The 217,228-nt window shown below is 39.3% G+C and overlaps 2 protein-coding genes and 3 long non-coding RNA genes across 10 annotated transcripts; 1 reads left to right on the forward strand and 4 right to left on the reverse strand.

The window, feature by feature from the left end:
* Nucleotides 1-25,469: 25,469 nt before the first annotated feature.
* Nucleotides 25,470-42,995, reverse strand: LOC144246767 (uncharacterized). Of its 4 annotated transcripts, none has more exons than XR_013340477.1 (4): nt 37,502-38,397; nt 32,589-32,689; nt 29,496-29,573; nt 25,470-25,626 (listed from the first exon to the last, which is right to left on the reverse strand). XR_013340477.1 is itself a non-coding variant. In XM_077785481.1 (4 exons), the coding sequence occupies exons 1-4, from the start codon at nt 42,992-42,994 to the stop codon at nt 25,549-25,551; spliced, it is 543 nt and encodes a 180-aa protein (XP_077641607.1). In that variant the 5' UTR covers nt 42,995; the 3' UTR covers nt 25,470-25,548. The 4 variants fall into 4 exon arrangements, 2 of the variants coding, with proteins under 2 accessions (XP_077641607.1, XP_077641608.1); XM_077785481.1 differs by lacking the exons at nt 32,589-32,689; nt 37,502-38,397 and adding exons at nt 29,001-29,066; nt 42,674-42,995; XR_013340476.1 differs by lacking the exon at nt 37,502-38,397 and having other exon boundaries at nt 32,589-33,247.
* Nucleotides 42,213-194,193, forward strand: NTNG1 (netrin G1). 3 transcript variants are annotated; one of them, XM_031505521.2, is made up of 10 exons: nt 42,213-42,465; nt 48,492-49,192; nt 107,385-108,025; nt 135,523-135,695; nt 145,348-145,374; nt 155,194-155,259; nt 157,083-157,142; nt 162,097-162,264; nt 167,694-167,831; nt 191,468-194,193. In XM_031505521.2, the coding sequence occupies exons 2-10, from the start codon at nt 48,947-48,949 to the stop codon at nt 191,689-191,691; spliced, it is 1,743 nt and encodes a 580-aa protein (XP_031361381.1). In that variant the 5' UTR covers nt 42,213-42,465; nt 48,492-48,946; the 3' UTR covers nt 191,692-194,193. The 3 variants fall into 3 exon arrangements, with proteins under 3 accessions (XP_031361381.1, XP_031361380.1, XP_021403194.1); XM_031505520.2 differs by lacking the exons at nt 155,194-155,259; nt 157,083-157,142; XM_021547519.3 differs by lacking the exons at nt 42,213-42,465; nt 155,194-155,259; nt 157,083-157,142 and adding an exon at nt 42,990-43,174.
* On the reverse strand, nt 124,167-129,764 carry LOC116183897 (uncharacterized). The gene is made up of 3 exons (XR_004148601.2): nt 129,668-129,764; nt 126,334-126,494; nt 124,167-124,199 (listed from the first exon to the last, which is right to left on the reverse strand). It is a non-coding gene; the product is annotated as an uncharacterized LOC116183897 (long non-coding RNA).
* Nucleotides 136,365-159,736, reverse strand: LOC110479605 (uncharacterized). The gene is made up of 4 exons (XR_004148600.2): nt 159,439-159,736; nt 139,509-139,671; nt 137,344-137,480; nt 136,365-136,442 (listed from the first exon to the last, which is right to left on the reverse strand). It is a non-coding gene; the product is annotated as an uncharacterized LOC110479605 (long non-coding RNA).
* LOC110479613 (uncharacterized) lies at nt 189,205-194,465 on the reverse strand. The gene is made up of 4 exons (XR_002466958.2): nt 194,377-194,465; nt 190,520-190,615; nt 189,477-189,643; nt 189,205-189,293 (listed from the first exon to the last, which is right to left on the reverse strand). It is a non-coding gene; the product is annotated as an uncharacterized LOC110479613 (long non-coding RNA).
* Nucleotides 194,466-217,228: the final 22,763 nt, after the last annotated feature.

The following is a 217,228-nucleotide window of genomic DNA, read 5'->3' on the forward strand; positions in this document are numbered from 1 at the left end:
TTTTAACATGGAAAGTGCTGATCTCCATACAGATCCATTTTGCGATACAAAACATTCAATTAAGCTGCACCAACATTAATGATGATTACTAGAGATCAAATTGAAGGGCAACCAGAAGTGACTTATCTATGCTTGAGTCTGGTGACCCCTTCATTCCTTGCCAGGGAATGTGAAGAAACAGATTAATCAAACACAATAGCCATATGTTTACTTTTTTTTTAAGCAATCAGATTTCCACAGTCAGAAAAGCATTGACAGGTTGTTACATGATTTTCTCAGCACCCGTGGCTCACAAAATCTTGTGTTTGTAATCAAACCGCAGCAAACAGCAGTAGCTCTACCTGTCATCATGGCCCTAAGGGAGGACACAAGCAGTGTGCAACTCTTACTCCCAGGATGTATTCTCCAGATGCTGGAAAACCCTTTGACCAAAAGATACTGTTCTAGGATAAGAAAGACATATCTGCAAGCAAGACATGATAGAACTACTTCAATGTCTGTCTATATTTTCATAGAAAAAGACACTAAATGCAAGACATTCTTAAGAACTTGCCTGAAATTCCCCATTTATAATAAGATTTATAACTTGAAAATCATTTTTCCTCCCCTCACAGGCTTCATGGCGGGGGGATGGAAAAGAATAAACATACTGATGAGAATAATCTTATTTTAATGGATTGACAAAGACAACTTTGTGGCTGATGATATGACTGCACTTATTCATTTTTAATCACAATGTATTAACCTGTGGTGGAGAAAGCCAAAATCAGCAATGCATTTAAGGAAGTCTTTAAATCAAAGCAGACAAACAGCCACACTACTGCCTACTACCATTAGATCATTAAGATGCATAGAATTAAGCACCAGCTTAACATGTTGTTAAATTGTGTCCTTAATATTGGCACACCAGAAAAACAGGAAACAGAGTATTTAACTCATACCTTACAAATATATTCTATCATCACAGGTTTCTGAACTCTTATGAGAAAAAAAAAATAAAAGTTCCTACATTCCTCTGGAGTTAGGGTTGTGTATTTAAATTTAGAAATTTCATTTGTAGTGAGTGACATTTCCAGTAGGATGGTGAGACAGTGCAGCTTACAGGAAAACATCCCAGCCAAAAAGCTACCATTGTGTCCCAGCAGATTATGTAGAACAAGGATTTTGACCCAGTTTTGGCATGAATATTATTTACAGCTCAACCTACAAATGACTGGCTTTCCTGGATTTACTCTCTCTAACGCATATATCTGTTTTCTGGTTATTTTCTGTTTTCTTTAATAATTCTGTTCTAGACACACTGCAAGGCAGCCTTCCTGATGAAGAGGATGAATTTACCAACACCTGGTGCATTTGCAACCCTAGAACAGCCAGATGGTAAAGACACAGACTCTGCAAATGTGATTACAGCAAGGAAAGCAGTGCTGCTGCAGACAGAAACGGTCCCTGGGGAAGGAAAAGCAGGAGAGAGGGTAGGTTGATTTGGTCCAGTTTTCCTAAGGGCCAGTTACTTATCCTGCTGGAAATGCAGCCCAGAGGGCCACACAGACTGCGAGCAGCAGGTACACAAATAACTGAGCCTACTCACAATCCTACTTCTGAACTGTCAAAGGATTGCCTCAAAAGCCATATCATACAGTAGCCCAAACAACTGGTGGTTTTGTGGAGCTTCAGGATTACCCACCTAATCTTCTTAAGGAATGAAATAGAACAGCCATAGAGGGCTCTACAGAGGAAGATCACAAAGTTCATCAGCTGAGATGTGATTATAAGAGAGCTAATCAGTTTAACTACAAAGTAGATCATACTATTTGTTCTTTGGAAAGATCCTCAGCTTCTTCAGAGATTTTCTCTTCTCCTCTTTCCCTGTCCTTGCCCCTCTTCTGTTTACTCCCTTTTGTCCAGATACACAGAAAGCATTCTATGTTAAATATCTCATTTTAACCAAGGAAAAACAAATGTATATTAAAAATATTTCCTACATACCAGTGTAGTAAAGCAAGAGCCTTAAAAATCTAGGAAAGTATCACTCCAAAATCATCACTTCCATTTGTACTTCCCACTTCTATGTGCATCTATGATCCCAGTGTTGCCGTACTTAGTCTGCAGTAAAAACCAGCTCCAGGGTTTGCACAGCAGGCAGTGTCATGAAACCACCGAGATGCCATAAATCTGCATGGCTAGTCCATCCAGAAAGCAGTCTGCAGAAAACAGTATTTCTACTGTTAACAGGCTAACACTGCTAACACCTTCTCTCCTAGTCCAGGGTTTCCCAGAAGCTCGGCTCTCCTGTCAGGGAATAACTGCCCATGTTGCCACAAGTTCATTTCAGACCATGAAGTAGCATCCTCTCTCATGAGCATCATTTTACTATGAGCAATCTCCATCTATAAACAGAAGCAGCACCTAGTGGATAAATGAAAGTGGAAATCTTCTTGATTGTGTGATTCCTGACCCTTATTTTCTGCCTTTTAGCCTCGGTCCCAAACGACAGTTCCAGGGAACTTTCTCTTAAGATTACCAAAACAGAAGTAGCAATAGTTACAGAACTTATTATCTGAACATGCACTTGTGAGGTTTGGATTAAAACCACAAGTTCATTTCACTTACCAGTTAATAAACAATCAGTTTTCCATAATTCCTCCAGCTCTTCAGGCTTTATAGGTACATACAGAAGATAAAACACTTTATACTCCAAAGAAATACATAACCTTTTTTTTTGGTTGGTGGAGTTCAGCGGTTTCCAGGAGGGAGAGGGAAGAGATGGTAAATTCTTTTGCTTTATAAGGCCTAACCTGAAAATCCCTGACTCAGAAACAGCTGCCTCGAGGGTTCCCTGATATTACTTGAGGAATGGGCTGATTGGCCACCGAACAATCACCCCCATCTGCACACTGACTCACTCAGGTGCCAGATATTGGGTCTTATCATCTCCTGAATGAAAAGCCTTCCACACCTGGGGTTGTTTCCATATAGACTACTTACACGGATTAAGCCCCCACTTTAGGAGAAGTCCTAATAATTCATTTTTGTCATATGCTTATTTTTCTGTTCTTTTCACACTTGTTCTCAGTAAATCAATATAATGAAGATCTGTAAAAGAACTGTAAAAGTCATGGGATAGATTGATAAGTCTGTATAAATCCAAGAAAATATTACAGAGACTAATATAATACCTAAATTGTTTTAACTTGCATAACAAAATTTTAACTTCAATTTATTTTTATTTGATTTTGAGCTATCTCTGAGATTGGCTTAAGTAGAAAGTTGCAGGAGGCTTCTCTGTTTGCTACTTTAAAAAAGTTATTTCATAATAACTCTAAAATAGTTGATAATTTTTAGCCAGTGGGACCAATTTAAGATGATCTACAAAACTGTTCAGCTGCTTTCCCAGGTCCTACATCTTTCCCAGCAGCAAATCCTGTGGTTCTAGGATCACAAAGGAGCATCACAATGATGGCGGTGTGCTCTGTGTGTAATCGGAATTTGCTTGTGAGGAAATTACGTGACAGAGTTCTTCAGTAACACTTCTACACACAAGGGAAGACTTTTGTGGGAACCCCTTCTTCAATAAATGAAAGACATTTATTTAAGTTCAACATTTAAAGTACAGCCTGGTAGACTTCATTACACGCATCTAGCAACACTTGACTCTGGACTAATACACTTCAATAATTATGTCTGGCAGGTTTTTTGAAGTTATCTAATTTTTCCCATTTTGAAAGATTTCCAACAGTACTACATACTTTTTTTTTCTATCTTAGTTTAAGAAAGAACTTGCACACATTCTGCAGCCCAGCCCCCCATCAGAAAAGCATGTAAAAACAGGCATTATGTTTAAGTGCTCTCCCAAAGACATTTTCTTGAGTCAGGAACTTGAACTGAGGTCAACAGCAGATGGATGAGCAATCATATAGTTCTTATACATATATTTCTTTTTGAATGAGATGAAATAACTCAGCATTAGATCCCATGAACAGACCATTTACTTTGTCATCTCAAAGGAGAGATGCAGTATCAACCCATTCTCCTAAGGTCACTGAGAAATTCAAAGGAATACTGGTTAAGTTGATACTGCTTACATAGTTATGTAGAGTATTCTAGTTGCTGGACATTATTTCTGAGATTAAATTAAAACCATAAAAAACTTTGTCATGCATTCCTATACTTTTTTCAGGCAGGCTTTTATGATCAACTCTTATGGTATTATATTTTCATTTAAAAAATGCAAGTAAACTTGCCTAACCAGGCAGCCAGACTTATGCTACTACATAAATTTTTTTCAGTGAGCTGTTAAAAAAAAAAAAAGCCATGTAGTCTTTACTGAAAAACAAAACCAGTACGTGTCTAAAAATGTTCAGTGTTACAGGAATATATGAAAGGAACCAAAATCTGAGTTCAAAACTGCTTCTCTTTAATATACACCATACTCTAGATTGCCTGTCAAGTTGGGGAACACTGCAGATATGAATGCAGCCAGTGCATATGCCAGCTTTCTAAATAAAACCTGTCAACTTCATATTCAAGGGTCTGTTTTCCACGTCTGTCTTCTCAGGCTAACCTCCCTCAGCACTCTACTGTAAATTCAAAAAACAAACTTCCCAGGAGTGCTGCTGTTGATAAAGAATGGAGAAAATGCTACAGATTTTGGATGACTTCTGCTGCCTCAGGCATGGATTTAGGAAGGGCTGCGGGCATGCACCTCTGTCCCCTGCTCCCAGGGCTGGGTGGTGGTGTGCTCTGCACCATTCTCCTCCACAAACCACCTAGTCACATCAGAGCTACTTTAGCCTTTCCACCTGAGTTTTTTCAGCCCCTATTCCCAGGCTCATGTTTCTGGGATGGCTCCAACTATGTATCATTAATTATGGCTGAAATTATGAGCTCTTTGAAAACAATGACAAAAATCTCAATATTTTGGATTTTTTGCCTCTCAGCTACAAGGGGTCATTTTGCATTTGTGAGTCATGTTTCTTATCCGTTAATTGAAAAGTCTCTTTTCTCCCTCTTAGAGAGTTACAAAGGAAGTTCCTGAATAGGTAGTTACCTAATGCTAAAGTAGTTGGTTCACTTACTTCAAAGCCCATTTGAGTTTCCACTTTCTCACACTAATGCCCACATAAATAAATACAGACTCACTATTTCTCCGAGTTCCTCCATCTATCACCATTGCCTCCCATCTGATTTACTTTCAGAAAGTGCTTAGCACAAGGTTTGCCTTTCTGACTGGTGGGTACCTAATACGTGAAGTGCCCCCAGTGCCTGGAACATCAGGTTCAGCAATCATTCCACTTGGAACTGGAAGCTCTGAGTCTGAAAGTGAGCAGGTGCATGGGCCAATTCCAGCTCATGTGTGTGAGATCCACAAACTCAGTGGCAAGAAAGAACCATACAAATAATCCACTGCCAGTTCATGTAGTTTTGGTTTAGTACAGTAGAGTGACAATCTCACAACTGCAGGGTCCATGCAGAGGATTTTGGATCTAAGACAGAAATCCCGAACTGGACCGTATTCAACAGGAACCCAGCAGAGAGCATAGTGCAGGGTGACATGTTGATAGTAATCTGCATTACTAAGCCAGTAAGTGGATTGCAGCAGTTAGAGGGTTTTCACAGTATTTATCTTAAGACCTTGATGTAATGAATCGCAATACTGAAAGTTAATAAGCTTATGTACTTGGATCATGATTTCTATACCATTCTAAGAAAAGGGGGCTCAATCTTCAATCTGATCAGTGGCAAATAGAAAGATGTGTGCTTTAGATGCAAGAGTAAAACATCAAGACAAGATGGCTGGATCATTCCCTTGACAGAGACACTGCAGAAATAAGGCCTAAATTCATATCTCAAGAAGCTAAACAGTTAAATTACAGTATTAGCTTTTTAAATGAAATACTTTGTTAAAGGAATAAAACAGGATAGAATCAATTTTTATTGCTCTATCATGCCTCTAAACCAATTGCAGCTGTAATAAAATTAGGGATCCCATTTCATTTAAAGCAAGGAAAGTAATTTTATTTACTTTTTTCAGTCACGCCCCCACACAAGTGCGAGCACAGAGCAATCAGCCACTGCACTTGTTAGCTTGCTGATTAAATACTTTGTTACTTAATGCTGCACTAATTAAAGAGAATTGAAGCTGCTTGTGCATCAGCTAACACAGCATTAACTTAAACTGAAATCCCTACACTTCATTCATTTCTTCTGTGCAGAGCCGGAGGAGGAAGACCCATTCTGCTTTTTTTTCCACCAGTAATTCTAATATATCCATCCCCAGCTGCTGAGATTTCTTTGGCCAACAACTTTTGATGGCTGTACTAAGCCAATAAAATTTCCTTGTACCTGCAGTCTTGCCAGTTTTGTGACCCACAAGTGCCAAGTGTGAAAGCGCAGTGGTGAAAGCCAAAGAACTGCTGCGCTCTGCAGCTCCACATCCTGCCTGATACATGCCATGGGGTCAGAGGGCAGACCCTATTACCTACCTGCTGAAAGTGTTTGCTTGGCCAAATAATTGATAATTGTTAGAACTTGTTCAAAGTCCCACTCTGGATGTCTGCTAATTTGTGAAATTCATGCCTATGTTTTTAAGGGGCCTAGAGACTAATTAATAAGATTCCAAGTCTTTACATCTCAGAAGTCATGATTTCTAAGCCAACATCAGCATTCCCAAGAGCGTGACTCCCCAGTTTCAAATTTTGTTACCAAAACAGAATTATAGACAAGGAAAAACATATAGATCAGGAAAAGCTTCCCTATTGCAAAGTTAACCACATTAAACATATGAGTTTGTTCTCTCCTCTGCAAATGATATGCACTGAACTGACAAATGAAGTCGAGATTGATTAGCTGCGTAGGTGTGTGTCTGTGTTTGTAGTTCATGGAGCTGATCACTTAATCTAAACTGACACTTAGACTATACATGTTTCACCATCACGTTTTCTGGAATATAACCAAACAGATGGTGCATGAACATCACAATATAGTCACAAGTTCCCAGAAGGAGTTAACATTTTTTTTTAGAATGGCAGCTCATTATATACCATAACTAAGGTTGTATCACCCATTTCCCTATAAATTGTGATTTTCAAGGGTTTACGATGTAACCATGAAAATTCATTCAGGCTAGAAAAATAGCCTGAAACCAAGAACTCAGTTTTTGTTGAGAAATGTCAAGCAAGCTATCCCACCACCACACAGTTTTCATCTTTTAAAAATTCTCTCCATTAATTCTTAAACTGTGAGAGAAGGGAAGGGAATGCTCCTAGAAGTTCTTTAAAGAAGGTAAATAATTTGTATTTTCATGCCAAATTTTAAGTTTTTATTATATTCCCGCATGTTATAAACCAACAAAAAAACTTTAGACTCCAGAAATCAGTCTATTAAAATATCCATACAAACTGTGCACCCCAAGGTTGGTTTCGCCATAATATTTCAAATATTTTAGTCACTGCCCCTAAAATATTTTAAAGCAGCAGCAAAAAAACCAAAAGGATTTCATCAAAATCAGTCTTAACCAGTGCTGTCAGGCTGTAGAAGCATCATCTTGCTCCCGCTACAAGATGGTTTAAGTCCACTTTTTGTTTCACCTCCCTCTCACAGGGGAAAACAGAAGTAGAATAAGGTGTAGAGAAGGGAAATACAAGTCTTTCCTTTTAAATTTATGGTCACTTGCAAAAGTCGGTTTGGAGTCTTTTTCGAGGTAAGGTCTGTTTTCGGCAAATAGACATGTGCCCTTTCTATTGCATTTTGTTTTAAAAATATCAAGCATGCCCTGAAGAGCATCCCTCCATGCCCATGTCCAATCCATCATTCTGTGGCTTATACTGTCATCCTTAGAATTTTTGGTCCTACATAAAGTGGGCCATATCCAGCTCCAGACTTGCCCTCCTTACTTCCACAAGCTAAGCTGTATTTTATTTCCTTCTTGGAAGAGCTACAGATTAGACAGCAGATGAGATGACAGAGAAAACAAAACCATGCAGCATTTCAGAGCTGCCTCCCTATCATTGCATTCTCTGTCTCCATTTTTCATCTCCTTCATGTTCTTTGTCATTTCTCTTATGGCTGGGTGTGTTTTTTCTCTTTAACTCTGTAACATGGGTCTTCTCTGTAAAGCTCCTCAGACATTTCTGTAAGTAATTCCCCATACCCATTGCATAGCTGTGCTTTGGAAGAAGGGCCCAGGATGGCATGGCTTTGCCAGCACTGTGCCAGTCCCTGGCACGCCCAGCCCCAAGAGGCCCCTGCACAGCGCTGCTAGCGCCAGTCTCAGACTGCCCACACGGCAGGTGGGCACAGGGAGCTGGGGCAGCCAGGGAAATCACTGGGGACAGGCCAATTGTAGCAAATTCTCCTGACTACGGAACAGAATTACCTGCAGTAGCAGGCCTGGGACACGTCACCAGCTCTGCTGGGACACAGCTCAGTGCTGCCGTGCAGGCTGCAGCTGACTCACTTTGCTGTGCCTAGCTACAGCATGAGCTTTGAGACACCTCTGCAGGCACTGATCAGGAACATGAGTGGCATAAAAGCCATAGGAGTGTACAGGCAGAACAAACTGACCCAGAAATGGACAAAACCAAGGGAAAACCATCACCACAGACTTGTGCCCTTGGCCTCCTGCTGCCCTATAACCCATGGAGGCCACAGAGCCAAATTAGTGAGCAGAGGCAAGTGACCAGTTGTGACCCAGGTTGTGTATTACACATCCCACAGCAGCCCCAGGGCACAACTCTGGTCCCCAGAGCCACAGGCTGCACTGACTTTTGCACATCTGAACACCAGGGTGTTTCACTGCTGTTCCTTTGGGGCAAGTTCTGGTTGGCTGTACTAAAACAGAGGACAAAAATGAGATTCTGAGGACACAGTTAATACACAAAAGTTATAGGCACTCAGGTCTATAAAAAAAATATATATATCTGTTGCAGAAAAATATTCATTAGTTATTATTTTAAATTATGAATTCTGGCCCATTCCCATCTGAACAGCTGGCAAACATCCTGTTACAATCAGGTTGGATTTAGAGGGTTAGGAGTGTTAGGGTTTCTTGATCAAGATACTTTGTTATAATTACGGTCTATTAAGACTTGTTATTAGCTTATTAAGAATTTTGCTTGTTGTCTGCATGAACTATATTCAATAATACTTAATTGAATATAAAATAATGACACTAGAAGCAAAAAAGTCATCAAATACATTAATAAAGCCTTTTGAAAATGCAGGTGATCATTTAAGTGATGAAAGACATTTGTGCACAGCATCCTTGCTTATTCAGATGGTTGATTGCTACATGATCACGATTTCTTTTGTTTTGCTCACTCAACATATGCTCCATGCCTTGTAAACTGCATACCTGTAAGTAGCAACCCATCTTGTTTAGATTAGTGAGATTTGTACATCCTGTGCTCTTTTTCTGAACAGATTTGCCTGGAATGTTTTCAGGCTGACATTAACAAGATACAGCAACGCGCAATAGAGATGTGCTATAGTGCTTAGACTCATCTGTGAGCTAAAATGTGTGCACATCTGGATTGGGCTTTTTCATTTAATATTGGCCCACACACATCTATGATGTTAGTGATGGTCAGTGATTTTTTTCTAAAATTTATTTGAACAATGTTTTCCCTTGCTGTTTCCTGTACCAAAGAAAGTAAAATCTGTTTCCTTGGCATACAGAGGGAAAAACTTGATTCAGCAGTTCCTAAATTATCATGTTGCAAGTGTACTTCAGTCCTTGGTGGTTCCTGGCATGCATAGCTGCAGGATAGAATCAGTTAATTTAGGGTTAAATATTTCCTCAACCTGATAAAAAATGTTTCATTTTATATGCTCAGCAAAATCAAGAGAAACCATTTGCATCATTGGCAGTAAAATTTATTCTTATCTCTGACATTCTGGGAAAAAAATAAAATTAAAAATCTGAGTAAGATTGGCTTTAATCACAAACCCTTTAGAGCAAAGACTGCCTTTCCTCACAGTACCCAGGAACACACTGAACCCACATCACGGCTTCAGCTTTTAGGAACTGGCACAGAGAGGAATAAGACAGCAATATCTGTTACATGATGTCCTGTGGTGTCTTTGCTGACACCTTGAATGTGGATTGCTTACTGCTTGAACCCCCTTGAAGAGGTGAAACACCAAGATTCCTGTTTTCATTGGTCTATCATGCATGCCATTTAATATTTTTAAGACTTACTTTGCAGTTTTTCACCACATAAAATACAGGAAATGTCACTTATTTTAAAAGGTTATATTTAACACACAGGCAAACTGCATTCAAATGCAAGTAAGATTGTGACAAGCCATGAAATGTGTAAAATTACAAAGAATGCAAAATTAGTGCATCAAACCTTTGCCTCCTTCCCATGAAACACAGCAGTACAGAGCTGGTGGCAGGCTGAACAATTGGTAGTTTGCTATGCCAACAGTAAAGACGGGAAGGTTTCCTTTTACTCTCTCTTTCTATGGAAAATTATCTTCAATTTTTATTACAATACAGTGCAAGCATCAAGTTTAGTCTTAGCAGCATGTCTCCACTCATGTTGTGAATGTAATTGTAACAAAGGGAATCTGAAAAGTCTTACTAGTAAGAACAAAGCTTACTTTCACACAGATTGTTCTGCCCAGAGGGGTTCTGGTCACCTGCAAACCATGGCCAGGATCTTATTTTCAGCCCCTCAAGTGCTCAGCCCTGGTGGCTGACTGTCCCCGTCTGTCCAGAGCCCAGACAGAAGCATGCTGGCAGCTCAGCACAAATGAACAAATCATGATGTTGAAAGTCACATCCTGTCCGTGAATCTGAGATCTGAAATTGCTTGTACTTTGCAAAATCCTTACTTCTCATTATACCCATCTCCAAGTGGCTTCTGGAAAAAATAGTTCCACTACTTGGAATTTCTGCAGCAATCTTTGGTTGTCTTGCGGAACTGGAGTCAAGATGGATTCAGCTTTTGCAAGCTTCTTGTATGTGTGTGGCTGTTAAACCTGTGAAAGGACACTGAAGAAGACAGAAAGATACACCATTCAGAGAAGACAAGCTTTCTGAGGGCAGTTTGTACTCAAAGGTCATGGATCCTTTTCCTGATTCAAGAGTGAAACACTTCTGGATCCATTGCTTCTTCAAGAGAAGAGGGAAATTTGGGCACACTGGTATAAAAGTAGAACTCCCTCAAAAACATTCCTTTGAGCATTTTGTCTTCTCTTTTGTACAACTCTTGTACACTAAGAGCAAATGCTCCTTTCTGTGTCTGGCTGCAATAACTCTAAATCCTGATAAAATTAATTATGTGACAATTTTGCTTATTTTCATAAAGTATTCTACCACATTAAAATTCTTGTTGCTGTCACAAATAAAGAAGTGCAATGATCTGCTTAGAATCTCTGAGAGGGAAAAATCTAAATTAGTAAATAATTGTGTAATAATAATTTTCTGGATCTTCCACACAATGGTACCTTCAGCAGTGTGCAACTCTGATTTGTAGCACATGATTATTTTGATATTGAGTGGAAGTTTGATATCTTCTAAAAGTAGGAAGAAGACACTGCCCTACAGAGCAAGATGCACCCTCCAATCGAGGAAAGGAGTTGGACAACATATAGAAGGGCCAAGAAGTGAGATGTGAAGTTGCATGATGCAAAGTTGCACGATGTAAAGATGCAAGAGGACAGAATGGGCCATCACACCAAACACTGACAAAATGTTCCAAACTAGCCTGGAGAAGAGAAAGAGTTGAGAGAAAACAGACTTTTAACAAAACAAACAAACAAAACAGAAATATGTTAGAAGAGCAAAAGTGTAAACAAGTCCTAAGCTAATTAACATCTGTGAAGAAAAAGGCAAATGAATGTCTCTGTGTGTCTACACATGCACTTGGGTAGGCAGGTACCCAACCTCCTGTGCAACCAGCATCTTCTCGGGGGAAAGGAAAGCCTTTCTACTGACAAGAACAGATCTCTTCCTCCAGTGTGGCTTTTGTAATTTATTCCATTTTCTGGCTAGAAATAAATGGTTTGGCCTCAATAAACTGTCAAGAGAAGTAGCATCTGTTATGGAAAGCAAATTGGCGAGAACTACATTGAAGTAGGATCAGAATAATGGTTGTTTTCCTCAAAATTTAGACTATTTCCAATTTTTTTTATAACTACAGATGTAATTAAATAATTCATATAAATTCAAGGCACACACAGGTTTTATTATTGGGCTTGGACTTCAGTATTATCTGAGCCTACATTTTTATGAGAATTAGGCTAAAATAGCAGTCTCTAAAATTCTCCTCCAGACTGGTGAGGACTCAAAGTTAGAGCTTTATTTGCCTCAATTTAATATTTGTTTTTCACCTGAATAAATTCTGTGGAATTGTTTTGGATTTATCCTTGTATTCTTACAAAGAAAACCCTTGTAAAAAAGTTTAGTCCCAGATAGCAGCTTACTCTCTTGTTCTAAATTTACTTGTCACATTGCCCTAGTATTCATAGCCCTATTTCTATTCCTAATTTTCACCAGAAGTATATCAGCCAAAAATGTGAAAAATATACATGCATATACTGTATTTCTCTTGATTGTGCTGCAGAAAAGTACTTTATGCTGTAATAAAAACAAGTGTATATATAGTAGAAAGTATTAAAATGTAGGCTCACTCACTATATTTTGAAAAAATACATTCCATCCTGTGTAGGCCTACACCTCTTCTACTAATAACCAACACATCAGGAAAAAGGCTTCAGTTCTTTATATTCCTGATATTAACACCTTTAATGGAAGAGCATAGTGCAAACACCACAGGCAGCGACATATATTAACTTTGTTATGCATTCTTATTAACAGAATAAAATGCTAAGTATGCATTTAATCCAAACTCCTTTAAATGAGTTGAGAGAACACTAGGAGGAATATGTGTTCATCCCTGCACAAGGTTTGAATTCCTACTTGGAATTCTGCCTGCAAGAGAGATTGAAGCTGGGTGATTGCCTCAGTTCCAGGGGAACCCAGGACAGGTACTACCAGCAGAAGCATGGGAGCTCTTCACTGCCTGGAGCCAAGGTCATGTGGGTGAACACTGCTGAGGTTTGATTTTAACATGTGAGATTGCTTTGGACTGATGGGCCAGTAAGAACCTCCTGCATTGGCATTTCTGATCTAATACTTTTTGAAAGTTGTCTTCTGGACTAATTTGAAACAGAGGTACTACCAAATTTTAACTATTTTCCCCTGGAGGGCTGATTCAGTTTCAGACACAGGATAAGAACAGGGAGGGAAGAATAAATTGCTGCTATGAATGGGCAAATAAACCGCTTGTGATTTTCTGAGTTTTTGCCCCTTTCTGCCATATATATTCATCCCCTGAGCAGACCCCCTATTTTAAAGACAATTACGTCCACAGTTTATTCCAGTTCCAAAATAAATCATATTTTACACTCAGTGTTGAAAGGCACAGGTTTCCATTTTGTATCTAAGTATCTAAGTAGTTTAGGGAAATAAAGCAGAAGAGCCAACAATGCCCTACAATGCCTGGGAGGGGACACTTGCCCAGGCTGGCTACAAATCATGTCATATTCAGAGCACATCCAACCAAAAGTGTTGCAAGCATTGCCAGCAACACAAGAGCTGGCAAACCACACTGGAACCTCGCTGCAGTTCATTGACTCATAAGGCAGAGAGCAGACCACATAAACAGCTCCTGAAAACTGAGCCACCAGGAAAGGCAGCTTCTTCCAAGAACAGGATCTGCCACAGCAGTGCTGTTTCATCAGGAACATGTCTAGAGCCCAAGGAAGAGAGAAGGGGTGGGCAGCTGGCACGCTGCATCTCCCACTTCCTCCTCGCTGGGCTTCAGGAAGGCGCAGGAAGAAGGAAGGTACTGACCAACAGGGCCCGCCAAGGGCTGATTTGTAAGAGCAGCACAGCACTTGTAACAGCAAAGCTGCCAAAAGGGTGTTGCATATGCAAGAGCCTCAGAGGGCACCAAGGTCTGCAGGGTCTCTGCCCCTGCCCTGCTCCCAGGCAGGGACCTTGTCTGGCAAGAATGGTGACACCATGAACAAAAGCCATGCTAAGATATTTCAGCTCTGGCAGGGATGGGCCTGCTGCTCTTTCCCAGTAAAGTTTGTGAGAGGGAGCCTCAGAGACCCAGTACAATCTTTCAGGAGCAATCCCAGTGCCCATGTGGAGAGGCAGTCCAGCTTCTGTGGGATACATAAAGCCAAGGTACCCAGGACAGAGACTGCTAAAGAGCCCACAGTACTGTCTGTAAGTGCGGGAGTGTTAACTGTAACAGCATCCAGGAGAAACTGCAATTTGGATAAATTAATTATTCCTGCATTTACAGTCAAATTCAGAATTATCCTTTCTTTCTCTGCCAAATTTTTCTATTTCTGAGCTACTATGGCCCAGATGAGGAGGAGGTGAAAGGACTTCTGCCTTGTAAAGAAAGGTGTCTTTTCGTTTTCCCTGCCTTGTCTAGTTTTAATTTTTTTTTAACTTACAGACCAGCTGAAATTGAAATCTAGAAGTAGTGATATGATACCTATTAACTCTATTTTCTATATTATTAAAGAAATGTGTAAGACTAAAGTGCTTTTATGGTATCCTTAATTATTTCTAACAGTACTTGGTAGGGGGGTGACCATCAGCTCAGCTCAGGGATGAGTATATCTATTATAAATCTGTTATAGTTCAAAAGAACAGCAAAGGTGTTATTCTCCAGCTGGAAATTTGTATTTCTCTTGTTCAATGATTTTTGTCTTTGTTATTGCTTCCCTCTTGTAGATATGCCACTGTAACACCTGGCATTCAGTGGATCACATTCAGCAGGTATCTGAAAGGGTATGCCTCTATTTATTTTTAAAGACAGCAAGCTACTTCTTTACTATCTACATGAAATTGCTAGGTATTATATTATTAAATACATTTTTAAAGTGTGTGCCTAATTGCTTTATAAAAAAGCAAATCAGGTAAAAACATTGGAATTGGAAAATACTTTTTACCAAGCTTCTTTGCAGGTTTGTGACCTGCAAAACGCAGTTAGCTTAAGTTGTGCTTTTTCTTTTATGATATGTGGGAAACTATTAAATTGAAATGAGCCTCTTCAAATATAGTTTACACATTGGACCAAAGTCTAAAAAAAGGCAAAGAGTATTTTGCTAGATATGCCCATATAAATGGAATAATAACAATTAAAAATACTGGAACATCAAACTTTAAGCATTTGTAAAGGTTTCTGAATTTCTCCTACAAACATCTCTGTAGAAGAAAAATACAAAATATTTGATGCAGGAACACTAGATTACAAACCACTCTATTCTCTGATGGAAAGCAAGAGAAGGTGACAGCCCAAGTTTGCTTCTCACTGGCTGCTGTATCATTGAGTCCTTTTGGCACTTTCTATCTGGAGCACAATTAAGTTGTTCAATCTTCATCATCATGCTGATCTACTAGAAAGACTGAAAATGTCTGATGTTTGGGTTTTGGAGTAAGTGGCTGTTCTTGGTCATCCGTCAAGAGTATAAAGAACACATTGCTGCATGTGCTGTGTATAATTAATGAAAACTAAATGTGAGGCAAGACAAGAAGCGTAGATCATGATTTTTTGCTTTTAAAATCTGTGCTCATGTTTACACACGTTTATCATTATCATGACATCACCCATCTGATTCTTCTCTTAGTCCTCAGAGAGTTAAGACAGAAATTAGCATATGGGAGATGAAACAGTCTTAGCTCGTCTGCTTCAGAAAATCTTACAGATATCAAGGCCAGCAGGAGATTTTAGCCATGTTTCTCCTAAAAATTACTCAAAATTAGGTTACTTTCACTCCCAGCAGATGAAGTTATTGTGCAGCAATGGAGGTATGTGGACAGTAAAAAAGAGGCACTCCTCTTACAAAGAGCAGCCCAGCTGGTGATACAAAACACTGGCCAGCAATTACAGCATTTGCTGCTGTCCTGATCCTACTGCACGAGCTGTGGGATGAGGAGCAATTCAATTTAAAAAAAAACGGCAGTAGGTCTGAAAAATAATTGAGAAGGATTATGGAAAGCCATGACTAGGAAACTTCTAGAAAATCCCTAGAAAAGTATCATATAGTGTGAGTATGTCCCTGGCTAGAGGGGCCACTGGCAGGACTTTTTTTTTCCCACAGATAATTACAGCAGGTGCAATGTAAAGCAACTGAAATGTGCTTTTAAATGATCATGATTAGGTGAGGAACTCAAGCCCCAGTATCAGTAATAACAGATAGCAACCATGTGAGAATTACACTAATAGGCACTATTGTTGCAAGGCAGAGAAAGAACACCAGCACTTACCAGTGTTCCCCAACTAAAACTGCAGATCCAACTAAAGACATTATCCTTCTAAAAACCCTGCCCATTAAAATCTTAAAATATCAGCACTATAAAAATAGTACTATTAGTCATTTGCATATACAAATACACACATATCTCCATTATAAAGGCTTGTATTGATAAGCAAATTGTTTAGGATATTTCTTATGGCTTTTTGCACAGGTTATTAAGGAGGGGTATGACAGAAATGAGAATTTTTCTAGCTCATTTACCATGAATAATGCTCAATCCTTATGATCTTTATGACCCTGAGATGGGCCCAGTGGGCTAGACCATGGTGCTAATAACACCAAACATGTGGGTTCAATCCTCATGGGTCCCTTTCAACTCAGAATATTCTGAGAACTGTGATTGTGATTTATGACCAGTCAAGAAACATGTATAAGTTAAAGCTACCTCTCCTCCAGGACAGAGGTGACTATCAAATTCCTCCATTTACTCGCAGTTAAAACTATACAGACAACACCTAAAATGCCGGTACTTAGTGTTCTAAATCAACACAAGGAACAAAGACTGCTTAAGAAGTCCTCTGTAGATTGCGTTTAGGTCACACTTCCCAATTTCAGAATACTTCCATAATCCCAAGAGCCACAGACAAAATCCAGAACACCCCATTTGAATGATCACCTTTTATATCCTCCAAAATACAGATTGCACAATTTAATGTGAGGATGGAGGTGTGCTTGTACAACAATGAGCAAGCATACCATCTCTCAAGGAGCTGGCTTTCACAAGGCAAAACCACCTTTTCTTCTTTCCTTTCCCCTCTACACCATCCATTTCTTTTTGTAGTGAGAGGAGAACTGAAATTGTTTGCACTCACTCTATACAAGTTCAGTCTGCACTAAATCCCAACATTAGTGCTTGGCGAGACCTGCCCGCACCAAGAGCAGGAACCGAAATGGCAGCAAACAACTTTCCGAAGGTGTCCCAGCTTCCTACTGCATGCCAGATCTCCCTTGCCCAACCAAGAGGGCCCATGACTTTTGGAAGGACAAAGAACACGCTCAGCCCTGCAGCAATAGGGTGCTTCTGGCAGCTAGAGTGTAGGAACAGGGCTGGCAAGGAAGACAGAGCTGCTGCTGACTCAGCAGTCTCCAGGCCAGAGGTCACTCCTGTGCAGAAGGCAGCAGTGACCATGGGCAGCAGAATTAGGATCAGGCAGAGGAAGAATGAGGGTCATTAAAATGTTTGCAGGGAAAAAGAAAAAAAAAAACACAAAACAAAAACCAAAAAAACAAACAGCCTGGCAAGTTTGGAAACCACTGTAGTAAGTAGAAATTCATAAAATAAATCTTACTGCAAAATATATTTTTCTGAGGTTTTCTTTTTATAGCAAGCTTTATTTTTTCAAAATTGATATTCAGTTTTACGAGATATTTACAGCTGTTATGAGCACAGCAATTCCTGCTTTTCTTACTGTTTTGATGTTAGAATTTGATGAACACCTATGCTGATCTTTATTATCAACTGCAGCTACACTAAACGCCTTAAAGGAAAAGGATGTTGGTTCACCTGTTTGTAAGAGCCATCCATTACAATATGCAGATAACTTGGCTGCACGCAAACTCTAATCACAATAAGTAGGAGGCTGGAAATATTTGTCACTGCCAAATCAAGAAGAAAAAACAAAAATCACCAAATCAGGGGCTCTCATTTTTATTATTTTTGCTGTAAAACAGCTGAGGTGATTCTGTTCCGAAGACACTGAACTCCATGTCCATGAAGCCAATTAGCATAGTCACTGTTTGTTCATTACTCAAACCTATGTCCTCCAATTTACACTACCCATATGCTGGGCTAATTCTGTATGGCTTAAGATGCCAGAGGAAGGTGCCAGATCCCTAATACATAAAAAATACAGATACTGCAGTGGCTCAGCTGACAGGCAGGACTGCTTCCAGGATGGAGTTTCGGACCAGTCTGTCACAAAATTCACCCTCCCCATATGAATCCTTTAAATTTTTTTTTCCTAGGCTAAAATTAGATTTTAGCAATGCAAGGGGGCAGAAGGGGAAGGATTTTCCATAACTGATTTTGGTGGTGACTGTGCAGAATTGTATGGGAGAAAATTTTAAAAGATCACTCTAACAGTCTGACAGGGGAAGGGGGTGCAAACACAGAAATAACTCTTGTAGGACAATTTTCCACACCAATCCTCTACTCTGTGTCAAAAACATACAGTATATAATATAAGAGATTAAATATCTAATACATATGATTACAACAGGGCAATGCAGAGGTGCTGCTGAGGCACAGTCTGACAAGATAAGACCCAGACAGGTTTCCCAGACAGCTGAGAGGGAAAAGCATCTCCCTGTTTTAGGACCCTTAGACACTGATGCATGGGGAACCTTACCAGCATCAATAAGAACATGGACAATTTCCTGTCTGATACAGAATGCAGCAGTGAGAATTTCTGGTGTCTGAAGGAAAGAACAGGTCTTGCCTGTTTCATCTCCTGGTGGCTTACAGGCACTCTCTCCATGAGAAGAGGAAGTAGGCAAGAACATGCCAGCCACTCACAGACTAGCCCGGTCTAGATTAATGCCCAGCCTCAACCCCACCAGGACACAGCCTACTGCAAAGCAAAACAGGGCTTTAGGAGACTCTACTCTTGCCCTTCCTGGACAGATCTAAGGCTCTAGATGTTCTGCCTTTCCTGATGAGCTCCCATCCTCTCTTCTCCCACAACACCAGGCGCTTTCTACATACCCCTATATATGGACATGCCAGTACAGTCTAAGGAAAAGGTCACTTCTGTCTGTGACAGTAAAGAGATTCAGCAAACATTTAAACTTTCAAACTAAGTGGAATATCAAGAGAAACTTCCAAAAATAAAAGCAACAGTGGTTGCTACTCCTACTAAGGAAGACAAAGTAATGGTGCAGAGGCCATGTGAGCTGCTCACCATGCACTGGCAGTTCATTACAGAGCTCATCCAGCAGGGAACACCAATCAAACAGGCCATGGGAAAGCCAGAAACATGATTAGCACCCAAACAGCAGCAGGGGTGAGGGTCCTTTGTAAGGGCAGGAATTCAGATGTGCAGCCTCCTTTATCTTCATTATCCCGTAACACAAGCACATAGAGCTGTAAAAGGAAAGATCCTCCCGCCAAGACTTACTGCAGATGCAAACATAACTGTCTCCAGAAATTAGCAAGGCAAATAGATCAGCACAGTCTTATTGAGGCTTGTGACCGCTATTATACTTGGCTGCCACAGCTTTCCTGGTGGAAATCAAACATTAAGCAAAAGAGAAGAAAAAACCTTTTGCACCTTGCCTGTCAGTGAGCCATGTGCAATCCAGCCTGTAAATAGCTGAGCTAATTCACAGCTGTCATATTTTTAAATGCCACTGAAGTGCCAAAGGGAATGCAGACATCCAGAGCCATGCATCGTCCCTGACCAGCAAGAACAACGCTACCCACCCCTGCTCCTCTTCTGCCAAAGGCTGCTGGGCTAATACAGCTGATAAGTGTAATTCAGAAGGCCAACTGTCAAAGCAGATGAAGTGCATGTTTTCTTCCCAGCCTTGTAATGCAAATCAGTACATCCTGTCAAAGAATGACAATTTCAGATTTCCTTCTTGTACCTGAATGAAAAAGGCATGGGTTCTCAAGACTTGCAAAGTCATATCCTCTTTATGCACAGGCCAGGGGGGCAGCCAGTTACACTCTGAGCCTTGCCAATGTGTTCCTTGGCAGACCTAGAGCAACTGGATCAGACAGTTTTGATGTACAATCATGTCCAATAGGAAAAGTTATTTTTGTGTACAGTGCTTAATTCCAGAGAAAAATGAAATCCCCTTTTTATTATTAATTAGGAAAGTAATAAGACTGTGCCCAGAAGTACTTTTGCATCTTGTGACCTTGTCAAAAAGCTGATGTCACCTAGATTAGTGCACACACAAAAGCATTCCTCATGTCTTCCCCTGATATGACTATCTCATTGCTTCAGAAAATATATTTAACATTATAGGAGTTTAAGCCTTTGCTGAAGCCTTTTAAAAATGTCACATACAGCTCTTCAAACCTCCAATCCCAGAGCCTTCCTGAGAATAATGGAGAAATTAAATCAACTTTACTCTGGGATTACCTTGCCCCTCTAAGTCTTCCCTTGGTCAGAAGTAATTTATTGGAAGATTACCACCACTAAAAACAATTCTCTATCCTCCTTGGAAGTATTTCCTCCCAAAGACTAAAGAGCTTATGGTAGCTAGACTTGGAAAAGCTGGCTAATCAGAAGGACATCTCTGTTAATTTCTGTAATGCTCTTTGCAAAGTGCTGGCATCACAGACAGGCTGCTCAGGTGTGTGGACAAGCATCCTGTCCATTTTTCCTGCATTTATTAGAGACACAAATTCAGCCTCCACCAAAGCTGTGCACATCATCCTGCTTTTACTAGTGTCTCTGACATGTGAGTGGTAGGTGAGTTACCTCATTAACAGCAACTGCTTTCAGTCTGAGTATTAGTGATTTACAGTATAATGGCTGGAGCTCTCTTTGCGTAGCTGTATAGCACAGTAAAAAAGTGTTAATGAATTTGTAAAGTATGGGATCAGACAAGGTCAATGACATATTTATTATCTTAAAAATATAGATTAATCGAGTCTTGCTAGAACAGGATAAAAGGTGGTTCTGCCAGTAGATACATGTGAAATCCCTATCTGTTAGTCTATGATACAGCATAAGCAAAAAGAGTTTAAATACCATGTTTTTTGTTCAAAGGAAACTGTTTCCGAAAACGCATATTCCAGTCCTTTGAAAGGCTGGAGACACCTTTCAATCTGTTTAAATTATCTCTAATTCTCACTCAATAGCAATAAAATGTGAAAACAGCACTGGCCTTAGCTCAAGGGGAGCTATTGTTAGGCTTATCCACAGCTGTTCTCTGTTTCTAAGTACCCCATGCACCCCAGCACTGCTCTCCAGGTTGCCCCTGCACATGGGCAGAGAGGGGAAACTCTGTACCCAGTAGAAATAGGATCAGGCTCCCTGACCAAACCCCACACTTCTCCACAAGGCCTTTACTCCACCAAAAACCATTAGACAGTGACAAATAGGCTGAGAATATAAAATGTTAAGTATTTTGATGGTAAGCAGACTGGATTTTAGCTGCATTGCTTTAAAAAAAATGAACAAATATAAAAGGATCATAAGAGAGTCACTTCAGATTTCTCGGGAAGTAGAGCTGGGTTTCATCAATGATGCCTTGATATAAGCAGCATTAGAATAGAGGTTTTCCTCTTTTCTGACAAGCCTTCTCTTATTTGGTGGTATGAACTGTATCAGTACAAAATCTCTCTGGCATTTCAGATGCATGTTCTACCTGCCCTTTTTTCTCCCCACCCTCTCAATACTCTGTCATTTACAAAAGGAAGGACTTTGATTAATGAGTTCTTCCTGCCAAAAAAGATAGCCTCACAAGGAGCAGAACAAAAATAAGTTAGATTCTATGAAGCCCATAAATGCAATATTTCTGCACATAAATCTCCAATTAGTCGCCAGGCACACTTGCTTATGAGTCATTAATGAATACTTCTATATGCTGAACATTCATATCTTTCTGTTTGCGACACCGCCTCCAAGCCTGACCCCCTGTCATCACATCAAAAGGATCAAGATTTTAAATGAGGTATTAGCAATTTCTCAAATAGCTTTTTTTAGCAGCAGGGGAAAACTATTGAACCATGATTGTTCAGTCATAGGCAACTACTGAAATCTCAACCTCATCTCCTCCATCCTTCTGCACATAAAGGCAGGAGTGCCACGAGTTTCACCATATATAGCCTTCCTGTATAGGAGTGATGGAATTTTTGGATATTTAGAACCCAGCCACACAGTGAGGTCTCTATGGGCATCTTCCTGCACTCACATGGAAGTTTACAGAAAAGCCAAGTTCTGTAAGACAGCACCAGGAGGAACTCACCTGTAATTCACTTTGCTTTCTAAAATGCAATTTAATTCCACCAGGTATACACATTAGAGAGAAACTTAATTAGTATGTCTTTTATTCTGCTATTTGTTCTACTAGCCCTAAAACTGGCTTTTTAATTATCTACAACTTACTCTGTGTTTTAAAGTGAGGTAATTACCAAATTTAGGCAAATCACATTTGTTTCAACATACCACAGCTGATACGATTTGGTTCTTAGACCACATCACTACTAACAATACCAGTGAGCATCACAAGAGTAGTAAACGAGGGATTTGAGTGCCTGCGACAAACAGGGAAATGGTTTCCCTCTGCTCTCAGCTATCCCCTGCACAGCCAGGATAAACTTTCCCTTTCACTCACCCCCAAAGAAGAACCAGAACTACTCATCTCATTTGTCTTCCTCCCCAGAGCCCCCTCCACCCACAATAAGTTTGTTCCTGCTTGGTATGGGATTTGTTTAAAACCCCCAAATCTCCATGGTACAAAGATGCTCCCAGCTTTGGCATAGCAGGGCTGGCCATGGTATGATCCCCAGCTTTGTCCCAGTGCTGGACACAATTCCTACTCCCTCCACAAAGCTTTCCCATTTTAGTCCAGCACATCAACAGCTGTGCAGCAAGGTGGCCTCTCCTGGGGACACATGTCATTGTTCACCTTCCCCTCTGATAAATCAGAGGATTTTACCACAATTTGGTTCACCCACAAATGAAGCTGTAAGATTCAGATACGTTCAGCTGCCCTTGCTGCCTAATAAATGAGTGCTGTCAAAAGAAATCCAGTTCGTGATATTTTGAGGCTTGCATACAGTCACTGTATGATGGTTGTTCTTGGGGGTAGGGGGGGAAGGCAATTTTTGTGCTGGATTGCTCCTTTTAGATACAAAAAGCCATGTAAGGCCGAGGATATTAAAAAAATTGAAGTATGTGCAGAAGAGGCTCTCATACACTATTTTAGGCTGGAGGAAATACCTTACAGTAAGAAACCTGAACAGTTCAATCTGTTTATCTTATCGAAAAGAAGATTGAGTGGAGAGTTGATTACAACAGATAAGAACCTCATGGGGAGAAAATACCAGGAACTAAAGGGTTCTTTAATGTAGCAGAAAAAAGGCATAAGAAGCAGCAATGGCTGAAAGCAGATTAATTCAAACTAAAAATTAGGAATATATATTTTAATAATTAATTCATCAATCTATTGAGCATGATAGCAAACAGGGAGAAACTGAGTAGTGTAACACAAAGAGAAGGTTTGACTGGACAACCTCAAGATCCTTCTGCCGTGTACTCTGAATTTCAGAAGGGGGGTGAGGGAGAGGAAATGGGAAGTATCCTGGTGTAAGAAAGTGCAATTCATATTTCTTGTCAAAATCAAACCACTTGCCCATGCTTCATTCCTTTCTTCTCCTAGTCAGTGAAAGGAATATTATAAATTTTGTTAATTAAGAACATTTCAACAGCTAGATCATTCATGTATTTCTATGCACATTTATATTACAATGTGCATACAGAAGTCACATCCAGATAACATTTTAATAAATACCAGGAAGTAAAATTCTTAGTATACTTTGTTAGGGAATATTTTATAGATATATCTACATTAAATATATATATATATATACACACACATACACATAACATATATAAATTATATATATATAACTATTTCATAGTAACCAAAGACTAAGGCTGGAGAACTGGAACCAAACAAAAGTAGCTTCTAAAGAGTCCTTAGACATGACAGCTCAAAGAGGCAAGCTGAAAGTAAGCATGCACCTCTGAAAGAGTCTAAGATGCACCCCTTGACCCCTGCACATTCCACCTCACACTGCAGGCACAACACCTTGGCTGGCATGGGCAGTCTCTCACACTGCACTGGGTCACTCAAGGGAGCCTCACCTCAAACAGATCAATGGAGCTGAAGCTTGGGGATCTCTTACATGTCTCACTGGCCATTGGACAGGAGTGGTGGGGAAAGTATTTTTCTTATGTGAAAGCAATCTTTTTCTGCATTGTCAGTTTCAAATTGCTGAAAAACCAGCACTGAAAAATAAAGCTTGTATAGAAATTGACTGCTTTCCTGCAGCAGTCTCTGTTGTGCTATGGGGAACTACAAAGTTATTGATACTTGTCTTGGTGTTTATTCTTCTATTTACTGTGGATTTCAGTTAAAGCTATTGCTCTGGTAACCCTCATGCCAATTAGTATGATCTCAATATATAGCGAACATTTCTTTTAAATGCACATGCTACAAAGAATGCAAATAACACCATAGGAACTCCTACTTTTTAATTAGAAATTGCATTTAAATAAAATTTAATAAATCAAATTCTGAACAGTTTTAACAACATAATTCAATGTACATTAATACTATTACATTAACATAAATTATGTATGTAACTATGATTATAGGATTTCACCCAGTAAAGCATGAAAAAGTCTGAATATTTACTAAAGAAACGAGGTAAGGAGCCACACTGTGATCATCCATCACCTCACCATCATTAAAACAGGTTGTGTAGATACTAGCTGAAACTTTGCCCAGTTAGACAACCTGCTGGATAAAGAAGCTTGGCTCTTGGGAACAAAATACAGCAATCTCCCAACTCAGTATTAAGATCTCTAATCATTCTCAAGAAGCAAGTTACATACTGTACACAAAAAATACATATTGGGTCACTACTCCAGGTGACAGCCAGAAGGCTTCAAGAATCATCATAAAATATTTTGACCAACACTGGAAATTCCTCATGATGAGCACCCAGTTATAAGACCTACTGATTAGGTAGTCTTTACCCCAGTAAAGATTCCACATAAGAGTTTATGCATTGAGATCTCTTAAGCATTTGGGCTTTCAGTATCTATAGTAAATGCTCTTTACTAATCAGCTTAAACAATGATTTGGAATTAATATGGACAAGAAGTCCTTTGAGGTCACACAGGGATCCTGCATTGATGGCTACCTCAATTGAAAGACACTCACAGGAAAAGAAAAGAAGCTTCTATATCCAAATGGCACATCAAAAAATCCACACACCAAACAAGATTTAAAGCAAATGGAAAATCAGATATTTAGGCAATTAAGCAGGTATGAGATGAACACATGGAATAGGCTAAAGTAGAGCAACCCATCCCTATGGCCACTGAGTAATGGGAACAAAAAGCATAAACTGAAGACAGCTCACCTTGTCTGTGATACCATCTCATGTATTTCACACAAAAATATCAAGATAGCTGAGGCAAGTCCAGTGATGCAGCAGGTATGGGATCACAGGGAGAGAAACCAGCAGGTCTCCATACGCAGTTTGGCAGGGAAGTGAAAGATGCTCTGTTCTACAGGCTTGGTCTCCATTAATAAGCAAAAAAGGTATAACAAGAAAAGTTTGCATTAATAAATTATCCACAGAACAATTATTACCAGATTTCAGATATGGAAAACATAGGTAGAAGTCTGGCATAATGAATTTGAGTATTACTCAGTTTAATTCCATCTGTAGCTCTATCATGTGATTTCCATGAAATATAAAATATCAGAAAAAAGAGCTAAAAGAAAGGGAAAAAAAAAAAAAGAATTATTAGCCTTGCTGATGAAGAGCAACTACAGGAAATGAAAGGCAATAGCCTGGGAGGGGAAGATCCCAAGGGCCTGAGCACCATTCAGAAATGCTTTTCAGGGCAACAGTTGACATGAAAGGTGGGCATGAATCATGGACTCAGAAAGCAGCATGACAAAAGATGGTGAAGCTGTGGAAGGAGGAGGGTTTAGGGCAGGAGGTTTTTGCCAGTGGAAGCAGTCGTCTGCCATGGGCACTGCCAGCAGCCTGGAGGTCAGGCAGGCAGGATGTAGTGGGGCACCCAGGGATCTCTCAGGAGGGAGGGCACAGGATGGGGAGCAGGAGATGGGGACCTCTTGCAGCACTGCTGGCTGTGATTTATCACTTCTGCTGGGGCACAGTGGCTCCCAGGCTGTGGAGGGAAAGCAATGCACAACAGACTGGTGCTCAAGTATGGGAAATCGGTCTCTTAACTATCTATTAGTTATTACTAGTTATTAGGTGACTCCCTAATCACTATATAAGTAGCTTGTTCATATCAGAACACTATTCTGAAAGGAGTTTTCTCTATTTCCTTTAAATTTCAATGTAATCTGAAAAAAAAAAAATCCCACAATGCTGAAGGCTTGATAGTCATTGCAAAAACAGTTGCTCTTTGCCCATGTACACTTTTAATACATTACTGATGAGTAAGGTTCAATCAGATTTACAATTAAGATATTTGGTCATGAAGTTAATGATGAAAATATCTGACACGTGTCAGTAGAGCAGCACGATTCCTGTGAAGACTGATGGGACTTCTACTTTTTACTTCAGTGGCATCAGGGCCACCCTAATGGTGAGCAATTCAGAATTTTCTGCCTTAGAGCTTTTTTAATGCCATGAATAGCATGCTGTATCCTTGGTAGCATATCTTTGAGGCTATCTGTTGGCATGGCTTAATTATCCAGTATCAGCTTTCAACGATGAGCATATGAATTCTGACATGGCTGTTAGAAGTCTAACAGCTCTTTACCCAAAATGTACATACATTCTCTGGAGTCCTTGGGCACATTTTTTCTTTTCCATCACAGCAAAATGTGACCTCTTTACTGGCATTAGCAGTGATATTGTAATTCATAAGCCATCCTTAATTGGGGCTAAAAAGCATTGTAATGACGAGAAATACTTCCCTGAAAAAATAGATTCTGCTTGCTGAGGTACTGCCTGACAGCCTCAACACTCAAGAATCAGAATGCTAAAGATATTCTGAGTCAAAGAAAGCTTATGATAATAAAGAACAGCCTGGTATATAGAGGGAGAAGTCACTGTCTTAAGGGTGAAGCTAGAAGACTGAGTTTGACTGCATTTTCTTTTAGTCTTTCTATGCACCTTATTACATGTCTCCTGCAACTGTGACAGAAGAACTGCTTTAGAGCAAGCCTTCTCCCTGGCTGCAGTCCTGGACCTCACAGCAAATCCCAGTGTATTCCCAAAGACAGTCCTCTCCCCTGATTACAATGAGAAAAACTACTGGTAGGAGCAGGATATGGTGAAAACTGCTCTTCTAGAGAAAAGCTTCCTAATTCCATTATGATTTTCATTATGTTTCCACTTTAAAATGTCCAAACAATAAACTTATAAAAATACATAATGAAAATAGGCAGACCATTAACTAAAGTCAATTGCAATGGCACTATAATAAAACTCACAGGTGCTTCTATAATCAGCAAAGCAACACAATTTTGATTAAACCAGGAAGAAGGGATTCTTTGAAAAATTGTACTCCTGCTTCCAAATATGTAGAAAATGTGGTTTTAATGTTGCAACTTATGTTTCTTTATGTCATTATTTTCCTGAACTGGATGCTGTGATAGCAGTCTGCACTTTCATAAGGCATGGCTTCCAACTAGCAAAATCTATGCTCAACAGGAAATATGCCCCACTTAGTCCAAATGTTCTGAGGACATCAAACATATTTGTATAAACATGCTGTATCATAACTGAGAGAGTTGCTAGTACTTGGGATTTAGACAGCACTTTACAGCTTCAAGGTGCTGTACAAACATTTGACTTATTAATTTTCTAACTAGGGACATAACCTAGATTTAGTTAGAAGAAAGCTGTGGATGAGAGGATGTTGGGTAAACAAGTTTATCATACTTATATAAAAGACCATACAGAATACTCTTAGAGGTGCTTCCTCACCAAAACAAAAAGGTAAAACATCTCAAAAGCTTCTAATCCCTGTCAGGGAAACTAACAGGTGGGTCTATGAAAGCCAGCTCAGACCACCAGGCTGAGGGTTTCAGAAGTATTTTTCAGTGGTCTCCCCATGTTCTCACAGAGAAGAAGAGATTATTTCCTTTGGATTCAGCAGAATATCAATGAATATTTTTGAAAACTTCTTCCTGTCACTCAGCCATGTCTTTCCCTAGTCCATAAACTAGCGCACTGCAAACCAGCAGGTTCAGTACTCCTGCTCTGGCTTCTGGGGTTTATCACCACACTCAGGTATATTTTCAAAGGTTCAGGAGTTATGACCTAGATTTACAAAAATAAGTAGATTTGCTGTTTAACATTAAGCAACATAAATAGCCTCGGTGCCTATCTCCAGAAGGGGTTTTGGTAACAACCATTTACTTCACAGCTGATTTTTGCCCAAATTACAAAATTGTTTTCAGTCAAACAGGCTACAGCTAAAATCATCTGACCTCTATGGGTTTATGTTCTGACAACAGAGGAGAGTGAAACTCTCTCATCTGATATAGGAGTGTCTCTGCAACTTATTACTCTTTCATTGGCACATAGTAAATTGAGCTCTGGCAATAGCAATGCTACTGGGAAATAAAGATAATTAAGAAACATAAAGCATGCCACTCTTCTTGAACCCAGTTGGAATCTTGGTTTTCTGTGTCTCTCACTGTAGGATTATTAGCCTGGTTTTAAGTTTGTATTCTAATAATTTTACATAATTGACCATTTGCAATCTTTTATAATCTAAAATGTCTAATAACTATGCACAGAAAGTGAGCCCTTTCCAGAGTATTTATAAATATTTCATACGAACTGGAGTTAATACAATTTATTTATAATGCATGGGAGTCTGCAGTGGGTTTATAAAAATAATGTGTGTTAACATGCAGTCATGATTTAATAATCAGAGACTAATTTCTAAAATACATACGGAGAGTGGCTGGTTCCAGTAATTGGCAATAGGATTGAGAGGTGCAGATATTGACAGATGTCTGAGCTATGGTTAACGTACCATACAGGGGAGAACAAAGATGGCATTAACACAAGCTTCATTTTATTCATTCTTTAATAATTTCACTATCCACCACAACAAACCTAGAATAGCTTCTTCAGAAATCCCCAGGATTAATTCCATATCCCTGCTAACAACCATTGTGGTAGAGGATGACATCACATGTATTATGTAACCACAGTGCAATAAGACCATCCAAGGATTCCACCTGCTAAGGAAGCTACTAAGAAGCCATAAAGCTACCTGAGCCCCTAACCATCTATTAACTAAATGATTCAAAACTGTTAAAAGGGAAGGAAAGTACTCTGTCTGTTCCACAGTAAAAGCATCTCTCATCTGATACACTAAGGTTGCTGAAGCAATTTCCACACCACTTTGGAGATCTACCCAGCAGATAGGAGTGAAGAAACCTACCTGCAGAAGAAAATAGATGAAGTTATCGGATTGACTGGAGAACATGCACACAGCTAAAATGGACCTTCTCATTTTGATCTGTGGTGAATAAAATTACACAGAAATAAGCAAGCAGATGCAATTGATGGTGGTAAGACCACAGCTGCAATGAGACATCCACACACAAGTTATCATAGAGAGCCCCCAAGGCAAGATAATAGGCTTTCCATGCTAATGCCATTTTTGACACACAACTCAATTAATTTCCCAAACTCTTTTAGTGGCCTGCATATAAAAGGCAACAGAAAAACAATTGTTTGTGCTACTAGATGTTCATTTCTTCATTTGGGGGAGGGGAGAGTGTCACAGCACATGCCACAGTCCAGACAGCCACCACACACAGAGTAACACCATACAATAGCAGAAAGCTTCACCCCACACAGAGTAACACCTTCCCTCATCAGAAGGCTTCAGGTGTCTGCCCATACAGAGCAACACCCTATCACTTCAGAAGGCTGCAAGCTCTGCCCTTCTTGTTCTTTAGCCCAACCTTTTATCCCCTCATGTTCACACATTGCACCTGTGTGCCTCTGTTCCCTTTGGTGGCTGCTCAGTGCCCCTGGGCACTCCCTGGCTCATTGCTGTCAGTGCTGCTCACCTGCTGCTCACAGCTGAGCCCACTGGGGATGAGGCTCCCACAGCCCCACTCCCAATTGTCACAAACTGTGTGCCTACAGAAGAGGACCTTAGCACACACAATTAACCCATGAGACCTCTCCTACTGTCATGCACATTCTTCCTGCCTGCAGTTTCAGCTGCACATTGTTTATTATTTGTTATGGGATTAATCACACTTTCTACAATGTTACATTGACAAAATTATATATATTTTTTTTACTTTTTTTCACTACTCGGCATCAATAAATTGTGAAATGTGTTAGAAAACAGTATTTCTAGTGACTTTCTTTTAAAATATATTTCAGGTTGCTCATGTCACAAAGTGCTTATTTTTTGAACTCCCAGACTGTTGGGTTGAGCAAAACAGGGCTTTAAAAAAATTAAAAACCAAACAAACAAAAAATCCAACAAAAACTAGTTCTGATCCCTGTTTTACGTACAATTTTTAAAAAACAATCTGAATGGAGTAAGCGGCTCTTTTAGGGTAGCTGAGCCAAATTTCTCAGAAGTAAATGAGTGTTCAAGCAACAACTTATTATATGACATGACTTTAAATATTTCAATTTCCTATTGTAAAAGACTGTGTTATCTGTTTGGTAAGATAACCTACATATTTATTTACAAGAGAATGTAATTACAAAGACAAAAGAAACCATAAGAACTAATATGAAATTATTCCCCTAAGTAAAGTTACTTTCAAGCTTTAGCACCTGCAGTTATAAGTTGTATTGCCTTGGCTCTCCTATGAGTATTTATTTAGCACACCCTTCCCGCTGATTCCCTGCTCCATTTTGCCTGCTGGAGGTGCCCATTATGGAATGTTTCAGCAGGGCCACTGCAGACTCCAATCAGAGGAGCACATTTATATTTCCTGTAAAAATACAGCTTAGCTCCATGCCACTGAATAGATACAAAGAATAATATATTATCACATGCTATAAAAAATGTATTTTTTAAAGGTTTCAATATATACTAGCTGAGCAACAATGTTTCTCATTTTGGATATAATTTGTGATTTCAGACATCAGGTGAAGGATATGAAAAATGAGAATGCACATTTTAGTTTATGTTATTGCATAAGTCAGAAGGATATACATGGCCAATACTTAAAGTGACAACTGTAGCTGATATTGATTCTGATCTGTGTGAAATGCTTGGCAGTGGCAGATTCCCCATTGAGAGAGATGCTAATGTCAAAGCATGCTCTCCCAGCTCGCAGTCCCTGAGAACACAGCCCCAGATCTGCTGAAATCAAGGAGCCCAAGAGGGTAGATGGTCTAAAGGACATCTGGCAGGCAACTTTGAAAGAGACAGATCTGAACCCTGCACCCACTGAAAGCAGTTGTATCTTTACCATCAATTACAATGTGGATACTAGATGCACCCCCTTGGCATTTAATTTCTGATTTTGGAAACTTTTCTTTCTTTCAATTATTTTTATGTGTTTGTGAATCATTCCGAAAAAAATTAATTCTCTTAAAATAATTGCTTTCAGAGATCCTTGTACTTTCTTTTTTATCAGCAGACCACATCTATTGCCCAGCTTTCCTCTCTTAATCCAGTTTTGCATTTCTGAAATTACTTGTCTATTGTTCATAGTTCTTTATAAACTCCATTTTAAAAGTGAAACCTCCAGGTTCACATCTTTTTCTCTCTGTACATGCCTTTTTGGAGCATGATACAGTGAGTTCCCATCCTCTCAGGTCTTGAAATCAGTCCTTGGCTCCCTCAAAATGACCAAGCTCAGAGGAGGGCAGGGCATGTGTGACGTTTAATATAATGTCTTTTCAGAGCATCAAGGAAATGAGGAACAATCGACTAGGAAAAGGAAACCTTACCCTTGGGAATTTCACTTCTAAAAGGCCCTGGAGAAACAGACCTCTGAGAGCAAACACAAGAAGCCTACAGAGGTGTGCTGCACTGCGACCTGAGCTCACAAGCCTGACAGGAGTCTGGTCTCCTCCTGCTCTTCTTCATGCCAAGGGCCAAACTCTCTGCTCCACTGCTCCTGCAAGGAATGACATCCCTGTCCCGAGGGAGAAAGCAGGGCTGGGAGCCCCAGCCTGCTCTCCCTCCCTCTCCAGCCACAGACACCTGGGGCCCAGCACAGCCCCAGCAGCTGTCCCCAGCCTGCTGTCACACACTGCACACACTGCCCTGGAGACTGATGCATCCCTATGGTGTCATTTCAACTGGGACAAACATTTGCCCTCCTGCTCATTTTTTCTCCCTCCTCAGGTGGAAGGCCTACCAATGCATGGAAAGCAGACTTCCCCAAGGTGTCTGAGCATCTGCAGCAGCCTGGGTAATAAGTATACCTTACTCAGGTAAACTAGTAAACTTTTAGCCCAAGAGAATACAATGATAATGATGTATATGAGAATAAATTTGTAAATATTACTGATCAAACTTCAGATCAATAGATGTTTTACATACCAGAGGAAACATATAAACTCCACTGCCAGCTTGAGCTTTTAATCATTTTATTCATTTGTGGATTCATTCATCTTTCTATAACCTGATGTATTGGTCTGGTTCTGCAACATAAAAACCATTATTGCAAAAAATGTCGCCATTTTAATTTGTAACCAGTGTCCCAGAATTTTTCATTAATTAATTGGACAACCTTGCACATTAAATATAGTAATGAATATCTTGTAGTGTAGGTGAAATTTAAATTCAAAATATAAATAAATGGTGAATATGCTGATATTTATGTTTAGTAAGTTCACAAGTCTGCTAGAGAAAGAAAGCACTTAACATCATCTTGGCCCTGACACCCTCTCTACGGTACTGCAAGGCTGAAGGAATTGTACATCTGTGTGAAAAAGAAGACAAGGAAATAAAGCCAGGACTTCTCAGAAATGCAGTTTGGAAGAGCCATCCTGGGGCTGGAGAGGCAGCACCCAGGGACTCTTTCCCCTGCAGCCCACCCCTAAGCCATAAGGCTCCCACTGGGTTTGCATTTAACTCAGATCTTACAGGGATGATGAACCCTTGCCTATCTAATCCCCTTGCCTAGGGAGCCAAGGGTAGCTCCCTCAGCCAGCACCTACTTTTCTGTGTCTGCAGCACTACAGGTGAAATTCCAACTCTGGTACACATAAGTTAGACTCTTTTTTTTTTTTTTTTTTTTCTTTGCAGGAGAGCCAGAAAGACTCAGACATCTTAAAAAAAAAAACCTAAAGTACCCATATCATGCAAACTTTGCAAGGACACAGTGTCTCCATCTGAATTCATGTGATGAACTTCAAATCCAGAACAATGTATGGCTTTGCTTTTACATGTAAGAAGATAAATTGTTGATAGCATGGACTTGTAGTATAACACAACTTCCTCTGGAAAGTCAAGATATTATTTTTGGAGTAAAAACCAAAATGCTATTTTTCAAATGTGCACATGGGCATGGAATCTTTAAAAAGAGACTAAATAGTAGAGCACTTTGAAAGAGTTTGTATAAGTTATACAGCTTAATTTTCACACACAAAGAAAAAAATGAAACTGTTAATGGAAGTTCTTTCCAATATCCTGTTATACTGAGCATAAATACAAATATCAGACACATCAATCATTAATTCCTATTGAAAAATGCTGAAGAAAACTTCAGAAATAAAAGTATTAATCTCATCTATCAATTTGTGTAGAAAACCAGAGGTTTGAGCTACAAAAATGTCTGTATTATTGTTTACATATTTCTGATACTAATCATATTCCAATTTGCTGAAATCTGTTTTGATGTGTAGACCTTATGCTGCAACCTAAAAAAGCAATTGAACTTACCATACTCTTAGCAAGAGATTAAGCTTTTCAATAAAGGAAATGGCCTTCCCTAAATTTCATTACAACTAAGTTGTTAATTTGTAACTGCAGAAATCTGTTGACAATTACAAAAGGCTCTTGAAGTTACTGTTTTGCAGTAATACAGTAACACAACCATTTTCATAGCAAATCCAGTCAAACATTTAATGTTTACATCATTGTAAACTTGAAACATAATTAGTGATCTATCCAGTTACCTAGAACAGTTGGATAGTGCTGCCCTTCACTGGTTCATAATGGTATACCACAAATCAAAAACTAATGGCTACCTGACAAAACTGTGGCTCAGCTGCATGAAAACTGAGTTTTCCCTACTCCTCACTTCAGGACACCCAAAACTGCCTCTTCATAATTCAAGTTTTCAAGTAATAAATCTTTTTACATATTATTTATGCCTTTAACTAGGAGGGATAAGATAATTGCCAATACTATCTCTGCCCATTGTTCTTGTGTTTTATCCCATGTCAGAGCACCACTGTAATCCCCTCCTCAGTGTTAAATTAAGATTTTCCTCCATGAAAGAAATGCCTCAATAAGAGAATAATGAACATTTTTGCTGGAATGTTTCTATTCAATATTAAAATATTGGACAGATTAAAAGTGGTATTAAATAATGTCTGTATTTGCCTAGGAACAGGTGGTATCAGGTAAATAACCAGTAGTTCTCAACATGTGCATTTTGCCCTGCTAAGGGAACAGAATATAGTTGGTTGACCAAATGTAATAGTCACCTATGTCCAAACATTAAGTTTCATCTCGAACTGAATTTAGATTCATTGGTTGTTTCAGCTAGTTGTCATATACATACTGAGACCTATGCATCTTTTAAAAAGTGATTTTTCCAAAGGAAATACATTTAGAATAATATTAACAGCTAGAAAGTGTCTGATGACAGATGATGAATGACTGCTAATTACTGTATGTATTATATTCAGCAAGTCCAGCCTTAGATGCATACCTGAAATGAGAGCAGTGCTCAGTTCTGTACACAAATATAAGAAGTAGTCCCTGACTCCAAGTCCTGACAAGTCTGTCTGCTAAAAAAAGCCCAAGTACAAGAAATATTTTCAAAATGTAGAATCAAAAGATAGAATCTCCACTTCAAAACAAGCTCAATATTTTTTGACAAATAATCTATTCCTATTTATAATATATTGTGTTTACTACTATGTTTGAATAATGGTTGAATCTTGCATTGGTGCTGGCAATTTCTAGAGAACATTTCATTTTAAAAAGCCTTTTTGGAAGTGCAAAAAATTCTTGCTATGCACATTTTTAATCAATTGTATTGATAGCTGTACCCTATGATCACCCATGCGGGTAAGTAGGCTCCCCCAGAACTCTCTTCAGTTACAGCAGCAGAAGCCTCCGTGAAGCTTTGTGTGACTGTGTGTTTCCAAAAGAGTGTCCAGAATTTCCAGAAAAAGTGCCCAAACAGAAGGTGAACTGAGCAGAGAAATTCAGAAAATAAGGAATTTTGAAAACTTTCCTCCAAAGCTCCGTGGACAATACCAATTAGTGAGTTTGTCACTGTAAAGATGGCTGGATCATCCAAGCCCAGTTACTCTGCACTCACCCCTTCTAGGGCACCAAAAATTTAATTTGATTAATAAGTACTGGCTCATGAACAGCAACTAGATGTTTATGATCTTTGTCTTCTACACAATGCATGACAGCATGAAAATGCTTCAAATAAATCTCTCTCATCTCTTATCTCATGGTGGAATATTAAGATTTACTTTTTCTAGAAGGTTTGACAAATTTCTGAGGACCCTTACATCACCTTCCTCTACTAACCACAACCAATGAACTGTCAACAAAGACAAGAGTTAATGGCTGGAATAGTATAAAAGCAAAACAAGCATATAAATAAAATATTTTTACAAAACAGTCTAATAGAACATATCGTGTTTTGTTAAGCCTTTGATGTAAACGCATCACTACCTTTCCCAGAAAGTCAGCTCAGCCTGCTCTGGAAAGATGGGTATTTCCCCTGCAGTTTAGCAAACCACAGTTCCACGTGGCTTCCCTGAAAATGACACAAACTACATTGCACCTCCTACCAGAAATCAGTGCTAAAATACCATCTAATTTGTTAGCCAGGGTTCCTGAGCACAGCCACAGCTTGCAGCCAGCGGCTACTGCCGGCTGTGCTCACACTGTGAGGAAGAGTGGTCACACTGTGAGGAAGAGCAGTCACAGCGGAACCGAGAGCAGCCGCACCCCGGCTGCCAGGTGGGACAGCCATTAGCGGCAATACAGCCCCAAGGCTTTGGCAGGAGGGTTCTCAGCTACTGCTGGTTTCTAGGAAGTGATGAAACCTAAAATACTGGACTCTGGAGGGAGGAATCAATAAGTGAGAGATGGGTGTACCTCTATCTGCTACCTTGCACCACTCCAGTCTCTTGTTCTGCAAAGCATCAAGCCATTCCCTGTCCAACTGCAGCTTTGACCCCCAAGTTGGTCATTTTCTTCTTTTCACTGCAGAAAAGGACTGATACTCTCATATCTAATCTTCCCTCCATTGCCAGGATCTTCTGCATTTCTGTCTGTATTTTGCTTAAGATACAGCTGCAAAGACTATTTTATTAGCCACGTTCCTTTTTAAAATAATCATAAATTATTTTTCTTTTCTTTAAAGTGTGAAGTATTTGTTAATTGCAAAGGAAAACATTTAATTTAATGACATATCTGTTCACAAAACAACAGTGATTGAAAATAGAATGTATGCTGCCACTTTGTGAGAGTCATTTATAGCACATAAAGACCACTTTGGCAGATACATTTATGTCTATACAAGATTAGATTTCACATTTATTATGTGCATGTGGCATATTATTAATTATTAACACCAAAAATAAATATTTATGTTTGCAGAAAAACAAGCTGCTAAATTTTGAAGAAATATTGTTGAGGATTTACACATTGTGTCATGTATGTTATGTAAATGGGAACAGCAGAGATTCAGTATTTATTATGAGAACAAAACATTTTTCATTCTGCAAGTGGAAATCTAGACTGTAATTTACATGCATCTCTGAATCAACAAGTACAATACCTAAGAACAACACTTTGTATAAAAAAATAACTGACTTTGCCTTCTCACGGCGGGCACATCTCATGAAAATTCTTTGCCTGCATTCCCTGGGGAACTGCATGGGAATTACAAACACACTGCTCTCAGGAGACCTGAAATGGTCCATTTTCTACCCTACACCTGAAGAAAAAGTAATGGGTTCCCACAGCCTGCTAGCAGGAAACAGACCCAGCCAAATGAAGAACGCTGCTGATGAGGTACTCTTTCTCTCAGATTTCATACCTGCCCTATTTCAAGATTTCAGACCCCAATGTCCTGTTCAGAGAAGCTCTCAGCCCTGAAACATCATTGGGAAAGATCTCCTTACTCTCTAAGGAGAAAAAGTCATTATCAAGCTGTATGGAAATGGAGGCAGGAGTAGGATGACTCGCGTATCTCTTGATGTAGTGTTCATCAGTGTAACATCATACTCCCAGCTGGCTGCCCAGATTACCTTACTCAGGGGTGTGCCTCCACAGGCCTTTCCCATTAGGACTTTCCAGGCCTGCTAAGATGGGTCTGCTGGTGCAGCTTGCTGTGATGGAAGCTGTGGTCCAGACAAGGCACCTGTAGCTGCAGCATTTTTTGTTCTGTCACCCAGCCTGCTTAGAGAAAACCCCTCACAAATTGCACTGTGATGGAGGTTCAGAGCAAGGGGTGACATTTTTTTCAGTAGCCTCGCTGTCCCCTGCTCTTGAGCTATGCTGAAGCTCGAGCAGTGTTAAACACTACATAGGGATGTCTGTCTATTCACTGCTTCACTGAACAGAAGTCAGGATTTGTCCCCTGCCTGTACAAATCATAGAATCATTCAATATCCTGAGTCGGTTTCTAGTTCCAATTCTCCTGACATGGGCAGGAATACACCATCCACTAAAACAGGTTGTTCAAAGCCCCATCCAATTCCTCCTTGAACACTTGCAGAAAGGGGGCATCTGCCACTTCATTGGGCCACCTGTTCCAGAGCCTCACTACATTCAGAGTAAAAGATGTCTTCCTAATACCTAATTTAAATCTATCTGCTTTCAGTTTAAAGCCATTTCCCCTTTTCATATGACTATATACCCTTGCAAAAAACCTTTCTTCAGCTCTCTTGCTGTTGGTCTCCTTTAGGTTACTGGAAGGTGCTATAAGGTCTTTCCAGAGCATTCTCTTCTCCAGGTCGAACAGCTCTAATGCAGAAGCCTTTTGATTTTGTCATTTATCTAAATACAATTTTCCAATCATTCTGCTGTAAGCACTGGAGGCACTAAACATGGAAGCCCAGAACAACACTCAAATTATAGACAGCCAATTGATTTTACAGAAGGCTAAACTATTGTGGGCAAAGCAGCAATAAAATGGACAGACGAGCTCTGCCACTGGGAGAATTTGCTGTTTCTTGCCATTTCTACCCCTGTCTCAGCTCAGTAGTAGGAGTCAGGGGAAAATGAGCACTACTCTTGCTTTTATCTCCCACACCTTTTGCCTGCTCTGCAAAAACTCCTTCAGCTGGTGACAAAAGAGGTCAGAAATATGTGTGCAGTGTGATGGAGGAGCAGAGCAGCACATGGAGCAGGTAGTGGCTCCGCAGAGCAGAGATGCGCAGAAGCAGCGAGCCGCTCTCTGCACAGCGGGACCCTCCCTACCACCGCTCAGCCCAGCAGCTGCAGCCACTGCCTCCTCTGCTCTGCCTGCCATGCACTGGCAGGCCATGATCAGCCTCTGCTTTGAGGTCAGGCCCGGCCACTGCATCACATCACACCTGCATCTTTCACTGTGGCCCTCAGCCACCAGCATGCTGAAACACTGAGCTTCAGGCAGGGAAGCTCCTGCGTCTCTGGATACATTTCCAGGGACAGTACTTCAGGCAATGCCAGGTACTCTGCTACTGCCCATTGCAGCAGTACTCTGATGTAGGTAAAGGCACTAATAAAATAATTCTGCTGTATCATTAGAGGTCAACTTAGACTACAGCAAGTAATAAAAGATTCATAATGGCACATGAGGGGATGCACTAAATAGCCAAACCACAGCCTGAAAACATGCAAAGCTTGTTTAGATTTAGGACTTGGTTAAAAACTTGCAGTTCAGCTGGTGCTTCACCAGAAAAGTTTGCAATCAGCGATATCACTTCTGTACCAGCAATTTATGCTGCTTCTAATATAAATTATGCCTTGTAGCAAGGAGTGTCCTAATAGGCATAGGTGCTCCCATGCTCAGGACAGTAATCAAAAATTTATCCCCTTCCCTGATTTTGTTAGAGGCCAATGCCAGCTATTACTGAGAAGACATAAGAAATACTGCTGGAAGCACTTTCAAGATAACACTTTCCCAGTGTTGTGACTTTGCATCCTTTGGTATTTAACAACTGCTAAATCTTCATTTTTAGTCAATTTCCAATCCTGTAAGGCAGGCAGTGGGACCTGAGGTGTTTTTAAATATTCCTTTCAAACTTTGGTTAATCTTATCTTCTGTCTACACATCAAACCTGCTTTAGAAATCCTGCTGAAGTCCAGTCTCAAGGCACTGTGACAGTGAGTTGCTCAGCCAATTTACATGTGAAAAATCATTACTTACTACTAAAAGATTTGTCAGAAATGTAGTACAGGTATCAGCACAGTATTTTTAGTTTGGTTATGAAAGCACTGCCCCTTCTCCCTTTAACTCCAACATGTCACTCTAAAAAGAACAAAAACAACATAGATAAATCTCTAGCTGCTGAATTCCATCTGCTTTTCCATCTTTTCAACAGACTTTGACAAAGAATTTAAATCAGATCCCTTTTATCTCGTGAGCTTAAAATTTGGCTGTAAAGTTTGGCCACATCCTCAGACTAGACTTGATTTTTGGCCATCATTTTTAACAGTAAGGCACATCTAATCTCAGACTTGGTGACATTGCACTCAAACCAGCTGCTCTAGTTTTGATGCAGAAGAAGCCAGTAGCATTAGCATGAAGAATTTAATGATGTTTGACGCGTCAGATTTCTCGGTCCTGCCTTTAATCTTTGTGGCCAGCTAGTCCCACCAGGCAAATAATGGCCTCAGGAGAGAGACCAAAAACTCTGCACAGAGGAGAGAAAACTTCCCACACATCTCTGGAGGTGAGGTTTAGGGCTTGTGATCAGAGCAGCACAAGATGCACAGCACGTGTGTATGACATGTTCCAAGTACACCAGTACCAGTGGCATTGCTGTGACATGAAGAGCTTTGCCCTGCACACGTGGAAAGAAGGCATCCTCTCCCAGTTCAAGTCTAAAGCAAGACAACAGTCCTCCAGCACTCCAAACCACTCCCCTTGCAGCACCTGCAAACAGCTGATTCAGCCTGGCCCAGAGACAGACTAAGCCACCACACTCAGAGCTCCACAAGGCAGCAGGGCTGCTCCATCCACATGTGCCACTGCAGGGACTTGGCTCAGTGTGTACAGTCTCTTGAACTTCACTGTACAGCCCACCATCTGTCTAGTAATTAGGAAAACAACCCTTTTCTTCCAACTGCAATGGAACTCTGCCCCTCTTCTTTACAAAAGGCCCTATGGAGCCTCGATGCCTGACATGCTTCCAGTTCAAGTGGGAAGAAAAAAATTACTGATTTCCATCTTCTATCTTTTTGTACCTCAGGGACCAGGAGGCTGCACACAAAGCAAGAACTGCTTTTGGGGATTGAAAATCCCTGAAGCTGGTTTTTCCCACCCCTTTGATCATTCCTGGCTTTCTCACACAAAGAGATTTTCCATGCATGTGGTACCTGCACTAACACAGCCAGAGATTCCAGAGAATGAACGGAAATGCCAAAACAGCACCACTGCCCACACAGAGAGAAACAAAAGCTGGGAGGAACTAGAAGGCATTTTTTTTACTTTGCTGGGTTACCTGCCTTAGGGGAAAGAAAAAAACTGTCCTTCATAATGGCTCCTGCCATTATTTCCACAATCTACCAAATTCCATGGCTCAAATAGAGAACAAATTTCTTACTCTTCCATAAATCCCCTGTCTCATTTCGTCTGATTACCTACTGGCATTGCAAACTGCCAAATTTTGTCAACAAAATACGACGGCACTGTTGCCTACATAAATACATTTAACACCTCTTAACATGCAAAACACGCAAACAAACGATAAACGCAGCTTCTGAGCGTTCACAATGCAGCCAGTGTCCCACTGCCCAGCGCTGGCAGCTGCAGTCGGTCAAATTCAGTAACCAGGTAGTTGCCAGGAGTAAGCACAATTCCTGCACCGGACTCGCTAGTCATTAGTTTTTAGATACTGTTTTGTAGCTCGGAGAAATCTAAAAGGGAGAAGTGCGTGCGCCTCTCGTTTAAGCGACAGAAGCAGAGGGCGTGCAGGAGGGAACGAGAAAGCGTAGCAGAAGGAGGAGACGGGGTTTTCGCGTCTTTCGGGAGCCCCGAGGGGCTGGTACGGGGCGGGCGGTCACAGCAGCACCACAACAGCACAAGTCGCGCTCCCTCCCTGTGTCGGTGGCACTTCGGTGCTGTAGGCAGAGGACGAAGCGGCGCTTCCCCGGCGTGCCCAGCACTGCGGAGGGACCCTCCGGCGGGTCGGGCGGCACGCTGCCCTGTCCCCGCAGCCAAGCGCGGCAGCGACGGGGCGCTGGGGTCAGCCCGCCGGGCTCGGGGCTCGGACGGCGGCAGCACGGACAGCACCTCTGCCTGTGCGCTACCAGGCTGAAGCCGAAATAACACGGGAAAATTAAGGCTACTCCAGCGGGCAGGGAGCAGCCACAGCCCCGCCGGCGTCTGGGCGGCTCCCGCTCGGTGCGGGGCGGTAGGTCCCGTCCCGTTGCCCCCCCCGCGGGGCAGGCGGCGCCGGCGGTGCGCCCGCGGGGCGGCGGGGCGGGGAGCGCGGCGGCGGGGGGGCGGGCGCGGCGGCGGCGCTAGGGCCGCGCGGCGCGCGGGCCCGGAGGTAGGGTAGCTGCCGCCGCCCCGCTCGCCGGCAGTCGCGGCGAGGTCGCTCCGAAGTGAGGAGGCGCCGCCGCCGCCGCCCCCCGAAGTTTGGCCGCGCCGCCGGAGCCCCCGCGCCGCAGCCCCGGCCAGGGGCGCGCTCCTCTCGCCCCGCGCCCCATGCCGCGGACGCCGGCGCCCCGCGCGGGGCCGCCCCCGCCCTGAGCGGCGGTGGCGGGCGGGGAGCCCCGGCGGGCAGGACCCGCCCGCCGCCCGCCGAGCGCCGGAGGAGTGCGGCCGCCCGCCCGCCGCGCGCCGCCCGCGCCCCGCCAAACTTCGACGCCGACAAGTGCCTGGGCCCCGCCGAGCCCCCGCCCGCGACCCGACGGAAACTTTCTCGGGGAACGGCATCCCCCCTCCTCACGCCCTCCCCGCGGCCCTTCATGCCGCCACCGAGGGAGCCCCAGCGCGTCCCAGCGCCGCGGCGGCTCCGCGCCGCCCCGCGGTGAGGCTCGGGCGGCCCGAGCTCGCAGGGTGAGTACGGCCCGCACGCCGCTCCGGGGAGGACGGGGCGCGGGGGCGGCGCGGCGAGCAGCGGCCGGTGCGGGTGCCGGGGGCTGCGTGCGGGGGTCGCCCCGCCGGGCTCGGGGCACCGACCGCGGGCGGATCGGCGCGGGCCGCGCGCCCCCTGCCGCCCGCGCGGAGCGGAGCGCGGCGGGGCCGGGCCGGGCTGGGGCGGTACCTGCGCGGTGCCTCCTCCGCCGGAGCTCGGAACCGGGAGCTGGGACCGGGCCGCGCCGAGCTTTGAAGGGGCGCGGGCGGTGCGAGAGCGCTGAGGGAGCGCGAGCGAGCCTGAGGGAGGGGCGCGTGGCTCGCGCCGGCGCCCGCCCCGCAGCGCGGGTTCACCGCGGGCGCCGGGGAGAGCGGCGCTGCCGTCGGCAGAGGCGGGGGCGGCGGCGCGGGGATCGCCCCGCCGGCGAGGAGCAGCGGGCAGGGCACTGGTACCCAGCCTGGAAACAGTTCCTCCCTCGCGTCGGAAATTGCAGGCGGCTTTTCTAAACATTCACACGCACACAGAACCCCCAAAGAAAACCCCTGATGGCGGTGAGCGGCGCAGATCAGCTAAACGCGATAAAACAGATGATTTTCTACTCTCGAAGTTGGTGCATGTGCGGTTTTGGCCTCTGATTGATCTACTTTTATTGTTCTGCAATCAACTTTTCGATACTCCGGATCTGATGTGGTAGGAGCCAGCATTACTTCTACAGAAATGTTAGCAGAGACAGTGTGTGGACATGCGGTGGAGATGCTTTTAAAGAGGGAATAAGTCACTGTCTTGCCTAAGGACAATGCGGTTGAGGATGAGAAGCTGTGGCCTGTGAAGCCCGTCAAAGGGAAGAAAACCACAGCAGAACTTCCCCTGGCTTTTTTTTTGTTGTTGTGGTGGTGGTGGTAGTTTATTTTGGGTTTTTTGTTTTTGCTTTTGGGGTTTGGTTTTTTTTATGCTTTTCATGGGGAAAAAATAAAGGTTGATTTCTCATATATTGCTGGACCTTAAAAGGATGATTACTGGAGACTTTCCAACAGTTAGTGGTGATACTCTCATGGAGTTATGAACTTTGTCTCAAACCTCTGATATTGATAAGCAGCACCAACTTTCTAGCTATTTATATAAAATATAGCGGTAGCACAGAACAAATTCAACAACCAGTAGGCATTCATTTTTGAGCAGTTAGAAAGTCATCAGCTCACACCATAACTTGAAAGCTTTGTAGCCCTATACCCTGCATACACTGTGTGATGAGCATGCATCACTTTGAGTGTGAAGAATCATTGAAAAAACCCCAAAAACAAAGCCTGTAACTTCCCCAAATGCTAACTTAATTCCCAGAGGAAAAACTTGCAGAACAGATTGATGCTAGGTACAGGGATATTTAAAGCAAGACGCTACAATTATCAAGATGCAAGAGGAAAAAAACCAGCTATGTTCTAAGGCTCGAAAATTTAAATAGCTAAAATGCTTTTTACTCCGTATTCTGACAGCTGATGATACCTGGCAAGTAATGGCAGTGGTAGTATGATGTGTCAGTCAGCAAAGAATAATGTGTGAAAACCAGAAGTATTTCAAGTATAGTGCCAAGTTGCAGGGTTTCGGTAGCTGTATTTTATTTTCTTTAATTAGATATTGACATTTTAAATTTCTCCTGAGGTTAAGAAATCTTTTTCTGCTAAATAGTTAAATAAGCTGGATAAGACTAGAACCTAAACTTTGATTGGAACAGCATTTGAGGCCAAAGACACCAAAGCAGTTGCTTGAGTATACTGCATTTCATACAAGTATTGACAGAAATAATGTGTTTTTAAAAAATTAAATCATTAAATACCGGTTCCCTTTTTGAATAGATAGTTTTACATTATAAAAGGGGTTGGTTTGTATATGTACAAGGTTCTCAGGTCGCCTAGGTGTAACATTGTATACAACACGAGGTTAGTAAATATAAGTTGCATGAGGGTTAGTTCTGTTTTCTAATACATATTATTCCCTATGTTCTAAACTGGCTTTAAATAATTAACAACAGCAGTGGACGCACAGGCTCTTTTTACTTGGGCTTGATTGGATACATTCATCTGCTTAAGCTGTTCGGGATACAAACTTGAAACATGTTTCCTTTGGAAAAATCTGTTCTGCAGCTGCCGCTGTGGGGAGGTGACAGCCGGCACTCCCTGCCTTGCTTCCTTACTTTAGCCAGTTCTCCTCAGGCAATGTAGTAGCTGATGTTGGCTCTCGTTCCTGCCCGTGCGCGCTGCCCGGGTACGCTCGATGCAATGCGTGGTCAGTGTGGCAGGTGGTCACTATTTTATTACCTCCTTCACGTTCCTGCGGCTCGCCAAAGAGAGGCCCAAGAGCCCACCCCTATGGATCTCACCATGATTTCCTAGCAAGGAGCTCATGCTAGACATCCAGCCACTGTGGTTTGTGAGGAGGGGAAGCGGGTGGATTTTCACAGTGATGGAAGGAGGCAAAGGAGGAGTGTTTGCTAACAACCCCTAACGAGACCTGAAGTTCTTCCCTGGCACTGATGGCTGCCAAGATGCATCTTACCTATGCTGTAAAGGGGGTGTCTCCATCTGCAGAATTAACGTGCTGCGTGAGCTGCGACTTCCCCACCTGGAAAGGGATGCATGTGCTCAGAGCCTCCTCACAGCAGATTTCAGTCTGGGGGTCAGCTGCATGCCATTCTTCCCAGATGGCTGTGACATACTTGTGGCCAGAATGACCAGCACTTCACAGACGGAGTAGCACTCAGAGAGGAAGGCAGAGAGCAGATGTGGCCTTTGCACTTTTTACATTTTTTACCTGGTGCCTCCCAGCTGCCTCCTAGTGCTTTCCATAGTGCAGAGGCCGTGGCACATGGGAATGTTCAATGCCCCAGCATTGCTGCCCCACACAGAAGACACCAGGAGGGGTGGCTCTGGTGGCTTTGCATACATTTGCTGAAGTTTTCCCGGCAAATTGCCGTTCCCTCACCAGCAAGGACGCTGATCCATCTTTGCCACTTCCGTGGCCCCCAACACCCAGGGTGTGCAACTAGTAGGGCAGGGCAGAGGGAGTCAGGGCATCAAACAGTACTTATTCGTGGTTTGATTACCTTTTTCTAAGGTTAAATGCACAGGCATTACAGGGGTCAAAAAACCCCATTGCTGTGTGTTGCCCACAGCCAGAGGCTTATCACTAGACATCTGGTACAGCGGTAAACTTCCGAAATGTTACTCCAAATGTTTTTTCTACAAAATAATTCAAATAGTTATGTCCTTAGCATTGAGGTACTGAAATGTAGAATGCATATCTGAACTGATTCTGCAGGAACAAACAAAAGCAAGACAAATCATATGGCTCCATCAGAAAAAAAAAACCTGGCAGTACTCAGCACATGATCCTTAATGTGCTTTGGTCAATATCTTTCTCTATATCAATAGAAGCTCATTAAAAGAAGATATTGCAGACTAACTGAGCCATGCCATACTAGTTCTTGCCAAAGCTTGACATTTTTAATACATTAATAATATGTCTGTAATGTAATGGAGAACTATTAATCAGAACTGGTTATATGCCAGAAATTTAAGCTATAATTGGCTGCTTCTTGTCAGGAGTGTCTGTCGTACACGGCTACAGCTGCCTAATGCTCAGATGTCTTGCACTCCTCTGCACTTTTTTCTTGTCAGTGCACTAAATTCAATCGATGTTATAGTCTATAATTCTGTGTAACGACCATCATTATGACTGGCTTACTTTAATGAGAATTCGTTATATGGGAAGTATTTTAGCACAGTGTGTTAAGGTAGCGGCTTGCTTCACATTATTTAGTGCTACCCAATCCTGTTTATTAGTGGATCTGAGTCTCAGCAGTTATAAAAGGTTACAGGTAACTAAAGAGCTAGAAAGGAAGATATTAAAGAAAAACTTTTTTTTTTGCCCAAATATACAAGCTTGCAGTCTAAAGATAATTACACTCAGTTACTTCTTATTTTTACACAGAAAAATTATATTTATTTATTTACTTACTGTTTATTCCAGCTATGACCAAGCCATGTCCAATAAAGGGTATTTGATTTGCCATAAATTTAAAATAATTTGCAGCCTCTTCTAGCAAGGAGTTATTTTCACATTTTCATAGTGACATAGTTTTCCATAGCCCTAAGCTATGGGCTCTTGCAGGTACATTTTTTTCCCCTTTGAAACAGTAAATACATTGGAAAGGAAACACAGGGGAAGAAGTGTCTTTAGAATGACACGGAAAGTGTTCCCTGAATTACTGAATTCCAAAATAATATGCAAACCCTCCCACTGAAAACAGAAAAAAATGAATGTAAGGTTCCTACAAAGCCAACAGTACTACCCAGCATGCTTCTTAAAGAGATTTAAATTTAATTTGGTCTTAGATATTCCTGCTTTTGTGTCAAATTCAGATTTGAAGCTTAAATATGTTTGAACTAATTGAGAATTGTTACTGCAGGAAAATTCAGATATTCTCTGCGTATTCTGATAAAATACATGAGAGTTGTATGGTAACACTTGATAAAATGAATATAATGGAAAATTGCATTTACGTCCATACAGCAATTATTGTAAATTACTTTGCTATGGAAACACAATTCAACCATCTGTTGGCATTTCATGGTGTCTGTAGTTTAGCTCAGTTTAAGATGAAGCATTATTTAAATATAGGAAGGCTGTTTGCGAATAGCTTTGAAGATAAGTTTTGAAAATGAATATTCCCAATGTGACATGTTAAGGAGCTTACCGGGTCACACACCTCTTCCCGTGGCAGTGGGGTGTAGGAGGGCTCACAACACTGGGCATAATTTAAAGCTGGGAAGCAAAGCAGGCTGCAGAAAGTGGCGACTTACACTTGTTTCTCAACATCTGTCCGGCGGGTCTGGCTCGATTTTAGCATCCAGACAAAGGAAGTGTGGAAGCTGCAGCGTCTGGCTGAAATCTTCTGTTGACAGCCCAGCGCCCTGGCTCTCCAACCTTGGGTGGCACAGGCTGACACAAATGCACCGCAATTCCTAGCCCTGGTTTCCTTGTCCCTGTTTAGGATACTTCCTCTGTCTTTGCAGTTTTCCTCATACAGAATTTGGATTTTCTTTTTCCTGTGTTATTTAGGAAACATATATTTGAAGTTGCTGTGATATCATTCCAGCATTTTATACCTGTAATTATGTGATTTAAGTGCTACAAAGTGAGGGAATTTCTGGTTGTTTTCTGAAGAGGGAAAAGGGCACATATCTGCTATGAAATAAGTGCTGAGTACTCAAGTACAGCCACCCTCAAACCTAAGAAAATAAGGGGTGGGGAAGCATCCTTATAGTAAGCTATAAAATAAGCCATTATCTTTATCAGTAGTTTGTCATTAATATGATCAGTGAATCACAATTCAAAGGAAAAAAAGAAAGGGAGCAAAGCTCTTGCAATGCTAATGAGAAATGTCAAGGAAATTGAATTGTACTTGCCGTATCCTTGTTATTATTATTATTATTATTTTTTATTATTATTATTGTTATTATTATTAAATAAATATATAAGGCTTTTGGAGCTCCATGAGGTCCTCTTGCCAAGAAACTATCAGCACCTGCTAGCCCTGATGCCCATTTCTGTGTCACTTCAATAAAAGAACTTTGCTGCTGCTGCCCTACAGTGCTGGGCTGCCTGCTTCCCTGCCTGCCTGCACCATCTGGGCCATGGCTGAATTCAGGAGTTTGCTCTCCAGCTTTGCTAGGATGAAAATACTGTTTTGGAAGCAGGAACCTCTAACTCACCTGGAACATTATAAATCTGTCTTTGTTAGACTACAGTTAAATCCTTCATGTCAAAATACTTTTCACTGTGAATGATTTTGGTCGTTTCTTCATTCTAGCACAGAACCCACAGTAAAGGTTATCCATATTGTACCAATTTGCTTTATACTGCATCAAACCTTCAAAATGTCAACATATTGTATCTTTTGTAATGCGTTGATTCTTGGACAATAACTCTTAATTTTTATTGTTTCTAAAAGGGTGTTGGTGCCAGAAGAAAAGGATGATTGATGGGAAACAGACACCAGCCTATAGACACTCACCCTCTTCCTTGGGATACTGATTTATCAGTGTGTCCAGGCATTTCCTGCGAGCCCTGAACACGGAGGATCACTCAGGGTTATCGACAGTGTAGCTGAAGACTTGCAACTACACAAATTATTATCTGCTGTTGGACATCTTGTACAAGAAGCCCTGACAGATAAGTTATAAGACGAAGGACAAGTGCTGCATGGCTGTGAAAGGCTGTCATCAGGGCCTGGGTGGCTTCTACCAAAGTCTTTAAACATAGTGAAACAAACATCCTATCCTAACGCTTCACGTTTGAGTTGGAACCTATTTTATAAATATATACATTCTCTGTACATATAATCTCTAGACTGCATATACGCCAGCACTGAGCATTCTTACGAAGCTGACATAAAAGGATTTAGAAATGTATTTGTCAAGATTCCTGTCACTTCACACCCTCTGGGTTACTGTATCCTCCGTGATGCAGCACTACCCTTCTGTGTGGGGACACTATGACGTGTGTAAGACTCAGATTTACACGGAAGAAGGAAAAGTATGGGATTACATGGCCTGCCAGCCAGAAGCCAGAGACATGATCAAATATGTAAAAGTGACTCTGGATCCCCCAGACATAACATGTGGAGATCCTCCTGAGACTTTCTGTGCAATGGTAAGGCAAGCTTTTCATTTTGCATAATTAGTGGGGATATATTTGTGATAGATGGCTTCAAAATAGAAGCCCTAGAAGTGCACACAAAATTATCCAAGAAAACCTGCATCATATTCCAAATGTGAAAGGTCTTGTTGTACAAAACTGTGAGCAGAACATTAAGCTGAGCAATGAGATGTTCTGCTTATGAGGACTTTATCTGAATTCAGTGCCTCTCTACAGCAGCATTTAATGTCTCAGAAGAAACCAGCCTAAAACTATTGTGCTAACCCATAACTGGGATGGCCTTTGCCTGATCAAGAAAGATTTGAATGAACCAATTCCACTAAAATCAGTTTAAAGCATGGCATAACTAAGTATAATTTACAAACAGTTAGATCAGTTGAAATCAAATTGCTAAAGCTTAAAAAATGGTGTTGGGAGTTGTGCTGTTGAAGTTTTCCCAGCTACCCAAGGGAGCGAGCTGCAAGAGGTGTGTAAATCACCTTAGCTAAAATCACCTCCAAGTTCTAGCAACTACTTACAGCTTTCTTCCTAGCTGAAACTGTAGGCATTCAAGCAAACTAAGAGAGACCAAAGCTCCTCATTTTACATGGTCCTAAAATAGACTGGGTTTGGAAATACTTGGCTTGGTAAGTAAATGCACAGGTATAAGAAACCAGCAGATACTATATGTATACACACACACACACACATATATATGTATGTATATCAATATTTTACAGCTGTGCTGCTCCCAAGTGTTTGATAGATCACACTGTGAGAAGGTGTTTCAGTTAAAGGAGATCTTTAACTTGTAGATAACTTCTGTGTCCTCACACCCACAGAGGCTCTCTTTTCTTTGCCATTGGATATTTCTTTTAAATAGCGAGTGGAAGATATTGAGTTCCTTGAAAAGAAAATAAGAGTTTGGTGCTCCACATTACCTGCATTATTTAGATCTCAAAGACCAATGAGTTCTGGTAAGTGAGGTTATCATAACTGAGAAAAGTTTACAAGATATTTATTTGCCTGTGTACAAATCATTATTGCTGGGTGACAGCATCCCCACAGGAAGGAAATTTGCTTTTAAATGTCTTGTGGCACCATTTTCTACCACTGCTGTTCTGTAAGGAGCTCAGATCCAACCACACGTACATTTAAGGCATTATTTGCACGCATGCAGCTGCTTCCCACGTACATTATGGTAATAGCCACGTGATAAATTGTGGAGCTACATGAATAAATTACATTCACTATGAACCTTTGACTGCACCACTTGCTCTCTGCCCACTAATCCATCTCTGCTGACATGTCTTTGACAATCTAAATCTCCAAGCAGTTTCAAGCAGCCACTGTTTAAAACCAAATGGAAGTCATGTGCCCACATAATATTTCTTACTGGTTTTTTTCCTTAATCTTGAAGTACAATTTTTACCTATAAATAGTGATAGCTGTGATTTAGCACTCAATAATATTTAGTAACTTATCATGTAATGCAAAAAGTTGTTCTTCTAATGATTTAAAAAAACCAAACCAAACAAACCTGCCCAATAAATCTTGTTTCTTACTTTTAGTGCAGATAAACATTGCAGCAGTTCCTATCTTAAGTAATACTGTAAGTTTCTGAAGGCCTTTGTTATCAGTATGCACTCTAGTTAGACAACAGTTTTAAACAAAAAAACAACCAGGCAAACAAGACATTTTGATTAAATCTAAGTGTTAAAAATGGTGCCAGAACTCCCCTTGGAAACATTTAACTGCACCAGGTCATCGGTGCTGTGATGTGGGAGGAAAGTTTGCTTGGGAGTGACCTGAGATTACAGCTGTAGCTCACTTGCAGCTTAAGCCTGTGAGATACAGAAGGCCACCAGAACCCTCATGTGAGAAGTGGAGAAAGGGGAGTAACTGGGGACAAGCAAGAGAGAGCACGCAGGATGAGAGCGTGCATTCAGCTACACCAGTGTGGAGTGACTGACTCTTACATGATAAACTGGGATTTGTCTCCAGAATAGATGTAGATTGTACATACACTCTATTTTTAGATATGCACTGGTAATGGCTTGGCTTGTTTGAAACATAAGAAAAAGGACAGAAATATTTAATGTTCCTAAGGTACTGCCCATGGCTCACAGCAGAGCATTCTCATCCCTAAAAATGCTTTATTGTCTATCTGTACTATAGCTACCTGTAGGAATTAGATATTTCCTTCAAAATGAGATATTATATATTTTGTAGGGCTGAGCCCTTGGCATTTTTGAGATCTTTAATTTTTGAGTTCACTTTTAGTTTTAGAAAATGAGTTAAGAAGATAGCACTGACATACTTGGAGAAAGTGGGCAGTTGAAAGAAGTTCTTTCGTGTTAGGCATGTTCTTGTGCTAAAAAATCCCAAATCTGAAGTGACAAAGATGCAAAGGTTTCTTTTCAGCACAGTGAAGTGCCAAACTGGCATATACAAATGCTTGGTTTTCTTCTTGTAAGTTCTGGCTACGTGCCTACCAAACCTTTACCACTGTTTTGTTATTGAAATCAGGTTAACACTGATTTGGAGAAGAACAGGGCCTTTTCAGCTATTCTAATAATAAGCAACAGTACCAAGCAGCCAAGTCTGTTTCTGCAGGATGACAAGGAAGTTCAAGCAGCCTCCTGTTTTATTTGCATGTCAGTTCTCTGATCAGATTTACTTATTTTCTGTTCACCAAATGGACTGAGGTACTAGCTGTTGAGTCTCTGTCAGCCTTTGGTGTATTATAGATTAGATCCTTGAAACAAACCAGACTGAGAATTTCTTTCAAGTCCTGCTGGGAGATTATGGTAGAATCTAAGACAGTCTGTGAGGGTAGCTGATAATAATCTGCAATGTGTGCAAGCATACAATACAGAGGAGATGGGTGGTTAAATTGGCCCCCTACTTATTTCTGCAAATTCCCCATGGTATTAAATGTTCTTATGAGTCCATGATGAATTTGTACTTAGTGAGAATGTTTAGTTGACAGACTGAATAACAGGGCTTTGCATATGTAAATTTGTTGCAAAATATAACAGCCCTAGCTGGCAGCTAAAGCCAGCATTTGGCAGCTCACTACTTGAAGGTAGCTTTGTGGTGTCCCTCCAGAACAGCATTTGTAGGTATTATGGGAAGCATGCAACAGAAAAACTATCCCACAGTTGCTTTTAGGCGTCTATTCTGAGAATAACATTATGGTTTCTGGTGACATTCAATATTGACAGCTCATGAGATTATTCTGAAACCTCAAACCCCTGGAGTCCTACAATTATGATTATATGATATTCTCAGGTTTCACTTAAAACATCATCTTTATTTCCTTAGTCCTTCTGGTTGCAGGGAAAAGTTTGAAAATGAAACCAAAGAGCTCAAAAAGCAGAAGCCGAATAAATAATCTTCCAAATTGTTTGTTTAAAATCTCATCAGATTTAAAGTCATTCAGCATTTCTACATCTTGGAAAGGATTTTTGCTGAAGAGATGCATAAAAGAAACTTGTAAAAAAGTGGCCAAGAGTAGTTGAACACTTAAAATTTCTAGACGTGAAGTTGCATGTATCTGTAAGGAGGATATGACAGCATCCTTCCAGAATAAATCAGGCTCCTCCCTACAGGATAACCAGCACTGTGGGGAAGGGCTCACTGGTCACTTTTGGCTTCCCTGTCCATTTTAAAGCAGTCTCTAGTTTCTCAGAGTGAGCTACATATGCTGGCAGAAGGTGCATGACTGCTTTCTGTGGCGTTCCTTCAAGGAATTTTGGACATATTTTGTCAGTCACAGACTTGGACTGAACAGCCACCATGTTTGAGCCAGTGTGACCCCTTCCTGCAGATCTGTAATTTATGAACTTTGAGCATTTGGCATTGCTAAGCGCATGTCTGGCACCGTATGCTTGTGCATAGCAGAGGAGAGAGGAGAGGAAGAAGCTATTCACATTTTCAGGTTTGAGCAGCAGGTTTCACTGTGGAGAGACACTAAGCAAATTTTGAAGTGCCTGGTGGTACTAGTTCTCGTGGCCTGCAGCATTTCGGTGCGAAACAAATCTTCTTGAAATCCCTGGGAGTAACTAACAGTCAGTGAAATCTACTTCCCTCTTTGTAAGAGCAATTCCACAATACTCTGTCCAGTCATAAAGAGAAACAAATCTGACTTCCTATGATTGTCACCATCTTTTGCTCTACCAGAACAGTGTATAGGTGGCTTCTGGCTTTCCTTCTAAAACATGTGCCAGCTATGTCCCTGCTACAAGCCTCAGGAACCTGATGCTGCTTCTCACGGCTCAGAGATGCTGTCGCCCCAGTCCCACCTGCCCTGCACAGGGACTGGCCCCACTGCTGAAATCCATCCTTTAGCATGTGGTTTGCATTCAAACCTGAGCCGTGATTACTCTGCAAACTCATCACGAATTTGACCAGGACACTCCTACTGGCTGTTGCTGTAAGTTGCAAACTAGAGTCAGGTTTGTGTTACCGACTTGTGTTTGCAGCTCAAATGGCAACATGAAAATATAATTTTCTTTGTTTGTGTTAAGACCTAAATATCATAATACATCCCAACAGCTAAAAAATGATGAAATTATCATCAATTATGGTTGCCTGCAGCTAATTTCCTTCGTAGGTTAAATAGAAGCTTGAAAAGGAGCCTGCAGATGGGAGTCCTGTGCATTTGTACAATTTATAGAGCAGAAATGCTGATGACAGTAGAAATTTGAGCCCTTGAGTGCTACTCCGTATTTCATAGCCAATCAAAACTAAATTAAGAAACAAAGATTATTAAAAAGTATTCTGCACATGTAATTCTGGCATAATATTATGAGGTGGACATTAAATTTTTCCCTCTGAGACTTTCAGCATCATTAATATAGCATTCCTTTAATTACAAGTAGGCTCATATTCCTTAAAAAGTGGGAAATACTATGTAGCATAGATAGTGATACCAGTATTATGTTTACTGAAATAATTAAATGAACAGATTCTTTTCAAAGTAATGGGTAAATCACAAAGTGAGACAGAAATTATTTTTGAAGGCATTTTGGCACTCATACATACTTTCTCAAATGAGACATTTTAAAACAGTGTTGTGCAATACCATTAAAATATGCTATTAAGAAAAAAGCTTTTTTCTTTTATGCACTAAATTTGAATAAAAATGAAGGATTCTAAATTCTACCTGTATAGTCTTTCTAGATAGCATGGGGTAGACATTTACAACATCTGCATTCATCTAGTTTGAACTCTTTGGGCACATATAATTATTCCAGCTGTCACTGTGTCATTGTAGAGCACGTTACCCTTCAGGGTGTGGGGTTTTTATTTTGGTGTCTCCTCTTAAGTCAATAAACATTTCATTTCCTTGTATTTAATTTCTAATACTCTGCGACCTGAGAGCTTCAGCCCCTGCCCATTGGCATGTCCCCAGCAGGGCAGGACAGCCCAGCACCACTGCTGTGGCTGTTCCCATCCAGCCCCACTGAGCCCCCCAGGGATGCGAGGGGCACGGACTGTCCCTGTCTGTCCCCCAGGGATGCGAGGGGCACGGACTGTCCCTGTCTTGTCCCCCAGCTTCCTCTCACTGGGCAGCGCCACACGCCAGCCTACCTGTGCCTCTGGCAGCACCTGCTGTACACTCTGCAAAGGCTTCTTCGTCCTTATGGGAAAGGGCTCCTTGGTTTCCTACAAGATTTAAAAAGATGGATATACTTTATGACAGCAGGAATAAAAAAAAATTGGTAAAATTTCTTGTTTTGTCCAACTGGAAGCAATCTAATAATTAATAATTGCTCATAAATCAAAACTGAGGATTGGTAGTAAAACAGATTTGCATTTTATTCATTATCACATATCAAGATGCTCCAGTAAATCTTTAACAACACTCTGTCCAGTTGCTTTTTTTTTTTTTCTTCTCCTCAGTTACACTTTGGGTACTGGAATGTTTTCAAGCCTGAAACAAAACAAAAGCACACCCACAAAGTATAGTTGTTAAAAATAGTTGAGGGTAATACAGGGTTCCTAAACAAAATAAATGGTTCCAACATATTTTCAGTTGTAGTTTTAATGCACATGTCACTAGTATGTGTAGAAGAGCATCCTTTTAAGGAGATTTATATTTTGTAAATACACTTTGTAAGAGCAGCTGTTAAGCATTTTCTAGCATTGCCTTTATTCCATTTACTATTTCCTCTTCTAGTTTGGTTTGTTTTTCCTATGAAGTTAGCTGGGAATAGTAGACATTTTTAGACTGTTATTTTAATAACAACTGATCTTAAAAAGCAGGGAAGTGTGCTGGGGGAGATTGTGGCTCTCTGGATGAGGTTCTTTAAAATACCTGGGCTGGAGACTCCCCCCACTGCTCCCTCCTCCCTGGTCCCGCAAAGCACAGAGTCGGGTACATGGAGGGAGATGCCCAAGTACTCTGTGGGAACTTGGAGTTTTGGCCTTGTTTGAGTATAGAACCAGCAACACCAATTTTATAAAGAAATAAATATCTTCTGCTATAAAAAAATTCCCAGACATCCATGGTGAATGTGAATAGCTTGCTGTCAATGCAGTTGGACTAGAAACATCCCCTCAGCAGCACCTTTAGTGAGGTAAAATAATACTGCTTGATAAAATATTTTTACTAGACCTATCATCATTTGAACTGCTGCTGGTGAGGCAGAGGTGATCTCGAGCCCGTGGCTCACTGCAGGGAGACTCCTGACCAGATTTGCTGGGGTGCAGGGAGACAGTGCAGCCCAACAGCACATCCCAGCTGGTGCTCCTCGGCTGGGGCAGGACAGCACATCCCTCCTGGGCTGACGGGAGGGAGAGCTGGGTGACCCCATTTCTTCTCCTCTGCTAGAAAACCTGAACTTAGAATTTTTTGCAGGATGGTAAATCCTCTTTTCAGCAGAGTGACCTTTGCCTCCCAACCTGGCGGTGTCACGCAGGCAGCCGGGAGCAGCGGAGCTGCAGCATCACCCCCTCGGTTTGCTTTCGCACATTTTGGTCAGGGGCACGATGCCCTGCAGTCCCAACGGAGCTGAGCAGCGTCAGGCTTTCCAGGCTGAGCACATTGTACAAGGAGCATGATATTATATTTCTTCCCACTGTGGTAGACACGTCTCAGAATGTGAATTTTGGATTTACTTGGCAGAACTGAGCAGAGATAGTTTTATGATGCTCAGGTTTGTCCAAATTATCTGGATAAACTTATTTTTTCCATTTCATTTAGTCCCTGAATGTCTCTGAACCCCAGAGTTTAATGTCTTTTTCTTGCAGAGTTTGTACTTTGTAAAAGCTAAGAATCACTGGAAACCAAATGCAAGTTCCTGAGGCACTTCCATATATTAAAATTTCCATTTGTAAGCATCTTGTTGAAACAAAGCCAAGTGAACTCAGCTGAGAATTCTACAAACCTTGGTACATCAGTGCAACCATTCTGGTTAGTGGGCTCCCCAGTGTCCTTTGAGAAGGAAGAATGAGTAAGTTGACTCTCAAGTAATGATTTTAACATTTAGATTTTTATGTTATTTATAAAGCATCCAGTCCTAATACAACCTAAATCACCTTCATTCATTCAAGAAAAAATAAATGTACAAACTCAGACAATAATCTGCACTTCCATCCCTTCTGCTTTATGCTGGGAAGCAGAGGAGGAGAAATGCAGACAGGCATTAGCAATCCCTCTTGACAAAGTATGAAAATTACCCATCTCATTATGTGAGGATGAAAACCTGTCATTTATTTTTACCCAGAGAGTTTAGAAAGGGCTGAATCTGTGGGAGCTGGTCCACTGCCACTTTTCTTTTTTTAATACTGATACTGCTTTGCCAAAACTGCCATTTCCAATACATAACATACTGTTTAAGAGTAGCTAAAACCAGGTGAGAGATCTGTTAATCAAAATATTTCTTGACTTGTTTCGAGGCCTGTGAGTATTGGCTGAATATGAAAATAAAAAATAATCCCAGATGCTGTTAAGGCCATTGAGTGATGAGATGAAGATCCCTGCGTACACTGGAACACTAATCTCCCTAGTTAAAAAATAGGGGTAGCTCTATACCCAATTTACTTGTAGAAACAATGACTGTTGTAGACATTTTAGGTATGGAAATTCGTGTTTTCACAGGTCACTTGTGGTGATATCATCTTGATCTACAAGTACAAATATAGCTAAGGACAGAAAAATCCTTGGCATTGAGCTGACTTGGCAACGTACATAAGTGATTTCATGTAGCTTTGATGTTTGGTGTGTTGTATTTTCTGGAAAATGGTTTTATTTCTTATCTTCTAGTTCTTTTGGCAGATTGTTTATATGGAATTTAGGAATTAAAAAAGGGGAGGAAAGAAAAGGGTGCAAATAATTTTAATTATATTTACTACAAGCAAGAATTTGTACTATATCTGGGATGTTTTATGTCAGGCTTCAGCCCAAAGAGAAATTTTATAGCTAAGTATTTGTAAAACCTCTAAAAGAAGACACCATTATGATGAAAGGAGTATTTTCTTACTTGTATGTGCTGTGTCTTTCCAACATCTTGGTGCATTTTAGATTTTTATCATTATTCATTAGATAATCTGCTTCATTTTAACTCATCAGTTTGATTTTTACCAGTTACACCTGCTCATAAGATGCTTTCTTCCAGTGAAAACTAGAAACAGAGCTACTTGTGGGTGACATTTGCAAGTGACTGGGGGTGGGGAGATGGTAAAAAAAAATAAAAAGGAATAGCAAACAACTACACAAAAACCCTCATCCTCTAAAATCTGCAATGTGCATAGCTGTAGGAAAAAAAAAAAAAAAGGAGTACAGAATGCAATTTTCTAACTGCTAAAACAACTTTTTATACACGTGCTATTTTCCTCCTCTATTTTTAACACAGGCTTGCAGACTGACATGCCTCTTGGCTTCCTTGACCATATGGATCTGCCAAGTAGTATGAATACTGTAGGGATAGCCTGCAGAAATAGCCTAGCAAGGTGTCTCACTTCACAAGGCTTGATTCAGACTTCCAGACACATTAAGTAACGGGTTTAAGGGGGTTCAAGCATTGTAGCTTCTCTCACTAAATTTGTTGGGTAAATTTTTGCCAGTGGTTTGCAGCTGAAAACCCTATTTTCCTGAAAAAGAAGTGGGATAAGACTTTGAAAATAAAATGTTAAGATCATAGAAGCTTTGTCATCTGAAGCAATGGCTTTGATTTTTTTAAAAAAGATACACTTCAGTAACTAAAAGGAAATTCGAAGTGACTCATCATGTATATTTCATGCCTAAGAGCTGGTGTTTGACTTTACATCAACAGGGTTTAAAATATGGTCTTCCATTGAAATTAATGTGTCCTGTGTTAGGCAACAGAAGGACTCCTACTGACAGCAATGGATGGCTACAAGATACAGCTTCCTTAGTAGTGAGCATTATCCTCTGCACTGTACCAGTTTGAAACTCTCAACTAGGAACCATAAAACCATCTTAAGATACCCATAAGTTATGGGCATCTTAAGTAAAGTTAACTGCATGCCTTTATATTCTAATATTTTTCTTGTCAGAAGCAATTTCACTGAAGCTCACTTATTTTTTCTGTTTTAAAATCTTCTTTACTCATTTTACTGGTGCTGGGTTTTGGATTAGTTCAGCTGTTGTGAGCTTCAGTGCAAGGCTCTTTGTCCCTAGTGACAAAGCAAATTTTGGAGAATAGAACATTATCCATCTTTTCTTGGTTTTGGGACATGCAAGAATGCACTGAAAGCATCTAGCTGCAAAGTGCCAGCAAGGATACATATATAGAATATATAACAGGGATTGGATATTAAAATATTCTATTTTAGCTTTATGCATCTCATGGATTATTTGTAAATAATTGAAAAGGACAGAAGGCTGTTATTGACTGATCTTCCCATAGTTCTCCATAACTGCACCATCACTGCTTGTAGCCCTCAAACATTAGCCAGGCATCATCAATCATGAAATTCAAGTTTTACAAGTTTAAAAACAGGTATTGGAAAACACTACAACAGTTGTCCTTCCTTTGTTAATCAGAAAAGGTGGGGGTTTCAGAAGAACATTTGTCAAATTTTAAGCCTTAACAGAAAGTATGCCTTTTTTTTCAGTGTTAAGCAGTGGACTGATGTCTGAAATGCTACTTGGGGTTTGTTTGAGTTTTTTGAAGCCATACAGACAATTGTTTTCCCTCTTCTACAATCTACAAGTCTCCAGCTGGTGTAAAGTGTATGTACATTTAATGGGATGGTGTGGCAGGCAGCTCTCACACATCTGCCACTTGTATAGTCCATGCAGCTCTCTAGGGTGCCAGCTCTCTGCCTGACTGGAAAATGGTGGAGAAAAGAAAGACTGAAGAGACACATGGGGAGTTGTTCCAAAGAACAGAAGAGCCTGCCTGCCTTCCTTCTGGTTGCATCCCTGTCTTGTCAGACCTTTAATGCTCTGCACCTTGAGAAGCCATCAGGGCTGATGGGTTTGTTTTACATAGAATTCTGATATCCTATTTGGATAATATTCTTTTTGGAAACGGTACAGACCACACAGACCTAATTTGTGGAGTTCAGATGGGTACAGGCAAAGTGTTTTCTAGATGTTTTCTAAGTTTAAAGAGCTCAGCAGTAGGATGGGAGAAGATTGTACAGGAATGTTGACTGGTTGATGAGGACCAGCTCACCATGCTGCTTTGCCCAGGTGCTCAGTCTCTAGAACAGTAAATACATTGCAGTAGCTCAGAAAAAGCAGGCATAGCCCTTTTACAAAGCAGTGTTTGACTCTCCCAATCAATAACAATCTGGCTAAGAATTTGAAGTAAATCTTGTTCTGGTGATTGTATCATGTCAAGGGCTTCATGCTACTAAGTGATAGGTTTGGAATAATAAAATTGTGCATAAGATCAGAAATAAAAATCAGAAAGCAGCAGGGCACCACTGAGTTTTACCTTAGTATCAGGGGCTTTTTTCATTTCCCATCCTCAAGGTCATTACACCTCTACTAATGCAACCATCAGCATCCTCCTCCTGTCAGGCCAGTTCTCATAACTTCAAAAAAAGATTTACAGAAGCTGACCAAGAAAAAAATGTTCTTCACAAATTATTACAGGGATGAATGGCAGCTGTGCTGTGATGACCTGTTTAACACTTTGTTGATGACACCACTGTACATGAGTTTCTCTCAACTCCTGTCATGTAAGCCACAGTTGATTTTTTTTGTCTTTCAGCCTAGCCAGCCACCAAGGCCACAGAAATCAGATGTAAGGGCAATCCTTGCTGTCACTGCTTCTACTCTTAGTAATTGTTTTGTTGATAATTACAAGCTGTATTAAGCATCACAGGAAAAGCAGAACAAGTTTACTTTTACAGTGTTGAAATAAACCATAAATTGGAATCACTTTGTAATTGAAAATTACCCCTCCTAAGCAAGGATCAGGTGCACAGCATTTAGCTGCAACTCGTGTCAATGTTGGCAGTGCAGCAATAGCAAAGGGCAGGTGCTGAAGAGGGGAATGAACCTCCTCATCTGAGCGAGCAGGGAACCTAGGAGGGAATGCTGGTCTTGTATCCATCCAACTTGTACCTTGCATGCCTCCCCTGTATCCAACACACACCAGAGCATTCCAGGAGGTGCTGCAGCCCCCCAAGTGAGCCATGCACACGCAGAGAAGTGCACTGCAATGTTGCATGTTGGAAGATGGCAACGGAGACCATCCCATTTCTATGTGGAATGTGAAGGATTCTTGGATAATTTGTTTCCAGTAGAAATCAGCTTTCTGCCACGTAAGAAACGCCTGTTTCAATACTGGTTCTACCAGTATTGTCACTGAGATTTTGTTAGAAGATATTATCTGGCCCATAAACACTGGAGACAGAGGAACTTGCAACTGAGCCTGCAATACAACTGTACCTGATAACACAGAAACTTATTTCAAGCCTGCACATTGGAGATCTTCACCTGCCAAGTGATGGGGTTCAGTTATTTTTTGCTTTAATTAATTAGAGGTTTCTGACCTAGCTTTCTTAATGCTTTATACAGAAAAAGCAGTATGGATAGTAGGCACAACAAAATACAGGCACACTTTAGAGCTAATTTACAGAACTTTAAGCTAATGAGAAATGAGAGTCCATTCCTATAATATCTTTATCTCAGTGTCTTATTCTACAGACAGTGAAACTCGCAGGCATTGAGAAGCCATAGAAAAGAGTTATTTTCTGATTTGGTTTGGGGTTTTGGTGAAATGTTTTTAGCTTTTCCAAGTTTGATGAGCCAGGTTTCAGCTATTTTTCTATATAATTTTCTTTGCTAATTGTATGTGCAAGGGTCACAGAACTAAGGTAGTAAAAAAAAAAAAAAACTCATTTTAACCTGCAGTTGATTTATGAAATGATACTGAGTTCCTTGAGTTTGGGAAAATAACATATACCACTAATAATCTCTGGGAACTGATTTAACACCATATTCTATTGCAGTGCTAGGAAGAAGCCAAGGACTTGTAACAATCTGTCATTTGCAGTGACATTTTTATTACTCTTTCAGAAAGGCTGTGCTTTAATTGTCTTCTTGCTTCAAATCAACTGCTTAGTTTGCTTTAACAGTATTTTTTTCACTGTAGCTGCCATTGCCCTTGCTATAAGAAACCTAAACTCTCTGTATATTTCTGGCATGGTAACTGCCAACAGGAACACGAGAAGAGAACCTACCCATGTCCTTCTAATTTAAGGGAGTGAAAATGCTACTGATTGCAAGTCACATTTTCATGGAGTTCACTCCAAATTCCTTGTAGACCTGCATCCCAGGCAATTCTCCCTTGATTCACTAGGATTGATCTGAGAGAAAATCCATCAAAAATAATATACCTTTTTTCCCAGTATTGTGGCGTTTGCAACAAGCTGCCCAGTGGAAAAATAGCTTTGCTTTCAACTATTATAAAGAAACTGCAAGCTCTTAATTTAGTAGCAATGTCGCTAGTGCTTTAGCATCTTCTGCAGTGTGCCTCCAACTGATGAACTGAAGCACAACTATAAATAACGATGATGTCTTTGTCAGCTTGTGAGAAAAAAGGGTTGGATTTTGGTTTTGTTTTTTGGTTTGGTTTATTTTTCACATTTCCTGGAAGTGCATGTAGTAGAGATATCTCTAATCTCTTCTTTTGCTTAATACGTAGATTTATCTCTTTGACGAGATGATAAATACTGAATCAAACCATCAATTTGTTGCCTGCTGGTTCACGACAAAGCTCAGTGACCCACATTATATCATATACAATGGGCACCCCAAACTCTAGTGATTGCAAGTTCTCAGCTTTACTGTTCAGAACTTTGAGGTGCACTTCCCTTTCCAAGTGAGAGGCAATTTCTCTCCACCCCAAACTGGACTTCACAGAACCTGGCTAAACTGCATTCTCAGACCTCTGTTTTCTGTGCATTCCCTGTCCTTCACCACTCTGTATTTGATAACTAAGAAGTTGTCCAGGGAACAAGTGGCTTTGTTCATTTGGATGTACAAGCTCTGTATTTTAAAAGGAAAGCATAAAGTTCCACAAATCCTCAGACTGAGAACTCAGTGCAATGATGAAGTGGAGGGACTTGATGCCAGCTGTGGCAGCATAGCTGGTCTGCATGCTAAGAGGTTTTAATAGAACAGATGAAATCCATCCTGGATTCTGAATCACATATGCATTCAGGCAAAATATGATTGGGAAAAGAAAAAGAGTTAATTTTCAGGGCTTGCATGCCTTTGGATTTGTTTGCTTGAGTGTATTTTTGGAGGATAATGTTAGATGCCAAGGGAAAGTTACAGCAAGGCTTGTGACTAATGGATAAGATGCAGTATGCTCTGTGATGCTACGAGAAAAATGCTGATGCAGTTCACTGATACCAGACAGATAAAATACCACCAGCCTTAAAAAAAAAAAAAAAAGCCAAACTGAAAGATTTTGTCAAGTTTTTGAGATCACACCTTAGTATCATTTTAGAGGATGTTCTAATAGTAGCCACAGAAATAATTGCTGATTAAATTGTTGTACAACTCGATTAATGAGGTGAAGGAAAAATAGCAACATCTTCATTTTAATGAGATGTCTGCTCTCTCCTCCTCTCCACTATGCATTTTAATGTACCTTGCTGTCTGCACTGACTTGGGGCTCCAAGGCTTTGTCATTTCTTGGCAATTCTGTTCTCTAATTTCTTCTGACACATGGTGCTTAAATCCACACGAAATGTGAGGTGAGGCAGAGAGGATTCCTGCAGACTGCCTTGCCATAAGAGGAATACTCATTTGCATTATTCATTAGATAAATGCACTGATTTGCATCTCATTCTGGTCTCCATTTCCAGGCAGGGGATGGAGACAATTCACGGAAATGATGAATTTTTGAATGATATTAGTAGTGTTCATTTGGAATTAAGTCTCCATTGTCTGCTGCCCTGTATTTTGTCCCATGCTTACCTTAAATACCTGCAGAAACTAGATCCTTTTGTTCTTTTAATACTGAACTGTGCCTATTTACTGCATAGTAAAAGGGTGCTAATTTGTTTATCATTGCAATTTTGAAAGCATTTATCAAAGCCATAAATCCATGCTTGATCATAATTTGTGATTATTGCAATCTTTCTCCCTGTTTTTCTGAGGTTATAGTTCAAAAGCAAAAGCTTGTAAATCAACTGCAGTGATCTGACAGCATCTATAATTTTTTTGCCATTCAGTATTCTTGAGCAGTAAGATTTTAAGAACTACATGCCCTCTGTTAACTAGCACATTAATGCAGTGAAGTTGAGAAATAGTATAGCCCTAGATAACCATCAACATTGTCTCTCTCTCTTCTAAGCTTTATGAACCCATTTACATTATGCTTAGCATTAATATTTGATTCAGAAATCTATACTGTAAAAAGGAGAGGATATCACTGTTCTGTCCTCAGGGTGTTGGGGGAGGAAGGTTAATTTTTCAGGATGGGAGTTAGTGCTGTTGAGCTCTTCCATCCTGTTATTAAACACAGGATACTGTCTGGTGAAGTCGGAAATTTTAAAGGACTTAAACCAGTATCATTATTGCATCAACACTTTTTGAGAAAACCTACATGATAAACACCTTCAACTGCTGCTGCAATCCAGAGCCATTCCCTGAACCATCATTTACCTCCAAGGACAGCAAGTTGCAAACACAAATAGTGGTTTATTAACTCAGTGGGTTAGAACATGGTGCATACAGCACCAAGGTTGTGGGTTCAATCCCTGTATTGGCCATTGACCTAAGAGCTGGACTTGATGATCCTAGTGGGTCCCTTCCAACTCAGAATATTCTGTCATTTTCAAAGCCCTTCTTTACACCTGGTGCTGCACTGAACCGTATATTGCCTAAAACTAAGGAATGACATTGCCACCATTTTAAATAGCTTGGGCCGTAATTGAAACACAGATGTTAAAAGCAATTAATAAATGGGACTCTGAAGGTTGACTTAAGCATGTGTTAAGGCTAATGATTGTGCATTATTTTTGTTGAAATTGTGTCATGGCTCTTTGGCTGATGCTGTAGCTCTGATTTGCCATGTTAGACAAATTCAATTCCTGAATCAGAAGGTGGGAAAGGCAATGGCCCTGAGGAACAGCTAGTCAGGAACACTTCATCTGTAAGCAGGATTATGGCAGAAAATAAAACTGAAATGGTATATGAAAATGAAACCAGTTTATATTAAGACTGACTCTGCCTAATGCACAACTTAATTATAATTGAGTTTGCCACAAGTTAGTGACAGCTGAATCTAAACAAATCACCTAGCTAATGTGCTGATTGCACTAACCACAGTTGTTGTCAGGGGTAGAAGATGCCATATGGCTCCTCTCCTCTACCCAGGTCAAAATATCATTAGGAAGAAGCTTAACTACATCAACACAAATGAGGAATTAGCCAGTCTGGCTTTGCTCCAGCCTGCAGGGTATGTGCACGCCCCAGGGTCTGGCCATTCCCAGGCACAGTGAGGGGCCACCCAGATATTTCCAGAATGTGGAGGAGTATCATGGTACTTGAGGACAAACAAAGGCAGCTGGTGCTCAGTTGCATTGCTCAGACACAGCTTAGCTCTCCAAGACATGCCCAGGTTACATTTGGGCACTTGGTGAAAGGCAAATAGAGTGTAAGTGACCCCAAATGCAAACGGGGGCAGGGGAAGGAAAGGGCTGAGTGACGCACAGTCCTGCGCCAGGCGAGGCTGGGTTCAGCTGCAGGGAGGGCTTTCTGTCAAATCAGGACACGAGTCAAAATCCCAGGCACTGTAGTTGCTACAAGTCTCCTAAAGTTTGTACGGCCTTTTGATTCTGTGAGCAGACAAAACTGTAGTATTAATCTTGCCGTGCCATGACCAAGATGTTACCCCTCACATTCCCTTTTGATTTAAAAATCTTGTCCATCTACAAGTATCAAATTAGAATAATGCAGAAGCTACTACCCCTGCAAGAGCCACAGAGCCTGCTTGCACCACCACTTTGAAATGAACTTTTAGCATGCATGTTCTAAACTGTGTGAGGCTTTTCTAGGTTGCACCAGAAGTACAGTTTATGCTATATTAAATTGTTATTAACTATGAAATGTCATCCAAAGTATAATGTTCTGCCAGTTTGAATTATATATTTTTGTTACGCTTCTTGCTTTGAAAAATACACATTTGAAATTTTTAAGCATGCCAAGTAGGCCAGATGCTGCCCTTCAGAAATAAAAATTGCCTTAACTGATTCTATAACGATCTGGGCTGTACAAGAGCCGTAAAATTTCTGGCAGACTTAAAATATCTTTCCTTGAACACTGGTCCCACTGTGCTGATCTTGCTGTCAGCAAGGGTTTGCAGATCCTCAGTTATGAAACACCTTGTCACCACTCACCCAGCAGCCTGCTCCTGCTTTGCTGTGAAGTTTGTTAAAGCACTTTGTCCAGATTTTGAACTATAGAATGTATTTTCTAATGATTTTTTAGGAAAATGGTTGCAGACAGTCCTGTGCTAAAACTCCGGTAGCTATTCTGAAGGGTATTGCAGAAAAGGTGGATAATTCATTATGCAGAACCTTTTAGATTATTCTAAATAATATTTACCCTTAAAAATGTCCTTGTCTAGTACAAAGTGAGAGAGCAGCTGTTCAAAATTTATTTTTATCATCGCTCTTCAATGGATATTAGACCTCTTTCTCTTTTGGGGCTTGCCACAGTGTCCCTGACGAATTTACTGCACAGCTCTGCCTCATTTGTTACAAACCACCTATTTTATCTACCATGGGCTTCTCTGCACTGCCAGCAGCACATCTGAGTCTACAGCAAGCCTACTGAAGTCTGTGGAAGCATCTAGACCCTGGTTTACTTACTCCATACTGCCTTCACCATGTTAAGTAGACCAAAATAAAACCCCAACTTTTGGTTGGTTTTAGGATGGAGCAAAAGATTTTTACTGGCTTAGGATAAATTCCTCCAGTGGCAGAGGATTGGCAAAATCAGCCCAATGCCATCTGCTCTTTGATCCTCCCCCTACTTCAAAAGCTTATTCAGGAGATGGGCCATGCCAGCAGCTGGAGGACATGGAGCAGACCTTAGAAAAACCCTTCCAGACAGTCAGAATGCTGGGACTTGTGTAACCAGCACAAGCTAGAGTACCCTACAGGATGCTCTAAATTATGCCTAGAGTTCTTCCAGGTCTTAATCAGGATGAAATGCTCTTGAGGACTACTTTTCTCCCTCTTCATTTGTGATAAGCATAAACTGGAAACCAAAATACACTCATTTGCTCCACACTGTAGATAACAATTTCTACAGTAAGTTCATAAATTTAAAAAGTGAATCTGTTTCAAATAAGCTTCAAGAATGACTACTGAAATAAAGATTTCGACACCTTTCAGATAGACTAGAATCATAGAACCACTAAGATCAGAAAAGACCTCCAAGATAGTTGAGGCCAACCTATATTATGGAACACCACCTTATAAACTAAACCATGGTCCTAAGTGCCACATCCAGTTGTTTCCTCAATACCTCCAGGAATAGTGACTCCACCACCTGCCTGGGTAGCTCCTTCCAATGCTTAACTACCCTGTCAGAGAAAAAATTCTTCCTGATGTCCAGCCTGAACCTCCCCTGGCACAGGTTGAAGCCATTTTCCCTTGTCCTGTTGCTGGTTGTCTGGGAGAGAGGCCAGCCCCCACCTGGCTACAGCCTCTTTTCAGGTCATCTTAAAGGGCAAAATGTCTTTCCTGAGCCTCCTTTACTTCAGGCTAAACCCCCAGCTCCCTCAGCTGCTCTTCATAGGAATTAGTCTCTAGATTTTTCACCAACTTTGTTGCCTTTTCCTGGACATGTTCAGCTCCTCAAAGTCTTTCCTGAAGGGAGGGACAGAGACCTGAAGTGCTTCTTGGTACTACAAGAACATTAGTCATTTGCAGCACAGAAAACTTCACAGGCTGCAGCCCTTCTAATATGCCTCACTAATTACAGAATGCTGATCCTCATTTGTTCATCACTCACATGTGAAATTCTGAGAGCTGCATCAAATTAAGTTCCAAGTATATTTTCAGTTTATGTTGAGAGATGCCACTATTTCAGCAAAAAGAGAAAAGGAATATTGCTTTCCTTCAAATAGTTTTAACAGTGCAAGGATCTCACATCCGTTACAAGAGGAAAACACTGCATTTTTGCAAAGCAGCCAGTGGCTAATGGACAAGAAGTCTTTCTGAAAGTTTTGCAAATCTACATAATGTTCCTGAAGACTGGAGAGTGCATTCGAATCACAGATTTAACCGAGAGAAAAAAAGCGGGGGCATTTGTGCAGCCAGATAGCTCACTGTTGGCTGTGTATCTGAGAAGGATCAAAATCACAAGTCTTGCCAGCTAAGAATAGCATTATTTTAAGTTTAAAATACTCCCTTTATGATGTTTCCTTTCAGTTCATAGCACATAAATCAGTGCTGCTTCCTGCCCTTCACAGGAGACCTAAGCATTTGTAGGTGTTGTGCCGTGATAAATGTGGATATCTGTGAGTGCATGGAGTTGGTCCCTTCTCCTGAGCAATGACTCACTTGTAACCAGGGTGGCTGACAGAAATCCTATAGAGGCATGAACTAATCTAAATTTCAATGACCAGAAATAAATGTGTACAGTGGTAGCTGATTACACTACAGTCTCTTACCACAAGCTGAAGCACAGAGTTGTAAGACTGCTCCTGAGAAATGCAGTCTCTGATAGACTTCCATTGCACTTAATATTTGTGTTGTGGAGCAAATGCATCATGGGGTACTCTCTAAAACCCAGAGACCCCTGACTCAAATAGCATGCTTTATACCATGATCTTCCTGTTCATCAGCAGTACCTGTGACAATCCATATACTTGCAGTAGTGTGCTGTAAACAGGAACCAGCACAGGCACCTCAGCTCACACCAGTTCCATGGATGAGCAGTGCACTTCCCACAGCAGTGCACTAGTTTTAAATGCTTTAGTGTGCAAGCTCCTTCTGAATACTGTGATTAAGGGTTCTCCCAGAGTAAAATTAATATAATATATTAATAGAAAGCCATACTTTATATTTCTTAGTGTATCTCACTATTCACTTCAGGCACCTTCAAAAGAATTAAGTATATATTTTTTTAGTGCTTTAGAGGCTATACAGGAGATCACAGAGCATTAAAGTGTCTGCTTTCATATAGAATTGTTAAAAGTCAGTCACAGTGGTAGTTTTCAAGGAATAGAACTTATTTGCCATGCCAGCAAAATTTAGGAGATTACTGCTGTAAATCAGGGATTCCAGTTAGTTGTATTTATTTTTTTTTTAAGTTGATGGTGCTATTATAGCAACTTAATCTATTTGCCTCTATCATTTCTCAACGTCTCCTTCAGCCAAGCAGTCCAGATTTTCTTTGTTTAAAAATATTTCCATGCTTCTCATCCTTCCTTTGTCACGAGGTAATCAGAGCTCTCTGAACATCAAATAGCGTGAGAACAACAGCAGTAACAATGTCTAAAAAGTTGTGGGAGTCTGCAGGGGAAGTCAGGCAGAGTAATATCACACTCTGCGTCGGCACTTAATGATGCATCATTTCCATAAACTTAGTGAAGATGGGGGTTTAACTGGTTGATTCCCAAGTGAGCATTTTCTATGCTGTCACTGTAAAAATATTTATACAACTGTATTATTTAGGGTAACATGTATTTATGAGCCCTTCTTGTGCTAACTGCGTGCTGTCTGAACATCTGGATGATCCCCTACCCCAAATGCAAGCTCTCGTTTTATGGACAAGTTTTGAAGTACAGGGAAGTAAGGAATCCACGCTAGCCAGTGTGAAATATGCTAGTTGCAACAGAGCACACAATTAATATTTAATACTATATTTCCACTTGCTTTAAGGAGATTCATTATCTCATTTCACTGATTTTTATGGAGAAATCCTCCCAAGTGTGAAAAACTGCACAGAAGAAAGTACAAGGGCTCCTGTGTAATAAAAAAGCGTAAGTAAGTAAAAAACAAACAGGTAATGAGTAAAGGCTCTTACCACCAAGCAGTGATATGAGGGCAGCACTGACTGACTGATACCAAACTGGAGATGATGAGTGTGGCAGGAAAAGGCACTGAAGGGTTTTGAAAGTGAGGGCAAACATCATGCTGATGCAAACATCATGTTGAGGGCAAACATCAGCTGATGGCTGATGAGGTGGAGAAGGAGTAGCTGGTGCTGGAATGCAACAAGAGCATGCAATGAGCTAGAAAAATTATCTTAGCAGAAGCATTCTGGATTTCTGGATGGTTGTCAACAGGCCTAGATTGCATTTGTTGTTGCTGTCATCAAAACATGGTATGGGAAAAGCCTCAATGAGAGTTTAACTAGGAAGATGGATAGGAAGGACTGTATCACAGTGAGATTATAGTGATGTAGCATGGAAGCCATAAATCATCTGGCAGAGCCAGTCCACTGTTGGTAAGGCAAATTAGCCCATGATGAGCACTGCACTGCCAAAGCAAAGCATCTACTACCCAAGCTAACAGGTTTTTAGCTATCACAAGAACATCTAAACAACAGATTTATAGCTAGCTCAGTTCTCTGCTCTGTGCAACTAAATACAGTGGAAACACATTTAGCCTAAGTGTGACTTTCCAAATTAATCCACCTGACAGGTGGGAGGTACAGCAGATCCTGTTCGCTTTAAGTCATTCTTTGCAGAATGTTTCCTGCAATCACAGTTCCCCTTCTCTGCAGTCCTGCTTTTGACTCACAGTTCTCAACTCCAGTCACTTGCAGCCTCTCCTCTTGCTGATCAGTTTCCCTACAGCAACCCCATTTCCTCCCCCAGTACTCAAGTTTAAAACCGAGAGTCCAGTTGTGCTTTTTCTTCCATGTGAATGCCAACAGTGTTTGTCCAGACAGATACTCGGCAGTGATGTGTACTGGAGGAGTGACATACTCAAAGGAGCAGACATCTTCTGGATCTGTCTTTTTGCTGTATTCCTCCTAAGCAGCATATTGTCATTTCTCTTGCCTCAGCACATCAGGTTTGCCGTGGGGGCAAATTAAGGCATAAATTCAGGGCAATTAAGCACACGGAGATTTCAGATGCCTGCTTCCCAAAGGATATACTGGTCATTCCAAGACACACCCACCTTAGAGCCATTTGGCTGTTCTAGACTTCACATTCCATCATAGGCCCAAACCATTCAATGCATTTACAGTAAAGAATTTTTGAGAGCTTCCTAATGATGCTAAATGATAAACACAGGCATTCTGGATAGGGGAAGATGTGGAATCCAAAATGCTGCTAAAATTGGTGTCAAAAAAAAACTTGAAAATTCATGCTGTGCTACTTTGAATCTGATTACTATCACTGTATTGGATTTTTTTTTTTCCTGAATGACAAAGATACAACATTCTTTTTAAAAATATTTAATATACTTAGCATGACACTTTTGTAGTTATTAATGCAGTGCCTTCCAAATGTTAAGCCTTTGGAGCAAAAAATTAAAACAAGTGTAATGTGCTTGATGGCATAAAATAAGACCTAGCTAAACACTTGTATGAACATGCTATCAAACAGTATCAGGCAGTGAGTTTTTGAAAAACTAGAGCTACATTTACTATGAAGTACCTGTCCATAGAATAAGAAATGTAATGACTGAGACACATAAAATTTAGAGGCTAGCTTCAAGCATTCCTCAGCAGCTCAGAAGATTTGTGGTTTTGTGGCTGGGGCCCATGGAAAATGTTCTGGTCAGCATTAGCCAAGCCAGAGGCCATCATTGTATTCATCAGCAGTGCTGTGGAACACTGCAGATCCTGGCTGCTGCCCAAGCACTGGTCCTACACCAACCCAAACTCCCAGGCAATGAAGCTTGAGGTTTGATAGAAATGTCAATACTATATTGCTGTGATTGCACTATTCCTGCACATTTTGGATTCTGCTTCTCCCACTATTTACCCTGCATCCTTAATTTGTCTTGATTTCATCCACTAAAACCATTTCAACCTCTAAAGCACTTACTTTCTTTACAAATTCACAGCCTAATACAGGAAAGGAGTGAAAGACTTCAGCTGCAGAAGGGTTACCTGTTGTGACTGAGTAATTGTGAGCTTTAGAGAGCATTTGATTTCTATCTAGAATTTGTATTTAGGGTTTTATCTCAATTTTGTCTGCTTCAGACCAGAATAAGCATGACTTCCCTAGAGTGATATGAAAGAAGGAACACGCAAGGTATCTTTGCTTAAGCTTTGGCACAAACTCAGGCTGTGCATGACAAGTCAGTGGCTCACATCCCCAAAGAATGGAAGCAAACCTGTTCCTGCCTCAAAAAAAAAAAAGAGAGAGGGGGTGAGAAAGACCTCTGCTCCTTTCATTTTTCTGCAGAGCTGGCACTTCAGGATGCTGAACAATTAGTGGTATGTGTATAAAAGTCATTATAAAAAGTGTTGTTTTCAGCAGAACAAATTCAAGGGTCTCACTCATCAATTTTAAATGAGAGTAGCAGGACTGCAAGGTCAAAAGTATGAGCTTATGCTGTTGCTGCTTTGAAAATGCCAAGATGGATTTTCACCATAACTCTGCTTCACTCCAGAGAAAAGACTCCTCCATTATCTTTTTTAATTAAAATGGACACCAAAAAGCTAAGTTTTATGAATTAAGAGAAGGGACTTTGCACTGTGGCTTAATTTGGAATAATTATAATTGTTGGGAAGTATTTTTCCCAGTACACTTTCTGTCTCTAATTAAATCCATGGAAATGCCTCATTTTTTTGGTTATTGCCAAGGTGTGTTTCAAACTCACATAGAAATGTGCAATTGTAATTTCATTAGAATTCCATTTCTCCAGGCTATACAGGTGCAACGAAAGAAGAGGTAAAATTAATTAAAACTGTGGACATGTTTATACCCACCAGGTGTCATAAAAGGTAGTGGCTCAGACATTTTTCAAGTAATTAAGCAGACAGTTCTGCTTTTTCTGATGAGTTATTGCCCTCCCCTCTTTAATCTGTGTAAGAGATTTCATCACAGAGCTATTGTCAGGTGATGGGATTGCTCTTTACAGTCAGCATCCCCCTCACACTGCCTCTCGTTAATCGAAATCACATCAGCGCTGCAGAGAGGCAGTGACATGCCATTGGCACGTTTCCAAAGGCAGGCTTCGTGTGCCAAGCTCTGCCCACAATTTAGGCTAAAAAGGGGGTAACACAATTTTCAGTTTAACCATATTTGGATTAAATAGCTTTAGTGTTCATTCAGGGCATAGCACATCTTCTGAACATAAAGCACAGTTCTCCTCAGTGAGGGCAGCATTTAATCAGATTCATGTGTGTTGGTGGTGTTTGTGTTATCGGGTTTTTTCATTCCATTTCTATTTTGTCAGGAGTTTTTCTTCTGGCCATGTTGAGATAATCACTGGTTTTCCTGAGGATGTGCAAATTGCCATGGTCACATCCTCGGGCGATATTGTACGTTATACTGTAATGATGGCACTTTCTAAGTTTTTAATGTAAGTTAGGACCAGAATCTTGTACATTTTCTTTCCCTGCTCTGGCAGTGGATCTAAATATACTTCTTGTCTCCTCTTTTTGAGCTTCCAATAGATAAACACAACCTCCACATCCTGCCGTGTATCCTGTGTACACAGCTCTGCCTAGGGGAGGAGCAGATGCTCTCTGGGCACAGACACGACCCCACATCTCTGGTACCCAGAGCGGGGCCAGCCTGGTTCAGTCAGCCTGGGCAGAGAAGGTGACTCCTGGGACAAACCAGCGCTGCCATCGCCCCTCCTGCCGGGCGGGGCAAGAGCCCTGCTAACCCAGTGCTCCCCAGGGCTCTGCCCAGCCTTAGGAACAGCCACAGCTCTCTGCACCTCCAGTGCCATCACCAGCACGTGAAAGCTGTTTTCCATCCCACAGCCAAGGGGATGGGCCAGAGCCTGCATTCTATAGCAAGCTGTGCATTGTCTCTCCCAGTCGTGCAGCACTGATGCAAACAGACAACCAAGTCACTATGCTTTCTCAGGAAAAGTGGTCATTTCTTATTTTTGTTTCCATTTTCAGTTGGTTTGTATTCTGCAATTGCTATCAAGTATTTTCTAATAGGAAATTTTTAATTTTTCTTTAATATTGCAAGAAAAAGAGTCAGTTTATAGATTATCCTATATTCAACAAAGTGGAACATGCTAACTGCATTCACTTGCAAATATCTGTAACAATGGACATGCTTAGAGCAAAAATAATTCAGAATGACAATATTCACTGCCTATTTCCATTTAGAGTTGGTGCCTTCCCTGAGCTTGTTTTTTATTTAATGCTCTGTCTTTATTAATTTTATCATTTTAATTAAATTACCTTTCATAATATTATAATATTCTCCTGCTTTCAACATTATCCCTTACAAGGTCATCTCAGATACATGACTAATGCATTTGACTAAAATGCACAAATAAAATATGATAGTCACATTAAAGCCTATGGGACTGTGCTGAGAAGAACAACTCAGTCCAAGCTTTTAACAAAAATGTAAAAAAAAAAAATACAGTAAAACCTTGGAGATGAAGGATAAAGTCATACACTTCTAGCACCAAATTCAGCTTGTGTATACTTTGTACCTGCTGTTCTGGGGCTGACTTTGACCTTTTGAGGATTGAAGATGGGTTTTGAAGCAGTTGGTTTTCTTATTTTCAAGTTTTAAATAGCCATTTTATTCTATTTCAGTACTGCTACAATACTGCTTCTGCTACAACCATAAGTCCAGAATCTGCCTTGACCTAAATGGTGCTTTGTTGCATCTCTGCATCACCTTTGTTACCTTCTTTGCAATGCCCAGGCATTCAGTTAAACATCATAGGATTAAGCTCCATCAATAATTAATTTAAAATAATTTAATTAACACAGCCTATTCAACTGATTTATCTCATTTCAACAAGTAAAATAACAAATAGAGCCCTTCATTTACTACTTTTGTGCAAGTCACACTATTCTCCCTAAACATGCTCCCATTTTTCCTCCTGTAGCAGTCACTCCAGACATCTAATAATTTCTATCACATGATCTTGAGTCTTTTCTATTTCTGCAATGTCCTATGTCAGGTGAGGCAAGCAAAAATATATTTTAAGAAAGGGTACAATGATGATTTATGGAATGACATCTCAGTATTTCCAGTGTTTTTATCCTATTCCTTTTGCATCTTAATGTTATGAAAATTTTTTCCCATGGAAGTTTCTGCTTCATACACATTGTGCTGTCTTAGGTCCTTTTATAGACTTGAAAGAACTTTGGTTTACCACAGAAAATACTTTACAAAATGGTCAGTAGGCACCAAACTCCTCAAAGACTAAGGTAAGATACTTTGCAATCAGCCTTAAGCAAAATATAATATGGAGATTCTTAAATTTATCAAGGAAGAAACTTTTCTGGGGAAGTTTTGGCAATTGATATCTTCCATCATTTACTGGAGGAGTTGTACGATTTTAATATCTTGGAAAACAGTTTGTGTGGCAGCCAGGTGCTTTCAGAGCATCTGACACCAAGTGCAGTCTCTTACTGTTCTTTTGTGAAGTGGGGTAACCTTGGATTGATAGAAAGTCCTTTTTTACTTCAACTTATTTAAAGTTCCTAACTAACAAATCATTAAACACATATTGCTTGAAGGATTTTTTTTTTCCCCAAAGTACATATTAAATTTTAAATTAAAAAAAAAAAAAAAAAGAGTTGTTCTCGTGGTGGATACTCCAGTACCTTGGACACGCTACTGCAGCTGCCCCAGGCTTGCTTTTTGATTCTGACATGCTGCAGCCTTCCCTGGCGAGCCAAGGGGGCTCTGCACACAACCTCACAATAGCTTTGAGAACTTGAGAACCAGCATTACTGCACAACTGAGACACAGCACTGCCGCTGAGGAGCTCCAGCACACATCCATGGTGATAGCACCGGCTCCAGCAGTGACTCAACATCAGTCAATCCATTTCTTTCCTGCCAGCATCGTCCTCTGACCAGCAGCCCTTGCTGAGAGCCCCTCCAGCAGCAGCAGACACGGTAACACACAGCAGAGGTAAGCACACAACACTTTCAATAGGTAAACACAGCATAAAAAGTGATTGTACTGGCTGCCCATGAAACACTATCCATAAAAAAAAATAGCTGCTGAATTCTAGGAGAATAAAAACCATAAGTCTTACTCAAGTAATTTGAAACTCACCTTGCTCAGGACTGACTAGAAGCCATCACAGCCTTCTAAACAGCAGCAACATCTACAGACTGCCCTTGATATGCTTGCTTAAGCTCGTAGTTAACAATCACCATTACCAACCTTAATTGGATAAATTTGTGGAGGTTTTCAAACTAAAGAATCATCCATACCTAATTATCACTTTGCTTCTGAAAGCTGGGTCCGTGGTGAGGCAAAGTTTTCACCATAGCTCCTAAAAGAAGTCAACCTAAAAAATGAAAAAATGGAATTGAAAAAAATAAATTCATGTTACAATACTCACACTTTAACTGGGAATGGAGCAGTCCATCAGTGCTGTGTTTTTATATGATGAAAACATATTCATGAACTGCATTTTTAGAGTTATATTTCTAGAAGCAATAGTCTATTGTGGAGATTACATAGGATTAGAAGAATGCCTCTTTTTAGAAAGATAATACTCATTTTAAAATGTGAAACTGGAAGCAGAATGGTAGCACCTGAGAAATATGTAGGTGGATAAAACTTCAGTAAATAAATCAAGCAGAGCAAATCTGCTGTCATCCTTGGATATCTGGAGTGTGTTCTGATGCTTTCTCAATAGAGGATACTTTAATTTTGTAAAAAAAAAGTATTAATTTTATAGAAAAGTTGTATGATCAAAAATTCAAACCTATAAATAAGTAGGTATCTTGGATTAAGACACTGAAGCTTAACATTCAGTCGAGCAAACTAAATCATGCTGTCTGTACCTGTCCTCATCCCACTCTTTTCCTAGCCCACATACATGTGTTTTTCTAGGTATGGGATCACTGAATTTTTATACAGCATGTAGGCAGTTATGTATGTCATTACCAGTGTGGCAGAAATGAGTTCTGATTACTAAACTTTCCCAGTGCAATTTGCTAAGTGAGTAAAAAAGAAAACAGAAAATAATTGTAACCTGTCTATGGCTAAATGTGACAAAGCTGAGCTGTGCCAGCTGTGGAAAGTCTGAAAAGCTGCAGTATGCATGAGTATGCATGTCTTGTCTTTCTTCTCTTGGGACCTCAGTCCTCTCTCATTGCTGATAAAAGACTGACACCATCACTTCCAGGAATGGAGGCTGAAGCTATACTCACATTTCAATAAAGCAGATGCTAATCTAGTGAAGCATCTGGAAGAAAGGTGGTAATGTTTTTTGTCACTATTGTCCTCTCTACAGGCCACCACCTCTGGAGGTTTTCTAGTTTCACAGAATCTGATGTTTCAAGTGTCTTTTAATCATCATTCAAAAAGTGCACCACATGGCTGAAGACAGATTGTCCTTTGCTGCAGTGTCCTCCTCTGCCTGCTGGGGTTATTGCCCATTTCTCCTCAGCAGAGGCTACAGATAATTCCTCCACTGCTTCAGCCCTGAGGTCTCCTGGTTTAGCTCTAAACCACAGCCAGCAGGTCAGTCAGCAGAGCTGATGAATTCTCTGCTGACATGAGCAGCCAGTCTCATCTGCCAACTGCTGTGGGTCTGTGACCTCTAGGAAGAGGCCATGAAGTCATCTATCCAGCCAGAGTCACTGGGGAGCAGATGTCAGAGTCCTCCATGAGCTGGAAGTGTCATCATGTCTGAGTCCAGCAGCACTTCATGTCTCTTGGTTTTGGATGGGTGTATTTCTAGAAACAAAGCTCCTCTGTTTTGTTTTCTGTGTTCGTTTGCTTTTTGGTTTGGTATTTACAGAGAGAGGGTTCAAATTCCTTCAGTACCAGTTCTCCACTGTATCCAGATACTAGTTACAAGTGGTGTAACAAAGGAATAGTAAACTTGTGCTTTCTTATACCAAGTTCTCACCCTCACCTGTTTTATCTTGGCCTTGTGGGAACATCCCAGCCAGTCCTCTCTTAATATAGCCACCTAAGTTCTTTTTGTTTCCTTTTCCTGGTTGCTTCAGCAGCTGTGTTGATTTAAATCCATACACAGCCTTAAATTACTGCAAGCCGTTCCACCTGTGACAGAACATAGTGTCTCACTAGCTGCAGAAACAACTCCCCATCTTTCTTCTGGACATCTTGCAAACCACTGTCAAAACTGTTTTGTGCCCCAGTCTCCTGCCAAGTCTCTTTCACATTAAGGCAATGACTTAATGCTCGTTGTTCAAGAGGACCAAAGGCTGTCCATGAGTCCTTGTTTTCTGGAGCACTGTAAGCTTCCTAAGGCAGCTTGTGAAGTCATTGAAGATGCCTTGGCCATGTACCATAGGCACCCTTCATCACAGGTCCTGTCAGGTGGGGTCTGACACATGATGTCTGTCAGAACCATTCAAAGGAACACCTTTCTTATGACCCAGGAGTCCCAATATCCCGTTGTACAGCCATCACTGCAGCCAGAATAAATAAATTATAAACCTACATTTTCAAGGAATACAGTAAAAAGCCTTTTCACTTAGAGAGAAAATCATCACATTTCTTCTCTATCAGGTTGGTCTTTTCCCATTTTTCTCCTAAAATGAGCATTTCTAAGGAAGGTGGTAGAGCCTTGTGCTCAGGGAGGCCCAGGCTCTGTCACCTGGGGAGGCTGAACTGTGATTACACTGTACCAACCCCACTGTGCCATTACTTACTTGAGACAGGCAACACAAGGTAATGTTGCCTTCTTCATTTTCTACTCATTTTTTCACTACTTCTACCTAAACCAGATTTTTTTCCCTAAAAAATTCACACCTGGCTTTGTGGGTATAGAGTATACTCATACAGCTACTTTAGGGTTGCATCCTAGATATTCAGAAACTGTGCTTTAGTCTGGCAGCTTCCATTGAACTTAATCAGTGAGCAGGCTAGAAGTCTGACCTAAGGGGTTTCTGTATTCATTTGTATTAAAGCCATCAGTTTTTGGTCAACTCAGGATGACTGTGACTGGAAGTTCAAGAATACAATGATCTTTTGTGTCCAGTGCATGTTATGCAGGAGAATATTTAAATCAATAAGAATGCTATCAGAGCTGGAAATCAAATGCAAAATAATTCCCTGGGCTTCCCATGTATAATGACATTTCCTCATTTGATGAATTGCTAATGTATTCTTGGACAGGAGAGCTGGCATCCCAGCCAGCTTCACTATATAAATGGCAGGATGGAGAGAGCAGGATTGTATTTACTACTATTTACTGCTAACAAACTACACACCTTTCAATGTGTCTCTCTGCTATAAATTATTCCTGTTCTGAAAAGGGAACATCTAAACAAACTTTAGGTCTAGGCTTTCAAGAAATTACTATTTTCTTCAAGGAAATGTTAGTTCACTTTGTTTGTTTTGAAGTGACAGTACCAAATTGAAACATTATCTTTTTAAATAGGGAGAAATTATTTCAGCTGTGGTGCCTGCCTAATGCTCCCAGCAATTTCTGTCACTCTTACTGTAGAGCATTTTTTCCTGTATGTTCTTTTCTCTTGTGTTTGTTTCTGACGCCCTGTGCAAGAGAAGCAGCCTGACCTAACCTGTGGCAAACCAGCCCTGTCTGCAGTGATACGAGTTAAATCCACAGTTCTGCCCAATGGAGAGATGATGAAGGGATGAGAAAGCAGAGGGAAAAAATCCTCTATTATTTTTATTTTATGCTGATAGTAATTTGAGAGGTTTCATCTTTCACAATAATCGGCTAAAACTCAGATGATCAAGCAAAGATAAATCTGAGAGTTATTTTGCTTCTTTGTTTAATAATGTCACCATAAGGTTAAAAATGTAATGATTTTGAGTTTCATTACCCTTAATTATTAGTTTTGTGAGTATTTAAAAAGAACAGTAGTTTGGAGATTTTTTTTCTAGACATTACTGCTGTGCATGATTCCTTTCCACAGTGGATTCATAAAGATTTTCAAAGCATGAAGTATTTCTGATTCCCAAAGGACTCCAGCTGGAAGATGACAGCTGTAAGACTATACAGAAAACTTTATATTTGTATGGACTCTAGTAATTTTTAGCAGATGCATCTTTTTATCTTGAGATTGGTTGATGCTCTGTACCTGTAATATTTAGGTATTTTAAAAGTGTAACTTTTCAGGTGTTGGTGCAATTGTATGACTTGTATCTGCAGTCCAAGACAATCTGCATTAATCCTGCTCTGGTTACCTTTGCTGTTTCTGCTGACTGCCACCAAATTCCACAGACCATGCTTAAAAATCCTCAACTCTGATATACAGTTCCCAAAACATGGCACAAAAGGTGTGAGACTGTCAGGGAAGAACAAGTGAAAGTTTTTCAGAGTCTTCTACTTGACCAGCTGGCAGAAAAGCCGAGTGCAGTGCCCCAGCCATCCCCCATGACAGCCGTGGCACGCACGCCCAGATTATCTTCTTTTCATTTCTTTTGGACACCATAGCCATGGGAATTCATGGAAGTTAGGCGATTCCTTATTTTGCTTCTCTGCTTGCACCATTGCTCCAGAGTCCTCCATGCACAGGATCAGGCTCTTTGCTTATGTAAATCACTCAGCTCAAAATATCCCCAAGTTGTGTGTCCTCATTACAGACTGCAGCATGCACCATGCCGCTCTCCCAGCACAGAACAGTTTATAGCCAGTTTACTCCCTAACAGAGCAAGTGCAAATTTTATCAGGATGATGGATTATGTAAGAAAACACATTTCCCCCATTGATTCATTGTTTCAAAGGACCCATTATCTCTCCCATTTTCTGTAGCATTCCCCTAAAGGTCATATCACTGTTTCTGGAACTTTTTGAGGAAAAAATAAAACTGTGATTATTTCTTTTTTTTTTTTTTCAGATCTGAAAAAAGAGTAATTTCACAGCTGTTGGCAAAAGGTTAAGAGTGGGCCAACAGCTCCAATCATTAGCACAGGCTGCTTCTGTAGCCTTTTTTGCTCATACACTGTCCTGCATGTTTCTCCAGTTCTCATTGCAGGTCTGGAGAATTCAGAAAAACTCTCTGTGAGAAAAGCAGCTTGAGGTCAAAGCAGCTTTGCTGATAAGATTCAGTCTGGCTCACCCCTGGCACTGATAAAGCTTTAGATGGATAGTAAATAATGGATCTATTTGTGCTGTATGTGTTAGCTGCTGCTACCCTTATGAGGAACACGATCTTACTGGCTTTTGGCTTTTTGTAATGAAGTGTGTCTTAAAAAACCTTCTCTTGTATAAAAATTTCATTGGTCTCCACTTCAGGTGTTTAAACATTATGTGGGCTATTCTTTTAAAAGGATGTCTAAATACCAGAGGGTTTAGATTATCAACAGGTCTGTGATACACACAGGCATTCACACATTCAGAGCATTAAGCCCCCTTAGACATAACTTTATCTCTGAGGAGCTTAAGAAAGTGCAGATGGAGAGCAGCCCTGCTCACTGTGCTCCTGTGCTGGGTCTGGGGCAGGTTGTGAGGACAGGTTCCTGCCTGTGCAAGTGAGCACACAGCCCCCCAAGCCCCGTGGAATCCATGGTGACCATGCCACAGGAGGTTTAACCTATTTCTGAGCAGTCACTTGAAGTGCACAGACATTTCTCTCTGACTGTGCCTGACATGGGTGCCTTTGCTGACTGTCTCTTCACCAATCATCAGTGTCATTCTCCATGGCAGGTTTAAACATGAAACCAAACCCTGGTGTAAAGCAGGCACCCTCCTGAGAGGCAGATGAAGAAGCTGCCAACTGTTTGGTGCCAACTGCTGTGGGCATCAAGCCACTCACTGTATCTTCCCCAGAAAGGCAAGCATGCATTTAAAATGCCCAGCCACTCTCACTGGAGACTGTAGCAGTCAAACATTAGATATTCATCTTTCATTCCTGCCTATTACTACTAATTGATAGCTGATGTCTTTAACATGTATCATATCTCATTGCACATTGTAGCTGTAACTAAGTTAAAAAAACAAAGACCCCTTCCCTTAGGAGACTTTATAGATCTTAAGTTTATGCAATGTTGCCTTTTGTATAGTAATTCCTATTCTTCAGCTGGTTACGTCCATGCTGTGCCCTGATTTGCACAAGTTAAATCCAGAATAACATCAGAAGTTTTAGCAAAATTTATACAAGTTTGTTCTTATTTTCTCTATCAACATTAGTATTTTTCAACTCCTACCATAGCAAGGGTTATCAAAGCATTTAGACAAAATCTGAGCCTCAGGAAAGATGGAGAGGTGTGAGAGCAGGGGATGAGATGGAATGAGCATTGTGCTTCCTCTCCTTCCTCCTGCACCTTGCCCCTAGCCCAGGATTGGTACTGAAGTTCTCCTTTGATGCCATGTCTAGGGAAAGCAACCTATTCTTCAGAGCTGGAGATTACTAGATAGTGGGGTTTCTCACTAATTTCCATTAATTAATAAACCAGTTCTAGTTGAGAAATTTGCAGAAAGAAAAAAAAACTTGACTATTTTAATATCTCCTCCATTATGCAGAACTGCAGAGAGGACTGCATGGCCAAAGTAAGCTTGAAAGATTACTTCCAGTTTTATTACCTTCTTTCTTAACTTTCTCTTTAAAAACCCTGCAGAAAATTCACTTGAAATGCTGATCCATTTGAACTTTGACATCTGCATGAACTTGTTACCTGTGTTTTTGGGTTAGCATCTTGGCTGCAGAATATACTTTAACATTTTTAATCTTTTATTTTTCTAGCCTTTTTTGCACTTGCCAGATTTCAATATTTTTGCAATAGCAAGTAGAGACACCATTTTTTTCAGTTATCAATCAAGGGAATGCAGAGAAGAAAAGGAAATGAGAAGAAAAGGAAAAAAAAGAAAAAGAAACTTGAGCAAAAGAGCAAGCACCATTATTATTTGAACAGGCAGGTGCTTCTGACAATTCACCTAAGGTAGTTTTCTCTTTCTCTGTAGGACTTGAAGGCATTCCTCTCAAGACTGGTATTGATCCTCTTTCTTTTCAGAGTTCCTGACCTTCCTCCTTTGCTGTCCCAGCCCAGCCGGTGTGCTTTCATACAGCCTGGTTCGCTCCTCAGCATCTGCATTTTGCATTACAGCAGGGATACCCTTAAACATATTTCATCTACTCATGTATACCAGAGCAACTGAAGTGGTGAGAGATAGTCTGTAGATCTGGTTTATTTTGTTTTTGATAGCTGATGTTATCTGTTGAAATAAAAACTCAGGTTGATTTTGTCTCAACTGTGAAGGTCTCACAGATAAAGGTCATGGTCTGTCCAGAGCTGCCACTTCTAGCTTCTCTGTATCCCACTTCTTTCTCTTTTCTTTTATCCTCCAAAAATATGAAACAATTAAAAGTGGTTTTACTTTTACAACATTTTTTAAAAGTTGTGTTTGCTAGATACAGAAATCATTGCTGGTGGAAATTTTCTTCCAAGTGAAATTTTTAGTTTGATATTCGGCTCAAAGCCCAGACTGAAATCGCAAAGTCCTTCACGAGCCCTCCTCGAAGCACGACTGGAAGCAGCCTGACCCCCCTTTCCCAGGCTGTTCCCATTCCCTCTGTGGAAGGGATGCTTCCGCACACCCTGCGCCTCGCTGTCCCTGTCACCATCTGAGCGCCCATCTGGCTGCGCATCCCTCGCAGCGCAGAGGAGCAGATCCAGAGGCTGCGCCAGGACAGAGCCAGGCTGGGACAGAGCCGGGCCGGGACAGAGCTGGGCTGGGACAGAGCCGGGCTGGGACAGAGCCGGGCTGGGACAGAGCCGGGCCGGGACAGAGCTGGGCTGGGACAGAGCCGGGCTGGGACAGAGCTGGGCTGGGACAGAACCGGGCTGGGACTGAGCCGGGCTGGGACTGAGCCGGGCTGGGACCGAGTGGGGCTGGGACAGAGCCGGGCTGGGACAGAGCCGGGCTGGGACAGAGCCGGGCTGGGACAGAGCTGGGCTGGGACAGAGCCGGGCTGGGACTGAGCCGGGCCGGGACAGAGCCGGGCTGGGATACAGCCGGGGCTGGGACTGAGCCGGGCCGGGACTGAGCCGGGCTGGGACTGAGCCGGGCCGGGACAGAGCCGGGCCGGGACAGAGCTGGGCTGGGACAGAGCCGGGCTGGGACAGAGCCGGGCCGGGACTGAGCCGGGCTGGGACTGAGCCGGGCCGGGACTGAGCCGGGCCGGGACAGAACCGGGCTGGGACAGAGCCGGGCCGGGACCGAGCGGGGCTGGGACAGAGCTGGGCTGGGACTGAGCCGGGCTGGGACAGAGCCGGGCCGGGACCGAGCCGGGCTGGGACAGAGCCGGGCTGGGACAGAGCCGGGCCGGGACAGAGCCGGGCTGGGACAGAGCTGGGCTGGGACCGAGCGGGGCTGGGACTGAGCCGGGCTGGGACTGAGCCGGGCTGGGACCGAGCGGGACTGGGACAGAGCTGGGCCGGGACAGAGCCGGACTGGGACAGAGCCGGGGCTGGGACTGAGCCAGGCCGGGACAGAACCGGGCCAGGACAGAACCGGGCCCGCGGGAGGCAGGAGGCACCGGGAGCTCCTGCCGCTGCTCACTGGCCAGAGTGGCCACAGAGGAAGCCAGAGGAAATGGCCAAGCGTTGTGAGACGGGGAGGACAGAGGGAAGGAGGAGGCTTTCTTTCTTCACTTCACATCTTCTGTGGAATGGAAGGCAAAAAAAAAGATTTTGGAGTTGCTGATTCCATTTGTGGTGAAGGAATAGAAAGTGTAGGACATGGTGGAAATGGCAAGAGGCACTCTGTCAATGGCTGAGGAATTAGGAAAATAATTCTTTTACTTTCACACTATATGGAGAAGGAAAACATAAATGTATGTGGAAATCAAAACAAGAGCTGTATGTGGTGATGTCACAGAGAAGAACAGAAAATAATTATTGAAATATTCAATAAAATATATTTTACATTTGATTAGTTGTACTGAGATGTTTCTTGAACCATCATTAGTATGTTCCACTAATCTCTGACTTTTTCTCCCTTCTTTTCCATTGCTCCTCATGCTCTTTCTTTGTGAGTAAGCAAGGTTATTATTGAAAATTAATTTTGTTCTTAACATGTAACTGCTCAGTAGTTTCCTGTCAGACTTTTCCATCCTTTGTCCAGCCCTACCTTTCCATGGACCTGGTATATTATGCATAATGCACAGTCAAATTTAGATGATGGATCTAATGACTCACAAGACAATTTCAGTGTCATCTGAGAAAGATGAGCATTTCTCACCAGTCCCAAGGGAGCATCCACCCAATCTCAACTAGTGTCAGCTACCATCAAAAAAAGTACAAGGAATTCCTTTTTTTTTTTCCCACATCATTTTGAAATGACAACCAAAGTAAATAAATAAACAGTAAATATATAAGGTAATAAATTCAATCTTTACATATCTGATAGTGAAAGTCAGTAAGGATTATCTATATTTTTCCAAGGAGGAGTTTATTTTTGGTAGAATTTATTTAGGCATTTCTCAGGTTAATTTTGGTAGATGGATTTTAAAAAAGAAAATTTGTGTAAAAGAAAAGATTGTTAGAGGCATGTCTGTTAGAAGACGCATTATTTTAATTCTTAAGGAAATGCTTTTGCTCTTATTTAAAAACACTTCCCCAGTGCTGCCCTTGAAACATTACTGTGCACAACAGCCTCCAGCCTGCTGCTCACTGGGGACTGAAACTTGCCCACCTGCTTCTAATGCAGGTGCTGATGCCAAGTGAAGAATACATTAATTTTGTAAAATCTTGAAATGTTACTTACTAATTCAGATTTAAAAAATTATTGTCTCAAAAAATTGCATTACTATCTTCAACTGGACTAAGATGTCACTAGGCTGACTTACACTGGCTGAAGATCAGCCTGCAGTTTTCAAATGAGATGTCCTCCTAATTAACAAAGGAGAGGTTATACTGCCTAATTTGAACCTGTGCCAAACACTTTTCTTTCTCCACCACTTATTGTTCACAGCCCTTGATTGCTTGTTTGAGGCTTTGTGGTTAAGGGGCTGGGTTTGCTGTGTGGTTTGAGCTATAGGTTTGATGGCCTGGGATTTTTTGATTTCTGAGTGTATTATATCCTTCCTGTTTTGCTTTGACATTGACATTGTTTTGCCTTACTCTGAACATGTAAGAACAGACAACCTGATCTGCATGCACCCCTTGTGTCATGTTCCCCTTCTGAAATTATTATTCTTCAAAACAGCCCAATAGATTTGTATTGCATATAACAGACTATCTGTGAGAGCAAAAAACAATGAGTACAGTATGCCCACCATTTCAGGATGACTATATTCATTGCCATTCAGGTCATAGCTTAGATTTATTCTTGCATTTGTGTAGGATGTTCATTAGGAGATTTCCTGATTGTTGTTCTGAAGATTGATTACTTGTTACATTTACCTTGTGGTTTCTGTGGGGAAAACATCTTTAAGGCTTCAACATTTACAAACATACTGAGGCCAGGCAGGGCCCTTGCAGAGTGAGGATACCTACACCTGCCACACCAGAAGCCATGACATACATCTGCATTAATACCAGGTTAGAAAGCAGAAGATGTAAAACAAGCATTTGCTTTAAAGTGCCTCAGTCTAGAGACAGTAACATAAGCCCAAGGTACTGATGTACCTCTTATAAATAAAATAATGGAAAATAAATTTAAAAACTTACAGAAAAATACCAATTGGCAGATTTGTATAGATGAGACGAATGGTCTACAAAAGAGTCCACCTGAATCTTGGCTATAGCTGGCATGCAATTTGCAAAGATCCAAGTTTCTAGGCTTTGAATCTCATCATTTGGCAACAGAATGACCCAGGCTTTGCAGGCAAATGCAATGAATTGCATGATGTTTCTCCTAGAAATTGGCTGGTTTGAGGCAGAAGCAGGAATATGAAGCTTCCTGCGGAAAAACCACAATGTTCCAATTAGTATCGAAATGATTTTACAGGTATTTTTAGGAACACTAGCTTTAATGGGATTCAAAAATATGTTCAAGTCAAATTAGGAGACATCCTTGAGCCTGGCAGAGGATAAAGGCAGGAACCATTAGATTTTCGCTTATCTTCTGTACTTCTCCTGCAATATGTTTATTAACCAGATAGACTCACAGGTCATATTTCCTGCTGTTCATCGTTTTTGTCCAAACACATGATCATATACAGCTGTTTGCAGCAATAAAATTATGAGGTACTGAAAAGAAGACAAAAAGTAAAACAATTCAGCAATCATATATACTCTAAATAGGTTTTTTAAATTGCCTTGCAAAGCAGTGCTTAAAAAAATAGGAATAAGCTATAAGGCTGTGTATAACTTTGCAGCAGACATGAAGTTTTTCTTTTTTCATTCATATAATTCACTTTATTTTCAAGCTAATAAAGCAGAAAAAAATTCTTTAAACTTAAAAATAATCACTAGAGCCTGATAAAAGATCTTAGCAAGCATTTAAGATGGCAGTATTGCCAAGAGCAGCTTTGTCTCCTAATTGTTTTTCTGGTGGAGGCAGTAGCAGCCCCAGTCAGAAAGAGTTCAGAGGACTCTTTTCCTTTTAGTTGCTATAATGAGATAAACTGTCAAGTAGAGGATTCCAGACGTGGTGATGATGGATGTGACACAGTAACACCAAACAGATAGCTAATGAGTTTTTGACTTGCTGCTAAATCTCTGCATCCAGCAAACAAAATGCTGTGCTGCAATGCTATGCTCTCAATGCAGTAGTCAGTGCAAACTCTCACACTGGTCCACCCACTAAGTCAATTAATGTTAAACTGTGACCTCTTTCCCTCATCTGAAAAAAAATATATTAAATATATTAGAAGCACCTTAAGAAGTAGACTACTTATTTATGAAACACTTGCAGGTAGGAGACTTACCTGCAAGAGGTGCCTAATGGTGGAGGAATGTGGTGTCAGTGAACCAGACCAGCAGTTTATTTTTCAGTATAAATCTTCCTTCATGCATTTGCTGTGTCTCATAATTTTCCTTCTGTCATGCATTTAGTTTCAAAAATGGCATGTTAAGTAAAATTACTTAACATTGCAAGCCATAAAAATAAATTACAGTTTAGTTCCATTAGAAGCCCACTTCTGTTCACAAGCTTATACTCTTTACAGGAACATCTTTAGGCTATTGGGGAAAGGGAGAAAAATAGAACTTTACAAAGTTGCATTTCTGGCGTTTCTACATGAGAAGTTCTTGTCCTGGTCTTTACCATTTGTTCTGTCATTTAGCATAATGTCTACTAAGATAGAGGAGCACAAGGAAATCAGACAGTAGGGAAAATTACATAATAGTAACTCACTTTTTTGTAATATAACCCTCTTACATCCCATTTTCTTTACTCGTCTTAAGACAGCAACCTTTTATTTCATTTTACTTGTCTTCTTGTGTACAAAATTCCTCCACTACCTTCAGACTGGACACTCAATTCTTTGCCTCATACCCAGAAAAATGAAGGTGTGATTTTATATGTATGAGTGCAGTTTGGCAATTGTGACTTTGTTAGCACAGATTGGGGAAAAAAAAAAAAAAAAAAAAAGGCAGGAATGCCTGCCCATGGGAAGTAGTGAATTATTTCCTTGTTTTGCATAGTTTGTGTGCATGGCTTTCGCTTTCATCTCAACCCACAAATTTTCTGGCTTTTACCCTTCCAATTCTCCCCACAATCTTCTGCATGGGGACTGAATAAGGAGTTCCATAGGACCTGGTGGCCAGCTGGCTTAAACCATGACATATATTCAGGGGAATGACCTGAAATAATTGAGAAAACAGTAACAAAAGGTTGTCTTTTTAAACTTCATTTCTCTTTTGCATTTTTTTTCTGATGACCTCAATGCTTTACACCCCTCCTTTCCTGTTCTATACTGTTACCACCTCTCTGTTTCACTTTTACCTGGTGTTGCCGACAGTTGTCACTAACTTGTTTCAAAATTTAGTTGAACTCTTTTCTCCCCCTCTGCTCCCCCCAGTTTCTTTTCAAACTTCCTTCTTGACCAAGAGTACACCCAAACCCTTACCTGTAGAAATGCAGGAGGAAGGGCTGCAGTGCCCTGGAGTGGATCACTGCCCTGACACTGCTGATCCCTTCTGTGCAGTGGCACATGCAGCTCACACAGGCAGCTCTCAGATACAGCTGCAGTAACTTCACTGCTTCGTGGGGCAAAGGCTCTGAGCTGTAAATAAAGAATTCACATTTAATTCTCTGGCCAGAAGATTATCAACAGCCTGTGTCAGTAAGTGCTGCCTTTGAAAAGCACAGCCCAACCAGTGCTCCTCTGTCCCTGAAACTTCCCACTATCCTGGGGCACTTTGAAAAGTAAAAATCCTCATAATGATGCCAGCATTAGTTGCAATTGGTCAAGCATCCAAAATATAATTTAGTTCACATATTCATGTATCAAAATATTCAGCTTTGAAGTATTAATGTATTTTTTAGAGAAATTTGATTTTGATTAAAGGTACTGCAGAGAATGTTTAAAGATTTACATATTTAAAGGTTTAATTTCATACTTTTTTTTGTGGTCTGTTGCAGCTTTAAGAAGAAGAGTTACTCAGAAGAGTTATTCCCACTTTATTTACACCAATTTACACGGATTTCCCATAGCATTTCATTAAAGATAAGAATATAAGCACTATAGTCCAGATTATCTATATTTTCACAGCACTAAAGAGTAAATGTATATTTTTCCAGAGATTTTATTCAGTTACCCTTGATATCATCTGGAACGCTAGAGATAATCTCCCCTCAAACTCTGGAGCAGTTTAGGAATGCAACACAGAATCTCTTTTTCTGTATTGTCACGGAGGAGTGTTAAAAAACAAGTTTCTTCTTAAAAAAAAAAGACAACCATACTGCAAGAAGGGAAAGGTATTGTTCTTACAAGTACTTGCTTGTGTTGAATCATTGCAAAAATTAATAAGCCTTCCCCCACCCTTCTTACTCATCTGCTCTACTACAGATTCAAAATTCAAATAAATCCTTCCTGCAGCCTTCTCACCATTGAGTTGGCTTATACTGCAATAGCTCTTTAAAGAATTATTTTAAAAATACAAAGCATGTTATCACTTAGGACACTGCAGTCTGGGGTATTACCTTTATAGATAATTGTATATTTTCTTACAAGATCACTCTCACAAGTAGTTACTATTCTTGATATTTGACCAGAGCAGAAGAGTTTTGTTTCTGAAGCCTAGTGCACATGCATCAGGAGTGCCCGTTTGGCTAATGCCATGCAGGCAGCATGCTGCAGCTGCCCTCTGAGCAGCAGCTCTATTTGCAGAACAGTCTATTTGTAACTTAATTACACTCACTTGGTGAATTATTTTAAATGTCATCATTCATAATTGGTGTTTGGCACTTTTTTAATGCAGATATATTAAGGAATAATTAATTTTACATCAAGTTAAGTCCAGTAATAAAATAATGCCAAACAATGAAACACAGTAGGAGATCAGTCCTCATCTGAGGTGACTAGAAGGGCACATTGTTAGTTGCAATGTCATTTTTTTAACCTTTACAACTATTCATCATTAAGAGACTGATTTTATTCAGTGTCCCACATCAAATACAGTGTGTCCCTTCATTATTTTTTTCTCCCAGTGTGAGAAAATTTTGTCTCATAAGCTCTTGCTGCTGTTTCCATAATTGGAGCATCTAGGAGCAAGTCTGCTTCAATTTAAATCAGTGCAAAGATTCCCACAATGTTCAGTGGGAGTTAAGAGTGATACATGAAGGACTTGTCCATCACAAATGCCAGAGTAACAGCACCAAATACATATATGTATATATGTGTATATTTTCTTCTTACACTTATTTTGCTTCCTGAAGTTTTGCTACTTGGATTTACTCAGGAATGTAGGATGGGGCTGTTCCCCTTCTCCAAAGCAAAGCAACAAGCAAATACCTGAGCTTTGCTAAGACCAGCATATGCTTGACAGCTTGTCATTATAATAGTGACAAAAGAGCAGCTGGCCCTCAAGAAAATAGTAAAACTAACAATGAGAGATTTTTAAATGCTGTCAAGATGGGCAATGCCTCCAGGCAGAGGTTGTCTTCACCCCTGTTTGGACAATGGCCCTCAGCAAGCTGTGGGCTTGCACCACTCCATGCCATATCACTGGAATACCAACATGTAAACAAATAGTAATAATTAAGACATTCAACAGAATGACAGCCAGCAGAAAGCTTTTTTTCTCTACTTAGCTTCAACCATTGTATAAATCCTGTTCATGTAACTGAACTATAAACATTTTACACAGACCTGTGGCATTCAACACAGTTATGCCCCTTGGAACTCTGTGTAAGCTGAAAATTGGCTCCTCTACTGCAAATAAGAAGCAGGATGACAAACACTGAGTTTAGACTTTTTGACAACTATGATTTTTAAAGGAAAATGTGGACTGTCCATTACTTAATCCACATTTTAACATCATTACAATATAGCTTATCTTAAACTATCCTGCAGGGTGATAAGATTCGTTATTGTATAAAAGCTAGTCAGAACCTCCACAAATCTGCCTTTTCAGTCTAATCTCTTGTAGTCACATCATCCCATGCTTACCTCCACTCTGCTAGCCTAGACTCAACTAATATAGCCAGGAATTTCTAGGTGTAGGTATTAAAAACAAAATCCCATTTGTGATGGTGACTGACAAGCACAGAGCATCTTAAATGAAGGTGTCCTGAAGGACTTAGAGCCTGCAGTGTAATTTAATTAAGATATCAAAGTGATAGCATTATATCATCTGTGACAGCTATTTTATTATAAAGCATTTCTTTAATTAACAAAGGCAGCACCTGAGAAGGCAAGCACTGGTATGAAAAACACTTGTTTTAACTCAGAGAAATACAATCACTCTTCAGACTTACTTGAGTTACACTTGTTTTACTGCCTTTTTATTTGCCTTTAGGTGAGGCTGTGGGGCCCATTCCCTGTTTTCATGGTCTCCCCACAGCCCCAGGATGCTGCAGGGATCTTGTCCTAAGCCTTGCCACACCTACAAGCTCCAGGAGCAGAGCAGTGACTTTTAGTTTTTCCTCAGTCAAAAGCTGCCTCCTCATTTTCCTCCCCTGCCATTGGGGGAGCAGCTGATGGCAAAGCAGCCTCAGAGCTCTCCCAGTGCTTATGGAGTCCAAGATCACCTGCTCTCCCCAGTGGCAGTGGAGAAAAATGAGGAGTTAAAAGCTGCTGGGAGGTGGCAGGATTATCTGGGGCTTCATAAGCACTGGGATACCTCCCAGAGCTTTTTTTCAATTGCTATTCACATTTTACTCAGTAAGAACATCTGTTGGTTTCAGCAAATTCATGCCTAGGAATTAAATTAATTGAATCTTGGGATAGGGTTTGCCTCATTGAAAGAAAATTCAGAGAATTCAGAGAATTTAAATAAACTATAAAGTCCTAATAAAATATTTTTAATGGCAAAGGGTTGTTTTATAACTACTTAAATATGCCTTCATATATTCAACATAGAGTTTTAATGGCTTTCTTACTTGCTTGCATATTTTTAAAAAGTCAGAAGTTTCTATTTTTGAGCATCGTATCCAAACTTTTGGCACCAGCCAAGTTCAGCAAGTATGCAGGCAGTCTCCCCAGGTTTGAGGGGTTGCAGGACCCTACAAGAAAATGTTACATAAATATACATATGTATACACAGTTATGACTCTAAGTTTCTCTTATATCTGCAAAATAACAATTACAAAATGAAGTCTAGCAAAGCAGTCTGAGAAATATGAAGGAACTTGAGTAGGCATAGTATCACATGGAGGAATTGATTTTATGATTAAAAGCTAGTCAGTACTGTGTTGCAGATATATACAGATAAGAGATACAGAGTCACAAATGTTTGCAAGGAGATGAGAGGTAAACAGCAGATTTTTTTTCTTTAATAGCTCTTATGCAAAGACAAGTATCTGTCCAGCTTCTTGAATAAATTACATTAATACATAATTTCCATAACCTTACTATGTCACTGTGAGTTCTTAAAATCAAAGATATCTTAAGGGGCTTGCTTTTTTCTTATATATATTTTAATTATTGACCAGCTTTTTGAACTTGCATGTGCCCACAAAATATTATTAACTGGTGCATTCAAGTGCTGTATAACAGAATTCACAAAAATAATCTCAAATCCATTTAAAATTATTTACAGCCTCATGTTCACTTCCATTATAAGCTAAAACTAGGAGTTATTTTCCATTGATCTCACTGCAGCACTTTAAGTAAATGCCCAGTGAAAAATTAGGAGAAATGAAAATTGAAAAAAATCCAAGGGCATATCTTTTGAAGTTGCATTTTTCTTTTTTACTTTTGCATTAACATATCACAGATGGCCATGTGGAACAGGGTGATTTTGTATGCTGTCTAAAGACATTGTTACAAGCAGAGCTATGCCACTTCTTATCCGTAAAACACTTTATTGGGGCCTGAAAATACTCAGATGCTATATGCAAGGTTTTTTTATATAAAAGCATGTAAATGTTGCATACCTTTAAAGAAAGGGGCATATGGCTCTGGTTTGTAGCACAGTACAGCCTTAAATTCTCTGTAAGATGAGAGAATACCTCACCTGCTCTGAGGTCTTTTATTTTTGCACCCTTACAAGTACTGACTCATTTTATAAACAGATACTTCTCATTCTTGTAAGTGCATTTCATACAGCTCCTTTCATACTAACTGGAACCTAAAATTCCATTTAAAGATAAATGCTGAGCACCACTAGCTTGTTTAAATTACCGAGTCCCTGTAGGAACACATGGAGGCACATCTCTCATATTCATCCCTTTCTGGCTTCAGATGCTGTCTTGCCCAGCTGCCCTCTGCCAGCAGAGGCACGCCCAGTGCTGGGGGGGGCTGTCCCTGTTTTGGCCCTCCCAGTCAGCTCAGGTGGAGCTGGGCTGTCCCTGTACTCTCCTGTCCCTTAGCACCCCGACCTCTGGGCTGCACAGCCAGGACACTGCAGGCTGGTGAAAGGTTTGGACCTTTCTTGCACCTACTGCAAGAAACAGAGTCTGCTGCAAAGTAGTCATACAGTCAACCATCAAGTCATTAAACAGCATTTTTGCTCAAAATTACTTGAGCAACTAGACAGACTGGAATAAGAGAATGTAATTTTTCACATTTCAAATGGCAGCAGTTAATTGCATTACTCTAGCCGAGGTGTTTCTCTTTATCACATCTTCTGTAAGACGTGTGATTGGTAGGACTGATAGGGAACATAATATGCTGTAATTTATTACTTCCCAGGGTGGTACAGTGGAAAGAAGCATTCTTAGAGCTTCTCTTATCAACTTGCTCTGTAATAGATTGAAATGTAATAGAATAAAAGGAAACCCTGTCCTTAAACTTTACCTTCAGGCATCCCAGCAGGCGATTGTAGAAAGTCTATTTTTACCACTATAGAAAAATTACATTCAGTCTCTTCTTCTGAGAAACTCCTCCACCTAATGCTTACCAAAAGTCAAATACTTTTTAGGCTATATTCATTCGACAATGTTCATGAGTTACAGTTGTCTTGTCCTAGCATACACATGCAGATTTAATCTCTGTGGGGGGTTAATAGCACAAAAAAAGAATTGGCAGCACAACATCCCCATAGGCAAGCAGCATTGAAATGCCCAGCACTACATGGCCCAGGCCACCTTGGTCTTACTACCAAAGTTACCTGAGTTAGCCAGGAATTCATGACTGTTCCTGGCTACACTTGGAGGCATGCAGAGGTTCAGAGGGAGACCCCAGCTTGCAGAAATCTTGCCACAGCCTGTAGGGAAAGAAGCCACTTCATCTTCACATTTGAATTACTTTATAAAGAAACCTACATAATGTGGAATTGTCTTGCCTCAGTTCAGGGGAGTTGCTTGCATGCTACGCATCTGATGAGTTATTTGAAAGTGTTACATACCTTATCATAAGCCTTTCTTGCAGTTGGAGATGCTCTTGTTTTACTTTAGGTAATATATTCACATGCAGGCTTGGGAGGTACTCTGTGTCATTTGGGACAGTACCTGAGGCTATGAAATCTTGTTGGGGACTGGTTTTATCCCCATTGCTCTGAGGTGCCCACCCGAGGCAGCAGCAGGGATCACGCAGACATTACACCCTGCCCTCTGCATGGGACAGGAGCAGCTGCTTTCCTTCCCCTTTTAGCAGCACTACCACACAACCAGTTGGGCTTTTCCACATTCCAGTGTGCTATGATGAAATAAATTTTTTAAATGACAGTTGTTAGGAGGCAGTGCAAGCATATACCATACCTGAAATATAAATTTGCAGATAACAGTATTAATGATTTTAGGAAGTCATTGTATAGTTTTCAGAGTTGTGTGGTTATTTTTTATTATGGACATATGTAATAAAGGAAATTACATGACATTTTCCAGCACAGAACTGAACAGATTACTAGTTTATCACAAAGTTTGCAACCCTTCCTCAAAAGATAATATGTAGGGATTTTTTTGATTGAATTACTTATATTGGTGCAGCTTCCTAATGTGGATTTGATGAGCGACTTTATTCTTTTTCAAAGCACTATGTACTCTAATTTGAATGTGTAGAGACATCACACAATTCATTGTGAATACTAATAAGACATCCCTTCACTGTATAATTCAACATTCAAATTTGTCTCTATAACAATTCCACATTATGTAGGTATACACTGTGACTCATTAAAAATATTTATTTTATCATCCTGACAAACACAAATGAAGGGAAAACAATGTGGCCCACCTTTTAAGGGACATGAGGTGAAATTGGATTTCACTTACAACTGTCATTATTGTTTATGTTCTTCTTCATTCTTCCTTTAAGTGTTTCACATACATGCAAAGGCCCTCTAAGCCTGGGAGTCCTGCAACAAAAAACTTACCAAATTCAACAGAAATGAGTGCAGATTCTGTAGCAATAGTAAGACGGGGAAAGAGGGCTTATAGATATTAAGAACAGTGTTTCTGCAAAACATCAGCAATTCTAATTGTGGTGTTTGACATTCAGTGTCAACCCATCAGCTCTAAAACTTATTAAAAAACGGCAATAGATGTATTAGTAGGTCCAAAATTGTTCAAAAGTAATTCTGACATTAAGAATCAGAAATAAAATTACAGTTATTGTAGAAATATACATTTGCATGAAGTCCACAAGCACAGAACCAATAACACTCTGGAGTAGGATGAACAGTGTCTACAGATGCAGACAATCCCAAAAACACAGCTGAGACATCCCTACCAAGAAAAGAAAATAATTTCTCCTGTTTCCTTAGTCCTTTCTATTTGTTGTCTGGCTTTGCACTGTCTTTTGTCTATGGCATTAGCCATAGAATTAATTAAAAGATTTCTCTTTGAAAAGAATAATTAATAAAATAATTTCTTTTGGAAAAAAAAAAGCCCGTGAGGCAAAGGAAAAGGGTCTGGCTTAGCCACCACTTGTCTGAGCACTAATTACTTCACCTCTTTGTCTGATCTCCTGCACCTGTAACTTTGTGGGCAGCTGAACATGATTGGAAGTCGTTTGGGGATTTAGAGCTAAGAAGTAATATGCAAAACATTGCATAAGCATGGATTGAAAGTTTTTTTGCAGCTTTAAAGTGACCTGGTTTTGCTATCTGTTTTCATAGCTATTTCACTGCATCCTATTCAAACTGGTGATAGCACACAAAATAAAGGACGGTCAGAACTGGGGAAGACAGCCTGCCTCGGCTTGGAAAGGCTCTCTAATTTCAATGATAACAAAAAAAAGTCCAGCTCTGGGAAATTAACTGTTTATTGAATGGCACTCCGCATTTCTCTCATTGGGGTGATTAGTAAAACATCAGCTCACTGTTTTGGTAATGCTCTAGTGAATATAGGCATTACTTAGTGTAGGTTGTACAGGTATTTGATTAGACCATCTGTTCTAAGATTACTTCTTTATGAAGAAATAAAATTAAATTGAAGATAACTTTTTTCTAACTATGTTTTGCATTACATTTGATGAAAGTTATTTAACTATTGCTACTACTTAGGAATCCTCTTTAGTAATCTCAAAAGTCTCCCACAGAGGAAGCAAGAATCACCCCAGGAAAACTATTAAAGCTGACAGTGGTTTGTCACAGGCAACCATTAATGAATACCATGGAGGATTTGGTTTTCTTCTGCTCATTGTCTTGCCATAATTCATAGTCAATATCCCACAGATTTTGCAGAATGACTGTGTAGCTGCACATCTAGGCAAGCAAATAGCATCTTTTAAGTTGGTGAAAATCACAAGTGAGAAATAAATTATAAGATGTTGTTTGTGGGGGTGAACACTTTAACAAGGACTCTGTCTTCACAAAGCTAGGTAGGGTTTGGGATTTGTTTTTTTTAGTTTCCCTTTTAACTAGCTCCTAGTTCAGGAGTTGTGCATTTCTGTGCATGAAAACAGTTTTGTATAAACTTCTTGTCAATCAGAATAGCTTGCTACAGTGCCTTTGGCTATCTCCACTAACACAGTCTGCCAGTGTTCAGAGTAAAACATAGAACCCAGAATCACAGTGACATAACAAGGTATACCTTCCATCACACTGCTGTACTTCCCAGGTGTAGCATATTCTACAGCTCCACTTTCAGGAAATAATAAAATTATCAGGTGAAGCAAATTAAAAATATAAAGCATGCTCACACAGATATGTAAATACAGAGGAAATAAAATACTACCAGTAGAAAAAACAGAATTCTTCATATCTGAATTTAGATAGTTGAGTTTGCAACAGCAATACCTGCAGTGCAGAACAGGGTAAGCATTTGCAGGTGCTATTTTACATCTGTCAGAAAGGAAATAATCTGAATTTGTTGTCCTCAATCCTGCTGCTCTCCGTAAGAATAAAATTGTAATGATGCCTTGGGGGGACATATGCAATGAAATTCATTTTGTTGGGACAGAAATGGTTGTGTCTAAGTCCAACAGACATGTACACTCCTGAGTAGTCTTCTACAATATAAAATAACACTTGCACATGCAAGTAGCTATTTTTGTATGTAATTGACCTTTTAGTCTCTTAAGCATGAGTACAACAGCACAGGCATAAATTAGCTCTTTGTTCACTATTTAGGGTGCATTTTCATGTTGCCCTGAAGCCAGTCAATCTATCTGCACTGCTTCACTTCATTCCCAGCTGTTGCATCCCTTCTGATAGTACCAATACTCATCTGGCCAAGCAGTGCATCAGAACAGAGACCTGACTCAGTGAAAAAATTCAGACTGGGGAAAAAAGTACTTGTTTTTCAGACACATCCAACTCACCAATACAGCAGCATAGTTTCTAGGCACAGATGTGGGATCTCCCAGATCTGTAGGAAATTTTAATTTAGAGAGAAGCAGCCAGCTCAGAGACCATCAGCTCCCCAGGAGAATGGCAGGGGAATAGGGAGAGGGCTGAGCAAGCAGCACATTGCTACATGTGAGGCTAATTCTCTCTTGAGACAGGACTGAGACCATGGCAAAGGTGCAATCCTGAAGGAAAGAGACCCACTGGAAGTTGCTGGACCAGAAAAGTAACAAAACAGCATTTCTTAAATTGTCTTCCAGCTTTTTCAAGGCCCCCTCCTTCAAACCCAGAAGAATGATGTATGTGCTATTTTAAAGAGTAGCCTTATTTTAATTTAGTGCAAAATTACTTGTAGTGACTGGAAGGCCTTGGTCTGTTTTGCTGTGCTGAGGGAGGGAGCAGCAGGTGAATAGCTGGGAGCCCTTGGGGCCTGTCTGCATACACATGTACCCATCCTTAGCCCTGGGGCCTCAAAACCACCCCTTTCAAACTACACAACACTGCTTTTTAACCATAATTTGAGCTTTGCTGAATCTGAAAATTCCCCATTATTAAACACTAACTATAAAGCATATTACTTATTATGTTGATCATTCAGCCAAGCCTAACATGTAAATTGAGCTATTGTATGAAGTACACACAGAAGTGCTGAAGTTGTTTTTACATAATCCTAGAGGGACATTAGCATTTCAGACTTCTACCTAGTTTGAATTTGCACAGAAGCCAGTAGTAGAGGGGTTGGTTGAATGTTATTTAAAAAAAAAAAATTCTTCATAGTATTTGCTTTATAGTAACTGTCAGTAATAATACAGACTTTTCTTATTACTCTATACTTAAATACAGTAGAAACAGAAAAAATAAATTGCTTGTTTTAGAATAGTTTGTTGTTCTGCACTTTACATTTCTCTCTGTAGTTATATAAAACACTTTTCAAGTTTAAATCAAATTCAGCACTTCTTCCTTAAATATTTGGACACTGTAGAATAGCTGTGTGCTATAAAAAAGCTATGGCAATCTGCTTTGGTGGACAGTCAGATAGTTAATAAAGTGATGCTAATGAGCATTTTAGAAAGCTTCTGGATTGAAAAATATCACAGCCAAGAGAAAAAATGAATAAGGAGCTTTGTAGGTCTTGCACAATAAGTAAATAATGCATTCAGCATTATCATTAAGCTACTTAAGTGGCAATTCAACAATGGAGAGTTTTAGTCCAGATCTGTTATGGACAGAAGATTTTTAAACTGAGGTATAAATGTATCCTGTTACATCCAACATCTTACCATAATAAGATATAACTAACTAGCAACAGCTTGATGAAAACTTTTCACTGTAATTCCTTTTAAACTATACGTGCAAAAATCATGGTTCTTTTGTTTCTTGGAGAGATCCTGAGCCATGTAGTTTTAATTCAAGTCATTTCAACACTGTACATTTCCATTAACTTCAGGATTTTCGTGTTTCTGTACTGCTCACTTCTAACCTGACATGGCATTTTGTACATACATGACTTTTTTAGGGCTGTGATGAATGCTGTACATAAAGAGCTGTCCAAGTAAGATGCATTTACTGAAATTAGCACAGGATAGTATTACACTGAACATTGTTGCAGCTCCTTAGTTAAACTCCACATCAGCACTCCGTTCTACTCATTTCATTTGATTTACACAAAAATCAAGTAGAATTTTGCATCCTAGCCAGAACTTGTAGCATCAATACTTTGCACAAGCCTCCACAGTCATTACTCCAGAGCTGTTGACCAGGAGGACAAGGAAACACTTACCTCAGCAGTGGGGGCCATAGGGGCAGAAGATGGAGCCTTGATGGGAACCAGTTTGAAACCTAAATGCAAACATTGCAGAAGCAAAAACCATGTACAACCCTCCTGCCTCCAGCATTACTACAAGGCACATTTCTTCACTTTGCCTGTAGGTAGTAAAAACACAGAACTAGTTACATTTACATAGTTGTGTTATGTACACTGACCCTCTCGCAGAGCTCAGACACTGAGAGGAGCAGCAGCCCCTGTGCCTTGCCTGGGAGGCTCAGGAGCCCACACCAGGAGTCTTCCAGAAATTTTTGCTAGCACAGAATCCCCATGCTCCCCTGATTTGGTATCTCATGATCTGATTTCATACTCCGCTCTCCACACCACCCTAGGGCAAGCTGATGAACTTTGCATTTCTGCTGTGGCCATCCCTTCATTCCCTGCACATCCCTCAGCAAGTGCCAGGGAACAGCAGAAGATGTGCCACCAGAGAGCCACCTCAGCACCACCCCACCCAGCCAGAGCACAGCTGGGGGACCCTGACATCCCATCAGGCATCCCAGGTACAATGAGCGGGCAAATCAGGGTCATCAAGGGAGCTCCCTCTAGAAGAGAGAAGGATCCAGGGCTGCAGCACAAGCCTAAGCTGAAGAAAGGAGCAGGTAGTGAGTTCAGCCTGGGCTTAAATAGGGTCTGGCCTGGGGCCCAGGTGGGGCTGCTCAGGGACATCAACCCCTGCTCCCAGGCTGGGAGACATTAAGGCCTGCAGGAGTCTCCCATAGTATCAAAATCTGTTTCTCAGACTTTTTGGTATGCACAGGTTTCTTTTTTGAACCAAAACTCTAAACACAATCATTTATAACTACAAAGGAACAAAAAAAACCCCAACAAAATCATTTTTTCCAGCACCCTGATTTCTCCTGTCCCCACCAGAATGATTTAATTTCTCAGATTTTGATGCTCACATTCCCTCCATGATCACTGTGATCACTGATAGCATCTGTTCATGGTAATGGACCAACTTCCTTCTGTGCTGGCTTTTCCTTGCTCAGGAATGGCACCTTTCAGTGTTTTAGACTTCTCCTTCTTTTTACCTTTTCAATGGCTCCCATTCTAATCCATGGACAGTCCAAAATAATCAGAAATTGAGCAAGATGAGAGCTGTATCAGAACACAAAACCTAAGGCAGAGACCCCCCGAGCTGTTGTTACTGGCAGTATAAGCTATTCCCAGCTGAGAACACCCCCTGTATCTCCTGCATGACTTCCTTGCCAGAGCTCCTGCAGGGCAGCAGGATGGCTGGAAAACTGGCTCAGACAAAAATGCACTGATGTGAGCTGAGCAGGATGCTGGAGATGGATACCTTCTGCTGCCTTGTCCAAGGAGTGCTCTCATGGACAGGCTGCTTTAGCCAGAACACATGCCACTGTTCTGAGAGACATTATACCCCCTGGGATTTCAGTTTCTTAAATCCAGGTATGCATCTGGTATAAAAGAAACTCAGTCTTTTTTGGAACATTTGCTGTATTGTTCAGCCAGAGCTCAGCACGGTGTGGTCCCAGCATCAGGCGTGGCATGACACTGCAAAAGCTATAAATAGGAAAGTGATTATGTTGCCAGATACCTGCTGATGCAAGAGGAAAACACCAATATTGAGCTTCTGAAACAACAAAACCACACTGGGGTCAGTGCCAGTAAGATCTGCATAAGGTTATGCCAGAAGGATCAAGTGGCCAAAGTTACATCAGCAAGGTTGCCAAGACAGAGACAGTTTCAGCAGCAGAAAGCTACCAGAGAGGAAAAGAATTTTCATTCCCCAGAAGAGGGTAGAAATATTTCAGAGGAAACAAAACTCTATTTGACTTACAGAGTAAATCAGAAATCATTTTCAAAAAGTAACTAAAGTTACTAAAAATAGAGAATGTTCTGCTAGGAAGTAAATGCCTTTGGCAAATGCACCAATGTATTTGGTGATGCAAATATTAAATGTTTTCCTATGCAGCATTTTCAATCCATAGGATTGAAAAGAGGCAGTAATCTGAGAACTGCTTTGTATGCCAGGAACACCTTCACATGATCTACAAAAAGGCTTTGCAAGCAACAGTACAATATAATCAGGGATTACTGAGTTCATAATGTAAAAGCATTTTTTAATTCTGCATCTATATGTAAATTTGGTGTAGGATTCCATACCTCGTGGAGGTATTGTCATGAAGCATAATTAGCCAGGTTTGTGTGCCACACAGCAAAGGGCCAAATTTTTAGAGGCTTAAATATATTTTTAAAATCTGAGTTACAAGGGCCTTCTTACACCAAATTTGTTTCAGAATCGGGACCATAATCTACAACGTACTCTCAAGCTTAAAAGTGCATGAAGTTGTTAAGCATTATTGTCTATTTTTGGCCAGTCACATCCTCCCTGGTTTAATCTTTTTAAGTCTCCCCAGAAGGTATTGATTTAAACATCCCTTTATTTTCTTTTTTGCTCATTTTGAAGAATGTGCATTGTTCAGCCTGCAGCTCAGAGTTCAAAGTGCTAGTCTGGGCATCCAGATGCCCTCGCCTGGGAGTTCTTGAAAGAGCATCAAATCTTCCACTCAGATTTTAGCATTTTTTCTTTCTTAACTTAAATCACTTTAACTTAAAATGCTGTCACTGCAATGATGAAAGGCTGTTGATGGTAAAATGTTCTTGTCTACAGCCATTCCTGTCATCATCACAGCAATAATTCTGCAGACATTGACCAAGATGCTCTCAAACCAGCTAATGGATGTAGTGTCTTTGATAACATCAATTATCATGCACCAGATCCTGGGCCTTGCCAATGCTCCACCTCACTGACTCTTTGCCTTTAGCAGAACAACACCTTATTAGGTGTAGTAGTATCTCACAATTAATGGTTTCATAATCTGGATCTGTCATGGTAAACAAGTAATTCCTGGTTAGAAACCATATGCAAAATGTAAGCATTAGGGCAATTGCTGCTGCTATCTATTACTGTCTAATTAATCACCTACAATATACAGCATGCACCAAATGAATTAATTGTAATGATCTTTTGAAAAGGAAAACAGAAGTAGTCTATTATTTCTAAAAATGTGACTTGAATGTGGTAATTTACCACACAGCCACACTCCAGATGTAAGTGAGGCTGTATTTATTTCTTCTCTCATGCATCTGCTCTAATTACCTTGTGGCAGTGGTATAAACATCAGCTGAAGTGACTCACTTCTTGAAAATTTATTTTGGTTCTTCTTATAATTTTGGCCAGTTTGACCTCACCAGTTTGAAAATGCAAGTTATAATCCTCTGTAGGGATTTAGCCAGGTGTCCATTACAGCATGTAATCTGTGGTACAGCTTCCAGTATTCACGCTACAGAAGATTTAAGCCCCTCTGTATTTGTTCCTGAGTGAGAAAGTTCCCGAGGTCTTAACTGGGACAGGGAGTATTGCAAGAAGCAACATGTTCATTCAAACCTGAGCCTGTGTGGGTGCCACTGACCTGTACAGGTGAGACACCACAGGCTTCACCTGAGCAGCAGCACTCAAACTTCAACCAGTGCTGCTGAACAGCAGCTGCAGCACTGCTGCTGGTCCCCTGGTTACATTCAGAGGTCACACTGCTGCTGGACATCTGTTTTTGGCCTAAATCCTCACCCTAGGGTCACTGTGCTGTTCCTGGAGAGACTTTTAGTAGGACTGACAGACTCTCAGCCCTGGCAGCCCCAGCCAGGGACACTTGCAGAGCACCTCCAACAGCACTATAAAAGTTCGAGGTGGCTGCCACAAAGAGACATTACTGTGTGCTAAAACAAACTAAATCCAGCTAGTTGAGGGGAAACCTACTGGGACCAGTCAGCCCTACTCAGGAGCTTCTCAGGTAACTTTGCTTTTTCCAGCCAGGGCTGAATGTGATCAAGTAATGTGATATGCCCCATGTCCTCACTGTGCCTGCAAATCAGGTACCTCCTCCTGAAGCCAACACTTAGACTATATCAGTAGTTTCAGTAATATTTTCAATTCTATGACCAGCCAAAACCAAAATGAATAGCAGCTTAATTTGCCTGCCTGCAAGGAGCTATCTAATATCAATATTCCATTACTGTATAGGAAAATAGCAGGTTTCTTTGAGGTGGTCATGGTTGTGGTGTTGGGAAAGACTCAGCTACCTTTTATGCTAATTGGCACTAAAGTGTAGAAGTATTTATCAGTATTTAATTATTTAGAACTCTCCTAATGGCTTAAATATAATTTTGAAAAGTTATAAATATTTTCCACCTTGTCCTACTGAAGAGCTGCTTCTTGGAAGGCTTAAATGAAGATCTATTTATGGCTGCCTGCTAGGCACAAAATTACTTAGAGATGCTAATGCTCTGGTCCTTCAGATGGCCCCAACACAGACTGAGCTTAGTTTTCACAAACTGAACAAAGTTTGTCTTTGTTGCATTCATTTTACTGAGACAAAAGTCTTAAAGAGGATTATCAAGAGATCAAGGCATTAAAATATGTAACTAATCCCAGTTAAATTAATTGTTTTCATAATAACATGTACTGAGGGACATTTGTGTAGAATAAGACCCTTTTAGACTGTTTTGGTAATGTAAGTATGACTTACCATGCAAATTACATTTAAGATTAATTAGAAGCAGTTGAAAGCCAAGTTGCTAGCAGAGAAAATGGGAACCTGATTCCAAGCCTCTGAAGCAATAATTATATTAAATATTTCAAAATTACATCAGCAATTGCTATGTGAGTAGACAGAGGGGAATTTACATAAACTCATAATTTCTATCCTCCTGTTAGAATTCAGGACACTTATTTTATTGGCTTATAATCATCTTCGATTTTTTTTTCCCTAATTTTCTTTTTCAAGCACTTGAACTCCCCACAGGTTATTTTGGTGTCATCAAATCATTCACCTCTTAAAAGAGAATTCTGTGTCATAAAATTAAAATAATAATTAAGTTTATTGGTGAGGAGATATCTGAAGCTTTTATTAGGATTCTCATTTGCAGGACTCAGTGTTTCAATGGCAGGTTGTGGCACCGCTGTTACCACTGGTAAGAGTTTCAGGTGCAGGACAGGATAGCACTGTGATTCTGACCAATTTCTCACAATGCTCTGCCATTAATTGGAATAGTCTCATCTTTCCCTAAAAAGCTCTGTGCACAGAGTTGTAGACTGCATTTCAGTTGCAAGCTAAGGCTACCAGCTCTCAATGTCATACTGTATTCACATTAGCTTGTGGGGTGTTTTAGAGCCTCTCTCCCTCTCTGTGTTAGCACTTCAGCTTTTCCTATAATGTAAAAGATAAAAGGCAAAGGGAGTAAAATAAATCAACAAATATAGGGAAAGAAACACTACATCCCATACAGCCTGGGTTAGCTGCTGGAAGTCATAAAACATGGTTCCTCCAGCATCCAGGGACTAAGGGATCAGAGTGGCTTTAGTTTTTAGCACAAAGAGTCACAACAGACTCAGTGGTTGCTTCTGGAGCAGGAAAATAAAGCCATCCCTCAGTAGTGCTTAATGCACCTGTCTGGCTGCACAGGAGCATTTATTTGTTGGGTTTTGATACCTGTGACTGCCCAGTGTAGTTGCTTTTGCCAAAACAAATGCTGAAGCATAAAGCATATAGATTAGAGGTACACAGATCTAAGTGACCAGATTTTTCTAGGCAACCTCAGACAGGTGTGAGTTATGCAATCTGAGAATCTTCTGATAAACTGATATTTACATATAGCCAAAGGATTCGGAACCTTACAGATTTCACAATATGTATATTTTCCCTGAGGGAAATAGGCTTCTGTAAGTTAGCACATTCCAGCATTTGTATCTGATATATTAAATGGAGCTTAAATATTTTAAAATTCTGTGTTTTCTCTCTTCTGCTTGAAACTTAATTTTCACTGTTTTATTCAAAAGGAAGGCATAGAAATAGCAACCATGAGCTTGAAATCAGAGCTGTAACAGATTACAGACAAAATTTTTCAGAGTATTTCCTGTTACAGCTGGTTTTCAAATAACTCTTTCTGTTGTGCAGTTTTTTTCCTAACTTCCAGTCCCAGTGAATCATTGTCTGTTTTAGCACTCAGCTGTATTAACAAGAAAGACAGAGAAAGAAAATAGCATTTTCCAACCCAGGTAAGAGGAAGTTGCCAGTGGGGAGGTCAAAGGGAGTGCAGAAGTTCTTTTGCTTGTGTTTCATGGGAGTATATCAAGGAGCAGAGCAGTGGCCAAGGTGGAAACTCATGTTTGAAACCTGTTTTCCACACTGGATAGCACTGAGTCACTTTATTGCCCTCAGGCTTTGAGATGGAGAGAAGTATAACTGCAATTATAAGAAAAGAAAAGGTTGATCATCGTGCCAGGGCTTGTTCTCTTTTCAGGGCAGGTGCAGGGAACTCTGAATAATGACAATAACAGCTATATTAATGACCTCATCGAGCTCTGCTAGGTATATGTATGTGCATATTTTTCCCCAGCAGTGCTGACTATCAGTGAATAGAGACTTCCACAATCTGAGTGTCAGGGGGAGGGAAGGATACAGAGCAGCAGTTGCTTTCTGGAACAAACAGAATGAAAAAGTAGCAAAATACTAACGTACTGTTGAAAGCTGAAATTAGATATACGTGATTCAGTGCAGCCTACAGGGTCTGATATCTTGGCAACTGCTGCAAGATATCCCCAATCTGCAGACAATATAGCCTTTGTGAAGAAACAGAAGATTGTAGTGTGAAAGTTAATGCATCAAAAGGCCAGAAAGAGACTAATTCACTTTCACCTTGCTTCAGAGGACAAGCAGCAGTAAAAGCTGTGCACTATTGGCAAGCTTTCTTTGTTGCTGTTTTTAACTCAACCCTCAGTTCAGAGCTCCAGCCACCTCGGCACTGCTCCAGCTGGAGCCACTGACATCTCCCACCTAATCAAGTGCTGGATTATCTTGTCCTGATAAATTGAACCTGGTGCCTCATAAAAAGTCTTTTCTGAAGTACTTTGGTACCCCGTAATAAGATGGCAGATACCTGAATCAAGTCCCAGAGCTGACAGAGCACTGTTTTTCTAATGGCTTTTGGTTGCAAGTGTAAATGTTTGAAGGCAAGGCAGTGTTGAGCTGGGAGCACAAGTTAAGCATGATACATTTCTCACCTGGGTGAAAGGAAACTTGAAATTGTACTGAATACTGGCTCATACTGAGTACACACAGGTTGCACTGCTAACAAAATGCACTTGCCCTAAGAATTAGTGCTTTTTTGGACATAGCTCTGAGGAACATGCTTGTTTCAAAAATATATTCTCTTTGGCTTCTGCATCTTTCTAAGAAGAGTTGGAGTTATTGAGCTATTAAAGACTTGCATACTGTTCCTAATCTTCTGTGACTCAATCCCTGGTCCAAGTTGTTCACGTTAAATTAGCTTGTTTCTTTCTTCAACATATACTAAGAAAAATGTCTATGGTGTAGACACAAGGATGCCCTCTATGTTGTGTTTGTAGTTCAACTGGTAAAACAGCCAGGATGAATCTCATTAAGATAAAGTTTTACTTGCAAGCATTTGTTTTTTTCTTTCTTGGCTTCCCTCCTGGAGAAAAGCAGTCCTCAGTCAAGAAACATCTTGTGTATCACACTCACCTCTGTGGTGCCCCTTGTAACACTGCTTTGCTCTTTTCCAGGGGAATCCCTACATGTGCAATAATGAATGTGATGCAAGTACCCAAGAACTGGCTCATCCTCCAGAACTGATGTTCGATCTGGAAGGAAGACATCCCTCCACATTTTGGCAGTCCACAACTTGGAAGGACTATCCGAAGCCTCTTCATGTTAATATTACACTCTCCTGGAACAAAACCATTGAGCTTACAGATAACATAGTTATCACCTTTGAATCTGGCCGTCCAGACCAAATGATTCTGGAGAAATCACTCGACTATGGACGAACGTGGCAGCCCTACCAATACTATGCCACTGACTGCTTAGATGCTTTTCACATGGATCCAAAATCAGTGAGGGATTTATCACAGCACACAGTCCTGGAAATCATTTGCACAGAGGAATATTCTACCGGGTACATGACAAATAGTAAAATAATCCACTTCGAAATTAAAGATAGATTTGCTTTTTTTGCTGGACCTCGGCTTCATAACATGGCTTCTCTTTATGGCCAGCTTGACACCACCAAGAAGTTAAGAGATTTCTTTACCATCACAGATCTGAGGATAAGACTGCTTAGGCCAGCAACTGGTGAAATATATGTAGATGAGCAACACCTGGCACGCTACTTTTATGCAATTTCAGACATAAGGGTATACGGAAGGTAAGAAAATATATATCTTTCAAAACAGGTGTCCGTGATTGATTTGAGAAAGTATTCACAACTGATCATTTCCCCAAAGAAGATGATATTTTCTGCCAATGGTCATTGGAAATCTGTCTCAGCTGAAAGCCATTGCTGTCATATCAGAAGTTTCTGACTCAGTGGCACAAGGTCTGGGCGTTTGCTGGCACCTTGGATCTTGAGCCCTGGGTTTCACAGGTAGGATGGTTCATGTGTGGGCTCAGGAATTCACCCTTGCAGTGGGTCAGTTTCTTCTCTTAGGTAGCTGGAGTCTGATCCAGTGGCAGTTAACTAAAAACAGAGTTTCTGTTTTATCATTTGACCTTTCCAGGCCTCTCATGTGAGCTGTGATTGATACAGCAGCCCTTGCACAAACCCCTCCCACTAGGTCTGGCTGTGAACAAGGAAAGGAGTGCAGATTAGAGCCCATTCATTCTACTTTAATTAGCTCTGAAATGCAGAGAAGCTGAATAAAAATGGAAAAAACCTAACAGTCTTTTAGATAGACTGATTTGAGTATAACAAAGATGATTATTCAGCTGGGTTCAAGAGAAATGGTTCACTTTAGGGCAAGTGGTGGCTGGTATCAAGTGCTGTAGTCCCAAAAATAATAACTGTAGTGACATTCCTATCAGGAAATTTTGTTCCCAACTCAAACTAGCAATTGACTGATGCCCTCAAGCAGGAGGATGATCCCTTTGTATGGGTCTTGGATTCCAAGTTGTTCAGAAGAAATAAATGGGATCACCTCTATTAGCAATTCACTTACTAGTCCAATATACCTTTTGTTCCTTCTCTGTTTCTCCTGTACAGGGCTTAAGACTTCCTTTTTAAAATAAACTTTTTTTTTTTTTCTCTAAGAGAATCTAAGTAACAAAACAGACAGAAAAGCTAATCTATCTTGGAAGGCCAGGGACTTTCTATGCACACTCAGAACTGAGTGAAAAAAATAGAAATAGTGATTATATAAAACAGTGCTCACTATATTTTTTATTATTCCTATGATGATGATAAAAATCATCAAAATACATTTCTTAGGACTGCAGATTTAACATGCAGTTAACATGCAGTCTTCTGTGTCCACACCAAGTATATATCCATACATACAGAATTACTAGTCCACATTTGAAAATCTAAAATAAATTAATGAATTCAAGAATTCTACTTGCAATTCTTGTTAGTTACATTGTAAATTATTTTTCAGAAGTCTCTTGGGAGGGCTAAGTGGATCATGAACAGATTAAGATACTGTTTGAAATAGTTTGGTAAAATTAGCCCCAATATAAAATGTAACACCTATTTAATGTGTATATTTTCTCCACTGGGCTCCCTCCACATAGGTTAGCTCTACTGAGGCATCATATCAAAGCTCAGGATTTGTAGGTCCTTAGGCTTTAAGGAAAGCCTGTTCCCCATCTGAAAACCCATTTGGAGCTTAGTCTGACTTCAGTTAGATTATCATTACTTTATCAAAGAAAGCATCTGAAGGATTAAAAAAGAGTGCATTGCATGCAAATTAGAAACAGAAACCTTCTGAGCACATCTGGGGCTCACCAATCTTGTGAAAAATTATCTGTAGAAATGAAGCGTGACCGTACAGAGAATTTATCTGATGCTGATGCTTGTTGTCTAAATGCTGCATAATTGGACACGTGCTTTAAAGGAAGTATCTGATGTGTAATGTTCCTCACTAGATTAGATTCATGTGAATTCTTATCACTTTTCTGCTAATGAGAAGAACAGCTCTTTTGGGATTTGGTGCCATTTCCTTCAATATCTAGTGAGCCTTCCTTGTTAAAGTCTTTAGGGCTTGCTTGCTGCTGAGCAGCTGTGGGGCTGCAATACACAGCCCCTGGTTGTTTAGTTTCACCAGTTGTAACTTGCAATGAGCCCACTGTTGCCTAGTTTTAGGTATTTTTTATCTCTTCCAGAAACTTTATGGCCTCTCCCCATTAGAGTCTCCCAGTCAACATTCCCAGCATCTGCCCTGGCATGCCCCAAACATGGGAACCAGTGGAGGGAAGCAATGGTTACAGGGTAGTTGTGCCATTGTTTCCAGTTCAGCTGAGCTTTCCAGCTCTTGCTCCTTAATTTATAATGTTAACTGGAAATTGTTACAAAATTATTTTGTTTTGCTACCAAGATTCATATTCTGGGCTTTGAGACCAAGCTAGTTATATAAATTGGTAAGACTATACTAGATTATTCCATGAAGACAGGATACAAAGGGAAGTTAACAAGGAGCTTGTCGTGTAGTGGACGAGGGATGCTGGCAGCCACTTTAAAGCTAATCCTTTTTCTAAAAAACATAACCTGTAGGTTAAGATAGTTAAAATCACCAAAGCTCATAATAGCATATTTCTAACGGCAGCATAAAATATAATTTGTTTCACACTGTGTTTTAAGCATCAATGACAGTGAAAAGCATCTATCTTAAAGCCACTATGCTAAATATACAGGACTGTGTGGTAGTTAATAGTTCACAATGAATTATAGGCAGGAGATTTGCCCACTTAATATAGGTTTGTTTTGTCATTGCTTTGCATTTTAGTGTGAAATAAGTCTGATGTATGTTGCATTAGAGATGAAAACCTGTGTAGTCTCAATGAATGCCTTTCCTCCTCTATTACCACCTGTTTATTCTTTTTCAATTTACCACTTCCATTGTGTATTTATTAAGGTGATGAAAAAAGGAAACGTGGCTGTTAGCAATTTCAGCAACCCCATTGTGCTCCCGTTATTCAAGAAACCTAATAATCCACAAGAACTAATTCTGACTTACTGATGGTCCGCTTCACTAAATCAGGGTGATTTTTTCTCCTGAATAATGGACGATGCAGTATGCCAGTACCTTAATTAAAGAGAGCCTCTCTTATTCTTGATCTTATTTTAATTTACAGGGTAATACTACAATAATATCACTAATGGAAGGTACATTAAAGGGCATAAAGTAGCATTAATTGTATTAAATTATGGCACTTGTGTTAATTAACTGCTGAAGCAAGATGGTCCTAACAGCTAGAAAGGTCAACTAATGCATAAATAAAGTCTTCTGGGATGGGAAGCTAAGAAAGAGCAGACATTTTCCCCTCATCTGGCCTTGCTGCAGAGGATCAGAGGGTGTCCTGTGCTGCACCCTCAGGAAGGTTTCTTTCACTGTGCTGCCTGCAGAGGTGGCCTGACCTGTCTGCAGGCTCTACCTGTCTTCAATTCCACATGAAGGACAGTCCTGGCAGTAAGCAGTGAGGTACAGCTCCCAGTTTTAAACCTATTTCTGTAGGAGTTCACTAAAATGCTGATAATAATTCCTTTGAAGTCAAGCTCAAGGTTCCTAGCAGATTTTGGATCAGACTGCTGAAGGTTTAACCATGTTAATTTTAAAGTATTTTTGCTCTGTTATATTGTCAGTGACACATACATTTATACACTGTAAATTAACTGTAATTCGGGATGCTTGTAAAAACCGTGGTCCCAGTGGGTAACAGAATGACTGGCTGGGTAAAACAAAGGCTCTTATTGCTTTTGAATGATTAGGTTTTGATCTAAGAGGCACCAGTTTCTTTCTGACACCAGAATATCCAGTCTCTGCACAATGTTATTAAACCCTCTGGAATTTATTTTTATACTCCTCTCGCCTTGAAGCTTCTGTATTTAAGCCCCAGGGTTTTCTGACTGCATCTCAGCTGTGGTTGCAGTCCCAGCTGCAATAGAAACCTCTAACTTGCAATACACAAATGAAAAGTAACCTTAGTTTTAACAGTTCCTTGCTTTTACATTATCTATTCAGAATTCAAATCCATCTCAGCATCTGAATAAATTAATCTGAAGGAAAATATATTTGCTACTTAGGGGGTTAGGGCTTTTTTGCCTCCTTGGTCAGCCTGCCACTCCCGTCATCTGTGAGGCTGAACTGCTCCTGAGGCTGTGCTGGATTTGGGGTTGGTGAGGGCCCCTGCCCTGAGTGGGAGCTCACCCTGCAGCTTCGGGCAGGAGGTTCCAGCAGGCAGGCTGGGCTGTACTGGGTCCCATCCTCTGGCTTATTCTGCAGGTGCAGTCTGTGGGTGGATTAATTGGAGTAAATCTCTATGTTACTCTGTCATACCACTTGTCAACACTATATGATATTGTCCTTCTGTAATTTACCCAAAGCAGAACTTTGCCCTAGGGAATTATAATATATAGAAATGCTGTAGTTTCATTTATAATAAAAAATGTTTTAATTGATGTTCAGCTTAGAACCAGACCATCAATATTAAGATATGTAGGCTTCAAGCTTTTAAGCAGACAACTGAATACCATTCTTGACTCTAGTATTTATTTACCAAACTTGAATACTCTTTGTTTTACAGGAACACTTGCATAAGCAGCTTTTCTCCTTTGAGATTTTCACTAGTATTTGAAGGGAATCTAGCAATTTCTCTGATTAAATTATAAACTCATTAGAGAACAGGAAAAAAAATGAAACATGTATTTAAGAGCATGTCAACTGATCTGTAAGTCCCAAGTGCAATTTTTGCTTTTTTAATATATCTACTGTAATATGTCACTAAGGAAAATGGTCCTTCATTTTCTGTAAGCAAATCTAGGATCATCAGAAACTGAAATAATTAAATGGTCATGGTGTTTATTCACACATGAGCAGGGGTTTACTCAGTACAGGTGTCCTGGGTGGGTTTTACTCCTGCCTGTGTTCAGACAAGAGTGATTTCTACGCTCCATCCTGATGACACAAGTCCTGTCCATCAGCTCAGTGTGGCCTCAGTCACAGTGGCTGGGAGGGGAGCAGAGCAGTGGAGTCTGAATGCTGTCTAGGACCCTCATCCTGCTACGTGCTTTTGAAATCAATCAGTGGGTTTAAATCACCAGGTTTCACTCACCACCTTTGCTCATTAGCATCTGGTCATCTTTTCTTTTTTGCAAGACATCAAGCATTTCCCTACTGATCTCCCCCAGCTGTCTTTCAAGGAAGCTCAGTATCATGCAGGATCAAGGTTACTGAGGAGAGGCACCAAGACTTTTTGTAGTATAATTCATTTTGCCATTGAATATTAAAGGAGTAGAGATAAAAATCCTGATGAAAGAAATGAGGATTTTTCTTTCTGTATTGCTTTGTATGCTGAGAAGCAACCCAAAGAGCCTTTCTGAATAAATTCAGTGACTCCAGTAGCTTGCAGAAACTTTCCTTCCTTTAAGCTTTTCATTTGAAAAGAGTGCAATTTAATGCAAACACTGAAATAAGCTTAAGGATCTCCTGTATCACATATACAAATAATTCCTGGCACAGGGATGTCCTTCTGGTTGAGGTTAAAGCTGGAGTGGTACAACATATTATCACATTAAAAGTTTAAAAATTTCCAACTAGTTCACAAGTTATAGGAACTACCATTTTTTTGAAACAAGTTAAGTACTGAAATGCGACCAGTCCTGATACTAGTTTCAGATGCCATCCTATAAATCAGGAGGAATTTGAGTGAAGTTACCCTTATTAACCCATTGAGTTTCAAATGCATGTAAGAGGAATGAGGGAAAACAAGGGATGAAAAGGAAGGAAGGACAGAAGCGGGGGGGGAGGGGGGGGAAAGGAGGGAGGGACAACAGAAGTCAGGCAGATATCCCAGCTTCTGTTTAAAAAAAAATGAGGAAAACCCCATACCTCTCAGTTTGTTCATCCTGTCTCATGTCTGTATGATAGAGCTGGTATAAAGCAGCCAGTTCTGTTATTCCAGTGGTACAGTCACACCTATTCAGAAACTACAAGTGAATTAGTCAAGGTCAAGGTCTAATAGTATCATTATATGGGGTCTGCAAGACCCTTCCCACCATTCCTTCTGGACTCCACCTCTAGGATTTTTGTGCCTCAGCAGTACTAGTGACCCATGCTCAAAGGGAATTGTCACAGTCCCTATTTGATCACAGCAGGCTGTAGTGAAAAATCCTGAGTAAAACACAGGTGAAGCATATTTTTAACTGGGCTGAGCTACAGGGTAAGTTTTCAACACTGCTGTAATTCTGTTCCCATAGATTATCATCTTGTTCATGGAAAAGTAATGAAAGAGCTACAGAAACAAATGGCAATGCTGCACTTTCAGCAGGCAGCAGTACGGTCAGGGAAAAGGAGGCAAGGAGTTACACTGCAGGTCATATTCCCAAGAGAAAGTCTGGCTGCTGACACATTCAGGAAAGCAGAATGCTGGCTGCAGCCCTTTGCAGGAGAACAGGCTGTGTCCCAGGAGATTTGTGGGATATTGTAGAAATGAAAGGAAGCTGAGTAGCAAGGTGGCCTAATGACATTAGAAGGGAGCAGGAACAGCTGAACTTCTTGAAATACTGCCACTCCTGAATGAGACCACCTGTAATTTTTGCAACATACTGAGTCCTTGGAGCCTTAGAGTCAGTCTGTCAACAGTACCTGCTTGCTCACACAACAGTTCATCCAGACTTTTATGCTGGAAATGCTGTTAAACTCTGGAGTAACCCAGCTGTACTTCACTGTCGATTATTTTGACATGTCTGGGGTGATGGCCACCATTTTGAAATACGCCAAAAAGTGAACGAAAACCATTTCAGGATAAGGCAGATAATCCATAGCTTCATACTGTAGGTTGCATCTGATCAGTCCTTGGGACTTACCACGGATTGTGTGATACAAGGCACATACACCTGCCCATATGGTAGTTGTGCAGGGCAGGTTCCTAAGGTTATGTTCTTCCTCTGAACCCTTTAGTCTCTCTTCTGACTTTGATGTTAGTGTAAATGTCAATAGTTGTCTGCTTATTCCTTTCAAACTCCCTTGAAGACCTTTTCACTTTCTCTCTTAAATCCATTTCTGTCTTTATGGTAGCTCTGAGCATACTTGTTCTCTGCCAGGCAACATTCCCACTTCCACTCTCTCCAGATGTGTGTTGTCCTGTAATATGAGCAAGTATCTGATACATTAGGATTTATGAAGTACTTTGAAATACACTTAAGAAATATTGGTAGAAAAGAACAATGGATTGTTATAATCTACCCTCTGTGCACCATCATTCACAAAATAGGCATGTAAGGGAGTGCTGGTAGAAATATTAATGATACCAATACTGTCTCAATGGTAAAGTGACATGATGGTTCACGTTTAACTGCCACCAGTATTTCTGTTACACCACACATTAAACCTAATAACAACCAAGAAGATTAAATTTTATTACAATAAGGATATATACATTGAGATATGCATCTTTACACTCAACTAATTAGTTACCGTTGACTGTTTTTACTTTGCTCGGTGACATGTGGTATATAAATCATTACAATATGTTAAATGCAAATGGTTGGTAATAGGGTAACCATCTGCTCACTGTTGGAAAGTTAGCAGAGGAATATAGTAAGCTGTACTTCTAGTAATGATGCTAAACTCACATCCCTGAAATACCAAATATCTAAAAACAGCTGCCTCCACTAATGCCAACATTGCTAATACGTCTCTTACCCTTTTCATTTTCTGAAGTAAACCACATATTGTAAGAGGTAATTTTGTTCTTCAGCTTGAACTTGATTTCAAGGCTAGAGTCTGTAACAGCAATGTGAACCATCGTATTGGAGAGCCTGATGTTTTCCTTATATTGTGCCGAGTGCTTCTGAACAGCCAATAAATAATCTGCACACTTTTCTCAGGACATCTTGTCATCCACAAATATAATTAAACCCCCTTCCTCCCCTAATCCCAACTGCCAGGCCCTTTTTCAGGGATGACATTATTTTGTAAGTGATAGATAGGTGGCACATTGCTGTCTGGTAACGTATTACACTGGAGACCATCAAAGGGTGCCTGCCTCTAATAACCCTAGGAGCATTAAAGATCACCACTGCAAAGAGGGATCAATTATTTTGCCACAGACATGTATTATCAGGGGTTGTCACATACCTTCGGAATGAGGTTTCCTGGATACCCAAGCCACAAAGTAATGCGTTGGAAAATTAGCAGTGGGGCAAGAGTGAAGGACTGCCTGCCAAAGTTGAGGCTGTGCCTTCAAGCCAGAGCAGCTCCTTCACTCCTTACCCATTCAGTCATCTGCTGGTCAGGGTCACTATCACAGCACTGACATGCTGGCTCCCCCATCAGTAATATATTGCACTATCACCTATCAGAGAGATTAATATGTTCCTCTATTGAATTCCCAAGATGTGGCTCTCAGCATTGAACAAGCTGAGGAATTAATTTGGCTTCCACTATCTGAATGGAAAAGAAGTTTGTGATTTCATCAAAGTCAGATGCTAGTGCTGCCATGGCTTGCTCAGACCACATTGGGAGCGAGGACTGGTGTTTGTTCAGGAGGTTACGTCTGGCATGGCCGTGTGATTAAGATTTAAGATTGTGCTTCCAGGGAAGCACCTGCAGGGGAAGAGGCTGCAGGAGAGCTCATTAGCCTGGCAGTTTCCCAGTCCCAGAATGAATTACAGAATAAGATGTGTGGTCTACCGGGTCTCAAAAAGCTGTGGCATTGTGTAGGTGTGCCGTCCTGCAAAGCTTTCCAAGTTTAAAATGTTACAAGGAGACTTTTTGTGCTAGCACGTTTTGCTTTGTTACCTTGCAAGAAAAGAAGCACCAGCTGAAGGCCGCACATGTTTGGTTATTCCATTTTGATTCACAGTGAACACTTGCCTGTTTCAAAATGGGGTGCCTGCACTTTAAAGTTATTGGGAGCATTTCTAGACAGGGATGTTGTGACGAGCAGCGCTTCATAATACCTCAAAGGCATGGTGCCAGAGCAGGGAATTTGATAAGCTGAGGTCCTGAATTGGATTCCAGCAATGGTCACAAGTTTTAGGAAGCTCTCATTTGAAATTGCAAGCAGAGAAAAAACGGGATTCTTTCTCTTTAATTGCATTCGTTTTATTGAAGTGAAGCATTGCTTCAGTTCCCAGAATACTTTATATATATTTTAATGCAAGTTACCAGATAAAGAATGGTTGCAGGACTGTTTATTGTTTGTGACTTTTATAGGTGGTAAAACAGATTTTACTTATTTTTCTCTTCAACTGTCTTGTGCATTAAGGATCTTTAGATGTTGGGATGGTGTTTACTGAAATTGTCATAACCATAGTAATTTAACTTCATTGATTTGGTAATGGTTCTATAGCGCTTTAGTTTAGGCCTGTTCAGAAAAGCCATTCCAAGAACATGAACATACTCTGGAGTCCAGGAAACTCTGGCAGCCTTTTGTGCAGGAGAGGAAAGATGAAATTCATTCCCTCAGTAGCTGATCTTTTTCTTTGGCCTTAGATTTTTCTCATATTTATTGAACTGTGGGCTGTTTCTTCCCTTAGATAGAGCTAGAGCTGTTGATTTTGCCATGTAAGCATAACTATGAATTGACGTGAAAAATTACCAATTTCTGGCCTGCAGTTAGAGCACAGTAGGTCCCACAACCTGCTGCTCCCTTGAGGGAGTGGAGCCAGCAGGAACAGCGACCAGCAATGGCAATTGTGCCAGGGGACAGAGCTGCAGTATGACAAGGCATCTGTTTTGTCAGTGACCCACTTCGGGAAATCCTCCTTCCCTCATCCCACACCTTGCACAGCTCCAGCTGTTCATTCCTCACTGTCTTGGTTCTCTTTTCCGTGATGTGATCATCACTCCTTCAGTTGTAGCGCATGGGCAGTCGCTGCCCGAGTGGCTTAAAGAAGGAATGGAAACCTTCAGGAGGAACGCCTCCATTTGCAGTAAAAAAGTCAAGCTATTCTACTTCGTCATTGCAGAAAATTGCTTATCATTTAACAGGCTTCATTAAGGATCCTGTGTTTATGGAACCATGCCTTCCTTCCTTTGAATGCCCCTGAAATAATTCTTCCAGTAGGACAGCAAAACAGCAAGGAGCCAGTTACATTTTTAATCACTTGTGTCCCCTAGGAATTGCAGTCTGCCAGCAAGGGCAGCTCCTTCCCCTCTGCAACACAGGAGAAGAATTAAAAGTTGGGAAGCTGTGGCTTGAGAATGGTGGGTTACAGTTAGTAATGAGCTAAAGATCAAATAATCTGAGTGTCATTAACTGCTAATATTTTGCTACTGAAAATGTTTAACCTAATCCAGAAGCTATATGAGAGGGTGGGTTGGAGCAGGGATGAATAAAGGGCTTCATCCTCCTTTTCCATTTGTTTTATTCCTGAGTGGTGAAGGGGGGAGTGGAGAAAGAATTGGATGAAACTAAAATTAAAATGAAAAATAATATTTCATTTCCCCTCTAGTGTACATGTCTTGAAAGAAAGTTTCAACAGTGTAGAACCCTTACACACCCAAAGCAGTTTGCATCATTGTACCTTCTCATCAGGTAGGTCAGTTAGACACTGCAGGAGTAACCCTCAGTGTGGTGATTCTTTCCAACAGGAATCCTTCCAGGTGGATTACAGCAACAGCCTCCATTCTGCCATGTACAAATATCTCATGCTTTAGACTTGATGCCTTAAAATAAATATTGGAACTTTAGGGTTTTAAAGATACTGAATCACTGTATTGAGAGAGCAGATCCTGAAATACCTCATCTTTCCAATAACTGCTTTTGGAGACTAATGCTGACTTTGTGGTCTGTATGTTGTTTTGTTTGTTTGTCTATTAGTACTTCATAAAATATAGATGCTTTAAATAGGAGAGATGCGAGACAGCGATACCACGGGAATGACAAAGGGCTATGTGCTTTGATTCCAAAGGATATACTTTTAATGTTCCCTGGTTTCCTCCCTGTACAGTCTTAGCCATGGTTTGACTAACAAATGCACAAGTGTGTGGCTGACATTCAGCCTGCTTGTGAGTTGTGGAGAAGAGATACATATGCTCTAAAGGCTTCATCCAAATAGCATCACTCACAGATTTTTAGAGACATTTGGCATTTAAAATTAAATTATGTAACAGTGGTATGCTTACTCCTGGAAAAAAATTGGCAATTTTGGAAATTTTAACTGTGTTTTATTATACCAGGGCTTTTGAAAAATCTCTTGCACATATTAGGACCAAAAAAAAAAAAAAAAAGAGCTTACTGCCACTGAAAAAGATTCAGCAATTTAAATTTGGCTGAGTGTATGCTGTAAGAGGAGAGACACCTTTTGGACAGTTGTGCAAATATTGCTGCAATGCAAACAGTTAATACAACATAATGTCCAGTTGCAGTGTCCTGTATGCAGGAGCTTCCCCCTAATTCCTAACACATAAAATGTGTACTTTTTATATCATCATAAACTTAGCACATTTAAAAAAAAAAAAAAAAAAACAGCTGCTATAACTATATTAGTCAAGGAAGAAAAGAGAAAGAATTGCCCAGAGGTGTAGGGGAGAGCAGAGCACTTGTCCTACATTGCAGCCACAGGAGCAGGGGTGGTAAGACTGAGAGGGGGTACCTGTTTTGTCAGGGGTGTTCTCAGAGTTCCCATTCTGCAATTCTTGCATCTCAAGAGAGACCTGTTACAGACTAAGACTTTTTTCCTTATTTTGTAGAGTTCTTTACCTTCACAAGTAGGTCAGCATCTGAAAACCCAGAGAATATTATGAAGGGGTGAAACTGAGACAAAATACAGGAGTGGTTTGCATAGGGGGAAAAAAAGAAAAAGAACAGTAATAGAAATATTTAATTCTCAAAAAAAAAAAAAAAAAAAGCTACATTCAACTTCTGTCACATGAACAGATGCCAGAAGCTTGTCCCCTTTGTGATATGATTATATGGCCACTAAGTCATTTGGCTCAGTCAATCTGCTATTTATCATGATAAATTTGTATACCAGAAAATCTGCAAGTGCTGCCCTTTTTTGTCTGGTGATGTTTTTTGCCCAGTTTGCAAGCAGAGAACTGCTTTAACAAGATTTGGGGACATTTCTGAGTCCTGCGTAATGCTTCCCCCTCCTGGCTTGTGTAGGTCAACAGGAGGAAATGCTGAGCAGGCATGAGAATAGATGAGGGATGACAGTGAACAGCAGTGGTGGGAAAGGAGGTCAAGACAGCTGTGGGCACCATCCTAAATTCCAGTGAGCTGTCTCCTTCCTTCCCCTCTGCAGCCCTCAAAAAACACATCAGACACAAACAATAAGTCCTTCATCCCCAGAAGTATTACTTAGAAAAATATTTTCTAATGAAGTTGCCATTATGTTTTTCTTCTTGATTTTTTTATTTGCATAATTCAGGGAGTTTGTGATAATTATGCCCCAATTCATTAAAGATAACGCTCTGTGTCATGCAAGCATTTTTATAAGGATTCTCTCAGGGCACCATGGCTCTTCCTACTCATCAGGTCTACAGGACAAATACCTTTTCTTATTTTCAATGGATGGCAACTCAGTGTGCAAACAAAACTCAAACAGCAAACTTATGCCCTGAAGAATGCTTCAGTGCAAGGAGGCTCTTATTCACCATCTGACTGTCTGTCCTATCTTGCTAGATCTATTCCTGGTTATAACCTTCTGCTGGAGAAATAGATACTGCTAGACCTCTCTGTATTAAGGACTTTTGGGGCTTTTTTTTTTCAAATCTAAGCTCTTTCTTTACCTGCATCTATTAGTTCTTGATTATTTTTCATAGAGCCATTTATTTTATATATGCATACATTTTACTTCCAGATTAGCTCAGTCTTTGAGAAACAAAAACAGCTTGTATATGTTGTAGTGGAGTTTAAGGCTGAAGAAGACTGCTTGACATTTCAGGGAAAACTGAAAAGTTTGAATAGGATTTTAAAAGCTATGTTATGCAAGATGGAATTGCTAAGGTTTGTTCTTCAGTATAAACATGTACTGATTGTTTCTGTCAGCAGTATTTCACTGTTTCTTTCCCCTACGACAGCCTTACATTATTCATAACTTAAAATCTATTCTTTAAATTTTCAGTTATAAGAGTTTTCCTGGCGGGGGTCACAGAATATGAAGGGAAGTATTGATTTGAAACATTTAAAATATAAATGAAGTTGTTTAGTTCTTCTGGTACATGGAATATTATAGTCACTGGATCAAATTCGACCCCCCAGCATGCCTGTTTTCATAGACAACAAAAACATGTTCCTAGCCTCTCAGTGGACACTGCAGCATCTGTGTGAACATTCTTTGATTTACCCAGTATTTGCTAAAAAGAAACATGAATAATAAATGTTCCCAAGCACTTGAAGGCCAAAACCGATCACTATTTTATTCTAATCTGACATTGGGTCAGAATTTTAAGACTTTAAAATACAAGGCTTTAAAACCACCAGCCCTTTGTCACTTCAACTTCCCAAAGCAGTGTCAGCAACCCTTTTTCACAGTGACACACACAAAATCTCTTGTCCCATGGCACAGAAGTTTATGGCTAGGACAAGTACTAAACCAAATGACAGAGCTATTTTGGCACTGGGGAAAACCAGCATTGGTGGTACCACGATGGGCAGGCCTGTATGCGTGTCCACACGTGTCACCTGCTCGTGTCCACACGTGTCACCTACTCGAGTATACACGTGTCACCTGCTCGTGCCCACACGTCAGCTGCTCGCTGCTTCAAGGCCAGTGCCAAAAGCCAGGTCCCCTCTGCCTTTTACCATCTGAGGTCTCAGAGCTCCTTTCCAGCTGCCCCTGCACAGGACTGCCCAGCTCTGGCCACCCACCTCTGGGAAGAACACATCAGCCATTAGGAGTCACACCCAGAGACCACCTGGGGATCACCTTGTAGGTCTCATCCAACTCAGAGTGTTCTGTGATTCTGCAATACAATTATTCCCTTTAGATTTTTCTTTCATAAAAAGCAAGTGAAAACAGGACCATTTATCACCTATCTCAAGCATTCTAATACTGAGAAGTATTTTCCCATCTTTGTATAATTCCTCTGACTTTAACACAACATAATAAAACATTTGCAGTTCTAGCCAGTTTATTGGTTTCAAGATAACAATAAGTATTTCTATAATTAAAAAGTACTGACATATGGTATTTCTGAGAAAGAAAATAAGCTTTCTCTACACAAAATCAACAATTGAAGTACATTAGATGAAATAAGAATTGTTTTCCTAAATTAAAAAGATACACTTATGACTTTATTTCCTAACGGTTTAAAATTACTCCTAACATATAGCATTGTGTTTGTTATAACCAACAGGGCTAGAAATAGGATGACCCAGTATCTCTTTTTCAGTATCTTAAGTTAGCTGTAGGATGCTAAGTTGCTTTTGGCATACTTCAGCAGCTCACTTTTCATAGAGTTTTCTTCAGCAGGAGAAATTATTGGTATTTTTGAAGTATAAATTATTCACAGAAGAAAGTTCTGTGTGGAATGGCTGAAAGTATCTTCAGAATTTAACCCACATTAGTAAATACTTTTGACTAATTTTTCTAAAAACTCAAAAGAGGCACAATTTTTCCTTTGGAAAAACTTTAATTTTTAAGTTGTGAAAAATATTCTAAAATGCAGTTTAAAATCTAAAGATAAAACTACACATTTCATTTGACACAAATGATTTTTTTCTCTCTTGTTTTTCTTTCAGTTCAATCAGTGAGTTGAAAAAATCAATTACTTGCAATGGCAATACTGGTAAATAATTATTATCATAATCATTCCAGAGGGAATTATTCTGTGACAAGGACCTTATATTGTTTGGAATTTAGAAGTTTAAAAATTGAGGCTAGCATGATAAACACTGATAAATGTTGTTTTGTTTTTACAATTTTCTGTTTCAAGTTATGACTCCAACTGAAATGAAAAACCAAAATTAAAAAAAAGGCAAAAGGAGAACTGTAAAAGCTCTATGTGTTTTAAAGTAGATTGGGAGTGTCTGCTTTGATAATATGCAGCTACCAATTCCCAGTTACTTCAGGTGGAGCTGTGAGGCCTAAGCATTTTAAAAGTCAACCCTAATGAAACACAAGAAAACACCAAGAGAAAGCTAGTTTTGAAATCTTTACTCAGCTTCCCCGTCCAGCTCTGAACAGGTCGTTAAGCACCCACAGCTTTGCTGGTTTAATGAGAGAATGCTGATTTAATAAAGAGAATAGAGCTACCTTGTAATTATCCTTAAAGTTGAAGTTCAGCTACGTGGATTTTCAAAGAGAGATCAATGAAGCTGCCCTCGTGCTGAGCACCTTGCTCTGCTTACCCTGGCGAGGCTGGAGCAGCGGCAGGAGCTGCCCTGGGCTCTGAGCCCCGGGAGCCACGGCAGGGCTGCAGAGGGACACGGGGCACCCAGCCTGAACTCACAGCACCTGGAGGCAATGTCAGCATCAACCAGCAGGACACACTTCACCTGGGTAAAAAAGTGCCTTTCCAGGTGGTTACAGCGATGAACTCCAGGCAGTGGCTTCTGTGCAGATGAGGTGGAGGCAGGAATGAGCATGAAGAGAGAAATGTTAAGCTAGTTTTCAGGATCAAGCATTAGTCTGCACAATTCAAAAATATTTTAGACGTTTTTCATTTTAAAATACACTAAGAGGACAGGCCACTAAGTCATATGCCAAAAGTTTTCATGTCTGAAAAGACAACCACCTATATTACATTTCTATTCATGCCCTCCCTTATCTCAGCAGTTTCTCTAAATGTCCAAACAGTGTCCAGTGATTTGAAAATAAAAGAGTGTTTTTATCAGTATTTTTTTACCTTTCCCCAACACATCTTCTATATAACAAAAAAATATAAGAAAGAAAATCTGATTTTTAATGTTTAAAGTACTTACAGCCTGGGCTTTTCAGGGACTGTTAGGTCATGCGTAACCATTAACAGAACTTTACTGGAAAGAAAACTTAGCCGTTGTTTTTTAGTGTGCTTTATTGCTGGTTGTGTTTATCGGTGGTTCACCTAAAGCAAAAGGTGGCCAACATACATAGCAAAAAAACAGGGATATGTTCAACAGACCTTTTATCTTTGGATAAAAGTCCGACTTCTTTCTGGCTCTTTTCAAAGAGAAGTAAGCAGGTCTCCTGATGACCTGCCTGAAGCTTTTCTGCTGGCTCCTTTCCCTTGCTCCAGCTCCATATTCTTGCATGTCCTGCATAGCTCCTGTCACTGGGGTTGAAGCAGCACCTCTGGCAGGGTTAGACAGGCTCCATAAATGATTCTGCTTTGTGTTTGCTTTTTTCTCAATTCAACTTATCTTCTTGGAAACATTTTTTTCCCCTGGTCTCTGTGTTTGTTTGGAAAGGAGGTGAAAATCTCCTCAGGACTTCTTGATTTGTAAAATCTCCTCACCTACAGACACAAGCGTAACAAGAGGGATTAAAAGCAGAGCTGTTCACAACAGATGCCTATCAGAGAATAAGCAGGGGAGAAGGTTCCTCACTGAATCCTGATAGCAGCACCCACAGGAAAACCTTTCCTGTTACTGACTGCAGGAGCAGGAGCTGGCTAGTCATTGCATTTAAGCTGTCAGAAGTCTCACTTTTTCAGGTGATACCTGGTGCCAAAAGCCAGTGTGGGTGGGGTGGGCTGTTCTGCACCTCTTCTGTGCCTACTTGCAGGGACCCTGCCCTCCCAGCTCTGCAGCTGCCTGGGCTGCAGAGGTTCCACCAGCGAGGACAGCAGCGAGCCCGGGACACCCCCTGCCCCTCCAGGAGCGCTGCTCAGAGCAGAACAAGGGGGATTTTCTCTCCCTTGGAGGCAACCAGTTACAGCCCATACCCCACTCTTCCATGTATACCATCCACAGCAGTGACTACTGGGGACACGTTTGAGCTTTGATGAGTCTTTGGGAGTTCTCTTAAACAGAAATGCTTTAAAACCTTTTAAGAAGAGCAGCAGATGTACGGCTTCACAGAGCTGGTTCCCCTGGTGTTGAATTCTGTGTGCACCATGGTCCTTATGCTGCTTTTCTCAGTTATAGTCCCCCAAAGGTTACCAAAATCAGTATGAAATTAACCTTGCTTGTTTCTCATGTAGCAGAAACACCACTCTTTTGACAATAAATACTTTATTCCCTACTGTGACACAATAGGTGCTATGCCCTGAGTCTTTTTCGAAGCTAGTAAAGGTATTTCTGCTTCAGCCAGGTCTGTCCTGCATCAGTCGTGGACACAAATTCCTATCAGCTCACTTGGGGTATTGCTGCATGAGAGAATAAAATTTATCCCACAGCAGACAGTTAAATGACATTTTTGAATGGGATTTGTAAACCATGTCCACTTGGATGGTAATTTAATAGCCACAATTTTAGACCTCCTACACAACAAATTGTTCCTTTTCAGTGTTGTGCTGGGAAAAAGAATTTGGGACCAGCTGGCAGCTGATGCTGTGAAATACTACTTACAAATAAAGACAGGAAGCTTGGCATAATCACTAGCATCTTAGAGGAGCTTTCTTGGGAGTGCTGCTGAGCAGATGTAAGACCAGTACTTATTAATTAAACTAAACCCAGAAAAATTGATTTCTCAATAAACTTGAAAGTGGTAATGCACATTAGCACAATGCCGGGAATTTCAAACCCAGTGTTCAGTTTTTTATCAGGAGAAAAGAGAAGAAAAACTGACTCCTGAAGATTTCTTAACTTCTCTTTTTAAATTTTTAAGCTACAAAACTTTGAAGTGATATATTGCTGCACTTTTTGTGCAAGGTTTGTGTACCACATTCTTAAATCTAGCAGGCTGTGGTAGAGACTTTTACAATTGCTGCAATACAGCAGTTAAATTCTGCTGGCGGTATTATTGTGATTAAGATAGAAGGTGATTTTCAGGTATCTTTTCATGTCTGTTGACTTGTTGATAATGATAACTGCCCAATGATGGATGGCAAAATAAGACTGGCTAAGAAGGACATTGGACACCACCAAAGAATTTAAAATACCAAAAGCTTTTCTTTCCTAATATCCTGATAGCAATGAGCAGTTGTCAAATTTCAGATAACATGCTCCCTAACTTATTTGCACTATCAGACAAACAGTGGCAGGGTACTGCCAAGCAGACTGTGTTATTCCAGCTGGTGGGTGGAGAGAGAGGTATTCTTGTCCCAGTGCACCTTGCCACTCTGATATGTAACACTACAGGGAACTGAGGATATTCAGGTTTTTACCATCTCCTAGTTCTTCTTGATATTTAGAGCAAACCAATTAAAACAGGAGATACATCACAGCAACTCAGAACACCGGAGCTCTGTAGTACCTCTGCAACACCTGCTTCCCCCTCTGCCCTCTCAACCCATCCCCATGTCAAGACATTGATTGCTGTGAGAAGTACAGCAATTTAGTAGGTGAGACCAAAGGGATTCCGGTGAGAAAGAAAAAAAATTCTCAAGTGAGAGAGAAAAAAAATCAAAACTACTTGTAACACTGGTGTACTTAGAGTTTACATCAGCTACTTTTTCTCAGTTGTTCATTGGTAGTCTGCGAACCTACCAAAACAATCACTGGTGTTAAATGACCAGTTGGTAGCGCTGGAAGAAACAGTTATTCTTGGCCTTGATCTTCATCTTCACAAGAGGTTTTGCTTCTTCTCTGGGAGAGACATGACCACCTTTGTCAGCATCCTTCATGTAGGTAAGAGAAGCTTCCTGTTTCTGAGGTTAAAGATTAGAGCAAAATAGATGCATGGAAACAATGTGGAATACTGGCATCCTGCCTTGTCAGCAGTCCTGTCCCTAAGCATGTCACACCTGGGCTCCCTATCCTCCACTGATTCCCAGTTTCCATCCCATGATTATTCAAGGCCTTGGACCTGCCACTGAAAATTATAAAAAGATTATCTGTCGTTACCTAAAAATACAGCCACCAAGCTTAGGATAATATGAATGAAAGCTGGAAACAAATTAGGCTTCATTTCAGGCAGTGTGAACTAACATAAATTCATTGAATTTGCAGGAGCCAGATGGATTTACATCAGCTAAGAATCTGACAAAGCGTGTTCACGAGTGAAAGTATTTGCAGAACACGCTGCTGGCAAACTCTAGCACATTTTATAATCACTTTCTTTATTGACACATTTCCATAAAAAGTAATACCTCAGAAGAAAAAAAAAAAAAAAAAGCAAAAATGAATGTTTAGGAAGGGAATGGAAGTTAGTTTTCTACAGCAGCTAACAGCAGCTATATATTCAGACATTTATTTCTGCTTTAACACTTAGAGAACATGGAATCAAAGTTAGAAAAAGCATGTGTCCACTCCACTTGACTAAGTTTATAAAAGTATTTAATATTAAGGTATTTCTTAATGTGGTAAACTGAAATAACTTGGACTCATAACTAGCTGTTCTGTTCTATTAGACATAAGCATCAGAAGATTACTTTTAGACTTTGGATCTAAGAAACTGAAGAAAGTCTGAATATTTTCTAAAGTCAGAATGTCTGTTGGTCTGTGACTTGTTTTATGCAGTCACAAACTCAGAAGAGTTATAAATGCTTAACTACCAAGGCATTTGCTCAGGTTACTGCCTCCTCCTTTCTGTGTTTGTGATGAGTGCTGTTGATCTAGGCTGCAGCATTTTCAGTTGCCTCTGTTTGTTCGGAAGGCTGTCATTTGGTAAACTACTGCATTTCAGAAACATTTATAGTTTATTTGGCAAAGTAGGGTAGCTTGTGGCCCTCTGTCTGAAAGAGGCAGGGGAAAAGGAGAAGCAAAGCCAGAAGGACCTGCATCAATGATATTTTGCTTCAAAAGGAAGGTAGTATTCATCTATCAGATAATAATCAATCTTAATCAAATACAGGTTGAGATATAAATTGATCAATAGTGATGCTGTAGTTGTTTGTATCGCCAGCATTTATTTGACAATATATAGAAATGCTTACTAGCATATGAACAAAATAAATCTTATTAATATTTAAATTTAGCACTTGCATACTCTTATTGTTGGGTTGGCTTAGTGCAAATAGTGGGCAATTCCATGCCCTGCAAGCTTTTTGTGAGCCTTGGGACTGAGGGAAATATGCTGCCCTTTTGGACTGTGTTTTCTTTTTTAATTTCAAGCTCTCCAAACTGTTGGAAGTAGGCCGCTGAGAAAGCAAAGCAAACATGCTCTCTGTGCCTCAGCTTTGCCGTTCCCCACTAGATACATTATATTCAGCTGAGGGAGAATAAGAAGCTATTTTCCCCAATTTTCCATACTGCCTGTGGAAATCTAATTCAATTTCCTCCCAAATTTAGCACTGAAAACGAAACAGTAAAGAATAAAGTTGAAGAGGCTTCTGTAAATCTCTGGATTCTAAGGTACTAAGGTGCAGCAGGATTACTGAGCACAGGTTAAATTTCTTTTCTAATCACAAAGCTACTTACAGATTTAAGAAGCTTAAAACCTGATCCACCATTAGTCCTTGCTTTGCAAATGAAAGAATAATATATCTACCTATACAAAGTTATATTTGTTATTATTGAATTTGTTTATCCCTTATTATTGATGTAGCCCTATTCCACAAAGGAATTTTTTTTTTTCCGGTGAGAGATTAGATATGTATTAGATAAATTCAGGGAAAAGGACAGGGAAAAAAACTGGTGACCAAATGGATTGCCAGAAATAAACAAGTGAATAAAAGGACTTACATTTCATTACTCTCACTATAGTGGCTACATTTAACCAGCAGACCACAGGGGTCTTATTCCTAATGTCCAGAAAAAGATGCAGTGCCGTCTGTGCATTTAGATTCCATACATCAATGTGGACCTGAGATACTCATATGACTCAAAAAAAAATATTAATAGAAAACAGAAGTTACTTTTTTGCTTCATGTGAGCCAGAACATTTGTTTAGCAGACCTACTTGCAGCCAGCAAGCCATGCCATTTTCTTATTGTCAACTGTCCTTAGGTGATTTTGACCCTTTTAGCTCAAAACTTCAGATGGGGAGTCCTTACAGCGAGCATTGGTAGCCAAGATTGTGGTAATTATCTTGTTACCACTTTGATGAAAGTGTGTCTGCTTCATCCCCACAGAAATAAATTGACCAGCAGTCATTGTATTTCTTCACAACAGTATCCTTTATACTTGTCTTTATCCCCACAAAATCTATTACACTTAGGAAACTACAGTAAAGATCAGAACACTGGGGTTTTGACATGATATGGAAAAGTAATATAATGAAAAATATTGTTCACCCAACATGATATTTCTGAGACTGTAAGCCTCAATGAAAACGTGACCACTTGTCAGAGAAGATCAAAGAATAACTTACTTACCTAAGTAATGATGTTTCCCTTGTACACTCAATGGTGCAAGAGTTTTGTAACTTATTTGTAAATATAGTTTTTCAAGTTTTGATGAATTTGTCTCATAAAGAGTTAAAAAAAAAATTAAACCTGAAAAATAATGATTCAGTGGCAAAGATTTCATGGTATATTTTGTCTTTTGCTTTCTCAATTTACATCTCATCCTCCTTCCTGGCTGAGGTAACACTTCAAATGTATTTGTAATGTGGAATTTTCCTCTGTCTACATTACATTAGAAAACTAAACTTCACTGGGGAAGCTGCCTCAAGGTTATTAGTAAGCTTGAGAGGCATAATGTAGATGACAGCCTTATCACGTTTGATGTCATGATAAACACGGCCAGGTCCTTTAGGACAACTGTAACAAGGTGCTGGAAGTCGTTGCTAGCACTGGGGAGCTGACTAAGGCTCCTAACATTGCCAACAGTGTTTTAAAATGCATAATTAAGACTGTGTGGGGATGGTATTTTTCGTTGTGTGGGCAGTAATGTGAAGAGCAAACACACCAACTCCTCTGCGAGCTCAGCCTTTGCTTACCTGGGAGCAGGGAGCCGACTCGTGGCGCGCAGAAGCGAAGAGTCTCTGTAGAAGGCTTCCAAGTTGGTTTCAAGATAATTTTCTAAACTTTGCCAATGACCTAGAATGATTCAAAGATGTAACTAAGTGAGGAACATATGGCTAGTCGTTAAAAATGTATCAAAGAGCTCCTCTTGTCTTTCTTCCTCGTGAATGATCTCTTGAACATCAAGGATCCCTCACGTGCCCCCAGTCTGTTGGTTGGCGCTCCCCTGCGAGAGCGTCGGCGCGCTATTAGCAATTACCTTAGTGATATTTACAGCATTTTAATGTCACTTGCCTGTATGTAAATAGAGTCTGTGAGGAGCACAGCACACCCAGGGCTCCCACCACAACAGCACTGCTCCGTCAGTGCGCCAGAGAGCTCCTGTGCCTTATGTAACTGCCAAAAATATCATTTCAATTGCTTTATGACAAAATAATGAGTCTGTCAGAGATGAGTGGTCAGAAAAACAAATTTGTTCTCCCACACAATTAGGGTTTATAGCATTGGACAGCAATATCAATCTCCAGTGATTCAAAATTGAATTTGCACGTTGAGGGAAATGTGTTCTTGCATGTGCTATAACCAGGCTGCTTAGCAGGGGGAGTCCGTGCAGGTTGAACTGGGAAGATGGATATCCACTGTGTTGCAGAAACATCAAGCTGGAAGTTTCCAAATGCAGACAAGTTTTGTGGGGTCATGGCATTCACTTCCACAAGCTCAGCATTGACAGAGCTGCCCCACCAGGAGCAATAGTAAAAAAGTCTGCAAAAACTGTCACCAGATATAAATGGCAGACAGCTTTTCCCTTCAGGTAGAAAGCCATTTCAAGGCCTACATCTCTCCATATGTGACCTAATTGTCCATGGAGTTGTTGATATTTATAATCATGGACTTTAGTCATTCTCTGTAAAGTTTTACAAGCATTAGACCTCAGCAGTGCCATTTACAGTGAGCATGTACTGTATCTCAGAACTGCACTTTGCCCTTAACATTTGCTGTGTCCTTACATGAGATTTTGCCCTTAAGCTGTTAGCCAGTGCAGTGCAGAGGCTGCAGCACAGATCCTCTTCTGTTTTCCAGACCTTAACCTGTGCTCTCAAACCTGCTGTACTGATTACAGCTCCCTCTGTCATCCCCTTCTCTGCACAGGCAAACCCACTTGGTGTGCCAGCAGATGCTACCCACCCACTGGTACCCAGTAATTGCCTTTCTGGGTATGTGTACATCATACCCTGTACAGGACTTGGACTTTCTTTTTTGCATTTCAAGATAGCCATGGAATACTGTCATATGGAACCCAGTACACTGGAGGTGAAATAATTTTTTTAGGTTTTCAGACCTTCTCCATTCTTATACAAGCAGCCAAAGCAAGCACATTCTGCCAATGGAAGCATCAACACAGTCTATGGGATTGTTGCATTGAATGTGCTTTGTATGTAATTAAACCTTTTGTTAGTATTTCAGATTGACAGCAGTAACAGCTAGGAACAGCCTTCAAAGCAAGTGGTTAATGAAATTACAAATGGTACCTAGGATTTTCAGTAATAATTTATCACCATGGATATTCATATAAGATAACAAAATCCTTCCTGCTCTCTGGACTAGAAAAGAAAGGTAATCTTCCATAAGAAAGAAAATTCATTTGGGTATCCTCCATAGGAAGCTGATTGCACATCCTGAGTGATCTCCTGGGAGCCCAAGTCAGCTCCCAGATCAGTGGTGCTCAGCTGATTGACAGCTGAAATTCCTAAAGTCCAGATTGTGCTGCTTTGTTTTCACACCACTGCAATCCAGTGGATCTCATCAAAAGGGTGGCTCTCTCATGGTCTATCTGGGTGCTGCTTTTACCAAAATAGCCTTCTTTCTGTAACCCTAAATATTTCTGTTTTCCTTACTGCCGATCCTGCAAATAGAAGCAGCTTTTTATTGTACTCTAGTCATCTCTCAGCCCTGCTATGCTCATTTACCTCTCTCAGTCATCCAGAGAAGTCTGTCCCTCAAGCACAACACGCATTTCTCTCTGCAGAAGTCTCTGAGGCTGTGCATATGTACACTCTGATGAGGTCCCTGGGACAGATTGCCCAATTCCTAGTGCACCCTTCATAAAAAACCAAAAGCATATGAAATATTATTTCCCTGCACAGATTTTGATACTGGCTTGGTTTTCCCCAGACACAGTACCCTCCTGTTAGCTTTCTACAGATGCTTCTTGTTCTCTTTCAGTTTTAGCACTGCCTGCATTTTACACACATTCACTGTTCAGCTACAGCCTTGATTTGCAGTGGAAATCATGATCAATCTCTTGAAGATCTGTCAAGTGGCTTCAACAAAAAAAAAAAAAAATGGGGCAAGAGGAGAATCAGAGCCGCTGGTTCAGTCTTCTGAACATCTTATTTTACTTAGGCTTCCACTCTTTTACTCTTTATATATAGTTCCTGACTCTAACAAGACTATCAATTCAATCGCTTCAGACTGTATTAATCCACAGATTTTTCATACTTGTATGAAAATAATCATGAGTCAAACCAAACTTTTCTGTTGCCTATACACTAAGAAGGCAAAGTTTTTATCACACATTATCTGGTCTTTTGTGGTCTGGGTTTAGGGGGCTTTTAAACATTTCTTTTTGTGCCTAGTAAAACTAACTCTTATTAAGTCAAATTTGACATTTTTAATATAAATGTACATTTAACCTTAATTTTAGCTAGTCTTGTAGTAAAACAAAGTGACCACATTTGTTCCTTATCTTCTCATTAGAAAGTGTATGCAGCCACGTTTCAAGTATTCTGAGGATTATTTGGAAATTCACCATTGTTGGCTCTTTTCTTGCTCAGTTATTAACATTAGATTTGGGCTATCCTCTCCCTACAAAAGTTTTAGATTGGTCCTTTATTTTTTTACAGTGATTAAAATTATTGTTTGTCTTATTCTCTGTAAATCATACTCCTAGAAGGCTACATTGCTCTCTCTACATAGCTTTTTTTTTGCCTATTTTTTTTTGGTGGGGGGCATGCATTGGAGTTTGGTTTGGTGGGGGTTTTTCAGTTTTTTATTATTACTTGGAATTTTCTTTTAAAACAGGATGCAGCATTCTGGGTAATTCTGCAGGGAAAGCCTTCAAAAATACATATAAAGCATATAAATAAGTTGATCTGTATAAAGGCACTGATTGAATGAATCTTTGATTATTCTACTGGTTTAGGACAAGAAAAGCCATTTAGCAATTCTTCCATTTAGGAAGCTAAGTGGCTAAAATGTCCCTACTTTGTGTATTTTGTGCGTATTTAGTCTGAATGCCCATATGGGGGCTGTAGGTTTTAAATCTCAGTTAATAGGGTTTTAAAATTTGACAAGAGGTTGCCAGCTACTTCTAGAAGAAAATGCATTTTGCTGTTTCTGTGGAAAGCTGCCTGTATCTGGTACAGACGCAGCCCTCCAGGATGTCTCTGTCTCTGTCAGCTTGGTGGCTGCAGTCACACAAGATGCCTTGTGCACCCCAGAACAGCTGCCTGCTGCGGGTGTGGGTGCTGCACCTTGGGCTGAGAAGCACTTCTTCTGCAGCAGTCTTGACCTAAGAAGTTTAAAAAACAGGCACCAGGATGGGCAGCAGAGCTGTGCTGCCCATGGGAAATCTCTTGCCTGGGAAATCAGGAAAAGGAGGAGGCAGCCTGTAAACACAGAGGGATTAGGGCAAGTGGGCAGTAAAAGGAAATGGTGAGGCTATATGGGAGTCATTTTTGTATATGTGTATATATATACATATATATATCCATACATATAAATACATGCATATGTTTTGCATATATATCTGAAGAGGCATGGCACAGGACTGGATAGAAGCAGAGGAGGATGGAGAAAGCCAGAGTCCATCCAAGACTTTTACCTATGCAAGTAAAACTAAGGAAGAGTCAGTCTCTCTTCAGGAACATCTGACAAGCACAGAATCTAAGAAGTGCAAAGAGATTTTGCACAAGATTTTGTGACACAACTATTTTTTATTTTAATGTGCTTGTTAAAAGAGCTGTGAATATTTACTCCAATTAGTAGATAGACATACCTTTATCTTCCCCCACCTCAGTTCCTGTACAAGTCTGCAGCACCCTTTCAGAGCACTAGGTACTAGAGCTTTTCCTCAGAATCAACCACTTCTTTCTTCTTGCCTAGATCAGTTTGCTGCCTCTGACACTGAGTCCCTACAATAAAACAGAAATCTTTGTCTGAAAGAAATCCAGTCCCTTCCTCTCTCCAATTTGTTTTAGTTACTTGACAGTCTCTCCTGCTTTTTCCCTCTGTTTTTTTGGTCTTGTTATTACTGTATATCTGTCCTGTTTGGAGTGTTCCATTTTCATATTCCTGTGGACAGCAAAACAACCCATGGCTTTTTTTAATAGCAGTACACTTTACAATTCAGTGCCTAGTGAATAGACAGATGTCATTCACTGATGCCCAGACAAGCGTCTTTCATTCTGCTATGGCAACTCACTAAAAATTCACAGTTGATTTAGTCTTCAAGCACACACATTTTGTAAATTGCATAAAAATTACTCTTTTTCTCTTGTCCACCATACTGAATACATTTTGGTCATTTCTTAAAGGTGTTGAACTTTTTTCTCTTTAGAATGAGCACTGCTCAAATAACAGCATCTTCATTCATTTCTAGCACAGAGGAGAATGCTCCACCATCTACTGTATTTCATATTCTTGTGGATTTTCTCCAGCAGCTACTTATGACAACTGCAAGCTTGTTTTACCCTGGGGATATATATGTATATGGCCAATTGCTTCAGGTCATATTCCTTCCAAATGGAAGTCAGCTTGACAGCTGCTAATTTGCACTTGGCCATTCCACGTGTTGTTTTGCTCTAATTATTGGTCACTGTATGGAACAGGTGACAAATGCCCACATGAGAACCCTGTAAATTACTAGATGTACAGTCACTAGGAAAACAAACAGGAAAGGTCATTAAGTACTGGTTTTCTCTCCAGCCCCAAACAGAAATAGATTTTAGCTGGTTTTGACATCCATTGGAAAGGGATGGAAAGAGATGAAAATACCTTACTGTTTATGAAAGTAACTTCCCATTCTATAAGTGTCCTAGTTTCAGGAAAAGAGGGGAATTTAAGGAAAATATACAATTGTTTTAAGACCAGATGCAAAATCTGGTTTTTCTAATGCTTTTGTCTAATGCTTTTTTGATTAGGTTTCTTTCCCAAGTAAAACTAAATGTGCCTACCAAAATAATTCGTCTGACCCTCAGCTACTACAGCTATATTAAATTAAAGCAGGAAAAGAAATTTCCTTTCTGAACAAGACAGTACTTGCTGAACAAGAATGTCAAGACACCATTATAGTGAGTTTTCCTTCTACTGAAGTGTGGTATTGCAGAGGATATTTAAATGAAGTCTGTTTTCTCAGGCTCCCAAGGTGTAATTTGGACCTTAATTTGGGCCAGATTCTGTAAGGACATAAGCAGAGGACTTGTTTTGCTCCTGGGAATAGTAACTCTCGAAGTTTTGCAAGATTATAGACCTATCTGTAAAAAAATTATGAATCATTTATTTGTTCTCAGTGGAGCTGCGTTAGTGAAAACAAGATTCAGCATCTTGGAGTCTTAGTGACATTTCTGCTTTTAGACCTGTGTGAGCTGAAGATCTGCAATTTGCTCTTTGCAGGGATGCCTGGTGATGTCATGCTTTCATGGTAGAACAATACCAGAGGGAAGGCACAAAAATCAAACAGTTGCCATAGGACATGCTTTTCTAAAACTTGAGCTTAAACTCACCTCTAAATAATATTCCACTTTGTTTTATTTTTGCCTTTTAAAATTAGGTGTAAGTGCAACCTTCATGCTACTGGCTGTAAAGAAGAAAACAAAAGACTTCTTTGTGAATGTGAGCATAACACAACGGGCCCAGACTGTGGAAAATGCAAGAAGAATTATCAGGGCCGACCGTGGAGCCCTGGCTCTTATCTGCCTATACCTAAAGGCACTGCTAATATCTGTAAGTAGTTTTCTATAATAAGGATATTTCATTATTACAGTTCTGCTCCATATCATGACTCTGAAGGAAGATTAATATTTGCAAAGGTTTGTCATTTCTTTCTGACTTGGTGTGTGTATAATTGGACAAGTGTCCATTTTTAAGTGCTAATTGTAAGTATACATCATCTGTGCTCTCACGTGGTTGTAAATAACTTCCAGGAGAGCCACATGTTTATATCCATAGACACATCCCTGGACACTGCACAGAAAGGGCAGAGGAATGAAAAAATTGGGACTCTTCACATAAAGAACACACACAGATGAGAGAAAACAGTGGGAATAACTGCAGTACTGCTGCAGCCAGGGTGCCCTCAGCTCTCCATTCATACATCTTTATTATCTTGAGATTAGTGATACTCTCAGCTCAACATGTGAGATCCTTGCTCATTTTTTGTCCATTTAAAAAAGGGGGAAAAAAAACCCTCGAGCCAGATTTTTTTTATTACTAACTACAGACCTAAAAGTTGGGAAACTTTTCCCTGATGCTGACCTGCAGTCCAGATTCAGATGCACTCTTGTAGATCAGGTGTTGAAGAGGGAAAGCAAGGGCAAAACCTGAGATTTTACTTCTGCTTGCTTCCAGTTAACAACCACTCCACAACACACGTGTACTATCCAACACACTTCTATATTATCCAAAGCAAGAAGTTACTGACAGCTCTATTTCCTGGTCCTGGACAGGACTGGGTCAAAATAAATCATGGTGCTGAAAGAGAGGGCACAAAGACAAGTGTGAGCATCAGTTCTCCCTTTCACACGCATGTGAAATACACAGTGATTCAGAATCCCTCTGAACTGAGTAACAGACTTAAATTCCTTTGAAGAAAGGACTGAAAATGAGGATACCTTTAGACAGAAGTTACTAGCTTCTTTTAAGAAAGGAGTCCACAGTTTTGCCCTGATTAAAAGCAAAACATTCGTTTTAAAATATTAGATATAACAATTTATTGAAAAAGTTATTTGAGAGAAACAGAGTTATGTACGCAGATGAATGAAAAGTTTAAAACCAGGAGCAGTGTGCAATGCTCATAATGTTATCTAAGACTTCAAAGCAGCAGCTGTGAAGAATCAAAACTCAGAAATGAAGATCATAGGAAGCAGGACCTTATCAAGTAAAATGTGAGAGTAATAGACTAAGTAACAAACCATGAAGTATGGGGGCATGAAATTATGATAAAATTCTTACTGAGCAGAAAAAAATGAACTTCCAAAAAGCAGAGAAAAACATTTTGTAAGAGTATTCACTTTTTTTTGCCTGTTATAAAAACTGAGTGTGGCTCACAGAATTAATACTTTAAAGCTATGTTAGGGAAATATGGTGAGATTTACCAGGTTGATTTTAGCTAAATTCAGCTTGCTGTGAGTTTTACCTCATTCCCAGTCAGCTGAGCACACACCAGACAGAACAGTGGAATTAGCACCTACTGAAAGAGTGTCTGAAGCTTGTTAAATCAACTCTATGTTAAAACAATATCAGTGAATTTCAGCAAATATACAGTTTCATCAAAACATTTTGTAAATAATAGGTAGTCATTTCTGGGGATGACGGCGATGATGAATCATCATGAAAACATAACCTTGTTTGAGGTGATGAATACTCCACTTACTCTCAAATCCTGACTTCAGCAGTCATCAGCAGCAGGAATTTATGGCAAACAGGAAGAAACATGAAGGATTTCTTCTTCACCTTCTCAGTTACCATGAAATAAATTGGCTTTCTGAGCTGGACTGCTGGGGTTGCTTGCTGCAGAACAGAGAGACACCCAGCTAAAGTAAGGTTGACCTCAGGGATACCTTTTGGCAATACATTTCAAATTTGAGTGAGACAATGAGTGAAAGGTATTTAATTTTGCTTGTCTTAAATTTTTTTCTACAGTTACACCAGTACCTTCTTAAATAAGGAAGGAACAAAGAATAATGCACCTCTGTTTACATCTGTAACACCATTTATCATTATATAGACTTGACCTTACCCACTCCTCCACTTTTTTTTTTTTAAATGACAAATCTTGATCTCTCTCATCTTATCATAAAACCATGCCACATCTCTGGTCATCTGTGCTTTTTCTTCTGGTTTTATGAGATCATTTTTTAATTTGGTGAGGCTAAACTACACATGATATTCTAGATAGGATAACAACATGGCTCTTCTACAATGACATAAAAATGTGCCTTTTCTATATTTTGTTACTTTCTGGCTGAGTCTTTGAGTCCTTTTTTAAGACTGTACCAGAGTTAAAACATTTCTTCTGGCCTCAAGGCTGACTTACATGACAGGTTACATGCTACAGAAACATCATATTTGAGTTCCTATAAAATACTTCTTGGAGCAACTTTTCCTCATGGCAATTCTTGTGCAGTACCATTTACTTCAGATGCTAACAGACTTTGAGAAAATTCCTCAGCAGGTGAGAATCTCTCTTTCTTTGTTGTGAACATCACTGAAAACAATTAATTTCATATTCAATATTAAATTAATTATTAATTAGTCATAGTATTAATAATACCTCAATTGCCTATCTTCCCAGTTATCTCTCTGGGACTCCTGCTTCTAGTATGATAGTTTTAACAAAAAAGAATTACTAACTTCTGTGTCCACAGGAAGTTTGATTCTCGAAATACTGTGGTTTATATTTAAATTGGCAGATTTTATGGCTTTTTTCCCATATCTTTCTCCATTGAGAAGGTTTACACTTTTGAAGGATATCTTTCCAAAATCATCTACATTCTGTTGTTTTCAATTTGGCATTGGAGTTTGGATTTTTTTTTTTTCTTATAAGAGAGCTAATTTTTATAAGTTACAAAAAAAAGAGATGAGTTATATATGATTATTCTGAGCCTCTCATACACTTGTCCCCAGCTGCTTCCATGCTGTTTGCACGCATATCTTTTTAGATGTTCTTTTCACTTTTCTTTTATCTAACGTCCCCATTTTCGTTTCCCCGCTCTCTCAAAGTTAAATAATACTGCAGGATTTTTTTTTTATCCTTTTCCTTCTCAACAAGCATGTTGAGTTTCAGTCCAGAAGTGGTTCTCTGATAACTACTTCTTGAATTGTGTCCTATGGACTGCCTCAGAACTAAATCAGCTTGTCTTCTTGTGGCTTGTCTGATTCATTGGTACAAGCAGAAATCCTTTATGGTATGTAAATCTTCATTTCTTTTGTCACTTCCTGATTTAAGGCTGTATGCGTTGAAGCATATGAAGTTATGCATTATTGTGTAAACTCTCTGCACAGTCTGTGTAATTTCACTTAACTTGTTGCCTTTATGTCACCATCTCCATCATGTGGTCAGCAATGCAGCCCTGGTGTTATAGTCTCCCTAATCAGGTGTGGATTCTGAAATCGTTCCTGGAACATGTTGATAGAAATAACTTCCCTTCATATATTACTTCAGTTCTCTGGGGGCACTTTGTATAATCCAGTAATGCAGTGTTCCTTTGATACTTCTCCTTCCTCTAATTTTCAGAGACCATCTTTTTCATCTAAGACCAAATTATTTAAAAATTTATGTATGTTTGAAGTTTACATGAATATGCTTAAATAAGATACAGGTAAAAATAATTGTATAAATGAAACACTCTGAATTTTTTTTCTTCTTTCCACAAAATAAAAAGACACACTTTCTTGAGATTCTCTGAATTTATGAAATTTGTTCAGATTCAACAAGAAGCTTAATGTATATTTCCAAATCTTTCCCAGCTAGAACTTCTGTTATTTCTATTGCTCCATTTCTGCCATTTTTTTGTGGCCAGTAAGATTTCATCATACCTTTTCAAGCTGCAGCTCCTGAAACAGAAGGCCATTCCAGATTAGTCCGTAGTCATAGCGGAAACTTTGACCCAAAGCTGTTTTCGTTATCCATTTATTTCTTCACCATTTGAAGTTACCCCGAGTTTTTCAGGAGAATGCAAAACGTTTTTCCATGCTTTACCTGTGAAAGACAGCAAGTACTCTGTTGTTTACTGGCACTAACAATATTTCTCCATTTGTCTCCACACAGCATTTATTTTATATTTCCACTCTATCTTATTGACTATTTTGTGATTACATTCATTCCCTTGTGCTGCCACTTTCTATAGATAGTTTTTTCTGCAATATGTTTTGACACACAAAGTGAACTTATTGAATTTCTCTCTACTTGGTATTACAGGATAGCTTTTCTCCTCAGCAGTTGTATGTGTCTGACAGCGCTAGCCCTTTTCTTCCTCCTATTGTTTAGATCACCTTTGGCACTTAGGTTCTTTGCTCCATCAGACAGAGCTGTCTCAGACTGCACTGAGCTGCCCTGCATCAAAGCCTGCTTGCTTTGTGTCAGTCCCTTCACCACCAATAACCTGCATCAAAAGTGCCCCACACTCAGCAGAACCCCCTCCCAGCTGTTACATGACTTTCCTAATTCAGAGTTCGACACGAAACAAAGCACTGACCAGGACATGGGAAATATTGGTGGTTCTTTTCAGTCAAGACTCAGGCAGACAGTCTCAGTTTACCAAATTTCTCCTGCAGTAGGTCCCCCCTCCCATGGCACAGCAGCAGCACAGCTTTAAACTTCCCTGAAAGGCAAAAGACTTACAAGACATCCGTGCAGCACAGCTGCCACAGAAACAGTTTCTGGCAAAACTTATGGCACCTCCAGAAGTGCACTGGTATTACCCTCATTGATGTTCAGTTCTCCCCATAAATATTTGCTGACACAAAGCCATCTTGAAAGATCACCATAAATGAAGTTGTCCAAGAAAAAAAAAAAAAAAGTTGTTCAGGAAAAGACATTGTGCTTTCTAGTCAGGAATCCAGGGAACAAGGATGCCTCTAACTAAAAGGATCACACATCCTGCTTTCCAGTCAAAGCAGACTCATAAACTAGACAGTGTCCCATTTTCTAAGGGCCCATTCTCCCAAGTAACTGGAAGTTTTCCAGTGTCATCTTCATTACTTGATTTGAACAAATGGGACACTGATGTTGAAGTCATAAAATATTGCTCCTTGATGCATTTCACAATGTGTTTCAAAGAGAAAAAATAAGATATCAATCAATAAGTTACAAAACAGCAAAGCTTCATATTGCTCCTATTTTATATTTATATTGCATATTAATATTAGCCCATGAAGCTTACAGAAGGTATAAAGCCACAGGAACATGTCACACAAAAGGCTGGGAAACCTAGTGTGAGGACAAAACTGCAGTATATCAAGAGCATTCATGTAAACAGAAGTGTCAGAAAAAACTGCAAAAATCTGCAACTGATAAACTCATTTTCCTTCAACTGGGTATCCAGTGCAATAGCCAGCAAAATATTGCAGGTACATACCTAAAAACAATGCATTATAAATAACATGCTGTATTTTTTTTAAAAAAGGGCTTGAAAATTATCCTTCAGCACTCTACCCTCTTGCATGACCCTGCTGAGCTGGCTGTTTGTGCTGGCTGCGGTGACATCTGTTGCTGGGAAATGAATTGTTTCCGTACGTCAGTGGTTTCAAACAACTCTATTTTTGCCATATACAGTGAAAAGGTGAAATGAAAGAGACTTCTGGTCCTTAAGCACCAGCAGCATGGGAAGGAAAAGTGTCTGTTTCAAGATATTCAAAGTGCCATAAATAGTCTGAGTTTCAGGCTTTTCAAAGTTTCTAATATTCTATCAATAAATTATTATTACTTGAAAAAAAACATCCTTTGATCTCACTGGGTGTTTCCTAGACAGAGTTTTTAATACTGGTTTGGACTCACTAAAACATAACACAAAGAAGTCCAAATTTTAAAAGATGTTACCCAATAAGACAATAACTATTTCCTCTGTACCATTTATTTCTGGTGATATCATTTGGGAAAGCAGAGGTGAGGGATAAAAAACTTCATCAAAGCAGTTCCTTTTCTATTAATTCAATCTATACAGAGGAACAACTGCAAAATTAACAGTAGCAGAAGTTCTGGGCTCTTGTGATGAAACAGATTAAATTTCCAAAGAATTTTCTTTCACTGTGTGCAATCCTTTGTCTGAATACAGGTTTAACAATGCATGAAAAGTTTATTCCTATGATCATAATGTTCACTCCATTTGAGGGATTACAAGACACCAGTATCATCGAGCTTCTCAGGGCTTTAAATTGCTAGAGAATTCAGAAGTTCTGAAATTGATGCTGAGCATCTGATATTGCAATCATTCCTCAATGGAAGAGCTGCAAAGGGAAGAAAGATTCACTGCAGGGAGTGCTGTCATGCTGTAGGGCAGATATTCTAGCAAAAGATCAGATGAGGCATTAACATCCCTGCTCTGACTCTGCTATGAAAAGCTCTATATTTTGTTCCTGTTTAAGAGTCCTGCCAGAAGCACATGCAGGCACTGACAATGGAGGTGCTAAGAGAGTCTGCAGGGTATGACCTGCCCTGACACTGGAAGCAGCCGTGTGGTCCTTGTCACAGAAAGCTTGATCCATTCCTTTGTGTTAAGGATTTCACACTGACACAAACTAGAGACAGAATCAAAAACTTGCTTTCTTTGCTAGCATCTGATTTGCTTTTTTCTTCATCTCAATAGCCAACTCCATGGTAGCTAAGAGCTAAAACAACCCATTTCTGGAAGTAGGGGAAATGAGAAAATTACAGGGCAGATGCTGAAGATCGTACGAAAGGAAAACACCAGATTTTTTTCTTCTCAAGTAATGCATATATATTTAGATGCACTTAGAGTGCACATGTAATATACCAAACCACCACCCTCAAGTCAAGTCAAAAATAATAAATAGTATTAGTGATTTTCTCCTGCAATATTTGCAATTTCAGTGGCAGTACCAACCTCTGAACTTATTTTGCATGCTTTACTTGATGTTCCCTCACTATAAATCTATTACCATTAATAACCATCCCAGTGATTTCAACTGGAAGACAATTTAGGCTGAACATTGTTTTGGTTTAACAACTGAATAGATGTAAATTCAATCCCTTTTTACACCTTGCTCAATAGAACTGTCCATCAAAGGAGGCCTGATCCTTCATCTCTCTAACGTGTCCCCATCACTTCATGCTGCAAAGTGCTCACAGATTTCAGCACAAGGCTGACTGGAAACAATCCATGCCATGGAACAGACCAGGTTCAAGCCAAGGGCCAGCAGTGGGGGGGTGACCCTGCAGGCTGTGGTTGTCCCCAGCAGTGGGGGGGTGACCCTGCAGCCTGTGGTTGTCCCCAGCAGTGGTGGCACAGGCAGAGCCCTGCACTCAAACCCTTGCCTGCCTCCACACTGACAGAGGGAGAGCAGAATCACACCTCCTGTGTCTGATTACCTAAGGACTTGCACCAAATCCAGCTCAGCTGAATTCAAGAGCTAGCCTCAATATGTAACTCCAGATCTCACACAAACACTCCTTCTAAGAATAATTTCCCCATCATATGTGCACTTTTCACAGAGTGTTAATAGATCCTGCTTCGTGGCCCTACATAACCAGCTCCTTTCCAGACAAGCTCAGAAGTGTAATTCTCACTCTCTTTAGTAAGAAGGGCATAAAGTAGTGCAATATCAAGGCCAGCCACCTCACACAGGGATACCTGGTAGCACAAAAATCAGTCTGGTTACAGAAGACCTCACCAACTAAGAAACTCTGTACAGAAATAGCAAAACAGCTTTTGAAACAGAACTGAAGATATATTTGCAAGGTTAATACAGAGCCCTCAGGCTAGCAGGCATCTTGTGTTCATTATTCTCTGCCCAGGAAGCATTTATCACTATGAATTCATTGAAAATGTTGAAGTATGATAATATGAGGCGACCAGACTTGCAGGAAAACCTCTTCCTCTCCTACAATCTGTTTAGGAGAAAAAGGAAAGGATATTTGTGTGTGTGTGTAGGAGACAGAGAGGTTTGAGGCGGGGGAGTATACCCAGAGGAAATACAAATACCATTTCACAGTGCAAGTGTGAGTGCGAGAACACCGTTTTTGTCTTTTATCTAATATTTTTGTAGGTTCCATGACTGTATAAAGGAAAACTAATCCTGCTAATTTGAATCAGCTACAATGACTTGCAAAAATTTAAACAAGCTGTTATTGAAACTTCAGGGAAAATATTTGAAAATTGATTGTCTTTTTCATTTTTAAAATAAGGGGATGGACATTTTCTTTAATTATCTTAACCAAAAAAAGCAGGTTTTGTTACTATTAGAACTATGACCACATTGTTCTATAATGATGATATTTGCATTTAGCATTCAATACCTCATGGTGCTAAAATTTTGGAAAATACATATTAATCTCAGCAGAAGTAGAAATAATTAAGTTTGCAAACAGCATCTGAGTGTGGGGCTGGGTGAGCCAGCAGGTGCTGTCTCTGGTTCTCTGCCAGGCCACAGCTTCCATAGGATATAAAACCCAAGAGCTGCAATTCTGATGTGTGCCCCAGGATTCATGTGGTGAATCATAAAAAGTCTGGGTTTGGTCCACATTCTGCAAATTCTCTTACTTCAGCATTGTCTCAGCCATGCCACAAGTTAGGATTTTTCCCAGCTTGAGTCTGCAACCTTGCTTACATTGAATATCATTTATTCTCAAGACATTCCTTCACTTAATTGCAGGGTGAGGTCCATGCCATCTCTGAGTAAGGGAGAACTTTAGGATAGATGTTGAAAGAAGAGTACCAGAAGTTTAATGGAGAAATACAGATTTCTGCAACAAAATGCATGCCACAAAAGTCAAGAAAACTTTAAAAAGCAAACTGTATTTAAAGAAGAGGATGAAAATACCCAGGATTTCAGTACTAATCTGCAGTTTCTGACTAACCCCAGTGGTGAGCCACAGTCCCATTAACAATGGCATTTAATCTTAAGAAAATGGCATTTCAGGAAAGATTTTATATCCATGGTTTTGTGCTACACACAAAGCCTTGCTTTCAGGACAGACCTGACAAGAAGCTAGTTCTTGGGATTGCATTATACAACACACTGCTTATCCAGTGAAGGTGTTTTACTCCTTAACAGCCCCACCTCTTATGGTGAATTTCACCTGTCTCAGAATGGTTTCCTTGCATTAATTCAGTTTAGGAATTGAAATGAACACAGGAAAAAAAAAAAAATCAATGAGAGGCTTAATCAATATGGCCAACCTACTGCATTAGATTGTTTCACACAATTACAATTCTTTTACATAGTTTAATTTAGATAACTGTCAGGTAAAAGAGGGAAAAATAGTTCTATACAATTAATGCAACAGAAGGTAACCACTGATTTAAGCAGCTGGCCAAAGCAGTTAGCAATGCATCTATTCCTTAGTTAAATTACTCTCCCAGATCTGCATAATACATGCATGACTGATATTTTTATCTAGAGCATTAAACCTAATGGCTGGTTAGTTGAAATACAAAACTGTTCTGAACAAATTCATGAAGTTCAGAGAGCTGGTATACATCCCATCTGTCAATGCATTTTAGTGGTCCCTGCAGCCCCATACTGAAAAATCTAAAAGACTGCATTTATAAAGGACTGGGCACGTAATGGCAAATGCTTGAGTTTAACTATGTATTGATAAAGTATTCTGAAGATGTTTTCAGAATCTTAGGTGTAATAGCTTAGCCAGCTACAGCAAACAGCTAACTACACTTCTCTGTGTTTTCTTTCCCTGCAGGTATACCCAGTATTTCCAGTATTGGTAGTAAGTAATAAAACCAGTATTGTTTTGCATTGTCATTCAGCTTCATGGATCTGATTTCCCAACATCCCTTTCTGGGGTAGATAATGTTTGACAGCATGCCCTGTGGTGCAGGGACTGTGCATTGGCCTTCCTCTTTGGCATTAACATGTAACTGTTATCACATGGTCAGAGACAATGTCACTCCTTACATCTGCATTCAGCCCCAGATTTTCTGATCGATTCTTATCAGCAGATGAGCACTGAGTTCTATAAAACCAGTGTGACACAAAGAATTAAGACACTGTTGCAGAGCAAGTATCTGTTGAGCATTTTGAAGAAAAGCGTTTGCTAATAACAGAAGTATAGGACCAGTAATTTTCATGTATGTATATGTGTGTGTATATTCAAAGAGCAAATGGAAAAGTTTATAAATGGAATAGCTTTCATTTCTAGGAAGTAGATTAGCAAATGCAGCGTATCTGCTGGAATCTGCATTAACTCTAGTGGGCTTTGAACTCAGCTTTACTCCACGAAATAAATAGAATTGTGTTCCTTCACAGAAAAATGCTTTCCTGTATGCAATCAAAGTACCAAAATGCAACTCTTAAACTATAACAAAAGCATGACACTGTTACACAAATAACTACTATATGAATGAAATAGATGATTACTTAAACAAAACCTATGAAGAGACCAAGTGACAGCAGCTGAGCTGTGAGCCTCAGCTAAGTTCCACAGCTGAGGAGTGCATACAGTCATGGCACGTTAGTTAATTGCCAATAAAGCAGGGAGGGAGAAATGGGATCCTGCTGTGGCTCAAGGAAAGAATATTCCCCACAGCCTCTGCTTTGCAAATACTTTGGGCACAACTTGCATAGTACAGGACAATCACAGTTATAAAATATCACAGTTGTTAAATGTTATTTGCCATACCCGCTATCCAAGTGAAAAGTTTTTAACAATTTGGGTAAAACTGTCTCAATTTTATGGTGCAGGGTCAGGACTATCAATTTATAATCAACTCAGTTTACTTAAGCTTATGAATAGCACTGATTTGTTAAGCTCTAGACAGGCAAGTTAAATGCCATCAAAACTATCTCCCTTGCAAGTGTGAGCAGTTTTAGCAGCTGAATACCACAGCATCTGTTTTCTGCTTTAAATAGAAAAACAGCATCAATGACAATAATGTGCAAATGAAGGCCTTAAATCTTAATAATGTCATTTGCCTGCTCTAGTGTCTCCTCTGGTATTTGCACACCTGCAGATTCATAGTGATGTGCTATTTTCAAAACTTCGTGTTTATACATATTTCATTACAAAAAAAAATTAACTAAATTAAAGAGAATAAGTTTATGTCACTGTTCTCAGAAATATTCCTGCCATTAATAACAGAAATGGGATGAATGGGAAATAGCTCCTTGGAGTTTGATTGTGCTATAGTTTCTTAGTACTACTGTGTTGCATGGTCTATATGGTTGTGTTTTCACTTCACCCTCCATACAGCCTTCGTCACCACATCTACCATTTCTGAGCATCAGCAGATGTTGGCCTTTGAAAACTTAATAGGGAAACTCAAATACCTTTTGAACAATGGTGAGCTGAAAGGATGCATTGTTGACCTCTTTGTATTTTACACTGTGGTGATTAGTACAGTTTATTTATTACAAACAGAGAAAATTCTGTTTAACATTCTATAGGAGATACAAGAGATTATGCAAATCTGTGTTTTCTCTTTAGTCTGCTGTAAATGTCTTGGTATATATGTGGTAGAATTCAACATGTTTCTTTGCCTACCTAAAAAGGGTGAAGTATGAGCATCTCTTCATGAGCACAAGTAAATACTGCTTGCTTTTTCCTGTGTTTTTTCTTAAATAGCTCAGGGGAGAAATAACTCTACTTGCTTAATGTTTTGGACACCTTTCCTGTAACACAGGAATAGCAGAATTTTTGTTAAACAAGGATATAATCCATAAATTTATCCTGTTCTCAAAGAGAATTTAACAGAAGTCCAATTAACACACAAAACCAAACAAGATTAATTAGTCGTGGCTGCTTTAATGGATTCTGCATGATTTTTGTTTTGTCTATGCTAACACAGTATTTGTTTTCATATTACCAGTTTTTCCCCATCTGAGGGCAGGAAGTTACTCTTGGGAGATACAGTTTGGGTTTCATTTTGCCTGGCAGCAAACATCTACAGGGGGGTATTGGCTTTTATGTGCTCCCAGCTTTTTTCTAGTGTATAAGGAGGATGTGGTTGGGACAGGGGGATTAGAAACACTAAACTTCCAGCATGCAAAGAAGATGCCACCTCAAGCAATGTTCATTTAAAACTTCTTTGAGACTGCAATGAAAGCCAGCAAAGAAAAATAAAATATATTCATTAGTGTGCACATATATGTATTATTCTCTATTTTCCTTTTTTACCTCAAAGGATTTTGTATTAAAGCAGCTTAGCACTAAAATTTGAACACAAAAAAAGAGTGGTCATTAGTAAACATCCTTTCTGATCATCTAGAAGAAAACAAAGCAAACAAAGGAAAAAAATAAAAACCCCGAGAGCTTTCCCATTAAGGTCATTTGTACCTGCTGTTGTCTATCAGTTGAATAATAGGTTCTCTGATCATTTCCAGCATTCTTGATTACAATCCTGGCTCTTTCAGCATTTTTCAGCCATGCCTGAAAAAATACTGGTGAAAGCGTTAGCAATTAATGAGTCCCAAAACCATTTCATAATTTTAAACAATGCTTATATTTAGTATGTAAATATTCTGAAAACTGCATTATTTTACTTGCTAAAATAATGATTGTACAATTTTACATAGAGCAGTGCATCAAAAATGTTCATTATTATGACCAAATACCAAGATTACTAATCTGTACATGTACGCCTTCCAAAAGTTGAGTCTTCTAAGCCATTGCTTCTTTTTTTCCATAAAGCATAAATCCACTAATTATGCTAAACAGTTTGTTATAGAGGGTATAATTAGATAGAGGATAAGATAGACATGATGTGCAAATAGCTCTGTGTGGGTGATTATCACCTTAAAGCCTGCTGCTGGCAGATGAGTCAGAGTTTAGAGACAGACCATGCACCCAAGTGCAAGATGCAATCACAACAGCCAAACAGTATTTTCTGCTTTGTTCTCTGTGTTTTTGTTCTTCTTTAGAGTCAATTTAAAATTAAGAGGTTTTTTTTTTTTTAATATAATAAATGCAAGATGAAGGTGTTAAAAAAAAAAAAAGAATGGGCACTTTCTTATTTTATTGTTTTCTTAACCTTGAAAAATCTCGTCGGTATTTTTCTGGAGCTAAAATAGTGTCTGGATAAGTGTAGCTTTATTTGTTTTTCACATTTGTAATGAAATTCTAATGTGGTAAATATATACTTTAAAAGGTGGTGAGAGCAAATACTAACGGTTGGGTTTTTTTTCATTTTTAATAACAACACAAAGTGTTTTGGACCAAATTTTGCCCTTTTGCAGTAACCAAGAAGTTCTCTTATTAAATCTTCAATCGTGTGAGCAAAGCCATTACCATGCCAAGCTCTGGACTAGAGTCTATACACAACATGTCAGCAGGGCATAAACATGCATAACTAGGTTATACATTACTTTTCTATTATTATTTGAGGTCAAGTTTTACAGAAAGCTGTCCTGTTGAGAGACCATTAAGATATTTATCTCTTTAAAAACATTCAAATATTGTCTTCAGACTGTATCTATTATTTTGGACATATAAGCAAAATGTTCTCATTTCAATTTAATTGTATCAAAATCTGACCTTCTAATAAATAATATTGTTAATCAGGCTTCCAGTCTAAGGCAATCACCTTATCTAGATAACTGATTATAATATCAAGCCAGTATTTGTTTTCTCTCCTTTAATGCTTTGAAGCTCTTCAAATCTTTTCCTTTTAAAATTAGATTTTACACTGTGTTAAAACATTACTGAGCTGAAAGAAAATACAAAATACAAACAGCCTTTGTGGTGTGATGTGCTCATTTGAATACTGGATCTGAGAGAAATTTACATTCCAAATAATTCCATTACGGGTAGTTTTACCTGGTAGCAGTGCCAACAAAGCCAGTTTGCTGCTCTATAGCTAGGATGTAACCCCTGAAGGTGAGGAAGCAGAACTGAGCCCAGCATGGAGCAGGAACCACCTCTTTGCTAAAATCACTGGGACAAATCTATAAATAAATAAAGTTATTTTCAGGGCAGGGTCAGAAACCACCAGTGCTGCCCCAGGGAGCACTGCAAGGTCCTTGGGATGGGATCTGGGGGAGCCTTCGTTTCAGTTTTGGTTTTGCAAGATCCACCAATTTTAACAGATAAGAAGAGCTGTGCTCAGCAGTCTCAGACTCAGCCACTGACAGTTTTGAGTTGTTTCTTATTCCTCTTCCCAGTTTTCCACAACCATCTTGAGTTAGTTTAAATCAGTCTGTCAATCACACAGTGTTTTCAATGCTTTTTGATTTGCTGTAATATACAGAGAACTATTCAGTTCATAGTTATCTTTCTTTTAACCACAAATTAATAAATAATCCAGTGATAGAATACTCTAGAAAATACCAACATTCCAATATGTACCACAGTACCCATGCAGAACACATGGCACTTGCAATATGCAACTTGAGCTCAGTATCTCAAGGAAGTTTATAGTGAGTAGACATGACCCAAAAAGATATATGAAAATCTAATTATCTATAAAGCTTGGAAATTGCCAGGAAAAAAAAGCATTTCTATGTTACCCTCTCATATTTTTCTTTCTGTTCCTTAAGACATGTAATCAGTTTATTTCACAGATAAAGCAAAGAATGAGGTTTCCAAATCAGCATAGTGATCTAAAAAAAATCTTGATTTACGGTTCATCAGTTGTGAATTATTGTACAGTAATTCCAGGTGATCAGACAATTTTAACATTTTTATAGGAAAAAGCAGAACCAGTCCAAATAAAAAATAACAACACAACCCCTGAAACCTATCAACAAATTAATCCTTTTTTTTCATGAGAAGGTACCAAAATGGTTCATTCCAAAGTACTTGAATTCATTGTGCACTTTTACAAAAATTATATTGGAAATACTTAAAATTTAAGAATTTCCTCAGCCCTATTTTGAGAATCAGCCAACAATTTGTTCAAATCAGTGATATATTTTTTTCTGATATCTGAAGGTTTCCAGAAATGGATCCTTGGATTATTTTTAAGCCTCTAAAAAGATCGCTTTCTTTTTTACTCTACAAGTGGACACATAAAGGACTAATTACATTTAAATTCTTCCAACAGTTATAAAAGCTGTTATGGCTGTGGAGGTACCATAAAACAACCACATCTTCACATTTATGCAGAATTCTCCTTTCTTCAAAGGAACAGGTATGAAACTTCCTACATTGCTCCAAGAAAGATTGCCTAATACTGGCAAAGTATTTTTTTAACTTAATAAAATAAAAGGTTGATTTTAAAAAAACAGCATTTCTCTCAGTGATTTAGATTTTGCAGTTTAATGAAAGTGCTAAAAGGCAAATTTTATGTGAGGTGGATTATCATAGCCTCAAAAAGACCAAAAGAGATAGAAATGCTGTAACAATGATATAATGATTGCAAGACGTGGTGGAATACAATCTGATATAAACAACACTCGATTACTCCAGCAGCTATTAAATCTGCCAGTGATTTCAGTGAGCATTATTTTTTAAAAAAACTAATTTTTTTGTTCAATATTAGCACCTAAACCAACTGTCATAATTCCAGTGTCCTCAGCAGGCATCTCTAATTGAGAACAGATATTTACTGCTGCCTACTCATGGTTTAAAATAGGTAGCAGCAAGGCCAGCTTTCTGTGGCTAGAGACATGAAGTTCTACTGAATCATTAAGTTTATACTGATACATTCTTAATTATTTTTTTTTTAATGGAAAGAAAGTTAGAAAACATCTTAATCAGCATATCTCACTGGGGTTCCTTATTGTTATTAAAAATTAAATTAATAATGATAGTTGCCAACACAAGTGCTCCCTGTCTGCCACTAGTAAGCATTATTTAAGACTTAGAGATTTATGGGTAGTAATTTCCAGCAGATGCACTGTCTGTGGGCTGGGCCTGCAGGATCACTTGAGGAGGTGCTCAGGCACTGTTGGCTGCAGAGCACTGGTGCCCAGGCAGCACAGAGAATTCCTGCACTCCATCACCTGTGCCATCATCCTGAGCAGGGACAGCCCCTCTCACTGGGAATACTCTTTAATTTTACTGCCAGCTCAGTACTTGGTTGGAATGAGAAACCAACAAAATGCCCATTAATTGCCACAATAGTGACAGGGCTTTTTTCATGTGCAGCTGTCTGGTTGGAATTAGGCTGAAACTACCCATTCATTTCCTTAATTTCTCCAGTTTGAAACCATGATATAGCCCATGGTGCAGACTGTAGTTCCAATGAATATTTGAGACAGATTTTCTTCATTTAATATTGGAAGTAATTCTGATACTGTATATCAGGGAGGAAATTTAAAAAAAAAAAAAAGATTGAGAGGAGAAAAAGGAAATAATAATACATCTAATAAATATAATGCAGTAAGTTTTCCCTTACTTCATGAAAGTAAAATTTTTTTCCAAAAGTTACTTTCTACATATAATTGGCTTTGGAACAATAGTAACTAAAAATGCAAAAATATCCAATGCAAATATAAAATGTCATCTCTGATTTTTTTATCATCACACAGCTTGCATACCTCCACTGTTAATAATGCCTACAATAGCTTCACTTTTAAATGATAACACTCAAACATACATTTAGAAACTCTCTTTCACATTCCTTAGCCTTCCTTACCCAGAATAACAGTCATGTAATATTTTACAGTACATTGAAATAGCACATCTTTTAGAATACTTACTCCAAGATTCATTTATTATTCTAGTAAATAATGACGCTAATTACAAAATGCAGTTTCTAGACATGGAACTATTCTGGAAAAGATTGGCTAATCTAGTCAACTTCTCTATAAATAAAGCCCTTGGTGGTAATCACCAAGGACTAGAAGTATTTTCACAGGTTGCTGTGAAAGAATAACTAGCTGCTAAATGAATCTTCCCAGTGTCTGTTCAAGGGATGACTCATCTGCTCCAATGTACATGTGGGAATGACATCCAACATTCTTAGGCTTGGACATCTCACCTACATTTTCAGATAAAGCATTTCAAGTTATCACCATTAAAAAAACAGTCAAAGATATGAAGAAAGACCTTTATCAAGAAACCTGTAATCTTGATGGAAAGACAGGCCATGAATAAAGGCTATGAGTAAAATATATCCTCTTTACCAAAGACTGAAAAAAAAAAAAAAACCCACATAACAGAAGCTCTAAGTCTAAGGAGCATTAACCACATTACCAAGCAGCAGCTGGTCTCAGCTGGGTATGACCCTCTACAGCTTCATCTAACTAAAGTTGACCCTGCCATGAGCAAACTGTGGAAATAAATGACCTCCAGAAGTCCTTTCAAATATGGTTATAATTATCAGTAATAACCAGTAATAATCACTAGAAATAATACTTAAATGGTAATTTCCAGGCACTGTAAATATGCTCTTTATTATTTTGAATGCCCATTAAAAAACTCAGTTCGCTGTTATCTCATATAAAAGGTCAAGGAATTTTTAATTATTTTGCAGTAAGTCACAATCCCCATTTTAAGTAATTTTGCTAAAACAAGCACAAATCTATAACATATATAGAATGCCTAAGAAATATGTAAATTTTTTTTCTGCCTTACAAGGAATGATTTTACTTGGACATGATATTACTTAGAAAAATCATAATCAGGATAAATTATATATTAAATATTACTGATTATATCAGTTTGATCATGTAAAGTATCTGATTTACTATGTAGGACCTACAGTTTATGAAATTAAAAATTCCAGAGGGTTAGTCCTAAGACCACTAGTCATGTAATTTTTATAGCAGGTGTGCCACACTGTACTCAACAACATAAGTAAGATATTGGAAGCTCCAGTCTGCAACAACTCTGATGCTGCACAATGGCTAAAAGAAAAAAAGGCTCAGGAGACAGCAGGACAACATAGGCCACAATGATTGCTTTCCCTTTTTAACTCCTGATTTTTATGTTATGCCTAATATCCAGTCGCTTTAAAATGTTTAGGTCAAGTCTAAATCTTCCTAAATTGGCCAGAATTTGACAGGGAATTAACTGTGCAATTTGTCAGTGAGTGTCTGAAGAGGAGGAAGGTGGTCTCCCAGGTGCTTCGTAGCAGTGTGTCAGTGGAGGGGGTGAGGGTTACCACAGAACCTCACTAGGTACAGCTTGGAGATATTTCTTGTCATCCACTCTGACTGGGGCACTTGCACTTCCTATGTGTGGGAATTGGTGGATCTGGCCTGTAGAGACAGGTTAATGTCAGTCAATATGTAGACTGTTTGAGAATCTACCCAACTGGTTCAGTTTTTCTTTCTTCTGTTTTCTTGATTGGTAAGGAAAAAGCACAAAAATGCAAGAATATGATGTAATTGTAACTAAATTCCAAGTTGACCCATTCAATTGCAGAAGACTGCCTAAAAGCAAATGGCACATTGCAGGTCCCCATCCTTTCCTTTAATTGTTCTCTGTGTGAGAGGACTTTAGGGACAGACAGCTCCATGTGGCCAATTTCTTTTCATCCTTGAAAAATGGGTCAGAAGATACTTTGGGATGCCTTCCTTCCCATATCAGATGTTTGAAGCCCCTATCATTTTGTCATAGCTTCCCCTTCAGGTTTTCCATTAAGATGGATATAACAGTGGAACTCACCATCTAGATAAAGATACACAGGCCCAGCCCCTCGATGCCAAGCAGGTTATGACAACTGCAGTCTGCACTACCCAGCTGAATTCCTCATAGAAGAGAAGGAAGAGCTCTCTCCCCAATAACATCACCACACTGAAGGCTGATGTGACCCTTAAGAAGAATTCTGTTTGTTTCAGACAAGACACAATCACTGCAGTAGTCAGAGAAGATTATAAAAACATGGCCCAAGTCTAATGCTCAAAGCTAGGCAGATGGAAACAGAGAAACAAGTTTTCTTTCCATCCCCAAAATCCCATCCCCTTCACTTTCAGCTCCAAGAGCCATTCTGCTAAGGGTTGTCATTCCTTACTTCCCTAGCCCCAGAACACATTAATAAAAGGACATGAAGCTCTAAAGAGAAATGGCTAATTCTACTGCTCACACAAAAAGCTTCATGCAAGTAACACATTTTGTAGAACTTATAAGAAATTTAAATATTTAACATTATGATAAAAAAAAATAAAGCTGTAAAACACATGAGCAGAGATGACAGGAAATAGATGAAAAACACAAAAGTGTGAAAGCCAAAGAAGAGGCCCACTCCACTGGTAAATATATTTCTTCTGGTAACAGATATGTAATTCACTCAAAAGGCCCTGAAACAGGATGTTACAGTAAGATATGTGTCTTTGGTAAGAAGTCCATATTTGTCTGATACTGTCGTTTTATCTCTGCAGAGCAGATTTAACAAAATATGTTCCTGTTTTGTTCCTGGTGTTACAGCCATATATATTGGCCTAGGATATCTTCTTGTCATGAAAAACTATATTTTAAGCCACAGAAGAGAAATTGTTATGCACAGTATTTTATGTCCATTTGGTGTTTTGGGAATCATCAATTGCTTGTTTTCTTGTTCACTGTGGAGTCATGTTCTGTTCTAGTGCAACTTAGACTAGTCCAGTAATAGCTGTGTGTAATCTCTGTCTTTGTCCATATGCTTGCCTGTTTAGAACAATATCACAGATGTAAATAACAAAACCTGATTTTTCCTGATGCATGCAGATCCTCCAAAGTTTGATAGGATATGGCCGAATATTTCTTCCCTTGAGGTTTCTAAACCAAACCAAGGTAGGATGCTGTAAAATTCCTAGTGGTCTAAAGGTACTGAAATTTGCTCTCAACGAGTCCCACCTGATGGCAAATTAGTAACTATGATAATCCAACTCATTTTTCTCTAGTGCTAAGTAATGCTGTCCTGTGAGAAAATAACTATAAAACAAACCTCACCTGGAAAGGGAGTTTTCCAACACTCAGACTGTGCAAATTACTGCAAATATGGGAATAGTAGACATACAGACTAAAATCTGTGATACACAGAAAGCCCAGGATAATTTTGGATTTGTTTAGATAGCACAATCTGTATTTGGGTAAGTTTTGGGATTTTTAAGTTAACAAAGGTTGTCACTGTCAACCTCAAGAGCATTTTTAATGTCTTGTTTCCACTTTGTTTTCCCAAGTGAGCTGAGAAGCATCCTCAGCTTTCATGCCATCCACAACACAAGCAAGTTCTCTGCAGGAAAGACCCATGGTTTTCTACAATTTGAGTTCTACACAAAAAATTACTTACGTACTGTGATATGACGATTAGCACTGAAAGAAACAAAATTAATTTTTAAGGTGACTAATAAAACTAAGATTCTTTGTTAGTTGAAGAAGTATTCAGCTATACTTCACATTTCAAAGTGATTGCTCATAAAAATAATTTCCTCCTGTTCTTATTTACTGCCCTTTCCTCCCCTAAAAGTCCCTGCAGAAATCTGTCCTGTGGCTTGCTTTCGTGTTCAAAGGGTGCCCTTTCTGTGCTATAACACACAGAGGTGGAGAATAAAATTAATGAAAAGGCAATCTAGAAAATGGCCACTAAACCAAATGAGATATATTGGGAATCTGTTGGGAATTACACGAGAAGGGCTGTAATTAAGTCTATGGATCACGATCACCAAACCAAAAATACACCATGTGCATGTGAAATCTACCATGTTATACGTGCAAGTCTCTATGTGCCAAACAAAACAGAAAATACTAATTGATCTGTGCTCTATTGAAGGATTAGAAATGTACTTTTGTTTCAACTATTCACCATATATTTAAAACAACCTATCCCTGATAAATACCTAGCATTCCAATTTCATTTAGCTCCCATTGTATTTTCCAAGTTTTTGCATATCTTTTTTAAACAAACAAAAAAACCCACTCAGACTGATCTCTTTTCCTCTGCTCTCTGTAAGGATTAGCCTATGTTATTCAGAAGAACTTTAAATCAAAACATTCTCAATTAAATTATACTTAGCATTTCTAATGGATTTCATTGCTTAATTATATTGTGTATGATCTAAGACCTAACTTGATTGCAAAATATGTTTTGAACAGCACAGAATTATTCAGTGTTTCTTCCCCTAAAATAAGAGTTTAAGTAAATTTAGTTTTGATGTTTTGGTAGGAAGCACAAAACACAAAAACTTCAAAGCATTTTTCTTCAGCTTTTGTGTGTTTGCAGCATATTGTTACAGTGTCTAAATATATCTAATATGTGCCAATATCTAAACATTTCATTGTGGGGTTTAGGTTTATGCTAATTGGCCAGAATAAATGTGCATTCAAATTCAATAAAACCCTTTTCAGACCATCCTGGTTACCATATAGTCATTTGTCATGGATTGGGAGAAACCACCAAATAACTTCTAACACAAAACTGCCATAGTGCATAGATGTAAATTACATTCCCTTCCTTGTCATTTTCTGTAACTTTACCCTTTCCTTACAAAAAAAAAAAAAAAAAAAAAAATTGTTAAATTCAAAAGTTATAGAATAAATATGTTTATTTTAATATTTTGATTTGTTCCTATTATGATATTTTTTCTAATTTGCTGTTCATTTTATTACCTATCCAGTTGCTCCCAAATTAGCTATGTCAACTGTTTCTTCTGTTCAAGTTGCAAACCACAAGAGAGGTAGGAATTCTAGGATTCATACAGGGATCCCATAGTGCTCTGTGTTGTGAAAACATTGCACTGTATGAATCTGGAATATCTGTGGAGTGTACCCATTAGTTTACTGGTGAGACATCTTCATTGAATACAACAGAAGCATTAAGCCACGTAAACATAAGCCATACAAAGAAAAATAAATATGCTTCTTAGACAGTTGTTGGTGGCAAATAAAGCAGCATGGCATTTATTTTTAAAGGAGTTATATGTATGAATATGACTATTCAGATCCTTGCCTAGAAAGCAGATGTTTACTAGAGTCTTGTTTTCCTCAGTGATTATGCATAAACTGTAAAAGAGGAAACATAAGCAGATTAGTTGAGGGCAAACAATCCATAAAACATCAATTGTCCATGTCCTCAAGAAGTATCTGTAAATGCCATGGAATGTAAAGCATTGTTGTGTCTTTTAATGCATTGTAAGTGTGCCTTATGTCTTCATTTTATTGTAAGTGTGCAAATTCAGAGCGCAGGCATTACATTTTGAATTGATGTTCTAGTGTTCTATAAAAATAATGGAATTTTATGAATATAATAAAGGATGCCAATATTCTTTCTGACTTACAGGCAACCTGTTTCATTTGCATATTTGTCATTCACAGTCTGAACCCTGAGATCTTTTCATTGTTTTTCCCCATCAATTTATCTGTAAAGAGTATGTATGAAGATGTTTTGTCTTTCTGCAGCTATTGTGAATATCTCATTATTCATGAAATACATATGAACAAGGAAAAGAGTTATTAAGAAATGTCTGAACTTAGTTTGACCCATTTGATGAGATCATGGTAATGAGCCATACTATTTGTTATAAAGCAGGTAATTTCTAAGGTTACAATGAAATCGCCTTTGTTTGCCTTAGTGTATGGAGGAGGAGCACAGAGTGACTGGAAAATGAAAAAGAAAAAACAATTTAATGATTTGTGAATACACTTTTCTTGAAATATGGTTTGTGCTTTTAATTAAAAAGTGACACTAATAGCTGTCTCATGCAACCTGTCTTAGTTTAGAGATGATGCTACCCTTCCTTGTATGTTTATCATTGTTTCATGTGATGACATTTCATGTTTTAATGGTCGTAGCTGAAGTTTCCACTGATCTGCATCCCTACAATAATAGTATGTTATCTCAAAGATGTAAGTGCATAGCATTAGAATGGGGGGGGAAGTGTTCAATTTATAGAAACAAAACAATTAGATTATCAACTTTGTGAGCCTCCTTCAGTGGGTAGTTTTATTATGCTTTCTGCAACAGAACAAAGATTGTTTCAATAAAATCATTGCATTGGAAAATAGTCAGGGAGGCTCAAAGAGTCAATGCTTCTGTGAGTTTGCAAGGGATTTGACAGTTCCTGAATTAGCCAAAAACAATGATCACATCTAACCTGGCAATCCCTTTTCCCTTCACATTAAACCTATCTAGCTGTCATTACCTCTTCTGAGATTTTTAGTTTCTGAACCATTCACTCCTCTCTGTGTCTTTTCTGATATGTGGTACTCAGAACTGAAAGCAGCATTTTCTAACACTGTAAGAAGCTCATGTCATTTCACAATGGTTGGTAAACCATGTGCAGCCTGATTTTGATACTTTTCCCCCATCTCCTTCAGTGTTTGCATGACTTTGCCAGTGTGTGACAGTGCTTTAGGCTGCTAGCCAGAGCTGTGTGCCTAAAGACCCTAAGCTGTGCTTCTGACAGGTCTAACAAGCAGAATACTTTCTGGTTAAGGTGAACCACATGATATGCTGGAAGGGCCATACAGCACTGACAGCTTTCCTGCTGGCACAGTGCTGAATGCAATTCTGTGTGCTATGTCTGGGAGGCTTGGGGTAGCACCTCATGTAGCCAGTAGAAAAAGTAATTCCATTTTGATCATAGGAGGACTTTCTACATAGCTTATTTGATTTACTGACCAGGCCAACAACAAAAAATTACTGCACTAACCAACAATGTGGTGGGGAGGCAGGGGGGAAGCAAATGTTATTACAAAATTGATTTAAGCGTTACTTGCCATTTCTTTTTTTTTTTTTTCCTTTTGCCATTGCTAATGTTTTATCAGATGCTGGACTGGTTTTGAGTTGTGTGGTTTTTTTCTACACCACATAGCATTTACTAGTCTGATCAAGACTACTAGAGCACTCCTGTACCTGTACTCCTGCATTAGTTTACTTTGAGTCTAAAACTTTGTTTCACACAGCACAGTTGTTACAAAAGAGCAATACCCATAGAAATGCAACCAATTTTAAAAACTGGTCTCTTTGTTTACCTTAAGCATTGATGACCCAGCTCTGAACATGAGCAGTCCTTCTGCATACGTTTCAGAGCATGTGCATACATCCAAGTGCTTCATAATTATTGGCGGTTTCTTCACTGCAAATCATAACTTGGAGCAGGCCTTGTGTTAGAGTGATTTGCTTCATGTGCAGCTTTTGTTTTTGTGCTGTTGTTATGGCTAATTATATGTGGTAGTAATATAATTGAAGGTTGTATTACAGTTTCACAGTGGAAGTAGTGCAGCCATTCATTCATGAACTATTTTTAGTTTCTTTCTGCTGCCTTAAATACAAAAGATAATGTAGCATAGTCAGCTTTTCTTTATAGTATATAGGCAAATTATTTCCTCTAAATTCACCTGGAGTATGGAAATGTTTATGAACAACATATCAATACAGTATTATCTCACCAAAACAAACTCTCTATTGGTAGCAGAAGGCAGATTCTTTGTCAGACAGAAAGACTGACAGCCTTGCTTCTGAATGTTAGATTCAGAAAGATCAGATTGCTTATCACTTGTCAGCCTTTTTTACTTTAAAAATCAAATACATAAACATAATCACTCCAATTTTCCATTACTCCTGTTTGCTAGTGCTATTTTCCACTTTTAGATCTCATCTGTTCCACACAGGCAGCTTTCACTTGAGCAAGATGGATATACTTGGGGAGAAATGCTGCAGGGTGGCTGGCTGAGATGCTGAATCAGACTGACCAGCTGCAAAAGACAACAAACTAACATTTTTTTTCCTCTCTACTCAATTGTGTCAAGTGGTAACATACTGAGACTGATACACCAAATGTTTTCCTGCTCCTGTACTGGTATCAAAATTATCAGATTAGCACAAACAACAAAACACTGGTTTAGCAGAATAACATTGAAGAGAACAAGAAATATATGTTAACTAAATGCATATATGTAAAATGGATTAATGCTTTCTGGCAGCAGAAAGGCAGCTCTCAAGATTGAAACATATGTTGTGCTAAGTGTCTAAAAAAAAAATTAATCTATTTACGGTCCAGTACATCAGACAAAAGCCAAAGATATATCCATGTATTGGGAGTGCAGAGCATACTCAGAAACATCTACTGTGACTGTTGTTTCTTTACAAAAATACAGACAGGCTCAAATACTTATGTGATGCCCTACTCCACTAATCAGGGGGATGATCAGGTAGCCCAGCATAATCAGGAGCATACCAGAGGAAAGGAGAGCAGGGGACTTGGCCTCTGTCATATACGGAAACATTTTACACCCTCTGCTACAGATTTATTTAATTACAAGATAACTTCAAAACCTCAAAGCCCTTCCAAGTCACTGCATCCAGTGCTCCATTATTGCAGGAAACATACTATAATTTATTCTACCAGTTAATAAGCTACATCTGTAAAGTGTGTTTTGTCACAAATGGAAAGTGTTTGAGAACCTCACCCCCTGCCCTAATGCCTAGATATCATCTTCTAATTTCCAGCTGAAATTTCCCAACAGCCAGTTAACATCCATTTGTTCTTGTGCCAGTATTATCCATTAGGATGGCAGAAGGTTTAGCTCCTTGCTGTATTTATACAAGGGGATACCTTCTATCATCAGTTTGCTACAATAAACAAGCCAAATTTTCCTAATCTGCACTTTTTAAATAGACTCAACTTCTCTGATAATCCTAGTAACCTTTCCTGCATTCATTCTGGGCTCATAATCCCAAGAGTTGAGTGATCAGGCTCACACAAGTGTTCTACACAACACAGAGCTGTGTCTTCTATAATGTTATTGATACACTTCTGATTTTTTCTTTGTTCTGCATAAAGCCAAGTATTGCTTGTGATTAAAGACTAAAAGGCACTAGCATTCTATATTTAATGAAGGATTTTTTCAAAGTGGCTGTCATGCCAGCTTCGTTTCAGATGGCTGCAGTAAGCATGCTTTCTAGTCAGTACACATTTCAGAATTTTCATAATCTTTTCTAGCCCAACTGATTTTCATCTCGGAATACAAAAATCGGTTAATGCTTACCTCAAAAGTACAGTTGATGTAATTCTCCAATAACTGTCTTCCTTCCTTTTCTTCACTGTTAATCGTTTCAGGAGGTGTTGGCCAAAATTGTCAAACTAGAGATTTATTTGGCCATTAATTAAAACACTGGTTCTCAAGGTGCCTAGCAGTTACAGCACCCCAAGTTCAATAGCATTTTTGAATACTTTCCATTTCTGTCAGAAAAAAAAAAAAAAATCTACTTACAATTAAGTTTGACAATTTTGTCCACTGAATTTAACATTGTTAATAGGAGGAGATTTTTCCCGGGTCTTGATTTATACTCATCTCAAACGTGCAGAAATATGTGCATTTCTCTCAGTGGAAACTGAACCTCCAGTAACCCTGAAAGGTTTACAACTGCAAATGCTTCAGTTCCATCAGGTCTACCAACAACAGCCAACCTCCGACGTCATGCCATGGTTGTCGGGTCATGCTAACCTGCCTGAAACCAGCTCCACTTCCATTGCAGATAAACATCTGCTGCTGTCCATGTTACATTGATTAACATGTATGTGCCATTCATTCATACTTCTGCTCATGGTTCATTTTTACTAAGCATGTAATGTGCTATTACTCTGCTGCTGTATACACTTTGTATACATTTCTGTTCTTCCTTGAAAGACTGTGAATGCTTCGGGCACTCCAACCGGTGCAGTTACATCGAGCTGCTCAATACGGTCATTTGCGTGAGCTGTAAGCACAACACTAGAGGTCAGCACTGCGAGTTATGCAGGCTGGGCTACTTCAGAAATGCTTCTGCAGAGCTGGACGATGAAAATGTGTGCATAGGTCAGTCCCGGGATAACTGCGCCTTTTCTCCTGTGCCTTTTCAGCTCCTGGCAGCTGCTAGGGACCACTGCTGCTTACTTGCCACGTAAGCCAGAATGAGCTTTTTCAATGGATCAGAACATCTGTGTAGACTTCTCACCTCATTTCTATTGCCCTGGTAGCCCCAAGGAGGCATTTTGAATCTGTAAATGATGAGGAATCTCTCTGGCTATGGGTCCTGGGTAGACTTTCCCCAGAAATTGGATGTGCTGTCCTTACACAGCAAGGAGCCACACTGGAGTCACACATGAAAATTAAGGAGTTGAGTCTTAAGGACCTGGTCCCAGTCTGGCTTTTGCAATTACTAGTACAGACTCATGGATATTTGCCTGGATACCTACAAAAGTTGCCAGCTGCATCAAGAGGACATGGGGAGGGATCTCTGTTAATCCCTTTTATTCACTAAATTTCACAAAGACATGTTGCAGCTAAATCTGCTCCCAGACACAAGATTGTAAATGCCACATTATCTCCCCTCTACTTAGAGGAGGAACTGAAATGATGCCCATGAGGTTAGGAACAGAATTTGTCAAATCAGTGTGACATGATGTCAACTTAGAAAAGGGATTCCTAGGTGAAAACAGTGCTTTAGAACAAGCATCTGCTATAAACTGCAGAATTAGAGAAAATGTTAGAACATAATAAGAAAAGCGTATTAGGAAAAAATTTAAGATCTTTAGCACCCCAAAGAACATGCATTGTTCTCATGTCTCCACAGACAGTATACAGCAAAGTCAGGACACGTAAGGTGAAGCCTGAACATAGTCAATAAAGGAAGCTTTGTACAATGGCCAGTAATTAACAGACAGCCACTAAAGACACTATTCTAATAACAAACAGAAGTGGAGAATATAATAATATAATGTTTCCTATAGACATAAGTATCATATAATGTTTCTTATAGACATAAGGACCTGTTCTGGATTTTCATTGTGATTTTTTTTTTCTTTCCATCTTCCAGGAAGCAAAGAGTAGTTAGCAAATACTGTAAAACCAAAGTAGACTACAGGTGAATAAATTATATTTTAATACATTTATAATCCATTGCTGAGATTCAAGCCAGAAACTATTTAGGTTGTTATTATTTGTTTGAATTTGTAACTTGACAGATTTACATATTTATCTTGTGATAAATACAGATCCATCCATGCACTGCATTTCATGTGTCCTTCTTTTAACTTTGCTTGGCAATACATTCAGGAAATGCATGATCTCCTTTGCCAGTAATTAGTCAGAGCTAATAAGAACTTTAATAGGCAAGTCATGATTTTGTATGACTGTGCTGAGGAGCTTAACACAATCAAATGTTCTTGGAAAAAAACTACTGTCCCACATGTTTGTTTGATGTAGATGACAAACATCATTGGTATGACATCAGGGTTGTACAATTTCAGCTGCCTAAATAGGCCTAATGAATACAATTCTAAATTGCTCTGTTTGGAATTTTTCATCAGCTCATTCAGTATGTTGTTTTCCCATATACAATGAAATGCTAAGACAGCAGCTGCAGCTACATAAGACAAGGAAATTAGTAAACAAAAAGCCAAAAATAAGTCACTTTAAAATTAATTTATAAGTGATATATTTAAAATGTCATGGTAAGACAATTGTGCACTTTAAAATTGCCAAGACACTGAGGAAATTAATTTTTTAAATCTTTTATTGAGCAAAAAAAAAAAGGCAATGTAAAACATTTGCTGACTTTCCACCTTAATGCAAGCAGAATTCTCTTGGGCTCCCATGAGAATTGCACCATGTGAAATAACTATAGGATCAAACCTGGGTTTTCTACACATTAGGTAATTAATTTGAAATAAATAACATTCTTGCCAAACTAAGACACTTTTCCAGATCACAGTTACCATACAAAATGTCGTTTCTAATGTATGTGTCCTAGCTGATTTGCCAGCTTAAGAGGTCTTTCCTACTTCTTGTGTAAATTCAGTGAAATGAACAGACACCTAAGCACTTTTCAGAAAACAGAGAAGTTTGTTCTTAAAGTGCTGTCTTGATCTGGGGCTCCTAAGATTTAATTGGGCAAAATGTGGAGTATTTTCACCTGTGAAAGAGTTGATGGATTCACTACCCTTCTAGGTCAAGCACAGTCTTGCTCTATTGGAAACGCTCATTTCTCTTTTCTCCGAGTTTAAAAGCAGTGTTCTGTAGTTTAACTTCATGTGAAATGTTGGCATGAACATTTTAATAAGCAGATTTGCAGTGATATGTGCAAGTCTTATTCCCATATGAAAGTTATTTTTATAGGCTAATTCTTTCCTCTTCAGCCATGTATGTAGAAAGGTAACAAATGTTTGGATAAGCTAGTTTAATGGCATCTACTAGGGCTTTGGCTCTGATTTAGCAAAACTGCTTCCCAGTTTGCAGAAATACATATGGTAAGTACATGGATAACAAATCTGTGAATCTTAGCTGATGCTAAATCAATGGAGAAAATGTAAAATGTTTAGTTTTTAAGACTAAAGAATTCAGATACTGAAAAGTTGTTTTTTTTTTTTTTTTCAGTGAGCCAAATGCAATGTATTATACAGTGGGCTTAAATCTAAATTCTTGATGCCCTTAATTTCTTTAGCAGCAAAATTGTTTTCATTTCCTAAAATGAAATAGCAAAAATTTGTGGATTTGTACATTAACTGCAAAATTACCTCATATGGGCAACTGCAGTTTCAGAATAAATCAAAGTATTCAGAAGTTAAAAATTATTCATTCAGTGTGAAAAATAATTTAACTTGAAGAGTTTTTATTTGTTTATAAAGCCTGAGTGACTTTCAGTGAATGCACACACTGACAAGCAAGGATAGCATGGAAACCACCAGGTAGACCCAGAGTAATAAAACATAGCCTTTGCCTCACAGCATAAATACTGAACTGGTGATTGCTGTCACACTTGTAACAAAGCCACCCTTGCAGTCAGTCAGGCTTAAGCTTCAGTTAACACCAGAAGCTCTAAAGACACGTGGTTAAGTTAACCCTGGGGGTTGTCCTAGAGCCACTGTCAGCCCAGACTAATAAGCTGCAAGCCTGCAAGCCTCAGCCCATTTCCCCACCTCCTTTTTATTTACACTCATTGTGTTTTGTTTGAAGCATCACATTGATAGAGTGAACCCCAGTGAACAGATTACCATTTCTGTTGTCTTCCTGTCCTTACAAATAGTTACCAGATGAGGGTTAGGATGAAAATTCTTTCTCAGTTCAGATCTGCAGGGGCTTTTTTCCCCACTCTGGAATGTACTTATGGTTTGCTTATTAGGATGATCTGGGAATGTTAGTGTCATTTAGTGCCCTGTTGTTGTAAGGGCATTGGAGATACACTGCCTCCCTGTGGCACACTGAAAATCGTGACCTTTGAGATTTCTAACATCTTAAGTATTTGGCAGGCCTTGGGCAGTGTTCCACAGCATGTGATACTGTGTTGGACGATGATCTTGAATGTTCTGTAGGTTATATTACTGTGGTATCACTTGGGAAAGATGGAAGCTAGAATTAGTCTGTTGGGTGTTCTGATTGGATCTACTAATATTGCAAAAGGCCTGGCTTAAATATTTGTTTCTACTATTTACTTTCACTTCAATAGCACGATATGGGCCTGGAACTTCCTACATGTTTATGTGATAGAGTTCAGTAGGAAAGCTTTCACTGGTTCAGGGTCTTGTTCTGTGGAAAATATAACATCCAGTATCACAGGCTACACATTTCTTTCACAATTATTTGTTTAAATCACTGTAACTTCATTATCTCTAACAAAGCTATTTTTAACACGAATTAGACCCTCTGTTTTTAATGTAATTCCAAGCTTTTGTTTTTCAAGGTTTTCTATAAACACACTTGAAGCAAATTTTACTTCTTGCATTCAGAATGTATCTCAAGTCTATGTCTGTTTACATAAACATTTTATATATCTGATTAACATCAGAATTCCCAGCTTTTCAAATGGCACTCACTTTGCTATAATACTCAGCCTTGCACAGTATTTTTGGCCTGACAGTTTTCTGCTTCATTAATGAATGTTGCCAGCTAATTGACTCTGTTATTGTTGTGGAACCCTTTTGCCAAAGGTAACCACTCTTCTTCAACATCCCAAATGTTCAAAGTGCCATCTGTAATTTATACTTAATAAACAGTGAGACAACAGATGAGAAATGTCTTTCTGCTAATTTTTTTCCTGTTCGTTTTTTTCATTGGAGATGTATATGTATGTAACCTCCCAGTTCAACTCCCATTTTTTCATTTATGGTACCACTGAGGTTCAACCTAATGCTAGGGAACAATTGCTAGATATAGTGATCAAAGTAGTACTGATGCACAAACATATAAATCTACACTCCCAGTAGGTTGCCCCAAATTAGGAAGCAGCAGAGATCAGATGCTTCCAAAAGGAGTCTGTGGTTTCAGTTAACAGTGTAGTTACTCTGGGTCTACATGGGTCCACATAAAAATAAGATAACTCTCCATTTGAACATAAAATCTGAATAACCAAGGTGAAATACAGGAATGCCAAAAATGAGCTCTGTGAGCTCCTTGCCTTTGTTCAGATGGCTGAAAGCTGAACACAGATATTGTAATCATATTAAAGAAAAGGGCTGTGAATGAACAGCACAGTAAGTGTTGTGGGAGGAAATGTGTTACCCTACTTTTTCTTTAATTAGCTGAACACATGTGAAAAATATACAGCGGGGAATGAGCCTCACTGCATTTCCCATCTGCATGCTGGGAGGTGAGAGAAATTAAAATGGCTGCACAAAGCCCGTTCTTAAAGCTTTTACATTACATTAGTGCTCACCTCAAGCTTTGCATTGCAGAATATGCAAAAGGTTTATTAATGTCACTGATAAATCAATCTCATCAATTTAATGGCAAATATTCACTTAAATTATTGTACTGCTCAAACCTATAAAGGAAGACTATCTTGGAAATAAGTAAAGTGCATTTATATAGCCCTGTAAAGACATCTAGCACTTCTGAAAATATTCAGTAATACAGATAAAGCCTATTTTAATAAAACAAAACATTTCACCCTGATGGCACATGGATATATCCATACTATACAAAGCTTTTCTAATGTTCATTAAATTGTCAAAAATATTCTCACCAAAGAGAATCTATTATAATCACTTACCCTCAAGACCGTGATATCTTCTGCCTTTATATCTTTCCTGTTTACTTTTTCTCTTTGCATCATAAAACGTCTCTTCCTGAAATGACACGTGCAAACAAATAAATGGACATGTAGTAATTATATTCACTACACTAGATATTCTTAATAGACAGTCTTCCTTTACCTTTAGCACTGGAAATGCACCCTTTATTGGTATTGAATGAATTATCTCCACATGTGGACCTGAATCCAGTGTGTATGTGTTGTCTTGTTTCTGCAGACTGTTATTGTAACCCTTTTGGTTCAGTCCATGATCGCTGTAATGACAGAGGATTTTGTGAGTGTAAGGAGGGAACTTCAGGGCCTAAATGTGATAAATGTCTGCCGGGATATATCTGGCACAGCTTGGGCTGTCAACGTAAGTAACTCTGAGAGTCGCCCCTCTCCTGCAGCTCCGCTGCCTCCCGTCCATGTGCTGTCATGTGCCCATTCCTGGGAGCAGAAAGCTCTGGGCTGTACCATGCCATAATGCCTGAACCTTGGGAGACTCCCAGCCGAGGGCACTGACTGTGCCATCCAGTTAATTCAATGCACTTGCAGTGTCCTCCCTCTCTCCCACTAACACCCAGAGGAACTCCCGCTGGCATAGGTAAATACACGTCTGGGCAAATGTGATGTTTTGTATACTCAAACATCAGCATATTGCTTCCAAATTCAGAATTCCTACTAAAAGAAAGAAGGTGATTTCTCTGCGTGTTCACTCTTTTTCTGTCCTAACTGCAGCTTCTTGACTAAGTTAATTATGCCTTCATACCCTTAGGCTATCCCTGGACAATAACTGCAAAACGCTGGCTTGTACCTGTAATAACTAGTGAAAGCTAGATGAAAGCTAATTGTTGGGAAAAAATGGAAATATACTTAACGTCCTTACAAATAAGAGCTGAAATTTTCCTTAAATGGTGTTTGAACACACGTTGTTTCAATGCTTAGTTATTATTTTGCTTTTCTTCTGGTTAATGGGACTTGTATACAAGTGAGTAGAAATATCACTTCAATATACACAGAATTAGACTTTTACTGCAAATTTTGTTTGTAAGATTTTTTCTTTTAACAGTTTTGATAATCTACTTCCAGAACCTCTGGAAAGTCCTCTCACATTTTTCTTTCAGCTTCTCTCACCACATCTCTGTATTTTTAGCCACACAAACATAAAAGATAGATTTCTACAAGAGCTTGCTTTTGATTCTTAAGACTGAGAAACACAAGAAAATAACTACTGACACCAATTAGTAATTACTGTCAGTAAATACAGACACCAATTAGACAAATATAATAAAATTGGTCAATAGCCATATAAATGCTCTAAATATTCAAAACCAAATGTAAATCTTATATATTATTTTTTTTTAAAAAAAGGCAATAATACTAGAGATTACTGCTGCCTCTCCAAGTGATGAGTGCCTCTGAAGCAGAAAAGCTGGACTTGTGACAAATCAACAAATTATATCTGCAAAGTAAACCAATAAATAATTTCAGGAAATATTGTGATAATTATCCAAACAGCATTAAAGATAGTATATGAAAAGAAAAGAAGCTTGTATGGGCAACATTGTTCAGTGCAACCTGAGAAAACTGGACTTCCTCAGCTTCTACCAGCAAGCTCCTGTTTGTATTTGGCATGGCATTTAAACCAAACCATACTTTTCACATGTGGTTGTTGACTGTATTCTCATTTTCCAGCTGATTCTAGTTGAGTTAGGATTCACAAAACTAACAGGCAGTTAGAATTACAACAGAAAGCAGGTGAAGTAATGTTTCAAGTTTCAAAGGTCTCTAATTCTTCATCAAATCAGATCCTAGTTCCCTCCCAAACAACACACTCAGAAATAAGAGGTCTCCCTCTGCCTTGCACCCCATATGCAGAAGAAGGTTGTTACCACCCTGTACCTTATCCTAGATACTGGCAAAATAACTACTGGAATTTGTGAAGCATTGGATATATTGCAGTGACCCAAACTACAAGGGAAAAAAATGAAAACAGAAATCAGTATGGTTCTCTGCATGGAATTTGAAAAAATGAAACTTACCACTGTGCCCACCCAGGGGGTTTAAAAAATATATTAAGTAGCTGAGATACTGAACAAGTCTGGAGGACTGTTGAGAAAATTTTATAGTAATATATATACATCAGTTTGTCAAAGCAATTACTTATTAATTTCAGTACTTCCTATCTTTTCAGGTTTGGACATTGTAAGGAAAATAATGTTCTTTTAATGATGAGGTTTTTGAGCCCAGCATATAATTAGCTTGATTTTAGCTGAATCAAGAGTATTTGTAAAATCTTTGGACAGTTGCTGGAATTGCAAGCTAGTGCCTTTATATTTGCTGACGAAACTAATTGAGTTTCCCTCACTTGGTTGTAATTTTCAGAACAAATCTCAGTCTGATTGTGTAACTGTCAGATATTCTCCAAGTTTGAACAAATTATCTGATCAATTTCAGAAGAAAAACAACTAGATGCGGTTGTCAGTTTTATGGAACAGACATCAAATTGTCATGTTTTACCAACCACACGCTGATTTAAATCTCATTTCAAGCCTTATCATGGAGGAACAGAATTCCAATTAATTTAATTTTGTACAGTGTCAGTTTTAGCTTTCTTATTTTCCCATCAAATTCTAAACAAATGACCGGGCAAGTTAGCAGACCCCAATATACGAGAAAAATAGGAACTCATTCTGTTGCCTTGGCAAAGCTCAAAAAGATTATTTGTCTGGACACGTAGCATGTGGTTTTGATCTGCTTTTCCCTAAGCCTGTGCTGCACAGGAACAATGATATGCAAAGATGGATACACACACTCACTCGACAGACCAGTATGTGCTTGTTTACTTTTTGTTATACATAGGCTATCGGCATTAAGAAATTCTATTCTTATGGAGCTTTATTGCTAAAAACCATTGATCTAGTGCAAACAAAAGCTTGACTGTGAATAAACAATTTAAATCTATATCATAGGTAGTTTAATTACATGTATGATTCTATAAGTAAATGGAGTGTCATAATTTTATACATTAGTAAGCCTATTAGGGAAAAAAACAACACAAAAGCCGAGTTGTGTGTTCTAAGGCCTGCAATATATCATTTGATAAATTACAGTTTGGAGTCTACTTTGTATCATACAAAGTAGAAGTCACAGAAGCTATTATCCTCAGAACTATTTATTTAGGTACCTCACTCTTAGTGATTTAATCTAAACCCTCTGAGGATCCAGGCAGAGCGCTCCTCGCTTGGCGTCTCTGCGCACACTGAGGTCAGATGCAATTTTAGACTTTGCCTCCCAGATAAAAAGCACTGTGATAGCAGCAGTTATCTTCTTGCATGCAGAGACATAGTGGTCAGCAGGGTCTGGTTGGTACAGGAAGGTTGCTGCCCTCAGAAGAAGAGGCACAATAGATGTGGCTGTGCCTGGCACAGCTCCTGAGCCCTCCCCAGAAGCCCTGCGGCCGCAGGCGTGGGCGTGCGGGGAACGTGCTGGGCTCAGCGGGGCCTCCCTGCCACATACCCACCGTGGATTTTCTCACCAGGAGCAAAGCACGGGGAATGAGTGCAGAACAGAACAGTGTGGTCCTGAAACCCTTTCGAATTTCTGGAACATGAGAAATTACATAGCATAGCATATATTTGATTTTTCTATTTTATAGAAACGGAACAATTTCCTTTAAAAATTAATATTAAAACAGAACTAAAAGCTCCAAGTCTGGCAAGAAATTTAACCTGCAAGTACCATTGATTTGGGCCAGTTTTTAACTGAACATAGTGTTTTTTAAAAAATGGAACCTGTATCAAAAGGCAAAAACATTTAAACACAGCTAAAATATTAAGTGGGAGCATTCACTTGATTTTCTACTTGTACTGCTCACAGTCTTCTGTATTTGCTCTTCATCTTCTGCATTTCTTTGCCATGACTTTTCAGGTGACTGAAGACCATTGCATACATACAGCAGCATTTTAAAGTAACATCTTTTAATTTCACTCACAGAAGCATTGATTACAAAACCAGCTGCATATTTATCCAATCAGGCAAAGAAAAGATCTTTTGCCAATATCAGTTTGGCAGCACAGCTCAAATTTTCATTAGGCATGTTCCTCATGGGGGAAAAGGTGAGGGAAGGTTCAGTGACCAATATTATTCTCTATCTCCCTTCATACAAAAACCAAGTAAACACACTGAACCCACAGCACTACAAAGGCCTAGAGTGAGCGAGAGTTACCAGTGGTAGCTGGCACCACATAGCAAATCAGTGTTTTAAATTATCTTGGTTCAATGGTGCTAATCTTAAACAATTAGCAAATGAGTTTTCAGCCAGATGCCTTATATCAAGGTCGGAACAATCTATCTCATTTTACCCTTTCTCGTTCATTTAAACAGAAGCAGGCAAAGGATTGCACTCTTATCTTCAGTGCTCAAATTGGACTCAGTGCTTGTATCTGTCTTCCAAACTAAACTTGTATTATTCTGCAGCCTGTCAGATAATTCATATTCTGTCACAGCATGCATTTAATTTATTATATGATTATTTAAATATGAGCTTTTTTGGGGTGGATTTTATCATGTGTTACAAATGTTAGAAACTGGAGCATTTGATCAAAATCATCATGCAGATGGAGTGGCTAAAGAAAAATCAAACTTGAAATTGTAAACTTGGAATTTAATATTAACACTTGCTTTTGGAAGATTGGATTTACCGTTCAGCAAGAAAAGAGGAAAAAAACATTTATCATCTAATTCTTTTAAAATATTTTTTTTTAAAAAATACACCCTGCACTTCTTTCTAGACAGATTAAATACCTATAAATGCAAGGGTCTCCCCAGTGAAGGTTGGTGATATTTTACACATTTGTACACAGATGTATCTAATACCTACACATTGAACTCATGTCCAGGATACAAGAACAAAAAAAAAAAAAAAATTAAAAAAAAAAAATTAAAAAAAATAGAAATGCAGAATCAAGGTGCCCTGTTTTCCAATTCACCATTGCAACTGCCTGTGTTGGGAGCCATAGAAGATCCACCTACCTATTTTTGTATCTTTTTACAAATAGCAGTTTTAATGCTGTACTGTGCTGTATATACTTTCAGTTCTGCTGTGGTTTGGTGCCAAGGCCGGTATTAGTAAGCACACTGCCACACTTGGAGCTGAAGGGAAGTAAAATACAAAAAGAATTTATTGAAAAGGATAAAGTTCTGCTGGGGCTGAGCATTGTTGTCCTCAGGGAACAGTCATCTTTCCCTGGTCTTTATACACAAAATACTGCTTTCAAAATACCTATTTTGCATGGTTGTTATGCAGACTAAAGAAATTGTGTGTGTGTACAGGGGTTTGGATGCAAGAGGAACAGACTCTCCTTCAAATGGCTGCAAATTTAAATCCAGAATAATAATTCTCTTTACATTAGTCCAGAATCCAAATGCTGCAACTCACAGCAAAGTATGGTTTACAGATGTAAGACAAGCAAGGCAAGAATACAAACAAAATTACAGCTTTATCAGACCTGATCCTCAGATGATGCAAAACACTAGTTCTGCTTGCCTCAGGGGAAGCATGCTGGTGACTTATAGGTGTAATGCCATCCTGATATCCTTTTAAAACAAGGGTCTTTTAAACCTGAGAAACAACAATGCAAATGTGCTTATTAATGCATTCCTTGCAAAATACACAACCCACAGAATAATCAGAGATACTAGGATACATAGAAAGTTGTTCACCAAAGTATGAATATCATGGAATGTTATTATTTTTTAATGAGATGCTAGATTTGAAGGAGAAAAGGAAGGTTGATCTCTCTCTGGGGAGAATGTATTTTAGTCAGAGTAAACATGTCAGAACACAAACACTGTATATGAACAGAAATGATTAAGTGAGGCACCTCTCCTCTACGAAGAGCACAGAGGAGGTGAAAACATAAGATGCTCTGAGAGAGTTATACAGATCTGCATAATTCCTGTAGCATGCCTAGGATGGAGACCATGCCTTAATCTTCTTTTAGCACTGCTGCCTACAAAGTGTGTGGGATATTGTGGAAATGGAAGAATCTGCAGATGCAATAGATTAGAGGGGTACTGGGGAGAGCTCAAGGACTTTATTTCGATGTCTCTGTGCTGGATGAGGTTGTGAATTAGGTAATACCTGTGTGTGGAGAAGTCAAAGAAAATATCAGGTAAATAAAATCAAGCAGAGAGTGAGGCTCAAAAGAGGGGACTAGTTTGCATAGTTGCCATGTTATTGAGAGGCACCAGCTCCTGACAGACTGCAGCTCTTCAGGAGATTTACTCTGATAACCTGGTGATCAGGAATTGCTTTCTCCAAAGCAAAAAGAAATGGTTCAGTAGCAACATTTATACACCTGACCTTTAACAGAACAATTTTTCCCCAGCAAGGTGAGGGATTGGATTGGAGCAAAGAGGTTGTTCTCTTCTTGATCTTGCCCAAGTGTCAGCTTCAAAGCTGCTATTTCATGGCTGTCCAAACTGCTCTAATTGCAAGTGCTGCAATCCCTCTTCTCCCAATTCCCCACTATTTAGTCCCACACCCCTAGCAATCTCTCAGGCAGTTGTTTGACCTTTCACTGAATGATTTCAGATCTAACTCAGCAGGACACTAACCAAAAAAGAATCATTTTTTGCTATGTTAGTTCTGTGATATGAATCATCCACTGGTTGAACAAGCAGGAGCACCCTGGGAGAGCATAACCCACTCAGCTGGGGAGGGATGGAAGTCTGGCAGCCAGTCAGGCTGGGCTGGGCATCACTCCCCATCACTGGATCTTTCTACACTCCAGAACTTGCCAGTATTTTTACCTGACAAAGCCACAGAATTTCAGAAGGATCAGCAGGTGGATAATTAGGGAAATGACTTAAAAATGTTACTCTTAAAAAAAACCCCAACATTCTGTACTCTCCTAAAAGAGTTTTAAAATCCACTAACCTATAGAAAAATCAAGAACTCTCTAATACTCTCTTGTACTGAAGCAGAATCATAATTTCTCAGACAACAAAACTAGGATTCTGAATGGAGAGCCAAATTGGACACTGGTGATGGATATGAGCAAAGTGCATTTCCAAAACAGCCCAATTCAAAGAAAGTGAATACAATTTGTAGCATCTTGTGTATTTTTAGTGCTATATCAGGGGGGAGTTCTGAACAACTAAATATCAGGAAATTCATGAAAACTTAAGCAACTAACATTATTTGTTTTCTTCAGTCGGATGATTTTAAAATGGTTAATATTTGATAGCACAATGATAAATATTTTAATAGAGGATATTGCAGTCAGTTAGGAATAGATCAAAAAGATACAAAGCAAGCTCCACTAGATAAACTTTTATTAGGTACATGAAATAGAACATAAAGCTTGATAGCAATTACTACTTAATCTATTCACATTTGGAAACGTATTGAAGGGGAAACTTATAACTCATTTGTTATGAATTATTAAATGTTCATTTGAACAATGATGAGCAGGATTTCTTTTCCTCTGAAAAATCTGTCACACTTTCCTTTTAAGCCTGCTCAGTGGCCATAGATTCTGTATAATTTGCCTGCTCACTGCCTTTTAATGAGGACAGAATAAAGACATTAGTAGCAGCACAGACACACCCAAATGGGGCATTTTTATGAAGGGGACTTAAAAGGACCATTTAGAAGTAAAGTAATCTCCATCCTACTTAACTGCAGATAAAAATTACTGACCTGAGGCAAATAAAGATCGCCAAGGTTTCCTATCTTGGCACTGATGCAACTGATGGCATTGCTGGCACCAGCACGTGCTGATTGTCAAGGCTTCAGTAGCTGTTGTTTTAACTTCCTTTACACATCTGCAGACACAACTATGGAAACCAAAGTTTCCTTTAGAAGGAGCTGATGGGCTTTAACTTGCAAAGTGCTGACAGCCCCCACTAAGATAAGTAAAGTTCCCCCAGTGGTATTAAAGTTAAAAAATGACTTTTAATTACACATGAATAAATGGATGCCATTGATGTAGGTATACTATGATTTTGTCCACTGTAAATTTAAATTTTAAAATACTAGCTCACACTTCTGATTAATTTCAGAGTTACTATAGGCACAGGGGCACCCCTGATGTTAAGGTGTGTTTCTGCTCTGAATTTAAACATGCTGAATAGATGTAATCCTGAAGTAATCAGCTTTTCTAATGTCAGATTTGTACTTCGACAGAGCTGAGTATTGTAGTAGCTAACAGATAAGGAATTCAAGACATTTTTTACATACTACTACTGTTTCATATACATGTTCAAAATATTGTGGATGTCTTGATTAACTGACAATGTTTGTTATTAATCTGTAGAGCTGGGGTAAAAAAATTTCAGACTGAAGGTTTTAAGGAAATTTACACAAACTAAGGGAATTATTACTTAGTATCAATAAATTGAGTACTTCAGGAAAAAAATCTGAATATAATCAAGACCTTTCAAGATCTTAGCTCTTAACTAAAACACTTAACAGAAGTGCCCTTTTACATTTCCCAGTTCCCATTTCACCCTATTTTCTGACCATTTTAACTGGCTCATTTAAGAGCTGGTCTTCAAAACCTTTCACTCCCGTGAGTCATGTGTTTATCTTTATGCTTGCATGCTTGTAGGCAATGGAACACCTCAAAACAGAAAGTAAAGCTGTTCTGAGCTGGACCAGTGCCCTCTGTGTGACAGTTGCAGGCTGGATGAGCTTCAGGCAGCAGAGGCATCCAGCTGCTGGAAGGTGAAGCTTACAGATTTTCTCAGCCAAAGAACTATCACTATCGTCATATTTAATTGGTCTCAGTGAGTCCTTCAGCCACTAATTTGCCTAATAACTTCTTCAGACATCATAATTTTGTTATCCAAATGTTCTGGGCACAAGTTCACAACACCACCACCACCACCACCACTACTACTACTAATCATAATAATAATGATAATTATACTTTGTTTAGCTGGTTGGTTGTTCCTTCCTGGTTCTTAAGAGGAAGAATAAATGAATAATCATTTACAATTCACCTTTTCCATAACATCTGTGATTTTAAAGACATATATTTTATTTTCCATCAATCTGTTTTCCCTTTCTTACACTGAAGAAACATAATCTATTTAATCTCTCCTTTTATATGGCCTGCTTATATGTGTGACAGCTTTTCATTCTACCTTTTATAGTAATACTACATATATATATATATATATATATATATATATATATATATATATCTTTTCAATAACAGGGCTGTATGAAGTGTTCAAGATATGGGCACATAATGAAGCTATATAGTGACATTGTGGTGTTTCCCCTTCATTCTTTTTCCTGTCTTGAAAAATTCAATTATCTATTTGCCTTTCTAACTGATGAAGAGCATTAAGTCAAAATTTTCAATAAAACACCCTGAACTAATCTTAGTGTGCCTTTTCTGAATGGTAACGCCAAGTATCTGTTACTCTTGAACACTTAATTTCTGCCACCCACACCTCAGAAATTCTTCTGAAGGCCTTTATAGCCACACACCTTTGTAGTCTAAGCAAATGTATTACACCATGCTTCGCTCACTTTTCTAGCAGAATTCTATATGTGTAAGTCCTCATAAGACTGATTAGTAGTTCCTGACATCTATTCTTAACTTGTTTCTTATTATTCAAGCTATAATTATTCCATAAAGAAACAAAAATCAATTAAAAGAATGGGGGAAAAAAAAGATCCTTGCTGAGGCATCTTGGAAAATACTATTTGTAGAGTAAGATACATTGTCAACCTGATCTTTTGCATCCATACCCTTACCTGATTCCTTAAAAAATCTTTTACTAGGTTCGTAACTTATTATTTCTCTTTCATACTCATCATGTTCACTCACCTGTTAATTCTGTTCTTCATCACATTTTCCATTAACTTGCCTGCTGCAGAAGTTCTAATTGCCAGTCTCTAGTTCCTTGCCATCTTCTTGAAAATCTTCATAAAAAATCACACCTCCCACAGGTCTTTTTTTGTAGTTAATCAAGCACATCCTTACAATCAGAAAAATTAAATTAGAAATTAAATTAGAAAGAAATTAAATTAGAAAAATCACAAGTAGCAGTGAAAATGTTGTTTCTGCATTTTTTTTTAATTCTTGGACCAGTAATATTTGTTTCTGGTGATCTGATGCAACAGACTCCCATTTTTAAATAACGGTTTAGATAACCTTTCAGACACACCTCCATCCCCACAGGCAGGAGTCTGGTTACCTCCCAAAGCTCTTCCATAGTTAATGGATGTTTCCCTTCCCTACCTTATAAAGCATTTATTTGCCATACAGCCTTCCTAGAAGGCCTGGCTTCTCCGGTGTTTAGGAAAAAAAAAAGTTAATGGCTAATTTTTATGACTTTACTAAGTTGCTCAATCATTTTTGGCCTACCTTGGTACTTTAACCTGTTCTTACAGCTCAGTTGTGAGAATGTGTACTCTTTTCTTTTTTTCTTCATCACAACTGCACCATTTTTCTTTACCCTTTGTAAATGTATTTTCTTAAAAAGTTTTTTTTTTAATCTGTTGCTAATTATGTCATTTGTATGAGTATCCTTTTAAATAGGTTTGTTGGATTTTTTTTTTAATACTCACTTTACTCGGCATCTCAAATACAACCAGCTCACCAAATCACCTGCAAACATTCTGCCCCTTTAGCTTTTCCTTGCATTTCTCTCTAATAAGTATCTGCACGATCATCTTCTCCCAGATCCATACACCTGAGACATGGACCAGCCCTTTCAGCTATTTCAAATTCCTCTTCAGGTTAAGCATGCAAGGAAAGATTTTGAGAAGGAACATGGGTATGATAAAATCAGGAACAAAAGCTTGATCTCATAAATGTCAGTCCGGCTTTTTGTCAGATCTTTGACTACCACCTTTTATAGCACAAATTCACTGTGAAAGTGAATAGAGCCTTACAGGATTTACAGGATAAATTTAGAGGGCACTCATAGCCACACAAAAGTACCATGATGTTCAGTAAAATATTAGCAGCATTGCTCTTTCGATTTCTCCCAACTCTGCATAATTTTGAGATATGGTTTTGTTGATTATGGCCTATCCTTCTCTAATGTTGGGCTACAGTCAATGGTAAAATCATTTAAAAAGACTTCTGGTAGAAAACAAGCTCCTTGTAATTACCTTGGCTTCTAAAGAGAATAATTAAATTGTTAATAAAATTGTTACCTGTAATCATCAGGTGAGAAGTGACAGTACTGGAAGTTTAAAGATGTTACAGAGAAGGGAGAAGAGTTTGATTGCAATTCAGTTGTTGGTAATTACTTTCTATAGAAGAATACTTGTATCTGAAATCAACTTGAAATAATTATATTAAAGGGACTGTATTCATTAACATCACTGATGTCAATAGGCAGCTGAGATTCAGGACGATTAAAGTGTTATACCCAAAATTATGTTGTATTTTTATAACTACATCTTGGACAGGTACTTCTTGATCTGCTTTTTTCTTCTTGCCAATGATTTTTCTGCCTTTTTGTTCAGAGGGACATGGAAGGCCATGTAGTAATAACTGCACTGGTGCCACTAGCTGAATCTAGAGCCAATATTTTGATTTGCACTTGTCTGTAGATCAATTTACCCACTTTATTCCATTTCTAGAGACTGAGTGGAATAGTTTTCCAAAATTTTTACACTTTTTAGACATTTATCTGTATTTTCCAGATTTACAAATCTTTCTAAGGATAACCCAAAACATTGTTCCAGTATTCACGGAACCAGTATCCAACACTAGCTCCTGTTCTTATTCTCTTTCCTGCTTAAATCTGAAACCTTTTCCTTTTGAAACAAGGATCTATTCTTGCCCTTCAGAATGGGTGTTTTGTTAATGAGATGCTGCACCACTGAGCTCTGAATGGTACACATATTTTAAATGGGAATTCAACTTGCTTTTTAAGCCAAAGGATCCTTGAAATAGGACTCTTACCTTGAAGAATTTAGGATTTCATTTCCAATGAGTGTGAACAGTTTCATCACATGTAGGTGTTCCTTTAAAGAGCTGAAGCTGCATTTTGATCATGAGGCAATAAGCAGTGACTAGCATCAAAGGCAGACAAGTTACTCTGACAAAATTCAAAACCTAACTTACTTCCTACTGATTTCAGGAACAGGAGAATCCCACAATGAGATTTAAACTGGGGCTTGCAAGGAAATTCATCTTGAGGGCAAGTATAGCATGCTTAAATAATCTCCATTATCTTGACATTATGCAGCAAAGCACAGCTCTCTGCAAGGAGGCTTCCATTCTCAGAAAGAGCATCCTATTCCACATATCTTAGAGACAGTTTACAACAGCATACTGCAACACAAACATCTCAAAACTTTAGCTGGATGCTTTGAAATGCTTCTAATTACGTCTGCACACGTGCCCTTTGGTACACAACTGGAGAAAAATATGAAAGGTGGCACGCACACTGCATGACTTCTGCAAAGGTATGAAAATGTGGGTCGAGATTTACACCACCTGTCAAAATAAAGCCATATACTGCAATAATTTTTCTGCAATGACCTGAGAGCTTTGCTAGTTCATGCTAAACCATTACTGATTTAAAACAAAGTGCAGAGACTTAGAGAAGTGGACTCCAGTTATATCTTTTATTCAGTGGCAACATGACAACTTAGTGATGACGGTGCAGCCCACGCTGCACTGCACCATTAGAAGGACCCTGAGTGTTTTGCAAATACAAAACACTGAGCCAGCTAAGATGTGTTGAGCACCTCCCTCACCTACTCCTACCCGCCCTGGCTTTAGCCCAAACCCTTCTCCAGCACTGTTCCAGTTCCAACTACCTCCCTTTAGCACTCCTCCTGCTGTTTTAGCTAAACAGCTACTCATTCCGTAGCTGCTGGCAGTCTTCAGAAACCAGCATCCCACTCGGATCTGCCATGCTGCCACTTCAGAAATGCTGTCTCACAGCACAAACCCTTTGCCTTTCACACGCCTGTCATACCCTCACTACACTCTGGGGCTGTGTTTGAAACCTGAGCAGGCACTCTGCTGGCTGGCCATGCTTGCCAGCCCTGCTTGCCTTGAGGCTCCATGGAGCAGGAGGAGCTCCATTGCTGTTTACCCCCAGTGCTGATCCCTCACAAGGCTCCAGGCCTACAGAAACTCATCCTGCCTGGAAGGAGAGCCTTTCCTTGTCCCCCACTAGCACACACAGCCAGCAGTACAGGCATGTCACAAATAGCCTCTTGCCCTTGGGGTTGATGTCAAGGAATAGAGAGTTCTCAGGGAGCTGGGATCTGATCAGCCAGATTTCCACTGCCATCACTGCTGAGGCTGCTGGAAGAGAAGGACAAACGTGATAAGACCTGTGGGAGCTCATATGTCATGGAGAGGGTTCTCTGGGGCAGATGACAGGACGGGACCCAATGAAATAAACTTGCCAGGAAATACAGATTAATCATCATCCCAGTTCTGTTGTGCAGAAATCAGTCTCCTTTTTCACTAAGAGTTCTAAAAGAAATACAGTCAGACATTATGTTTTAAAAGTGCATTCTAAAAGTACATTTTCATAAAAATTTAGTGTTTCTTGTGTGACCCTTCCTTTTCCAAACCAGAGGTTTGTGACATTGCTACACACACAGCCTCTCAGAAGCAGGAGAAAATAACCAAGGTCTTGGTTTCTCAGTCTTAAGTGCAGGTGGAAGACCTTTTTAAGTAATGCAACTACTTCTTTTCATCATTAGATTTAAAGCTACTGATACAATATATCTTTAGAAATATCTAACACACTATCTACAGTAATTTATTACATCACAATTAATGGATGTATTGGTATTTTTCAACTCTGGCATAACTTGACAAATTAAAAATTGGAGAAAATAATTTTAAACAAAATAAAGTACTTTGATGTGAAATCACATTTGGCAGTTCTCTATTCCTCAAGGATCCCAGGTTATTTCAGTCTTCATTAATAATTAAATTTTAACACCTTTGTGCATCACAATTGATAAACAGAAATATGAGTACATTAATCAGCATGTCAAAAGTAATGCTAGAACCATATCAAGCTCACAGGGAAAGAGCTCTCAGTCATGAGAATAAAACTCTGGTCTTTTTAATATCCTGAATTATCTTAACACTTTGTCATAGTAAGCAATATCAATATCCATGGTTAGAGACATTATTTTTAGTTTGTATGCTGATAGAACTTTTCAGACAGTATCCCAAACAAACCATGCCACCTATTCTCTAAGGTCTATGTTTATTCAGATCTTTTTCTACATTATAGCAAAACTTTAAAATTGATTAAATAAGACTAATATAATTATTTTACCATTTTAACAACTTATTAGTGGTAGCCTGCATATTGATACTGTGAAAAATCTGCAGGTTGCCTGTATGCCTGTTTCAGCTGTATTGGTTGGTGTGTAATAATGAACATCTTCCAGACATTTTTGTTGAACTGTGTGATGAGTCAGTTTTTTAAATGTTTTCAGATAAAAAAACACAGGCTAAAACTATGACATTGGTTACACCTGTAAAACACTGCAAAAAAAACTGGTAAGCCTGAAGAAGAATGTGTTGGAAAGAGAGGATGTGTTATCTGGGGTTTCCCATCTAATGGTTGCTCTGTCATGAAGATAAATGCACAATGATAACCCAAAGCAAGTCTGTGTGCAGCAATAAATATCATTGTTGAAAACTAGCATGAAGCAACTAATAGCTTTAATTATTTGATACATTAATTTATTCGTTCTTATTTTTGCAGAGTGCTACATGCCAGCTGTTTGAATCATCTTATTGGTATTCTGATGAAAAGAGTGGAAAAATAAAGCATTGCACCAATTAAAATCCCTCTCACAAGAGAGCATGTTATCATCTGGTATATCTCAGGAATTAGGATATAAAAATCTGCCTGCTTAATTTTTTTTTAATTTTAATGTAATACAAAAATAGATAATAACAGGTAATATTTTTATAGGTCAGATGAAGCAGAGTGGATAAAAGATTTTCAAATCTTTACAGTGTACCTTATGTCTTATGTATGAATATGAAGCAGATGAAGTTCTGATAGGTGAGATTAGGAGATATAATACACAACATTGGTATTTGAGATTGTCAGAGTATTTAATCATCTTATGCAATTACATATGACAATTGGAAAAGATTACATAGTCCTTTTTTAAACTACATAGTTTAGAAACCTTTTTAAAGCTGACTGTCAGCAAGCTCCCTTGGAAACAATAATCAACTCTGCTATTGCATTTATCTAATCAGCAGTGCAATATAGTAAATAGAGCAGGAATTCACAGCACCTGCATCATTCCCCCCTTTTGATTGCACAGGCAACTCATTGGACTTTCCTTGGCATCAACTTCCCCATTGTTCACTAGCAATAAGAAGTTCTACTCTGAATAGCTTCGACACTTACAGGAAAGTGCTTTTATCCCCATTCTAAAGCTGGCTCAGCAAAAGCACTCTGCAGCATTTCATCCACACTCAAAACAATAAATCAATGTAGATTGATTCAGAAAGATCTCCTGATTCACAGCATTGTTACTTGAACAAAAACCCCATCCTTCACTTCATACATGTTGTAGGAATTGTGCAAATGTTTTACCTTTGCCTTTGCATTGTAACTAATGTTAACATTAATTCAAAATGTTCATCTCCTGAGAGATTCTACACTATTAACTTTGCACACTGGTATTTTGGTCTCCTGTAGGAGAACATTGTCCTGATATCTTAAACTTTCCTTTGGCAAATGCACACAGAAGGAATATATAATTACATGTAAACACAAACTTGGCTTTCCTTTCCTTGTGATCACTGTAAAAGAGCTGATAAGTCACACTTCCATTTAGTTACATACCCATCCCACCTTAATACCGTTGATAATTGCTACACTGCAGTGAAATATTTTTGGTGTTTCCATTACAAATGCTGGTTTATGCAGTTTAGAAGTTGATCATAACATATATTTCCAATAGGTTTTTTACCAATTGTTCAAAAGCTCCCATGCAATTAGCTTTCAGCCAAAGTACTGAGAAGAATATTTGCAACTTTCAAATTATTTTAAATCACAACTTTAGAATAGCAGTAGTTATTAACAGAAGCCATCAACAACATATTCTGTCACTCTCTTTTACCCCTTCCCTAACAAAATTTAGGAAAATACTTATTGGAATTATTCTAATCTCCTAAATCATTGGGAAGTATTTTCAGTTGTGGCTATCTTGCCTGGTTTTGCTGCCAAATAAAGCAACAAGTGTTTTGAGACTATTCCATGAATTTTCAAAGTCTTCACTGTAGTGGGAAGAATACCTAAACTATTTTCTCTGTACCCAAACTAGTTTCTCTGAAACTGTTTTCTCTGAAACAGAGACAAATTCATTGTATTCTTTTGTGTCCATAACATTATTCCAAATCAAACACTTTATCAGCCAAGGATGCAGGAACATTCAACCTTTTATATAATTCATAATCACGTGTTTGAATTGCTCACCTTCACATGATCCTGCTTTGGTTTGTTTTCCAGACTTTCTCCTGTGGTTCTGTGCTCTATAAAAGCAATACTCGTTGCAGGTCTGTTTTGTAATTGGGAAAATCAAGTTCCAAGAAAATCCTGTTGTTGCACATGAAGCAGAAAATGGTGCTGTGCAGGCAAGGTCACCCTGCCAGCCCTTTGGGTAGGATTGAAGTGGCAGCTGGGTGTTCCCCAAAGTGCCATTACGCCAGGAGCAGGACAGGAGGAGTGAGGGACAGCAGGACAGGGAGCATCCCAGCACACAGTCCCCCGGGCCAGGGAAGCCGTGCCCCGGACGGGAACTGCACCAGGCAGAGGCTGCCAGCACAGCAGGGCCAGGAACCCCTCCCTGGCAGCACTGCTCCCCTGTTACAGCTCCCAGAGCTCCTGCACACACCTGCCAGCTCCTTCTGCATGTCTGAAGAGCCTTCTGGAAAGCCAATGGCAGTAGCTGCTCGTATTTAGGGAACCAAATCCTATCCCTCCAATTCACTGGGCTTTTTGATGACTTCATCTCTTGCATCTGAGCACTTTTTGTGCTTAACCAGTTTTACTGATTGTGGTTACATCTAAACCCTGACCTTGCTGTTGGTAATAGGAAAAAAAAAAAAAAAAACCAAAAAACCTCTGGAGCTATAACTGCTTCTTTTCCTCATTAAGGGAAGAGAAGACAGGTCATGTAAGAATGTTCATTTTTCTCCAGGCAGAGAGAAATAATGGCACTGTAGCTTACAGCTTTGTAAGTGAAATATGAATGATAGGGGCATGTAGTCCCTTCTGAGCAACTAAAGCTGATATGTAGTTTATTGCTCTCCTGAGATTACCCTAAAGTATGATCAGGGTCGTACCAATTCAGTGGTCTTCCTTCCTAAGCAAAGCAATGAAAAGAATAGGGAAATTCCTCTTCCCACCCACCTTGGGAATCATCCTCTTTTGTACAAGTATGAAGTTGGAACCATCAAAATCAGAAAACCAAAAGGTTAAATCATTCATTTCCTAAAACCAAGGAAGATTGAAAGGTATTAATTCAACTATAATTCTTAGATAAGTAAATCTGGATTTGTTTTCATCCATTTTAATACACAATCATGTGTAGTTTCTACCAAAGTAACTATGTCTATCATATATGAATATCAATTCCAAAATCAGTTCTCCCTTGTGTCCTTTTGACAGGTTAGATGTATTTTTTCTCATCATTCTTTACTAATTAAACCCAAGGATTTTAGATTAAGAATAGAGATGAAAAATGAGCACAGACACAACCTGTGAAAAACAGTAACTTTCTACCTCTGCTATCCTCATACCATAGTTAAAAACCCCCGCATATTCTGTACAGGATTTTTCACTTTCAGTGGTGAGACATAATCAACTAAGCTTACCCATGTGGATGCTAGGATAAATTACTGCCTATTTGCAGGAGAGAGGAATCACCATCCATTCTCTGGCTGTGTGCTGGGCAGAACTCTGAGTAATAGCTACATCTTCTTCTAGAAACTCTGAAGACTTCACCTGCAATTTGATTTGAGCTAGCTTGGCTTTGAACTGCCTGTTGTGCAGAAAAACCAGAAATTATATGTAGGCAAACAATCTAAAAATTCTACTGGAAAATTTCAGTGAACACAGTATCTCCACTACTCCCCTATTAATTTACTCTCTGATAACTGAATAAAACTGGTTTGATAAAAAATCAAGTGTCATTTCAACAGTGGTTTTAACAGGCATTTCTAAGACAAGTCAAGATGGAGATGTCTGCCTTTAGAAAGTACTCTCACTTGGTCAATGTTTATTTCCTTGTATTGCTGGCAGTATAATTAATCACAACATTGTTTCAACTTTGCACCACAGATCTTTGTATTAATGCTTGTCATTTTGTGACCATAATTTTGACACAGTAAGATATGCTTTAGGCTTGTACTTGTCTGCAGTGATTAATTTTGTCTTAGCTTAAGAATGGACTTTGGTAGATAAGTGCAAACCAGTTTTATTTTCATGCCATCAAAGTATCTGCCTTGTCTTGATAGTATCCTAAGATAGTTTTACTACTACAGCAAATGTTGAATTAGTGTCATTTCCAAACAAAGAAATTATTATGAATATCTCATTTATAAGAACAGTAGCTGTTTTTCATATCAGGTATGTTTGTGGATTCAAAGCACTGAAGAAGTCTGATTAACATTGACACATATTCATGGTAGCAAAACATTTTGAAGCCATTTGGCAGTAATGGAAATGGTAACAATAAATTAAATTCTAAACATTAGAATAAAATAAGTAAAATTAGTACTTCTAATTGGAAGATAGGCAGAGGAAGAAATCTCAGTGACAAGCCTTCAATTCAGTTATTACTCACTGGTTATTCAAATGAGTAAGATACTTAAGCTATAAAAACTTGTATTGTCATCTGCTGTGCAACACGAACTGTAATAGCAATAGCTGTAACCTTTCAGGAGATGCCTGGCTACTCTTTTTCCCATGCCCTTATATCCTCTTACCTGACATCTATGCTATATGGGTGAGATCTCATGAGTCAGTGGAATTCCACGTAGAGGTCTTCAACACACAGCAAGTATATATTGTATTTTCAGGATATTTTTCTAAATACTGAAGATATTCACTGCTGACTCTGGCAATTTGAAGTATTTTGATTGCGGCCACTTATGTTCAACTGGAACATGCAACTGGAAAGAATTTCACACTTTTGCACTCTAATGAGACTAAGTCTTTTGCATTCCCCAATTCCATTTCTGGCTATTTGACAAATTGTGGGGAAAATATTGCTAATACTGTCACAACTGCAGAGGTTTTCTTGCTATACATGTATGTGCAGATGCCCACATTCTTACTAGGCATACACACAAGCCTCAATCACTGCAATTTATTTTATATTCTGAGATTGTTTTTACCATTTATTGATTAAATGATCACAGATTTAGAGAATAATGAATGTTAGTTACAGGCTTCTCATAGTATTCACAGGAACTAATTCTCGTTTGACAAGAAATCGCTTGTGCTTGGCCTGGATTTACTGTACTTATTTATGCAGCGAGACAAAACCTCCCAATTTTTTCATGGTATTTCAATGTGCTGTTCAGTCTCTATATATAGACAGCCACTGCATATGTCGGAGCTACCTATAAACATCATTACTGAAAACATGGGTTTCACTATGCTGGGTTTTTACTCACTTATGCACAGACAGAATATTCTGTTAGCATGTGTGCTGAAATCTTCCTCATTCATGAGTTCAAGTAATATTCTTTACTAAATAAGAAGTGCCAAGGAAACCAACGCATTAGAGAAAAAAAACAGAGAATAATAATTTCTTCAGCTATGAGATATGCATGCTCTCAAAATTATGAACAATGGGTGGAATCCAAGGTCAAAAATTCAGTGGTGGTAGTAACAAAAACCACTGACAAACAGTATGGAAAATTCACTGCAGCAAAAGTCAGGGCAAAGCTTGCATCAGTGCTTTAGAAAAGACAAATATGTTGTGTAATATATTCAGAGCTGTCAACCCAGCAACCTGTCCAGGGACTGTGATACTCATGATCTGGGAGACAAAAAGGAGGAAAGTGAAGGGATGGTTTTAAAGAGAGAGAGAGGGAGAGAGAAGTCTGTAACAAATGATGCCACAAAAGGTGCACACTGAAGGAAAATAGTGATAGAAGCGAGTGTAGGAAACATTGTTTGAAATTTAAGCCTTAAGAATTCAAGAAAGGAAGCAAGGACCTCTAATAAAAAAATTTCTTTCTGTGACTTTATCATTAATAATCTTTATGTTGTTCCCACAAAGAAAATTTCATCATAAATCCAGATTTTGATGCAGAAAGAGAATACCATCTATCCTAGCTCAAAAAATGTGTCAATTGTCTGTCCCACCTGAACAAGATGCTACTGCAGATAAGCTGTGCAAAAAATAAGGTAGTACAAAGAAAGGTAGAAAATTTTTTTTTCCCTCTTGGATGGCCTTTGGGAAAGACAGGAGTGTAGAAGAAACTGTATTTAAGTTCTGTAGCATCTTCTTGTTCTGTCTGGGCAGCAGGCAGACCTAAAGCCCTGGGAATGTGCTCTGCAGCTGCCCACACACAGCATCAGAACGTCCTTAAGCCAAGAGCAGCACAAGGTTGTGCCTGAGGTGCCCCTCCAGACTGAAGAGAGCAATGCCTGCATTTCTTCTTTGTCTCTGTTGCTGCTCAGAACTAAAAGCAGCCAGAGCTGTCTAACTCTTTTCTTTCAAGAAGCTGCAAAGATATTAAAGTTGAATTTTGGAGAGACTCGGGAATTTTCATGTATTATTCAGATTTGAACATTTAAGAGGAAAGTAGTAATTTGTCAAACAGCTGTGTTACTCACAATATTTCATTTAATACCCAATATAAATTCTATGAAACACTAGCACATCTATGAGAGGCTAAGACTATCCCTAGAGCCAGCTCAAAGATGGGTATTTTCCCCTTGTTTTTCTTTTTTATTCCATTCCCAAATTCATTAACATTACAATTAAAGATCGAGAACAGTTTGTGACATATGGCAAGGCATGTTGTGCTTTCTTTTCCATCTTCTTTGTGAAGTGTTTCAAGGATCCTATAACTGGACCATGTTTAGATTGCAAATTGATGAATTATGAGAATAACTTTAAAACAATTTCCTTTTAAATATTTCACTTCATGCAGTAGCACAGATCTGGAGACTGTGCTTAGAAATATCCCTCAAAAAGGTCTGCAAAGCTTTCCAAAACAAATGAGATACCTGTTTTGGTTTTTAAGTGACCAGTTTGGTGTCCTGGCTTCTAATTAAGGAAGATCTGCCAGCAAACCCACAGGTAGCTCAGCCACACAGGTCTTAATAGTCTTCAATGTGATGACTTCAGAATTAGGTCTTTTACTTGTGTCACATCTCCATGTTTCATTCTTTGGTCAGAACTTGGTACCTGATGCCATTCAGGTAATTATTAGTCAATATTAAAGTTCTGAAAGTAATCCTGACCGTACTTTGAGAAAGGTAAAAATGGTATTAGAGTTGGTCAGAATAAAATTAAAACAAAATTGGCAAAAAATAATGGGATTTCATAACATTTCCAGATTTTTTTAATACAACTTCCAGCCCACAGTTATCTATCTACATGATACATATATGTGCATACATCTGTATGCAAGAGAAAGAGATACAAGCACAAAATTAGGAAAGCTATGGCAATACAAGATCAACAATTCCAGAATTTTCAGCTATTTTGCTGAGAACCATAAAATCTACCTGCATTCCTATGGGCAAACAGTCATAAAGGAATAATGACGAAGCTTTTGATCCATCCCTTCTTAAAGCACATCTCAAAAACTTCCTAATGAGGAAAAAAAGGTCTGATTTAGAAATCAGCATCTGTAACATTGTATCCAGAATTATACAAATTAAATTTTAAAATAGGAAATATATTTATTTTATAATACATTTTTAAAAATACACTTTACTTAATACTTGAGAAAATTTGGATAAATTATTCCAAGCAAAATGTGAAGTGAAATACCTCCTCTGCTGTTTCAGAAGTGGTATTTAATGAACTGTTGACTCCCACTGAGTTTGTCAAAGCAAACAAGGATCTGTATTGATGGGGCAGATATTTCACAATTTTCACTGCCTGTACTGTAGAAAGCATCCCAGCAACGAGTAGTCCAGAACATGCAGATCCAGTACCTGTACCATCAGATAAAGTAGTTTGATTTTGCATATTGAGATGACTAAATATACACAATCTGAATAACAAAGTCAACTTCAAAGGTACATAGCCTCAGTTAAAAGACATGTAATGCAAATATTGACTGTATTAAAATACAGATAATTTTTTCTGCCTGTTACCATGGTATTATCTGGGTTGTTAATCTCATCACATTTATTTGGTGGTAATTTACAGTTTCTTACACTTTTTTACAAATGTATGTATAGAACACTAAAATTCAGACATAGAATCATCAACAAAATATGTTGTCGTACCTTACTATTCATTTTTTTCCATTGCAATTCAGAAACTGGACAACAACATTAAATCCATAACTCTTAATAAAAATCCTTGATTGCTAAAGCAATGGCCAAAAAAATTAATGATTTACTGGCCCCTCTTAATTGCATCTACAAGTTTCCAACATATTGTATTATTTGCCCCACTTGGATGCAGAACATCAGAAAGCAGTTATTGGAGAGACCTTCTAGGGTCAGAAAATTATTTTTCTGAAAGCAAGCCAGGACAGATAAAAGTACCAGTGAGGTTAGTGGTGCACAGAATTGTACAGATTTGCATAGAACTGCACCACCTAAGAACCTGGACTATTTCACTTGTAGTTCTTGTGATATTTTGACTGCTTCTAAAAATAAGTAAATTAATATTTGAAAAACTGTACTTCTTTGCAGCAATAAACAGTAATGTTTAAGATAAAATTAACAACACTTTCTCCATTCTAAATTATTTAGAGTATTTTCAGGCTAAGGTATACATAAATATCACATGGTGTTGAGTCTGCTTCTTACCCGAATAATCATTTCCCTAATTCTCAAAGTTAAAATTTTTACTGTTACCTTCTACCCAGATCAAAGGTGCAAGCTCTTTACTAAAATTGCCTCTCTGTGGAAGGCAGAGCTGTGATCCAACACATATCATACTAGTGATATCATCTGAAATAAAACACAGATTGACACATTTAATTAGTATGTTGCTCATACCTCTGAATTTTCACCCATGAAATATTTGAATTTATATTAAGCAATACAAAGTAAAACTGTCAGCTTTTCAAATATAATATCATGAAGGCATAAAAGTTTTGCCTGTATTATTTTCTCTTAACTCCCTTGTCAATTCTGATTTCTGAAATTATTATCAGGCTATAATATCTAAGATATCTAAGATAGCTTTAAGATGCCATGTACCAAAGTAGCAAATCTAATTAGGATTAAATATTTGGTCTATAATGGAAATAACATTATCTTTTATTTCCAGATGTCTGTACCATATAATCCCCACCCAACAGCATGCTGAATTTCCTGCCTGTGCCTGCCTTATCTTTTTTGCATAATTTTTTCAGATCATTAATACATGCAGTTCTTGATTCTAAAACCTTGCCCTCTCATGCAGATTTTTTTATTTCATATTACATTTTTAACCACTGTTCGTGGTTTCCAAAGGCTCTAGATACATCGCCCCTTTCAAATAACACACATCACCTACAGTTCCAGTTTAGCGGTAACTATAAAGATGCAGACATAGGCACAAGGCGTGTATTAAAATTCTTATTGTTTCAATATTAAATAGTCCTTCATATAAAATTAATCAATACTTTAGTCAGTGGCGCTAAGTGAATTAGATGGTTTTCCAAGAATACAGCCTTAAGGGGAGGGGGAATAATATCGGAGTATTTGAAAAAGCAGAGCCCCTGAGGTGGAGCCTCAGTTCTGATTCTAGCGCGTTTCTGCCGAAGACAAACTTACATCTGCTCTCTGTTCTGTCCCCCTTCCCCCGCTGTCTTGCAGCGAACGTGTGCGACAACGAGCTCCTGCACTGCCAGAACGGGGGGACGTGCATCAACAACGCGCGCTGCCAGTGCCCGCCGGCCTACACGGGCGTGCTGTGCGAGAAGCTGCGCTGCGAGCGGGAGCCGGGCGGCTGCGGGCGCAGCTCGGCCCCGCGCGGGCCCGGCGCGCTGCGGCCGCTGCTGCCGCTGCTGCCCGCGCTGCTCGCCGCCCGCGCCCGCTGAGGCTCGGCCCCGCGCCGCCGCGGGCTTCCCAGACCGAACAGCCACAGCAACCACCTACAAACCCTAGGAAGGCCGAACTGAACTAAGCCATATCGCTCAGTCACGGACAGGGCTGCGAGTGGAGGGCGCGCAGCTCGGATCGAGACGCGCTGGCAGCTGCCTGTTCCGTCCGATCCATCAGCTGCGGGACTGACGTGGCTTCCACAGCCCCCGGAACGGGAGAGACTCCAACGACATCGCTACTCCTCTCTGGACTGACCAAACCAAGGCATTCTTTGCTGTCAGTGCATTGTGGGTATAAGGAAATCTGTAAAAGCTGCCATATTGGCCTGCTTCAGTCCCCAAATCCTTTCCGACCTGTGCTTTAGTGAACGTTGCTCTGTAACCCTTGTTGGTTGAAAGATTTCTTTGTCCGATGTTAGTGATGCACATGTGTAACAGCCCCCTCGATAAAACTCAAGCCAGTCATATCCTTGTATACCTTAGCAGCACTGCATCGGTAAGATGCTGTGTTCACCTACTGTACAAGAGTGGCTATAGGACAAAAAGTGTATTTATCCTTTTGTATTCAAATGAAGTTATTTTTCTTGAAATAATGTACAATGTAGATTTTTTGTATTATTGCCTATTTGTGTTACCAGACAATTTATTAATGTATTTAATTCTAATCAGGTAAGAGAAAACTATTACTTTTTATTTAGTCCTTTTCTTTTTCCTTTCATTTAATTGTGCAGAGATTTCTCTGTATGGGCAACGTGCTGGCATCAAAGAATATCAGTTTACATATATAACAAGTGTAATAAGATTCCACCAAAGGACATTATAAATGTTTTCTTGTTGCTTTAACACTGGAAGATTTCAAAGAATAAAAATTCCTGCATAAACAGTTCCAGGATGACTTACTGCTCTTTCTTAAGGCCTTTTTAGAAAACAAACAAAGTTTATGGTTTTACCATTCAGTATCTAGAAGAAATGAAGATTTAAAAGTGGAAATTACATCATAGCAATCTAACCTTGCTTTAATTTTACTGCTGTTACTTTGCCAGCTTAAAATGTTAAGGGCATCATTTGCTTGAGGAAGATTTCCTCAAATCTGAACATTCAGAAAGTTGAATAGTTCTCATGCTTGTTCTCTCAGTCAATCACATACATTATTCCAAAACTAAACTACAAAGTACCATAGAAGCTGGTCTTCAATTCATACCTTTTTTGTGGATTCCAGCAGATAGATCCACAGCTTACATTATTTCTCCAAAAGCTTCGTTAAAAAGATATGTTTATATATGTACTAGTCTGCTTAAGAAACTGCAAAAACAGCAGCAATCACAAAAAAGCACCAAGATTTAACTTTTAATAAAGTCAGATTTAATATTTAGAAAGACTGTCAAAATATACAGCAGCGAGTAGATAAAAAGTGCTGCTCCAGCAAATAAACTTTGTTTCAAGTATCGCCCAAGGTGTAATAAATTCTTGTTACTGCCTTTTATTAGGCCAATTACTGAGTGTGACAGAAAAGAATAGCAAGACTAGAGAGGCAAGCCAAAACCACAGCAGTGTTTCAAAGTCCTGGGAAAAAAAAAATCTAAAGGTAGCAGGACTGTGTGAATTCATTTCCTGGCAATTTTCATCATAATGGTTATAAATATTTTACCAACATAATAGCCTAGTGTAGAAAACAATTAATCAGCAAAATAAAAACTCTTGAGAGAAATAAATTCTACCTGGCTGCCTCTTTCAAATGGTGAACAGTAGAATTTAGGGCACTGCTTTCTTGGAGAACCTCTTTCTGCTGAGGCAGCAAATTCTGCAGGACAGAACCCAGCCTCCAGAAGTGGATAGGAAAACCAGGTCTTCATTTCTAAAAAGAAATAGGATTCTAGAAGACTACTCTGAAGATGCTGATGGCATCAGAGCTGCTGCCTCTTCAGGCTGTTGCCCTGACCCTCCAGCATGTAGCAAGTTTGCTATTCACACTTGCACTCATTTGTGGGCTAGATAAGGTAAGGCAGAGAGAAATGAAGTGCTCTGCCTACATGAGATTGCAGGTGTATTTTAGAAGTATGCTCATGAAATAAACAGAAGAGTACACTCAGCAGACTTAACAAAGAATATAAATGGTAATACAGGTGACATACAGAGCTGGAGACTACCTAAAACCAAGTGGATTTCTGATATTAAAATGGGGAATTAAAATTTTCTTGTATTACCACGGATCAATTCAGATTGTGTAATTATTGCAAAGGAAGTGATTTGTGATTATAAACTCAAGGCTTTGTGAAAGTGCTAAGTAAGCATGTTATGCTCATTTGGTTAGAAGGGATTCTGCCAGCAGTGCTGAAGAGTAATGAATATAAGACTACAATCAACTCAGCTACATTTCAATTTCATATACTTGGGATCTTTTAAACCAGGGCAGAGTATATGGCTTTCCACATACTTAGATATAATTTGTGCATTTTATCCTCCTTCACCTATTAATAAAGTTACAATTTTATACAGGAATCCATTCAGTGGAAAGTCTTCTTATCAATCATGCTTTTCTTCAGTTTCATTATTTTTTCCTCTAAGCTCCAGAGAACTTTACTAAATGAAAATTTCAGTGTAAGTTTCTGCTGCTGTATTCCAAGTATATTTCTAAAATGTGTGCATCTTTGAGAGAGATTACAGCACTCAGCATTACTTTACCTGCAATTTTTTACTTAACTCAGTGTAAAATGAAGGCAGAACTTGTTCCCCATTTCCGAAGCTGTGAAAAACAACAGATTCCTTTTCCTGAGCATGAAGTAGGATCTCTCCATGATAACATGCAGTCGCAGCATCTGCTTTATTTTCCACCAGAAAATATAGACCCCTTCCAACATATTGAGGTTTCTTGGAATGGGTATCCTCTCCCTGCAAATGCCTGTAAAATAACAACACATTCATGATACTGAAAAAGGCCAACCCAGTCCCTAGGCTAGGATTTTGCTTCTGTATCAAAACACAGCAAAAGATACCTACTATTATCATAAAATTATAATTTTCTGCCTGATACTTCTTTTCTGGAAGGTTCCTCATCTAAGAACTGACCAGGCTTTAGATTGCCAAGTTGTCCAGATTATAATTCAGAGTACAGTGACCCTGAAACTAGCATTCATCTCATATTTATTCAGTTATATTAGTTCCAGCTGCTTTGCTAAATCAGTCATTCCTAGTCAACGTGCTATTCCTGTGTTTGTACCTAGAGAATTGGTTCTGATCCAGGATCCACCTGTTTAACATCTGAAAATGGGGCATCTTGGAGAACTGCAGATATTTCCACTTCACGCCAGCCATCTTTATTACAGGGAAATTAAGAGAGGCATCTGTCTTCATGCTGCCTAATTATTTTAAAAACAAACTATTCAAATGGAAAAAAAAAAAAAATCTAGTCAGATGCAAATTGACTCGATATTGCCCTCAAAAAATAATTGATGTGATATTTTAATATGACATAGCCACAGGTGAGAAGTTATTTTATGTAGTGAACAGAAAAAAAAAATAATGTGCAAAAGACTCCTCAAATTTAGAAAGAGCTCTTCTGCTTGCATATAATTTTATACATCTTTCTCATAACTCCAAGACACCAGGGGGATTTGTTATAACCTCATTGGGATTCTAGGTTTATTAAACCATTGAATTAACTAGATTCATCCATGCATGCAGTTTATTCACCTGTGAGAAATGTGAGTAATATTTTTCATAGAATATGCAAGACCAGATTTTCAGGCAACCTTCAGCCTAGCATTCATGTTTGTCCTTGCAAATGCAAAGTTACAGATGTAAATATTAAGACATAATCAGTTCGTTCCCAAGAAAAACTGTACATTTAATTATTTATGGATGAAAACATTTATCCACTACAATGCAGATCTAGTATTATAAATCAGAAATTTTATATTAGCCAACAATACCCTTCCAACCCTCACACAGTATCAAAAAGAAGGGGATGTAAGTATATGCAACACAAACAAGTAGAAAGGCAGCATTTTGCACCATATGGTGCGCTTCATTTAATGAAATGAAAGTTCATCACCAGAGCAGTATGTTCACCAAGACACCATTTTGCCATAATATGCAACAGCTAAAATTCCAGTACAAAGCATATGTTTCCCTTAATTGTTTTTCTGGCCATCATTATCTATTCAGACACAAACATACAGACAATGAAATACTACTTGAGACTTTTTACAAGCTCAAATAGTACAGGGAAGATTAATTTACGTAATTGAGACCTAAGAAGATTGTAAAGGCTTCAGGCTTGAATTTCTGCATACATTGCTATCCAGTGCTCTCCTCTGAGGAGGACTGGGATGAAGATCACACCATGGAAGGCAGTGTAGGGGAGTCCCACAGCAGGGTGTGGGCCTGGCAGCAGGGGCACGTCTCACATGGGGCCGTGCCAGGCACTGCTCCCTCATCCAAGCCTTGGCAGCTGGGTTTGCAGATGTGCTTCTTCCAGTCCCAAGACACCTCCTGAGCACACAGTGCAAACCCAGGGCAGCTGCTGGACACATGCTCAACTCTGCTCTTGTCACTGGAAATACACTTCCTGTACTTGAAGCAAGCTGTTGTTGAGAAACTGAATAGCAGTGTTTTCTGGGGAGGGACAAGGGTCAGAGGTGGGTTCTGGGGCTATGCTTGTCTGTTTAGAGAAAGTGGTTTGGGATAACTATTTTTGATTTTTGACATACGGTAATTTTCACTCAAGTATTTGTGACATCCAAGAACAAATAAGTAAATTCTAATGTTTAAATATATGAACATGACTTCTCATGAATGAACAAAAAAAAATTTCTCTGATTCAGCTCCAGTGAACGAATGGATTTTTTGGAATGAATTTTTCTGGTTAGGACATTGATTGTTTTGAGATTAACACATTCTCTGCATTCAGAAGTACAATAATATTCCTCCACAAAACTATCTGGTGAGATGTGGATCATTCATGCCCTTACTCTGACAGTTTGTGTAAGGCATATTCTAAGTTCCCTGGTTTTAAGAAGCCTTGATCTAGCTGATGCTTTCACATCTCTCAGTGGCTGTATTAAGTGTTACCTGAACAGTTAAATTAAAACATTTTGAGCCTTGTACATATACTAAGAACATGGCTCACTTTGCACCTGAAAATAATTGTAGATGCAAAATTAGTGGCTGCTGCCTATATTATATTGGCTGTTTGCAACTGACAATTCCAAGAAATCTCCTTCAAAGGCTTGCATCCCTTTGACTGAATTCTACAAACACATTGAATGAAAAAATGTCTTTGCTTGCTATAACTAAATAAATACAAGGCTAAGTCATTCTTACAAAATTCTAATGGTACTTAAAGTGAAAGCACTTCCATGTATCACAAGTGAGATACTTCAAAAACTCTCAAAGTTACAATAGGGCTAGACTTTTATTCTCTACAGTCTGTAAATGTTCAGATACTTCAGGTATTTTTTTAAGAGAGATGAAGAAAATTATTCAGAGAGGTAAATGAAGTTGCCTGTAACAACTCAAGAATCACCTGGCAAAGTCAAGGAACAAATTCACCATGGTCAAGCTTCACAGCACATTGAATATGAATAGTGTTACACTACAAGAGCATTGAAAAGTTCTTGGTAGCTTTGGTTACAACTACCATTATGTATAGCAGTAGTATACACACAACATAGTATTTTTATGCATAACCTATATTAGTAATTAGAAAACACAACTTCACACCTCCTCCCTCATTTTATAATAAGGATCAAACCAAATTTTTCTCACAAGTAACAAGCAAGACAAACAGATAGATGCCAAATGGTGTGAAAATATTCCTTACCTGAATAGGTAACTATTCTTATTTAACTTCATTCTTTCTTCACTTTGTTAAGGCTTATGAATACCAAGGTCATAAAAAAGATAGCATTCCTGTGCTGGTATTTTAATGAGAATAAACCACATATAGTGGTTAATAAATTAATGATAACAATCATGTTTTTAACTATCATGATATCTCATAAATTATTTCATATAACTTAATATTAATCATCTTAATCACAGGAGAATTGAATGTATTTACAAAAATGCACTAATAAATTCAGAGTAGTACTAAAATAAACTATTTTATTGTTTACTTGTTGCTGGTTTTACTGACCTTATGCATAGGAAGTGTATTACATTCATCTTTCAAAACAGACCTGCGAAATACATTCCCAGCTCAAAGCTTTGTATGCCAAAAGTCACTAAGCTGAAATATAATAACAGTCACATGTATAAGTTGAGATTTGCTCATCTAATAGTGCTAAAAGGCATTCACAGGAAATGGAATTCAAATATTTAAACAAAGTTTTCATCTTTGCAGTGGAGAAACTTGGAAGGTTAAACACAGAAATGAATGTTGGAGCCCACACAGCAGAAACAGGTCACTGAAGATGCAGATCAGCAAGATCAAGATGAAGTAGAACTAAAAGTGTTGTTCTTATTACCAATCAGATATAAATTCTACTTCAATTCAAACAAAAGTGTATATTAAATATACTGGAATCCAGAGGGAAACAAAGCAAAAACAAAAAGAAGTCCACTTTTATCAAGACTTACAATATTGTAAGTCTTGATAAAAGACTTAAAATGAGGGAAACCCAACACTGGAAGAAGGAACAGAAAGAGAACATAAACCATGCCCAGACTAAAACTATGCCACATCTCAGGGGGAAGGCCAGTCTAGGCACTACATACATGCTCACAAATCTGTAGGCACAGATTTTAGCATTGTAATCGCTGATTTGGAAATTGCAGAACTTGAGCCTCACAAAGACAAGTCTTCACTTGAGAGTTTCACCTTGTGTCTGGGTGATACTCTGCTCACTTACCTGCTGGAAGAGCCCAGGCCCATCAGCACCTCTGCCTTGTTTTTGCTCCAGCTGTGCACTTGGCATGAGTGCGGCCATCTAGTCCAGATGTTCATGAAGCAGATGTTTTTTCCACACATCACAGGCCTGGCTCAGACCACAGCACAATAAGCACAGTGCAGGAGGAATCCCCTTGCCACGATCTGTGTAATGCCAGCAGTTACATTGGCTCTTTGCCACACACCTCTGAAATGTCTAAAAGTAATTTTTATGAGGACATAGAAAATTAAATGTGTTCAGAAGAGAATACTTTCTCTTCTTTTGGCATCTGCAGTCACCACGTACAACAAGGGACTGAAAGGCCCTGGATGCACTGACTCATTTGATGCATGTCTTGTTAACAGCTCTTACCTCTAATTACTGTTGCTTGGAAGGATGGGAGAACTGACATGTAGAACACCCTGGTAGTTACATTTATTATACTGCTTTCTTTTGCCATGCTCCAGCTTGCTTTCTTCCCTCATGTCAGAGTTTTTTCTATGCCCTCATAAATTATTTTTCTTCCTTTGCTCTGCAGATCTCCCACAGGCTCTAAGTAGGTGGATCGGTACCTATGAATTAGTCTTGGCAGTGATCTTTTGCCTTCCCAGATCTGGTAGAGGCACAACGACTTTTACAATTTGCTCCTTGAGTAGGATGTAAGGAACGATGACTAAACTATGTAGATGGAGTGCTGAACAATTTTTTGACAGTTTTCTCATTTACTGACAATATCTAACATCAGAATATCTCCCAGACTGTACTGAGGTTAGCCTCATGACACTTACTGCAAAGCAGGGAAGCATGTTATTTCCATTTTATTCATAAGGACTGAAGCTTCAAGATGCTGAGAGACTTACAAACTCAATTACAGAAAAAGAGATTAATTCTGACACCTCGTCCACCGCAATAAGTACTGAGACCTACAGTTCCCTACTCCATCCAAATTACACAAATCTGAAGTTAAATAGTCTCCCATCTGCATCTTTTTGCCACCCACTTACTTCAGATTATCCCATCTAAGTCTATTTTACATTACACCTCCCAAAACATTGGCGTTTCAATGTTGTGATATTTAACTCACACATGTGATTTTGCTGGTTTGGTTTTTTTCCTTTGCCACTTCAGTTCAAGACTAGACGGAAACCACAACTAATGTTTTGTGAAGGGATGTTATATATGAGTCAAAGTAACGGGAAGCATTTTAACAGTCTGGAAAATTAAAAGACATGCATACAGAAAAACCATAGAGCACTACAATTCTCATCTAAAATAAAGAGATTACTGTGGGGTTTCTTTTCCTCCTCCTCATCTGATTTTTATTTAACTGGGCATATTAGAGCTCACATAAAAATAATATGACTTGATAAATATATATAATATCTTTTATGGCTTGAAATACCTATATCTTAGGCATTTAATTTCTTCTAAGAATGTCTAGATACTGACCCAATTAGATTTTGATGCATAGATATTTCTTGCTTACTGGAAATCTGGTAGCAAAAAGACTCTACATTTTGAATAGGCTCATAAATATATATTGAATTTAATTTTTTAATACATAAAATGCATTTTCCTATTGTTTAGTTGTTTTGCTGACTGCTTGAGAGAAATAATTTCTCTAAATATTTTTGTTTTGTACAACTAATTAGTCCATAAATCAGCAAGTTGTAATATGGCAGAGATTACCCTCAAGCCAATAGAGAACTGATTGAATGTACTTACTTTCTTCGTAATTCAGCTGTCTTCAATGTATCTGTGTTTTCTTCTGCTGCTTTCAGACATCATCTTGCCATACATTTCTCTCTTCCTACTCTTCAAATTTACATTATTTAGCCAATAAGCATTATTTGTATTAAACACTAGATTTTTCCTGTGTTTCGAACCAAGCACAGTGGGCTAACAAAGTACATAAATAAATAACTAGATAATCATAGAGTAATCAGTTTGATTCTGTAGTAGGAATTTTAACATGCTTTCCAATTTCACATTACTAGGGCCATTTACTGACAATAAAACTCTGCCAACTCTTAAACCAAAATATGTCTCAAAAAGAGGGGAGACAAAAACCAAAAATGTAAAATTCCCATAACAGAAGTCAAAGTCTGAATTGGAAATCAGTTCAGGATGGCAACCACATTTAAAAAAGTAAGTGTAAGCACATGTTGATCTTAGAGCATATACTTTAATAACACCAAAGTCCTCTTTAGTGTATTTTTTCTTCCTAGTCTATAATGCCAACTTTATTTTCCTCAAATGGCTTACAATGGCTAAGAAGAGGTAGGATCACTCTATGACAGTATCACCTGTGAGCTGTATGCTCTGTCATCCAGCCTGCTCCAACTTTAAAAATTAAAACACAAAAAGCAGAGAGACAGAGACAGGTATGGCTTTGTCATTACTTCTGGAGACTTCAGTTGTGGGTGGTAATTTTTGTGTGGCAATTAGTCAGCAGCCTTGGTACAGCTGCTAATGGAGATGTGCATGCTGATAACCAAAGCTATCAGTGGATTTTTCCTCAGCTGTCAGTCTTAGCAAAGGAAGCCAAGGGGAAGTGAAATGAAGATGAGCTAACCCTGCATATCTCAAAATTAGGCCTCAGAGAAGGAGAAAATACATTTACAAAACACTCTGAAAGAACACAGAACTTCAGTTTAAATGGTGCATCTATTCTGTGAACAATTAGGTTTCATTCTTCAGGGAGTGGCCAGTTTGCATTTGTTAATAACCTGTTCCAGAATCCATTAAATGCAAAGAAAAACCTCACCTTGATTTCAACAAAACAGAATCAGGTTTTAAATTAGATTGAAAAATAATTTCAGGAAGAGAAAAAGTAATCCCTTAGGCATTATCTCTCTGATCCTACTATAATCTGTAGCATTTGCACAGTTCCATGTACTATTTATTGTGCATTATTCTATTGCAGCACTTAAATTATTCTCATTTGAATGTTTCCACAGACCCAGCAGTTCTGGTGATAAATGTCTTAATTTAAGATGCTGGTCTGTATGGCAGGCACCATTTCCATCCAACAGAGAAAGGAACTCCCTAGCTGAAGCTGTTTTCACCAACAATTTGTTTGCCAGCAGCATGTTTTCCTGTTTAATCCTTGTTAACATTTTGTTCAGAGTTATCCTAGCTGGCATGTATTCTATCTGATAAACATCTCCTCTTCTCCCCCACAGAAACATTATTTATTTATGACATTATTGCTACAGACAACTAAACAGCCAAGAGGGAAACACATTTGCTTTTCTACAAATACCTGCACATGCTGTTAAAACTGCATTACGTTTCTTATAGAAACATTTAAAATTTAGTAAAAGGCCTCCTAGGATGTCTTTGGCATCCACTGAGAACAAAGAACAGAGATAGACACATGCAGCAGGACAAAATCAGCAAGGGCTCAGGAGAGCACGAGGAAAATAATGACATTTCAGGTTGTTAGGCTGATATATGAAACCTCCTCCTTTCCAGCCCAATTTGTCATGATTCCACGACTAAGTGAACTAAATAGACTTGAGATAAAATGATTCAAATCAAGAGTCTCAAATTCATTCATGTTCTCTGTATCTTTGGCAGCATAGGAGCTGGCTGCTGCATCATTAAGAACCCAGTACCCAGACACACACAGTGTGAGCCAGCACCAAGTGATCTCTGTCAGAGGTTACAGTGTCCCTCAGGCTCCTTCCTGACTGACACTACATTTAGAAGGAATAGTATAAATCAAAATTACCAAGTGCCTGAGAAGAAAGTAGCCTTAAATTCCCTATCACTTCACCAGTTAGTACCACATGTAAATCCTCAGTGACAAAAACACTATTCATTTACAAAAGGACTCAAAAACCTACATCTGTTTCACAAACTACACCAAAGGTTGTAATGAGTCATCAGATTGAGTCTGCACTACATGGGGCTGACCATTTTCCATATCTCTGAAGTTCCTATTCCATTCAGGGTCTGTACTTCTACCAATAGGAAGATCCTAGTGTGTCTACCTGTAGTTTTCCCACCTTCTTTCTGTGTTACCTGTGTCTAAAAGTGCAAGCTTCTTTACCACATAGAAGTGTTCCAACTCTGCATCACAGTTCAAGGCATAACACATATCCTCAATTACTTTTAACTGACATATCCTTGGATCTTGTCACACTGGGCTAGGAATGTTTTAGAGACAGAAAGGCTACTGTCTGTAGAGGCTCAGGTCAATGGAGCAACACAACAAAACCTGGGAAAAATGGAATGTGTAGACTTAAGATAAGCAGAACAAAGTCAGTCTTTAAAGATGGACTCAACTGTAGATGTATTATTTAAGTAATTCACCAAAGTAGAAGGTCCTTAGTTTAGCCCTTGGAATTTTTTGTTGCACACAAATGCTCCTGAGAGCAGGTCAGGTTCTTGTTAGCAAGTCTTGCCTGCTTCATGTCTTGCAAAAGAGCAGGTCTTTCAAAACTTAAAAGAACTCACCCACAAACAAACAGCAACTTCTCCTCCTCCCCTGCACAATCCAGAAAAACATCTTGTTTCTAACACATCTCAGAACTTTATAAAATCTTTCAACAGTGCTGAGCAAGTGGGGGTAGTATTTAGAAAACCTTCTAAGAATCATGTGTTGGTTACATTTTCAGACTCATTATTCACATAGCTCCACTCCCAGCTGAAGACAGTGGGGCATTGACTCAAAGGAATAGAGGCCAAAGTCCAAATTCTTGCACCCAGTGAGAGAACTGGGCACTATGCACTTTATTCCTAATCATGTTTTAGCACAAAACAGGAAATGCTGAGAGTTTTAAATAATTCTAAGCAAATTCTTTGGGCTTTAGAAAGAACTGAGCATCTGGCTTCTTTAGCAGCCTTTAAAAATCCAAGATTTCATTGTTACCCTCATCATCATTTTCACTTAGACACACAGAAACAGAGACAGGCACAGCACTCTAAGCCCAGCACTGCTCCTCAGCCTGACATCTCGTGGCTGCGAGGGACATAACACTGCTGAACTAAATACCATCCCCACACACAGGAGCAGAGCAATGCCTGGATAATTCAAGCAAGTACAAAACAGCTCTTGAGCAATGCAAAACAATTTCATTCACTTAGATGCGATGTGGTGTCAGCATCATGTTCTGATAAGACAAACTGGCACAGATTATAAAGCTAAATCACAGTTATAAATAATACAGAGCTGTGGTTAGCTGGACTACAGCAGATGATATTTTGCTCAAAACTGTAAAGTCATCTAATCTGAAATAAGAATTTCTGGAATATCTACAGTTATTCTTCTGATACTACTAAATATTACTTCAATTTTTTGACACAGGAATAAAACCACTCCTGCTGCAAGAGCAGAATTTGAGTGCAGCAGGCTGCACAAGGAAAAGAAATGTCTTCTGAGCCAGGAAGAGAAATGAGAAAAAGAATGGGTTTGCCTATATACATAGATACCTGCCTAGCAGGGGAGAGATGGGAAATGCTCATGCTATGAAGAGTAACTGCTTTTTCTTTTCCTAAAAAAGATTTGCTGTTGATTAATTTTCAAGCAAAACTACTCAAAACTCAGGAGAAGAAGAAAGATTCTTCCTTTTAGCAGGATTTGCTGCACTGTCTGAAGAGGTTTGACACTCACCTCCTGTTCTCCTTTTGTGGCATAGAGAACAACAATCAAGCAGTAACACAGAAAATAATTTCTGCAGTTTGATTAGTTTCCACACCAGATGTTCCCACATATATTCACATCTCCCCAACTCTCCTTCTCCAGCCAAGAGAGTGTGCAGCTGCTACTTCTGTAGTCAACACCAAAGCTATTTAACAGAGTTATTAGCAGGGGGTTTATATTATAGATCCCAAAAGTATTCTCTAGGGGTCTGCTTCTGTTCCCATTGAAGTTAAGGCATCATTGCACTCATTATCTTCAGAGAGCCAGAAAACATAGCTGGGATTTTTTTTTCTACTCTGTTCCAAACCTGCACTTTCACCTCTTCCATCCTATGATTTTCATTTCATTTTCCTGCTGGTACTGTAAGGCTGTGCAGCTGTTCACTGGCCAGCTCTGGGTTTTCATTCTTTGTGAAACAGATTCCAGTGGCAAACAATTTTAAGAAGCACCACAGCAGGTAAGAACTGTTTCTTGTTTGTTAATTAAGCTTTAGTGACCATATATTTCAAGAAATGGGAAGTACAAAGTTGCATCCCATTAATACAGCACTGCCTGAATAAACAGAGGTTGGCATGAATGTTCCCAACATTCATGGGCTCTGGAAAATTCTGTCAGGGCAAGGAGTGGCTGGAAAGCTAGCCCCCCAGCTCTCAAGTGGGCACATTACAATAAATTACAGCTTCTGTTCATTTGGGGAAAAAAATGCCCTTACTTAATACTGACAAGAAAACTGCCACAGCTTTCAAGCTCTGGGATTTGTTCTAATTGCTCTGGTTGTGAGTGAGTGGCTTCCCGTAACACACAAAAAAAGAGAAACATTTACTACTCCTTCATGTCTTATTAAGAAGGCAATTATACATGTTTTCATTTCTAGGAACTCTATCTGTATAAATTTTGCAGCCAGTTTGTCTTCACAACTTAAGTGTCTTGTTGCAGAAGACATACATGGAACTTTTTCATTAAGGATTTATGCTTTTTTTGATGTAAACTAAAGGTGATCTGAGGTGGAAGTATGCTGGTTATTGCAGTAACAGCTAGGAAGAAAGCATCCTGTACACCCACAGTGCTGTCCATGGGGATTTTTTGCCACTGGGTTCTCAGAGCATGCATCTGAGGATCAGGATTTCCCTGGGAATGATCATGTGGAAAACAGCATTGAAATATGAAGAAAGGGCACTGGTTATCAGCTGAAAGCTGCCACTCTCCAAAAGGGATATTTTAAATATGGAAATGCTGGGTTAGCTAGATTATCTTAGATAACTAAAAATATAAATAAGGAGCACTGGCCTTGGAAGGCAAGTGATTGCAGGAGCTGGTCAGTAACCACATGATTTGAGGAGAGGAGGAATGATCTGTTCCTACCCCCAAACTCCCTGTAAGGAGAAAAGATATGGTGCTGCACTGGACTCACACAGTGAGGCTGGGTGAGTGCTCACAACACACTGGGCAGGTACTACCAGCAGGCAGGAAAGTACATAAAAATAAGACACATTGATAAAGTAGTCAGAGAGGCCTGGGACATGCACAGGGCTATGCACAAAAGCTAAACAAACCCAGCCCTCCCACTCAGAAAGGCACAAGCTGATAAGCCAAGGATCTCTACAGAACAAGGGCTCTGGGTATCATGAGCCTCCTAAGCCTTAAAGGGAAATTATGGGTACAGCTAGCTCAGGTAATTAGATGTAGATTATCATATTGTTCATTGGACTTTAAATGTCACAATGTTTATCACCCTCCTGTGGTGACTGGTATTCCAATAGAGAAATCTTGTGTAAGACCAGGCAGAAAATGAAAAGGACCCATTTTTCAGTAAAAAGTGAAAAGTAAAATCATCCACTGTTTGCCTTCTCCTAGCTAAATGAGGCAAAGAAGGGTAAAACAGAACATAATTAGAGAAAAAAATTACATGGCTAACAATTCTGTGTACTAATCACTGAAAGCAGAATTAGCAAACACAGACATCCATATTAAGCATGTGAAATCTTGTTTTCCTGAGCTTTCATGGGTTCTGCCACTAACTACAATGTAGTCACAATTTTATCCAGAAAAATGCATCACGTCAAACTGTGTCAGAAAATTGACAGAGTTAAGATGTGAGGAAAACCGCAAACTTCAATATTAAATAAAAAATATTTGTGGTGAGAATTTTTTTCACCATTGGAAAATAAAATCCCTCTGCATCATACCATCCCAGTAGCTTCTTCCCCTCCCTTCATGCACAGCTGACTGTAACTCCCACTCTTCCTGTTATAAGAGAGAAAACACAAGGGCCTCTTTCAGCTGCATCAGTGGAACTGGATTTTTAAAGCTCCAAAGATGCAGAAATTACGTGGAGTTCCTGAATGTATCCAAAATCTGTCCCACAAGTCCAGTGGCAATGAAATAAAACAAAGGATGTTCTATCACGTTCCAAATCTCTCTCGAGAGGTAATGAGTGAAAGCAAGCATAACCTCAGTAGGAAGGACAGCAGGATCTGGAAAAAGCAAAGGATGTCTTGCACAAACTGAAACAGTACAAGGAAATATAATTTGATCCCTGCCTCACAGTAATCAGAAGGCTTTGTCATCACAAATACTTAGGGAACCTACATGGCAACAAAGTGCTTCCCATTCCAGCCCCTTCAGCAAGCTCATTTCAGTGAGTTATAAAACAAACATAAAAAGACTTCAATGAAACTAGGAGAGAGCAGATGTTAATTACAGCAAAATGGTCTCAGAGCCAAACTGAAATTTGGTTTGGTTTTGCACAATTAGTTGGGCAGCACTCCCAAACAGTGCAAACTGCAGGGCATGCAAACCCTGACCACTTGAGGAAGATATATGTAGAACCTGCCCATCCTATGTAACTGAATGTCACCTCTGTAGTTATTGCCAATTGCCCTTAAGCTAATGCATCATATGTCTTTTTGACAAGAGTAATGGCTGGGTTCTGACAACGAATAATTGCCATTTCAATTGAAAATGTTAAAATATAACTGAAATCAGACATGAAATTATTAGTGAAAAATGTAGGAGAGATGATGGAAGTATATAACATCACTGGAATTATCAGTAGTTTGGCTGGCCTTGCATTAGTTCTAATAAGGATTCAGTACAGTACAAGCCACAAAAGCAAATGGAAATGGTAGTTACAGCACTCTGAGACTCAGTGACTAGGAGCTTCACTGCCAACCAGAGAACAGCCAAGCTCCCAGGCTGTTTCCATTCTCACCAAATCTCGTGCTTAATGGCCCAATTCCTCAGTTTTAAACTGTCAAACTGTTGAAAAGGCTGAAGCTCTATACGCTGTTCCAAAATGAGCAATAAGGCCATGTCCCTCAGGGTCAGGTGCTGGGCCCCCCCAGCACACCTTTTCTGGGAAGAAGAGAGCTGAGCATTAAGTGCTGCAAGTCTCTCCCTCCAGACCTCAGACTTTTGCAGTATGCCATTGTCTCACTTTCAGTAACTGAAATTAAGCTCTCTAAATACTCCAATCAATTACATTTTGATTTACTGCCTTCCATGGCATTTTTCTCTTCCATTTATTGGTGCACTTGACTTGTATTTCCTACAGGGACATTGCATGATAGAATTATATGTCATTCTTTTAAAACATCTCTCTCCTTCTAGTACAAGTTTTAGGCTGTACCCTGCAAAGTGCCCCTGAAGTGATCTGTCCTCCCCCCAGTCCTAGCAGCAATCTCCAGGTAGCAGTTTTTCCACCACAGCTATGATTAGAATACTGATTAAAAGCTTCCCCTGAATCCTGTTTGTATAGGACTACACCAAGCATAACAAAATAATGGAATTAAACATCTTCCAGCACAAATTTGTGAGACTAGTGTCTGATTTCCTGCCTTCAAATGCACCAGTTGCAGTCCTTGCTTTCCTTGAGGAAAAATAAATCCAAATCATGAGTGGTCTTTCCCCACCTATCTGCAGTACAGGATAATCCAAACTTTGGTATTGTTCTTCCTAGACCAGCCAAACAAGTGAGAAAAGCTTTGTGCCGTCTGTGGGGCAAATGAATGATGGAAGTATCATCAGAGCAGCTCTTCAAAACCCACTGACATAAACATCACCTTACTGATCGATTGTTACCTGTTCTGTAATGGTTGGGAACTTGGATGTTTTCTAAAAATTAATTTAAAATATCCCTTTGTATTCTACCCAGCCTCCAACGTACTTCAGCATTCAGACCCAGTGCTTCATCACTCGTACTCACAGAGATTGTTCTTGCACACACACAGCCCTTACCCATCCCTCACAAATACAATGCTTTTCTTCAGCAATAGAACTCTCAAAATCTCCAAATTAATCTATTTCCAAAACTGTTATGCAGCATGAGACTTTGAAAGATAAAAAGCCTTTGGGATAGTAATCTTTTCACTACAACGATCTATTCTTCTCATGTATAAACGCTGCAGAATATATCCTTTAGTCTGATATTATTTGTTCTTAAAGTACCAGAAACTAATTATAAAACTATGCCTATACTGTAACAACAATTCATAAGGCCAACAAAAGTGACAGGGTGGAAATTTTTTGAAAATTTAATTAAACTTAAGAAAATCAATAAAACCATTTGTTTTGTTCTACCACCTGTTTTTAGGCAATATCATCTTCATGCTGCTGCCTGTTTGGTTATATTAGAAATTACATGATCTGCTCAGCTGCAAAAAGACTATTGATCTGTATGTAATAGCAGGGAGAAGTACTGACTGTTTACAAGGGATTCCTAGTTACTGTGAACACTGTCTGTAAACAGGCAGACTCCCGTGTAACACCACATGCCTCAGAGCAAGCAAGCTGAACATGGCAGCAGCTCACACAGCAAGCACTGGGCCACGTTCTTTAACAGGTAAGAAACTTTACAAGTCTGACAATATAAATAGCACAAAATATGTCAAGCTTTTCAACAGTTCCTAAGAGGAAGATGAGGGAAAGGGAAATAAGAAGAAAATAAAAGAAGTTTGATAAACATGATCACGTACCATTCAGGCAACCTTTTCTGTGCTATTCTTTCTGTATACCTGTCACTGCAGCTGTCACAGCTGAGGTGGCCAGCATGCACAGTCTCACCACACAATTTCAGAAAGCTCCACCCCATATAGAGTAACACCTTACCACTTCAGAAGGCTGCAAGCTCTGCCCTTTTGTTCTTTAGCCCAGCCTTTTATCCCTCTCACATTCATTAGTGCCCCTGTGTGCCTCTGCTCCCTTTGGTGGCTGCTCAGTGCCCCTGGGCACTCCCTGGCTCATTGCTGTCAGTGCTGCTCACCTGCTGCTCACAGCTGAGCCCACTGGGGATGAGGCTTGGCCCAGCCCCACTCCCAGTTACCACAAACTCTGTCTGCCTATACCTACTAGAAATTCTTAGGTACATGAAGAATTCTAAGAAAAAACAGGAAAACACTTATCTAACTATTAAATAGTGAAAACTTATTTGTCCAAGGCACTCCAGGGAGAACTCATGTGTAAAAAGTTTTCTCCACTGAAAAAGTCTGTCCTTGACTATTTCTGACCATGCTAGAGAGCAAGAAAACAGTCAGCAAAAGTGGAATCTTTGTCACAACCATTACGCTGGAGAGTTTACAACTTTTTCTCTATGGGATTTACAGAGAACATCTCAGAATCCTTATTGACCATGTCTGCAATACCCATCAATTCCAACTTCCCAGCAATATTTAGAGTGTGTCTAAAGCAGATACAGCCTTGTCTGACACTCCCCTAACAGCAGTATCAGGTTTCCCTGGCTCTTTTCAAGTCAACAAGTTGCCTGGGCACCTGTAGACTGCAACAGTCCAGTTTCTAACTTCTGTTCACCTAGTTAGTGCATTGCATTTCTACAAATAGGCCTAGCAGCTCTTTAGGACTGGTAACTGCAGATTTAACAATTTAGCATGTTTGGACTTAAGTGCAAGCTTAATTGAAACCTTCTGACTTCATTGCACATAGGACAGTTGTTGATTGACCATCATTTATATTATGACAGAGTGTAAATGAAGTGTTGCTTTCTAAAATTAGTAATACTAACGTGCTTAATAAGAACGTTGTTCATTTCTTAGTCTTAATACATCAAGAACAGAGAAACAAAGTAGCATCCTTTCAACTAATGGTCTCTCTTGCCCTTTGGGTAAATTGTAACTGAATTCAACAAATGCGAAAATACTTGGATTTCTTCTGTGTTTACTTTTGGAATCAGAAACCCAAAACAAGTAATAACAAACAGGGAGGAAGCAGTCCCCATTAATACATCTCAAACTTTTTTCAGCAGATTCTTCATCCTAGAGATTTTTGTAAAAAAGCATCAGGTATCCAGCACACAAAACAGTTGTTCTCAGAGCACTTCCTTTGATAGACAACTCAAACCAGGTAAAAGCAATAGATCTTGAATTTTGGTGTGCTTTACTTCTGACACTGTAGGATTATTGTAGGTTTTAGGCTCAGAGTTAGGAATGCTTACCTCCCAGTACAGTACCTGAGGTTGCAGTCTGTGCAACTCTGGGGTTATGTCTTTAACCTCAGCTTTCATGGACGTGTACAGGGATGCTCACGTTCCTCTCTATGCACTGGAGATCAGTGCCAGTCAAGCTTGAGCCAGTGCCAGAGAACTTATCAGTGCCAGTCAAGCTTGAGCTTTTTCTGAGGTTGTTTGCTATAGTCTATATCCTCCATGGTCTCTGCTTCACATGTTTTTTTCACTTCAAAAGCTTAAAAGAAAATATAACATGACTCCAGCTACACTCCAGGAAGTGTAATAGTGAATTCTGATCTTGGAAATAACCACATACATTCAAAGGGCATCTAAGTTTACAATTTTCAGTTCCTTATAACCTACTTTTTTGCATGATCACACTGGATCATTTAAGTACAAGAACAGTATAAAATATTCTGAAATAATATAAAAACTCTGTAAAATTCCATTACTTAACAGATTGTTGCTAAAATGAGTGTTCAGTTCTCTCTTACAACTCATTTCCTCCCTGCCTCATGAGAAGCCACACTCAGAATATCCTATAAACCCTTCCATAAGGAAAAAGCCACCAATGGATAGGTGACATGGAGATTCTATTTGAGGTTCTATTCTCATCAAAGCGTGCAATATAAAACATTGGTATTTTTGAAAATAAGTGGAAAGTACAATATATACTAAAAATGCTCACTTTCAAAAACCCAGAGCAAATGCTGATTATAAGTGTGTGTTTTGCCATTGAATTTCCTACTACAATAGGGTTTCTTTTATTTATATATACACCCCATTATTGTTACTATGCTGGGAAGTGTTCTGAAAGCTGCTCTATTATGTACACTTCAACAAGTTGAAGTTAATGCCCTACTAAGCATTTTTCACAGTGACTATGTGGGGAAATAAAAGTTACATGTTTCTTGCACTGGTAAGTATAATAAGAAACCACTGCCCAAGGCAAGGATCTCTTTGTGAAAACTTAACACATGCTGGAAAAGGCCTCTTGGTACTGCTTCCTAAAACATGGATGAGGAATTGACTGGTGTTCTTTTGTTGATGTCATCAGACAAGAAGGGGAGGAACAAGAATACAAAAGAGTGTAAGGAACCATGGGAAGACTACACAGGCAGAGAAGAAAGTCACAAGTAGGAATAAAAGACAAAGGACTTGCCAGAAACAGCAATCACTGGAAAGAAAACTGACTTTTATGTGGAAAATAGAAAAATCTGTGTGTTCTTCGTAAGTATACTGGCTGTATCAATGAAATACTTGATTTTTCCCACCAATTTGTTCTCCTAGAAGCAGCAAGATTCTTAACACTGGCTAAAAAATATTCCATGTGCACAGTTGAATGCCTTATGTCACATCCTCATATCGCACAGGTATAGCTGTAACTTCAGTGTCTAAATAACACAGGTTTTACAATTTATTAAAAAATTAATATATTAGTAGAGCAAATCCTGATATTTTGCCAACTCTTTAAAGGCAAGGTGAAGCCACACAAAGATCCATTAATATCAGCTCCAAAACAAGCAGCCATGTCACACCCAGGCTGAAGTGTAGTGAAACATGTACATGCTCCAAATACCAGCCACATCAACAGGTTTTTGATTTTGAATCCAGGTTCATTTTGTGTGTGGAGACAGGCCAAACTCCAATGACACATGGAAGAACAAAGTGTCATCTCATATGCCACTTGTTTTCCAAGCACATCCTGTTAGGCCACAGGTTAATCATTGTCACTTTGTGCACCCACATATTACACAGTTCATTAATTATTACTTAATGTCACTACACTACTAGATTGTTTGATGAATTCTATTAGTAATTAGAACTGCTCATGCAGTGACATTCAAATAAAGCTTCTCCTCACAGTGCATTCATTATGAAGAGCCAGAAAGAGAAAACAGCTAGATTTTATTAGATGCATTTCATTTAGACTACAGTTTGTTAATTTATTTTACTGTTACCTACAAAATACTCTTGACAATCCAAAAACTGAGACTAAATTCAGTTGCATGTAAGACAAGTCACTGCATCTCCTTATACACATTTAGAACAGAGAAAAAGGATGCCACGCCAAGAGCTAACACTGTTATTTATCTAGAAAAGGTCAAACGAGAAAAGGATGCTTTTAGGCACCAAGTAGAATTAATCTTAGCACTAGTATTCAACCATTTGACTTCAAAAAAGAGTACAGTCAAGCTGATGGCTTGTTTTCTACTCTGTGTTTTAGGGACAAATTTTAATATTGCAACACTTTTGCAAATTCTGTCTGAGAACTAAATGAACTGGTATTGTTTTACAAAAATGTAGTCTTTGATGATCTGAGGGAAGAATGCTTGAAGCAAAGTTATTTCTTTCTCACATCTGCCATGTTCTATAAATTCAGAACCAAGTGGAAAGACATGGTACCTTAGCTGCCTTTCTTGTTAACTTTTCCCAAAATCAATACATATTTAAGAAAAGATTTGATTTTACAAACCTACATATGTTGTAGCAGCAGTATGTTCTATCAAAAATAAACTTGTGAACTGCAATAATGCTCTTTAGCTCATGCCTCCCACTGTGAAGGAAGTCTTAAAAACTGTGGTTTTACAACATTTTTTTACACTGTGAGCTAAATATGAGCCAATTGCATCTCCTGAAGAAACTGCTTTAATTCATAAACATTCAAACTCTGCATATTTAGCAACTGCTGTGGATGTTCCTTTTACTTTTTGTTTACCTTTTCCTCTACATATTGGTATAACATTTCCATGAGATTTTGGTAGACACCAGCAGCCAACTGAAGCCCTACACAGCTCAAAGGTAGTTACAGGAAGGAAGTACAGCAGGAGCTCCAAATAACACATGGTGTGTATCTTGGGCATCTCTAACTCCACATCAACTATCCCTGAGAGACATTTAGCTAACCACATCTGAAACACCTCCAGGCTGGAGATAACACAACTGCCCAGTTAATTTTGTGTCTATGTAGCTTGTTATTCAGAAAACTTTCCTAAAAACTGAGACCCCTTTGTTTAATTCAAGGCATGTTTTCTGTTACTTTTTACACTAATTCACTGAACTAACTAGGACTGAACTAAGAGTTCAGGCTCTTAAACGACGTAAAATCTTTTCGTCATTTGGATGCTGTTGCCACACCCCCCTTAGCCTTTTCTATACTTCCATTCAGACAATTCCAATTTCTTCACATTTATTAAGTCTGTCCAGGAATATTTTCAATGTATCCTATTCCCTGTATCCTATACAGGGCTTAGTGGCCAAAGCTGGACAAAGAACTTAAGCTGGAGCCTTACCAGAAATTAAATTCTGACCTCCCATTTTATAGATGATGTTCCCATTACTAGGCATCAATGCAGTATTTACCTTCTTCACAGTAAAATCCTGTCAACTTCTGTTCTGTCCATGGTTCACTTTTACTCTTTTCAGCAGCACTGCTGCTTAGCCACAAGTTGCCCAGTCTTAACTGGTACAGATAATTCTTCCCAATAAAAATAAATAAATAAAAATGCAAATAAAACTTCATGGATATTTAATTGCTTACTTTTTCCTAAACTGCCAGTTTATCAATATCTGGGTGATCCAATCCTCTTGCCCACTCACAGCCCATGCTTGCATGATATCACCTCAAAATATTTTAAATTTATTCTAGACACAACCAAGTAGGATTTGTCAAAAATTTTTTTGGGGGAAGGGTACATTTGAAAAGGACATCCATGAGCATGGGATCTGAACTCCCTAGAGATACACTGAGGCCATCAGTGACTTGAAAGGGAAGAATGTGCAGGCTGGGAACCACTGCTTTTGGAAATTTGTTTTTTCTAAAGCCATGTGGCTCTTTAGTGTAGCAAATAAAATAAAATTGTGATCAAATATTTTCCATAGCAATCTTTTGTATACCTGTAGATATATATAAAAGAAAATGTTTACTAGCTTGTCTGAGAAGACATCAAAAGGATTTTGTGCATCTGGTCTTACTGTATAAAGTTGAATAGTTGTAATCAAGTTCTGGTAACAAGAAGACTAAACCTGCATTCCCATATTCAGGAGAATTTACCAAAAAAGGCATGTTCCCCTAAATCATGAATCAAAATTGCAAAGACAGAGAAGCTGAATCTAGACTTTGCTTAGATTTCTCTAGTTTGATTTTCCATGTCCTACCATACTGATTTGGAGATCAACTGGCCTCTTAATCATCTAATTCCATCTTTACCTGAGCCAATGCACATGCTTACATTAAAACACAACTGCAAAAACCATAAATCTCTAAAACCACCATTGCATCCTCTACTTGGAATTGTTCCTGGGAATAGAGCAGTTGATACAAAAGCTAACAAAAGTCCCATCCTACCCTTTCCCGAACAATAAAAATTAATGCTACAAAAACAAAAATCAGGCATGACTGCTTTTATGATCTGCCTGTATTTTTCTCCTCCCCAGTCAAATGGTGTAAATACTTGTGGGACTTCTACCACACCTCAGCTGAACTTTGTAACGGGGAAGGGAGAAGAAGTAGAAAAGATCTTTGTACATACCCATGTAACTGAGTAGGGTGGGGGTCTTCTGGCACACTGCATATGATTCATAGCTACAGGCCATAAGGACATTAATTGTAAAACTACCAGAGAAAAGATTCCTTCAATTATATTTCCATTAGCTTTATGCACAAGTAAGAATTATAGTCCTAGAAATAATACTGCATCTCCTTGAGGACACCTTTCAATTGCTTTGGGAAAAAAAACAACTAATTAAAAACAGATTTAGAGTTACCTGGTAAGACCCAGAACAAGTGCAAAAGTCCTTGATTAGGAACACTTTGGCAAATGGTTTCCCACATGGTGACATAAGAGAATTTCTGTTTCAAAATCAGCACTATCAAGAGGCATATAATATGTTGGTTAATCATTTAGAAAAGTTAGAACATACCAGGTTGTTTTTAACATATATGGTGTGGTATCAACTTTTTACTTCTTGTTTTCTGGTCTTCTCTATTTCTGTCCTTCCCAAAACCACATATTACACTATCAATATAAAAAAATCAGCTCTGAAAGAAGCAAACCAGCCTGATGCCCCTTGGTAAACAGCCACATCTGAAACTGCCATTTTTTGTACCTGTAAGTTTACTTACGGTCAGATTGCAACCTTTTATAATGAGCTCACATATTTTCCAAAAAGCAGATTTATCAGGCAGAAAATTGGAACCAAAAAAAATCACCAATAACTTAAATATTCCAGGAGGCTTATTAAATAAAATCTAACTTCACAGTCATGTAAGCAGCAGAGATCCTCATAATGAATGGGCAGAAAACACTACAGCAGATAAGGAATTATAAAACTAAATTAGAAACCCAAATTTCATTTGCTATAAAAACAAACGGCTCTTTGTTCTTCAAAAGGAAGTTGCTGAGATAATGCAGTGAATCACCCTTCTGCAGTCGATTTCTGGAGCTTAATCCTTTCTATATTTCTTTTTGCTAATTATATATGCATCATACATTTCAGCATTTTGTGAGAAAGTGCATATGATTAACATCTCATCTCACAGCTTTAGGAAGCTTAATTACCCAAAAGGACCCCTCCTCCATAGAGTGGACATGGAGGAAAGAGCTGAAATCCCACAGCATGTTTCACTGCTTGGCTCCTGCTCCTTGTAGCAGCCTGGGACAGGACTGAGCATTACACACACAGAGCATCCCTGCCTGCAGCTCCCTTCATGCCTGTACTGGTGTGCCCCAGGTGGTGCTGACTGCCATCAGCCCAGCTCTTTCAGCCTCACATTTTACATCTGCAGCAAAAACAGTGCTGACAACTGACTGAGGGTTCAGCTCTTGGTGGACAGCGTTGCACTGCATCAAAGCTTTCTCTAACTCTGTGCCATGACCCCCCAGTGAACAGAAGTTTGGAGGACACAGAGAAGTAGACGACCCCAACTAACCAAAGAAATATTCTGCCTTATAATATATAATATATACATAAAATACACTGCCATATAATGCTGTGGTCAGCAATAAAATGGAGAGGAGGGAGTGCTTCCTCTGCCACTCAAATGAAATAAGCAGTGCTCTGAAGAGAATAAGTTGAATGCCAGACAAAATAGTAATGTAAAGCTCTTGGCAGCCCAGTTTCCAGCAAGGAGACAAGAATTAATAGCAACAAATAGTTTTGAACTGAACATTAAAGTCAGCAAACAAAACCTGGGTCTGAAGCTGGGCATTTTGTATAAACAAGCACCACCTCTTTCTAGATGTACCTCTGTCTCACCTTTATAAATGGCTAAAATCTCAAGAATTGTCCTTTTCTTCTTCTTCACAAAGCACCTCAGGCTTGCCTGTGAGGCAAAGGGGAAAGGAATCCTGGTTGGCATAATTTTCATTGTCAAGATGAATTTTCAAGCTTCCAAGCCTTGCAATGGGAAAAAAAAAACTATTGAGAACACAGCCACAAGTGGTTCTTATGCCCTAATTACAGTGCTTTCTCAATTTCTCACCCATCAGAGGACACATCTCACATACAAGGGAAAGGAGAGAATGTCTGTGACCAAGTGTGATACTGTTAACAAGA

Source organism: Lonchura striata, chromosome 9 (genome assembly GCF_046129695.1).
Source record: "Lonchura striata isolate bLonStr1 chromosome 9, bLonStr1.mat, whole genome shotgun sequence".
Taxonomy (NCBI): Eukaryota; Metazoa; Chordata; class Aves; order Passeriformes; family Estrildidae; genus Lonchura; species Lonchura striata.

What these genes read in the sequence shown, in the direction of transcription:
- LOC144246767 (XM_077785481.1), bottom strand. Translation starts at nt 42,994, where the DNA reads ATGTTTAGAAAAGCCGCCTGCAATTTCCGACGCGAGGGAGGAACTGTT. An exon ending in TCATCTATTTTCTTCTGCAG is followed by an intron (nt 29,067 to 29,495) that starts GTAGGTTTCTTC and finishes CGTTAACCATAG; the next exon opens with CTCAGACATCTGTCAATATC. An exon ending in ACTGGAACCAGCCACTCTCC is followed by an intron (nt 25,627 to 29,000) that starts GTATGTATTTTA and finishes TTATTAATGGAG; the next exon opens with ACCAAGCCTGTAGAACAGAG.
- NTNG1 (XM_031505521.2), top strand. Translation starts at nt 48,947, where the DNA reads ATGTATTTGTCAAGATTCCTGTCACTTCACACCCTCTGGGTTACTGTA. An exon ending in CTGAGACTTTCTGTGCAATG is followed by an intron (nt 49,193 to 107,384) that starts GTAAGGCAAGCT and finishes GCTCTTTTCCAG; the next exon opens with GGGAATCCCTACATGTGCAA. An exon ending in CAGTATTTCCAGTATTGGTA is followed by an intron (nt 145,375 to 155,193) that starts GTAAGTAATAAA and finishes TGATGCATGCAG; the next exon opens with ATCCTCCAAAGTTTGATAGG.